The sequence below is a fragment of the Ambystoma mexicanum genome, chromosome 9 (assembly GCF_040938575.1).
Source record: "Ambystoma mexicanum isolate Mex_15411 chromosome 9, UKY_AmexF1_1, whole genome shotgun sequence".
In the NCBI taxonomy this organism is placed as follows: domain Eukaryota; kingdom Metazoa; phylum Chordata; class Amphibia; order Caudata; family Ambystomatidae; genus Ambystoma; species Ambystoma mexicanum.
In genome coordinates, this window is record NC_090931.1 from 80,092,231 (window position 1) to 80,314,287 (window position 222,057).

A 222,057-nucleotide genomic window follows, 5' to 3' on the forward strand; every position below is an offset into this window, starting at 1 on the left:
AACAGCACATATTAAGACAGTGCTAAGAAGCACAAGGAATCTGGAATAAATCACTATATAGAAAAGGTAGGCCTAGTAGAAGCTTGATCAGGTTATTAAGTGCAGTTGTGCGTGGTCAGATTTTAAGCTATCTGCGTGTTTGCCATCAACTCCTATCTAGCCCCAAGGAGTGTGTTATGGTACGCTGTATACATTCTGGAGATTAGTGGATGGCATGGTCTTGTGTAACCTAGTTAATAGTCGACATATTTTCTCCTATTACCCATGCCACTCTGCATGACGAGCAGAGACGTTACTGATAGTGCCAGGACCCACTAATACCTTGCACCCTTCCATCTTCCAAAACACCGGCAATGCTGAAAGCCACAAGTCCTCTACTCTTCCCGCCCCCACCCCTACGCTTCCATTTTGACAAGAAAACTGAAGCATTTCAGATTTTGATTTTTAATAAAATAGTTTTTAAATTCGTTTTGTAAAAGCATAACCAATATGCTCCTTATTCTTGATATAAAAAAATTCATTCAAAAATTACAAATGTAAAAATTAATTATTTTATGTTAAGATATTTCAGAAAAAATAATCCATGCAATCAAACGGATGGTGGCAGAAAGCGGGCCTGCAATAGACTGTTGTTGCCCGGGCGAAAAGAAGCTCTCTATGGCAGTGACGTTTCTAGGCTGCTCTGCCACCTACTAGTCACGAATCCTTTGGAAGCCACTCATTTCAACATTAAGATTTAGTTTGTGAAACTCTACCACAGTTCCCATTTTCAGCAGGCTTGCTTTCCAGGAAAGACATTCTGGACAGTTCAGATTTTGTGGTCTGGGCACAGCTCCTTAAAGCCTGCGCGGTCCATGCTCGCAGTTGACAGGAACAGGAGGACAAGGAATCCAGAACCCATTTTCTAGATCCTAGACTGAAGGGATTTGCAGCAGAAAAAGGGAGGGATGGAGAAGGCTTTTCAACATTTTCAGGCCCACAGTGCACTTGAATGCTACACCACATGCTTGTTGGCTCACACCCACCAAATCAAATAAGGCTCTTTTAGAGGGTGATGAATGACTCCTAGGCCACAGGGAAGGGAGCGGCGTGTAGTTTGACAGATTAGGTATCCTTCATTTGATTGCAGGCGGCGTTATTTTGGCATCAAGGCAAATAAATGGCCCTCATTTGAGAATACACATATCTAGTGGTAAATTATCACTGTGTGGACACCGTTATTGTGAATGTAGGCTGTTTCTGATCAAACTGTACTAACATCTGGAACCATGTCTATCGGAAAACGCATAGCAGGCAAAGCATACCACTGGGGCACATTTCAGGAATAGTGTCCCTGCAGCAGAAATCACTCCCCAAGCCTCCCATGAGGGCATGGTGACCACACACAACCTATTTCTTAAGCGGGCCGTGGCTAGCTCTAGAACTGTTGAAAGCTGCTAGAGATTGGATATGGTCATTACCAGCGTGTAGAGCAGAGGTCTGCAACCTTTGCCGCTCTAAAGGTTTAAGACTAAACTTACCTTCAGCCCTAGGCAGCATAGTTCATGATGAGGGATTGTGGCAGTCGTGGCCCAAAACATCTGGAGTAGCACGTGGTAGACCCTTGTTTTAGAGGTTTATATGCAAGAGGGACTACCAGAACTAATGCAATTAACACCTGCTGTAATTTTACCACTGGTGGAAGAGATTGTAGCACCGGGGGATGTTCGGCTGCCAATAACGAAATGTATGACAGTACAGAGGCCACCCGTTCTGCAACAGGACGAGTGCACGGAGCATGTGACACCTTTGAAACTTTTTGGCGCCAATAGTGGCATTAAATAAAGTGAGGGGGTGGGTGGATAAAAAACCATCTTGCTGAAAATAAACCAATGTCTGCACTTTGAACAATCAGCCTATTGCAGTTCTCTCCGAACAGTTCACACTAGCTTACAAATGTAGCCTGCAACTTAATTAAAAGATTCTGTGTGTATTTCTATTGCATCCAATCATGAAAGAGCAACATTGAGTGTGTGCAATTAGTCCATTCTTTCGTGAGTGGATCACCACGTAGAAGATCAATGCACGATTGGAATCAAGGCTTCTTGTGGGAAGCACCAATGTCGACCGGCACCGCCTTTATACACTGCCACTTTGCAATATCCGTTCTCCATGTTCTTTTTGGTAACCTACCAAGGATTGGAAGCCAGTAGTGTATCCAAAGTCCCAGTAAGATGACTGCAAAGAATCTCTCATACTATGGCATACATGGGATGATGGCTCAAAGCACCAGGATCTCGAAGGCTATAGCCGCTGACTTGGAATTGTCATCTGATCATTTTGTAGTTTTTGCATCAAAGTAAATGCATAAATCCCCCTATTAAGTTTCTTGTTTGGATGTCTTGGTAGTTACTGCCAGGTGCGATTCCTTCTGTATCCATCGGTGTACCATGGAGGGAGAGCAGGCCAGCTGGCACCCACTAGCCATGATACAAAGAAGACGGAGCACCCATGCCTTCTTGGATCCACTGGCAAGCCACCTAAAGAGAAAAAACACACTCAGTCTTATGCTCCATACAGGTTTAGTTCATAAAGTCGGAAAGGTTGGCTATTTAAACATAATTTCGAGAGTAGGTTAACTCATTAAACTGGCACAAAGGTCCCATGAAGAAAGAGATGAGGGTGTAAAGGAGAATTCTTACTACAAAACCAGAGGTTTGGCCAGTGAGGTGCCCTTTATGTAAGCGAAGATATGAACTGGTCATGTGACAGTTTCCCCATGTGCACGCTAGTCTTATGAACAGTGCTTCGGTTTGGCTAAGCTCAGTCTTGTTCGCTGCAATGCAGGTGCCAGTAACCTGTGGCCCTGCAGAGCTTTTGTGCTGTAACTCCAAAGAGCACTCGCCATTGGCAATGTTGCAAAGGGTTAATGCTAATGGGAGTTGGAAAGTCGAAAACCCCTATGTACAGCAATATCTACCGAAAACGTTTCCTTCTCACCAATCCTCTACAAGGATGAAATGGCATTCCTTGGTGTAGCCTAGGTCTGTTTGCCAATGTCTTGTGGAAACCACACAAGCATACAACTGAATTTGGGTCAACTGGCAAAGCAGCTGAACATGAAGGTATTTTTAAACAGGAATAACGTGATGACTCTTGAATTGCCGGATGGTGAAAAGGCTACTTCAGACCCTGCACAAGCCCTGCAATGGTTGGAAAATTGTAAAGGGGACGCTATCACCTCTTCATGAGTTAATCTGATGTTTCCTGTCTGGTACTATTCACTATTTATTTTAGAATTCTTTTTGACTTTTGATTTGGACTAAGATTAATTTCATTGGATAAAATGGCGCCCGTATTACGAAACTGTTAAAAGTTTCATTTATGAACGTAAAGTTAGATTCCTCTTTGTTGCCCTTGCCTAGCATATTGCGAGAAAAGAACCTGGATTCATTAATGTTCCTGCACGTATCAGCTACACGAAGTTCCTGGACATGTGTCGTCGTATTTCTCTTTTGGACAGCGCCCTCATTCAACTAACTCTGGCACGCTCCGCGGTTTCATGCTCCTTCCAATTTGGGTGCTTTAATGTAAAGGCGTGCAGAGAGCCTCTGACAGCAGCCGTACCGTGATACAGTGGTTTTGAGGTGCCGGTGCGCGAGTACAGATAGTCTCACGGCGTGTTCTGCGCACTCCGTCACTTCTGCAAATACGATGTTTTCAAGTTGTCATCTAATTGGGAAGGTAAGCGGTTTTTCAACTACATGCCTGAGAGTTGCGTATAAGGATTTTGGCTTTGACATACTAATTGCATGGCACTCACCGGAATCTGACGGAACCAACTTTTACGCTGAGCTGTTTATGGGAGTGTTTTTTCTCGGATGTTTCTACAGCCGACACCCAGAGGTTCACGTCACTAGTCCATGTGGTCCCTCAATGCATTTGGAGTGATTCGACGGAACGTTTATGCGTGCTTATTGTTGTCCTGCAGTCTATCAAAGTATTTGTCCCGGATTTATGCCTTCTTACAATATTACTCCATCTGACACCATATTATTTTGGTTTTCGGACTTCTATGAAAATGTCCTCATATGTTGCAGTCTAGGGATATTTTTCCTTTCGGGTCTTTCTATGTGAACCTGGTATCTGAAGGATGGGAACTCGGTTATGGGCTCATGCTTTCCTGAATGTTTCATTTTCGCTCTGTTCTTGGATGGGGGTGTCCTTCATTAGTATTGTTTCTTGAATCCTCGAACACTTTTCTTATTCCTTTACTCGCCTTCCTGTTACTCCTCATTTATTCTTTCCTGGACTTTTGGCAATTTATGTTCTATTCATGTTATTTCACATGTCTTGCCTATATTATAGGCAATTTGATTAAACTGTATTAGGATATATGCATGTGGGGGTTGGTGTCATCGTACTAGATCTTCAGTTGTTATAATGGCCCACCACAGACTTTTTTAAGATGGTGTATTTTTAGGTGGTTAGTTTTTTGATCATCTGATCATTAATGATTACTTGCTTGGGCCTTTATATTTGTTGATGATGCCACCTCCTTATGAAGCATGTGTTTTTTTTATTGGGGGATGCCGTCTTCTCACAAATAATTCAAGCGCAACTTGTACATATTTAATACCGGGTTATTTTCTGTTTTATGTTGTGCACACTATTATATGATGTTTCATTGCAATTGAAAAGATGCTGTACCATTTGCCGAAAGGATGGCTCACAAGATATGAACCCTGTCCGGGTGATTGGTCCACGGTGTCAACAACAGTATTTCCCTTTTTATCTACTGCTCAAAGTATTCTTCAAGTATTAAAATTGAGTGGAGGGTGCCGTTTAAGATTTGGGGGACATCTGCATGTCTGCTTATATGCCTTTTCATATTGATGCATCCTCAGAGATACTTTGAGTAAGTTTGGCTATGCAGTGAATGCAAAGTTGATTGGTGCAAGTGAAATATGGTACGTCTTAGTGTTGGGAATTCATGGTGCTTTGAATATGGGGGATGTGTCTTTAACACCTTGGATTGATCCGGGTTCTTTCGTGGGTGCTCCTGGGATATATTACTTCTGGTTTGAGCCGAATATGGGGCTTTGTGTGTGCTAGAATTTAAAAGAATCTAGTGCTTTTCCTTTGTTGAATACTGAGCCGAATTCAATATGGTATTCAATGGAGGTTTATGTGTGTGATGGGATTCTACCCAATCTTGAGAGTGTCAATTATTTAACGCTTTATCCAGGTCTGATACTTAGTTGAGTATTGGCTGGGGGTTGTCAGGAACATTTTAGGTTTGTATTATATGGGGATGAGGATATATACTTGACAAGACTGTTTCTGAGGCAGATCACTTGTGGATGGGAACCGCTCAGATGAGATCAGTTTGCAGAATGTGTGGGAGGCATTTAAATGCACCATGCAGGGGATTTTACTGAGCTTGTCAAGCAGAAAGATGAGAAAGATTGGAATTGGATTTGAGAATAAGGGATCTCTCGATTTTATGCTTGATCAGACGGACATTGTTAAATTAAAAGAACTTCGGAAACTGAAAAGGGAAATGGATGATATTCTGGCAGAGAGAGCATAACATAGCATATATTACTCTTGGTGTACTTATTTTGAAAGGGGTGAGAAATGTGATAAATGATTAGCATATAGATACTTCGATCTTGGATACTGATGGCAAAGTTACATTTGATCCAAAGCGGATTAATAGTATATTTAGGCAATATTATATGGATTTGTATCGTAATGAGTGACATTTCAGGTATAGGGAGTGATTTCTTCTGTAACCTTAAAATCCCAAAGATTTCTGATGCAGATAGCTTACTCCTAGAAGAGAGACTGACTTGAAGAACTGAGAGCGGCGATCTGAAAATTGAATACTGGTAGGTCCCCAGGGCCGGATGGGCTTCCAGTTGAATTTTATAGATTACCAGATTCAGCCCTTGGATTATTGAAGGATATGTTCTTGGCGTCCCACAGGGACGGAATATTGCCGAAAAGTACTAGTCATGCTTCGATTTCGGTATTTCTTAAAAAAAGGGAAAGATGATAACTTGCCATCTAGCTATCGCCCTATTAGTTTTATTAATACTGATAATAAAGTCTTGTCCAAAGTCCTGGCTTTGAGAATTGAAAAGTTTCTTCCATCATTAATTCACGATAATCAATCAATCGGGATTTCTAAAGAATAGGCGTGCCTCGAGCAACATCCGTAGATTGTTACAATGGGTCAGGCCTTGAACTCAGATAAGGAGATTGCTGTTCTTTCTCTCGATGCCGAAAAGGCATTTGATCGATTGAATTGGGAATACCTATTCTCTGTTCTGCGCGAGATGAATGTAAGTAAGGATTACATTTCTTGGATTGAGTTATTATATACTAATCCCACTGCAGATGTGAAAAAAACTGGTTGAGATCAGATTCCTTTCAACTAGAAAGGGGTACCAGGCAAGGCTGTCCCCTTTCGCCACTTTTATTTGGCATTGCGATTGAGCTATTGGCTATTGCGCTCAGGAATGAATAAGAGTTATGTGGGGGGGAATTGTTGGGGGGGTTATGCAGACGGTGTGGTTCTATGCGGATGATATTTTACTTGTTTTGGAGGATTTGAGTAGTTCATTGCCCATTTTAATACGACTTTTAACTAGATTTCATGAGGTCTCGGGTTAAAAAATTAATTGGAAAAAATCTGAGGTCATGCCCCTTACTTATTCGTGTGATAAGTCTTTGGTCACGTCCATGGGCTTCAGGTGGTGTGAAACGAGTATGCTTTACTTAGGTATTTGGTTGACGACATGGTTGATGAGAATTTGAAGGAAATTTGTAAGGATTTCAAGATGGATTTGTAACGGTGGTCATTATTGAATCTATCATTGTGGGGCAAGGTTAACGCACTCAAAATGACTTTGGCACCAAAAGTGAATTAAATTCTTAGCATGTTACCCCTGAAGATACGTCCGCACCATTGTAAGGAATTTGAGCGGATAATACAGGCGTTTATTTGGGATCGCAAACCCCCACGACTCAAAATTTGGACGCTCCAGCTGCCAGTAGATTGTGGTGGGTTGGGAGTGCCACATTTTCGAGCCTATCACTTGGCGTTTTCGGCCCAATTGTTTGTTTTATTTCTGGATGATGTGTCGGATGATTGGTCGGTTGTGGAGGAGAGCGTTTCTGGCCCGTTGAATCTGAGAGCACTCTTGAATACCTGAACGGAATTGGGAGGTGAGAAGATGCATACCACAGAATTCTTACTGGAGACTTAGTGGTCTACTGGAACTGTTGGGGGTTGATGCTCTCAAGTCACCACAAGCTTCTGTTTGGTTAAATCCAATGATTAGAGATAAAGGAAGAATGTTGTTTTGGCCAGAATGGTTCTTGGGCGGAGTGAAATGGATTGGTGATTTTGAGAGAGATGCTAGATGGTTATCTGCTGATGAAGTGAAAGAAAAATGGGACATTGTGGGTTTCTCAGAAGTCGATTATAGACGCCTGAAGAAATCAATTGGTGAAATTGACTGGTCAAATGTAATTGACTTGAATCTTTTTTTGGCTAAACCGAAACAAATGGAAGAGGGTTTGGCTAGTAGATTATACAAGCTGATAGTTGATGACAGGAGTAATGATGACCTCCGAGAGGAATGGCGTAGGAGAATTGATTGCAATGTAACCCCGGAGGTTTGGCATAGAACGTGTGAGAATGTAATGCTTTGTTCACTTAATCTGGGAGAAAGATCTAGGCAAATTAAGATCCTGAATAGAGTTTACTGGTGCCCGGAACGCTTGATGAAACGTGGCCTTTCGGATTCAGATGAATGTTGGGGTTGTGTCCATCAAATCGGTACCCTCAAGCATCTGTTGTGGAACTGTGATTATAAGTCTGCGGATTTTGGACAAATATATATGAGGCATGTAAGATTGTGTTGGGTGAGAATTTTGACATATATTTCAAAACTATGATCTTGGGAGATGAGGAGTTGTTGAGTGAGTTGAATGTTTCTCAGGAAAAATGACTATTCAGAAGTGCTATTGTTGGTAAACGGTTGATCTTATGGGGTGGAAATCCAAGGTTGCCCCGTTGTTTGATGAATGGATTGATGAGATGAATAAACTTGCAAGTGTTGATTGGGTGATTTACAGGAGGAACAATAAAATGGTCACTTATGATATGCGAGAAATGTATTGATTTGTACCAGTCTCATTTTAATTTCTGTCTTCTTCTTGGGTGGGAGGGTTGGGTTTTTTTATGCAAGTGTTTTTAGGTTTCTGGCACTTGTTTTAGCTATGTTAGGTTATAATTACTTATTTGAGGATATTGATTGTTCAATTGTATTATATTTTGTGTGTTTAAAATATAAAGGTTTTTTAAAAAAAAGAATTTGGGTCAACTTCTTTTCACATGTGTCCTTACTTGTGTGGTTATTTTTTGCACAGCACCCACCGACGACACATCCACCTCCAGTTACTTGTGTGAATTTAGTTACCAAGAAAGATGCAGTTTTGCAAAAACTAGATTCTAAGTGTACAAAACTGCTCCCTCAGATGCACCCATTAGGCTAGTGACAAAGATCGCTTGTCCTCTGCTACAGTCCACACAAATCCATTTGTGATGGTGTTATTTTGTTAGAGGTTAACAAGGACTGGATAATACCAACTACTAATTTCAGGAATATCACTGCTGTAGGCTTTGTATAAAATGGGCTTCAACCAAGTGACCAACAATACTCAAGACTCGCCAACCCAGTGCTACTGACTTGGGATGTCCCTCCGGACACATTCCTTCGTAATACACATGACCCAAGAAGAGTATACAAACCTGCAGCTCCTTTAACCAGATCTTCTTTCTGGTTGCCGTCACACAATATTTCTTTCCAAGGCCTTCTCTCCCCTGCAGAACCTCATGAAGGCAAAGGTGCCGAGATTCAGAGTCTGGAAGTTTCCCTTCAGTATGAGCTCAGCTATGGCTCTGCCCACCGCCGGCGACTGTTGAAGGCCATGCCCGCTGAACCCTGTGGCAAGGTACATGTTGTTCACCAATGGATGCACCCCCAGGATGGCATTTTGATCACAGGTGTTGTAGTCATAGTAACCAGCCCAAGCACTCTTCACCTTTGGAGGAAGACAAGACACTAATATGTGCTGACACACATGCACACCGTCCGGTAGGTATTCCCCTCATTGCCCACACTTCACCTGCTCTGCTAGACCCCTCTTGGTGAATAAAATAAGTGCTCATTCCACACCCAGAGCCCCTTTAATATGGATATTCAGCTGTCCCAAATTAAGCAAGACACATGGTGAGCAAGTGCATCTAGCACTAAATACATTAGTGAAGCAGTCATAATGGCTGCTTCCTATCAATATCCCCAAGGACCAGGCTGAAAGCACAGGATATGCCAAGTATCTATGACCAAATTACAGATGTCTACATTAGGAGACCAACCATTCATTTTCTGGGCTCTATGCAATGGTAAAAGATCAACAAATCAGACTCCGGTCTCCACCAAAGCATGAAAGAGGTTGGTTGCTCATGACCATTTGAGGCTGCATCCCACCAATCCGCATTATGGAAAAAAAGGTGAGGCGTATGACTTTAAAATAGGAATTTATCTTCCTCGTTTAAGGCCAGCAAAAGCAGTTTCTCTGGATTTACGTTTTGAATCCCCACTTTAATAAAATGTATGTAAGAAAATTGCAGCAGTACTGCCAACACACAAAGCACAAAAACATGCAACATCTTGAAGGCATGGAGATCACATAGTTATAGGAATATTAAGTGACTGTCGCCCTCAAAAATAGCTACCTTAAGAGACTCAAAAATAGGAACACGATGAGCCAATTTTGGCCACAACCTCTCCTGGAAGAAGCTGTGATCAACTTCCAGGTCGCTGATGTCTGGTTCTTCCTCCTGAGAAGATACAGAGAAGGGCAGTGAGTGACTTTATAACATGCTACAAAAGTGAACACATTGCCATGAATTTCTAACATTGAATGAATCAGTCACTTGTGAAAAATAGCTAGTTGCCTACATTTTGGCAGGAGCAAAGTTTTAATATTAAAACACAAATCTTAATGTGCCAAAACATAGATGCCCCACAACAAATGTAGCCTTTGAAAAAATAATTTTTCAACAAATACTAAACATCCCAACTAATATTTCATGGCAATCTCCAGCAACTGATCCAATGTCTAATTATTGGTAGTCTCATCTCTCCACGTTATCGTTTATTTTTGTTTCTTAATCATAAAAACATGATTTGGATAACAACTGCAATAGTTTGCATACAAATTAAGCATTTAAGCCTTCAAGCAATATCAACATTAACAAAGCAGCTTCTTTCTAAAGCTTGTAACCAGCTGACAAATAAGATGTACACAGTCTACCTGGATTGATTAGTGAGCGTTGCGAGTGGTCTAGGTATTTAATTCACAACAATCTGTCCACCCAGCACTAGTAAGTTAAAAGCCCTTCCTTTGTGAACTATATCTGATATTTGACTAGAGCTGGCAAAGATCTCATTCTCAAAACAAGTTAACTGAAGGCCAATCATCAAACATGCCTAGACTGCTGGATGAGAGTTTGGAGTTGCGTCACATACCCACCTGGTTGTTTTAATGGATGTCAATTTCTTTTAAACCCTTCAAGCTTCCTGCTGTGAGAATGAGGAGCCCCCCCCCCCCTTGAGTAAAAATATTATTTCCAGGCCCCCTACAAGCTAGAACTGTTTATCAAAGATCATTTGTGAAGCCCTCCCACCACCCCCAAGAACATCCTTCAGGGCCACACAGTTGAAAGACCATTGCTCTAGAGAAACTTGCAGACAGCATTTCCCTTGTTCAATGTCAATTCTAATAAAAGGTGTATGCTAGCCAAGGGGCGGGCACTACCCTACTCCCCAAAAACCCAGATTGATAACTCTTTATTCACAGCACTGGCAATGTTGCAGGATGCAACTCTTCTCCCACCGCCCACCACTCCCCCTCCCCACCCCCCCCCCATGCAGCACATTTATCTCTTTTCAATCGGGGATTAATAAAAATGCAACACGCGTCGTGCAGTCGCCACTGCAGGATTTCTCCGCCATTTGTACTGCAACGAAGTAAGGACCCTTCTTCACAATGAAGTTAGTCATTATGGACACGCAAGTTCAGCCGATTGCTGCTTTTCTGAATGCGGACACCCTTGCAGCAGGAAATCTTGTCTGTGCCAGACAGCAATTCTGCCTTTGTTAACTTAAAGCAGATGCATTTCAGAAAGCATTATTTAAGATCAACGTTCTAGGTCGAAATTTGCTCAACTAATGAAACCGGCTCAGGAAGACTCCAAATTAACAGTGCATGCTCAAAACTGGGAAACACACAATCCAGCAACACAGCAACCATTGTTCCAGATAGCAAGAGACAGAATGTGGCCAGGGGGCAGTGGTATCCCGAGCCCAAATAAACTGTAATCCTGACTGACATCCTTCTCTTTGTGGACTGGCACTGCTCCCCAAACTGGGAGGAAGAATGCCTTTCTATATGGTATAAAAGCATCACGGACCAGTAGTTACTGTAAAATGGGGGTTAATGCATAGAGTTCACAGTCCCCAGCCCTCACAAACCTCCTTTCTTTAATAAGGAGGTCTGTTCCAAAGAATGTGGAAAAGGCAGCGGCACAACTACAAGGTATCCATGTTCTACTAAACAAGGGGGTTATTACAAGGATCCTGGCATCGCAAGAAGGAAAATTATATTTTTCTGGTTTATTTCAGAAGCCTTCATGCAATTCTGACCCATCCCGGATCTAATGTGAATGGATACATTTGTCCTACACATATTAAGGAAGCAATCGGTAGTACATCTTCAAAAGGATGTAGTACAGAGTTCATGGCAGCGATCCACCTGCAAGATGCATATTTTCACATCCCAATCAAGCATGTGCACCAACACGATCTGCAATTCTTGGTTCCCAAGTCCAGTTCGAGGTTCTTTCTTTCGGGTTAAAAAGGGTCTTTACGAAGGGCCTGGCTCCTCTAGTCCCTCTTAAACGGAGAAGGGGTAAAAGTACACACATGCATAAGACAACTGGCTGGTCCATTCACACCACTGCACAAGTACAAAAAGAGACGACCCGTCTGCTCCATGCAAAAGGCACATGTGGATCGTGGGGTACCGAATATCACACCTAGATCCCCTCTGGTGCTGGAACGTGTAGGGGGGAATACTTCAACACCCTCCGCCATACTGTATTGCTAGCACCCCAAAGATCAGAGAGAATTAAGTCCAGACGGAAAGCTCTTCCACCTCATGCTTGCCCATCAGCCTCGTCAGTGAGTGCAAGTCCAAAGCGAGATTGCATCCGGAGAGTCAACCTTCCCTTGGCGCATGTACATGTAGCCCCTAGTTTCCCGGCACTGGTCCATGCTAGGGTGTACTCTTCCCTTCCCCGAGCCAGAGACAGGTCCCATGAATAGCAGCCCGCTGGGTAGGGAGGGGAGCTGCACCTGCCAAATAAAATTGCTGTAAACAGGAGATGGGCTACATCCCGAGTTCTTTGAAGATGAACAGACACAGACGCCAGAGTGAACATTTATAAGGATCCCAATGAGGACCCCTCTTACATACCCATTCTTAAAATCTAGACCGTAGGAGTCCCCTGATGTGAGCTCCTGCTACTTCAGCACACCCTTCCTTGAAGGGGTCTCAGGGACCCCAAGGATGAGCTTGCCGCAGCCAATCCCCTTCCTGAACTCAGGTACCACCCACATGGAGAATTAGGCCAGAGGATGGCCTCTGCAGGTGGTCCCATCTTTCAAGGCAGCCTTGAGCAGGCAGCCAACCTAACCGCCTATCTTGCGCCAGGGTAACTCCTCTACCCCAATTAATAACAATGGCCATCTACATAATATTCTATCTATCCCTACTTAACATTCCCCTAATGCCCCAACTGCTTAACTCCCCCTACTTAACATTTAACCTACATAACAGCAATCACATAACTACTCATACACATATACATTGACTCACAACATACATACAACATAAAACACTATATTATAATGGGTGACTGTTGCAGTCAGTCACCTCTTCACAGTACCTTGCAGGTCTGTCCTTGTGCAGGGCTGCTGCTCTTGATAGCCACAGATGATGGGGCTTGACCCCATCTTCCAGGGTGGCCACATCGACCACGTGGGGCCACCGCACAACAAGCGCCCTTTATAATATCCTGGGCAGCCCCCTATGCACCTGGGGACCGCACACACTCGCTGCCGTGACCCACAGTATACATCTTAATTTAGGGTGGACCCCGTTGGCTGGGGGGCCCACACAACATCACCGACGTGACTTTTTTTTAGGGTGGGTCCCGTTGACTGGGGGCCTACCTGAAGTCACAGTGTGGCCCAGGCACCATATTCTATGTCAGAAGCATCCCTGTTGCTACGGGGACGCCACACCGCTCACCCCTCCTCCTGGCCAGACCCGTCAGCAATGCAGGTGGCGGGCCACGTCTTCACCCGGGCCGCTCGGCTGGGCAGCCCGGGGCTTCCTTCTCCCAGACCACTCAACGGAGCGACCCGGTACTTCACCACAGCCTCAATGTTGGGTGTAGCAGGCTTCGGCGTATCGCTGCATTCCCTCCCAGGCTGCTCATGACATACACAACCCTGGAGGATTTCATTGATGACAGGCCTGCTTTGCAGGCCATGAGGCGGGCCAGGCAGGCACCACCACGCTGCCCGGGTCATAAATGTCTCTAGAGCCCGGCTGGGCGGGCCGACAGGCGCCACGTCCCAGGAGAGGCCAAGCTGCCCCTGGCTTAGCAGCTCAGCCTCCCTGCTCATAGTCCATGCGGGAAGCCCCAATACGCCGCCCAGTGCTCATCAGAAGATTAAGGCCCTAGGGGGCCGCTCGAGGCAGCAACCACTCCCAGGTAAGTCTCTCTCTTTCTTCTCCCTTTCTCTTAACTGTCTCTCCAACTGTCTTTCTTTTAATCTCTCTATTATTTTCTCTTCCCTGCCCATTCTTGGGCAGGGGAGTTCTGTTCTATTGTTCTTTATTTCAACATTCCATCCAGCCCCATGGTGGGCTGGATGGATTCTTCCAATACACCTAAACGGATAAACACACACATACTACACATTTAATACAGCCTTTTATTATTACACTGGTGTCTGTGTCTTTTCTGTGTTCCCAGAGGGCCAGCATGTAGCCCAACTAGCCAGGCCACATACACCTGGCACTTGCCATCAGTCTTATCTCGTGGGTTCCAATCCCGGTGTGACAGGACATGGCTGCAAAGCTGCCCTGGTGGTTCAGAAAAGTCATTCTGTCTGGGTCTGAACACCCAACCAATGCCACAGTTAATCCTCACCACTGCTGCCAGCTAAAAGTGCTGGTTTGACAATGGAAAAAAACTCTGCCCAGAGCCTCTCAAAAGTAGCAGAAGCCAACAATTCTTTGAACTGATGACAATCATTTACTTCTCTAATAATTCTCTAACCTAGTGAATAGTCGACCAGTACCTGTCTGCATGGGCAATCAGATGATGAAATGTTTTATGGACTGCAAAGTGGAACACTTTGCAAATCATTGGTGGAAGCCACCCTTATGACCTGCATTCCAGTGAAAGAACGCAGAGGCAGACACCTTAAGCAGGATGCGTAGTCCTCCTACCAGGAACTCTCACTGTCTCCTCGTATTCTTTGAGATCGGAATACGATGGATCTTCCATGGATGAACTAATGGCTTTGTCCTCCAACTCCCAAATGCTGAGATTATGTCCCTCATACAGTAGCCCCTTGTGCGGGGACTGGGACACCCTGTCCCAAGTTGGCCGTTGAAGCTTCTCTCACCCCCCTCTCCCTTACCCTCAATGGCTTGTTTATTTGTGAAATATACTTTTTATTTTGCATTTTTAAAGCGCTCACACAGCCCGCGGGCATAGAGGCGCTGTTACAGGAATTGTTTTTTTTTGTTGTCTTAGTTGCGTATTTATGACGCACTTAAACACCCAGAGGTTTCTAAGCGCGGACCCGGGGATCGAACCTGTGTTGCTTCATGTCGTCTTGCTTCCAAGGCGCACATGTTGCCGTTAAGCTATCCTCCCGGGACGAATTGTGAGAAGGCCTGCATGCTCCCGATTGTTCCCCTATGGAAATGGAGTTGATGGTTGGAGTTAATGCAGCAGGGCCCATCCCCTCAGTGGCAGCGTTTGCCACTACAGTTACCAGCTCTCCATCAGCACTGTTGATGAGCACAAAGACCGGATGGGAAAGGGAATGTCATCTGAGGTGGCTCTGACTGTTCAGGGTTCTAGACGCCCCTCTACATTAAAAGAAGACCCATAACAGGCGTGGTCTGTTTTTTTCAAGGTGGGGCCAATGAAAAGGCTGTGGGGGTGGGCAGGGGGTTTGGGGGGGGGGGCTGCACCACAGTCCTGTGATCCACTCTGGATTTTCGAGTTCCTTAGAGAAGGACTTGAGTAGGGGTTGGCCATCTCCTATTTAATGCACAATGGGCTACAGGGAGAGCTTTCTGTGAGCCATAGGATGACCCTCCCTAAGATTGAACCTTATTCTTGGTGTCTGCTAAAGGGATGTTCAAGTCCTCGCCGCCTGGTTAAGAGCATTCTGCTCCCCTTGGATTTTCCCTCTGTCCTAGCAGCACTACAAATAGCTGGATTCGTTCCCTTATGTTTCAATTAAGCTATTGGCATTTAATATTTACCTTCTCCTGTTGATTACATTTTCATAAGGTGATTGGAAGAAATGGATGCGCATACGTACAAACCTCCATTCTTGGCACATACATAGATTACTTTAAAAAGCAACCAACCGTGGTTTGGGCCTGTACACCACTGAATGCCTGCACACTGCTTACAAGCACACTCTCAGCCTCCCTCCCCCAACATTAGCTGAAGTCCATTCATATGCAACCCTATACAAACCTTTCCAATTCCCATCCAACTCTACAAAGAAGCCACTTAAAATTCACTTTAAAATGTTTTTATTCCAATGGAATTTATTCACATTGAACAACATTCTGCTACAACAACGGAGACCTAATACAGAAAGCTATAGCATAGGCTTCACAAGAATCGACACCAAGAATAATAAGCATCCACTCTTCCACCCTAATTAGAGAAGTTGCTCCAACTCTTTAGGTCACACGATCCCTTTCTTTGGCTGATGCCAAAGTCTTCACTTCGCCTGCATTCACTTTGACACTTGCTTCTCCATACCTTTACTTCCATGGTCTTTCACTTAGTCATTACATGCAAGAGCTACTTACTCCATTATTCTCTACCACAAATTCTTCCTCCCAAACACTCCTTGACCACAATCTTTGGCTAACCTTAACCACATCATGCAACGATGCAGACGAAGTGAAGACATTGCACAGCACCATCTTACCTGCAGCGCTGTGTCTTTCCCTCTGTGGCGAGCCTGCTGGCACTTGAGGAATTGGTTCTATGTGGGTCTGCCATGGCCCACGTTACTTCAGCGAATCTCGTCCACATGGGCTACCATGTCTGACACTCCGTGCAGACGACCTGCGGCACGGTTCGATGCATGCGTGGTGCGCATTACGTGGACTGTTGCTCTGGGCAACCGGGAGAACGCTACAGAGCCTCTTTTGGATACCCAGACTACATAAAAGTTTCAGGCGCCTCACAATTTATCCTGTTTCCGGAGAACACGCTGCCCTGATTGGAAGCTCTGGCGCCTTTCAGCCTGTCTGCCCCTGGCTGCCTTCGACTGCCTGCAACTCTTGCTGCCCCTCTTGGTTCTTGTTCCTGCTCTCCTTTGCCTTGGCCCCTCAGTCAGGTTCATTGCTTCTGCCCCCATTCCTTCCTGCCCATTTAGTCGCTTTTCCTTCATCTTCTGTTTTCCTGCCTTGGTTGCCTTGCTCTCTCATAGCAACCTCGCTCCTAGACTTCCCACATACAGTGTTTACACTGCCTGACACCACGTTAATATGTGGGAAGTTCTTCCTCGTGGTGTTGGGAGATAACCTCCACCATCAATGGGGAGCTAAGTTAACAGACTAGTAGCAGGGGATGGTTTTCCTCACCGCCCTTCCGGGGGCCGGATTAAACACCAGCTTCCTGTGCTACATCGGACTTACGGAGGACCAGAATAACACGTGCATGGGAACAACAGGGGTCGGACCTAGACAGGCACAAAGAAGTATATGCATGATAAAGTAAATGTCTGGCAAAGCGAAAGTACACGAGGTAAGTGCAGACTACGTTTTCTGGGCGAAGTAAAAAGGGGGGGGGGTGGCACAAACTCACCTCTGTGGGGGAAATCCCACCAATGTAATTGCCGGCCAGGCCCTCCCTTCTGAAGTAGGCCCCAGAAGGGTCAATCAACAGGGGGCATTCCATGCCCGGCCCATCAGGGCAGTGGAATACATAGACATACCTGTAGACATAAGGGAAACAAATAGACAGGATAAATAGGAGAATATTGTCACACTGAAGAATCAAAAAGAAGTCACTCAATTAATCCACATAAAGCAGTTTAGTATTTTCTCTCCTTGATAGACTATGTCCCCTTGGAAGAAGAGAAAAATGTCTATAAGGATACGAACTCTTCTATATTTTAATGTCAAATGGGTTAAAATGTGATTTTACCGACAACAATTAGAGTGGTAAATTTCATCGCGGGCAAAACACTGAAAAACACAGAATTTTTTATCTTTATCTAGGGGGGGTCCCCCACACAAACCCCCCATTTTCCTACCCTTATAACACCACCGCAACACCATCCTGACCCATTTTAACTCCTTTCCCCACTACCTTTATATATTTGTTTAATGTTTGCAGTGTTTTTCGGTGTTAGTGTCTGCAGTGAAATGTACCACTCTGTAATGTTTAAGATGAATTGATTGGGTAACTGTCAAATGATGTTAGATGAAAAATACAAGCTAGACACTAGCGAGAATAAATGCATTTCAGGGTGAACCCCTTACATGGCTAGGATGATCTACTTTGCCATGAAATTCTAAGGCTCTGACCCATTCACATCCTCACCCCATTAATTACTTTTCCTCCAGCTTTTTATAAATAAAAAGATTAAATCCATTCATTTTGAACAATTAATACCATCAGAATGGATGCATTTTTCTAGATGCCTTATACAGGAAAACCCCAAATACCAGCCAAGAATTAAGTAGTATTTCACCAAAATCAGTTACTTATTACTCTGATTCTTGTGAAGTGTTCTCTGCCTGCTCTAGTGTATAGCATGCAATTTAGAGTATAGGCAGGGTAGAAAACAAGAATTGGCAAAGCCAACAGTTTTGGCTTTCATACAGCATTGGTAGAGGACATTTTCAGGCACAGCCATAATGGTACAACCTGCTCTTAAAATGGAAACAACTGCCAAATGAGATTAGTACCCAGAGAGATCACGGCAGTACCTGTCAAAGGCGTATCTAAGGCCTATGCAAGGGGAAAAACCATTGGCTTTGCCAATGCTTCTTTTGAGGGGAATTCAGTGCAAGGAATTGAAGAATCCTGCCAAGTCCTCCCAAGGACCCTACCTAAAGTCGCCTGCTAGGTGACCAGGGGAAGACCGCTCCTACTGATGCCAACCTTGGGGGTGGAATTAGCCAGGAGAATCACCTGGGAGTAGAAGGACCCCAAAAGAAAAGAAAGACTCCATGGAGAAACGCATTATTTGTCCTCCTCAGAGGGAGAGATGTCCGTGATACCAGAGTATATTATGGCTTGTTGTCACAGTGAGGTTTCCCTTCCCAAACCTACCCCTTTCGTTGGTTATAAAAAACGGTCATAATCAATACAGGAAACAGAACCTTAATACTCTGGCTTCTGAATCGGATTCTCCCTTGAAGCTGAAGCAATCATTTATCAAGAATAAAACTTACCTTCACAAAGTTGCACATATTTATAGTGGTGAAAACTCTTGTAATCAACAGGAGAACGATCGATGTGGACATTAGAATATTAATATCTTAAATTCTGACGTTAACTTTCCTTTTAATTCAAACCAATCATTGGGTCATTTTAAAACTCTTGTTGGAGGTGTAATTAATGAGAAGAGTGACGTGAGTAAAGTTGAAGACAATGTTCAGAACAAAAGAAATCATTTGAAAATGGGGGACTAGAGTACTGGCACTTCGTGGCACTACACTGCAAGGTACAGTCCAGTGGTTCTAATGACTTGAATATAAAAGACAGCCTCAGGTGCAAGCGATTAGAAGTAGGAGGTGGAGTGGTCGCAGTGGCAGATGAGGAAGAAGGGGCACAGAGACGCTGTAGCCGCCGCCACTTGCGGAGCGGATGACTGTTCCGAGAGGATATCTACCTTAAATGGCCTTGTATGCAGAGGTTGCATGGCAGGAAGCCTTATTGCGAAAAGCTTCCCCCCCCCCTCTGGAGGGACAGGTTCTCCTTATTGTCAATGTGCTCCGGTTGCAAACGAGCACCGAAGTGCTTCAGGTGCGAGCCACGCTCCTTTCCAAACCGGAAGTTAAACGAAACAGTTTGCCGTGCAGGAGCCGGCGGAGGAAGCAGAAGGCACTGTGGTAGTGGAGCAAGCAGACACGTATGCAGCAACCAGCAAGTTTATCACTGTTAGGTAACCCCGGGGCACTCGATAATTGCTCGCTGGCCACTAATGATCATTTTGAATACCGAACTGACAGAAAGAAGTTGAAGTACCATGATAAGAACTTGGTGAACAGACAAGAAATGAAAGGTTATAATTATTATTATAAAGGCCAACTTTATTGCCAAAGCCAAGAGAGGGCAATACTAAAATCAGTTAGCAATAACTACCATTGCCAAAGCCAAGAAGGGGCCATAATAAAGCAAGCTAATTATAACCCTTATTGCCAGAGTGAGGAAGCGGCCATAGTTGGAAAAACCTCCACAAACATTGTGTAAGCCAAAGAAGAGCAAGTGTGATAGAGAGACATTGTCAGTGTTTGGTTGATGTAAACATGGGAAAATGACAGAAAGTATTCCGGAGGAGAGGAGCATTACCTGCATTGCCTGGGGACATCAAAAGAGTGACACAAACAGCACCAATGTGCATCAGTTTTTCCCTGAAGAAATGTTAAAGTTTGATGTTGCTGAAAGTCAAAGACTTCACAAAATGCTTTGAAGTGAACCTCACCACAGAAGTACTTGTAGTAGTTTTAGGAGACCTCTGTCCTGGCAGGCAAGTACACCAGGATAGGCACTTTTTAATGTTAGTCCTGGCAGGTTAGTGGACCAGGAAGAAGTCATTGAAGTACTCTGTTGTGGTTAAAAGTTGAGACGTGGCAAGACCACAAAGGTATTTCGTGAACTGTTGTAGAATCATCCTGACAAAGCATTATTGTTCACACAGATAAACATGGAAGTGTTTTGTTTCCTAAGACTTTTAAAGTTGTTCTGAACTCATTGCTACAAGTGGAGAGATACAGCCCTGTCTAGTTGAACTGTTGGACAAAGTCCAAGAGAAAGAATTTTGAAGCAAGAAGAACTTTATAAATCAGAAGTTGGTTGCAAAACTAAACTTTTCTATTTTGAACTGTTGATTGAAAATCCTGCTTTGAATCTGGGGAAGAGAATCCAACACAGGTTACTGTTATGTTCACCTGGTATCCACGGGGACGCCACTCAGCCCTGGTTGGACGATATGCGCCACAAACCCTTTCCCCGATCCCTGGGTAGTGCCACTGATAGAAGCTGAGCCTGAGAGCTAGATTCAAGAATTAACTGTCTCTGGAAGGGTGTCTTCCCACCTCCCTTGGATTCAAAACCTTCCCTTGGCCCTCTCCTCACCTTAATTCCTTAGAAGGCATGCTCTCCGTCCTGCTCTTCGTGGCAGGGGTGCGTAGTCTCGTGTGCGCGTGAGCAACCAAGTTGCTTCACTGGTGCAAGCCCTTTTGAGTGTCTAAGGTAGGTGTTGCTGCTTTACAGTCTTTGTGTTCTAGTCTGTTCTTTCCTTCCTTCCTCTTATTGTTATTAATGTCTTATTTCCTCTCTTTAGGTATGCAAAGAGATTTTGGCTTTTTTTGTGCGGGTTGAAGCTGAGCACGAGCCGGTAAATGAAGGCACGGTGTGCGCGATGCTGTCCGGTAAGTAATGCGTGATGCACTGCGCTGTTTTGCCTTGTATATGCTAACCTGGGTCTTTCTCCTACCTTTGTAAGCCAAGGTGCTCTTCGCCGGTTGCAATGATGTTCCAGTATGATGCTGAACAAGAGGCGACTGATCCAGTAAGAATCTTGTGATTTTCGTTGTTTGAGTGGAACCGTGAGTATGCGCTCACTAATGCTGTTCTTCTCTGTCCCCTTTTCAGGTTGCTGCGTTACGGGAAGCATGTAGTGCCCAGATGATGGAGTTCGCTGGTCGAATGTCTCCAGGTAAGCAGAATCAGGAGCAGACGATGGGCTGAAGACAGGATGCTGCTCACAGGTAGGATTCCAAACACAATGTTTTTTCTTATTGCAGGCATGCGGTTCCAAGAATAGCTGTCATCAAATAATACTGGAGATCCAACTGGATACGGTGAGCGTTCCGCTGCAAACAGCAGAATAATGCGAAGCGTGTTCTCCTGTTTGGGTGTGGTTTAAGGCCAGCCACACCCTAAACACTATCCTGCATAGCTCAGTTCTTGGCAACTGAGCTATGCGAGTGCCTCCATGTTGACTGAAGCTCCCAAGAAAGTAGTTCCAAGTAAAACAGTCCCAACCTAAAGGTGTTCTCCATAGTGATTATGAGCCTGGTGCCAAAGGCGCCAGGACTGACTCCAAGAGAGTCTCGGGCGAGATTTTAAGGCCTTTAAGGCCATAATGCCACCTCGAAACCTGGCCCTACCTGGCAGGCTGACTTGACAGTGGGGGTCAAGGGTAGGGATCATGACAGTTAGAAGGATACACAGTTATTAGTTTTATGTTAAACATAACTGTTATTTGTTATATTTGAATTGCCATATATTCCCTATGCATTTGATGTACGCATAGGTGTGAGGGACCGATTCCTTTTGTTAGAGTGTTTCCTTGAGTTATTTTGCTAGGCAGGGAAATTCTAGGGATAGTGATGCGTTTATCAAACCCTTTTGAGTTAATAAAATGGCATCTTTTAACAAACCTTTACCAGGTTGTCCGCCTCACATTTCTGACCCCTCCCAGAATGGATGCAAGACCATACATACTGCTTATACATCAAGTAGCTGAAGGCATTTAGTACACCGGAACTTGTTTGCAGCTGCAAATTAAGCCATTACATTTCAGGAGGGCTTTTAGAAATAACTCTTACCTCCCCTTCAAAGCACAGAGCTGGCTAAAGGAGATCCAGAGGTAGGGGTGTTTTGGAGGGGCAGATTGTAGGTGGGATAGCTGTAGGGATTAGCAAGGCTATTTGGCGGTCAATGGGTGGGTAAAAAGGCAAACAACCACATGCCGCTTGTCCCCCTTTGCATCTCTCTCCTATTGTCAATTACCATGACAATTGTTTTGGCTTTTAGGCAGGACCTACAGTGCCACCAAATACCAAAACTAAAAAGATAAGGAGTGGTGTGGATAAAGATGAGGCAGTGACATTGAGATTAGCAGTAAGGTAATTAAGTTCATAATAAAGCTGGTTTAAAGAGGTGAGGAGTCAGTGCTTTGCAGAAGGAGGAACAGATCCAGGCGGTTTAAAAAATCCTTAGGGACAAAGTCATATTTGGAGCAAAGCAGGATGCTTCTTTTGAAGTTTTTGCTTTCCTGGTCAGTGGGAGGCCATGGGTAAGTCCCAAGTTACTCATTGTGCTGCCTCTTTCAATTTGTGGTCAGTCATGGAAGTAGAAAGCCAACGCAGGTGCGAGTAATGCACACCCAGAGAGCCATCATCTAAGAAAACTGTGCTTCCACAAAGTGTGGGCAAAACAAGTAGGCCTTCTTAAGCAGAGGGAAAAACTTCCCTGACAAAGATGCTGTGTAAGAAGTGTACCAACCACTTTCATCTTCGTCCCACAGACCAAGGTCTGGCAACAGACCTCCTTCCCTCCAGACAGGCCTTGGTGCTGGGAGAGCATTGCAGTGGTTAGAGGCACGGTATAAACGCATATTACATTATACAACTTTGACTAGGACGCAGATGTGAAACTGGAGCCACAATGCTCCTGGAGGATGACATCACAGTGCTTTCCCCAGGATTTCCCCGCTACAGCTGGTCCTTTGGCACGTCATGAGAGAAAGGTTTATTGCCTGCAGCTATGGCTAACACAACTATATGATATTCTTTTACAACTAGAGTGACAGTATAAAGCAACACATTGGAACATTTGCAATGCTTCTAGCAGGGAGCATGTTGAAGCACATTTGCAAGGACTCAGAGGAGTAGGTCTGGGTACCAAGCGAGGATGTCTCTGCTGGCTCATATATAGCATATACATGGATGTTATGGTTACAAGTAAAACCGAAAACCCTCAGAAATTCGACAGTTATGGTAAGCCAAGCAACCATAACTCGCACCACCAGCATGCACTGCTAACACCAACACCCAGAACATCAAAAATGGCATCTCAAACGTCATTGATCACATCACTGATATCACATATTTGTATTTGGGCCACTTGTTTTTGTTCACCGACATGTGTAGGCTAGGCAGTTTTGTTTACTGACAGTGAAAATATGAACATTAAAAAGGTGGTACATGTAGACATGAATCTATTTGTATGTTTTTATACACTTTTGTTAGGGTTCAGCTCATGGTTTACATATATTTAACAATAAGCAGGTTTCAAACACAATTCACTTGTATACATAAAGATGAACTTTAATATTATTAACTTTTTATGGTGATGTTTCTTTTTGGTTTACTCTACTTTCCCTGTTTGTGCCTCTCGTTTGATTTGCATATTTATATGTATTGTTTGTACTAACTCAATTATGTCCCAAGTCTTGAATTATTACTTTATATTTCACATTTAACATTACTAAAAACGCTGCTAAAGTACCATTCATTATTTTAGTAGGCAACATTGACTAATTACACATTCTGTACTTCTATGGTGCATGCTGCAGCCATTACTTATGTTTATGTATCATTAGGTTTTAATTAACACTGCAATATAAAATGTTGCTTACAGGAGTACATTATTTAATACATCAACTACTAAATAGGTGTCCTAACCACCCCTCACATTTTGCTACCAACATTGTAAACACAAGCCGTTGTAGAAACTTTGCATTATAAATTACATTTGTGATGTCACCTTTGATGTTCTGAGTGTTAGTGTTAGCAGTGCACGCTGATGGTGCGAGTTATGGTTGCTTAGCTTACCATAACTGGCAAATTTCTGGAGGTTTTCTGTTTTACTTGTAAATATAATGTCCTTTTAACAAGGCTTTTTGATTGAATTTCATAGGTTTTTATTAGTGCAACTTAACCATAACGTCTCTTTAACAAAATGGTTTCACTAAATTTCATGGGTTTTTACTAATGCACCCTAACTTGATACAACTTCCTAATATTATACTTACCCCCAATAGAGCAGCATTTTCGGGTGATGTAGAAAGTTTGAAGTTAAAACTGTGCCATTCGCCACATACTAGCAACATTTTTAAACCGATTCTAAACTTTTTCCACCGTTTGTGTCCGCCAACGATAGCAGATGTCGGATGTCATCGCAGACTTTCGGGACATGACATGTTCGCGAACGGGTCGATGCGTCACGAATATTTAGAAACTGCATTTTTAGCTGGTCTAAAGTTTCAAGCTAAAAATGTACCTTTGCATAGCTCCTATACCTATTATTATCTATTTGAAATCTAGAACTGAGCACATACTTGCAAGAATATTAGCACAACTGCTATTTATCTTCAGAAATGGCATCGATTACCATCTCTCCTCCCCAGGAGCCACCACCACCAGCTGGAGGGCATAGACAACGGAAAAAGCGCAATAATGCAGAAAACAATCAAAAGGAACAAAAAGATGAGGTAGAGGAAATGCCTACTTCCAGTACCCAGAGAGAATCATGGGTGTTGCAGTTCTTTACCACCATTGGGGGTGTATCTAAGGGTACCAAGGTGAAATGCACTGAGTGAGTGCAACGTTGAGCTCAGTTTCAGACAACCTAGGCAACACTCCTACAGAACCACCTCTCTCCGCCACCACGCCAAATCCAACCACCAGAATGCTCTCAGAAAGGCCGTTTCTCAGGTAGTATTAGGTTGTCTTCTGCAACCAATACTGCCACCACACAGGCTACTTCTGTGGGGCACAAAATCCCACCAGCTACCTTGCAAGCCATAAAAGAGGCTGTTGATCCATATCTTTCCACATTTCACAGATGAAAAATAGAAGTAAAAAAAATAAGCTTATAGGCTCCAGGTACTTTAAATTTTACAGTAAGTAGTTCGACTCAATGAGATTCTCCAACATTCCCATTAGGATGTTATACTATGCTAACGGAAATAATGGACAATTATATACTAGAGAAAAAGAAAAAGCACAAACAATGTTCTGCCCTGAACACTTATCTAGCATACAATAAGGACCATAATCTATGGACCTTTATGACTATCCGTGGTCTCCGAACTCCCCTCTACACGCCATGCATTATTAAAAACACGGATTTCATGCTCACACCATCGCAGAAGACAGCCCTTCTTACTGTTATGTTTGTAACACTCCCTCATTGCCTGCTTATAGTCACCATTCCTTTCAGAGGACAGCTGTCTTATTCTAGCTAGAGCCCTCATTTTATCGAAACTAGATTATTGCAACGCCCTCTACATAGGGACTACCAAACAAATCATCCACAGAATCCAAGTGCTCCAAAACAATGCACTTAGAGCGGCCCTAAGTATCCCCAGAAGTGCACACATTTCAGAAATAAGACGAAAACACAAATGGCTTTCCACCCAAGAAAAAATCAACCTTAAATCTGCGTCCCTTATCCACAAATGCCTAAACAACAAAGCTCCCCGATACCTCTCAGAACGCTTCAACAGGAAAAATCCAACGAGACTCACAAGGACAGCCAGCCCCAACTGCCTCCTAGTGCCCAGATTCAAACTAGCCACCATTGGAGGTTCCAGCTTCCCAGTTAAGGCAGCACAGTTATGGAATTCCCTACCCCTTGCACTCAGATCTGACCAAACCTTCAATAACTTTAGAAAGAACACCATAAAATGGCTTATTGAGAATGCGACATAGCGTATGTCACTTTATACGTAACGTCTTCTTATAATGTTTGTACTAACCTGCTTTTACTGTTTGATCGCCATAGATTTGACTGTTTAGCTACGCCTTATCTGCACTTGCACTTGCCCTACCCTGCAGATTCGAAATGTCCACTATGCCTGTAACCTGTAACGTTAACTAATCTGTAACCTGTAAACGTTAACTAAGCTGTAAACCTCCTTTGTTCTCTTGCGCCCTGCTACCCTAGGGTCTGGTGCGCACAATAAATAAATAAATAAACAAACAAACAAACAAATCCACTAGATCAGCTAAAAAAAAAATATCACTCTACATACAACCCTATCAGCATATTAAACTTCCACACACCAACTGCAAATTAAAAAAAGTTTTACAAATCTTTTGTACGCTTTTCCCTTGCTTATCCCCAAAAAAATTGTACACACTGCTACTATAAATAGCCATATGTATTGTGCATGGAAAAGGAGTACGAATTACCAAGTGCTGGTAGCAGGCCAGAAGGAAAATGCCAATACATGCCAAGGCGGGACACCACTGGCTACCTGTTGTGGCAGAGGAGTCCCAACAAAGGTGTGGTACACAGTTGACCTGCAAGAGCAGTGCTGAGGGTGGAATGGTTTGACTGGTGTCAACTAGATATAGCACCTAGCACCTATGAGGTTGATGAGGAACCAGGCCACCAGTATTAGAGGCAGTGGTATAAGTTAGGAGGGAAGGGATTAGGGAAAACAGGAACACAAAAGCAGAGTTTTCAGAAACTTAAGAAAGTCCAGCTGAAGTATAAGAGGAGCAGGAAGGCTCTTCCAAAGAGAGGCACCGGCCGAAGAGAGGAACTTGCCTCCGCTCGGTTTCAAAAAGCATCGGACAAGCAGAGTATTGGAGTTACAGCAGCGCAGGGCAGTATTTAGGGAATCTAAGTTCAACATATTGTAGTCCGAGGCCCCAGAAAGCCTTGTCAATTATACAACTGATTTCAAATTTCATCCTTGCAATTAGCATAAGCCTATGTACACATTTTAGGGCTGCAGCTAAACGATCCCTGGGCTTGACGCCAAGAATAACTACTGCAGCCCTATCCTAGATTAGCCCGAAAGGAGCATAAACAACAAAGGGGAGAGGTTAAGGAAGAGGCTATTGCAGTAGTCCAGCCTACACAGGACCGGGGTTGACAGACCTTAAGCTTCTGAGGGAAGGTGAGAAACAGTACAATGCCTGCAAGGAGGTCAAGCTAAAAGTATGGGCTTTCTTTACAAGCTCGAAAATGCAAGGAGTAAAACAGAGAGAGAACTTAAAAATGACCCCAAGGTCTTTGGCTTCACAGGATGGTGAGACTAGAGGGCCCAAAGACAGCGGGAGAGAGTAAGAGAATAACAAGGCACAGGTGTTACAATAAGAAAGATCTCAGTCTTACTGGCATTGAGACCGATTGTTAGCCACACACAATGCTTCAATGGCGGTCAGACAATCTGGTATAAGGAAAATTAATAAATTCAGGGAAGTTTAAGGACAGCTGCGTCTCATTAACATAACATTAGAAATGAGAAAAGAGGAAGATCATCAAGTCAGCCAAAGGAACAAAATAGATATGGAAAGAGCCACAATCTTAGGATAAAACCATGGGGTAATTTGCAGGTACACAGTGACGTAGTGGAGTACAAACAGCCCCGTTGCAGCTGGTAAGGGTGTTCAGTGAGAAAAATAGATCAGCCAGTCCAGTGCCCGGTCCGTAATACTAAAGGTATCATGTAACGGTTTAATGAGGATACAATGGTTGACCGTGTGAAAGTCGGAGGACACCTCAAGGAGCTCTATCCTCAATTGTACAATCATAAATACCATATACACTTTAATAATATCAGTCCACCATATTACAAATACTGTATACTCCCCCTACAGTACCTATAATTACTATACACATTGCTATACTATTCATTTCTTTGCATTTTTAAAGCGCCCACACAGCCCAGGGGCAGCGAGCGCCGTTACAGAATTGTTTGTTTTGTTGTTGTCTTAGTTGCATATTTATAACACGCTTAAATACCCAGAGGTTTCTAAGCACGGACCTGGGGAATCGAACCTGTGTTGCTTCATGTTGTCTTGCTTTCAAGGCGAGCACGTTGCCACTGAGCTATCCTTCCGGGACTATGTGTTGCCAGTGGCCAGAATCTTAGGCATGGCCAAGCCCCCAAGAATCTGGCCCCTGGATCAACCACCACAATTTAATTAAACCATACAACAAGTACGTACAATACACCTTCAAATAACAGAACTCGCCCTGAACCCCCTGCAATTGAAATGATGGCCACGGACACTAAAATTGACTGCAGACTCGGCAGCATCCGCAAACCCTTTTTTCACCTATCAAAAACAGCTCAAGATCATCTGTATTACACCCCCACCCTTTCCAGCCCCTTTTTTCGACCACCAAATAATCCCAAATGTGTTTTCCAGACTTTTGCCCCACCCCACTATCCACGGACACAGACCACTGTCCGGGAATCCAACACGGCAACCGTTAAAAAATATATGATGCACCTCACATTTTGAGCATCCAAACAGCAGGTGCTTACGATGTCTGTGGACATCAAGCCAGCCCCCAATTGGTTCAGGGGGCATCTGCAGACCCAGATATCACATTTCTCTGTAACTACTTTTTGGCCGTTTAAAAAAAAATATCCCAAAAAAAAAAACATCAAAAAAAATACTACCAAATGGATTTACACCAAGTTTACAAAATCACGCTTTCCGGACCAATCTGCCGCTCCTGGTGCAAATTTGGTGAAAATCCGGCCAGCTGTTTGGGCTGTAGGCATGAGCAAATTTTATTTTCCATTGCATCTGAGGATTCCCACAAATATTTGGACCCCCCTATAACTCTGCCCCTCTCCCCTTGAAGAAACTGCACCAAACTTTGCAGAATCATTCTGAGGGGGGCATATACTTTTTGGTGGAGATTCGTCCAGAGGGAGCGAAGTTATAAACCATCCACAAAGTGCTCTATGAGTTGAGCAACTTAACCATAACTACAGGGCTGCTACTGCAGGCCCTGTAAAATTACATATATATCATACATTACTCACCGTAATCGTATTTCTGATTCTTGTATCTGCTGTAAGGAAGGCATGGTATCAAAGCAAGACAGACAAGTGATCACAGTTCAAGGGTGTTCATCAAACTGTAAACCTGGGTGAGATAAACATTTAATCTAAATCTAAGATGGGAGCAAGCTACGACAATCAAATAATAGTCGCAGTCTAGTAAAAAAAAAAGAAAACAGCCTATACTAAGAAAAACCCATTGTCAATACTTATTGTTATGCTACAAAATAGCACGGGATAATGTTCACAAAGAAAGAAAAGTGTTCTCAAATGATAAGTCAGGATGTTATATTCGGGGTCTCCCTTCCCCACGTTTGAAGCGAGGCACTCTCGAGCACAGCACACTTTTGGGCTTCTCCGGCCCGAGTTTACCATTCCTTTTTCCAATATTAGGGACTTCTGTGCCCAAGTCTCTTTTATGCAAAGTCTCTTGCTTCAGAGGGCCTGATGTATCACACACAAAAGTTCCTTCAATTAATCTTTATGTTGGGCGAGTACTCTTCACCCGAAGATCCCCCTCAGCCGGGCTCCGATCCCCTTTACAACATCAGCGCCCCCTCAATCAGGCTCAGACCAACAACTCACTGTGGACATCCCTCAGTTGGGTTCACGTATGTCACCACAATGCAGCTCACTTAGCTTTTCACTTGGCGTTCCCCTCAGTCACAGCATCATCTTGTAATATTCAGGAATCTTTATGTACTTTTAAACAATCATCCGGGTTACCTTCTCCACTTTACTCAGGTCCCCCTCGTTTCGGCTTAGACCTTCTTTCACCTGCCTCCCAAAGCACTTGCCAATTCACAGAGACTTCCGAAGGAAGGGTGGTTACGTCTCGCTTGGTAACTCTGATTCTTTGGCAAGTGCAGATTTTCATGGCGTTCCCCTCAGTAACACAGTTAATTTCACTGTCACTTGTCAAAGACTTTCGACTCTACAAGGGGTTTGGTTTGACCCTTGTATGACCACTTTGACTTCTCACGCCAGCCTTCCTTAGGGCTGCTTGGTTCTTGTAGTTTTCTCAATTTAGCATATCCTTGTTCAGGTGCAGGGCATTCGCAGCGCCCACGTGGCGTTGGGCCACTCTAACCCGAATACCTCTGTTGTTCACAAAAGACCTTTGTCTTATTATCTTCTTTTACGCAAATGTTGCCACTGCAACTTTTAAGCTTAACACAGTCCGGGGCACTATCAATTTCCAGCAACTCGCCAGCTGCGCTGAACTCGTTGGATTATCTTCCGCTGGAGTCAAGGACTGTACCACAGCAGCAAGCTCTTTTTCCCCCGCTCTGGCTATCGGAGCGGGAGGGCCCCATGGACTGTTGACATCTGCCACACCAATCGCCCGCTGCAATTCCCGGCCTTACTTTTCTATTATCAAAGGCTTTGCGGCTCTGGTTTGAAAAGGGCAATTCCCTCCTTGTCGTCCTTTCGGTTTCCACTGCCTTTCTCCTCTGTTCGAACTGCCGTCCCAGAATAGCTGCTTCCTCGTGCGTTCGGCCTTGCACAAAGTGTGCTCCCGTGCTCTGCCTTTTATCCCTGTGGGGAGGGGAAGAGGCCTTCAGGTGTGTGCAATTATCGGCAATTGCCGGACTCTACCCAACCCTTTTGTTGGGACATGTCAGGTAAACGGCTCTGGTGTTAATTCCGTTGTCTTTCACGGTGTGAGGAAGTGTTAGTGTAGAAAACGGGGGGGGGGGTGGTAAAGTTTCTAAATATCCTACGTGGTAGGATGGGGAAAAGGTATCATAAGGAAGGGGGTACTGCATCTCACCCGTCGGCATCCCACTTCCACTCCTCGAAGATCCCCCATCCAGGTGATCCTCCCACACTTGTCCACCCCCCCCCCCAGGAACTCGATCCAATAGCGATGGCCGTGGCCTGGCCACCTGGATTACAGATTCCCCGGGGACTAGTAAGTGAGACACCTTCAAGTTTCTCACACGGTACACCCTCTTTTGGTGCCGCCGTTTTGCTGCGGGCCAGTTGGCGGGCTTGTACTAAGGTTAGCGAAACAACCACTAGATCGTCCCACTGACTGCTTGCCTGACACCATTGTTTTGCTAACTACTTCTGCATTGGGCGCATGCGCAGCCGCGTGTGTGGCACAAGGTAAATGCATGATGGCATCATTCCCAGCAGGCGCATTGCCTTGCGTACGGCTATTTGCAACAGCGTGTTTTGAACACTTTCGTTTGAGGGGGAAGACTAGCCCCCCTTTCGTTTTTATGATTGCTCCCAGGAATTCATTTGTTTGACGGGGTACAAGACTTGATTTTTTTTCTCATTGATGGAGAATCGAATTGGAACAGAAGGTTGATTGTTCTTTGGGTGTTGTGTTTGAAAATTTGAGGGGACTCACCTTTTATTAGCCAGTCAGCCAAATAAGGGTACACTAGGATTGACAATGCGTAGGTGCACCGCTACCACTGCTAGTACTTTTGTGAATACCCTTGGGGCTGAGGTAATTCTGAAAGAGAGCGCCTTGAGATGGTAGTGTTCTCCTGCTATCTGAAAGCACAGATATTTTCTAGCTGCTGCAAACATTGAAATATGAAAGTATGCATCTTTCATGTCCAATGTTGGCATGTAATCCTCCTGTTTTAAGAGATGAATTACCTCCTGAAGCATTGTCATGTGACATTTTTGAGGCTTGCCATATGTGTTTGCTGGGTGCAGGTCTAGTACCGGGTGCATTGTTAGGTCTTTCTTTGGCACAAGGAAGTTATGTTGACTAAATATCCTTGTTTACGTGGCTTGCTGGGAGGATCTCTACAGTGTCCTTCTCCAGCAGTGCTTTCACTTCATCCAGTAATATGCACCTTTCTCTGTGTTTTGGTGGGTGGTGTAAGGAACTCATGGTGGCAACAGTAAAGACAGACACAAGTGATCACAGTTGAATGGTGTTTATTAAACTGTATAATGGGTGAGAAAAACGCCTAATCTGAACCTAAATCTAAAATCGGAGCAAGCTATGACCATCAAATAATAAGCCGGTCCTAGTGGCGTCTTGTCAAATAAAAAGGGCCTATACTAAAAACTATTGACAATCCTTACAACAAAGTTACAAAATAGTGGAGGATAATGTTCACAAGAAAAGAAAGCAATGCTCACCAAATGGTAAGTCAGGATGATAGGGCTGGGGTCTCCCTTCCCCACGTTTTTAAGGCAGGGCCTTTGAGTAAAGCACACTCCTGGGCCTCGCCAGCACGAGGTTACAGTTCCTTTCAACAATGACCGGACCTTCTGGGGCTAAATCGCTTTCCTGCAAAGTCTCTTGCCTTAGAAGGCCTGCTGAACCATAAACAAACGAAAAGTTCTTTTTGTCATCTTTCTCGTTGGGCGATTGCTCTTCGCCCCTTAGATCCGTCTCAGCCGGACTCTGATCATTCTTGCAAAATTAGCCTCCCTCGGTCGGATTCACGACGGCCTTTCACTCAAAATGCAACATAAAAAAAGCCTCATTTCTTTTCAAACTATTAATTGTGGACATCCTCAGCCAGGTCCACACAATGCTCACGGGGTACATCACTGTTTACCCTCAATTCGCAGGCATCTTCGTGAAAATGCTCCTAAAAAGAAATATTTGTAAACGTGCAGAATTTTCTATTTTTCCATTTCATATCTTGCAGTCCAGGCCTTGTTATTTTTTTTGGGCATTCTGGGACTTGTAGTCAGAGTTGTGTAATGGGAGAAGTGGTATTACAAGTCACAGAATGCAAAGAAAGAAACCAAGACTTGATAAGCAGCGATAGTTTGGAATGGGTCATGTTGGCAAGTATGCATGATGTACTGGCAAATATTAAACTGGCACTCACCAATTGCCACTTAAAAATGGTCGACAAATCTTTTCCATCTGCTTTTCCTTTCTTTTATAAAAAAAGAAACAGTGCGGTTATAAAACCACATAGCCATTTTTAATTTCATGAAAATGCTCCTAAAAAGAAACATTTTTACATGCATAGCATTGTAAGTAACTGCCACTTTATGCGAGCAGGTGGCGATGCTGCAATGCATGGCATTTGCTGGAGTAGTTAAAGAGAATATGCGTATTGAAAAGCTTATTACAGAGTAAGTGGCAGGAACCCTGTATATAAACATTTGTACAAGAGTTAGGGAAAAAAACATTCATAAATATAAGCATGGCTGTACTAGGTCTTGTTAGATGCAGATGTTGAATCTGTTAATAGAAACAGACATTTTTACAGTACTTTTTGATGCAGGTGGTTGTGAGTAACGGGAGACATGTACTCAGAGATAAGTGTTGAACTGAGATAACCGGGTTACATGTAGAGTTTTAGATGCGATTGGTGGATGGATGTGTGACGGTTTGAAAGCAGCCAATGAGAAAGTGTTACAAACATCAAAGTAAAAAGGGTAACATGGCTGCCCTGTGCTACGGTGTCTGCGGTCACTGTGGTGTGGTATTCCGTGGACACCGCACATGCCATCCGGGTCTTTTAAGGATGCATGGAAAGTGGACTACGAAGACCGCAGAGAGACATGGATGGCCGTGGACATCGGAGATCAGCCCATCAGGTTTCCTGTGTGCAGGAAGACTGGGTAGCAAGAGTGATCTTTGATACAATATGGCATTTGTAACACGCCTATAAACAAGTGTTTCTTTGTTGTGTGCAGCGAATATGGCTACGGCTTTGAGGAAGCAGACTGTCTGCATTGTGGAAGACTCGTGGATCCATTGGCTGAAGGTGTATTGTGAGCACTGTGGATTGTCTGACAATCTTGGATTTCAGGAATTTCAAGTTTCATGGTATGGAGTTCGAGGAATTAAGTGGGCCGAATTCCCGCCGTTTTGTGAGAATATGGCTAGCTTGAAGCACCCAGACATCATTGTAGTGCACTGTGGAGACAACAGTTTGGGATATGTTACCAGACTGTCATTACAATTTGCAATGAAGGATACATTTCAAAAGTTGATAGAACTGTTTCCACATTAAAACATTTTTTCACGGATAGCTCAGAGACCAATATGGATGCGTTTAAATTTATTTTGTACACAAATTGAGAAAGCAAGGCGCAATTTGAATAAATCTGTATGTGCTTTTTTGCGGCATGTTGGGATATCTTTCCATAATGAAAATAATACATTTGCTGAACATTTTTCGAAGTGATGTTTCATCTCACTGATGTTTTATTTAAAACTTTCAAAATGCACTGAAGCAGTTTTTGTGAACATGTTGAATATGGATCCCAGTACTCTTTAGTAGTTGAAGTAAACAAAAAGGAAAAACAGGGGGGCGCTGTTGAGCAGCCGACAAAATGGTTGCCTAGCCTAGGAGCTCTGGGACCCACTGACCGTAATCCGTGAGCAACGGCGGAATCCTGCATCAAGGTGCCCTGAAAACCTGCTCCACTGTATCCTGAGACTGTAGGGCACACACAGCCCAAAAACCGAGGAGAAACGCTCAGGCAGTCCCGAGATATGACCGTCTACGCTGTACCCTGCGCGAGGCTGTGCTGGGCCTGCTTCCTGGACTGACAGCGTTCGGAACGCCTGCTGCGTCCCCTGCCTGTGCTGTCCTGCAGTGCAGTGTGGAACGGTGCCTGCGAGCCCTCTGGACCTGCGTGGGGAGCGACTGTGCTGCGGGGGATCCTGGACCCACTTTGTGAGGCCGCGGCCTGCGGGCAAGTCATCCGCCCCCCCTCCAGCTTTGCCGCCGCAGGCCTCGGCCGACTGCAGGTGGGAGCGGTAGGTGCCCCCCCAGGGGGAAGTGAGAGTGGGTGTTCCCGCTGTGGCCTGCCGCCCGGCGGGACCAGCCTCTGCGAGACTTGACAGCCGCGGGGAGTGCCGCGGGATCTCTCGCCCCCCCTTTCTCTGTATATTGTTGACCTGCCGGGGTGCCGGGGTGGTCTCCCTCTCCCGGCCCCTGCATCCCGGACTGAGCCGGCGGGGGAACACACCACCAGCTTGAGGCCTTCACGCACCTCCCCACCACCCCCTGGTGCCCCCTGGAACAGTAGGCCCTGCTCCCGAGTGGCTCTGCTGGAGTGCATTGAACTGCAGAATCCTGATACTTTAGCCTGCCACCCACACCCCAAAGACACGCCACCCTACCCAGGGTGCCCAGTGAGAAGAACCTATGTACATCAGACTGCTGACCTGCCTCTCGCCCGCAATTACAGCGCCCTGGAGCGCTGGTAGCTTCTTTTGAAGCTTTGTCCCTGCAAGGTGGGACTGGGAAAAAGGGTGCATGCTCTACTCAGGCATATATGCTGTAGGTGGTAGGGCATATCCGTTTGCACATTAAGGAGCCCCCCCCCAATCCCACCCCATCAAAAACGCTCGGCTCTACACATCCACAAAGCCATAAAGTGACAAAAAAACACACTGGTCACATTGGAGATCTCCTGGCACCCCTCTGCCCTGCCCTGGCCACTCAGTCCGCTGCCACCACAATCCATCTGGTGGACTCCTTAAAACACGGCCTACTTCGCTGCCCACTGTGACCACAGTGTTTTCATCCCGCCACGCTTGTGCGCACCCCCCCGGCAGAGGCAGTCACCCACATTGCCAGGCCTCGACTACCTCGGCGTCGAAGTTAGCGGCGCACCGCCACATGTACAGGGGGACCTCTTGACCCGTGGTCACCAACCAACCTGCCTAGTGAGACGCCACCTCCCATCACTGCAATGTCTAACAGATCGCGAGGGGCCAACAAGGTTGGAGCAATGGACAAGTTTGCCAAGGCGGCGCCCAGGCCGGAGCAGGGCCCCTCCGTCGCAGGACATGAAGAGGTGAACATGCCGTCGGATCCCCCTCAGCCCGACCTAACAACGATGATGATGGAATCCACGGCAAAAAACTTTGAAGCCTTTCACGAAAAACGCGATGATATCAACGCAAATGTGGCCTCGCTAAAATCCAAATTAGACCAACATGGGGCCAGAATAACGGAGGCAGAAAACAGAATCGGAACCAATGAGGACGGAGTCCACGCTCTACAAAATACAGTCACGGAGCTCGTACGTGACATGAAGCAGGTTAAAGTTAAGTGCGATGACCTAGAATGTAGATGTAACGCTCACCTGGTATCCGCGGGGACGTGACTCAGCCTGTTCTGAACTCTTATGACCGCGAACCTTTCCCTGGAGGCTATTCGACTGGAGACTGGGCCTGAAACAAAGGATTGGTATTGTCTGTGTGCTTGAACCCCTTCTTCCCCGGGGTCCAACCCTTCCCTTTGATCCATAGCTCACCTTGTTTTCTTGGATAGTGTGTTCTCCGTCCTGCTTTCAGCGCAGGGGCACGTTGATCGATGCAGGCTCGTTGCTGCCTAGTTACTTCACTGGCAAGAGTCCAACTGGTAAGTATAATGAGTCTTTTGAACAGTTCTCTAACTTCATTCCTTTTCTTCCTTAGATGATGGCGGCGTGCTCCTGGGATGAGTAGCGCTGAAGGTGAGAGCGCGATGCACCCCTTTCGTATTTGTATTGAACGGAGTTCTTTTCCTGTGTCTTTTAGGTGCCGCGATGTTTTCAGCGTGGATGCCGGTTATGAAGAACAAAAACGGTGAGTAAGCGCGGTATGCGGCGCCTCTAGATGTTTTCACGCTAACCTGGAGTGTCTTTTAACTCTTGCAGATGGATGAGAAGTTCCGGAGACAGAGTTCCCCCAGAGCGGTTGGGATTCAGCTAAGCGTTTGAAGCTCATACAGTATTTAAAAATAAGCGAAGATTTGCAGAATGCTTACTAATGCCTTTTTTCTGTTCTTTTCCCTTAGGAAGCAGCGTGCCGGGATGGGAATGACACCACCGAAGATGCCTGCAGAACAGAAGGAGCGATGAATGATGGGCAGAAGCAAGGTAAGGCTGTCCCTAATGGTGTTCTTGTTCTTGCAGGAGCTGAGCGCAGAAGAAAGATGCAGTCCTACTGGAGACCGATCCGAACATGGTGAGTGTCATGCTGCAGGTGCAGAAAACGCAAAGCATGTTTCTCAGCCTGGGCGTGGCTTAAATAGTCTCTGGGTATCCCAGCTGAACCACACCCAAAAGACTAGACTGCACATGCAGTTCTGGGAACCGAAATATGTGGGGGCATCCATCTTGTCCCCATCAATGCACTACAAGTCCAATCCCCAATGTTATCCTATGGGAGTGAGTCTGGTGCCACAAGCGCCAAGTCTGACTCCAAGTGGGTCTTTGGGGGGACGGAGAGGCCCTTGAGGGCCATGTAGGTGATCGTGGCCTGGCTCCAGCCTGACATCTTGGAGGGCTGGGGACATGAGGGGCAGGAATCATGACAATAGGTCGCAAAGAAACAACATCGGTATAGTGGGTGTTCCCGAATCGGCGCTCAAGGGACGAATGGAACTTGCGGTTGAACAACTACTCAAAGATCTCGTGGACAATCCGGTGCGGTCACCGTTCTTCACTAGCGAGCGAGCACACAGCGCACTAGCACCCCGCCCCAAGCCGGGCGACTTTCCCAGACCGATAATAGCGAAGCTCTTAAGCTACAAAGACAGACCATATACTCCGCTTGGCCAGGGAAAAAGGTGAACTAAGGCTGGACTCACAAATCATTAGGATCTTCCCGGACTTCTCTGTGGGGGTACAGATGGAGCAACGGCAATTTGGGGGGTGTGAAAAAAAATGCTGAGAGATAGAAAAATCGAATATGCAATGCTTTTCCCTGCTCGCTTGAAATTAACTCACCGCAACAAACTCTACTTCTTCACGGTCCCTGGTGAGTGAAGTTCATCAAGGCTCAAATCCCACTAACAGACCCGGTGGACGAACTAATGGACAACGACTAAGGCGAACGCTCCCTCAACTCTCACGATTGTCTGCCTTTGGGGTGCAACCCGCTATCCTCCCCTCCAGTTGATCACCGCGTTCCCTCTGCTCCATGGCACTTGAAGCCGACGGTGCCCCTGCACGACTGTCTTCAGAGCATCACCAACGGAAGGGGATAACATTCTAGATCTGCTTTAATGTAGTGTTACATGCTGGGATAGAACCCCGGCAGACCTGCCTCACCTGTATGCACCACGCTTGGGCTTCATCTGGTCAGATCCCAAATCTCAATGATAAGTTTGTTCTTGTAACCTAATGTGTCATCAGCCGTTCGAAGATAAATTGATGTTTCATTATAATAGTATTAACAAAAGTTAGTCACACGGCAGCGGCGGCCCCCTCTGCAGCTGCAATGCCTCCTAAAACGGAGCTTTTGAGTTTAAGCCCCTGTTGGGCTATTGGTCGAACGCTGCCGAGTTGAGGTTGGCATGCGAGTGTTCGCTCCATGGGTGGGAAATACCACACTACTACTTGGAACTGGGTGGTGATGTTGGGGAATGTTACATAAAAACGTGCAGGATAATCGGCGGCGAGAAGAACTAATGGTGATTTCCCTAGACGCCCACAAAGCGTTCGATCTGGTGGAATGGACATACATCAAGCACACCCTCGAGCACATGGGATTCAGACCCAAATTTACAACCTGGATAATGGCAAATTATCAATCACCAACAACCCAACTGAGAGTAAATGGCCACAGGTCTGGCGACATACACATCACCCGGGGTACCCGTCAAGGATGCCCGCTGTCTCCCATGGTGTTCGCACTAACCATGGAAGCCTTCGCCGGAAGAATCAGACAGAACCCGAACATACATGGCATTACTGTAGGCGATAGTATACAAGGGAATACAAGGCGGCACTATACGCTGATGACGTCCTACTAACAATCACCTGCCCTGCCATCTCGGTCAATCACATACGAGAAGAGATCAAAGCATTTGGCACGGCATCTGGATTTCAGGTGAACTATGATAAATCGGCCGCACTAGGAATCAATATTACAAAGAACCAAAAGAAAGACCTATCTCACGATCTCCCCATCCCATGGGCCAAAGATGCGATCCAGTACTTGGGAGTACGTATCCCTAAACACCACACCCAGATATATTAAACCAACTTTCCACAGTTATTCAAGGAACTGAAAAATGACTTAGCACACTGGACCAAACAGGAAATATCATGGCTGGGGAGAGTAGCGCCACAAAAATGAACCTAGTTCCGCGGCTTCTCTATCACTGTATGGTACTTCCAACCCATATCCCAGGAAAACAACTCAAAGAATTACAACGAGCGATACTGAAATTCATTTGGGGTGGGGGAAAAGAGCCTGGATAGCGAGTCGCATAATGACCAGAGGCCACAGTATAGGAGGACTCGGAGTCCCAGAGGTCACCAGATACAAACAAGCGGCGCAATTGGCTCCAGCATTCTCATGGTCACAAATGGCAGACCTCCCGTACTGGACACAAATAGAAGAAGCATGGTGCAAAGTCTCTCTGTGCGACCTCCCGCATGTCCGGATACCAAGAGGCCAAACAAACCTCCGACCTTTGCACGCAACATCAAACACAATAGCAAATTGGAAAGCTGCCGCACGCAAGTGGGGACACTCAAGCGTCGTAGGCCCATTATCACCAATCTGGGGCAACCCAGACTTTTCTCCGGGCCTGCATTCACAAGCATTTGCCATATGGAAATCCGGGGGCCTTCGGTCAATATCAGACTTCCTGGTAGAGGGCAACCCCCTATCGTTCGAGGAATGTAAATCCAAATTCAAGGTCCCAGAAGTGGAAAGATTTAGATGCACCCAAATAAGACATTGGATATCGCAAAGGACCATTAAGGAGAAAGGCTCCAGAGACCTAACGCCGTTAGAGCTCACAATGACTACAGTTCCACCCAAAGGGAAAGTTGCCATTCCCTATCGGTTGCTGGATAAACATGACTGTTAGGGAGAATTCTCTGTTTAGGCTGAATTTCCCCCAGCAGCTTTGCTGGATTTTTGGGGTTTATTTTTTTCTCCTGCCAAGAGTGAGACTTTTACCCTCACTCTTGGACATGATTTGAGTGTGTTTCTTTGAATCTAGATGTTTTTAATGGGCTCTGGGGTCTTTTATTCCATAGGGTTTCATGTGTTTTTGTGATGTGTGTTACACAGCACCCTCCGTGCAGTAACACAGGGGTGTCATAGTGACCCCCCAGTATAGACTCCATACCCTGGGACTGACTACTGTCTCCCAGGGCATGTAAAGTCACCATTGACTTTACTAGTCTTAAATTCTGAACAGAACCAGTACAAACCATCATATTGTGGACGTACTGGCTGGGGCAATTCGATTGCCCCAGGGTCTGTTAGTCGAGGGGTCACGTCTCCGTCCCCCCTGATAGAGTTTTGGCTGGTGGCAGTGGATACTACTTTTTATATTCAACCGCGAATATTTTCCTATGGGATTTCCCATTGTTTTAGGCTACTATCTTTATTTAATTATTTACGGTAGCCTCGAACATACCGCCGGTTTATTTAATTAATATTAATTCTCTGGTTGGTATTTTTTGCCAAAACTTGATTCTAAAAATGGCGTTTGTGTTCTCTTCTGTGACTCCAACCCAAGTCGAGCCCTTTGTTCCACTTTTTGGCGGGCTTCTCCACAGAAGCCCTCCAAAGTGGTGCCACTATGTCTGGGGTACTTAGGGGGGGTTGAGGGTAAATTTAGGCACCCTGGTCTGAGGTGTCTAGGCAACTCAAGTCGCACTCTGTCCCGATTGGCCCAAGTGGTGAGCCGGCCGGCTCACCACTTAGCATGTTTGAGTGACATCTAGGCTGAGTGAATGGGGGTTTGCTGCATAAAAGCAGGGCTCTGGGGACTGGAACTTCAGAAGTCGCCACAGGACCTAAGAATCCGACGAGGGAGAAGCTTAGCCGACCTGCCACGACACCACGACCGGTGGAGCCCTGCTGGACCGTCTCACCACTTTTCCCAACGACAGAGGAGATCTCCCGCCGGAGAGTCTTCTTCCTTTGACTGGTGGGGATAACCAGTTTCACCGTCTTTTCGCTTTTCCGACGTATCTCGTGGCCGCCTTGCCCGTGCTAAGCACCCCGGCAACCGGGATACCACGTTTTACCACGACCGTGAGATAAAGGTACCACCTTTTACCGGAAAACTCAGCGGCTGGTTTCTGCCCTGGTAGTGCAACGACCTGTCTCTTTCCTCCACGTCGAGATCTTCTCTTCCCCTGGACGACGACGCAACTTGCAACCACTACCAGGAACAAATGCCACCGCTGGAGGATCCTTCCCACTTAAGGTACCGTGTCCCGCCTGGCTTCCCTTGCAACCGACTGTACGGGGTAGATTTAGCCCCCGGCTTTCGAACCTGGGTTAGCCTGGGACACCTTGGCTAAACTTTTCTAAGCCTCTCTAAACTCTTTTCTGAACACTCTGCAAGACTTTCTAAGCCTAGTGTAACTCTGTGATCTTGGGCGCATTTGTGCTCTGCTCTCTCTAAGAGGGGGCCCAGCCTTTGGACTTTGGCTCACCAGTGACTTTTTGCTCTCTGCCTTGCTAATAGTGTTCCTGAATCGTAGAGTGGTGTAACCCTGCATATTCTGTCTTTTTCCCTCCCTTTTTCACAACCTTAGTAGAGTGCAATCTAGTTAAGCGCTCACCTCTGTATGCAAATAAGTGGTGTCTTACTGTGATTTTCTAATATGGGGAAAAAGGGGTGTATATATCATAATAGTAACTGTGTTTAGAATATTTTACAATAAGAGTGCTGGAGTGTTTCAACTGTGTGTTTATAAATGAATAATTATATACTTTGATACCAAAGCTCTGGTCAGTGTTTGCTTGTATTATTGTATCTGAGTGCCTATTGAGTATACTTTGCATACTGCCTAACTCTTCTTGAGGGAAGTCTGCTCAGCCACAGCTACCAGGTAAATCTGGGTGGTACAGACTGCTACCAAGTGGGTTTACTGCTAACACCTGTAGTCTTAATTTTTTTGCAGTGGTCCCTAAGGGAACTGCACAGGTTTCTGCCTAACAATGACGTCGCAACAAAAGAAAAATACATGACCGAATGGGAAAGAGACCTGGGGCGACCCATTGAAGGACACATGGACCAAGATCTGGACCAGGAATCAGAAAAGCTCCCAATGTACCACCAACAAAGAATACAACTACAAGATCAGTTACAGATATATCACACCCGCCCGACTGCACAAAATCGACCCGAACATCCCGCCGGGCTGTTGGAGGGGTTGCAGATCCGAAGGCACCCTGCTCCACATGCTATGGTCATGTCCACAAGCAGAAGCCTACTGGCAAGAAATCCTGAACCACATAAGAGCAATTACAGGCCTCACCGTTCCCTGGGACCCAGGGATAGTACTGCTGGGTAACACGGGCGATGGCGATCTTCCCCTCACCGGACACTTGGCCCGCCAATGTACACATCTCCTAACAGCAGAGGAAATCGCGCTCGCACGCCTTTGGAAAGACCCAAAAGGCCCATCTATCCCGCTGTGGTGGGCCAAGTGTTGGGACACAGTAGTGGCAGAGAAGATCACGGCCCTACGCGCAGGGAACCTGAACAACTTCCAGAACACTTGGGCCCCGTTTATGGACTTTGCGGAACAATTCCCAACTCTATCCCGTCGACCCCCTCTTACCCGTTGGCTAGGCTAAAGAAGGACTAAGAAGTATCACAGCAATCGAACCTCCCCTCATCACCACATATCACCAGAAACTGAACTGAAGCAAAACCCAGCACCCAATTCCCGCCACCCAGGCGGAGGAGTGACTAAACTAAGAACATAACATGCGTTTACAATGCCGAAAACCCTATGAAATGTCTGATGTACCTCTGTAATGTTAGACCTCAAATAAAATGTTATATTGAAAGAAAAAAAAAAAAACGAGCAGGAAAGCGGCGACTGGTTTTGAAAAGAGGTGTGTTCATGCCACAGCAGCACATAGTATGGAAGGCAGAGACAGATCCTTCAACTGGGATGTCCCATAGACTACTCTCATGACTATTAAAATGATGACGTGGAATGTTCGGGGGTTAACCAATGTCTGCAGGATCACTGCTTATGCGCAGAGACATGGAATCAAGATACTCCTGCTGCAGGAGACGCATGCTCCGAGGCACCTTGCATCAAACATAGCACAGTCTTGGGGCCCTAATAGGTTCTACACACAATACTCCACTCAATCCAGGGGAGTGTTGACCCTGAAGCACAAATCAGTAAAATTCACTCTCCACACGTCCCACATAGACACGGTGTCAGGTTCCATAGTAAATAGGTGGTAATTAAAGAATTATTATCCTTATGTTCTTTGTTTATTTCATTGTTAGGTTTAAAAACTAAATATAGTCCTTTCACTGTTAAAATGGTTGGGCCTTAACTTCCATATTCAGAGTACTGCAGATACCCCAAGCCAAGATGGAGGGCAGAGGCAGGAGTTCTGATTGGGTGGCAGGTTGACAATGGTGTGACTCCCAACATTCTAAACTGCCTTTCATTAGTTTAGTTTCCTGAGCTGGTCATGTTTCTGTTTATCTCCTATGTTTTGGGCCTTGGAAAACTCTTAAGAAAATATCTTCAACACTAAAAGAAAAAGAAACAACTCATTCAAGTTACATCTACTCTAAAGAAATTATTTTTTCCCTGTGGAAGAAAATGCTGAGAGGTCTTCTAAAGCAAAAAATAAGCTAAGTACTTTTTATGTAATTAATCTAAATGAACTGCCAAAGTTAGCCTTATCTTCTGTTATTTTCTCCTCTGAAGTGCAAGGATTAAAAGACGTTGTGTTGTGAAGCCAGTGTTTTTACATGGCAAACTCATTCATCAGAGATTAAGTCATGAAAACATGATATTTAAAGGCTATTAAAGTTAATGACTGCACAGGCAACCTTGTTTTTTAAAAGCAGCACCAAGAAGGATATTTATTTTTGAGCCAAGGTATTTTTAACAAAGAGGAAAATATATAAGACTTGTTTACCATATTACATGAGGAATCTTCCAAATGCATCTCATTACATGCAAAGACGTTTTTGAGGAATAACTTTACTTTAAAACTGCACTCAACATTAAATGGTATTTCCTTTGGTTGTTGAACTATTTCCATAAAGAGAGGTAAATGAAATGGAATGAACTGATTAAGGAAATAGTATCATTTTAAGGAAAACAAAAGATTATTTCTGTGTTTTCAACTATTTTTTCAAGTGTGCTTCATTCAAAAGACTCATCTTCTTGAGACATTCTGGAGTTTGTGTTCACAGTTTTATTGACATTGTTTGGAAACACATTTTCTTTTCTTCAAGTTCATTTATTTCCACAAGGAACCTCCATCAGTTTAGTCACTTGTAATGACATTCAGTTCATTGGTTTTCAGCAGCACAGTTATGAAACATGACCACCAAAGTTTGCTTTTAGGGTAAAAGAGTTGGAGTTATTTCAAAACTAAAAAAAATATATAGAAATAATTATCATCCTCTGGGCTTTTTGCAGAGGGTATTCAGGTAGGATTGTTGATATTCATAAAATAATAGTCGTTTAGTTTTGTAATATTATTTAATGCTTAACAATTTTCATTCATGCAGAGACCAGATGAAGATAGAAGATCCAGTGTCTGATTTGTTATTTTATCCACTTTTCCCCCTTCCCCCCAGGGGTGTCTAGTACTCAGCTGTTCAGTTTAGTTGTGAGCTAGACATCTTAGTGGGATCGTGGGACTCAGCAGCTCCTGCGTTGGATGTGGATATTACCAGCCTGACACATGGGGGGCAGATACGTGATCCTTCACTGTCTAATGAGGAATGCTTGCTTGTAAACTTAGATGGTCCGAATACCGACTCTCCTGAATTTATTGATGAGGTGGCCACCCTCATGAGATATGTGGAAGTCCCCATCATATGGGGGGGGGCGGGGAGGGTGGGGCATGAACCTTATACTAGACAATGTCCTTGATAGAACAGGCAATACCCGTAGAGCCATGTCCCGTGCCTCCAAACGGCTCCATACACACATGGTGTCCCTGAATCTACATGATGTTTGGAGAACATTCCATCCCCAACTGAGAGATTATACTTTCTATTCAACAGTACACGACAGTTCAAGAATAGATATGTTCCTGGTGTCAGGCTGTCGGGTGGGTAGGATAGCAGATGTCAAGATACTAGCGCGCACACTTTCAGATCATTCCCCGGTGGTGATGCCGATCCAAGTGGGGTCTGGCCCGCCCGCCCGCCCCACCTGGCATTTCAAATCCGAGCCCCTGCATGATAGTTTTCAAAGCTGAGATCCTATCGGATATAAACACCTTTTTTGATATCAACAAACGACATGACACATCCGAAGGGACCCGCTGGGAGGCGTTTAAAGTATACATTAGGGGGGATGTGCATCTCTAGGGAGGCTGGGGTGCTAAAAGCCATTAGACAAGCCTTACACACTTCCGAAACTAAGCTCAAAGCACTAGAACGAAAACATGCCTCTACACCCACCCCTGCAACCTTGGCGAAGATCAGAGCTGAGCTCAAACTCTTTGAATCTCACGCTCTCAGCGAGGGGCAGTACTATGCCCGGCCCATGGTGGCGCGAAAATATGGCGAGGGAGACAGACCAGGAAGAACCCTAGCCAGGTTGGTACGCGCAGAGGGAGGCAAGACCTGTATAGATAGCATCATGGATGCACAAGGAACACAACACTGGTCCAACCAGGGTATAATTGACACCTTCGCAGACTTTTACGCTAATATGTACAGCCCCCAGCAAGAACACAGCCCACAACATGGATAACCTGCTTGAACGTATCCCAATGACCTTTATCTCCACAAACACCAAAGAACAACTTGATGCCCCATTCACCTTGGAAGAGATAGTCCAGGTTATCTCAGACCTCCCAAAGGGCAAGGCCCCAGTCCCCGACGGGCTTACATCAGAGTTCTACCAAGGACATGTTGCCATCCTGGCACCCATACTACACGAGGTCTGGGCCGAGTCACTCCGCCTAGCCGCCTTCCCTCGATCCTTAAGGGAAGGCCTGATAACTGTCCTTCCCAAGCCGGGGAAACCCCTAGACGAAAGCGGCTCCTACAGGCCCTTATCGCTCATAAATACGGATATGAAAATCTTTGCTAAAGTAATAGCGAACAGGTTCCTCCCAATCATGCCACATCTGGTCCACCCGGACCAAAGCGGATTCGTCCCCAGCCGCTCAACTGCCCTCAATATTCATCGACTTTTCAATGTGATGTCCAGAATTGACTCGATCGCTGACGCAGTAGCAGTCAAACTGGACGCCCAGAAGACATTTGATATAGTTTCTTGGCAATACATGTGGGCAGTGCTGGAGAAAATGGGGGTGGGACCACATATGATGATCTACATAAAACTGCTATATACAGGACCAATGGCCAGGGTCCTGGTAAATTCTCCGACTTCTCCCCCCCTTTGCGTTATATAGGGGCACCAGTCAGGGCTGTCCGGTCTCCCCTATTCTATTCGCACTCGCTATTGAGCCCATGGCGGACAACGTCAGGGATCGGCATTGTCACAAGGGTATACGCCTACAAGACACGCCGGAAATCATTTCACTGTACGCCGATGATGTACTCCTATATGTCAGAAACCCATCCATACATCTAGACCCGATCATGCGCAACATAACCAAAATAGGCACATACTCGGGCTTCACCATTAACTATTCGAAATCAGAAATGTTTCCGCTTACGGCAGCAACCCAGCAGCCGCCATGTGAATTTCCCCTGCACTGGTCCCCGGGTGGCATTTAGTATCTGGGGGTTCAAGTATCACTATCCAAATCCTCCCTGCTGACAGATAACTACGAGACTACGGCGCAACTCATAGAATCAAAAATGCAACGATGGCGCAACCTCCCACTATCTCTCGCGGGCAAACTATCCATAACAAAAATGATAGCGGTCCCCAAACTTCTCTATATTTTTGCCAATGTACCGGTATGGCCGGGGAAGCAATATTTCAAGAAATTCCACTCGGTGTGCGCCCAATTCCTCTGGCACTCCGGTGCAGTCCGCAAGAAGTGGCAACATATGACCCTTCCCTATGAAAAACACCTCCTACGATATTGGGCGGACATGGGCTATCGAGCATTGACAGATTTATACCCAGATGGCAAATTCATCACCCCCCAGACATGGCGGCCCGAGCACTCTCGCTCAGCGTTAGAGCTGCTACAATACTTCAGACTAACAGCGGCAGTCCGAGAAATGTGGCCCATCTACCCAGACGAGCCCCCACACTCACCTGAGATCCAATACATAGCCAACTCGGCGGGCGGCAAGGGCATAACATCCTCTCTGCATAAAATGCTGTAGAGGAAATCAGGAGATGCATCCCTCAAACCACGGGAGGAATGGGTGGGGGAGCTGGGATTGGAAATTACTGAAGGGATGTGGAACAAAATGTGTGCACACACTTGCAAAGTTTTTCTCGATGCTAGATTCAGGTGCATACAATACAAACTCAACAGATTATACTATACACCACATAAAGTAGCAAACTTCACGCGCACCCTGACCCACAACTGCCCGAAATGTAGAGCAGAAGAGGCAGACCATATGCATATGTTCTGGTCCTGCAATGCGCTTAGTGCGTTCTGGACAGCATTGACGAAAGTCTAAATTTTTTAACATTAGTGCCATTGTGGCCAAAAAATGTATATTGCAATGTTGGAAGCGCCGTCCCCCCCCCCCCCCCTACATTCGAAATGTGGTTGAAATCCCTCATCTGGACACAAATGTGCGAAGAGGAATATATTGGCTCCCTCCCCACGACATCTCACCCCAGAAATGTGTGGACTGAGTTTTGCAGTTATTTGAGTAACAGACAGTGTTGAATGGAGATCCACCCCCTCGCCAAGCCTGCTTGGAGCCCCGAGTCCTGAACACTGCACGTTCTATCGTGCCGTCAGCTTACCCCCTCATTGTATACTGCTCGAACAATTGTAAAAGTTTGACATTGTGATATTGTAGTTCCTTTCTGTCTATGAAATGCTTGTTGTACCTTTGCAACTTCCTGCCAATAAATATGTTTTTTTTTTAAAAAACCAGTAGGAAAATTAGATGCACTTTGTGTAAGTTAGAAAAATATTAATTATTAAAGTTCAGTAGAATATTTGTTTGTTTAGTACATAAACCAAAACAATTAAAACAAATATATAAAAGCCAAAAAGAAAAAAAGGCTCTTAAGAGCCACCATTTGTGAACGAAAAACAATGAAAATGATTTTCCTTCTCCCACCCTACACCTGGAATTTTCCAGATGTCTGCGGACTATGGAGACTGCAAAGGGTCCTGCGATTTTCTTTTTCAGTTCCATTGAACTGAAAGAGATGGCTCCTAAAGGAACAGTTTTTATGTTTTGTAATTTTGTATTTTTTTGGCTTTGCTTTTTTTTTTGTTTCTTTCCCCTTAGGAGAGGCAAGGTAAGGTGGGGGAGGGAAGGGCACCAACCATAGAAACGGAGGGGGAGGTGGACAGGGGAAGATGGTAGGCATGCCTTAAATTTAAGGTGGGGGCAGTGTTTCTCATGGTCCTTGACCGCAGCCTCGAAAGCACTATGAAACTACTCCTCCCCGCCCCCCTGCAGATTGGTGCATCGCAGAACAAACATAGTACTGTGACCCTCAAAAGGTAAGGGTCAACGGCATTCTGTATGGCCTGTGAGGCGGCCGCTGGGATCCTCTGCCCCACAGTAGGACTCACTTCTGGCGCTGGGGGTAGGCATTTTCTCTACCTAATCTTCCCATTGATCCCCTTCTGCATCCTCGCGCCTGTACCTCCTCCCTGGGCTTCCAGATGGTGGTGTTGGGGCGGCTGGGGACGAGGAATGGCCATAACAGATGCCATTAGAGAAGACTAGAAGCTCTGCAAAGCAGGTGCTCTCTCCTGGACTGCCAGATTGAGAATGACTAAAAGTAATGGGCGAGTCCCTTCAGTGGAAACGTCCGTGGACCGCATGACTGTGGACTACCAAGTCAAAAATAGGCCTTGGAAAAGTGTAATGAGTTGACCGATCAACTAAGAATGGGTGTAGGAGCTCTGCAAGGCAACACCCTAGATTGGCCGAAAATGCAGTTTTAAATTGTCCATAGTGACTGACACTGTCCACAGACAGGCAGTCACGCTGCATGGGTGCGGTTGCATGGGTGCGGTCACATGACGACGTCCCAGAACTTTATGGTTGCTGAAAACATCAGAAATTCGCCAGTTATGGTAAGCTAAGCAACCATAACTCGCGCCACCACTGTGCACTGCTATGACTAACACCCAGGGTATAAAAGATTACAGCTTTTTTTTAAAAATAGTTTTCTAAGTCAAAATGTTTCATGGTGTTACATCACTGTATATAAATTATTAATAATTCTTCTTTTCATTATATATATATGGGATACATTACTCACCGTAATCGTATTTCTGATGCTTGTATCTGCTTAGATTCACATGCTGTGCATAGGCCGACATCTAGTGGAAGCTGCGGAGTATTACAGTTTGTTTTTCGAAACTCGAAAATGGGCGTCGACACAGGCGTGCCAGTAATACTATCCCTAGTGTGACGTCCACTGTACCCAAGATCCCTCACGCGTCTAGGATCCTCAGATTGTATTTTTTCTGACACGAGGAAGCATGAGGAGTAGCGCGAGTACAGATAATCCAAGCAGATAGACAGAAAGGTAAGACTACAAGCAATCATGCGCCTTCTCTCGGAGGGGAGGAAGGGTGGGTCGCATGTGAATCTAAGCAGATACAAGCATCAGAAATACGATTACGGTGAGTAATGTATCCCTTCTGAGGCTTGTGGAATCTGCTTAGATCACATGCTGTGCATAGATTAGCGAGCAGTACCAGAAGAAGGAGGTGGGATGTGAGAAGGGTCATGAGCAAACAGGTGTCTTAGAACCGCTTGTCCCACTTATCTGTCTTGGAATGAGTGTCAATGCAGTAATGCTGAGTAAAAGTGTGAATAGAGCTCCAAGTAGCTGCTTTGCAAATGGTGTCGAGGGGAACATTTGCAATGAAAGCCAGAGTGGCCCCAATGCCTCTAGTAGAATGGGTCCTTGGCGTAAAAGGCAGAGTTTTTTCAGAAAGAGAGTAACACAGCTGTATACAGTTGATAATCCACTTCGAGATCGCGCCTTTAGAGACGCGATCCCCCTCTCTGCCTGTAGCTACGGAGACAAACAGTTGATCTGTTTTCCTTAGCGGTCTGGTTTTATTTACATAGTAGAGGACCGCCCTACGCACATCAAGGGTGTGTAGTTTCACCTCAGCTGAGCTTTGCGGGTTCTGGAAGAAAGCCGGAAGCTCGATGGACTGGTTTACATGGAACTTAGATATAAATTTAGGTGAGAACCTAGGGTGTGTGCGTAAAACCAGTTTGTCTTTGTGGATAGTAAAGAAAGGATCCTGCACTGACAGAGCCTGAATTTCACTGACCCTTCTTATAGAGGTAATGGCTACTAAGAAGGCCGTTTTATAAGTCAGGTGTTTGAGACTGCTTTTATGCATGGGTTCGAAAGGGGGGCCCATGAGCTTAGCTAGCACCACATTGAGGTCCCATCCTGGCGGTGGGTTCGAGATAGGAGGGTGAAGTCTCTTTACTCCTTCCATGAAGGCTTTAACTACTGGTACTTTCCACCACGATACTTTGTTATGGGATGTGGTGTAAGCCGAGAGGGCTGCCAGGTGTACCTTCAGAGAGTTAAAAACCAAACCTGCGTCCAGCAGGTGGAGCATGTATGTTACAACGTTGGAAGGAGTGCAATCAACTGGGTTGATTTGTTTATTCTGGCACCAAATAACGAATCTCTTCCACTTGTCAAAGTAACAGTACCTTGTGTTTGGTTTCCTGGATTCTTTTAGGATGTCCATACACCTCTGTGGTAAATTGAGATGCCCAAACTCTATGACCTCAGGAGCCATGCTGCCAGGTTCATTGAGTTGGGTTCCTGGTGCACTGTTTGACCTTGTTGCTGGGACAGTAGGTTGTACCAGGCTGGGAGTTTGATGGGCTCGCACACCGCCATCCTGCGTAGGTGTGGAAACCATGGTTGTCTCGCCCACATGGGAGCAACTAGGATGAGCGTCATCGATTCCTTGTTCATCTTGTACACCACCTTCCTGATGAGAGGAGTTGGTGGAAAAGCGTACGCAAACATCCCTGACCAGTTCATCCACAGGGCGTTCCCTTGGGAGTCTGGCTGGGGGAACCTGGATGCAAATCCTGGGCATTGTTTGTTTTCGCTTGTGGCGAATAGGTCTATAGTGGGGAAACCCCACTGAGAGAAGAGATCTTCTACGATATCTCTGTGAAGGACCCATTCGTGTTCTTCTGGGAGGGAGTCTCTGCTTAGGGCATCCGCTAGGGAATTGAGCTCCCCTGGAACATGTTGTGATGACAGGAAGATGTTCCGTCTGAGGGCCCATATCCAGATTTTCTGGGCAAGCTTGGACAGATTTGGCGAACGAGTCCCTCCTTGTTTGTTCAGATAGAACATGGCTGTCGTGCTGTCCGTCCGGATCTGCACCGACAAGTTTAGCAGATGGGGCTCGAACGCCCGAAGCGCTCGGAATACTGCCAGAAGCTCTAGCAGGTTGATGTGGTTCTTGGCTACTGAGTGAGACCAGAGACCCTGAGCTGTGTGGTGGAGATGGTGAGCTCCCCACCCAGTCAGGCATGCATCTGTAGTCACCACTGCCTGTACTTCGGGATCGTAAAAGGGTTTTCCCCTTGCGAGATTTTCTCTTGTCCACCAGTGTAAGCTCTGTACGAGTGTTGGCGAAACGACCACTAGATCGTCCCACTGACCACTTGCCTGAGACCACTGTTTCGCCAACCATTCCTGCATGGGACGCATGCGCAGACGCGCGTGGGGGACCAGGTAAATGCATGACGCCATCATGCCCAGTAACCGCATTGCTTTGCGTACCGTTATTTGTTGACCTGACTGATAATGTGGAATTTGCAGTAGTATATTCCGAATTCTCTCTTCCGAAGGGAAGGTCAACCCTTTCTGAGTATCTAGGATTGCTCCTAGGAACTGTTTTGAGGTGCTTGGCACTAGACTTGACTTCTTTTCGTTGATAGAGAAGCCTAATTCGTGGAGGAGGTCGATAGTCCTCTGAATGTTTGACCTGCAAATTCCTGGGGTTTCCCCCGTTATGAGCCAGTCGTCCAGATAAGGGTACACTGGGATTGCCTCCCTGCGTAGGTGTGCAGCTGCCACCGCCAGTACCTTGGTGAATACCCTTGGTGCTGAAGCTATCCCGAAGGGCAGTACCTTGAATTGGTAGTGGCGACTGTCCACCTTGAAGCGCAAGTATTTTCTGTGCGCTGGGAGCATGGAAATATGAAAATAAGCATCTTTCATATCCAAGGTTGCCATGTAATCCCCCTTTTTTAGGAGGGGGATTACCTCTTGTAGCGTGGTCATACGGAATTTTTGGGGCTTGACATACTTGTTGGCAGGCCATAAGTCCAATACTGGGCGCATTGTCAAATCTTTCTTTGGCACAAGGAAGTAAGTTGAATAGATACCCTTGTTTACCTGGTGTCCTGGGACGAGTTCTATCGCGTCCTTTTCTAGCAGAATGGCGATCTCCTCGAGAAGGATCTTCTGATGTTCTAAGGAGTGTATTCTTTGTCGTGGAGGGTGGTTCCGGGGACGCTGCAGTAATTCTATACAATATCCTGTGGACACTGTTGACAGCACCCATCTATCTGAGGTGATCCCTTCCCAAGCCTGGGTGAAGTTGGAAATGCGTCCCCCTACTGGGGTTGCGTGAGAAGGGACCCTGAACTGAGCGTCACTGCTTTGGTGGAGGCGTGCCACCTCCCTTGTTGGGGCTGCCTCTGCCTCTTCCACGACCTCTCTTGTTACCCCTGCCGTAACTTTGGGTAGACTGCTGGTTGTTGTTCCATTGTGTACCCTGTCCTTGGGCATAGTTGCCTCTTTGTGAATTTTGGCCGCGTGGGCGACGAAAATTACTGTTCCCCCTCTGGTTAGGGGGTTTGTTGGTAAGCTGGCCAAGGGATTTGAGAGTCTCGTATTCGTCCTTGGCATTCTTAAGTGCGTCTTCGACCGCTTTCCCAAACAATAGATCGGGTTCCACCGGCTTGTCTATTAACGAAGCCTGGGTTTCTGTTTTGAACCCCGACTGCCGTAACCACGCATGTCTTTTGATAACAGTACCTTCCGCTATCAATCTTCCTGCGTTGTCCGCGGCGTCGAAAGTTGCTTTTAATATGCAACCAGACACGGCTCTCCCTTCTGCCGAGATCCGAGCCAACTGGCCCTTTAACGGTTCAGGAGCAGAGGCTATGAGCGCCGCGACCTCTTCCCATTGATGGCAGTTGTAACTTGCCAACAGGGTGGTGGAGTTTGCAATCCTTGCTTGGTAGGCGGACGTTGAGGCTACCTTCCTGCCAAACCCATACAGTTTTTTGCTCTCCTTGTCGGGAGGAGCTTCTGACGACGATAAGGGTGTCCCAGCCCTCTTCCGAGTGTTGGTAACCACTAGGGAGTCTGGTTTAAGATGTCCTCTTATATAAAGAGGGTCAGACTGGGCTGCCCGAAAAAGTTTTTCGACTCTGGGGTTGACGGCTCTGATGAGGTTAGGATTCACCAGGGATGGATCTATTCTACGTTGGATGGATTTAAGGATAGGGATGGTTTGAGCGACCGGCCTCCTCTCTCCCACCAACTCTTCTGCGAAGTCCCTTTCCTCCTGTACACCGTGGGTGTCGATGTGAAAATGTTCTGCTGCGCGAGCGAGAACTTCATTAAGGAGGGGCTGGTTATCAACTGGCGAGTCGGTAACTGGGGCTTCGCTCTCTACCGGGGAATCTACTCTGTAAATTTCCTGCTCATCTCCTACCTCCTCCAGGTCCTCGTCATCCGCATAGTATTCAGTCCCGGTTTGTTCCTCCATAAAGTTAAACTCCTGGTCCCCTTCAGGGAAAGGCTGTCCTTGGTATCTGGGGTGTGGAGTAGAGTATGGAGTAGAGTAAGGCTGCACCTCGAAGGGTTCAGGTCTTTCGAACCGGGCCTTTTTACTTAGGGGGATAGGATCAGAGGAGCCTGAGGGTGTGGCCCCTTGAGGGTCATACGAAAGGAAATGTTCTGGGTTTTTGTCATAAAAATCAGCTAAGGAAGACATCCTTGACATGACCCTGTCTATGTCTTCACTGGACCATTCTTTGGAACAGGGTATGACTTTAGTAGGCAATTTAGAGGACTTATCAAGAGTACCCTTGCTGGATGTTGATGTCCCAGTAGATTTGTGTTTGTCTGTCTGCTTAGGGTGGAAGGATGGTCTTACAGGAGTGGAAGGCTGTGCTTTCCGCTGTTTCCCCCCCTCCCCGTGCGTGGAAAAATGTTTTCCCTGCCCCTTGGAGGCCCCAGAGGCTTTAGACGCCTGGCGTCGAGGGTCGGGAGAGGTATCTGTGTGTTTCGAGCGTGGGGACTCGCTGGTGTTAACTGGGGCCTCGGTCTCCTGGAGCGCGGCCTGGGGGTGGAAGTCGTCTTCCGACGATCGAACTTCCGTTAATCTAGGGAGCGAGGCACTCTTGGCAAGAGTGGATGATTGCCTTGCGTCATGAGGCGATCTCGATCGAGAGCGCCCAGAGGACACCGAGTCGGACCGTTCTATCTGTGCCTCTTTCCGAGAAGTCGACGTCGTCGAGGTTCGGTTGGACTTAGTGTGCTTAGTGTGTGTAGGGTGTGTAGCGCTTGCGTCGCCGGGGGTCTTCCCCATAGCCGCCCTGCCGGACAACCTTCCGAGGTCGGGGACCTGCGCTCGGCAGTCTTTCGACGCCGTAATGCCCTCGCCGTCCGAAAGTACGGCGTCGCTGCCATCGCTGAAGGCGCCCTCCGCTGCCATGGCCGCCTGCCTGGCGTGGTGGGCCCAACGCTTTGTCGAACGGTCCTTAAGTGTCTTAGGCTTAAACCTACTACACGCTCTGCAGTTCGCTTCGGGGTGGTCCCTCGGCAAGCAGAGATTGCACGTGGCGTGCCTGTCGACCCAAGGGTATTTGCGGTTGCACTTGGGGCAGAATTGGAAAGGGGTACCCTCCATACGCACCTTGAGGCAGCGGGCTGGTAAGTGTTGGAAATATATAAGGTGTACCTATATACCAAGAGTGAAGAGTATGTACCACCCCCCCACTCTCCCTACTTGCAGGGCCGAGGCCAGCGGCCTACTAGGCCCGGGCCGAGGCCAGCGGCCTTCCGAGGCACGGGCCGAGGCCAGCGGCCTTCCGAGGCCCAGATCCGTCGTGCAGCATCCGACGGTCGATGTCTTCTCCAGCCGTCGTCGAGTGTCGAGGGTCGACGTTGGGGTGGGGAAGGATGTCAATAAATAATTTTAAACTTCAATAATTAGCAAAAGTAAGGCTAAGGCCAGGGGACTCCGCAAGATGCTTCCGACCAGTATGGCGGAAAAAAACAATCTGAGGATCCTAGACGCGTGAGGGATCTTGGGTACAGTGGACGTCACACTAGGGATAGTATTACTGGCACGCCTGTGTCGACGCCCATTTTCGAGTTTCGAAAAACAAACTGTAATACTCCGCAGCTTCCACTAGATGTCGGCCTATGCACAGCATGTGATCTAAGCAGATTCCACAAGCCTCAGAAATATATATGATCCATTACTCACCGTAATCGTATTTCTGATGCTTGTATCTGCTTAGATTCACATGCTGTGCTTAGGCCGACATCTAGTGGAAGCTGCGGGGTATTACAGTTTGTTTTTCGAAACTTGAAAACGGCCGTCTATATAGGGCGTGCCAGTAATACTATCCCTAGTGTGACGTCCACTGTACCCATGATCCCTCACACATGTAGGACCCTCAGATTGCATTTTTTCTGACATGAGGTAGCATGAGGAGTAGGACGAGTACAGATTATCCAAGCAGATAGAAGAAAAGACTACAAGCATCCATGCGCCTTCTCTCAGAGGGGAGGAAGGGCTGGCGCATGTGAATCTAAGCAGATTCAAGCATCAAAAATACGATTACGGTGAGTAATGTACCCCTTCTGAGGCTTGTGGAATCTGCTTAGATCACATGCTGTGCATAGATTAGCGAGCAGTGTTAGAAGATGGAGGTGGGATCGAGTAGGGTCATGAGCAAATATATGTCTTAGAACCGCTTGTCTCACTTGAGTATCTGTCTTGGAATGAGTGTCAATGCAGTAGTGTTGAGTAAAGGTGTGAATAGAGCTCCATGTAGCTGCCTTGCAACTGGTGTCAAGGGTTACATTTGCAATGAAAGCCAGAGTGGCCCCCGTGCCTCTTGTAGAGTGTGCCCTTGGCGTAAAAGGCAGAGTTTTATCTGAAAGGGATTAACACAGCTGGATATATCTGACTATCCATTTGGAGATGGCACCTTTAGAGACGCAATCTCCTTCTCTGCTTGTGGATACCGAGACGAACAGTTGATCTGTCTTTGTTAGCGGTCTGGTCTTGTCTACGTAGTAGAGGACAGCTCTTCACACATCTAGTGTGTGTAGTTTCACCTCAGCAGAGCTCTTGGGTTCTTGGAAGAAGGCCGGAAGCTCAATGGACTGGTTAACATGGAATTTTGAAATGAACTTAAAGTGAAAACCTAGGGTGAGTTCGTAGAACCAGTTTATCCTTATGAACAGTAAAGAAAGGATCCTGCACTGAAGGAGCCTGAATCTCGCCGACCCTTCTTATGGATGTAATGCCTACTAAGAAGGCAGTTTTATAGGTCAGGTGTTTGAGACTAGCTTTATGCATGGGTTCAAAGGGGGGGCCCATGAGTTTAGCAAGCACCACATTAAGGTCCCATCCTGGTGGTGGGTTCGAAATTGGAGGGTGGAGTCTCTTTACCCCTTGCATAAAGGCTTTAACCACTGGAACTTTATACCACAACACTGTTCTGGGAGGTGGTGTAGGCTGACAGCGCCTCCAGGTGTACCTTGAGTGAATTAAATACCAGCCCTGCATCCAGCAGGTGGAGCATGTAGGTGACAATATTGGAAGGCGTGCAATCAACTGGGGTGATTTGTTTATTCTGGCACCAGATAATGAATCTCTTCCATTTATCAAAGTAATGGTGTCTTGTGTTTGGTTTCCTTGATTCTTTTAGGATATCCATGCATCTCTGTGGTAGATTGAGATGGCCAAACTATGACTTCAGGAGCCATGCTGCCAAGTTCATCGAGCTGGGTTGAGGATGCACGGTTTGTCCTTCGTGCTGGGATAGTATGTTGTGCCAGCACGGGAGTCTGTTGGGTTCGCACACTGCCAGTTTGCGCAGGTGTGGGAACCACGGTTGTCTCGCCCCCATGGGAGCAACTAGGAGGAGCGTCATAGATTCCCTGTGCATCGGGTTGACCACATTCCTCATCAGAGGGGTTGGTGGAAAAGCATAGGGAAACATTCCTGACCAGTTCATCCATAGAGTGTTCCCCTTGGACCCTGGCTGGGGGAACCTGGATGCGTATCCTGGGCATTGTCTGTTTTCGCTTGTGGCAAATAGGTCTATAGTGGGGAAACCCCACTGAGAAGAGATCTCCTACGACCTTTGTGTAGACACCATTCATGTTCTTCCGGGAGGGGATCTCTGCTCAAAGCGTCTGCTAGTGAATTTAGATCCCCTGGAACAAGTTGAGATGACAGGTAAATGGTCCGTCCAAGTGCCCATGTCCAAATTCTCTGGGCAAGCCTGGACAGATTTGGCGAACGAGTGCCCCTTGTTTATGTAAAACATTGCCGCCGTGCTGTCTGTTAAGAACTGCACGGACAGGTTCAACAGGTGGTGTTTGAACGCTCAAAGCACTCTGAAGACCGCCAGAAGTTCTAGCAGATTGATGTGATTCTTGGACACTGCGTGAGACCAGAGACCCTGAGCTGTGTGGTGAAGGAGGGGTGTTCCCCACCCCGACAGTGACGCGTCCGTAGTGACTACCGCCTGTATCTCTGGATCGTAAAAGGGTTTCCTTTTTGACAGGTCCTCTCTTGTCCACCAGCAAAGACTTTGTACCAGTGTTGGCAAAACGACCACTAGATCGTCCCACTGACCACTTGCCTGAGACCACTGTTTCGCCAACCATTCCTGCATGGGTCGCAGGTGCCTGGGGAACCAGGTAAATACATGACGCCATCATGCCTAACCACACACATCGCTTTGCGCACCCTTATCTGGTGACCGGACTGATATTTAGGAATTTGCAGTAGTAGATTCTGAATTCTTTCCTCTGATGGAAAGGCCAACCCCTCTCGAGTGTTTAGGACAGCTCCTGTTTGGAGGTGCTTGGCAACAGGCTTGATTTTTTTCCTCGTTCATTGAGAAACCCAGAGGAGAGGAGATCAATCGTTCTTTGGATTGGATCTGCAAATTACTGGGGTCTCCCCCATGATGAGCCAGTCGTCCAGGTAAGGGTACACTGGGATTGCCTCCCTGCGTAGGTGCGCCATCACCACCGCCAGTACCTTGGTGAATACTCTTGGAGCCGAGGCTATACCGAAGGGCAGCACCTTGAACTGGTAGTGCTGACCGTCCACCTTGAAGCGCAAGAATCTTCTGTGCGCTGGGAACATGGAAACATGAAAATAGGCATCTTTCATGTCCAATTTTGGCATGTAATCTCCTCTTTTTAGGAGGGGGATTATCTCTTGGAGTGTAGTCATGCAAAATTTTTGGGGCTTGACATTCTTGACATTCTTGTTTGCAGGGCACAAGTCTAATACTGGGCGCATTGTCAGATTTTTTTTTGGCACAAAGGAAGTAAGTTGAATAAATACCCTTGTTTACCTGGTTGCCCGGGACGAGTTCTATTGCGTCCTTTGCAAGAAGATTGACGATTTCCTCGAGGAGAATCTTTTGGTGGTCCAGGGAGTGTATTTTTTGTCTTGGAGGGTGGTTGCGGGGACGCTCCAACAGTTTGATGCAGTATCCCGCGGACACTGTAGACAGCACCGATCTGTCCGAGGTGATCCCTTCCCATGCCTGAGTGAAGGTAGAAATGCGCCCCCCTACTGGGGATGCATGGGAAGGGACCCTGAGCGGAGCGTCACTGTTTGCTGGGAGGCATACTGCCTCTACCTGGGCTGCCTCTCCCTCTACCACGGCCCCTCTCGTTACCTCTGGCGTAACCTTGGGTAGTCTGTTTGTTGCCACCCCACGATGTACCCTGCCCCTGTGAGTAATTAGTTCCCCTCTGGGAATTTTGGCCGCGTGAGCGACGAAATTTATTATTCCCTCTTTGGTTCCTTAGTTAATTGTCCCAGGGACCTTAGGGTATCGTATTTTTCTTTGGCAGTTTTGAGTGCCTCCTCTACCGCTTTCCCAAACAAGACATTTGGTTCCACCGCCATGTTGGTAAGAGTAACCTGGGTCTCGGCTTTGAACCCCGACTGTCTCAGCCAAGCGTGTCTCTTGATGACATTGCTCTCTGCAATGAGCCGGACTGCATTGTCTGCTGTGTCAAAAGTCGCTTTCAGAATGCACCCGGACACGGATCTACCCTCCGACGCAATCTGGGCTAACTGGCCCTTTAGTGGTTCTGGTGCGGAGGCAATGAGGGTAGCTACTTGCTCCCATTTGTGACAATTATAACTTGCCAGCAGAGTGGTGGTATTCGCAATTCTTGCCTGGTAAGCCGAAGTGGAAGCCACTTTCCTTCCTAGACCATATATTTTCTTGCTCTCCCTGTCTGGGGGAGCTTCAGATGATGCTAGAGGTGTCCCCGCTCTTTTCCTGGTGGTAGTAACTACCAATCAGTCGGGCTTAAGCTGGCCCCTTATGTAAAGTGGGTCGGAAGGGACGGCTCTGAATAATTTTTCAATTCTGGGGTTGACTGCCCAGGTGAGATTAGGGGTGAGGAGGGAGGTGTCAATTCTGCGTTGGATAGACTTCACAACTGGTATGGTTTGTGCAACAGACTTTGTCCCCCATGATCTCTTCTGCGAAGTCCCTTTCTTCTTGATCCCCTTGAGAGTCTATGTGAAAGTGCTCTGCTGCTCTAGCTAAGACCTCATTCAGAAGTGGCTGATTATCCACAGGTGAGTCATTGACAGGTGGATCTTTGGGGATAGTTGAGTGTAGACTATAGGCCTCTGCCTCATCTTCCTCCTCCTTATCATCATCATCATCCAGGTTGTCTCCGTAATAATCTACCCCTGCTTGGTCATCCAGTATCTGTATGTCTGGATCTTCGGCATACTGATGGTAAGGTTGCACAGAAGGTGGGTCTGAAATCAGACCCTGAGCTGGAGTCTCATTCCGAGGTCTCTTACTAGGAGGCTGAGGGTCTTTGGATCCTAAAGCAGTAGAGGTGACAGGGGCATTCTGATAACTCAGAAAATAGTCTGGGTTTTTCTCATAGAAATTAGCCATAAAGGACATTCTTCTCATCATCCTGTCAATGTCCTCAGAACTCCATTCCCTGGAACTGGGAATGACCACCTCTTGCTGATGTTCCTCTTCTATTCCCATATCCTGTGTGGTGGGAGGGACATCCTTGGGCCTAGTGACAGGGTCAGGGGTCTTAGATTTGTCTTTATCTGAGGATTTATGATTGTCCTTCTGGGCCTGGGGTACAGAAGTTTTCTCTGATGACTTCTTCTGCGGTTTTCCCTCTTCAACCTGAGTAGAGGCATGTTTCCCTGATTTTTGGGCCTTCTCTGAGTCTTTCGATGCCTAGCGCCGAGATTCAGGGTGGTCTGGCTACGTTCTGTAGCCTTAGAGTGTGTGCGTCGAGACTCAGAGGCAGGCGTGGAAAGGGCTGCCGGATTCTACTATGCTGCTTGGGGTAGAGGTCAGATTCGTCTTCCGACGACCCTACCTCCGTAACTTTTGGGGGGGTGAGGCACCCTTGGCAATCGTGGACGGTTGCCTTGTGTCGTGCGGCGATCTCGACCTGGAACGCCCAGAGGACACAGATTCTGTGAACTGCTCTCTTTGTGCCTCTTTCTTCCGACGACTCGACACGCGTGTCGAGTCTCGGCTGGGGTTAGTGTGCTTAGGTGCAGTAGTGTGGGTAGCGCTCGTGTCGCCGGGTGTAGTCCCCATAACTGTCCCGCCGGACAATCCTCCGAGGACGGGGGACTTGCGCTTGGGTGTCTTTCGATGCCCCTGTGCCCTCACAGTCCGAAACGTCAGCGTTGCTGCCGTCACTGAAGGAACCCACTGCCTCCATGGCCTCGAGTTGCCTGGCGTAATTGGCCCAACGTTTAGTGGAGCGGTCCTTTAGTGTTTTGGCTTTAAAGAGTTTACACACTCTGCAATTAGCTTCGGGGTGATCCCTAGGCAGGCAGAGATTACAAGTGTAATGCTTATCTACCCAAGGAAACTTACGGTTGCACTTGGGGCAGAATTTAAATGGAGTACTCTCCATATGTTTCTTTATGGCAGCGGGCGAGTATATGTAGGAAATAAACGTGTGCGAGTGTGTGTGTGTGTGTGTGTGTGTGTGTGTGTGTGTGTGTGTGTGTGTGTGTGTCCACCCCTCACTCTCCCTACTTGCAGGGCCAAGGCCAGAGGCCTTCCAAGGCCCAAATCCATCATGCAGTCTCGACGGCTGTTCGTTCTTCGGACCGGCGTAGATCTTCGGAATCTCGACGTGGGACTTAAAGAACGGGGAATTTTTAGATGAATTATGACAAAATGGCTGAAAGACAGGGAACTCCGCAACTATGCTTCCAATCCATGAAGGCAGAAAAAACAATCTGAGGGTCCTACATGCGTGAGGGATCATGGGTACAGTGGACGTCACAACGGATAGTATTACTGGCACGCCCTAAGTCGATGCCCATTTTCGAAAAATAATCTGTAATACTCTGCAGCTTCCACTAGATGTCGGCCTATGCACAGCATGTGATCCAAGCAGATTCCACAAACCTCAGAATATATATATGAACAAACTATAAACCTTCAAGAAACCTGGGGACGGAAATCATTGTTCAATTGCCTACGGCATAAGGCTCCACCATGACCCCAGCCAAACCAAACCACCCCTATTCACTGCACCAACCCTGCATCCTAGCTCAGTGTCCAATATATCCCAATAAGGTAACCAATCGGCAGTGCTCATGGCTTGCAACCATGGGCAGTCTCCAAATCCATGGGGCATAGGCTTCGGCCATGCCGCATTCCCCAATAAGCAAATCAGAGTGCACATTTGTGTTTGCCAAGGGCCAGGCCCACTACCCACACACCAAATGTATATCATTCGTTTTCCTACTTACATTCTTACACTTTTGAAAACTAAAAAACAAGACATTTCCAAAAGCATGCTTTCAGGTCCTTGCTAATGCTTGTCACGCATATTTTATGTAATCTAGTAATCTAGTCCACCACTTCAGGCTGTAACCGCAAGCATAATATTTTATCCCATTCAAACCTACCGCTTCGGCCATGCTGCATGCCCCAATATATATGTAATCATATTTTTTCTGATGTTTGTATTTTCTTAGATTCACATGCTATGCATAGGCCGACATCTATTGGTAGCCGTGGAGTATTACATTTTTTGTTTACTAAATTGGAAAAGGGACGTCAACAGTGCGTTCCAGTAATACCATGCCTAGTGTGATTTCCACTGTACCCATGGTCCTTCACGCGTCGAGGTCCTTCAGATTGTTTTGTTTCGGACGTGAAGTAGCATGAAGTGTAGCGGGAGTACAGATGTAATAAAGCAGATAAGAGACGATGAGCCAGAAAACATCTATGCACCTTCTACTCCACAGGGAAGGAAGGGTGGGCGCATGTGAATCCAAGCAGGTACAAGCATCAGAAATACGATTACGGTGAGTAATGTATCCCTTCTGAGGCTTGTGGATCACATGCTATGCATAGATTAGCGAGCAGTGTCTGGAGAAGGTGGTGGGTTGTGAGAAGGTACGGCGGCAAATAGATGTTTTAGCACTGCTTCTCCCACCTGTGAATCTGCTTTAGAATGTATGGCAATACAGTAGTATTGAGTAAAAGTATGAATAGAGCTCCATGTGGCAGCAGAGATCTATGCATTTCACGATCCATCTAAAGAAAGCATTTTTTGAAACGTGATCCCCTTCCCTGCCAGGTGCTATCGAGACAAACAGTTGGGTCTGTTTTTCGTAGCAGTTTTGTTTTGTTTGCATAGTAAAGAATCACCCTCCTTACATCTAGCCTTACATCTAGTGTATGCAGTTTTTTTTCAGCTGGGCTTGAAGGGTTCTGAAAGAAAGCGGGTAGTTCAATGGACTGGTTGATATGGAACTTGGATATGAACTTAAATGAGAACCTAGGGTGTGTTCTTAGTACCAACTTGTCTTTGTGGATAACAAAGAAGGGGTTTTGCACTGACAAAGCTTGCAGTTCACTGATTTCTTATGGAGGTGATGGCCACCAGAAAAGCCGTTTTACTTTAGGTGTTTAGGGCTGGATTTGTGCATAGGCTCAAATGGGGGGGCCTATGTGCTTTGAGAGTACCACATTTAGATCCCACCCTGAAGGCGGGTTTGAAATACAGGGACCTTCCACCAGGACACCTTGCTTTGAGAAGTGGTGTATGCGGATAGAGCCACTAGGTGAACCTTGATGGAGTTGAATACTAGACCGTAAGTGGAGCATTTAATGAATAATCTGTGATGAGTACATTCGATCGGGTTTACATTTTTTAACTGGCACCATATTAATAACAGTGTCTGGTGTTTGGTTTGCATGCCTCCTTGAGGATTTCCATACACCTGAGGTAGTGTTAAATGGCAAAACTCTGACTTCAGTGCCAAGCTGCCAAGTTCATGGATTGAGGATATGGGTATAACATTGTCCCCCCCATCCCCCCATGCTCAGTCAGCATCTTTTAGGGGCAGAGGAGTTTGATTGGATCACACATCGCCAGTTTGCACAGATGCGGAAACCAAGGTTGTCTCACCCACATAGGAGCAACTAGGATTCGGGTCACCTGTTACTGGTGCATTCTGTTCATTATCCTGCTCAGTAGCGGTGTTGGGGGGGGGGGGAGGAAGCATAGGCAAATTTCCCTGACCAGTTCATCCACAGGGCAATACCCTTGGATCTGGGTTGGGGTGGATGCAAAGTCAGAGCATTGTGACTTCTGGCTTGTGATACAAGTCTGAGGGAGGATAGCCACAGAGGGAAAGAATATCATCTAAGATGTTTCTGCCGAGCTGCCACTCGTGCTCTTCAGGTAGAGGATCTCTGCTTAACGAGTCCGCCAGAGAATTGATTTTCCCTGGAACATGTTGCAACGTTAGGAACATGTTCTGCTTGAGTGCCCACTTCCACATTTTTTGTGCTAGCGTGGATGGGCTTGGAGAGTGTGTGCCTCCACTGCTTGTTTATGTAAAACATGGCAGTGGTGCTGTCCCTGAGGATTTGAACCGTCTGCCCTGACAGATGAACTTAGAAAGCTTGTAGGGCTTTGATCACTGCTAGCAGCGCTAAGAGGTTTATGTGATTTTGGGCTGCGATATTGGTCCACAGGCCATGTGCTGTGTGGTGAAGGTAATGGGCTCCCCACCCGGTGAGTGATGCATCTTCTGACAATCACTTGCACTGTAGAGTTGTGAAAAGGTTCCCCCACAACACCCAATCAACAGATTTTCCTTCGACCACCAGCATAGGGCTTAAACTAGGGTTCGCAAAACGACCACTAGATCGTCCCTCCTACCTCTTGCCCGAGACCACTGTTTGGCTAACCACTCCTGCATTGGGTGCATGCGCATCCAGGTAAATGTATTATGCCATCATCCCGAGCCAAAAAAGGTCCGTACGCATTGCTTTGCGTACGGTTATTTGACGAACAGCTAGATACTGAGGTATTTGCAGCAGTATGTTTTGCACTGTTTCGTTTGACGGAAAGACTAGACCCTCTTCTGCCTTTATGACAGCTCCTAAGAAATGTTTTGTTCTACTTGGAACAAGAAGATTTTTTCTCGTCAATTGCGAATCCTAATTGGAAGAGAAAATTGATTGTTTTGGGTATTTTGCTTGAAAATCTGGGGGGTGGGCGGCCCTCCCCCGTTATCACCCAGTCGTCCAGATAAGGGTGCACTGGGATTGATTCTCTGCGTAGGTGCGCTGCCACTACCACTAGTACCTTGGTGAATACCCTTGGAGCAGAGGCTATGCCGAAGGGTAGCCCCGTGAATTGGTAGTGTTGGGTCGCTATTTTGAACTGCAAGAATCTTCTGTGTGCTGGGAACATTGAAATATGAAGGTATGCATCTTTCATAGCCAAGGTTGCCATGTAGTTCCCCCGTTTCGGCAGTGGGATTACTTCCTGTAGGGTTGTTATGCAGAGGTTTTGCAGCTTGACATAGGTGTTTGCAGGGTGCAGGTCTAAGACAGGGCGCATTGTTAGGTCTTTTTTTGGCATAAGGAAGTACATACACTAGATCCTTGGTTTGCCTGGTTCGCCAGGACGATTTCTATGGCGCCCTTTACTGCAGTGCTTTCACTTCTTCCTTTGTAGTTTGTCTTGGCTGGTGTTTGTATTAGCTCTATGCAATAACCCCCCACCACAGTGGAAAGTACAGACTTGATCCCCTGCCATGCATGGCTAAAGTGAGCAATACGACCTACTGGAGATGCACGAGAGGGAACCTGTAGCGGGTGGTCACTGTTTAGGAGGGGTTGAGCGTCCTCTTGAGGAGAAATCTGCCCCTATTTCTGGACCTTCTTTGGCCCCTTTGAAAGCCCTGTTGTGAGGACTGCTCTTGTGGAGAACCCCAGGACGAACTCTGGCCACCTTGGCTGTAATTGGAGGACCACTGGGAGTTCTGTCCTCTGAACCTGCATGTATTTGAGCTCCCGCTCTGCCCAAAGGGCTTGTTAGTGATTTGACCAAGGAATTTGAGTGTGTCCTACTCCTCCTTCACGCTTTTCAGTGCGTCTGTGACCGCTTTGCCAAATAAAGAATTGGGCTCAATGGGTATGTTGTAAAGGGTAGCCTGGGTCTCCGATTTGAAACCAGATTGACAGAGCCATGCACAGGGTTTGATTAGTGTACCTTCTTCCACGATTCACCCTGCGTTGTCTGCTGGTCAACTGATGATCTTGTCCTCAAAGCCGTTGCGTTATACGGTTGTCGGAAGAACAGAAAGAAAAACTAAGTTTAAATTTTACTAAGTAATTGCGTCAGTCAAGAAGGAACTCTGCGATATGCTTCCGACTACAATGGCGGAAAAAAACAATCTGAGGCACCTCAACGCGTGAACGACCATGGGTACAGTGGACGTCATACTAGGGATAGTATTACTGGCACCCCCTGTCGACGTCCATTTTCGAGTTTCGAAAACAAAAAACTTAATACTCTGTGGCTACCCCTAGATGTCAGCCTATGCATAGCATGTGATCCAAGCAGATCCACAAGCCTCAGAAATATATTTGAACCCAGCAAACCATACACTTCAAACATTTGTTAGTTCACATTATGCCCACTCTGCACATGATTTCCAGTTTTGGTTAAGCCCCACTTCATGACTCGCTTTCAATATACTCACTTAACCCATCATTGCCTTCTACCAATAGTAAAGATTAGACGCCAATGAACCACCAGTGGCCTGCCTCGGCAGGCAGCAACGTACAACGTCGGATGACTCAGTTTATGCTATTGGCCCGCGGCTGAAGAAGCACAGGCACAATAACCACATGCACTTATGTTAACACTAGCTCTCGCAGCCTGACAAATATTCTGAGGGTGTGAAGAAGATGACAGACTAGCAAATTTCACTTCTGCTTTGCCCCGTCCCAGCGAGAGACTTGTCGGTTTGGCTCCTGACGAGAGGAATGGCAGACTCTGGTGATCAATTGGGTGACAGAGTGCTGCACAGAGGTGTGTACTTCTCCAAGAAGGCGCCAGAGGCCACAGGTCCCATCAATCCGACACCGAGGATCCAAGGTGGAGAAGCGAGTCAGGGGAGGTTGCTGTGGTGGAGATGTGCGGCGGGCCCAGTCACCCATGTCCACCATTCATACCCGTGACCAGCAACATTCATGAGACAACCCTGGGCATTGGCATCGATTACATTGAGAGACTGAACACTGGTGGTGTGATACAGGTCTCCAGGGTCTCTAGGGAGTAGGGGTGTTGCTAGGTCGGGAAAAGATCTGGGGCTACGCTAATTCGGGACTCAGGGCTAGCTAGACTTTTGGTTGTAGCCTGAGCTTCTACCTGGAGCTGCAACCAAAAGACCAGGGACTATAGTCCCCCGCTGCCCCAGCCTCACCCCCTAGCAAGCCCCTGCTGGGAGAACAGGGTCTGAGACCAGGGTGGGTGGCCTGCTCGAATAACAAGTGGGCATACCTAGAAGAGGAATTGATGAGAAGGGAGAGAATGGGGGTCACATCTGTAGTAGGAAGCAGGTCCCAACGTTTTACTTTGCCACTTTTCAGCTCGGCGTCACAGCACACAGCGAGACCAAGAGATTTTACAAAAGCAGTCAATGCAGGCACTGTGTCTTAATGATCATCATTACAATCATAGCAGCTGGAAAAGCCTACGGAGGGAAACCGATTGTTAGGCAGAAACCTGTGCAGTTCCCTTAGGGACCACTGCAAAAGATTTAAGACTACAGGTGTTTGGCAGTAAACCCACTTGGTAGCAGTCTGTACCACACAGATTCACTTGGTAGCTGTGGCTGAGCAGTCAGACTTCCCTCAAGAAGAGTTAGGCAGTATACAGAGCATACAAAATAGGTACAGAAATACAGTAGCACAAGCAAACACTGACCAGAGCTTGGGTGTAAAAGTATATAATTATTTATTTAACAGACACTTATAAAACACACTAGCACTAAATTGGTAACATAAGTTCAAAATACAATCACTATTATCATATGTACATCCCTGATTACTTGTTGGACAAGTCTTAGTTAACACCACTTATTTCCAGACAGAGGTGAGCGCTTAACGTTCGATGGCACTCCAACAAGTTAAATAAAAAGGGAGGCAAAAGCAGAATTATGGAAGCATACACACTAAACACTTTTTAAAGAACCACAGCAAGTTAGGAAGGCACAGTCTACTGGTGAGCGAGGAAGTTTAGGTGCCAGGCCCACTTTCAAGGGAGCCAGGCGGAAGGGGCCCAAGATCAGATAGTTACACAGAATCTTCCAATTTTGTAGAGGTAGTTCGAAAAAGGTTTAGTTCAGTTCAGAAAAGTTAGCTAAGGTGTCCCAGGCTAACCCAGGTTCGAGAGAGGATTTAATACACCCCGTTCAATCGGTTGCAAGGGAAGCCAGGCGGAACACGGTATCTTAAATGGAGAGGATCCTCCAGCGGGGGCAGTTGTTCCTGGCAGCGGGTGCAAGTCGCAGCGTCGTCCAGAGGAAGAGAAGATCTTATCGCGGAGGAAAGATGAAGGTCGTTGCACTGCCAGGGAAGAAACCAGCCGCGGAGTTCTCCGGTACAAAGGTACTACCCTTTCGGTTCGCGGTAGTGGTGAAAACGTGGTATCCCGGTTGCCGGGCTGCTTGGCACAGGCAAGGCGGCCACGAGATGCTCCAGGAAGGCGAAAAGAAGGTAGACTGGTTATCCCCACCAGTCAAAGGAAGAAGACTCTCCGGGCTGGAGATCTCCTCGGTCGTTGGGAAAAGTGGTGAGACGGTTCAGCAGGGCTCCACCGGTGGTGTCGTCGTTGCAGGCCGGCTCAGCTTCCCCCTCCTCAGATTCTTAGGTCCTGTGGCGACTTCTGAAGTTCCAGTCCCCAAAGCCCTGCTTTTATGCAGCATACCCCCATTCACTCAGCCTAGCTGTCAAACAAACATGCTAAGTGGTGAGCCGGCCGGCTCACCACTTGGGCCAATCACACAAGAGTGCAACTTGAGTTACCAAGGTAACTCAGTCCAGGGTGCTTAAACCCCCTCCCACACCCCCTGTGGTACCCAGACAGAGTGGCACCATTTTTGGAGGTTTCTGTGGAGAAGCCCGCCAAAAAGTGGAACAAAGGGCTCGACTTGGGTTGGAGTAACAGAAGAGAACACAAACGCCATTTTAGAATCAAGTTCTGGCAAAAAATACCAACCGGCGAATTAATATTAAATAAATAAACCGGCGGTATGTTCGAGGCTATAAGAATTAAATAATTAAAGTTGGTAACCTCGAACAATGGGAAAATCCCATAGAGATATATTTGCGGTCGAATATAAAAAGTAGCATCCACTGCCACCAGCCAAAACTCGATCAGGGGGGACGGAGACGTGCCCCCTCGAACAACAGACCCCGGGGCAATTGAATTGCCCCGACCAGTACGTCCACAATATGATGGTTTGTACTGGTTTCTGTTCATAATTTGGGACTAGCAAAGCCAATGGTGACTTTACATGCCCTGGGAGACAGTAGTCAGTCCCAGGGTATGGAGTCTATGTTGGGGGGGGTCGCTATGACACCCCTGGGTTACGGCACGGAGGGTGCTGTGTAACCCACATAAAAAAAAACACATGAGACCCTATGGAGTAGAAGACCCCATAGCCCATATAACACATGGAAAGTTAAAGGAACACCTCAAATCAAGTCTAAGAGTGGGAGCAAAAAGAATCTCACTCTTAGCAGGAGAGAAAAAAAATAAACCCCAAAAGTCCAGCAAAGTTGCTGGGGGGGACTCGCTAGGTTTGGGAAATTAGCCTTACAGAGGATTCTCCCTAACACGGATATTAGTTTAACTCCACGCACAAGGAAAATATGAGAGAGAGCGAGAGCGCGTGTGCGTGTGTGTGTGCGTGTACAAAACAGCAACATTAGGGTGGAGGGTGCAAGGTCAAGGTGCAGGACCTCTACGCACATTAACAGTTAGAGAAGAAATTAAGCTTTATTATTGCCAGGGATATCTACTCCAGTGTGTCTCTCCTCCCACAACCCCACTTTGCCGTTTCCAACTCTTTCCTGGCCTCCCTTTTCCAGGCCTTCCTAGTTTGAGCATGGACAGTGTCTTTATGGTCATTGGTGGTTCTTGATCTGAAGATCAACATCTGGTTAGATTTGCTGATATTGGTTTGCATAGGTTTTCTTGTAATAAAGTAGTACAACTGGCTTAATAGACATTGGAAGCAACTCAAAAGGTTCATGTTTTTGCCACAGGCTGAGATTTTACAGCCCCTATATGTGCAACACAATGCAATTCAGGATCAAAATGAAGCCTGGATAAGTAGGAGCTAAAAGCAGCTCCCAAATATCATGCATCACACACAGGTGGGGAACAAGGAGCTAACAAACAGTGTGTGCTGAATTAACTTCCACATTAGATGCTATGACTGTGTCCATTGTGTGCGCCCTACTGCCCAGTACATGTATTCTAAATGTGCCCTAATGCTCCTTTAAACAGAGGGAGAGGAGGTAAACACAATCGCTATGACAGATATCGAGTCAGCGGGGCAGGCTGGGCGTGGGGAGGGAGGAGAGGGGAGACCGTAAACATGATGGTTGTGGAATGTGAAGTTAAAGTTGAGCTTGTTGCTCAGTGTGTTGTAATTGTTATTATGCAAAATCTAATAAACAAAAAATAATAATATCACATGGCACCAGTTGGCCTCTGGAGCCAATCATAGCATTTGGTGTCAAGCTAGCAAGGTTCGTTTGGGCTCCATGCATGAGCTACACAGCTCTATTGAACCCTGCCAAGGCTCCATACTTGATCTTGTTACACCATGAACCTGCAGAGGGAGCAGTGCGAGGGTCATCCATGTCCAGAATGAGAAGCCTAAAAAGCAAGCTTGCTAGGGCCACTGGGAGAGACTCTGGATAGAGATGGTTACAGTGGAGCTCCTGCCTGCACTGCACAGGTACCACAGCAGCACACTTCCACTGTGATGGTACCCAGATAGTGGTCTTGCACAGCATTTATCTCATGGGCCGCAGTACAAGGCTCCTGGACCTAGGTTCTCCTGGATGCCAGGCACGTACATGGTCTTGGAGCCTTACACTGGTGTCACCAGTGGCTATGACGAGATGGAAACGATAGGGAAGAAGGCGAAGGAAGACTTTTTGGTCTCACATGCCTAAAGAAAGATTCATCTGAGGAACGGGACTCATCAGAAGGATCTCTGGAGGTTTTTTGAGCCATCAAGTCACCAAAAAACAGTGGACCAAAAATGGAGAACTACCTAACTGATGACATCTAGACTTGAGCCTCGGGAGGGGCATATCATGGGCACAGAGCATGCTGGGTAAGACAACTAGATGCAAAGATGCTGGAGATAAAATGATGCAATCCATATGTACTTTTGAGGCAGCTGAGTATCGAACAGCAGAGTCCTAGGACGGTGGAGGTTTTTACTCTTTGCAAACACATGGAATAATTTCTGGACTAGTGGAGCTTTCCTTGTCAGAAGGCCCATCAATGAGCCTCAGGTCCTGCCTTGAGGAAGTGTAATGCTAGTTGGTGAGATCCTACAGCCAGAAAGGAGCTGCTGAAGGAGGTGGTGATTAATACATTTTGAAAAATTGATGGCAACACTGGTCACTGTGGTTTCCAGTGCTATTCCTATGCCAATGACACCCAGATCTTGGAACATTTAGATCTGGATCAGACTGAGGTGTTGTTGCGCTTCTGCGAGTGCCTGGCCGCTGTGAAGGACAACTGGCTTAAACTTCACAGGGACAAAACAGAGGTTCTGGTGGTGGGCGCTTCTCCCGATTCTATACTTTGGACTCCTTTCTGGGAATTGTCTCTAAGCAATTTTCCCATTCTGGTGACTGTGGTAAAACATCTGGGTTTACGTTTATCCTCTTCACTGTCGATTGCTCCCCAGATTGGTGCAGTTTGTAAGATGGGCTATAACTATGGAGGGCATTGCCCTACCTAAAGAAACTAGGGAATGTCAGCGTCTAAAGGTCCAGAATTAAAAGTGGGTGTGTGTCACAACCTATGCCTGCCCTCAGATTCAACACCTTAATGTAGTGTAGGGATATTCCAACCCAAAATAGTGTTTTAAAGTAAAAGACTGAAGCAATCTCTAGCTTCCTTTTCCAAGTTCAGAACACGGTTTAAAAGGGACAATCAAGAGGCTCTGGCTCCCCCTCACCAAGCTTCACGTTCTGATGCACAATAAACAAAGTTCTGAAGGAGCTCAGGGCTCGTGCCTAAGCTTCAAGTTCAGATGCACAATGAATACAGTTCCAAAAGAACTCTGGGCTCTTCCCCCAAGCTAGGTGCACAATGAACTTCGTTCCAAGGGAGCACATGGCTCTTCCCTAAGCTTCCTGCCTTGGTTCATAACACAAATGTCAAAGGGCTCAGGGGTTCCCCCCTTGCCAAAGCTTTAGCCTCCTTCTGGATGAGCTGGACTGGAACCTCCCTGGTCTAGGCACAGCTTATGAGCCACACGGCCCACCCATTACAGGTCACACAACCAGTAGTCCTTGCCCCAAAAAATTGCCAAATTCTTTTATGCTCAAAAGTTCACAATTACTTGTAAAATATAAGCCTATCTCTCAGTTGCTTTAATGTGGGTTGGCTGGTTTAACATAAATATGCTCATTCAGCATTTTAATTACACTTCTCTGGATCCCCTTAGCTTCACGTTTACACCACTGCCAGTGTCTTAATAGTTTATTTCAACTCCTCCATTCAGGGGAACAAACACTTATTTGGCCATGGAAAAGGGACCACTCAACTGCACAGCTCCCTTCTTGCTCTTGTCCTCCAGCTTCCTGGAGGCAGTGCTCCCTCGCAACGCATCGACACATCACCGCACAGGGTCTTCCTCTAGCGTCTCAGCATCTTGTTCTCTGGTTTTCCACAGGCTGCACTGGCCTTCCTGCTGCTGCACTCACACCTGCTTCACTTCTCTTCTTCAAACCTGGGCCCATCCTTCTATACACCTGTGCCTTTTGAAGTGGTTTCAGGAGTGCACAATTCTGCCAGTTTGCCTAACCACAATCAGACCAATTATTGGGATGTGCCTCACCTTCAGATCTGTAACTCTCAAACTCCCCCTTCTTCGTCCCAGTACTATAATGGCACTCTTCATACCAACCTGCATTACTCTTGGGATGATGATCTTCCCAGTACTGGCCTTCACTTTAGGGGGAGAAGTAGGATAAGAATGACAATATCCTACAAAAGCCGATGAAGGGTACATTATATCAATGTCAGAAAAGGGTGGTGGTGAGGATACCATGTCTTACCTGCTGGCACTCTCTCCCCAATTCCCAAGGACCCACCAGCCAGGTGATCCTCCCTTGCTAGTCCACCCCCAGGGTCAGGATCCACGAGCTAAGGCCCTTCCCATGCCACCTGAGCAGAGGATCCCTGGGGAGTAGATGTGAGAGTACCTTCAGGTTTCTCACAGTGGGTTTGTCTGAGTCCTAGAGCCAAGATGCCCATGGGGGGTAGGGAGGTGTGGGGGAGGCTTGCATGTGTGGTACAAATGGGATAGCATAACAACTGGACCTGAAGCCTCGGTTTGGTTAAATGCAAAATAATCCAGTAGGAATGTTTGTAGAAACAGACACAGCCAAAGCCTTTTCACCAAAGATCGACACAGACCAGATAAGCGGGTAAGACTGGCAACCTTTCCCCTTGATATCACAGTGATTCGGACTCTTCTTTTACTCTTCTCTTTTCTTTCCTGGGTGCTACTTGTTTGTTCCTATGGTGAACTGCTCCAGGTTGCAAAATGTAAATACTAGGGTGGAGGTTGTGGAGTTCAAGGTGCTGGATATGCATGTACATTAAAGGTTACTCAGTGGTAAAGTCACCTGGGAAATGGTCGCCAGGGGGTGACATTTCCCCAAATGTGCACTCCTAAGAAAATCACACACTTTCCACAACTATTCTACGACTGGAGTATATAATAGTAAATTATAGCCTTCCTAGAATATATGAGCGAAGGCTTTTATGGGTGCAGGGAAAAAAGTTGCCTACCTGGCGACATTATCGCATAGACCCATTTAAAGTTAAATCGCAAATAAACCTTTACTGTTGGCAGAAACATCTACGCCAGTGTGCTTCAACTCCTTCAACCCTCTCTCTGCCATTTCCCACCCCTTATCCATTTACCTACCTTGCCAGGCCTTCCCAGAGTGTGAGAGTATAGACAGTGTGTTTTTATGGTCACCAGTGGTTATTGATTTGAACAAACAGCTGGTTGCATTTGCCCAAATTAGTTTATAAAGGTTTTGATGTAAACAGTGGCACAACTACCTCAATTAATGTTAATGAAAAGAAGAAGCAACTCAAAGGTTTGGTTAATTTTTTGCCACAAGCAGAGGTTTTGCAGTAAGGCATATGACGTACTTTGTTCCCCCAGGGCAGCAAAAACTCTAATGCCTCCCCAATTTGTCAAAATGCAGATTGAATAAGGAGGAGCTAAAAACAACTCTGGAGTATCGGGTATCACTCAGAGGTAGGCGCAAGTACATAGTGACACAAATGAACTTCCACATTAGATACAACAACGTTATGTCCACTGCACACAAGCTAGTGCCCATTACATGTAAGCTAATGCTCCTTTAAACAGAGTTAATGTCACGTGGCACCGGTGGACCTGTGGAGCCAAACATAGCAGTTGGTGTCAAGCTAACCAGGCTCTACTAGGCTCCAAGCAGAAGTTACACAGTACCTAGCCCTTGTGGTTTAACAATGCCAATATATTTTGCCAAAAGTGACATTTTCACTACATTCAAAAACAAACCACATCTGTTCACCTTTTCCTAGGTTCCACTGGCAGTTTCACGGCAGCCATGGAGTTTTCTGGCCCAGTCCCAATGTGGGCCATCTCTGCCACCTTCGCAGACCATGCACCTGCAGCGTTGATCACTATGGCACACTCCACAGGCTGGCGCTCCAAACTTTTTGGCATCTGAACCTGTAAAGAATAAAGAAGCGATTCTAAAAAAGGACTTCTCTGGCTTTTTGGATGGAAACGGAAGGTCTACACAAATCGCAAATGTACCAACAGAAGTGGAAATAGCAGCAAGCAAAGTCTTAAGAAGATATATATACGGGGCTGACTGACCAACTAATAGAGCGAATGACCGAGTCTAAACAAACAGCACTGAAAGAGGATAGCATGCAGCAGTGGAAAAAAGGATGACCTGGTGTTGAGAGCAGGAGAAGGACATAATATGCCAAAACTACTCTGAAAAGACTGCCCACGTAATGAACAACTATACTGTGTGCTCAACCGTGGTTGTGTTTAGCAATCCTGACGCATTCTTTAAATCCTATGATGAAACACAGATTTAGGGCTTTCAACTATTCAGGTCATCAAAGCCCCTTTCATGGCATGTTCTGACACTCCAGAACTACACACTTACTCGAAAATAAAAAAAAAACGTCACCATTTGTCATACAGAACCTAAAACTCCAAAACTGAAATTGGACGTTGACCAATACTGCAGTGCCTTTACAGGGAATTACAAGTTAGGGTGGAAAAGTGCTAGATTAACAAACGCCATTAATGAAACAAAAACTCAGTATCAAAATACAAACTGATCAGGAAAACACGGAGTCGACTCACGTAAGCCTCTGTAATCCGCTTTAGTGTTAGCTCCTCCCCATCACTTGTGAACATTTCTCGATTTTCAATTCCAAAACCTAAGTGTGGTGGATAAGCAAAGAATACAACAGGGTCACAGAACAGGAGTACACAAAGCATTTTAACATTGTAGAATACCCCTCCCAAGGCCCTTTAAACAGAAGCCTGCTCTGTTCTAACCCTCTCAAGAAATACTTTGGGATTTATCTATTGTACTTTTCTTGTTACCCATTAAACAGCACCCATCAAAGACTATTTTCCTCACCCACTAGCCTACCCGTTGAGTCCAGTGGCACTACAGAAGGATGAAAGAGGCTAACCACTTTTAGGAATAGGCTGGTGAAGGGACAGGTTCAAGAGAGGCTACAGACTGCTGCACCACATGCAGAAGAGACACCCAATGAAGAGTACTTCGTGAAGCAGAGTGAGTGGTGGGAAGCGCTTGCTCGTGTCCAACACAGAGGAGGTTAGTGTTAAGAAAGAGTCTCACATTCCAAGATGGCCACCGTATAGCAAAGACGTTTAGGTGATCACTGACCATACACAGCAGCCAAGTCGAGATGCAATCGGTTAGGAAGCCCTCCTCGACTTAAAACAATGGAGGAGGGCGATCCAAGATGGCCACCATGGAGACGACTGTGCTACCAGCGCTCCCGGAGTCCCCAGCAAGAAAGGTGGAATAAATACAGCAGATCCCCCCTCCCCGGGTGCTTCTACCTGCTGGGCCTCGGTGCCGCAACGCTAGGTGCCGGTGTGGAGTGGGGATGGCGTTGCCTCTGTCCACGTTGGAGGGTGACGCCGCAGCTGAGAAGGCGGCCACACATCGCAGGGTAACGCGGCCTGTGGTGTGCGTCAGAGGAGCGACGCCCGCACTGCTCCGGGCGGGAAGGCACGGCTGCGGGAGTAAGGTGGAGCTGGAGGAGACTCGGAGCTCCGGGAGGTGATCTGGCTTCCCCCCCCCTGGGATCAGGCCCCGGCTTGAGCGGCGAAGAGCAAAGTCACAGCCGCCGGTGAGAGCTCAGGTGCCCCCTGGGAGAAGAGAGAAGCTGCACTCCGGGTCTTTGCAGCAAGAGGGGGTGGGGGGTGCCTCCCGCGGAGAAAGGTGTAGCGCCGGGTGAAGACCCGGAGCGGCAACGTTGGAGGGGCCCGTCGGAGGGACCGCCTCAAGCCTCATCAGAGGGACCGCCTCAAGCCTTGTTTGGGGAGCTTCAGGGAGAGGGAAGCGGACGGTCCGAAGAGCTGGCCTGTAGCAATCTGCAGCACGGCGAGCCGTGTGGAGGAGACTGCCCACACTGGAAAACAGGGAAGAGGCAATCAAGGTAGCAGGTGAGCGTGAGAGTCTGGGGGGGGTCACGACCGGATTTAAAACAAAAAGAAGAAAAACGCTGCAAGGCAACTGTGGCAAGTGCCTGCCCTTTTGCTCCCCCTCACCTAAAATTGGGACAGTGGTGGGCTCGGGTGGAGAGAGGCAGGAACAGGCCAACCACCCTAAGGGCTGTGTGCAGATCTCTGGCCATTTTGAATATCAGGGGGCCCAAACCCGCTTGGGGGATAACAGGAGGAGCCCTTGGGCCGGCTCCAAGGGGCGCGAGGCCACTACGGGGGTGAACTTGGAAAACAGGAAGACACGGAGCACCCAGACGTGCTGAGCAATACACTACTGGGGGTGCACTCGACCCTGTGGACTGGGGGGGGTGGTCCGGAGTTCCTCGCGGAGCCCAGGGAGGATTAGAGCAAGCCCTGTGTCCGGCACCAGGAGGACTGTGAACGGCGGTGAGGGGGACGACAGGCTACCTAACCCCAGCATCTGGGGCTCTGAGGAAGCAATCAGTCATGGAAGGAGGAGGAGCTGGACCCAGGCGGGGGAGCACAGCGGCGCCAGGAGGGACCAGCAGTGACTAATATGTCCATAAATAGAGGAAAGGCTCCAGGGACCCTGGCAAAAGGGGATACGAAATCCCTGGAGGGGATGCTTCAGAAACTGTGGAGAAAGGAAGAGGGAGCACTGCTTGAAGGAGGGAAAGAGGGAGACAGGATTGAGGACGAGACTGGCCTGGGAGATGACCAAGAGGATAAAAGGGTCACAAAGAAGCTGCTAGAGGAGTGTTTCCAGACCTTTGGCGACAGAATGGCCAATGTAATGCAATCACAACTTGATAAGATGAAGGAGAACCTCACAGGGGCGATCCGGGAGGTTAAGGGTGATCTGACCAGTCTGGGTACAAGAGTGGACACTAACGAAAGGGCCCTCCAAGAGTTAGCGGAGGACGCTCACAAAGTGCAAGAATGGGTGGAGAGCCTTGCCAAAGCCACCCACAACCTGGACCTTCAGACCAAGGATCTTGAGAATAGATTGAGAAGGGCCAACATTAGGGTGAAATCTTTGCCAGAGACAGTCAAGGATGCAGACCTCCAACAGACGGTGAAGTTATTATTTGCCCCCCTGACGGATCTCACAAACCTCGAAGAGGTCTGGGTGGACAGGGCTATAGAGTGGGGCCCAGAAGGGATGAACCCGGTGCTCGGCCACGAAACATGCTTGTGGCGCTACATGAGTATACGCAAAAGAAGAAGATCATAAGGGCCGCGAGGGGGGCAGATGCCCTTAGCTTTAACGGATCCTCCATTCAGCTGTACCAAGACCTTTCGGCAATTACTCTTAACAAGAGGAGGCAGATGCGCCCGATAACGCAGGAGTTACAGAAGGAATATTAGGTACAAATGGACCTTCCGTTTGGTTTGGTGTTTGAGCTGGACAGTAGGCAGAGAAGGGTCACATCAGTGGAGGAGGGTGCCGCCATCCTCGGGATAGAGGTGGATCATTCCTCAAGTGAGTCGCCGGACAGGGGGAAAGCCATTCCCAGAAAAAGGAAGTGGGAGTGGTCGGCGCAGGCACCAAGAAGGAAAGCGAGGAGAAGAAGGGGCCCGGTGGGCGTGTCCCCCAGCCGCTGTGCTCCGGCCCGGGAGGGGGAGATCCGGGGCTTAACACCCAGTTGAAATTTGGGCCAAAGGGATGGTTTTGGGGTACCCAGGGAGGGGTGACTAAAGAGGCAGCAGTGGCTGGGGCGAGGGATGGGGAGGTTCGGTTTGGATCACCAAAGGGTCAGGGTTGACCTGCCAATGGGGTCACTGGGGTAGGGGATTGGTCTGCCCCGAGGAGGAGGTTCGGGAGGGGCTAGAGGCCGGCAGTACATACCTGGTGAGGGGGTTGGAGGGTACAGGTCTGGTGTGAGGGAAGCAGGGTACGGTCATGGTTCTGTCAGGAAGGACACTTCGGCTTCCACCGTAAATGGGTAGAGCGCTGAAATTATTATCACATATTAGGGGATTGAATTCGCCGATAGAGGAAAAAAGTAGAGCTAATGCTGGCAAAAGAATACCCTGACATCATAAACCTTGAAGAAACTCGCATACAAGAGAAAGCTAGGCAGAGGTCGAGCTTGAAAGGGTTTAGCCGCATTCACCAATCAAACGGCCAGGGGGAAAAGGGTGGGGTCCTCATATCCCTGAAAAATGGTCTAGACCCGTCTGTCACGGGTTCTTCCCGGGACACCAGGGGCAGATTCCTAGTTCTGAATCTTCAGAGAGGAAGGGATGTTTTATCAGTGGCAAACCTCTATGCTCCAAACGCAGGACAGCACCACTTCATACAAGCAATGTTGTGTAAATTGGAGAGGGCTGCTAAGGGTAACATAATACTTACGGGGGACATTATTTTAGCTTGGGACCCGGCGAGAGATAGGAGTGCGAGAATTCTTCAAGCCCAGACTAAACCATCTAAAGAGCTGCAGAGCAAAATAGAGAACCTGTCATTGGTAGACGCATGGCGGGAAAAGCGGGGTGAAGACAGCGGGTATACTTTTTATTCCCAAGTGCATAGGTCGGTGTCCAGGATTGATTATGTCTGGTTGTCACGTTCCCTGGTAGGTAGGCTTAGGGAGATTGAAGTAGGCGCGATCACGATTTCAGACCACGCTCCGATTGCGATAGCGCTCTCATCCCCATCGCAGGCGGCGGGGCTGTGAAAATGGAAATATCCGTCCCACATATTTAAAGATTAGGTGTTGCAAAGGGAGCTGTGCGAGGAAATTGGCCAATACTTTCACAGGAATGATACGGAGGGCATGGACCCAGGTATAATTTGGGATGCTTTTAAAGCCACCAGTAGGGGGACGATTATTGGGATCAAGGCTCGGAGGGACAAGGAGGTTAGGAAGCTAGAAGAGGATTTGGATGCTAACTTGAAGGCAGTTCTGCAGGAGCTAGCCATTAGACCCTCCGCAGAGACTAGGAAGAAGTACAGGGTGATCAAGGGCCAATTAGGAATGATAATTTCAGCCAAGGCAGAGAGCGCACTGATGCATCTTAAGCAGAAGTTCTATGTGAAGGCCAACAGGGCAGATAGGCTACTGGCAAGAAAGCAGAGGAGCGAGGAAAAGGATAGAACGATATTGAGAATTAAGACTGTAGCGGGAAGAGAGGTTACAGGGCTCCAAGAGATCAAAAAGGAGTTTGCAAGATATTATGGGGAGGTGTATAAGTCGGATAGTCCAGCGGAAGGGGACCAGGGGAAGTATTTGGAAGGGTGCCACCTGACTGGGATAAAGGAAGCAGACAGGGAGGAGCTTGAGAAAGTGTTAACTATAGAGGAGGTTTACAAGGCCATCGTGGCTCTCCCTCTTAATAAAGCCCCTGGACCTGACTGGTTCACAGCGGACTTCAATAAAACATTTAGGGACATATTGGCCCCGCGTATGGTAGCCCTATATAAATGAATTTTGGGGAGGGAGGGGGATAACCAAATCTATGGAGGAGGCAAAAGTTGTTCTACTCCCCAAGCAGGGGAAGATCCTACAACATGCAGGGCTTACAGACCAATTGCACTGATCAATCTGGATGTGAAGATCTTTACTAAAATTCTGGAGGCCAGGCTAGAAATCCTCCTCCCATCCTTGGTGGAATCTGATCAGTCAGGATTAATGCCCTGAAGATGGTTATCCTTCCAAATTATTTTATCTGTTTATGGCGCTACCAGTCAGGGTTCCGACTCCCTTCTTTAGGAAGTTAAGCAAGCTCACTCACAACTACATCTGGGAGGACAAAAAACCTAGAGTATCCCGGAAGCTGATGCAATTGCCCAGACAGAGGAGCCATGGGGGAACCGGACATGGTAAATTACTACCGGGCAGCTCAGATGCGGGTATTACAAGACTGGGTGAAGGACGACAGGTGGAAGGTGTGGAGGGGAATGTATAGGGCAGTGGTAGTTGCTTGGCTGGAGGGGGTTTTGTGGCTTCCCCGGGAGGACAGGCCCAGGGGGATGTACTGCAGCGCAATAGAGGCGCTGGTGGGTAGGTCATGGGAGGAAGCAGTGTGCAGATCAGGGATAACCACCTTTCCTTCACCTCTCACACCCATCTTTGCTAATCCTCAGTTCACCCCTGGGCTGGGAGTTGACTCCGGTTTCAACGCTTAGCAAGAGGGGGGGGGGGCTGTAGGTACCTAAGGGACCTCTATGATGGGGGGGGCAGATAAGAGATTTCCCCACTTGCAAGAGCCTCTTTGGGGTGGGGTAAGAGAAGCGCTTCCGATTTATGCAACTAAGACATTGGGCCCTACATCCATCTATAAAGGGGGGCGGCCACCAGGGAATTTACCCAGTTCGAGAAATATGTTACGACTAACGCGGGGGACAGACACCTAGTGGGGGTCCTGTATAAACTGCTCAAGGAGGGGGAAGGGGCGGGCGTGTGGAGTTTCATGTCCAACTGAGAAAAAGAAACAGGGTACTCAACTGCGCTAGAGCAATGGTAATCCCTGTGGAGGAACATTCCCAAGTTGACAAACTCCCTACAAATTCAAGAAATTTGGGCGAAGATGATTTACCTCACCCTTTGTAGGATAAATAAAATGTATCGGTCCAAGACCGCCCTGTGTTGGAGGGGATGTGGCGAGGAGGGCTCCTGGGGACATGTCTGGTGGCAATGCCTGAAGGTCGCCCCATTCTGGGACAAGGTTCGTGAAGCGCTTCATGACATGTTGGGCGCAGACATTGCAGGAAGCACTGATACAGGGCTGTTTATTTTGGGGCTGGATGGTACGCTAGATGGGCTGCATACGCGGGCCCAAAAGAAGGTATATCTGACACTGGTGATGGCAGGGGCCCTGGTAGTAGCACTAAGGTGGAAGGCGAAAGAAGCACCTGCAGAGCACGACTGGGTAGGAAAGGTATGGACCCTGGCGGCGCTGGAAAAATTGACGTACTCGCTATGGGGAGAACACCAGAAGTTTCTTTTGAATTGGGACTTGGTACTTCAACTCCTTAGAAGAGATTCCAGGGCGGCCTGGTGCCCGCGTAGCATGAAGCTTCTGGGCTTGGTGTAAAAGGGGCCAGGGACAGGCTCGGGGGGGGGGGGGAACAGGGGATAGATGGAAGGACAGAAAGGGGACCCGGTAGAACCTAATGGCAGAGCTTGCAGAGTGCTCTGCAGCGTGCAGGAAGGAGCTGCGGAGGATGAGCAAGGAAATGGCTCAAAGGACAGAACTTCAGAGGGATGCACCATGACCTCGGGGGGGCAGGGGTTGTTTGGGAGGGAGTGGTGGGGGATAAGGGTTTGCTTTGTCAAGTTGTTTAAAAATGGCAATAAAAATTTACATTAAAAAAAAAACAATGGAGAAGGTCTGAAGAAACCCCTCATTCCATTATTAGCGCCTGATGGCAGTGAATGCAATACACCAGGAGCGCAGAGCACAAGGACCCCGTCCTAACTTACCAGGCATGCAGATGGCCTCCGGAGGAAGACATTAAATACGGTATACCGTCATTTCATCGACAGGCTTTTCATTGCAGGGTTTTTTGCCGCGCCTTTTTTTTTTTTTTTAAACTGATTTTTTAAAAATTAAATACATTTGGTGTGTGTCTAGGGGAATATTACAATAATTAAACGGATGGGGGGTTTGGGGCGATAAAAAAATCTGCAGCAAAAAACCCCACAATGAAAAGTCTGTCGATGAAATCACATAGAACCTTAAATACAACCCGCCCTGCCACCAAACTGTTATCTAGGGCTGTGGCAGGCCTGAGGTATATCACTTTATCTACGGGGTAAGCCACCAAAGCAGGGGCCCAGACAGAATACTGACAGCACGACCGGGAAAGGAGAATACCTGCAACCGCAACTAAGCTATTTGGAACAAGCTATATGGAATTGGGTTCACAAGGTGAACTATATCCTTCCTTGGAACAGGATTCCTATTCTTTGTCATAAATAGCAGAACTGTTAGTGCGCTTCCATTCACCAGCCAGACAAGGGTAAGCAGGGGCACAGTATGCCTCTCCAAGTGGGAAATTAATGGTGTCAGAGAAGCTACCCAAGAGGAAAGCGACATTCAGTGAAATAATGGAGTAAAAGTTATTTTGCAGTACACTTCAGGCTCCAGGAGCATCACAGACAAGTTATTAACATCTGATCATTTGGACCAGTTAAATACAGAGCTAAATAAAAGGTGGCTAGCTTCCAAAGAAAGTAAACGGCATACAGCCAATAATTAGGGACTTATGTCTGGTAGCAGGAAGAAGCCCATTCAACTGGGACATACATACTCTCAGAAGAAAACTCAAATCCTTGGACTCGCTAAGGGCAAAAAGCAAAAGTCTGTTACGTTCCCTGACTAAATCAAAACCGCAAGTTTTTCCAGAAATACAACTCATGGTATCTGACATGGTGACATCCAAGGATGAGTTAATCAAAAGCTTCCAGGAATTTCAAGACAAATTTGCCTCTTCCTTCCAGTTGCAATTTTCTACTTTCACCTCAGAAATCAGAGGGTTGCTTGCAGAAATATTGACTCTGGCAGAAAGGGTTAATGAGCGAGCTATTCAGGAACTGACGGAAAGGAGCAAACAATCAGATAGCGCCCTGGAAGAACTGTCTAAAATGACAACCTGGAATTGCAATACGAAGATCTTCAGAATCGCTCACAGCGTTCTAATATAAGAGTAAAGAATCTTCCAGAATCAGTGACGGACACAGAATTGAAAGAAACAATCACTCGTATATTTGCAGACCTGATAACGGAAAATGACCACACTAACATTCTCCTGGATAGGGTTCATAGAACAGGACCCAGGAGGATGGAACCAGGAACACACCCTAGAGACATGTTGGCAGCTGGTGCACTCTACCCACAAAAAGAACAAATAAGACAGATTGGGAAAATGTGTGGAAGGCAATTCCCATACTCACTCGATCAATCGAGATCAGAGAGTTTTGGTACAAACTAATGCTGCAATGGCATTATACCCAGGCTCGTTTATGGAAGGGTGGAGCATTGGGAACATGTGTGGTGGAGTTGCCCAGTGCTGACAGTACTGGGAAGCAGTAAATATATGAGTGAAATATTTCCTTCTCAAAAGTCAAGATCTCAATGCTCGTGCCTTCTAGTAATGTTAGTGGAGGACTTTAGGCGGCAATCAAAGATAACACAGAAGGCATATGTAATGTTGCAACTGGCCGAACTGCTAGTGAATGCACAGAAATGCAAAGCGAAAGAGCCCCCTCACATCACTGAATGGTTCGCCAAAGTTTGGAACTTTCTAGCAATGGAATTGATGACATTCTCTACAGGGGAACATTCCGCATTCTCTAAAGAATGGATAGAGGTGCTTGCTTTTTTACATAAGGACCATCATGTTATGTATTGCCCTCAGAAACTGCACATATTGGGCATTACTTGAGTTGGTAACAATCACTTGTGTATACCCAGTGGTATATATCTCACATGGGTACTGAAATGTCTGCAAAATGGGTCGGGTCGGGAGGGGAGGGGAGTTGGGTTAAAGGGTGTTCGAAGGTGGGGTTGGTGTAAAGTAGTACATGTGAAATGCACACAAACTTTTTTTTTTTTTTAAAAGGAAAGCGTCACAGCCCCAAACCCGACTGGGAGAATTATGCAGCACCAAGCATAGGGCAGTGGCTTAAGCCAGAGCCCATGAAATATCACCCAGATGTTAACCGCAGGTCAAGATGGGAGAAGCCAGCTCCATAAGAGAAGGGATGAGGTGGAGCCAGCAAGTGTAGGTCCATGGCGGCAGAGAGAAGATGAAGAGCCAGTCTCAAGACAGAAGATCGAGACAAGCATGAGGGAGAGTCCAGACCAAACCCCAGCATCTGTGGAATGGCAGATCTGAAGACTCCAGTCCAGGGGGGATTGAAAGGCCAATCAAGAAAAGACCGAGGAGGGAAGTCTAACTTCCCCATATCTCTGAGGGGGAGGAGAGAGTGAACATCCAGAATTAAGAATAACCCCAAACAGTTACATTGGGAGAGTTAACAATCAAGTAACCCACTCCTCTAAAAGAAGACTTGTGCACAACGAAACAAGGAAAAAGTGAACACCAACACTTTTCAGAATGAACTCCAGTTCAGACTCCCAAAAACCACTGAGGGAGAAGTTACCTAAACATAGTCTGAAGCAGGGCATTCTAAAATACCGTAGGGAGAGAGGCCGTGGACTAGGTCACCTTAGCCCTTCAAGACCACCTCACAAATAATTTAAAATCATCCTTAACCCTATCCTTTGTATGAAATTCTCCTTTCTGCATCGCACCACCACCTATCAGTTTCCGTTGTTCCAATTAATCTACCACCTGAAAGGCAGGCCTGAGCTTCCTGCATCTTTGTGAAAAGGGATGGCACTCCCTTCATCTCACTAGGCTGGTGTTTCTGCATTACCTTGAAAAGGCCTTCATTTTCCTACCTTTTTTTAAAGCACTTCCAGTTCACCCAAACTTTTTCACATGGAGTGCTGCTCCCCCTACCTCATTCACATGCAATGCTTGATCCCCCTACCTCCTTCACATGCAATGCTTGATCCCCCTACCTCCTTCACATGCAATGCCTGCTCCCCCCCAGTCCTTCACTTGCAATGCCTGCCCCACCTACCCCTTCACATGGCGTGCTGCTCCACCTACCTCCTTCACATGGAGTGCTGCCCCACCTACCTCCTTCACATGGAGTGCTGCTCCCCCTACCTCCTTCACATGCAATGCCGGATTCCCCCACCTCCTTCACATGCAATGCCGGATTCCCCTACTTCCTTCACTTGCAATGCCTGCCCCACCTATCTCCTTCACATGCAAGCCTGATCACCCCCCTACCTCCTTCATATGCAATGCCTGCTCCCCCCCCACCCCCCCTCCCACTACCTCCTTCACATGGAGCGCCTGCTCCCACTACCTCCTTCACATGCTGTGCCTGCTCATACTACCTCCACATCTTCTGGTACAGACCAGGGTCATGCTTCTGCATTCCTCTGTCATCAATTGTATTATTTTGCAGGCCTGGCGTTTGCTGTGCCGCCTACCCATCATGCAGTTACCCAAGTGCATCCATCCGTTTCCCTGGAAGGGGCATGGACTCGGGCACAAGATTTTAATTTCCTTGATGCCTTCACAATACCATCATTCTTGGCCTATAACAGGGTAACCCAGTAATTTCCAAGGGGGGCACCTCTGCCCCGTGACCTCAAATGTTCCCCTCCACACCAATTCATGTTTTCTCACTTCCCAATACTTGGAGTGCATCATCTCCCTTCAGACAGCATCCCACCCACAAAATCATTCACCCAAGACAGAAGGTTGTAGAATAAGAATCCACCCCCTCCTGCAGCAAATGCCCCTTTGCACTTACTCTGGTGCAGTTTCAGAAAGGCGGCACATGCTCACCCAACTCTGGTTTTAGCGGGGTCTCCTGGACCAGGGGACCAGGTTAGACTCCTCCAAAAGCCATGTGTGCTCTCCCAGATAACCTAGAAGTTGTTAAACACACCTATCTGCTTCGGTCTTTGTTGTGCTCTCAATGGCCCTTCACTGGCAGCTAAGGTTCTACCTGTAAGCCTATATGCGGGCGCCTCCCTGCCTACTGACCAGGTCGCCTTCCCTAGCTTCCGCTAACACTACATTTATTTTATAATCAGCGCTGGCCCTACCCAGAGGGTAACAGTGTCACGAGATCTTACTCGCCTGCCACCCAGCACCGCTACATGCGCCTCTGCCTTTATTTCCTTGTTTTACCACTGCAGTTTTGGACTAATCTAATTGCATGTTCCATTACGGCTTTTGGGTTAAACCAGCAGATGCATTCTGGGACAAGTATGCTGCCCAAAAGGCAGAGGGCTGGAGGAGGCATACTAAATACATTGCAACAAGTTCCATCTGCAGAGTGCCGATTGCATTCACCTGTTTCAAGCTGCTGCATAGAGCTGAAGAGCACTTGATTAGAAACCACTGTTGCTACTGCTGCAGGCTACTGAAGCGCAGGGCTGGGCTTAATTGAACACAGCTGCCAGCGTCTGCAATCAGCTCCACCCTGCTGGCTGGGAGGGCCTTTATAAGCTCACTTTGAACAGAAGCAGTTGTCCGTCAACTGCTTCCACTGGGAGTTCGTGCTGGTGCTCCCGTTACCAGTTTTTCACCTTTCCTGGAAATCCTCTTTTGGCCTTTTGATTCCCGTTGCTGTTGATGCTTGCAGCTCCCTCTCCGGTCTGCTGCAGCCTTCTGCCCTGCTCCTCTGGGCTCCCACCTGTACCTTCTGCCCTGCTCCTCTGGGCTCTCACCTGACGGCTCTGCCGCACTCTGCTTGCCTTCCGCCCTGTTCCTCTGGGCTCCCGCCTGATGGCTTTGCCGCACTCTGCTGCCTTCTGCCCTGTTCCTCTGAGCTCCTTGCCTTGCAACCTGCCCGTTCTAGCTTCTGATATCCTATCCTGTCCTGTACCTGGTTATTTCTTTCAACACTGCTTTCTACTTATATACGTCTTGGTCCACTGTGGTGTCTCCACTTGAATCAGTTTTACAGTGTGACCCTGGGTTGCTCTCCGTTCAGATCAGATAAGGGAAGACTTCTGTTGCCTTCACCTAGTCCGTTGAAGTCGTACCTGCCTCAGTATATGGTCTTTCAGTTTTACCCTTGCACCGAGTACAACAGTTTCCTCGGCACGCCTAAGTCATGACGTTGCTGTATGACTGTTAAGAGTAATCTGCTGATACCTATCCTAAGGGCTTTCCTTAATCCCTGGAGACCCCTCATCATATTCCAGTGCACCCTTATTTCTGATCAATCCAAGTTGCCCAGTGTACTTGCTTGTCTTTGCCTTTTCTCTGTCGCTTTGTTTACAGCCTGCTCCTGCAGTTCCTGTGAATACCTGTTTCAACTAACAGCTTGGTATGTACCTTTAATATGTTATATGCTAGCATTGTCTCCGGAAATCTCCCTTAATCTACTTGCATACAGTGAGAGATAGCCTCTGCCCTGTGTTCTCCGCCTAGACTTGTGATACAGAGCACCTTATAGGGTTTAAAGGGTGGGAAGTGAAACAGAAGTTGCACAATGTTTTTAGGATAGGCAAGTGGTAGCAGGTCTGATGGAGGAGTAGGGTTATGTGTGGGGAAACATGTTTGTTTTGAGGCGCTTTCTGAAAGTGATTTGTATTTTATATAGCGCCTTAAACCAAAGCTCTTCGCATTGTAACAGGGTACAGAACAAAATAATGATAAGTATCAAAACATCAATTCTTTCTGCTAGCAGGCAATCGGGAGCAATGAAGAAGATGAGTTTTTAAAGAAAGACGAAAGGAAGAGTGATGGAGGGTGTCAGTGCGTATGTGAAGAGGTAGGGTGTTCCTTGCTCTGAATGACCACAGAGTAGATCCTTCCCTGCCCATCCCTTGTTTACAGGGATGTTCCCATGGTTACCTTTTCCAATTTTGCCTTCATCTGTGTATAACAAACACTGAGGTCAACGGTAAAGTGAGTAATCATTAGGGTAAAGCGAGTAATCATTAGAAGGAATGTAAAGAAAAGAAAAAAAGCTAGAATAATTCGATTAATAGTGATCATTCATGAGAGGGGGAAAGGAAGAACTGAGCCATCTGCCGTGAAATAATGCAAGCACCAAAATACGTGCATGGTCTGGCGGGGGTAGGGGCACGAGTGCCAGAAGCCAGTGCTACACTGTACTGCACACATCAGAACCTGGTGTAATATTCCAGGTGGACACAAATACACACCACCAACAGGGGCCCAGCAGCATGAATAATCCGCACTGCACCCAGTCCGAGGCAAACCCAAAGGCTATGGGGTGTGCAAGCAATTACCAGTCACTTCTCCATGGCACTGGAGTGCGCCCATGGACAGGGCTTTTCGTCGAAAGCCGTTGAGCAGGGACCATGGGTCAAACCAACCTTCGTTCTCCAGACCTGTGAAAAAGTACAGTCAAACAAGTCAATGCAATAAAAGAAAAAACACACATCACCCCGAAGGGTGGCTAGAGAACCTTCACAGGTGTTGACTTTTGCCGTTGGGTTGCAGGGTTGGGGCAGAACAGCTGCATTGAACACTGACAGGCCAACCAGGAGGCCAGAACCCTTCTTCACAGTAATGTCAATGTAGGCCAATTACACACTTGTACACAGAGACGAAACTGCAGTACTGACAGTAAACACAGCAGCTTTCATCTCCAACACTGAAAAAGTAATACGTGGGGAGAACCTGTACACTGTGCAATATGGACCAGACCCAGGAATGCAGGCAATCTGGCAAGAGCAGCACGGGACACGTAAACACCAGGGGCCGCACTCACAGGGGCAGACCATGCACCCAGCAACAAATACCATAGGAAGCAACAGCAACGCCGTCTGTGTTGATCCAGGGGAATTTCTTCTTCAGCTGCTCAGGGTGCATCAGGGCCACCTTCGCACCCTCGCTCCTGGGAATGCAAGGCGTAAAGGGGCAAAAAAATCAAGTATTAGTAGATCAGGAAAGCCAGCTCTAATACCTTGTAAACATATGTACAGTGTCCAACCACAATGAAGGCTCACTAAAGTTGTCTTTTAATGTTCGAGAAAACTCCATCTCCAACACTGACAAGGTAATACGTGGAGAGAACCAGTACACAGTGCAATATGAACCAGAACCAGGAATGAACTGTGTCCAACCAGTCAAGGCTCAGTAAAATTATCTTAAGGGTCTTAAAAAGGATTTTCCAAGTCCTTTTCTGGAGACAAGAAGAACTATAGTTTTTGCAGAGTAACACTAAACCGCCTTAAACTCATGAAGTGGCCCAAAGTCTATATACACAGGAGTCGGCTTCAACGTCACTATCGAATTCTGGCGAGCGGACAGGATCACAGTGCCTTTGAGGGCATACCTAGGAGAGGTGCGCTGGAGTCGGGGCATTCTCCACAGCGTTTGCCTGGCAGACGGGTGCAGAAAGCTGGCACAAGGAAGGCCTGCTCTGCGGGGTCTGCCAAGAAGTCTGCAAAGCCCTACACAAGTTGAAGCATCTTAGACAAATGTAGTTTCACAACCAGTCAGTCAGCACCAGTCTACATAGCCTACAGCCTAAAGAAGTTCTGAATTTTGAACCAATTCATTTTAAAGCTTTATTCAGAATAGACCTTCAGCACAATTCATCAGAATAAACAATTGAAAATTGAAATTGAAATATACACAATAAAAACTACATTCAAATCTTAAAAGTGGATCTACGTATGATTAATATCATTCTAACATTCTAATGGCATTACCCCCTATTTGTATTTATTTGTAACGCGCCGAAGCCCACAGGCATCAGGGCACGAACATAAAGACAGTGGACAAACAAGGAGAACGGGACATTAGATTCATCATAACAGTGGACGGATCATTTATTTGCTCTATAAGGATAGCAATCTTGCAGCCTAATAAACTCTTCCTAATATATAATTTAAGAAGTATCCTCCTCCCTCTTAATAACCAGGTTCGATGCACGTGCCTAGCTGATGCAAACACAACTTTCTACTCCAGTGTGCACGTTAAAAACTGCATAGCTTCTCGTGTGCCATTTAACCTTGACTCAATCAATAGAGCTTTCAAATACCAGCATCTTGGCTCTAGCGTAATGTGACAAATTAACAAAAAATTGATTCGTTTCGTTTGCTGATCAGCAGAGGGGACATTTTTGTCGGATCTCGGCGATGACCATGTCAGAGTGTACCAAGCTATAAGCGGAATTCCTAGCCTAAAGCGAACCTACGATGAAGGTTCGTGGGGGTAGATTCTATCGAGTGTATCTTTACATTTCCCCATCATATGACAAGGTAAACATTTGGGACAGTTCTTCAATGTAGACCTCGATACCTCTAGATTTTCAAAGGTTTGCTCTTTGAAGTCACTTTGAGCTCGATTTTTCCATTTTGTTTGGTACTCAAAGGGGTAGTCCCACAACGCTTTAGCGTTCAACCTACATAGCAAGTCATTCACATTAAGTATCCCACCACACCTCTTAGCGCCTTCCAGTTCAAAAACGTTCCGGATTTTTAACTCCATTAACACCCAGAAAGGTTAAAAAAAAATTAAAAAGAGGGGGAGGACAGTGAAAGGGGGTGCAAGGAAGGTAAAACAGGAGGATGGGGTGAGAAATCGAGGGGGGGGGCTAAATGATGGTTGTGGCCTGAAGTGTGCCTAACACAGGACAGTAAAATAAAAAAAGTCTTTCCTCAAAGGCATTTTTATTGATTTTTTTTTTTATGTTGTCCATTGCTGGGAATTCAAACCCAAGCCCTATTTCATTCAATAGCCTGCTTGGCACAGGCTGTATATGTCAAACTGTATTGAATAAAAAAAAAAAAAAGTAATCCAGCATCACCCAAATAGCACAGTGCAATGTCACACTGGCTTGTCATCGGCAGGGCTTGGGTTCGATTCACCAGCATGTGAAAATACATTTTTTTTTTATTTAGAATTTCATCTTTTTTGTTTTTTTTATTTATTTATTTTTTTTTTTTTAATTGTCCCATGCTGGGCATTCACACCCGGGCCGTACTGCTACCAAGCCAGGATCGCATTGCACTGTGCTATTTCACAGGTACTTAACTTCTTTCATTTCATTCAATAGACTCTTTGGCGGCACATTTTACATTTTCTTTTTTTAAAGTGTCTTTTTTGCTGGTGGGGAGGGAGCCCCGGCTCAACCAGAGCTTTGGGGGACTGTTTGGGCTCGGCCCCGGCCCACTTAAGCAGGAGAGTAGAGGAAAAGGGTGAGAGGGGCAAAGAGAGGAAGGAGGAACACCAAGATCCAGGGAAAGGAGGAGAGTTAGGAGAAGTATAAGAAGAAAGGAGGTGGGGACCAGCCCAAGAAAATTTGGAAGAGAGCATGAGAGGGCAGAGAGGCAGTTTAAGCCCCAACCTTGTAGGAGGGAGAAGTGAACCCAGAGTCTCTAGAGAGGGAGCATGGTGTGGTTGGAGGAACACACGGAGTGATACAGGGGTCGTGAAGACGGTGGATAGAAAAGAGTAGGGCGAGGTGACAGAAGGTAGTCCCTTAGTACAAGCATATTGCGGGGTGTCAAAGAGGAGAGCGAGAGATTGGGTTGATGGGCCAGGGAACCAAGAACCTGCAGAGAGATATTGAAGGAGAGACCACATAATTTTGCTTGCAACTCTGGGCATTTGAGAGATCTGCTCTGACCAAGCATTTTCTCCCAATATCCAGCAAGCGAACCCCACTTTGTACCCAAGGGACTGGGAGAGGCTCTTCCCAAACTACTCAAGCCATCTACAACCACTGCCAAGAAAGCAGGAAGATCAAGAAAGACAGATGTCGACCAAACACTAAGTGAAAGGACGAGGCCATGAGAAACCCCCTAAATGATGAAAATACGCGAGACATTCCGTTTCAAGTTTCTTTTTCTGTTTTCCCCTCTTTGGACCAAGCCCATCAATTCCTCAAATAAATCTTGATGAACTATATTTCTTGTGTTGTGATTTTTATTGTAACCAACAGCTTTGTGACACATGGTGTTAGAAATGGCTTCCACGATTCCAAGATGGCCGCCGGCACGGATTAGCTGTGCCGACGGCGCTCCCTGGACCCGTCCGTTTGTAAGGTGCCCACCACCCACTTCACAGACTTCGTTTAAGCATCAAATGGACCCCCGTGGATTTTAAGGGGAGGGGGGGGAGAGTGCTGGCGGCGAGTGGTGCCCCGGAGTAGCTGAGGTGAGAAAGTAGCGCCAGGACCTGCGAGGCGAGGATGAGCTGCGGAGCTTGTGGCAGCGGGCCCGCCCAGGAGCGACGGGCTGTGTGCAGAGAGGCATGAGTCTGGGAGGTGCCTCGCCACTCCGGAGGGAGTAGCCGCTGTCCCGACCTGTGGTGAGCAGCTCCGCGGAGAGCAAGAAGAAGAGGAGAACCCCTGGAGCTCAGCAGCGTGGGACGCCGCGGCCGGGGACACCCTCCTCTACTGGCGGATCCCCGGGCTGCGGGACCCAGCACCCCCTTGAGGGAGCGGCCCGTGAGTGGAGGCGGTCTGGGAGGACGGAGTCTGCGGCGGGCCCGGCGGCCGGGACTCTGGGGCTGGGAGCCGCGGAGCGGAGGGGGATAGCCTGGAGGTGGGTGCCCGGGCGCGGCGAGGAGCAGAGCCTCATCTTCGGGGTTCTCCCGCCCCTGCTGGCCACGGCTTGGGAGGCGGCCGGCAGCGGAGGACTGGTCCTCGCCAACCCGGGAGGAGCAGTCGGACATCAGCCCGCCCGGTCTGCTCCGCATTGTGGGAGAGTTGGAGACTTGCTTCCCCCTGCCCCTCGGAGGTGGGGAAGAGAGGCCTGGGGGGATTCGGCCTTCCCGGGGGACGGGCGAGACAACAGAAGGACCACGTACGTTCACTGGAGGCGCGTTCAGCGCGTAGTGGACTCCATCCCTCCATCAAGCGACGCTGCGTCAGGCCTGGGCGGTGCGTGAGGAGGCAAGCGGGCAAAGCCCCCGAGATAGCTTTGCAGGTCCCCCAGGAATTAGGGGGCAGACTCAACCTGCGCAGACGGCCGTAAAAGCCTGCTCCTTGGTCGCGGATCCTGCTTCAGCAAGAGGTCAGTGAAGCGCAGCTGGGCTGGTGCCAGCCAGCAGGGGGGTGAAGTGGCCGGCATGACCACAAAATCTAAGGGAAGAGGGGGTGAAGCACCTGCAGGCCTCTGGGGACAACACGGGTACCCTCCAAGCCATGTAGTCGGCGCAGAACTCGAACGAATGAGGGGTCTGAGGCCCTAGGGGGCACGACAAGGGAGGAACCCCCGTAAGGCAAGCAGAGGATTTGGCAAATATGCCCAGACACAAGTTCATTGGAGAGCTACACACCTTGCAAGCCAATCTAACTAAGACTTTCCAAAAAACAGTTTCAGTTAATGCGCACAGACCTGAATGAAGCTGTGGGGGAGTTGAAGCAAGAGATGCGACAACTGGGGGTAGAGGACCGATATCCTGGAGAAAGGTCTCCAAGAAGTGGATAAAGACAACACAGCAAATAGTGAAGCTATAGAGAGGCTGGATGTTGCCACCAGGAATCTCGAACTCCAAGTGGAAGATCTGGAAAACAGGTCCTGTAGGGTCAACAAACTGGTTAAAATGTTGCCTGAATCCGTGCCTGATAAGACTCTGAAAGCGACACTCCAGGGTATCTTTGCGGACATCTTGGTTGGGGGCAGCCCAGAGGTGGTGGAGTTGGATCGTGTGCATAGAACTGGACTGTTGGCCAAGGGCCAGACGGCGAGGCCAAGGGATGTACTGGCTGCATTTACCCAGTATGCCCAGAAGGAGGCAGTGCTCAGAGCAGCGAGATTACGAGAACCAATTATGTTCAAGGGCCAGCAGATCGCTCTCTTCCAGGACCTGGCAAGCAGTACACTCCTAAAGAGGCGACAAATGGGCCCAGTGGTGAAGGTCCTTAATGAGAAAGCGATTTGATACAGATAGACCTTTCCTTTTGGCTTGCTCTTCGAATGGGAGGGATCCCAGAGACGAATCACATCCCTCCAAAAAGGGGCTGCTCTTCTACACGTTGAGCTGGAGGATTCCCCCTGGTGCAGGCCTTCCGAGCCCGAGTAGTCGCTCGGGATCCAAGCCCTGGGATTGGACAATGGTCCGAGAGAAGAGGAAAAGGGGACCCAGAGGAAACGGTCGACGGAGTGATGGAACATTGGGGGGGGGGGGGCGGCGACAAGCAAAAGTTGGAAGGGCGATGTGGGGAGACACTCCCACTCAACGGCGATTCTACTCTACTGGGGGTTCCCTTAAAGGAGAGTTCCGGGACTTTTTTTTTTATTGTCCCTACGGTTCGGCCATGTGTTTTTAAGCATAACTCGGTAGATCGTAGAAAACTTTCCTATGGACCTTACCCGACTTTTCGTCCATTAACGCACTCGAAATCAGCCGCCATTTTCTGATAATCCTATCATTTCCCCCCATCGCCCTGGCTCACCTGCTTTTGCGGCACTAAATCAAATCCCCCGCCCCTGAGCCTGACATCAGCAGACGCGTACCGCCCATTTCCCAACGCCAAAGCACGTTTCGTGACAACAATCGCTGCGCCTCAGCTAATGAACTGTCGCCATGGAAATGGCAGGACGCCTCTTTCCTCAATAAGTATAAACACACCGTTTCACAACACACAGCAGCAGATTTTCGATTCCATTACTCTCTGTGTGTTACTTTGAGTATTCTGTGACTCGTTTCTGTGCTCTGGTCAGCTACCTTCGTTGATTGTAGCCCGTGTGAACAGATACCAGTACCACCGCTATAAATTATTTTACTTTCTTTACCACACAATGGCTACAATAATGCCGTATATGTACGAGCCCGAGTACACCGAGGAAGAACTACTGGAAAGGCAAGCACGCGAAAACGATGGGGATTCGGACGGCAGTTGGGAGGACCAGTCAACGGATGAAGAGCCTGGACCATGTCGCATGGACGGCGTCTCCACCTGGTGCACGTGCAATCGGTGCGAGCTAATGCCAACTGAGGAGGAGAACTGCTGCTGCCGTGAAAATTCCGGGTGCTTGGCCTACATTTCGGAAGGCGAGCCAAGTCCGCAATGCATCACCGAGCTGCCAGAGTTCAGGGAAGCCTGCCTCTCACGGACCGTGTTGAGGATGATGATGGTGCTTATGCACGAACTTTGCGGCACTGTTCGTCCGCGTAATCCGAGTAACGAGTAAGTATACTCTGGTTGTGATGTCAGTGATGCCACTACTATTTCATGGTCGTCTCATCATTCGAATGCATGTAAATTGGTTCCATGTTGTGCATTTTCTAGATAGAATTTTTTTCAAAGCAGAATGACATTTTTTACCTGAATCGACAGTGATAATAAAGTTGTCATTTTAATACAGTTTGCATCTTTAATTTTCACAGGTGGTACAGGCTGGTGGCCTATCGTTGCTTCACTTGGTGGCTTCACGGGAGGCTCGGACACCGCGTTCGGAGAGTAATACCTGCCTGTGCGGTACTTGCCATTAGACAACATTTCCCCAGCGACAGTGGACAATACCGCGGATTTTCCCTGGATGTGCTGCAACCGCAACTTTACAATGTGTAATGTTTATTATTTATGTTCAATTGAAATTAAGATCTAAAATAAAACCCAACATATATTTTAACAATGGTTGTTTTGATTTTTTAAATGAATCTAGTGTGTCTCCATTGAATAGTCTTCCTGCGCCTTGTCTTGTCACACCACATGTCTCCGGCCAGCATCCTCCCTCACGCTGGCCGCCCACCTTCAATCCACATAACCGTTGAACCCATATGCAGCAGACATACATATGTTATTTTGCGGGTTGGCATCAAGCCTCCCGGCCTTGCCTCCTCCCCCAAAAATACTTACCACACCACTTTGTTCAAGCGTTGGCAATAAAAGGAAGGCCGTTGGATTTTATTGATACAAAACATGGTTATAGGTAAATAATCAATATGGTTGATCATAATAAATCATCCTTTTGGGCACCGGGTACAGAGATGACCCCCTCTGGCCCGTGCCGCCTTGCCACCACAGGCCAGCCTGCTGCTGACTAACTGCCTAGGCATCCAGGGTCTCCAGGGTGAACTGCACCCATATATTCTCCTGGGAGGCTGAGGTATTTATAAACTCACCCCCCTGCCTTCCATGTACTAGATCCTTCAGCCTGCCTCTTACATGTAGTTAGATGGCCTCTCCTTGGTGAGGCCCTGCGGCAAACGAGTCTTGTCTGCACGACCAACGCCCCAATCCATCCCCCGCCCTATCAAAGGCAGTTCGCACCGGGGTACTTGTGCTGCCAAGTGGAGCTGTCAGGGAGCGATAAAGGCCAAGAGGTGCCAAAGACCATGTACACTTCAAAGTGGTCTATAGAGCATGGGTTGTTGTTCCCATGTCTACCGCCAGACCCCGTGTCTCCTGCCAAGCATCCCCCCTCACGCTGGACGGCCCCCTGCAAACCGCATAATGCCACGACATATACACGTCATTCATTCACAAACACACCCCTGTTTCGAATTCTTTATAACCCACTTCATATTTCTAATGAGAACTTCTTTGCACTTTGCTAGTCAACCCGTGAAGGTGCTGGTTATCTGCTCTTCGTCTCTGTGAACTTCCGTGACCACTTCGAGGAAACTCGTCAGTTTGCAACCTGTGAACGACAAGAAACTACTCTGATCCCTGCATCTAACTGTTTGCTCGTCAAGGTAAGGCCATGTACCATACTCATTTTGCGTCCAATTTCTTTTCGTTCAAGACAGTACATGCAAGGAACTAGTCACATGTTCTGAGTTTAGTCAAATTATTTTTCTATTTTTTTAAAGTTATTCAAATACTTATCCGCATGTGAATAACGTGTATAGTTCCAAGAACCAAAACATACCTTGCATTGAACCTTTTATGTGTCATTTAATTTTTTAACACATTGGTATTCATAGAGAATTATTGATCTTTACTTTTCAGAACTTTCCACAATGCCTGCCTGTTCCATTGGCGGTTGCCCTTCGAAGACCCATAATAAATCTGAAGGTACTATAATGCATGTTTTCCCTAAGACAATAGATCAGATAAGAGAATGGGTCCGATATTGCGGATATCCACCCTCTGAGCTTGAAAGTAGAGTCCTAGAAGTCTTTGCGGACAAGAGGGGTGATCGATACCGCATCTGCAGCAGGCACTTTACCTCTGACATGTACTTCACATCATTGCTAATAAAGAAGAACACACCGCGAGCGAGGCGAAAATTGCTCTCAACCGCTATTCCCACTCTATTCATCCACATCCCTCCACTGGTGAGTCAAGTTTACGTATTTATCTCTCGGCCTTGCGGTAGTGTGTAGCATTAGCTAACAATAATTTCCCCATTTATGTATCCACTCAATATGAAGGCGGAAGATTCTCCATCCGTGTCGTTATTGCAGTCATCAGCCACTTCAAGCGCCTATCGGGTAATCTTACTTGGCTATTCTGCCACTGACTTGTTTTAGGCATGTAATTATCGTGTAATTATTTTACCTAATGGTACACCCTTGTACTCATCCTCTAGTCTTTGTTTTCAGTTATAATTATTGTTATCCAAAATAATTCAAGTACTGTCTTTCAGGGAGATGCTGAGGAGTCCAACGTATTGACGACTACCGTTGATGTCACTCAGATGCTCGAGGTACGTTTCAGGACAGTTCCATCGATGGAGACCATCAGATCTTGCATTCTTGTAGCGTGATTGTTACACACAATGTTGCTTTCGTTTTTAGCCATTGATATGTCCTTCTGTCGTCGCCCTCCTATGTGTCTTCTTTTTTCAATATTGTGTTCATTACTAATGAAAGTCCTATGTTTCAGGGAGTCGATGGAGCATTAGTCCAAGAAGAAGGGGGAGCGTGCAGTTACGGGTCGGCGCAACAGCTTGCAGAAGTGTGCACCGCAGTTACATCGTCCCTTGATGTTCTTATGCATTTCGAGGTATGGATACTGACAGTTCGATGAAGCGAAATCATATGACGTGATTACATCCGCTATACTTCCTTCTTTATTAACGCAAGTACTATGTTTCAGGGAGATGACGGAGCTTCTTCTACAAGAACATCACCCCTAGTAGTTGATGCAGATTTCTGGGTGGTGACACTTCCAACGATCGAGCAAATCGAATCATATTTAGATATCCATTATTTATTTAAACACAAACTTTCTGTTCTTTTTATCAAAATAGAAAACCATACTAATGCAATTACTGTGTTTCAGGGAGTCACTGAAGCATCATCTTCAATAATATCATCAATGGAAGTCTATGAGGAGCACGAGGTATGGATCTTGACAGTTCCATCTAACTAGATGAACAATGCGTGAATAATTGTCGTTTGAATGTTCTACACAAAGCGTTCATTCGTGTTTTGCTATTGAGATGTACGTGGGTATTGGTCCCCAAGTACATTTTGTGTTTTCGATATTATTATACATACTAATGAAAGTTCTATGTTTCAGGGAGTCCATGGAGCGTCAGTGCGTGATGGATGTGCTTATCAGGAAAACATAGTCGTTGCAGCGCAAGAGGAAGTGGAGACATGCACACACGAGTCGGAGCAACAGCGTCCTGATGTTGAAGTTCGAGGCAAGAAAGTTTCAAAGAAAAGAAAGCAAAAGAAGGTTAGTGTCCTGGTCACTATATTATGTTGTTTTTCACTGTTAATAGTTCAATACTGTAAGTTGTGTTTAAACTGAACACCCCTTTTCCAATCTGTCCTCTAGTTGCGAGTGGGTGTACGAACTAGATCTACACAGACAGTGAAGCTAACGAGAGATGTTGCTTGTCAAACCTTTTGGCAGGGACTTGAGACTGGAGAAGCATCGTGCCAATGGGAAGAATATGAAGTGATTGACAACGGAGCTATACCACCACCAGCCATTGATAGTGAATGTCCTCCTGGTAGTTCGGATGCAGTCGGAGATCAATTCACAGAATCCACACCCGCAAAAACTAAGACCGCGAGAAAGTTGAAGAAATTGTTTTATTCACCCATCGCCGGAGAAGGAACAGATGTTGCAATGGAAGAGAATGAAGTAGACGACAATGAAACACCATCAATATCACTGAACATAGCGGAAGACGATATCAGAGATTCTACCTTTCATGTGAGTGACATGTCCTCAACGTTACAGGCCGAACCAGCTGGGATGCAGAGTGACAGTATAAGGAAAGAGGCCAAATTCATTGTATTCGATAGTTGTTTGATTGATATTATTATTCGGATTAAATGTGGGCATTTGGTAGGTGGGGAAGTATGTGGGGAGCCATTGATTAATGTGACTCGTGCAATTCGAGGCACTAACCTTAAAATACATGCCACCTGTACAAAATATCATCCTTTCACATGGTCTGCACAACCTATGCTGGGACAACTGCCAGCAGGCAATCTACTTTGTGCAGCGGCTGCACTTTTTAGTGGTTCAAGTTTTAAAAAATTAGAGTCTTTCTTTCAGTTTGTGGGAATCCATTTCATTGCGAAAACTCAGTTCTACAAATACCAAACCGATTATCTATTTCCAGCCATTAGCGAAGCTTGGAGAATGGAAAAAATGTCTATTGATAGTACATTCGCGGGCAAACGGTTCAGGCTAGCCGGTGATGGACAGTGCGACAGCCCAGGATTTTCAGCCAAGTACTGCACCTACCACTTTCAGGACATGGAAAGTAAGAAAATTGTGAGTTCGGTGGTCGTGCAGGTGTCACAAAGTACATCCTCAGTGGCCATGGAGAAAGTTGGCTTTGTAGCATCATTGCAAGAACTACAATCGCGGGGAATGGTGATCGACCTGATAGCCACGGACAGACACGTTTCAATTGCCAAGACAATGAGAGAACAGTACAAAAATATAAATCACCAATTTGACGTTTGGCATCTTGCAAAATCAATCAATAAAAAATTGTCGGCTGCAGGTAAAAAAAAAGAATTGCAAGGTATTTCACAGTGGTCCAAGTCAATCAGCAACCATCTTTGGTGGAGCTCAAAAACATGTGGAGGGTCGTTGGAAATTCTACTGGAAAAATGGCGGTCAGTAATGCCACACTGTACAAACTTTCACCGATGGAACACGAACCAACATTTCCACAATTGTGAACATGGCCATTTGTCCACAGAGGAGGCACGGAAGAAGAAGTGGTTGATTCCTTCATCACCCACTCACAAAGCCATTGAAAAGATTGTATTTGATAAAACTATAACAAAAGCTTTGAGGGGACTCACGGAATTCTGCCACACAGGAGATTTGGAGGTGTTCCACAATATGTGCCTCAAGTACAGGCCAAAACGATTGCATTTTGGCATGGAGGGCATGATAAATCGGACTCTTTTAGCGGTCTTGGCACATAACCATAATGTTGGCCGTCAACAAAGTAGGACGACCGGAACTTTAGGGACGCTTAGCTACAATAAGGCCTTCACTAAAAGAAGTAAACAATGGGTGATCAAACCAGTGTTTGAGGATATGCAATATGAGTTTATTGAGAAACTTATTGTTGACGTCCTAGATAGGCACATAAATGGAGTTGTGAACGAACCTGTGCAGGGGACAACTGCATTGCCACCCAACATTGCCTCTGTTCCATGTCCACCTAAAGAAGAACTCATTGAGAAATACACATCACGGTTTAAATGATTGTAATTTGATTGTCTGTTCTCTCGAGTCTCCTCATGTCGCAGGCCCATTGAATATGTGTATCTATCCAACCTTGTTCATTTGCGCATTAAATTAAACCAAACAGTAATATAAATCATTTTTCAAAAAATATAGAATGTCTCCGTATTTATGGTTCTGTGGGGCTGCAAAGCACGCAGACAAAATGCAAAGATGGAGTGTAAATTTCAAGTCCTGTGAGAATGCCTTACACTGAATGTAGCTAACTAGGAATGTGTGCTCGTTCAAAGTGAAGGTCAGCTGCTTTGATTTTTTCTCGGGTGCCAGAATGGCCCACGACTCAGTATAAGGTTCTATTGTATTTTGACCTTGACAGGCCGGGACCACGTAAGAAACGATAATGAATATAATTTCAGAAACGAAAGCCATTTCATGTTCGTTCATTAGAAGAAATAACGCCGGCATAGAAGGAGTGGTATTTCGGGGCTGCCCTACGCACAGACACAATGGAAAATGCAAATATAATGTAAGTAACTCTTTAGATGAGTTTATACCGCAATTTAATTACTATACAGTAGCTTTAAAGACGGGTTAAGTTGTACTTGTTCGTTCTATGTGGCATATTGTTTTGTACCGCGAACTATCTTGGGGAGAACCGTCTACTTTTACGGAAGCACCTCAAAACCTTTGCTTCTGCTTTATCTCTCCCTCTCCCCTGCTACAACTGGTCCACTGTCTGCGATCTCGGTCCTGGGCCCTTCCACTCCCCACCTGCACTCCCTGTCAACCCCTGCACTGAGGGACTGTCTCAGTATCCTACAGCCCCCCCTTGACGTATAAAACCCAGTTGCACTGTCCTAGCTATGAAATAATTTCCCGACCGAATATATAAAATGAATAATTTTAATAAAGATCTGATGGTGAGACTAATTTCATTGTTTATGTTTTTCAAACAGGTACATCATGCATTACTGCATGTGTCACGAGTACCAGACACCGGCGGACGGCTTTTTTAACCGCCAGTTGCTTCTCCGCGTGAACAACGTTACCACCCTGACCATTTTATGGGACGATCGCCAAGTACAAGTATGCCCTTACGCGGTACTAACGGCTAGATGCAACATACAGACCGTTGTGGTGGCCTAGTGCCTCGTTGTTGGAACAGCCATGCGATTATCAGTGCGGCCGAAGAGCTTATTTTATCGTAAACCAACACCCTGTTTACTGCACACGAACATCGCTTGCCTCAAGACGAACAATTTTGGATCGAGAGCAAATAAAAATGAAAATCGCTGAATATTCTCTAAACATTTGATGTCCAATAAATGAACTTTGCCAAATGTACAATCTTGCAGTTTGCTTTTAAACCACAGTTTCATATTCCGAATTGTGGCGCTGTATTGTGAGATGATCTAAGACCCTGTGTACAGCAAAGGAACATCGCGTGCCTCAAAACGAACTTTTTGGATCGAGAGCAAATAAAAATGAAAATCGCTGAATATTCTCTAAACATTTGATGTCAAATAAATGTACTTTACCAAATTTACAATCTTGCGGTTTGATTTAAAAGTACAGTTTCATATTGCGAATTGTGGCGCGCTGTGTTGTGTGAGCTGATCTGTGTTGATTTCCGGGTTCTGTGTGGAGTCGCGTAGAAGACGCCTGGGCGCGTTTGCCTACGCAGCACAGTCACGTCACGGATAGAGGCGGGGAATATGAATGTTTTGATAAATCTGTTTCAGGGGCGGGGGATTTGATTTAGTGCCGCAAAAGCAGGTGAGCCAGGGCGATGCGGCAAGTGATAGGATTATCAGAAAATGGCGGCTGATTTCGAGTGCGTTAATGGACGAAAAGTCGGGTAAGGTCCATAGGAAAGTTTTCTACAATCTACCGAGTTATGCTTAAAAACACATGGCCGAACCGTAGGGACAATAAAAAAAAAGTCCCGGAACTCTCCTTTAAGGGGCTAACACATAATGTGAGGGGATTGAATACCCCCTCAAAAAGAAAAAGCTGGAGCACTTCACACAAAAGGAGAAGCCAGATATTATGGGTCTTCAGGAGACACACTTGCTCCATAAGGACCAGAGCAGGTTGAAATTGCGAGGTTTTGATCAGATCTTGCACGTCTAGGCCCCCTGTAAGGCAAGGGGGGTAGCCCTGGCAATTAGGAACACGGTAGACTTCAAGTCCTGCGAGGTGCTTAGGGATAAGGAAGGGAGGTATATTGTGGTAAAGGGGACGTGTCAGGGGGTCCCTTTGACGATAGCGGTAGTGTATGCTCCCAATACGCGCCAGGAACCCTTTCTACAACGGGTTTTGAATTTGTTGGAAGAGCACTCGTGGGGTCAAATTGTCCTTCTGGGGGATCTTAACTCTGCTTGGGATAAGAGAAAGGATAGGACAGGAGGCAGGGGGAAGGGGGAGGAGCTGCAATGTCAGCCGACTTGAAGGAAAGAGTCAGCAGGTTGGGGCTAAGGGATGCCTGAGGGAGCTAAGGGGGGACAAGGAGGGGCACACTTTCTTGTCAGGCGTTCATGGTTCCCAATCAAGAAAAGATTACATATGGGTCTCGGTTGCTTTAGTTGGAGCCATTCGGGAGGTATGCACGGGGCCGATAGGGATTGAAGATCACAAAATAGTCTCTCTGGAGTTAGATGTGGGTCGGAGGAGAAGGGGGATATGGGGCTGGAAACTCCCAGGGGCCATCTTGAGGGATCCAGTAATCAGAAAAGGCGTTGAAGAGAAGATCAAGTTCTTTTTTGACACCAACAAGAAGGGGGCTACTGGGGAGGACACAAGGTGGGATGCCTTTAAAGCCACCCTTAGGGGGGAATTGATAGTGATATCCGCCCACCGAGAGAAGCAACTGCAAGCCTTGGAATCGCAATTAGAAGTGGAGGTGGCTAGACAGGCGGCGGGGGGCACCCCCTCGAGGAGGGCAATGCAAGCCTATAGGAAAGCGATTGGACAGTTGGAACTCCTACGTACTAAGAGGGCGGAGGGGGCCTTATTATCTGTGCGACAGCAATATTATGCAAAGGCCAATAGAACTGGCTCCCTGCTAGCGCGATTGCTCAGAAGTAAAAGGACGAGGAATGACATAACAGCCTTGAGGTCGGCCACGGGGGGGGGGGGGGACGGGTCACGGACCATGAGGGGGTTCAGGAGGCCTTTGCTGAGTACTACGAGTCGCTCTACACCTTCCAACATCCTCCAGGCGACAGGCAGGAGGACTTCCTCCAAAAAATCCAGTTGGGGTAAATTAGCAGGGAGATGAGTGAAGTCCTAAATCGAGAAATCATTGAGGAGGTGGTGCGGGGGTGATAAGAGCTCTCCCACCAGGCAAAGCTCCAGGCCCAGACGGCTATATAGCTGCCTTTTACAAGCTGTTCAGTGTGCAGTTGATCCTGCATCTCACCTCGTTGTTTAACTCATTTCGTCTCACGAGCAGAATTACGCCTTCCATGGAAGAGGCTAAGGTCACCCTAATACTGAAACCAAATAAAAATCCAGAAGAGAGCCTCTTACCGCCCTATACCGTTGATTAACCTTGATGCTAAGATTTACACCAAGATATTGACCAACAGGCTTGACTCCATCCTCCCGGATCTAATACATCCCCATCAGGCCAGGTTTATTAGGGGCCGACAAACCGCAGACAACATCCGTCGAGTGGCCCACATAATTGAAAAAGTGCAGAAAACACACACTCCCGCGGTCCTGGTGGCCTTGGATGCGCCTTGGATGCGGAAAAGGCTTTTGACCGCGTGGAGTGGTCCTTCCTTTTCAGGGTAATGGAGAAGATGGGCTTTGGGGGTGGCTTTCTGTCGATGGTCAAGTCCAATTATCAGGCGCCCTCTATTAGAGTGATGGTAAACGGGGTCGCCTCCAGAAAGATACCCTTGCAGAGAGGGACAAAGCAGGGCTACCCACTTTCCCCAATATTGTATGCGATCTATTTGGAGCTGCTGCTTCAGGCTTTCCGGGAGACGGGGGAGATTCGGTGTGTCCCATTCGGAGGAGAGCAACATAAGGTAGCAGCTTTTGCTGATGATATGCTGCTCATGCTCACGGCCCCACGGGAATCATTACAGGCGAGTGTGGCCCTCTTAGAGACCTTTGGGGTGGCTTCAGGGATAAAAATTAACACCAATAAATCGGAGGTTTTGAACTTAACACTTGGAGTAGCAGAGAGGGAGAGCCTGAGAGCGAATACTAGCTTCATGTGGATCTCGAGTGGGATTCGGTACCTGTGAGTGAGAATTACGGCGACATTGGCGGGTTGGTTCTCGGCAAATTTTCCCCCGCTCCTTAAAGCAATCAAGAGGGATTTTTAAAGGTGGAGAGATCTAAGGGTGTCCTGGATAGGGCGGATAGCCGCGGTTAAAATGGTCACAATCCCGCGGCTTTTGCATCTTTTTCAGGCAGTCCCGCAGCCAGTCCCGGCGAGCTACTTCAGGGAGTTGGGAACACTGACTAAGGGATTCATTTGGGAGGGGAAAAGGCCTACGGTGGGTATCAGACTTTTGATGGCTCCAAAGGGCGAGGGACGTCTTGCATTGCCGAATTTCCAGCGGTATTACGAGGCAACACAGCTTCGAATTATCAGGGAATGGCTGAAGGGGGGAGGAAGGGACGCAGGACAAATGGGTGCGGATGGACAGGGCCGTAGCGCATCGCAACCTAGCAGATGTGCTGTGGCTCCCGAAACCGCATAGGCCTCGGCACCTGTACGAGAGTTCCATAACTTAACTAATGGCTGATGTCATCTCATCTCCAACATCTATAAGATTCTGGATGGCTCTAGGGCGGGGGTCCAATGGGCCTACATGCGGGAATGGGAGCGGATCCTGGAATGTGAGGTCAGTAGGATGGACTGGGAAAAGCTGTGGAGGAGGATTCCTAAACTGGTCAAGGCTCCCCACCTGCAAGAGGCATGGTATAAGATTATGTTTGGGTGGCATTATACCCCTGCCCGGCTTCATAGGATTTACCATAGTGTCGGGGGGGGGGGGTCTGCTGGAGGGGCTGTGTGATGGCGGGCTCTGCGGAGCAGATCTTTTGGAAATGCCCAAAAATTGCATTGTTTTGGGAGGGGGGGTGAGGGGGGGGGGGGGGGGGGGGGGGGAGTACGGGAGGCTCAGGGGCAGGCCTTCGGGCTGGAATACAAAAGGACTCTAGTGCACATCCTCCTGGGTGTCCAGGAGGGATTGGAGGCAGGAGAACCTAGAGGAAGGGAAAAAGCTAAAGTTATGACTCTTGCCGCAATGCTGTTAATAGCCCAGAGATGGAAGGGCCCAGAGGTCCCTATGATTCAAGACTGGTTCCGAAAGATGTGAGAGATAGTGGCCTTGGAATGGGCGACTTACGCCATGGACGATAAGATCCAGCGCTTTGCGGCAGATTGGGGGGGAATTATTGAACGTTCTCAAAGACGATTTTAAGGTGATGTGGTGCCCACAGCGATTGAGACTGTTGGATTTGCACTGACTGTAGAATTTTATCCCGTATGGACGGTGGTTGAAGGGGTCAAGCTCGTTGCCGGTGGGGAAGGGGCGGGGGTGGGGAGGGGGAGGGGAATGTTTACTTGTTATCCTGTGAAAATCAATAAAAAGAGTTTTAAAAAAAGGAATGGCTTCCACAAAGGCCAGTTAGAAGCCTACCCAAGAATTCCAATGATCACTGTACCAGGTCGGCGAGTCTGCCTTCTAAAGATATGCCAAATTCCATGGAACTTGTTCTAGATAGTGATGAGGATGTGGCTATCCCATAAAGAGGCCACCACCCAGTTTCCATGGACTTGAGAATTCAACTTCCTGCAGGCTCTTAGTAGCTTTCTGGTAGTGTAGCAAAGGGGGGACAGTAAAGGTTGGAATTGATGTAGGAGACAGATCAGGTCTACAAGAGCATGGTCAAAGTCCTATTATTCAACTCTGGGGCAGAACATGTATACAATGGGACCCCTTTCCTGTATATCTGCGAGAAAAGAACATTGCAGAGTTAGTTCAGGTTATCAAGAATAGGCTTCGGTTGATGTGAGATTATGCACCAACACCTAATAAACCAAGCGGGAGAACAGAAAGAAAAAGAAAAAAAACACACGACTATATGATCTGTGACAAATCAAGAGTATTCGTCCCTTCTCCCCAGGTGGGAGCCACCCTGTTTGAGGCTAGGGAGTTGAGCCCGCTACGCAAGATCTTCCGTAGGGGTCTGGGCCAGTGGACCCCCAATGGGAGTGACTCCGCCCTTAGGAGACACGGACTCCCATTCCGAGGAGGAATGCCCTACACCAAATACCCCATCTACATTTATGGCACTGCTTGCTATGAAGACTGATCTATCATCCTTAGGTTTGCCTTCAGGCAATGTGGGAACACCACAACCATACCAAGGAAAAGGAGACGTCTCTTTAAAATAAAAGAGGCGTGCATATAACTGGGATGAGTAGCTCTTGTGAGAAGAGAGTAGGGTACGCAGGGGAAACCCCCTTACGTCATTACGCCTTGGAGAGGCGGAGCAGAACAAAGTTGCAGATCCTGGACATTTGGAAAGGTGAGGAACACCAGAGAGACGCCAGAGAGTCGACGAGTCCTGCAACGGGAGATCCGTTGCTGGGACGGGAAGCTAAGACGCTGTGCAAGGTGGTGGGCAAGGAGCCCAGGCAACGGCCCAGAGACCGCCTGAGAAGGAAGTACTGCAAGCTCCCTGCTACCTGCGTCCGTAGACAGCCTCCCACTGCAAAGGAGCCAAGAACGCAACGCCAGCAAAGTGAGACACAGAAGCACAAATGAGAAGGCGAAAAACTGAATGCGCGCCAAGCCTGTGAGGTTCCCCTGCATCGAAAAGGGTACCAGGGGGAAAAGGAGAGGTAGGAAAAACGCCTGGGCAATATATTGAAAGGAGAGAAAACTCTCAAAGTCACAAGTATGAAAGTTGAACATTCAATGAGCCCGATTGGAAATTTCTGAAATCAATACAGAAAGTCACAAACAATGCTGGTTGGGAAATAGATACAAAGTGGAAGTGAATAGGCTGGGAGGAAGGTAAATGCCCCCAGGCACGGAGGCTTGAAGGGAGGAGCGAACCCACTGCAAATAAATTTAACAAGTATGGTGAAGTCAGACTGTCAAGGAAACAATCATAAAAGATAATCAAATACCAAAAACCCAGGAGGGGGAGGGGGGACTCAATTTGGATAAGGTCATACAATGCTATTTAAAGGAAAATTATCCTAACGCTGCCATTAAAGAGAAGGCAAGGCCCACAAGCATATGGGAAGAGCTACATGAGCTCATGAAGGAAACGTCAAGAGACTATCAGTGAAGATAACAAAGAATCCTATATTCTAAAGAGTGACATTTGTGCATCAATAAACCACAGGAGCCTTAAAGAGAAAGCTGCTCGGAAGAACTCAAGAAGAGACGACCAGGGGAAGGGAGACATTCCCTTTGCCTATTTAAAGTTATTTGTATTAGTGGTTGGGTCAGGAAGAGTTAGGTTTGGAACTGAGGACCAATTATACTTTTTGACATCCTGGTGACAGACACAGACAAGCACCTTTAGTTAATTTAGATAGGTGGGGCGATCCCTTTAGTAATGGGAAAGATGGGCCTTTTAATTATATTTTCATTAAAGAAAGGTAACATGTCCACAGTGTGTCCTACGACTCCTTCCAACCCGCCACAGAGAACAAAGGTCACTAGAGGAGGTTCCCGGTGGGTGACCAGGACCTAGATATCCTGCTGGTCAAGTAGCATTGACCCTTCAAATTCACTGGAGGTCCTCAGCAATCGCAATCATTGTGTAAATCGGAACCTGTCCCTCTGAACTCCCACCGGGGCCTCGTGGGGGAGGAAGGAAGCAGACCCCCCCGCCGCCACTCTAACCTCAGGCAGTGCGCACCGGCAGACACTCGGGGCCTCCAGAGGGAACGCCGTCAATTCCCAGGTGAGCCCTCCAGCGCCATCAGCTCATGCAAAGCTCTGGGGAGGAGGGTTGTAGGAGGGGAGGACACCGATACCTCGTGTAGCCCAGCTGGAGGAGGCCCACAGTGGAGGCACACAGTCACCAACAACTGAGGGATCAGAGGTCCCACACTGCAAGCGCATCACAAGAGGCAGTGAAGAATACAGGCCCCAGGGGGACCCAGACAAAGGAGGCTACTGCATAAAGTTTCTAAATTAAAATAAATTTTAAAAAAAATGCTGCCATTCACTCAGTCATCCGGGAGGGTCCTGAAAGCCCCACAGCAACATTCCATCCTAGGCACAGATACAATAGGGAGGAAAGACCCACCAGGACAAGAAGACCTAAAGGCAACCGACCACAGGGGCTCCCACCATACGCTACAGTAAGAGTTTGCTGGCCCCCTACACAAACAAACTCCCAACAGACAAAGAATCCCCCAGTGGGGGAGACAGCCAATGCCAGGCCCAAAAAGATAAAATAAAATAATTTGTTTTTGTTTTAAAATCAGAAGCTCACGCAACTCAAGACCTTAGCTGCCATCCCAATCCAAAGCTGCTGGCTGCTGGCTGCTAGCTGCGCTCCAGAGGGGCACAACAGTCGCTAGAAAGAGCGCACCATTCCCAGGAGACTACGTCCAAGTCATTATACCCCAGCATGGCAGCATCAAAAGAGGTCATGGGACAATGTTTTCTGGATTTCCTGGAGAAACTAGCCGCCCCTTTCCAATCCCAGTTCAATGAGTTTACAAAAGAATTCAGGTCAGCGCTATCCGGACTAAGACGGGATGTTTCTTCACTGGAAGAACGGTCAGACCTGAATGAGAACGGTCTTCAAAACCTATCCTAAGAAAACCCAAGCAGATTACTACTGGAACACCTGGCAGGGGCTACAAACTACATAGAACAGTGTTAGGACCTTGAAAACCGATCCCAGAGATCAAACATCCAGATCAGAAACCTCCCGGAAACAGTTGAAGACACGGACCAAAAAGCGGTAGTCACAAACATCTTTAAGGATCTCCTAGATGTGGAGGGTGAGCTTGATATCCCAATTGACAGAGTCCATACAGTGGGCTCCAAACGCCCAGATCCGGACTCACGTCCCAGAGAAACATTACCAGCACTGGCAAACTATCCACAAAAAGAGGATTTTATAGAAGGCCAGAAGGGCGGCACCCATCACCTGCAATGGCAAAGAAATCCAGCTCTTCCAGGACCCGTCGCAAACAACACTCCAAAAAATAAGAGATCTGTGTGAATTACTGGACCATCTAAAATCCAAGAAAATATCCCATCGGTGGACTTTTCCTTTTCGGTCTTCTATTCACCTGGGAGGGGAAACCGCATTGGATAACATCAGAAGAAGAGGCCCGGTTAATGCGAATAGTCTCAGACCCACAACCGGGGCCGACCTCCACATGATTCCCTCGCCTCACAGGGATCCCAGATCTTGGAATGGTCCCTACTGGAACGAAACCACAAGAAAACCCCTTCCAGTCAACCCATTCCAGACAAAGGGAAAGCAACAGACTCCTCAGTAAAGAAACAATGTGGTCGAAATAGGTAACATATGGTAACACAAGCAAAAAACAGACGGATCTCGCATTGGATTCCTTACAGCGACAAGATAACCAGGGTTTTAGGATATCCTGCACATATCCCGGGTTTCATTAATTAGTGGTCCACCTCTGAGGACCGAGTCCTTGGGTGAAATAGCAAGGGTGGCCCACACTTTGGGGGGGAAGGGGATTGGGGGGAGACGAGACTTGTTAAGTTTGTTATAGGGGCGAGTGGGGATGGGGGCAAGGGAAGGGAGAGGCTCAAAACAGACCGGAAACATAAGCTAAAAACACACCTAGATACACAAGGGAAAACGCAAAGCACCAAAAAGGGCGACCGAACACACGCTAATGGATAAGCGGGACTCCCGAACAACAGGGATACATTCAGATGCCTAACACTTAATATTAGGAGTTTAAACACCCCAGTGAGGAGGAGGAAGATAGAAAGCCTCCTCAAGACACACCAACCGGACATAATTGCCCTACAAGAAACACATTCAGCAGCAAGACCGCTTCAAACTGAAATTCAGAAAATACCCCAACATAACCCAGGCAAACGCAGAAGGGAATAGAGCCAGAGTCCTCCTAGCGATAAAAAGGCAGCACATAAGTAGAGAGATCCTACACAAAAATGCAGACAAGGAGGGCCGCTACATTTTTGTAACCATCCGTTTGGCATACCCTAAAAGGGGCGGAAATTGCCTACACACATTACTCCCATGTCCACAAGTCATTCTCTAGAATCAACTACATCTGGAGCTCAGCAACGCTAAAAGGCACCATTTTGCAGATAGAAACCCACTCTATTACGATATTCGATCACGCGCCGACCCTCCCCAAGCAAACTCCCAAATTGTGGTCTTGGAGATTACCCAGTGCGCTCCCATCAGATCCGGTGGTCAGCAATAATATAGAACACAAAAATGAAAGACTTCTTTACTCTAAATGCTTGGGGGGCGGGGGTGGGACAAGGGGAGACGTGACCTGGGACGCATTTAAAGCAACACTGCGCAGAGAATTTATCGCGCTCAAAGCAAGCCGACTCCTAGCCAGACAGCTGCGTCAACCTAAGGCAAACCATACTGGGGTGGAGGATCACAAGGGGATTAGGGCAACGACGACTGAAGACATAACAGCACAATTTCATTCCTACTACACTGCTCTCTATGCAACAGATCATGTGGAAGCACCACTCTGGTATCTACAAACAACCCAACTGACAAAAATCCCCACCCCAGACCGCGACCAGCTAGAACAATATATCACACAAGAAGAGGTGCTCCAAGTAATTGCAAACCTCCCACTCAACAAATCGCAGGTTCCAGATGGGTATCCTGCCGCCCTTTACAAGAAATTGCAAGCAATTTTAGCCCAAACACTCACAGACCTTTTCAACACATCTCTGCCTTAACGTAGGAAGTGAAGATCATCCTTTTCCTCAAACCGGGGAAAGACCCCTCAAAATGCAGCTCCTACCGTCCGATAGCACTGATAAACACTGACGCGAAGATCTATGCAAAAATACCTGCGAACGGACTTGAGCTCCAAATGCCCAAATTAATACACTCAACCAATCGGGCTTCATTAATAAAAAAAATAAAAAAAGACAAAACCATGACAACATAAGGAGAGCCTGCCACAGACTAGAGAAAGTAGCCAAAAAGGGACCTTTGCGGCCTTGGTCTCACTAGATGCAAAAAAGCTTTCGACCACTTTGAATGGTCCTTTCTGTTTAAGACCCTGACGGCCTTGGGGTTTGGTCCCAAATTTATTAACATGATCCAAGCCAACTACAATAACCCCATGGCCAGATTTCTAATAAAGAGACACCTCTCCAACCCAGTTTTCTGCAAAGGGGTACAAAAGAAGGATGCCCTCTTTTCCCCACTGCTCTACACCTGGAACCACTGCTTTCACAGATTCGACAAGCAGATTCAATAAAAGGGATCACATTTGGGGACGACATTGAGAAAATCATGGCATATGCTGATGACATGTGGGTACAGTGAGCAAAAAGCATGTGATGCAAACTCATCTCAGAACAGGTTATCATGCCATGTTCTTTCTGTAGAGGAGTGCCTGCTACCTTTTTAAACAAAAAAATAAATGCTCACTACTACCAGCCCGCAACCTCCCACCCGGCGGCAACATTGGCACTCCAGAACATCAGCAAAGTAGCCGGCCTGAAAATCAACATAACCAAATCCGAAATACTAAACTTATCTCTCAAGAACGACAATTTGGTAAGGGCCAACGAATCCTCACAATTCCAATGGGTAACTAAGGGAATTAAGGTCCTGGGAGTGACCATAACACAAACTTAACGGCCTCTACAGCGCATATTACAAACCATTTCTAGCAGACACCCGAGCCAAACTCCTCAATTGGAGACAGCCGACAGCCTCATGGCTAGAGCGGATCAACTCAATGAAAATGGTCATCCTCCCCCGAGCTCTCTACCTGTTTCAGGCCTTACTGATTCCAATCCCCTTTGCCTTTTTCTGAGACCTCCACAAGCCTGTCTCAAATTTCATATAGAAGAACAAAACCCAGAGAGTAGCACTAAAAACTCTGATGCTCCCCTCCCCCCCCCCAAACAAAGGAGGGGAGGACTGCCCAACTTCCGAGCATGCTACCAAGCAGACCAGCTGCGAGTAATCAAAACTTGGTTTGCGGAAGACAGACAAAAAGGTGGTGTCAAATGGAGAGAGCACTCATCGGCTCAAGAATGGAGGAGAAACTATGGTTACAGAGATCAGACCGGCCAATCAATATGCACCTGAGCCAAATCACAAACCTAGTCTAAAACTTGTGGGACCAGACGGCACGCACGCATCGGATCACGACCTTTCCATCCCACTTCATACCTATATTTGCCAACCCACAAATTACACCAGGTCTAGACACCCTCGCCTTTCATCATTGGAAAAAGGCAGGGTGTACCAAGCTCAGGGACATGTTCCAGGGGAACAAGATCAAACCGTGTAACACATGTAAAACAGAACTAAGCCTATGGAGACACAGATTTCAGTACTTTCAAATACGTCACTGGCTGATGGCCCCCACAATTAGAGCGGCGGCATTGAGGTCTCTCACACCTTTCGAGAAATTCCTGACCCCTAACCCAGGGGACAAACACACAATCTCAAACATATACAAACTCTTGACGGATATTCCCCCCCCCCCCCCCCCCCCACCAACCAAAACCTTCATTCCAAATCAGGTGGGAGAAAACTTTGGGAATTACACATCCAGGCACAGCCAGGTCAAAACTCTGAACCTATATCCCCTGTATGACCAGATCCATACAAGTAAGAGTTCTGGCTCAAACATATGTACCAATGGCACTATATCCCAGACAGACTACATAGAATAACCCCAAAACATAGTGAACATCTGCTGGAGGGAATGTGGGGGGGGAAGGTAACTGGCTACACATCTGGGGAGCGTGCGCAAAACTGCAACCTTTCTGGGATGAGGTGAAAGCTGATACTCTCCAACTGTTTGGGCTACAAGGTAAGGGACAGCTGGGGGAACACCTTCTGGGCTTGGCTGATCCAGACATCGACCTATGGCCAAAGTATAAAATGAAGGCATTCTGATTCAATTAGCGGTCTCTGCTAGTGGTAGCGCAAAACTGGAAATCCAAAGTCTCACCTCACATAAGAGAGTGGTACAATAAACTTTGGAACTTTGTCTCCTTAGAATGGGTAACCTATGCAATTCAAGGGGACAGCCCCAAATACTCTACGGAATAGGCAACAATTTTGGACTTCCTCCATGGAGACTACACTGAGCAATATGGCCCTCCAATATGGCCCTCAACATCTCAGAATACTTGACATTTTAAAAGATCCACTGTGTTCTTTAGCTTATCCGGGTACCAGGGAAGGGGTACTTGGGAGCTAACCAGGAAAAGTAGTTAAACCTGCCGATTGCTCCACTGTTCAGTGTTCTCTTTTTTGTTACGTGTTATGACTCAAAACCCCAACAAAAAATATTAAAAAAGAAAAAACCAGTAGGGTTTGTACATTTTGGCAAGCCGAGCAAGAACTGAGATGCACTGGTGGTTTTCACACCCCAAAGTGTCATTATTTACCTAACCTTTCTAGGTAGAGGGTGGGTTAAAAGCCTACAGTTTCTATGGGAAAGATTTACAACAATTAAACAGCATGCTGGATGGGTCAACATAAAGCGGGTTCCTATGCAGGAGTCTGAAAGCAGTAGTGGTGCAAGTGTCCAATGTGAATGGTTCTCTATTCTTATAGAAGTCTGTCTTCTCTCCTCGAGACATCGCATTCTATCCAACAAATGTCTCTCAAAAGGATAGCAAATTAAAGTTCAAAGCACATAAGCTTAACGAGTCATTAGCCTCTCTCCTACCCAATTCTAATACCATCAATTATCTAGTATTCACCTGAGCTGGCTCTTACATCAGTTACTAAATGTGTGTGTGTTCTCTTGGGCTCTTTGTTTTCACTTCGATCCATCAAGGCCTTGCCCAATATAGTGTTGTTCATGCCGTCTCTTCAGTGTTTGAACACTTAGTCCCAGGATTCACAGCAGGTCTTTGCTATACCTTGTACCTTTCAGGATTCTCCACTTGCTCCTTCTGGAGCTGGGTTCAATTTCAGACGATCTAATAGGTTCCAGCTGGGCCTGCACCTCGGGTTGCATTGATTCCCAAGTAGTCGATCCTTCCTGGATCTCAGGTTGCATGGATTCCCAAGCCATTGGTCCCTCCTGGATCACAGGTTACATGCATTCCCAAGCAGTCATCCAGGTCTCAGATTGTATGGATTCCCCAAGCAGTCCATCTCTCCTAGATCTCAGGTTGCATGGATTCCCCAAACAGTCATTCCCTCCTGGACCTCGGGTTGCATGCATTTCCAAGTAGTCAGTCCCTTTTGATGGACCTCCAAGTGCAGGATGCACATCTCCTTACACTGGGTATTTCTCTCCCTCCATTCATTATCCTTTCCATACATATGCAGTAGGTCTTGTTTGTGCCCTCCTGCCATTGGCCCAGCCATTGTCCATTACCTCAGGGTTGCTGGTGGATGGTCTTCTGATCTGAACATTCCTGTTCTCTCAAGGAGCAGGAGTGCTGTACCAAAAACCCTGATCAACCTTTACCTATAAAGTCTCTGGACAGAGACTATGGGTAAGGTTCTTTCCCAAAGGGTTGTAGCCTTGTTTCAGGTGCCCCTTTCTCAGGAGATCCTTCTCCTAGGATTATTCCCGATCCACAATAAGCACAAGCTGATCTGCCTGCTTCCTCCTGGATTCTCTCCCCCTCGAGGTTGCTCTGTTCCCTTTTTTTAACCCATCAAGTTGGGGCTTGGCTTCTGGCCTCAAACCTGATATGTTAGGCATTGGTTCAGTTTGAATTCTCACTGTGGACCAGTTAGTCCGCATCTGGTTCTTAATAGTTCTCATTGAATGTTATTAGCCTATTCCCAGTATTGGTTAAATTTCAGATATCTTGAAATGGCCATAATGCAGTCACGCAAGAGGTTAAGGTGAGCATTGTGCTTAGTTACACCTTGGAATCTATTCCTCTGTGTTGTGATGTGCCACGCGGTTTGCTTGCTCCACCAAGGTAAGCATCAAACTGGGACCACAAAAGTGCAGTATGCATAAACCTCTTCTCTTTGATTCCCCGCAGGTATAATGTCTTTAGTTTCTGAACTCCGCAACCACTGTGGGTTTGCAGATGATGTCCTCTGCCCAAGATTTTGAATGCTTGTTTGGTCCCTGCGATGCAGGTGCCTCATGCAAGATATCCTAGGCTATATGTAGTTCCAAGGGGCATCCCTCCACGAGGAGACCTCATAAAAGGCGATACTGCATCGCTTGGGCATTAGCGGACCAACAAGATCCACAAAGTCTGCCCTCAGGAAGGCCCATCGGGCAGCAACCAGACCAACCTGTCCCTACCAGCCCACTAACCCCACATTTTAACGTGGGTAGGTATAGGAATTTGCCTCACTGCCAAATAAAGACCCCAATCAGCAATCAGTATAAGGACCCATTATTTAGAAAATACCGGAATTGGGTGCCATCCAAATGTCCCAGAGCTACTGGTCTTTGTCCAGTGACCTTGTGGGAAAGCCGGATGGCTCCTGGAGATTTGGCATAGACTTTAGGAAGATAAACAAGGATTAAGATTTGATGGCTATCCAATAATCTATGAAATGACTGAGAAAGATCAGCCCATCCAAGTGCATCTCTACCCTCAATTTAAAAAAGGTGCTGGAAGGTACCAGTAGCTCTTGAGACAGCATTTGTGGCACTGATGAGGCAATGTTTTCAGTTCAATGTATTAGCCTTTGGCCTTCACAGGGTCCCTCTCCGAGCCCAAGATCAAGCATGCAAGTACTGCTTCGAAACCAGAGGGGCTGGATCAAACATCAAGATACAAGTACACTCTTTCGTTTTCACCTTTTCTGCCTAAGCCTATAAACCTTGCCAAATAAAATAATTATTGAACTACACTTCTCGTGTTTTGCTCCTTTGTGGGAACCAATCTGTTCTGCGACACTACCTATTTGTGGAGCCTCTAGCTTCTGCCACCCATTTCCCTCCATCACTTTGACTGGAGGGTATAAAAGGTGAACTGCAGCATCAAGCCTGGGTTACCCTAAAAGGAGGAGTTGGATCTGAACATGCCAAGTCAACCAATCAAAGCAATTAAAACAAAGCACTGATACCTCTGAATCCGGACATTGTCCTCCAGAGTAGGGGCACCTTCCTCGCTCGCCAAGAAGAGGTAGCCTGATGGATTAAATTGGATGTCAATGGGATCTTCATTCAATATGCCCAGATACTCCTATGAATACAAACAGTCATCAATCCAAAGAAGACCATCAGTCTCCCTTACATCTTAGCACATGTGCAGACCACAGCATGCTACCGGGCAGTCATGTAAGCATAGACTTGTTGCAAGGGCATGTCAAAACAGCATGTGCACACAGGCAAAGGTCATGACGATTACACAGGTTTGCTCATAGGCTAGTTAGGATGCGTGTACCACCTACCCAAGTCCACCATCTGAACAGGCTACAATAATACAGTGCACTGCATCGCTTCAGAGGCAAAACACAGACTTGCCAACGTCTGTCTGTAAAAACAAGCTCCTAAATTACCACAGCAATGTGACCTGGCTTTGACTAGATAGTCATCTAGACTAGCAGGTGACAATACGTCTCTGGCTATGGCAATAATGTAGCCCATGCAAACTTGCTTTTGGTCCAGATGGCAATCACAACCCATGCTTGGAAGAGCTAAGCGCATGATGAGGATTAAGGCTGTGTGCATCTGACTCGTAGGATTGCATACACATGAAATAGCTACAACAAAGATTTTAGGATGGGTTAGCCAATAAGACATTGTAAGCATACCCAAGATTCAATAGAACACACATGAGTTTTCCATAACAAGGGGCACCTGAACTATAAATACTGTGTGCAAATGGGAAGATTGTGTCAAAGATGCATGCTTGAGTTAGTTTTGATGAAGTCACATATTGTCGAAAATGAACTGCCTCAAACGGCAATGACTTCGGCGGCACCGGTCCAACTACAACCACCAAATTTATTTTTATTAAGGACGGTACCACACAAATCGGGAACGTCTGCAGCGTTGGAAGCTGGTGCCGGTTAGCAGGTCAGGCCAAGCAACCACTGCAATAGCAAGTGGAACTGCGTATGTTTGGATTGGCTGAGACGGTGAGCAATTCTTGGATCAAGACAGGCTTGTCTTTGTGACAGCCAGCTACTGGAATAGCGTCAATGACAGAAGTTGTGTGCATGCCCTGTCCTTTGGCTAGCACGCCTCCAAGGTGAAGAACGGAGCGGTCTATAATATTATTCCAATAAGATGTAACCCTGCTAGGCAGCACACATTAAGGAATAGACAATGTAACGGAGCACCCACTTGTTCGACAATCAAATCTCCAATTACAAATATCCCCCAAAAGCCAAACTCATTCCTCAGACTTCTTTTGTGCCAATGCCTAAACAAACGCATATATGTGGTGCGACGAATCCTTGAACATTGTCCCTTCTCCCATAGGGGAGGAACCTTCCCATGGGGTCATGGCGGAGCGTCTACAGTCCAATAGTCCCCCTGAGGGTGGTACACTGTGAGGGGGATCAAATGTGGAGGAGAAACTCCCGTGGACCAGGAATGACCATCCAGGAAAAACACGGTATTCCACAGAATCCCTTTTCTGAACTCCCTCGCCCTGGGATAACATCGTTCCCTAAAGCTCTATGTATGTCTGTAAGGTAGCATTTTACAACTCACTACCTAGTAGCAAGACGAATAAGAGTAGGGACTGCCTATGGGAGCCACATTATCAATCTGTGACGAAGAAGACTACGAACAACCAAGAAGGAAGTAATATCAGTTGTACTGGAACGAAGAAGAATAGGAATTACCCATGTGGGGAACCCCTTCCCAGTACTGTGAAGAAGAAGAACGCCATAGCAAGATCAGTACCGGGAAAGGGAGGAAGTGCGGAAACATGAAGATCATCTCTAGGAACCACATTGAACAGTCTAGTGGTTTTCGGCTTCCTATTGGTCCAAGCTTAGTTGAAATAGAATAGGGAATTCAGGGAGTGTTGTCAAAGCCTCCCTCGAGGAGCCAGGAACAGGGAAGCTGTGCTGCAAGAAAAGGGGCTGTGGAGCGGTTTGTTACCAGGGAGATGGGGAACCTTTGAGAGCTGACTAGGTGCCCAGTCCTCCCTGGAAGAACCTTGAGAGAAGCCCTCCCAGGAGGAATCTGGTGATTTGAATCCTGGCAGCAGTAGAGGAGACGGGACTCAGACGGTACCAGAAACGGGATGCTTACCCACTGGTGGAGGCGTTCGAGGCACTGGTCACAGATTAACACCCGAGAAGAGCAGAAGCATGAGCCCCCAGCTAGACGGGAAGCCTGGAGAAACCGAAACGCACATGTCAGACTGGGAGTCAGTGCGGAGCTACTGCAGTATCTGGAAGCAAAAAAAGCCAGAAACACCTGCAAACAACAAAAATTTGGCATGACGGCTAAGAGAAGGGAGAATTGCATCCACAAACCTAATCAAGGCCTCCAAAAGCAATCTTCGTAGTCACAGTACCTGGCAGGATAGTGTACCAGGCTGGCTGTGACCAACGAAGTAGGAGTATGTACTAAAGAGAGAAGAACAGTTAAAAATACAGAAAAGGAGAGGCTGGGATTTGCACCCATATGAAGAGCGAGCCAAAGTAATGTTCATAGTCACAGTACCTGACAAGACAGTAAACCACGTTAGCTGTGACCGAAAAATTAGTAGTAAAGCGAGAAAAGCACAATTAAAAGCACAGAGAAGGCCAAAGCATTGTACTCACTCACATATGAAGAGAGACAAAACAATCTCCATAGTCACAGTACCTGCCAGGACCGAAACAGGTTGGCTGTGAAACCAAGGAGACAAGAAGAATCTTCATAGTCACAGTATCCGGGAGAAAGAAGAGCCAGGTCGACTGTGAAATGTATTGGGAAGAAACTAGGGGAAGGGAAGCCTCATCGCTAATAATGTGTACACACAAGGTAAAGCCAAGAAAAGGGAGATATTCCCTCAACATTTGGACGAGGCAGAAGAGGAAACCAAGAGGAAGGGAATCAAAGCCCCCCTGTTTGTGGACACTTCTGGAACACTGAAAAGGAAGACTCTCATTGGACATTTGAAGGGCGAGACCACCCGGGGAGTAAGGTTGTGCTTCCTTTGGAAGTTTATTTGTTGTACCATTTTGGACCTTTGTTTTGTAAGATGGCAAAGAGCCTAAAGAAGATCCCCTTTTCGCATTAGTTTTTGTTCTTAGTGAGAGGGCTGGAAATAGGATTTTTGACACAACAGTGGACTTACCTCTTTGGACTATCCTGACTGACTCCTTAGAATATTCTTTCGAGGCAGGGGAAAACCCTCTTAGTATTAGGGACAGGAAGGTATTTCCCCAACCCTCATTTATTTAATAAAGGTCTTTGATAACAATCATGTCACCTGTGTGTCAGTCTCATCCTTCCATACTCTTTTAGCAAATATGCCACTGATATGACACCCTCTTGAGAACAAAATAAAACTCCAACCATGACACACTGCTTCCCAAAGCTCACATACCCACAAACTCAAAACGCATGAGCAGGTGTTCATACATTGATATTGCGCAGGAAGTGGGCGGAGAAATGGGACATATGTATGTTTTCAGGCATCGAGAACTGCTGCCGAATCCCTCCCACTGACAGGACCGTGGAGGCTCTGGAGTACTAAAAGGAAAACAAAATCAGAACAGAAATTAAGTAATATGCAAGAAGGTCAAAGGCCACTGCTTGTGTATTCAATCGATTTTTTTTACAAGGAGAAAGACAATACAGTTCAATTTCTGTTCGATTGAAGTGTACTTTAGGTATGTGCATTAATAATTTAGCATTTTCCATACTACACGTAATAGTATTGCCCTTAAATGACTGCTGCCATAGTTCTTTACATCTATAGCACTTGTAGAAAAGATCCATTGATGTCCCTGGAGACCTGCACTTGCTCCCCTCCAGTAGCACTGGCCAGTGCCCTGAAATCACTCACCCCAAACATTGGGAAGCAGGAGGATGGGACCCCAGCACCATGCTAAGAATACGGATCAGCTGGAGAGAACACAATTCAACTCTAAGGGTATGAAGGAAAACAAATACTAGTAAACAAAAAGAAACCAGTCTATGTGCTCGCATTCAACGTTGGGGTATGCCTTGCAAAAGAACACAGCTAGCAGCATCAGTAAAATAAATAATTTCAATATACATTGAGCATCAACAGATGTCCAAACTGATGTCCAAGAGTGACGCTTAAATTGCTTTATTGAGCCAAAAGGTGTGACTGCCAACAGTGCAAGGATTGAGATTGCAAACAAAATTGCTGTATCAGTCTTAGAAGTCAAGAATGAGGGTAAAATCACTCGCTTAGACTGTACTGTGCCACGAGGCAGAAATGCCCACCGAGTCCCGCTCTCGTAGCCTTACATGTGGAACCTCTTGATGGTAACTTAACATTTAGGGTTGCTGAATTTTACAAATCCAAGCAGTTGGGTTCCAAAGATTGCCCTCCACACAGATGGCCTTTCAAACAAGGACACGAGAGATGGACTATAAAAAATATTTGACAGAGGAATGTAGCTTTTTTCTCTAGGAAGAGGGTGAATAATAAATCCAAATCCCAAATATTACAAGGTGAAATTGTGTATGCTTGGAAGGGCGGTGACAGTGAGCAATTATTGGATCAAGACAGGCTTGCCTTTTTGACAGCCAGCTACTGGAATAGCGTCAATGACAGGTGTTATGTGCATGCTGTGTCCTTTGGCTTGCACTCCTCCAAGATGAAGACCGGAGTGGACTAGAAAATTATTCCAATAAGATTCAACACTGCTAGGCAGCACACATTAAGTGAAGAACACAAAATGGAAAAGACCCTGTAATGAAGCACCCACTCGTTTGACAATCAGATCTCCAATTACAAGTAACACCAGTCGGAATTAGATGGGGGCCATTACAAAACTCAGTGTTTTTAATTTTTTAATTGATGCCCTAGGTTTAAATTCACTATTTAAAACAAAGGGATGGGGAGGGAGGGGCTCACCTAACAGTTGCGGGAGTGATGGGGAAAGTGGAAGGGGCATCCCTGGAGGGGAGAGCACATCATTAACAGCGGCAACGTGTAATTTAAGAGCTGTGTGCACAGGTGCAGCTAAAGAAGTCTGTGGGGAAGAGCGGGGTTGGGGACACCCATGGGCGATAGGGATCCAAGGCAGAGGCAAAAGGTAGAAGGGGTTGTAGAGTATAACATAAAACAAAGAACAGCCATTTTTGGAACATAAGCCGCAGGCAAGTAAACCACTTGCCTTTTTGCACTCACAGGCCTTGTGTTTGGGGAAGACTAATTTCTCGAGCGCTTTGCCACAGAATTGTGCTGGAGACATGTTGTAAGCTGGCAGTTCCCAGGACACTGTGGGTCATGCAGATACTTTCGAGGTCAACGAGCCAGGCACCTGGGCACTCACTGGGAAATGAAGGGATTCAACTACTAAATCCAGGCAAATTTGAGTAAAATCAGGTTGGGGTAAGCACTTTCAAATCACCCCTTGACAGATGGGCCTTGGAAGAGGGCTCTGAGGCAAGGGAGCCGGGAGGGGACAAATCAGGGATAGAGTTTCGGTGTCCCTAGGGTGCAACAATTTTGTGTCCTTGCCGATGTCAACAGGGCACCTCATTGGATGGATGCCGTGTGAATGTCTCCTCATTGCCAAACTCAGGGTGCCCTGTGCGTCTCATGAGAACTGGCCACTGGAAGATTAATAAAGTTCCAGTGGTCAGCACAATCACGTAACGTTAATAACCTCATTTTGTGGCAGTGTGGGAAGGTTTGTAACATCACAAAGGATGGTGTTGGACAGATGGGGTTCAAGATGGCCTTCTGAAATCTGGAGTTGGTAATGTAAAGGTACCCATAGGGGACTGACGTAGTCCCACCAATAAGCTTTGTGGTATGGTTTTACTCACTACTACAATTTCTGTTATGCTAATTACGTGAGAAATTGATGGTTTGTCTGCAGTAGGCGGCGCCGACAGCACCCTTCATTTAGTTCTCTTCCACTGTGCTGTTTGAATTGTGTTCTCCCAGCTGCGTCTGTTACTTCCTGCTTGGTGTACGCTCCTTTTGGGATACTTTGGTGTTCCAGTAGTTACTTGCATTTGGAGGACCCCTGATACACGGTTAAAACAATCCCTTCATGATTTCTTAAGGAAGGCATGTATCAAACAGTAAGACATACACAAGTGATCACAGTTCAAGGGTGTTTATTAAACTTCAATTGGGTTTGAAAAACGCCTATCAAACTCTAAATCTAGAGATGGGAGCAAGCTACAACCATCAAATAATAACGCAGTCCTAGTCGAGTCTGTCAAAATAAAAAGGACCTATACTAATAAACCTATTGCCAATCCTTACATATAAATACAATAGTATGGGAAACAATGTTACGCAAAAGAAAACATTTCAAGAAATTATATGTTTATTGTGTTTATATAGCGCTTTACACCAAAGCGCTGTACATTATAACAACAAGAATACAATAACAGTAGAAGCAATTACACAATATGAGTCAAACCAGTAATACAGCAACTAGAACAATTTGGCAGTGGAGATAAATAAGGGAAGAAGGGGTGGAGAGGGGAAGGGGGTGGGGAACAGGAAGTGAGATAAGCTGGAGGAGAGGGATCATAAGAGGAGACAAGGCAGGGGGAGAGAGGTAAGATGAGGAGGATAAAGGAGGGGGGGAGACGGGACAGCGGAGGATCAGAGTATCAGGGAGGGGAGAAGAGATTTTAAGGAGATACGAAAGGAGGAATAAGCGGGGATGGGAAGTATAGAGAGGGGAAGGGAGTTCCAGTGGAGGGCGGCAAGGAGCTGAAAGGAGTGAAAACAAGGAGGCACATGGGAACGGAGGAACAAGGAGAAGGAAGTGATCTGCAGATCTGAGGGAACGGGAGGGGGTGAAGAATGAGATGAGAGAGGAGACACATGGGGGAGCAAGATCATGAAGAGATTTAAAGACAAGACAGAGGAAGTGGAATTTGAGTTGGCAATGAAAGGAAAGCCAGCCAAGCTATGAGAGCGAGGAGGAGATGGAGCCATGAGGAGAGAGAAGACAGAGGGTGCGAATGGCAGAGTTGTAGAAGGATTTGGAGGGGGCAAGATGAGAAGCAGGGAGTCTGACGAGGAGAGAAGAACAGTAGAAAAGACGAGAGAAGAGAAGGGAGGAGATTAAAAGTTTAGTGGCGTGGAAGGTTAGAGAGGAGCGTACTTTGCGAATATTGAAAAGGTAGTAGCGACATGCGCGGGAAGTGAGAGAAATATGGTGGGTGAAGGAGAGGGAGGAGTCAAAGTAAATGCCTAGATTACGAGCATGGGCAGAGAGGGAAATTAGCGGGAGGAAAGTGAATGGAAGGAGGGGGAGAATGTCATGATGCCTACCTCCAAGGAGCCAGGCCCAGCCCAGCAACCCCAGAGGCAGACATCATTTTCCCCAAGGATGTCTCAGCGGGCCCAAGTTGGGGCCTTTTGGACGCAGTCCTGGCGCCTTTGGCGCCAGGCTCATTCTGGACCCCAGTCCTGGCGCCTTAGGTGCCAGGCTCATAAAGCAAGACATGTGTGTAAGTGTTTTAATGTGCACTTACCTGAAGCAGACCGTGCTGCTACATCCAGGCCCTCTTGAGGACTGAATGGGACTACTTTATCTTTTGGACTACTTTATCACTCGGGTGTGGCCTGAGGAAGAATACATACCTGAGTGGAAGGATACATACCTGGAACTACTTTACGGGCTATTTAAACCACACCCGAAGAGCAGCACATGCTTCGCGTTGTTCTGCATCTAGCAGCTGGACGCTCACCGTGTTTGCTCCTGCATTTGGACTTCTGCCACGCCTGCCAGCATCCTGATCACCTACAAAGGAAGAGAAAGAGAGAATAGGAGAAGGAAAAGACTTTACCTGCAAGATCTGCATTCCGGAGTCAGCTCGCCGACGATCCTGCAAAGGAAGACACTTAATTTAAAAGCACATCGCATCGACTGCCGCAGCGCCGCATTCCACTCACCTTCACAGGGCGCCTCCATGTTCAGCAGCGATCACCCGGATTCGCAGCCACGCTTCCACGCCTAGGGAGAAAAAGACAAGAGCAAAGGTGAGAGAGAGAAGGGAATGAGGAAACCAAAACCTCCATGTTAAGACTTACCTGTTGGGTCATTCCCTCTTCATTTCGGGTCCGCGCCGCATCCAGGTGTTTCCGGACCCCGGCCCCTATGGGGAAAAAGACATTAGCGTCAATGAGCGAATGAAAAGACATCACCCAAAAACGCTCATCAAGACTTACCTGATTTCTACAGGGATTGCATCTCGGGTCGGTGCCTTTTCCCCGGCATTCCGTACCCCGGCCCCTATGGGGAAAAAGACATTGACATTAGCATATTGATGCAAGGACAAAAGGGGAACCTTTCAAGGAACTTACCTGGAAGCCAAGCAAGTTTGGTTCTCATAAAACCAAGAATCCAGTGAAGTAACTGGATACCAACGCGGCCCTGCATCAGAAGCAGGAAGGAGAGCTCGCCCTTCAAGACCCTAAGGTGAGACGCCACGGGAAGCACTGAAGGGTTTCGAGGAGGGTGAAAGGGGGAGGCTGGTAGCATTCCCCGCAGACAGTTAATCCCTTATTCTCGCCTACAGAAGGATACTTTTGCAAGCCGGACAAGCAGGAGTTGGGAGTCCGGTCCAGTCCATCTTCTGAGCCCCGCGCAACACCTTAGAAGAGGTCACAGCAGCACGATCCTGGCCAGCGCCTCCGTGGGAGCCAGGTGATCGTAACAGAGAAGGAGGAGGAGGAATAGTGTTGGAGTGAAAGAATAAGACTTCAGTCTTGTCTGTATTGAGAAAGAGAGAAAGTGGGACGACATCCAGTTTTTAATGGCAGTAAGACAAGAAGAGAGCTTAAGATGCAGGTCAGGAGTGAAGGAAGAGAATGAGAGGAAAAGCTGGGTGTCATCAGCGTAGAAGTGGTGAGAAATACCGAAGGAATAGATGATAGGGGGCGAGAAGGGAGGTGTAAAGAGAGAAAAGAAAAGGGCCAAGGACAGAGCCTTGGGGTACACCATAGTCAAGATATTCAAGCCGCTGACTTCCCTTCCCCATGTTTTCAGCACGGGGGAAAACAGTCCACTCTCTGGCTTCTCTAGCACGAGGATGCAGTTCAAATATCAGTATAAAGGGCCTTCTTTGTCAAAGTCGCTTTGCCATTCAAAGTCTCTTACTCAGAGGATCTGATGCAACACAACAAAACTTTAAAGTTCCTTTCTTCTCAGGATTTTCACTTATACAACTTCTGAGGTGTTCTGCTGATCACCCCGGGTGCCCCTCCACTGGGCTCAGACCCACTTCCACACACAACCTTCAATTGATCTCCGTCTGCCAGGCTAAAACCAAGTTTATCTACTTTTGTCACTTCTCACTGGATACCTTACAGAGACTTTCTATTGAGCACCCACGCAGTGCCGGACCACTCAGTCAAAGGTATTGTAGCTTGCTTTAAAGTTCAATCACTCAGCAGTTCAACTTCACGTGCACCTCTTATCAGACGCGTTAACAATGTTCATTCCAGCGCTCGCCATACAATGTTGCCGTTTGCAACCTTGGCTTCAACAAAGACCGGCCTTGTATCGGTCTCCCCAACTCACCGGCTGTGTTGATTTCACTGCTGCTCCTTTCTTGGAGACAAGGACGGTACCACAGAGGCTGGCGATTCTCTCCGCCTTCACTATTGACGCGGGAGGGCCCCAGGTATCTATGACACAATGCAGGATTCTTCAGCCTAGTTTCCTAGTCTTACCCTTTTTGTTCTCGCGGTCTCTGGAAAGTAGCAGTTCCTTGACAAAAAGGTCAAGGGAATTTCCCTACTTGCGATCCCCTTCGGTTTTGCAGTCTTTCCTCTCTTGCTCAGCTGCCGTCTCGAAACTCTTGTTTCCTCATGTGCTTTGCCTCGCTCAGAGTGTGTGCTCGTGCTCCGACTTTTATCCGTTTGGGGAAGTGGAAGGGAAATCAGGTGTCTGCGATGGTCAGTAATTGCCTGACCTCACCAGACCATTGTATTGGGACACGTCAGGTACACTGCTCGGGTGTTAGCCTGCTATGAGAGAAAACAGACTGTGAGAAAGTGTTTGTGTTGTAAAAAGGGTGGAGTGAGGGTTAAAGTTCCTAAATATATAGGGTAAAGGTGTTGCAAGGAAGGGGATACCACGTCTCACCATCCGGTGTCCACCCAGGTGATCCTCCTGCACTGGTCCACACCGCCCCTCTAAGAACTGGATCCATAATAGATGGCCGTGTCCTGGCCACCTGGATGACAGCTCCCCGGGGACCAGTGGGTGAGACACCTTCTGGTTCTCAAACTCCAATATTTGGATGCCATGACTAGGTTTCCTGGCTGACACCAAGGTGGATGGTAGGATTTCCAAAGAGGCTTGGTGCCACCAAAAGTCATGCAAGGTGGTGCCCGGGAAGGCATGCAGAGTGTTCCCTGGCTACCCCAACCATATCACCAAAAGGTGGGCAGAAGCTCATCACATGGTGCCAACAAATACTGAAGTGGGGGCGGAAGGGGTGAGCTGCGAGAAATGCAAGCGAATAACGAAAACCCAACACCATCATGGGATAACCCTGAATGACAACCAACCACTTGAATACGGGCTACCGTTAGTCACTCAACCAAATTTTGAGCACAGCATTGCCACACACATACAAGCTAGAAGGTGTGTGTTTCAGCCCACAGGGAATTGCTAACTCGCCGGGAGACCACTCCACCATATTTAAGCAAACTATAGACTGCTGAAAAAGCAGGAAGATGCACCTCCCACAGACTCTGTGATATCCCAGGGGAGGGGGAGGAGGGTCTAGTTGGATTTTCCCTTCTTTTGATTTCTCTACTTTTCACCTCTGCCTCCAACAAAGCCTAAGTAAACTTTGCGGATATGGACTTTTGGGATTGTGCATTTTTGTCGGAGACGCAAGTCTTTGTGAGTGACAAGTAGTTTTGTATTAAGACTCATACATTGTATCTCCATTACCCCTTGTCACAAAGAGAACCCATAATGGAGATAGAAATGTGAGTATTCATAGAACAATGCAATGATACCAAGTTTTCCAATGAAGACAATTGGTTATATTCTATATTAAAGTTTAAAGTAATCGTCAGCCAATGAAAAATTACAAAACAGGGTCAATGTTGATAGAATCCGGGGCTGCACGAGAAAGTACAGCTCGGTGTGTAAAAACTTAAAAAGGCAATTCATAAAGTGGATGACATTAATAAAAGACAGCGGTTGGTTGAACTAATTTCATGTAACTGCGGAAAAGGTGCAAATTAAGCGCTGCCAAGAGTGCTTTTATGGGAGGCATGGTATCACAAGTATGACACCGACACAAAAAGGTACAATTTGTAAAACCTTTAAGTTTCTGGGTTTGGAGAAACTCCTACTCTGCACTATAACTAGGATGGGAGTAGTCTCGAGCATCAAATAATAAATAAAGCAGTCCTAGTGAAGTCCGCCAAATCAAAATGGTCTATGATAACAAAACCTAATACCTGCCCTATCTCTTGTACAAAAAGTGTATAAAGGAGGTATGTATGTAAAGGAAAATCAGTGTTCGAATATAAAGAATGAAATGTGGCCGAATCAGCTCTCCTCCCCACGTTAGACAGCACAGAGTAAGGCGGTCCCCATAGACAGGATGACACACTCTGGCTCAGGTTTTCTTTTCTTCGGGATGATAGCTGAGAGTTCACTTCTGGTTGATTTGAAATGAAATGTTCTTCTTAAGGAATACAAATCAAAAGTCCCAAGAAAGGTTCCTTGGATTGAGGTTCCAATAATGCACATAGAACAAAGAGGCTTGCGTCTTCACAATGTCAAGAGAAGGACTCACCTCCCCCCCATCCTCCGATTCCTTTTGCAATGTCCACAAACACCAGGGGATGTGTTCCTGAAAAGGTGACCAAGCCGAAAACTGTGTCTGAGAATGAGGATTCCACATCGGAAGTCCCGAGATTGACACCAGAAGACCTTAATGCTGCCAAGTCAGCCCATGTTGGTGACCTCATAAAATATCTGAATGCAAATCCTGTCAGCGGACTTCTAGAGTACTCGCGTGCCAATGGTTTTGCTGCTCAATTCAAGCTTGTGGATCAGTCCGGACCACTCCATGACCCAAAGTAAGTATTGCACCTGTTCAAGTTTTCCTCAAGTTGAGAACCTAAATTATCAGCTTATTTCAAATGTTTAATGGTCTCATAAACCATGCTGCAAAAGTAAATTAACCACCTCTTTTCTTGACAAAGGAGAACTCTCCAAAACTGTTCTTGCACTCATTAGTGTCTGACTTATTGGCATTATGATCACTCTAACAATAGATACTGAAAAAGGCAGCCCAACCAACCTTATGCAGTGTAGATGAGGGTTATGCTACTCTAGCTTGGCATACCTGCCTCAATGTTTGTGTTTTAATGCACTGTTATGCTGTTGCTTTGGTCTTGTTCTGTTTTGACCATACAATGCACTGCCCTCCCTGCATTGCTGCCAAAGTAAAGCCTTCGTGCTTATGGGCTGTTGTGTTTCCAAGCATCCAATTCCTGTGCTTGATTGTGTGCACACTGCATCCTTGCAGTTATGGGCCTATTCTGACTTCTTTGTCTGGACTACTGTTGCGCTGGTATACTTGTGTATGTGCAGTCTCTTGATCGCCTGTACTCTATTTTGAGTCCGTCCGAGCTTGCGATCTGTGGAGTCCTTTCCTAGTGGCATCTCCTCATGGGTCTGTCTTGACGCTGGCGTCGGGTGCCTTGGCTCGATTTCCTGCAATGGAGCACTGGCCTCGTCTTGTACCGAATCAGCCTTGTATATGCTGCGCAGTGCTTTTGGTGGTGCTACCAAGTATTTTGGGTTTATTTTTAGGCACACCTGGCAGCGTTCTACAGTGTGATCCGGGGGTTAAAAAAAAAAAAACCAAAAAAAAAAAAAAAGGTATTTCCACCGGAATTTGTAATAGTACTCAGGGCCGAATTTAGATGGTGTTCTCTGATTTGACCCCCTACTTTTGCATAGGGTGGGAAAGAAAACAATGCATTGACCAATGTTAAAAGTATAACCTCCACATCAATCTCCCTAATGTATACCTGTAGTTGTGGTTGAATTGCTACATGGCTTTGTTCCTTTTTTGTTGATTTGGAAGTACTCTGCACTGACCAAGCGATCACCTGCTGAGCGGTGTGGATCACTTGATTAGGTTTCATCATGGGCATTGTACACATTGTTGTTTTAACTGTGTAGTTTGCACTGTTTTTTCACGTAGGATGGGGATGGTGCAATAGGAGTGCCCCTGTTGATGCCCAGTTTCCGAAGTCGAACAAATGGGTAATACTCCAAGCCAACTGCTAGATGGCAGCCTTTTACAAACCATGTGATTCCAAGCAAATAAAAGCCAGACTATTACCACTCCCATGCCTCTTAGTGTCTCACTTAATGCTCTGTCCACGTCTACATTGATGGTAGGCAAAGCTGAAGTGTCTATTACCCTATTCGTCAACAAGGGTGGGCTCCTAACAAACTGCCCCACTGGTTACACATGTTGTACATGGATGGATCTTGCGTTGTGAAACATTGCACTTAAATGGTTTTTGGGGTTTTGGGGAATGACACTGCACTAAGACTGCATATGTAGGCGAACACATGTTGCACCTGGAGAAAACTGTTCAAAGTTACATCATGCACTGTATGCATATCTTAGACTAACACATGCTTGGCACTTGTACATCAGCATGTAATGTTAGCCCACCTTTACGCTCATGATCTACGCTGGTAACTCATACACCTATAGATCCTAAATCAGCATTGCTATCTTGATCCCGCAGTTAGTAGATGACGGCAAGTAGCTCTTATAAGAACTGGTAGCTGGTCTGCTTTCAGAATCCTGTATCCGTTATTGCATGGTAGCCTGCTTGCGCTTGGAAGTCTTAAGGGCAGCCTACCAATAGTGCAGTACAAAGCAGTGCTAGGGAGAATGTTCATTTCTATACTAATTTCCTCCTATCTTAGAGACCCCCAGCTCTTTTGCTGGATTTGGGAGTATTTTAATTTGTGAGTGGGACCTTTTTCCTCACTCCCTGTGGTTTTCCCTGACTGTTTTCACTGTTTTTGGAGTCTAAACGCCATAGGCATCTGCATTTTGTATAGTGACACACATCACCCCCAGTGCAATATAACTGAGGTCCCTTTTCTCTTACAGTTTAAATACCTTTTTCTTGGGTGAACTATTGTTCCCAAGAATAGTACAGGGACATTGATCTTACTTTTTTACTAGGTCCAGCACATGATTTTTGTTTTTTTTATTTCATTTAGTTTTTACAAACTTTTTGAAAACTTTTACTTTTACCATTCTTAATTCCTAATTTCCGCAATGACAGAAAAAGAACAAAGAAAAACACTCAAATAACTAAAAAGCGGCTGATTGGTAGTGAACTTGCACTTGACTCATCTCATTTAGTTCCTATCTTATGGCCATGGAGAAAGTTCATTTGCACACTTTCCTTAATTGCAGTCTTAGTTGTTTGCTGAGTGTGTCTTCTCTGGCTTACTGGATGTGGCATCTATTGGGGTCACTCATTCTCCCCATATGGTGTTTTCGCCTCTAGTCGTGTTTGCATTTGGTCAAGGAATCTCATCATTGCAATCAACAGTGATCGGCTCTCACCAATGTGAAGGTGCTTCCACCATTCCTCTAGATCATATGTTTGAACTCTGCATCTCTCCTTTCCGAGGCATTTTTCGCGTTGGACTTTAAATTCGGTGCACCGCAAGACCAGATGTTTTAGATCTTCTGTTTCAATTGCACAAAACCTGCATTTCGAATTGTCCATAGGAATCTTCCTGCGATGAATTAAGATTTCCTTGGTTTCGTAGATGTACAAACGAAATTTCAGGTATAGCCTTCTTAGGCGTTTACAGGGTGACAATGTTAAATAGGACGGAAGCGTATTGCGTCTTTTCGCTTCTGGAGGAGTATTCTTCATAGCTTTTTGTGATGACCTTTTGTCATTGATTTCAATCCAGTCCCAGTCGAGCAGTTTCCTCTTAACGAGGTCTGGATTCCACCACAAAGTTTTTTCGTCTGTGCCCAATTGTGCTAGTATTTCTCTGCACTGATGTTTCCAAATACGCAAAGCCGATTTTTCATGTCCTTTTTCCTCCGACAAGAATTTTACAGATGGGAGGTTTGCCTCCACGTGTAACTTCCTGAATAACGCCAGCTTATTCCAGGTGATTCTTGAATTAAGGGTAGAAACTCCAACTTCATACAATACACAGGCTGTAGGTGTACTTAAGGGGATCTGGAGAATCTTTTTCCAAAAGAGACTTTCACATCGGGCCCATACTTTATAATCACACCCGAACATGTTCTCGGCGCTGTAGACGAGAATTGGAATCACTTTACCTTGATAAAATCTCCTTATCTGCTCATAGGAAAATTTGCTGTATCTTTGTTGTAAACTGGTACCTTGAGCTATCAGTAATTTACAGCTGTTCAGGAGTTTTTTTTACCATTGGGGTGTCGTTAATACTAGAGTTGATCGTGATCCCTAGCTATCTTGTATGGGGTACCTGGTTTAATTTATTTGCACCTATGGACCACGTTTTTTTTTTTTACTTGCAGATCTACCTCTTTGGTTTCCTAGTATTAGGATCTCCGATTTGGCCACATTGATGTCAAGGCCTAAGTCCTCTGTGAAGATTTTGAGAGCTGAAAGTTTTCTTTGGAGGCCAATAGGAGTCTGATCTAGGATCACCATATCGTCTGCATATAAAATATGGTTTATTGGCACTCCATTTATCTGTGGTGGAAATGACAACATCTGCCAGAGCTATTCCTACTTCGGATATATAGAAGTTGAACAAGGTGGCCCCTAACGGGCATCCTTGTTTCACACCTCTCTCCGTTGGTATGGGGTTGGTTAGGTTTCCCTCACGATCTAGTCTCACCTGAATATAGGTGTCGGAATACAGCTCACGGATAGCGTGGATGAGACTCTCATTGCACCCCCTTTCTTTAAGTTTTTTTCTACAGGGTTTCTCTATCCACGCCATCAAAGGCGTTTGCCATGTCAATAAACGCCAGATATATTTTACGTCCCGTTCTAATGACGTCGATTTTTAGTAGGTTCAGAATGAGTAGGTTTACACCACAACCTACACCTTTAACAAAGCCAGACTGGCGTTCGTCGTATGTTTTCTCTTCCTGGATCCACGTGGTCAATTGGGCTAGTAGCATCGAGGCTAACACTTTCCCCACTACATCCAATAAGGCAATTGGACGATAGTTTGCCGGGTCTGAGCAAATACCTTTCTTGTAGATCGGGACAATTATCCCAGATTTCCAAGTCTCAGGTATTTTCCCTTCCTTTTTTATGGCGGTGAAGAGTGTATGACAAAAGTCTGACCATTCTTCGCTGTTTGCCTTAAGGTCTGCGTTTGACAAACCGTCTGGACCCGCAGCGCGAGAGGTGTTACATTTCCTGATGGTAGTTCATATATCGTCTATCTCCATTTTGATTTCCCACTGCTGGCTTGTCTCCACTTTTGTCGGGCTCAAGGTTTTTCTTTTTAAATAGTGCTATGAAGTGGTTTTCCCAGTCCGTTTCCATAACTGTACTTGATAGTAGTGCTTTATCAGAGTTCTTTTTATCATTAATAATGTCCCAAAAGCCTCTTGTGTTCTTTCGATTTAGAGCCTTCAGCATTGCTTCCGCATCCCGTTGTTCCATGGTTGCCTTGCGATTTTTGCACCAGTTGTTATACTTGTTTTTTTCCTTTTTTATCTGCACCATTAGGTCCTCTGGGTTAGCGGCGCATATTTTCCTTATAATTTTTCTTACCTCTCTTTCTGGCAGCTACCTCAGGGTCGTATTTGTGTTTTTTGTATCACAGGTCTCGTCTGGGACGTTTTTTTCTTGACTTTATAGATCTCAAAGAACTGTTGATATTCCGTTGACCTTGAGGGCGTCTGGTCTTGCGCTTCCAGTAGCAGTTCGATAATTGTCACAATGTCGCACTGATTTATATGCAGTCTGTTGCGACCTGGGACCAAGGATAGATCTTGTCTCCATTGTTTAAACTCTATTTTGTTGATGTTATTCCATTCCGCTACCACCATGTTGTGGTCACTGTATTTAGTATTGATCACTTTGAATGAATCAATTTCCTGGAATATGTTGCCTGAGACAAACATATAATCCAGTATTGAATTTTGTGTTCCTCGTGTCCAGGTCGGTCTAGCTGGAGTATCACCCTTTGTTCCTCCATTTAGCATTACTAGATTTCTAAACGACATCTCATCAAGCCATTGCTCATAGTTTATTTTTTCTCTACTATTCACTTGTTGCTTTGATTGTGGGTTCTCGATCAATTTCATATTAAAATCTCCACATATAATTATTAAAGCTTGTGGTCCTCTCACTAGTATGCTGTCAATTGCATCTAAGATGTCATCTTCAAATTTTAAGTGCAATTCATGGTTGTGTTCCAGTAGACATTTAGGATGTAAATGGTCTGATTATCTGATGTTACCATGTTCACTGGATCAATACAAGTCATTTGGAGATGGGTGAAATGTTCCAAGCATTCTTAATTCTCAGACCGCTTTTTCTGTTTATCAGGGTTAACTGACCCGACATTGGGCGGCCTTTCTCTTTGCAGATTGCAGGATTGAAAGCTACATCGAAGCCTTCTATACTTGTTGTATACAAGTGTTGGTGTACTTGTTAACCATGTTTCTTGTGTGCATATAATGTCGGCATTCCTCAGGTATACGGGTGCAGAGCTCAGCAGATGGATGAACCCTCTCGTGTTCCAAGAGGTTATCACCAACTTTTCCTTTAGGCATTTACTCATCAATGTTCCATTTATGGATTTTGCTATCCATCCCAATGCATGTGACGACGACTCCTCTGTAGACGAGTTGTCCTTACACATCACTCTCTTTGTGTTCTCGCTGTTCTCCACTGTTATTTTAAATTTCTTCAGTTTTATCTCTTCCAGTGAGAGCTGTTCAACATCCTCGTCCACCGATTTTCTTTTGGCTATGTCGTGAACTTCCATTTTTGCACCGTTGTCCAGTCGAGTGGACAGCTGTGAATTTTTTTGTTTCTCTGTGGGCCATTGTCAGCCGAAATACCACCGTCTTCTCCTCCCAATGCACTATCAACCTCGTATACTTGATAGCCTGCGTTCAACAGTTGTCTCTCGTTTGTCATAATCTGTTCCACAACCTTTTTTCCCCACAATGTGTAGCAAGACCAATTTTTGATTCGAGTCTGCTATTATTTCGACTCTTTACAGATCTCAGTGGCGGGATCTTTTAAAATATCTGTAGTACTGTGTATCTGTTTAGCGACAGATCACTTTTGTTACAGTTGATTTTTTCCACCAAAATTCTATATCCAGTCGCTTTATCGTCGTTGGTAGATTTGCTTGTATGATCAATAGGATTAGAGGTTTCCCTCCCACTTTCTGGAAATGAGGTTGCTGCCGCTTGGGCCTCCTCTATCGGTTTGCCTGTCGAACCTTTCTTAATTGACTTGGTTGCTGGTCCCGGTGTGTTACACACCATTGATTTTTGTTGACATTGCATGCTTCTTATACGTCTCTCTTCTAACGTAAAGAAGTGTTTAACAGGTCCCTCATTAGGACACTTATTCTTTAGAAGAGAATCTTCTTCTTTTGGAGTTTGAGGCCATGAGAAGGCTCTCTTGCCTGGTTGCCCCATTTCTCTCTCTGGTTCAGTTTCCGACGGGATCTTGCCTGTCACGATCGGTTCTCCCTTCTTTTTATCGGGTTGGTTTTTTACATTGCCTTCCACGTCAATCTCACTGACGCCTTCAGCGCCCACATCATCGGCCACCGAAAAACTATAAGTTGACATATTCAATAGTTCTTCGTCCTCCTCATCATCATCATCATCATTTTCCATCTCCACTGGGGCTTTTTGTTTAACTTCTTTTTCCGTTGTCTCTAAGGGCTGAATCTTCCTCGTTGAAGGCAATTCAGCGACCGTTGTTCCATCAGCCTTACGGGACTCTCTAGTGCATTTTTTGCTGTTTGGGCCCGTAGGTTCAGTATTTACTGTGATGATTAGCGCTTTTATGTTCCGAAAGAAGTTCGCCGAGCTTCGAGGATTTTTGTTCTTCTGTATTTGCTGGTTTTTGGATTTCTTTTTACATTTACTCTGTTTTGGGGCAGTGACTCGGCCTTGCGTGTTTAGGCCGGTGCTCCCTTTTAATTTTTTGGAATCAAAGATGTCAAACCACTCAGTTTCATTCTTTTTTTCGGTCGTGTCGTCAGCTTTGGAGTTTACTGGCGTAGTCCTCACCTCATTGTCGTTACCACCTACTCTCGGCTCCTCCACAGCTTCATTCTCACTTCCTTTCCCTTTTGTATTGTCTCCGTAAGGTCAATTTCTTCCACCCTCCCTTCTTTTGATGATAAATCATAGGATGTGGTCATCAAGACTATCACTCTCTTTGATCTCTTTCGTGGTGGCTTTGTTGTTCTTTCTTTTTACCTCATTGATTTTCACTGTCTTCTGCACTAGGAACCTTTTTTTTTATTTGTGTCTTTTGGACAGTCACTCAACACAATGGTTATCTCAGAGTCTATTTCAGAACAACAGTTCTGAATACTTTTTGGTTTTGACGTTCTGTCCTCTGGTACATGTTCATTTTTGTTGCCTATTGAGTTCACCATGCATCCTGTTTCTGCATTCGGCTGGGTTTTTTGGGGGACACGTCCCTACTTCATCTGTTCTGTGTTCTTGATCTTTTTGGAAGAGCATTAAAGCTTGTTTCGTCAATTCTGCAAAGAGTCTTTTGTCTTCCGTTGTCGTTTTTAAAGATTCTCTTAGTGCCGTTAATGAAATGTCATTGCCTCTTCTGGTTGTCACAACCTGAGCCGTCATGTCTCTCAGATCTAACTCGAGTTTTACGATTTTTGAGTTTAACAGGGCGACCAAGGTTGTTTGGTCCCGGAGGCTTTTATTTAGATTTTCGTAAAGTTTCAGCAATGGTGCTACTGCTATTGTTGTAGCCGACATCAGTGTCGGGCTCAACTTTCCGACTATGGTCTCCACTAACTTCTTTTCGTCCATTGCTGTTTCAAGAGTCACCAAATCCGAAAGTTGACCTGGCTGCGAACTTCTCTTTTTAGGAGACGGCATATTTTCTACGTCATCCAACACAGCTGAACCTGGTTTTGTCACATGCTTGCTCCGGGACCCCGGTTTAGGCGTCAAACTCTGTCTTGAGTTTCTTTTAAATCTTTTGTTTGCACCTTCGTGGTCTGAATTCGAGCTTAACTTTCTCCGGCTCCTTTTTTGTGAGACCATGATCTCGTCATTTCTGGCCTCAAAGGATGGTGTATTTTCTTCTAGAGTCATGTCAAGTAGACTCTTTTCCTTGGTCATTTGGCCTTCAATTTGTGGGGATGACTTTCCACAGCAAGTTGTTGGAGCTTTTTCGTTGTTTTGACAAGTTGGAATTCAATTCCACTAGGTCTCTCAGGAGTTGATCTGCGAGTCCTACTGAGTCTCTTCTACGAGGCGGCTCGGCCGTTCCGACTTTAGGTGTTCCTTCCTTCCATCGCGCAGCGCACACCCACTCCTCGGTGGGGGCCTCTTCAGTCACCACGATGTTCACTTTTCCGTTTGACTCTACATCAGGGGGTTTTATAACTGAAGATCTTGTTTTGTTTGCCACCAAGTCATCTTTTTTCGTCTTTTGGGCCTGCTACTTTAAGTTTTTTCTGTTCCCCTTATGCATTGAGGTCACTCTTGTCCATGCTAGGATCTTTAACGATGAACCCTTGTGGGGTGGTTTAGGCGACTCATCTACGTGATCTACTGAGAGCCTACTTAAACGTCTCTCATGGCTAGGAGATGTCTCAACTGGGGTGACTGGCGTTGTTAAGGCGGTCTCCTCATTTGGCACACCGCATTTATTATTCAGTTGTTTCCTTGATTTTTTTGTCGTTCCTTTCAACATTGGGTGTGGCCTCCTCCTCTCGTGTGACATCAGAATGATTTCTGGGCTTCCCCAGGACTTCTAGATGGTCACAGTTTGAATTCCCACTTGCCGACCTCCTCCTACCAGAGACATGGCTGCACTCTTTTCTCCCAGCATGCAGTTGTGGGTAGTTGCCATTTGTTGTTGACTCGGCATGGGCACAATGTAACATGACGGTGCATACTTCCAGCCTCGACTCACAACCCACTTCGCCCCCCCCTTATTGCGTGCGGGTCATCTTTTTCTGCCCTTACCAAGTCTGTAGTTTCCATGATTCTTGCCGGGGTGGGCGAGGGACTGTTATTTCGTTTTGATCCACTCTCACTTCTCACTCTCTGCGACACCCACTCCGCTGACTTTTCAGTGTCCCTTACAGGCAATTCATCTTAATCTTCCTCAAGCTCTGAATCGCTTGACCTCACATATTCACCATCTGTGTCCAGCTCATCGCTGGCTGCATTAGTGTTGTCTGTGCCTTGGTTTGGCGCCACACGGTCATTCCACGCTTGTTTCGGGTTGTTATGGGTCCCACATTGGGGCAGCGTGGCTGCGGTCTTCCCACATTGGGGCACAGTTCTCCCATCATTTTCCCCGCCCACCCCCACCAATGGCATTCCTCCTCGTACTGGGGGGGGGGGGTGTTTGAATTAAATGTTCGGGTGTTTGGAGCTGCTAGCCCCCGCTTGGCGTACGCTCGCGTATTAGGCGGAGTGCTGGACCTCATCTTTGTGGCTTTCTAAGGGGCCTCGAGTCCTCCACAGTTCAATAGAACATAAGCCGCGTTTTTTCCCCACAATGTCTATCGCACAACTCACGGCGGCTGGCTAGGTGGAACTGACAACTGATAAAGGGAGGGGGGAGATGGAAGCGTACACGGCAGCTCTTACCGGGACCTCTTGTGCTTTACTTCGTCTTGCCAGCTTCAGTCAGCGTCCGTCGGACAGCACTCCGGCCCTCACAGGCCCCCCACGGACCACCAGGGAACACAGGAAACACTTGCCACGCTCCGCTTCGCGTAGGTGGCGGTTTTAAAGGCTCCTCCTCAACACGGCAAAAAAAAAAAAATAAGGCAAAAAGTGAAATGCCAAGACTCTCCACACAGGAAACACTCGCCACACTCCGCTACATGATTTTATTTATATTGCGCTCTTACACAAGTGTTTCAGAGAGCGACCAGACTAAGGGAGGGGAACAGGGAGAAACAAAAACCATGATCTCACTAGGCCCAGTGACATTGAGAACACGCAAGTGCATGGGGAAGGGAAAGGGAAAGTGCATGGAAGGGGGAGAAAATGCAAAGTGCGGAGCATAAGGGAGAACGAAAAATAAGTCAAAGGTGATAAACGGTGGTAGTGCAGCCGGTAAGTGGCAAAGTGCTAGGTTAGTCAGATAGGGTGTATCTGAGTGCAGAAGACTAGTGGGAGGGGGACTGTATGGGTACAGATACAGGCCCCAATGCAGGGGGTGGCCCAGAGGCAGTGCAGGAGGGTGGCAGGGTGAGCAGGTACCTGGGCCCAGAGGACAAAGGGTGACCAGGTGCACAGTGCCTAGAGAGCAAGCAGATCAGCAGGAAAGAAGAGGGGCAAGGGCAGAAGCGAAGAGAAAGGTCTTGAGGAGCTTCCGGAACTGTAGATGGTTCTCCTCCAGTTCCAAGGTGGCAGGGAGGCAGTTCCAAAGGGAGGCCCCAGCCGAAGACAGAGATATACCCCCAGCTTGTTTCTTTGAAAAACGACTGACCCTAAGGGAGAGGAGCAAAGGGCTCGAGGGGAGGTATTTACGGAGAGATAGTTGAAGGTATTTTGGGCACAGACCCCCGAAAGCCTTTTGCACAATGCAGAGGGTTTTAAATGTAATCCTTGCATCCACTGGGAGCCAATGAAGGGATTTCGGAGCTGGAGAGATACAATCCCAGGGCTTGAGGCCAAGGACAAGTCTTGCAGTCCTGTTCTGGATTAGTTGTACAGGGCGGAGAGTGGATCCAGGTAGATTTAGAAAGACTGTTACAGCAGTCCAACCTAGAGAGAATCGGAGCTTGTGAGACACCGAGCTTCGGAGGGAAGGCGAAGAAACAGTACCCCTAAGGAGGTGCAGTAAGAAGTTAGACTTTTTAGTGATGTCCAGGATGTGTGCGGAGAAGGAAAGTGTGGATTCAAAGATGACCCTGAGGTTCTTAGCCTTGCAGGTAGGGGCAGGAGGAGGGCCAAGGGAGGCTGGCCAGAGTGAGGGGAAAGGATGGAGAAGGTGTACCAATAAGGAGGATCTAGTCTTGCTGGCATTTAAACAAAGATCTTTGACGGCACACCAATTTTGATTGGCGATTAGGCAGTTTGAGATGAGGGAAGGAAAGGAGGTGGCTGAAGGAAGCCTGAAAAGGAGTTGGGTGTCATACGTTTTCTGCTCAAATTTCCAGTGCTATGCGGAAGTGCAGTAGGCGAGAGTTGCCAGGTATTGGTTGAAAAGCCAGGACGAGAGTCTAGACTCCTTGGGAACACCACAGGTAGAGAGGGAGATGGAAGATAGGAAGGACCCAAGTTCAGCCTGGGAGGGTTGATCAGACTAAAGAGGTCAGCCAGGCCAGAGCCTGATCGGTGATACCCATTTTATCACGGAGACTATTGAGCAGGGTGGTATGGTTGACTGTGCCGAAAGAGGAGAGAAAGTAGGATCAGGACAGAGGGAATGTTAGTCAAGGTTGGAGAGCAGAGGCCATTTTAAGTGGAGTGCTGAAGGGTGTGGGGGTTACCTAGTAGCTCCTTATCCATATTCTCATGTAACATATTGTTACCCATACTACTTTAAATGGCTTAGGGCAGTGGTTTACATTTTACTACCAATGTGTATTTTTACCGCATGCTGAACACTCTGCTGCGGTTCAGCACCCATGGGGACCATTTTGTCAAATTGGCCCCTGTCTATCTTTTTTTTGTGCTATTTTCTAGTTGAGGTCTTTCTTGGCTTTTGCTCTGCAAGTTGAGCCAGGTTTGGGCCCTTTGTGTTTGTCTTTGGCCCCTGGCTCTAGTGTGTCTGGAAGGACAGGAAGTGAGGGGAGTGTCCAGAAACTCCCTTGTCCTTTGTCTCTAGGTGTGCCTGAACAAAACCAGTCCTGATTGGCCGGCTGGCTGTCCAGGAAAGACGGCCACCCTGCTGGGCGTTTGTCAGCCTAGCGCTGTGAACGAGAACAAGCTTAAGAGGCGAGGTTCTTGGGACTACAGGAAGTCGACCACTGGAAGAAATATACAAAGAAGAAATCGTGAAGAGAAGCCCACTCCAACCGCCTGGACCTCAAACTGCCCGGTGAAGCTCTGCTGAGCTCTTTTTCACATTGATAAGAATCTCCAGACTGGACGCCATCTCCCCTTGGGCTGGTGAGACCACCTAGCCCCAAGACGAACTCCACTTTGGCACAATCCCAGGCTTGCTGTGACTCTCGTGCTGCAGAAGCCCATGCCAGAGGTAGAGTGTCCATTAGAGAGTGCAAAGTCTTCTGAACGAATCGTTCCAAGAGCCTCCTAAGGACACTCCAGAAGCAGGGAATCCTGATCCAAATCCCCTCACCAGAGTCCAGGAAGGAAGGAGCAAGGGAAGTCCAACCAGGGATATTCATTCTGCATAGGAAAAGAAGATCGACCACTTTGAAAGAGCGAAGAGCTTGGAAGAAATTCCCCTTATCACCAAAGCATATGGAGAGCAGAGAATCAGCGACATGGATCTATGGGAACAACAGGAAGAGGAAAGGGTAGAGTAGTCTATTAAAACAATGTCCTCTATTTATCCCCAGCCATAGTGGTACTTCGGAAGCCTAGGCACCTTGCAGAGTTCTGTGATCAGAGTGCAGAGACCCACTTAACGGTGTGCTGTTAGGCAAAAGGAGGTTGAAAATGTATCTAATGATGGGAAGTACACAGTTCTCAAACCTATCATAGTTAAGTATTACACTTACTAAATGTTATGTTCAGCTGCTTGAGCTACACACAAGCCTCTGTGTTCCAAAGTAGTGTACAGGCTGGTAGGAACGTCTCATATGTAGCGCTGCAGACCTGGCAATAACAATCCTAACCTCGGCACTTCCTTTACTTACTATTAGCTTCCTCAGCTAATTCCACTCATAGTGTTATGACAGTTTTTCTGAAGTCCAACTAAGGGCCTAGAAAACCCATACCACTGAGAATGTGCAAAACTCCACTCTCAGCATAAGGCTGTACCACCTGAGTATATGCTAGTGTAGACAGAGCAGCCAGGCGTAAGGAGGGAGCTAGGGCTGTAGGGAAGGTACAAAGAACTTGTAGTATACCAAGGGTTAAATAGAAACACAACTAGAAGTATTATACAAAATAAAGGTGTATTACGAATACAATTGGGGCAAGTTAAGTCTTGGGGGTAAGTATTTGTCATAGTCATGGCGCTATACAAATGCCAAGTAACATAACATAACTAATAGCGTCACTGTATTAAAGCTAACTTAGAAAGCTTGCCCTAATAGCATCACTGTGCTAATGTTGAATCTAGGCGGTATTCCCCATCATCATTGCGTGTGCCCTAATAGCGTCATTGTGTTAAAAGTTGAATTTAGAAGGTATTCTCAACATAATTGAGTGTGCCTGGTCGCATACACTTTACTGATTATCACAATATCACACTACTACGCTTACTCTCTCCTATACACCACCATTCAACTAGAACACAGCAGTACTATGACACATTCGGTAAAGATGTTCTCATACTAACATGACTCATCAAACTACCCATCATCCTAATAAAACACAGCTAGCAAGCACACACCGGCTATCTTAGGCGTCTCCTCAGGCCCAACGCAGCCAAAACTCAGTCTGGATGTCCACCCTCCAGACTGAACACATTCAACTGATCTCAGCACCACACCTACCGCTAAGAAGCAGCTATCATGCAACAACCCCACCAGCTGCACACATACCCGGTGCGCCCACGCACTTTACGACTCTCTCTCAACTGACTTGAACTGCGGTTCCCGAGGGCGTTCAACCTACCAGCGCCTTGCGATCATACCAATGATACATAAGGTGCTATACAAATGTAAAATAACATAACAATGCTCACTGTCTTCACAGTCTACCTGGTTCACTGTCCTACCAGGCACCGTGATTAGAACAAAGGTTGTATATGTAGTTAGTTCTTGGATGTGGATCCCAATTCCTCCTTGGCTTTTCCCCGATTCTTAACAGTACATACCCAGTTCACTAGCCTGCCAGGTATTCTGGTTGTCAGGTTCCAGACCCCTGGCTTCCTTCTCTTTTGGGTCCCAGACCCCCTGTTGCTTTTTTGCTCTTGGGTCCCAAACCCGTTTGGCTTCTTTCTCTCAGGTCTGTAAGGAAGGCATGGTATCAAGAATAGACAGACGCAAGTGATCACGGTTCAAGGGTGTTTATTAAACTGTATAGGTAGGGTGGAAAAACTCCCAATCTAAACCTAAATCTAAGATGGGTGCTAACTACGACTATCAAATCAAAATAAGGCAGTCCTAGTGGCGTCTTGTCAAAATAAAAGGGCTTATGCTAAAAAAAAAATTTAAAAAAATAATAATCTATTGCCAATCCTTACAACTAAATACCACACAAAAAAAAAAAAAAAAATAAATAAAAAGAGTGTGGGATAGGATTCCCAAGAAATAAAGAGGTGTTCACAAACAATAAGTCAGGATGTGTTAGGCTAGGTGTCTTGCCTTACCGACGTTTGAGCACGGGACAATGTGGGACTTCTGAGCACAGCACATGCTGGAGCTTCCCCAGCACAAGATGACAGTTCCACTTCAGGCATCAGGGCCGCCGGTGGTTAAGTCTCTTTTTTACAAAAAGTCTCTGGCCTCCGAGGACCTGGTAGGCTCCAAAATAAACAAAAAGTTCCTTTCAAATGTCCGGAGGGTGATGCCTTCACGCCTGGGTAACCCTCTTCCGGGCGCAGTCCCTTCTCGACTGTTTGCCTCCCTTCATCGGGTTCACTCTGACTTTTGCAAAGGTATTTTTCTACTCGGCATTCAAAAATGTTAATGGGCCGCCTCATTAAGAGATTTGCAGTAATGGAAAAACGATGCCGGTAAGGGAATACCGGCACCGCATACCGCTCCAGCCTATTACGAGTCGACAACCCGGCATCAGCGCCACCGCAGAGACCGTGCTCCCCCGTACCGGCATGCACGCAGGTACGCAGCCCTTCGGGCCGGCAATACCGGGATGGCGCTAACCGGAGGACATCACAAGTCATGCGGACATGCAACTACCGGCATCACAAAGGCGGTAATAAGGGATACCGTGATGGCGGCATAACTGGCATTGCGAATCACCCGTTAACGGCAATGTGCAGTGTTTCCAACTGCCACAGGTGCACACAATCAGCACAGGTGGAGGCAATGGAGTCTGGCCCAGCACAAAAGGAGCACACCCACACACCACACCCCTTTCCACAACAAAAGGATCCCACTTTCAGCTGCGATATTGGGGCTGGAGGACATGCTTGCATTGCTACACCAACAACAACAGGCACCATAGAGGAGACGCAGGAGGAGAATGAGGGCGAGACAGGCCCAGCAAGTCCCACCATTGCAGCCAGTGGTACCACACAGGCAGCCTCTAATCCCTCGCATCAGAGCCAGTCCATTCAACCTAACCCCTGAGCAGATCCACACCCTGTACCGCCTGGACCGGGACACCATCACCACCATTGTGGACATGATGCACAACGACATTGTCAGCCTGAATGAAATACGCACCACCATCCCCCCCTCTACTGAAGGTAGCGTCTGTGCTCCACTTCCTGGCCACAGGCACCTACCAGCACACAGTGAGGCAGATGCATGGCATATCACAACCTTTTCTTCCACTTATGCTGAACCAAGTGCTGGATGCCCTCCTGAAGCACTCAAGCGACTACATATCCCTACCACGGACTGGCCAGGAGATCTTTGACACGAAAGTTGGCTTCCATGCACTGGCAGGCATGCCAAACTGTATCGCTGCTCTTGACTGCACCCATGTGGAATTGGTGGTCCCGCATGCCATGGAGGTGGTGTACCGCAATCATAAGCTATACCACTCCATCAATGTACAGATGGTATGTGGCGCCAGCAAGATCACACGTTGTGCACGATATCCCGCATTAACTCATGACTCAATGGTCCTGCGGAACTCCACGCTACATGGAGCGATATGCAGGACGACGTGCCTGGCTGCTTGGCAAGTTGCACGACAGGCACATGGCAGTGTAATGGGGGGAGAGATGCACACACCACCCTGGTGTTATTGGGGTGGTGACTGCACAATTTCCATACTGCAAAACACTGTGCGCCAAAGCATCCCAAACTGAACATGACACACAAACCCCATAGTAATGATGGAAGCTGCACACCGATGACAATATGCCTGACTTGCAACCAGCCCACATCCCACAACACGTCCACTGCACTTCATCAGACCTCACCCTCTGTAACACAATCCAGCAACATGCTGTGAGTATGCACAAAGTAAATGACCGCGGCAAAACACAACACAGGACATGCATCCATGAGTGCGCACAAATCAATCCCACCAAGGGAATACACTGCTTGTCACTGGGCCACCACCACAGTAGCTGCATGTCACCATGGGACTTATAAGCGCTGAATGAGAAATCATGATGAGAATTGTGCCAATGCTGCTAGAAAACAATAATAATAATCATACTAATCACTAAACATCATGTTAATGATACCAAACACAGTGGTATGCATCCACAGTGCATGAACGCCAGCAAGGGAGTGGACACCCTGCATCATCTGGACGACGCAACCCACACCTGTAGACCATGGGACAGCACACATTGTGGCAAGTCAAAATGCGTTCATACATCCAGGGACATGTGCATGTGAACTACAAATTTCTGCAGGCATGTGTGATAAGTACAGGTGCCACTTTAGGAATTTACTTATATACCTCATTTTGCACCTATGCAGGTGATGGTGGCTATCCCTTGATGCTGTGGCTCCTCACCCCTGTCCGGAAACAGCAGAACAGGCACGAAGAGGACTACAATCGTGCCCATTCCCGTACACGTGTGGTGATCGAGCAGCCCTTTGGCCTGTTGAAGGCATGTTTTCGCTGCCTCAGCAGGTCGGGTGGGGCACTCCTGTACAGACATGAGAAGGTGGCCAAGATCATCATGGCATGTGTCATGCTGCACAACATGTGCATCCGACGGAACGTGGCTCTGCCCCCTGACATTTAACAGCAACCACCAGGTGAGGATGAAGATGATGAAGATGGGGTTGCACATCATGTAGGTGGCGATGCAGAGGGACGTGCTGTGCGCCAGTCTGTGATAGACCAATATTTCTAAGACACATGGATGCAGAGGGTGCCATGAATGTGGGACTCAGGGCACTGGGTGTGGGGGTACATGGACACTATGCAATGTTAACCAATAAAGCACACATCCACAATAAGGAATATCCAGTCATGTGATTTTTTTGGTACACAACATGTGTATTAAACAGGAAATCAGTAAAAAAAAGACCCTCCACCTCACATACTCCCCCTCCCACTCCCTCCACAACTCCCCCACACACCCCTTTCCCCTTCCCTCCCCCCACAATTCCCCCACACACCAAACCCGCCCTTCTACCTCCCCCCCACAAATGGTGTGCAATGGTATGCTACTCAAGTCTGCATAAGTCTGCACATGCAGGCTGACCCTGCTACTTCCGTCCTCTGTCGGACTCTGGGGGCAGCATGTCGGGCGCTGCATGGTGCGCAAAGACCTACGCAGGGGGCTCTTCTGTGTGGAGCTGGACGATGACCCTGTGGCCGCATGCTCCACTGTCAGGGCAGGACGCTGAGCCTCGAAGGCATCCGCAATCCTGGCAAGGACCTGTCTCACTGCCGACAGCTCCTCACAGATGCTTAAGGTGCTAGACTCAATGGCCCCTTTCATGGCCGCAGTGTTCTCTCTGGCCTCCTTCCTCGACAGGTCACGGTCTGAGGCATATTGTTTTACAAGCCCGGTCAGCTCCTGCTGCCGCCCCTCCATTTGTGCCATTCTCAACTCCCCGTCCCAGACCCCTGTGGAGGTGGATGGTACATCTGGCAAGGGGCCCCAAGTCAGGTGGGTCCTCTGTGGGGCTCCAGGCCTCTGGATCTGCCTCTCCTCCAGACTGGACATGCGTGGTGCCATTGGGTGTGCTTATTGGGGTGTACTGGGATGTTTGGGCGGAGCTGGGTGGTGTCACCAACGTCCATTGAGCGGTTGTCCTCAGGGACACATACCTCGCCTTGGGATTGTTCTTCATCGCCACTCTGGGGCGCTGTGGCAGCTGCCTCCCCTACCAAGCTGTTAGCAGCAGACAAGGTCCCATCTGCCACTGGCTCACCTGCAGTGGATTCCATGGGTGTTGGCACTGTTGGTATAGCGGCTGTCCTTGGACGCCCCTGTTCCTTGCCATCCTGGGTTGCCTTTGCCCTCGGTGGCTGATGTGGCTTGACTGTGCCCTTGGACGTGGAAGGCCTGTTTGTCTACCCTGGCCCTGGCGGTGGCCTGTGCAGCAGAGTCCTGTGCATCACTGTCGGTATCAGGGCTTGTGGGGACCGAAGGAGGACGGCATCAGTGATGGTTGTACATGCATCATGCATACAAATGGTATTAGTGCAGTTGTAGACATTTGATGGCTTGCTGTCTTACAGTTGTGGCATACAGGTTTCTTGCCATATGGTGGGGTTATTCAGGCATATGTCTGGTTCACACATGTGTGATGTGGTGTATGCTGTGTGACATGCCTTTGTGTTGTGGACTGCGTGCAGTGTGACATGCCGTTTCCCTGTTTGTGGGATGTGTCTCAGGTATGGCATTGGCATGCTGCATGCATGTGAATGAGACAGTGCTGGGGACAGCATCTAGGCAGGGATGTGTCCATGCGCGTGTGATGTCCCATGCATTGCCTCATGTCACAGTCACATTGGTGGACCATCATCATACGTTACATTACAGTGTTTTGTTTGGACACTCACCTTCATCTGCCGATGACGATACTCCAAGTTGCCTATCTCCCACTCCCTCTATGGACTCCATTCCAATGGTGCTGGCACAGGTTTCTTCCCATCGGATGAGTTTAATGGGCGAGTTGGACCCGCCGCCAGTAGCCAGACCCTGGCTCCGGTTCACTGATAAGACATTACGCACACAGAGGCGCAGCTCATCCCAGCTTTTTTTACGTCCTTTACGGTGCAGGGGGTAGTGCCAACTGCACTGACCTTCTGGGCCACCAGCTCCCATACCTCCTTTTTCAGCTGTGCAGCTCTCTTGAGGTCTGAGGCAAAGACCATGTCTGCATTCTCTGCCAGTGTGTCGGCCAGCATGTTTAGTTCATCCTCTGAGACTCTCCTTTCTCTGGCAGGATGCACCTTTTTTTATGGCCTTTGGCATTGTGCCAAGGTGTGGGTGCAGATGTGGCTGGTGGTGTGAGGCTCCAGGTCCTGTATCTCTAGAATTGCAATGGATTGCGTTTAAGATGGCTGCCGTGTCATTTCCCGTTCCGGTGCAATGAAGTTACTTCCGGAATTGCCAGGCCTGTTATTGCCGGGCCCGTTATTGCTGGTGCCCAAAGGCGGAGGAGGTGTCAGCGCTTTCCATGAGGCCGCTAACGGGGGTTTTGGGGTCATTTACGGCATGCCGGTACAGACAATAACGGCATGCCGCAAAGCGCGTGCACGCATTCTTGTAATCGGCCACTGTTAGCAGCGTCATTGCTACCCGGATGTGGTATTATCTCCAGGCTGGTAAAGTTTGGTTTTTACCGCAAATCTCATAAAGAGGCCCACAGTCTTTTTAAACAGTTTCCTGCGGACCTCCCTCTGCCGGGTTCACTTTTGTCGATACGCTGTTTCTTGGGACTTTAGACTTTGCCCCTCTTTATTGGCATCCTCCTTCGGGTTCACTCTTGCCACTTCATATTTGCTTTCTCTCGATGCGGGACTCACTTCCCTTACTTTCTCAACAGTTCATCGGTCAAAGACTTTCGACTGTACACGGATTTTGCTAGACCCCTGTATGATCACTTTGACCTTCCTTGGCGGTTCTCCTACGGCCTTCTGGTATCAGTAGTTCACTCAACATGGGATTAACCAGAGTCTCAAGTGAGCACCCACATGGTGCTAATTCCCTCTGCAGTTGGTCTTCCTTTTTTTAATGTGCCACTCCACGACTTTCATTCAACACAGTTCGGTTTCTTATCAGTTCTACCCTCGACTCACCGGCTGTGATGAACCGCTTGGCTTTCCTTGGATCTGGAGTCACGGCGGCACCACGGTAGCAGGCATCTCAGACACGCTCCGTGTACCGTTGACATCTGCTGCAACACACTTGCAGTATTGTCCGTCGTCTTAAGATTCCTTCTGCGGCGGTCTCGCAGGTCTGGGTCAGGAAGGGCAAGGTTGTTTCTCTCCTCGTCCGCCTTTCGATATTTGCTGCCTTTCTCCTCCTCTTGAACTGCTGTGCCTGGCTAGCTGTCTTGTGGTCTGCCTTACTCGTCTTGTGCTTTTCTGCTCCACCCTTTATCCCTGTGGGAAGGGAAAGGGCCATACGATGTGTGAGATCCTGGTCAATTGCCTAACTTTGCCAGGCCCTGGTGTGGGACAGGTAAATGGCTTTGGTGTTTGTCCTTCATCTTTCGTGATGTACGAAAGTGTTTGTATTGGGTAGGGAGGTGGGGGGTAGGAGTGCGGGGGGGGGGGGGGGGGGGAGGGTCAGAGTTTCCGAGCTTCTTGTATAGCAGGATGGGGAAAAGGTATTAGAAAGGTGGATACCGTGTCCCACCTACCCGTGTCCCACTTCCACTCCCGAGGACCCCCATTCAGGTGATCCTCCCTCACTAGTCCACCGGCAGGAACTAGATCCAATAGCCGATGGCCGTGTCCTGGCCACCTGGATGACAGATCCCCGGATGGCTCTGGAGGACACTCCTTTTTGGATGCGGGTCCCCAACCCGTGTGCCAGTGCAATATAGTCTCTCGGGGTTCCCAGCAAGCCTCCCGGTTTCCGAACCCTCCTCTGGTTGCTCAACGGCTGCTTCTGGGTCTCTCGTCCCCACTCCTCCTGTTCTGCGGCAGCTCTACAGCAGTTTCTTGCTTTCGGGCATCGTGTCCCAAGTGGACCATGCTCTCCAGCTCTCAATCAGCTAGCGCATGGTCTTCCTACTTCCAAACATGGCCCAACCACAGCAGAGCTCTCCAGAGCGTGTCTGCTAACAGGAAATCATCCCGTCCTTGGGTGCTTCACTCAGGTCCTGACCACTGGTTCCACAGGTCCCGGTTCCTCCAAGGAGGATCTCTTCTCCGAGTTTGATTTTCCTTCTTCCATTTAACTCATGTATTGCCCAATAGGAAGCCCACAAAGACTAGACTATTAAGTATGAGTCACAAGAGGTGCTCTCTATGCTTCTGCACCTCCTCCAAGTCTCAGTACTGATCTCGAGGACTCATAGTGAGTCGGTTGTATTCTTCCTCGTCCCAATACTCCCAACCTTACTGATTTTAAGGAAACAGATAGGAATATTAGGGATGGTGCCGTAGAGGGTTAGAGAGGCAGGCTGGTTAGGGTTTGGTGGTCCACACAATATTAATTTGTCTACAATCCATAGTGTGTTGTGTGATTTATATAAACGCATTTACCCACTATATAGTTCTGAATATATTACAGCTTTTGCAAGGAGTTGGACTACAAAATCTAAACTATGTTTTGCATCAAATCCACTCTGAAGGCGTCTTGTGGCTTTTTGTTAAGAAATGGAACAGTTAAATATCACATTTGCAATGACATACATTTATTGTTTTGCTGTAGGACTGTAAAACCAGGCCTCAAAACATGCATTAGAAACAAACAAATGGCGATTGATAATGGACTCTTGGCGAGTCAGGTACAGTTGGCTGTTTGGATTTGGAAAACAGTGGGCTTTTTATGACTTGCTAGTACCTTGAAATTAGACCTTTTTACCAATCATTCTTACAGTTTATGGATTCATTGATGTCACACTAGAGAGTAAACAGATGGAAGCAGTCTGTAAAGGCTCCGATCTGTCTGGACCTTGCTTTCGTCTGTGTTGCCCATCTGCCTAGGAATACCCTTACAAGCTACATGGAAATGCGAGGGAGCTGCAGGGGCAGAACCGTGGGGGAAGTTAGCACTGCCATTGTCCATGCAGTATCCAACTTGTTGATGCTTCAAAGCTTAGTACACTGTGAAGGACCTTTTGCAAGTACCAAGATTGCACACTTCGAAAACGTATACCCTCCTGACGCTGGCTAAGCATCAGCCAGGAATACACTACAAGTACTAGACCAAATAAGAAAAACTGATCTTTTATGCGAGTCTGGCCGATGCAATTGAGCACATGCAAACAAGGTAGAATTTTATTTTAAAACAAGTCTACCGTGGGGTCTTTCTCCACCACCAGCACGCTCACACCATCGCGGATCATCTCAGTCTTCTTCAGCCAGTAGGCAATGGACCAGCCGATCACCCCACCACCAACGATCACAATGTCCATTCGCTCTGGGGGCAAATTCCCAGTTTTCGAAAAGGGCGTCCAGTCACTTCCCGGAAGTGCGTCTTTCAATTTCTTGTGGATCTGAACAAATCCTTTATCCAGGTCTGTAAGGAGACAGAGAAAGGAAGAGTCAAATAATGTTATTGTATGGGGGGGTGACAAGAGAGAGGGGCTATCATACACAGTCACAAGTATGCCATATTACTCTTTGGCGTCCAAAGCTAACAAACAAAAAAAGTATTTTCAATTCAGACGTAATACGAAACACAGCGACGTCAAAGCTGCAGGAACAGCCTACAAGTGTCACTATGTGATTAGAGCTCCCAATTGTGCATTGTATTCAATTGGAGATTCTTCCAATTGCATGTAACTAGCAGCCGGCTAGTTACAGCGTACATGTGGAGTGATCAGAAAGGGGGCCGGGGGTGTACCGACTTTTTATGCTCCCAACGTTTACTATTTCATTCTTCTTTTATAGGTTTGTAACAGATTATGGTATACACCGATTGAATGGCATCTTTAGGTTTGTGCAAAACATGCTGCAAGACTCCACGCTAGAAATTCAACCTCATTTCTCCCATCATAAGGCAAATGCTGTGAGAATGGATTCAGTGTCTCTTTCATGACTAGAACATGGCAAGGAATGTCCTCACCATCCTGTGGCACAATCCTTTTTGAGCCAATGGGGATCTTTGCCAGCCAACACCGGGTATCACTTTGTATGAAAGGCAATATGAGAGGGTAGCTAGCAGGGTCAAGGAGAAGAGGACTGTTTGATTCCAGGCTTAATAATCATACAGAGCTCAATACTGCCCATTTGAAAAACAACTCTCCTCTGTGGACTGATGAGAGCCACACAAGAAACCAATTATCCAGGAAGCATTTAAGACAAGTCCAGGATCTGAGTCTGTACCTATGTATCAAACATCAATGTCTGCATTCCTTTTCACAGTAGATTATTTAATGCAATTCAGAATACAGGTTTGCTGGCTTCAGGCTCTTATCATTCCAATCTTCAAGAAAAACGAGAGTGCGGTCTACCAACTTTAGTTTACATTCTTGGATGTCCCCATAAAAGCCAAGGCAAACCGGTTCACAAAAGACCGGCTTCTTAGGAGGCAATAACATACTGGTAGAAATGAAGGGTGCAGAAAAGTATGGATCAGTCATTCAACCTGTATTTACTAATGGAGGTTATAGATCAAAGTTCCGACTCAAAAGGGTCGAATGACAAAAAGGTCGAGTCAACCCCCCAAACCCCTGTTTTTGGTGTAAAAACACGTTTTTACTGTTAGGGAGAATTCTCTGTTTAGGCTGAATTTCCTAACCTAGTGAGTCCCCCAGCAGCTTTGCTGGATTTTTGGGGTTTATTTTTTTATCCTGCCAAGAGTGAGACTCTTTTACCCTCACTCTTGGACATGATATGAGTGCGTTTCTTTGACTCTAGATGCGTTTAATGGGCTATGGGGTCTTTTACTCCATAGGGCTTCATGTGTTTTTGTGATGTGTGTTACACAGCACCCTCCGTTCAGTAACACAGGGGTGTCATAGTGACCCCCCAGTAGAGACTCCATACCCTGGGACTGACTACTGTCTCCCAGGGCATGTAAAGTCACCATTGACTTTACTAGTCTTAAATTCTGAACAGAACCAGTACAAACCATCATATTGTGGACGTACTGGCTGGGGGCAATTCGATTGCCCCGGGGTCTGGTAGTCGAGGGGACACGTCTCCGTCCCCCCTGATCGAGTTTTGGCTGGTGGCAGTGGATACTACTTTTTATATTCAACCGCAAATATTTCTCTATGGGATTTTCCCATTGTTCGAGGCTACTATCTTTATTTATTTAATTACGATAGCCTTCGAACATACCGCCGGTTTATTTATTTATTATTAATTCTCCGGTTGGTATTTTTTGCCAAAACTCGGTTCTAAAATGGCGTTTGTGTTCTCTTCTGCGACTCCAACCCAAGCCGAGCCCTTTGTTCCACTATTTTGGCGGGCTTCTCCACAGAAGCCCTCCAGAGTGGTGCCACTCTGTCTGGGGTACTTAGGAGGGGTGTAGGGGGATTTAGGCACCCTGGACTGAGTTGCCTAGGCAACTCAAGTCACACTCCGTCCTGACTGGTCCAAGTGGTGAGCCGCTAGGCTGAGTGAATGGGGGTTTTCTGCATAAAAGCAGGGCTTTGGGGACTGGAACTTCAGAAGTCGCCACAGGACCTAAGAATCCGAAGAGGGAGAAGCTGAGCCGACCTGCCACGACGACACCACCGGTGGAGCCCTGCTGGACGGTCTCACCACTTTTCCCAACGACAGTGGAGATCTCCCGCCAGAGAGTCTTCTTCCTTTGACTGGTGGGGATAACCAGTTTCGCCGTCTTTTCGCCTTCCCGACGCATCTCGTGGCCGCCTTGCCTGTGCCAAGCACCCGGCAACCGGAATACCACGTTTTATCACGACCGCGAAATAAAGGGAAATACCTTTAACTGGAAAGCTCTGCAGCTGGTTTCTTCCCAGGCAGTGCAACAACCTTCATCTTTCCTCCAAGTCGAGATCTTCTCTTCCCCTGGACGACGAGACTTGCACCCGCTGCCAGGAACAACTGCCACCGCTGGAGGATCCTTCCCACTTAAGGTACAGTGTCTCGCCTGGCTTCCCTTGCCACCGACTGTACGGGGTAGATTTAGCCCCCGGCTTTCGAACCTGGGTTAGCCTGGGACACCCTGGCTACATTTTTCTGAGCCTCTCTAAACTCTTTTCGAACTCTCTGCAAGACTTTCTAAGCCTATTGTAACTGTATGATCTTGGGCGCATTTGTGCTCTGCTCTCTCTAAGAGTGGGCCCAGCCTATGGACTTTGGCTCACAAGTGACTTTTGCTCTTCTGCCTTGCTAATAGTATTCCTTAATCTAAGAGTGGTGTATCTTTCCATATTCCGTCTTTTTCCCTCCCTTCTTCATGAACTTATTGGAGTGCCATCTATAGTTAAGCGCTCACCTCTGTATGGAAATAAGTGGTGTTAACTAAGACTTATCTGATAAGGAATAAGGGTTGTATATATTATAATAGTAACTGTCTTTAGAGTGTTTTACAATAAGAGTGCTGGAGTGTTTCAAACAGTGTTTTTAAATAAATAATTATATACTTTGATACCAAAGCTCTGGTCAGTGTTTGCTTGTGTTATTGTATCCGAGTGCCTATTGTGTATAATTTGCATACTGCCTAACTCTTCTTGAGGGAAGTCTGAATGCTCAGCCACAGCTACCAGGTAAATCTGGGTGGTACAGACTGCTACCAAGTGGGTTTACTGCTAACACCTGTAGTCCTAAATCTTTTGCAGTGTTCCCAAAGGGAACTGCACAGGTTTCTGCCTAACATTTACCTATACTAAAGCAAAAAAAAATATTATATATATATATATATATATATATATATATATATATATATATATATATATATATATATATATATATATATATATATACACACACACACACACACACACACAAACACACACACACTTTAAAACAAAATTCGATCCTTTGGTTTTCGGTCGAATTGACTCGACCCTTTTGTCATTTGGCCCTTTCGAGTCGAAACTTTGACCGGACACCACTAATGGACAATTACTATAATCAGGGGTAAACATTTTCAAGATATAGGCTGCTAGCCAGGCATATAAAAAAGAAATAAAAACCCACTCACTTGCACTCCCATTAGCTACACACATCGCAGCATGTAATTCTAACCAGGAGTCAATTATTACTAGCCAACGGAAGTACAAATTGAGGCTTGCTATAACTCTGAAAAAGAAAACATTTGGCACCCATGGACCACAGTGCAGCCTCCGATATGGTTATTTGGTCAAAACCTAGAAGAATTTTAAAGGTACCGTGGTTCAAACATATAAAGAGTCTTTTCCCTACTCAGTTGTTTGCATTGGTTTACTTGTCCCAATTTGAAACAGAGAAAATATGGGTCTATTTATCACAGGTTTATTTATGCCAAGGATGAGTTCAGAAAAAACACAGAATACGCACATTGCAATAGAATACGCTCAGTAATATATTTTTGCAGTATTCAACACGGACTTGCGTGCCCAAACCGATAAAGAAACGTCTCACTCTGCACTTGGTTTGGTTTGAATGTACCTAGAAGTATGTCAAACAGTACATAACGCCTGTAATTCAAAGAAGCGCTCACACAACTTGTGCTAGATTATACAAACAAGCAAAATATTTTTTGCCACACTATCTTTTTTTTCCTTTACTTTTCTTTATTGGTTTTACAACATGTTAAACTTTCCCCCCACGTTACCCCCTAAGCCTTCTTCCCCCTCTCCCCACAGGGGGACAGCAGCCCCTTCCTCTTGCATGGTTTCCTCGTCAGTGTTCACTTATTGCAAGTCCAGGATTTGGAGCCATCATTGGGTGTTGAGTTCAAGGTTTGGCCACAAATGACTGACACTCCAGTGAACTGTTAACTTATTTACTTAGGTTTAGGTACACCAAATACAGTTCTTAGGGTCAGGTAAGTAAAAGGGGACATAGGACACCCACCGGCATCCTCTCTCAGGGCTTACATCCTTGCAACTAACAAACCTGGAACTCACTCATAGATAAACATTCTAAGCCCTGCATTCCATCTCAAGATTCTAGTCACTTGCACCAGATGAATGCAAAGTTAATCACAACACATCTTTCCCCTATAGAGACAACAACAAGAACAGTAAAGTATCGGTGGCAAGATCAATATTTCATCAAAAGATTTGTCCAGTAAAGTCCCACCTGAAAAACAAAAGATTATTCAAAGCATTTCATATATAACCACAACCAACTCCAAAAGGTTTAGACCCTGTCACCACTTCAAAATCTATTAACATTAACATCAATGTCCATGTGTGGATTAAAATTAAAAGTCCACCTGTGGAGAGAACATATTAATATGCCTACATAGAACAGCTAATGATGAACACTGTTATCAACTTAATAACTCTAATGAAGATTCATTAAACACTCAAAACCTTAATATCTTATTTCACTCACACATCACCGCATACATGTCTACCAACATATGCCAAAACAATGGCACCAAAGTCTAGGAACAACATTTCCCTTTTTATACAGACAGTGTAATGGACAGTAGTCCGCTCAATGGTTCACCACAACCATTGCACCTTTTCATACATGCAACACATGTAATGGACAGTAGTCCGCTCAACGGTTCACCTCAACCATTGCACCTTTTTACACATGCAACACATGTAATGGACAGTAGTCCGCTCAACGGTTCACCTCAACCATTGCACTTTTTTACACATGCAACACATGTAATGGACAGTAGTCCGCTCAATGGTTCACCACAACCATTGCACCTTTTCACACATGCAACACATGTAATGGACAGTAGTCCGCTCAACGGTTCACCTCAACCATTGCACTTTTTTACACATGCAACACATGTAATGGACAGTAGTCCGCTCAATGGTTCACCACAACCATTGCACCTTTTCACACATGCAACACATGTAATGGACAGTAGTCCGCCTGTGGAGAGAAATATGTTAAACTACATAACTCAATTAAAGAGAGAGACATGTACCTACAACATCACTCTAATAAACTAATATATATCAGCTCTAGTATCTCAACTCTAATCGCCAGCACCTCTGCATTCTCTCCTACTTCACCATTGCATAGAGAGTAACGGAGGAACACAGAGCTCCCATCCCCATCAAACTTCATAACTGAGTCAGGCCTCCCGCTGCAGCACTCATGCCGAACTCATGCCGAACTCCAGGACTCCACTCAAGCCAACCGCAGCAACCTTCGGTTCCAGTCAAAGGTAAGCGCTGACATCGGATAACTTTGTCAGTGATCTCAGCTGCCTTCACTATGACCAATAGCTTGTAGCCTTGGCGCAACAGATGTTTGCACAGTCCATGGGCCCCAGGCCCCTCCCAGATCCATTAACAACTTCCAACTCTTCTGAATGTTTGTACAGTCTCAATTCTCTTAAATGCTTTATGAGAGACTGCCACCTTGAACTTCACCATGCCAATGAATGAACCTTGCTGCTCCAATGAACTTCACAGCTCCTTCTAATAACCATAAGTTTCACAGAGCCCACTGCACTTTACAGCAGACCGTTGTACCTTTCAACACTAGAACTTCTTGTCCCCACTGCCCTTTGCAGCACACCCTTGTCACTGAAGTGCCTCTTCACTCCCTATGCCGTGCCTCTTCACTGCCCCGTGCAGCACTTCACTGCCCTCGCAGCGCCTCATCTCTTCACTGCACCATGCAGCACTTCACAGCCTCTGCAGCGACCACTCACTGCCTCTTGCAGCGCCTCTTGACTGCCTCTTGCAGCACCTCTTAACTGCATCTTGTAGTGCCTCACTGCCCTTGCAGAATCTCTTCACTGCCTGTTGCAGCACCTCACTGCCTTTGCAGCACTTCTTCATGCAGCCCCTCACTGCCTCTGTAGCATCTCACTGCCCCTAGCAGCGCTTCACTGTCTCTGCAGTGCCTCTTCACTGTCTGTTGCAGCGCCTAACTGCCCTCGCAGCACCTCTTCATGCAGCGCCTCACTGCCTCTGCAACATCTCATTGCCCATTGTAGCGCCTCACTGCCCTGGCAGAACCTCTCCACTGTCTCATGCAGCACCTTTACATCCATAGCTGCTCTGTTATTCCAGTGCCTTCGTAGCGCCTCTGTCTGGGCCTTTCTTGCCCCCTCTGCCTCTGTAGCACCTCTGTCTGGACCTCAATTGCCCTCACTGCACTTGCAGTGCCTCACAGCCATCCAGCGCTCTTACCTGAGAGAGGATCACTTCTCAGAGGGGGGAGGGGGGGGCGGTGGGTGTCTCCCTTTGGTGCTGTCCCCCCAGCACAGCCAGATCCCATCCTCGTCGCCAGTGTTGAGTTAAAGGTTTGGCCACAAATGACTGACACTCCAGTGAACTGTTAACTTATTTACTTAAGTTTAGGTACACCAAATACAGTTCTTAGGGTCAGGTAAGTAAAAGGGACATAGGACACCCACCGGCATCCTCTCTCAGGGCTTACATCCTTGCAACTAACAAACCTGGAACTCACTCATAGATAAACATTCTAAGCCCTGCATTCCATCTCAAGATTCTAGTCACTTGCACCAGATGAATGCAAAGTTAATCACAACATTGGGCCCTGAAGTCGTCTTTCAGAAATGCCCCCAAGTCTTGGGGCGTGGCCGGGAGCTGACTGAATGGCATGGCTCCATGAATGCTCCTGGTCAGCCCCATCGTCAGAGAGAATCTTTGAAGCCTGGAGAATCACTGAGCCGTACAAACATTACAGCTGAGGCATAAACACCCGCTGCCTCTGGCGTGCCGAGTTGGGAGCCGAATAGACCGACCCCTGCGGCCTGGCGGGCCCCTGAACTCCACCACCAGCCGGCAGGAAGAAAGCCAGGATGGCGAGCGGGCGCCTGGAACAGTCGTGGCCGCAGAGGGGGGAGGGGCTGCGACGTACTATGCGGCTCGAGCCCACATTGAGCAGCTGACAGCAGCAACTGCCCGCGGGTTGCGTGGGAGCCTCGGACCCGCCACCGTCGGGAGGTGTTGCCACTGGAGCCCTGGGTGCAGTACTGGCAGTGTCTGCGGCGGACCCCTGTAGCCTGGAGCCCCCCGCGGCCACGCACCCGAGCAACTGGCAGGTTTGAACCCTCAGGCGCTGCCTTGGGGGACCTTGTGAGGCGGCGTCCTCCCCGTCCGCTCCCCTCCATCACCAGTCGGGCAGGCCGCGGAGGTCCCTGTGCGCACCACACTGGGACGACGACTCCGGGTTCTGACCTGAGCCCCACTCCTTAAGCGGGCACTTCCTCACACCTGGAGGGGCCGCGGCCGGGCACTGCTCAGCGCTCAACATCTGCTCCCTCACGCCGGATCCGAGTGCCCCCTCATTGGATCCCCCGGCGACTTCACTGCAGCACCAGCCTGTAGACAAGCGGCGGCCAGGTCAGCACCCTCAGCACTACTCCAGCCACCACTGAGTCCACACCCGGATTTACCCAGCCATCCTTGGGGCAGACTCCCTTGGGCAACCAGCTAGCAGCCCAGCGAACAGCCTTTCCTCTAGATAGTCCACATTTGGGGGGGGGGGGGGGGGGGGGGAGTACCAGCGTTGGGAAAGCCAGTATTCACAGCAGCGCCGGGCAGCATCTTCCTTCTTTGGGCCTTCCCCCAACACAAACTGGGAAATCTATCTTCCTTTGGACAGCCCCCCACGGGCACCAGCGCAGGCTTGATCCATTTTTGGGCAGCCCAGCATTTCAGCCTTTAGGCAGGACGCTACCCAAGGTGGTTCCAGGTTTTGAACTCTCTCCAGCGCCACCACCACCTCCACATCAACCCGTGGACTAAACACAGCACCGGCAGGGAGGGGATCGGGGAACCCCCCCACCCCCCGCGCCCGCGATCGAGGCGTCAGGCGTCATGCTTCTATGGTGTGCCGGGGGGGGGGGGGGGAGGGGCTGGCTGGCGGCGCCTCCCGGCTCAGACGCAAGGGACTGCAACATTACTCTATATCTCAACCACACCCGAGGCACAAGGCCCTGCACGGCCTACCCGCAGCTGGGTCAGAGGAATAGAAGTCCACACCTGGCGGAACCTTCAGGAAAGTGGGGTACCAGAGTCTGGTGCGCTGTGAAGCCATACGGGCATCGCCGCAAATGAAGACCTTACCGAGAGCACCCTACCAACGCAGCTGAGCTTGGCCAGGAATCGCAGGAACCAATCAGCGCGCACAGGGAACAGCGCCCACACCTGGCAAGAGCCGAACGGATCCAACGGACATAACAGAACCCACTCCTCACATCGGACCAGCCAGAGCAGGACCAAAGGGGCGTGAGCGAGTGACCCTCCGAGTGGGGTGCACCCAGCAGCGCCCAGGCATACTCCTCGCTGGGGCGTCTCAGAGCTGTGAGCCCACGGGGGAAGCCGTATCACGGCCATCTGCACCCCCAACCGGCGGCACCATGGCGAAAAGCAGCAAAGCGGAAAAGCAAGCGGACATTGCGGCAATGATGAACAACTCCAGCCAGAATAAACCAGGAAAGCCTGACCATGCAGCGGGTGTAACCCCTGGGGGCACCCACACAACGGAGCAATCGCAGGCTCACCAATTTGCTACCAAACCAGATCTTCTACTGGCGCTTACCAAGGAGATCCAGAAGGGCACAGACGAGGTCACCAAGAAGATCGCCTCGCTGGACAGAAGAGTAGAGGAAGTGGAAAAACGTACCGAGGAAGTTGAGAACAGCCTATATGACAACACATTTGAACTGGAGTGCGGTTTAAACAGAATAGCGGTCTTGGAGGCTAGATGCGAGGCACTCGAAACCAAGCAGGAGGACGCAGAGAACATATCCCGCCGCAACATCTGCATTCGCGGGATCCCCACCACAATAACTAACGCTGAGCTCGAGGGCTTCACCAAGGACCTGTTCAGGTTTATAACAACACTACCGGACAGTGCCCAGAGTCCACCGCACTGCACCAAAACAAGCATCAACGTCCCCATCGGACGTCCTCGCCCGAATCCACTTCTTTAGCATTAAGGAGGAGATAATGAGAGAGGCTAGCTCCTCGAAGCAAATTACCTTCAGAGGAGCTAACATCGCGCTATACCAGGACCTAGCGAGTATAACTCTACAGAAATGCAAGGCCCTCCGTATCCTAACAGAATCGCTGCAAGAACGGAAAATACAATATCGCTGGAGCCACCCAGCAGCCCTAAACTTCGCATGGGAAGGAACCTGCAGGCAGATCCGCAACCCACATTGCGGCACATTAACACACACGCACGGGAACCCTCTCGAGGTCCCCCTTCTACCGCACAGCATTATCTGCACAGAACCAGGCGATCGCACATAACCAATAGGCCCAGACAACGTTTAAGATGACCGCATCTTGACCTGGAACGTCCAAGGTCTTAATTCTCCTAGGAAGCGCAAATCAGTGGAAAATAGACTAGCGGCACTAAACAGGGACATAGTAATTCTCCAGGAAACCCACCTCTTGCCAGTCGATGAGCACCAAATTAAATTGAAGCGCCTCAAACAAAGTTTTTTCACCTCCAGTGGTGAGAAAAAACAGGGTCTGGCGATCCCTAGCGATAAATTCCCTCTGACCAACCCCTCAGTCAAAAAGGACCCAACAGGTAGATATCTCCTCCTACGGGGACATATCGCCGAACAGCCAATCACAATCGTGGGGATCTATGCCCCCAATACAAATCAGGACAAGTTTATCTTAGAACTACTACCAACGCTGTTAATCATTACCTCTGTCCAACTTAGACGTCGTCCGTGGGCTGGCCCTAGGTAGGCTGTTGAGAGTCAGGCACAGTGGACATATGGAGAGTAGCTAACCCAGAGACTCGCAACTACACATACTATTAAAACGCGCATGGGGGCACTCCCGAATAGACTTCTTATTAGCCACTAGTACATTATTCCTCTGCTTCAGCAAGATCGAAATCCACACACGCATGGTATCTGATCACACACCAGTCTTGGTGGACCTCTCGGTCCAGGGGGGTCCCAATCCACCTCCCAGATACTGGAAGCTCAATGATACCCTTCTGCTGGACCAGGTGATCAGGGGAGAGGCGGAAGACGCCTTGGTTAATTACTTCAAGGAAAATAAGAACCCCAAAGTCACAATAGGGCTACTGTGGGAGGCTATGAAACCCGTAATAAGGGGGGGTGTTAATTAGCGCAGCCGCTGAGAAATTCAGAATCTCCAAGCTCCACACGTTAGCTCTGGAATCCAAAGTCTCCACACTAGAAAAGGAATTAAAGGCCCAATACTCCAGAAAGGCAGACAGGGAATTAAAAAAGGCTGGAAGGGCTCTAGAGATGCACTGGGCCGACCGCACCGCAAAGGCTTTGGGGTATACAAAGCAATTTTACTATCATAAAAGTAATGAGGCAAACCGGATACTAGCATATATACTACAGAAGACACACAGTAGGAATAACATCACAAGCCTTAAAGGGCCGGATGGGAAAAACAAATACACCACTCCAGACATAATAGAAATTTTAGTGAGTCATCACAGGTCGATTATGCAAGGGCCGCCTTCCTCTCTGGAAGAAATGGCTCAGCAGAAACACTACCGACCACCATTCCGCGCCCCAGCTGTCACTGCCCCCCTCAACTCCTTAGAAGCCCCGATTTCCACAGAGGAAATCCTAGATGCCATAAAATCAATAAAGAACACTGCCCCAGTCCCGGATGGGCTGACAACCAAGTTTTATAAAACATTTGCACGCGTCCCAACTACCCAACTAACACTGCTGTTCAACTCCTTTCTGACCACCGAGAAAGTAACAAACTCTATGGCCGAATCAACCACTATCCTACTCCAGAAACCAGGGGAGGACCCCGAATAGGAGGCCTCATATAGGCCAATAACACTAATGAACACTGAGGGGAACATCTATTCCAAGGTACTAGCAGCTAGACTGGGTAGGATCCTCCCTGAGTTAATACATAAAGATCAAACTGGTTTTATCCCGGGTAGAGGGACACATGATAATATCAGACGAACATTAGACATTATCGAATCTGCGACTAGAATGGGGGACTGCTCTTCTGATCATCTCCCTCGACGCACATAAAGCGTTTGATCTAATAAATTGGGATTACATCCGAAGCACCCTAACTAGCATGGGACTGGGTCAGAACTTAATAACCTGGACTATGGCAAACTACGCGACCCCATCCACACAACTTCGAATCAATGGTAGAAAAGCGGAGTCCATCCCTATATCCAGAGGCACCCGCCAGGGCTGCCCACTGTCCCACCTGGTGTTCGCCCTATCCATGGAGCCATTCGCCGAGAGGATTTGACAAAACCCGGGCATCGGGGGGCGGGGGGGGGGGTCACCATAGGTGGGGTAGAGCACAAAGTGGCACTCCATGCGGACAATGTCCTCTTAACCATCACTGACCCGGACACATCGCTGCAGCCCCTGCTAGAAGAACTCGAGGCATTTAGGGCAGTCTCCGGGTTCAGAGTGAACTATGATAAGTCCTCACCCTTACCGATCAACTTATCAAAGCGACAGAGAGACATCCTTAGCCTCGAACTCCCCATCTCATGGGCCAACGCCACACTGGAATACCTGGGGGCCCAAATTCCTAAAGCCCGCACCCGGATCTATAAACGCAACTTCCCACAATTATTTAAAGAGCTCCGAACTGACCTAAAACAGTGGAATAAGCAGGAGATCTCCTGACTGGGCCGAGTAGCGGCAGTAAAACATGAACTTGCTTCCCAGAGTGCTATATCACTGCCTCGCACTCCCAACCTATATCCCAGAGGAGGACCTCACCTCCTTGCAGCGAGAAATTACGAAGTTTATCTAGGGGGAGGGGGGGGAAGAGACCTCGCATTGCAAAGAAAATAATGACCCGGAGTCGCCAGCTGGGCGGACTGGACATCCCGGATATCTCCAGATACAAACGAGCGGCCCAACTCTCACACGCATTTGCCTGGACTCGCACCGGTGACCGCCCACACTGGCTACAACTGGAGGAAGTATGGTGCAAGCCACCCCTGTCTGACTTGCCACATATCCAGTCCTGGAAGGCTCCCCCCACCCTGAACCCGCTACCAGCAACGCGCAACACGGTGGACAGTTGTAGAGCCGCGGCCAGGAAATGGGGAACTAAGAGTTCATTGGGCCCACTGACCCCAATCCGGGATAACCCGGTATTCTCCCCAGGCCGCTGCAACCGCAGCTTCGCCAAGTGGAAGGTGGGCGGTCTCCATAGGATCTCGGACTTTCTGGAGGGGGGCCGGCCCCTCTCGTTCGAGGACTGCAAGGCGAGGTTCAACATCCCTGAGGAGGAAAGATTCCGCTACTCGCAGATCCGCCACTGGATCTCTCAGTGCATTGTCCAAGAGCGTGGCTCTAGAGACTTGAACGCCCCTAGAACTTAAATTGACATCCTCCCCTTCAAGGGGTAAAATATCCGCTCTCTACAAACTCCTGGAAAAGACAAACCCAGAAACGAAGGAAAGATATATGGTGAATTGGGAGAGGGACCTGGGGCACCCCCTGGAGCCAGAGGCATAGAGCAGAATATGGCCAAGGCTTCACAAAAGCACCCAGTGTGTTACCAATAGGGAAGGAGGATACAAGGTATGCTACAGGTATTACATCACGCCAACCCAACTGTTTATATCTGGCGCCAGCGCCTCACCGAACTGCTGGAGAGGCTGCCCTCAAGAGGGATCGCTATTCCATCATCTATGGGATTGCCCTAAAGCAGCTGACTATTGGAAAGGAGTGCTGAATCACATCCAGACAATCACGGGCCTCTCCATCCTGTGGGACCCCGGAATCATCCTGCTAGGGGACAGGGACATGCCACTATCGGGGAACATGGCCCGCTTGTGCACACAATTGTTAACAGCAGCCAAGATTGCCCTCGCCCAACTTTGGAAGCACCCCGAAGGCCCCTCTACGGTGGGCTAAGTGCTGGGACATTGTCACAGTGGAAAAGATTACAGCACTTTGCATGGGCAATCTAAACCCCTTCCAAAGCACATGGGCTCCATTCATGGCCTACGCAGAACGCTTTCCAGCTCTCACGCAAAAGCCCCCAACCACCTGTTGGCTGGATTGAACCACAAGCTGAAGCACTATCTCCAGGCAGAGTTCTCCACCGCTGGTCCCCCGGTTTCACTGCCAGACGGCGCAAATAATGAACTATGCGATAACTTATGCTTTTGCCAATACAGTTATGAACTGTGCTATAATTTACGCTTGTGCCAATACTGGTGTCAATCGTCTAATTGTTGTTTCTTTCTATGATAATAAATAAAATATCCATGTTGAAAAAAATAAAAGAAATGCCCAAGTCTCACCCCAGTCTCTTGCAAAATTCTCCAGAATATATGTGGCCCATTCCAGCGCCACCACACGTTACAAAGCCACTCTTAAACTGTGCGCGTGACTGCTCCCTTCCACCTTTGGGCTATTAGGGTAATTGCTGCCAGTGTCAATACCACCCTGCCTTCTCTCGACGCCTACTTTCCCCTTCCTGCCCAGCCTCTCTTAATCCCAGCAAGACTCGCTCCGGGGAAATCTTCTGGCCCCTCCTCCAAAAGCTTGTGTTTGTGCCTGTAACACCTCCCTCCAGAATGGCTCAATTTTGGGGCTTTTCCACCATATGTGGGAAGCCGTGCCCTCTTCCCCGCACCCCTTCAGCAGTCCTTGGATGAGTCAGGGTATACACTATGTAGGCTGATGGGAGTAAAGTGCCACCCGTACAAGATGTTTCTTGGCGTTGTGTCGTCCTCGCCACTTTGGGAATTCTTCTCCAGAGTCGGTCCCACTCCTCTCTGCTAATTCCCTACCCAGTCATCTGCTCCTAACCATGTACGGCCAATTGACCCGGGGGAAGCGTCATCCAATATTCTATGTAGGTTTGATATGAGGCCATTTGATCCATCATGTGTTAACAAACTTCTTGAAAGGGGTAACCTGTCGAGTAGCATCCGCCCTAACCTCTCTGTTCATCAGCGAATGCCTGATTTGGAAATACCGTTGTCTCTCCCCCTCCTCCACCCCAAACTCCTGTTTGCATTTTGTGAAGGAACGAACTTTGCGGTCCTGAAACATATCCTGGATCGACCTACATCCCTCACGCCACTTCCCAAAGGCCCCCTGTGCCAATCCAGGGGTAAAGTCACCATTGCTAAAGATGGGTGTAAATGGAGACGGGAAAGTCGTAATTCCCTGTTTCTTCACCAGTTTGTCTGCCAGCAATTTGGTTATGACGCTCATATACAGGTGTTTCGGCCCAAGATGTCTCAGCAAACATATATGATATTTTATTTGTATTGCGCTCATACACAAGTGTTTCAGAGCCCGACAAGGCAAGGGAGGAGAACAAGGGAGGACAAAACAACTATCTTTCTAGGCCCACAGACATTGAGAACGTGCAAGTGCAGGGGAGAGGAAAGAGGGAAAGTGCGAAGGGAGAAGAGGAAAGTGCTGAACATGGGATTAAAGCAACCACAGGTAGTCCAGCCAGCAGGTGGCAAGTGCAAGGTTAAGGCGCAGAAAAGGGGTGTCTAATAAGTGCAGGTAGGGGGACTGTAGGGTTGCAGATACAGACCCAAGTGCAAGGGTTGCCAGGAGGCAGTGCAGGTGTGTGGCTGGGTGGGCAGGAACCTGGGCATGAAAATCAGAAGGTAACCAGGTACCAGGTGCCGAAGCAGACAGATCAGCAGGGGAGAGGAAGAGCGAAGGCAGAAGCAAAGAGGAAGGTCTTGAGGTGCTTCCAGAACCGAAGATGGTTCTCTTCAGGTTTCACAGAGGCAGGGAGCCAGAGGGAGGCCCCAACCGAGGAAAAAGATCTACCCAAACTCGTTGCTTGGAGAAGCGACTGGCCCTGAGGGAGCTGGAGGTGGAGCGAAGTGCTCGAGTAGGAAGGTATTTAAGGAGGGCGACTTGAAGATATTGTGGTCCAGGCCCTAGAAGGCCTTGTGGACAATGCAAAAGGTCTTGAATTTAATCCTTGCAGCCACTGGGAGCCAGTGAAGAGATTTTAGGGCTGGAAAGATACGATCCCTGGGCTTGTGGCCAAGGACAAGTCTTGCAGTCCTGTTCTGGATAAGTTGAGGAGGACGGAGAGTAGAAGCAGGCAGATTTAGAAAGAGGCTGTTGCAATTGTCCAGCCTAGAGAGAACCAGAGCTCTGGAAACCGTGAGCTTCTGGGGGAAGGAGAGGAAAGGTAGAATACCTCTAAGGAGGTGCAGCTGGTAGTGTGACTTCTTAGAGACGTTAGCTGTGAGGAGAGAAGAAGAGTGTGGAGTCGAAGATGACCCAAGGTTCTTAGCCTTGCAGGAGGAGATATATGATCCGTCACTTTCTCTTAAACATTAAATGTGATACTCCATAATTCTAAAATGCTCAACATCAGTATGTGCTGTTGAAAAAAACATTTGAAACAAGCTCTATAAAAATATATATATTACAGAGAAGACAGATTTAATCTGTTATAGCTAAGTAAAAAGACAAACAAATACATCTTTTACCAAGTATCAGGGCCAATGTAGGTCAAAGAGAGTCAGGAAATGTTTCCGTCTTCACACCTTAAATGTGTCGACAAATTGAATTTCTATGAAAAAACATACAAATTGTCTCACACCTACTGTTTAGTACCTTAAAAACCCAACTGTCAATATGGAGTGTGCATTCTTTCAGCATTTAGTATGTGACAAGTCTCAATTCAGACTTAATAGTGACCAACGAGCCAAGATTACCACAAAGGTATTTTTAAGAAAATTCTAGATTGCAAAATTTCATTGCGACTAGCGTGGCACAATTTTTGGCTGGATATAAGCAAAAATATTGCAGAAGCGATGATCCAGACTATTTCTCACCTGCAGATCGTGTCTTGACAACCCGCATTCGATTCGTGAAGTCTCTAAAGGACATCTTAATTGGAACGTCCGTTAAATTCAAGGGGAACCACGCCGTCTTGGGATCAACTGGTATCCACTAGAACCGATAATACAGGCGGATGTTTATTTAAAGAAGCCAGTTTTGTCACAACAGTAACAAAACTATCTATTTATTATCTACGTATGGGTTACCCCACTACCATTCGGGACAACCAAACAAGTGTTTCTACGAAGCCTTACACATTCAACAACTCGAAGCACTCACCTGAATGGATATTAGATGGCTTTCGCATCGCGTGTGTATCGCAAACTGCGAGACGCTACTGTAGTGAGACAACCCTTTGGTGCTATACTGGGAGAACGTATCTAAATTGCATCCAAACTCCCGACAGCCCGCGGGAGTAATCGTTGCAGCATCAGCCATGTTGGGATGGTCGAACTACTGGGAAAAAGAGTCCCTTGTGTCTTGTCCACATTCAGGTGCATCCGTGGGGCAACGACGCCCCGAAAATGGACCCAAGTGCTGCACAATGAAAAATAAAAAAGGGTGTACAAAAACAACCCGCATAACATGAAAATCACAAACTGCAAAACTCTGCTCTAATGGGACAGCCCTGAGGTGAACACATCTAAATTAAATACAAACTCCCGACAACCCGCAAGGATAATCGTCGCGGCAACGGCCATATTGGAATAGTCACACTAATGGGACCTAAGTCCTTTGTGTCTAATCCACATTTGGATGTATTTATGCAGCAACGGGGTCCTCACATTGGAACCAAGTGCTGTACATTGAAAAAATTGACACAAATTTGCAAAATCTGCCCACAGTGCTATATATGTAAGAATAAGTATAACAGGTAGACAGGCATCAATTTACTCTCTTCGTTAGTAGCTATTAAATAATCTTGAAGGATATTATAGCTGAGCGACATCCAAATAAACTCAAGTACAACAACTACTCACAGATAGTTCAAACAGAATCTCGATTTATTGTACTTTATGCCATTCAATGGAATCATTTAACCCATAGAGATCACTCTGTGTTCGAAAAATTAGCTGTTCCTTCTGTAAAAAAGTTTTTGATTTTGAGTTGCTAGGGTGTCTGCTTTCCCCACCAACAGCACTGTCCAAGTAAAGCTTTTGAAATAGTGTTCTTTGTCAACAAAATGCTTAACCATTGGTGCTTGAAGGGTTTTGTTCTTAAGACAACTTTTGTGTTCATTAATCTGGATTTTGATTTTACGATTGGTCTTGCCGATGTAGTGGAGACCACACGGGCAAGTGACCATGTATACTACATGGTCCGAGTTGCAGTTGGAAAAGGATTTTTGGGTCCAGACAATATTGCGGCCTATATTAACTTCCTTAGATTTGGATGTCATCTTACAGACCACACAATGCCCACATGGATAATGGCCAGTGACAGGTGGAAGACCCCATTGATTGGTAATACTGGCCTTAGGCACTGCAATATTACGAAATCTACTTTGGCTCACTTTGCTTCCTATAGAGGCTGTTTTAGTGTAGGCAAAAGAGGTATTACTGGATTAGATTTAGTTGTTTTCAACACTCTCCATTGTTTAGAAATAATCTTCTGTATGGCCAAACTATAATTAGTGATTGTATTAACACACACTATTCTGTCTGCCAAACTCTTTTTTGGCTTATCTTCTAAAAGGGCTTGTCTGTTGTTATAGGCACGCTTCGCAGCTTTTTTTAATAGTTCTCTTGGGATAACCTCTATTCAGCAATTTCGCCTTTAGATGGTGTGCTTCTTTCTCATAAGACTCTCTGGTGGAACTATTGCGGTTTAGTCTTAAAAACTGCCCAAATGGCAAATTATCTCTCAGGTGTTTAATATGATGGGATTGATAGTGCAAGAGAGAATTCTTCTCTGTATCTTTATGGTATGGTCTCACTTGAATTTTACCACCTTCGTGGTATAATGTCAGATCAAGAAAGTTAATTGCCTCTTGTTCTATGGGTAGAGTAAATTGAAGGTGTCTATTCAGGCTATTAAGCCAGGTGAGAAAGGAAAATGCTCACGTGTACCATCCCATATCACAAGCACATCGTCAATATATCGTGACCAGGCTTTGATGTTGTCACTATAAGCATTTAGTTAAAAAATGAATTGTTTTTTCAAATAATTCAACATAGAGGTTTGCCAAACTGGGGGCCATAGTGGCCCCCATGGCAGTACCCTCTATTTGTTGATAAAAAGTGCCTGCAAATTCAAAAACGTTCTTGGTCAAAGCTACGGAGATGCACAACAATATGAAAGAGGTAGGAACCGGGTCGGAGTCCATTCGATTAAGGAGAACTTCTTCTACTTTCTCCAAAGTGTCCTGTTGCGGTATAATAGTGTACAAGGACACTATATCAAGAGTTAGGTACTAAACAGTAGGTCTGAGACAATTTGTATTTTTTTTCATAGAAATTCAATTTGTCGAAGACACATTTAAGGTGTGAAGACGGAAACATTTCCTGACTCTCTTTGACCTACATTGGCCCTGATGCTTGGTAAAAGATGTATTTGTTTGTCTTTTTACTTAGCTATAACAGATTAAATCTGTCTTCTCTGCAATATATATATTTTTATAGAGCTTGTTTCAAATGTTTTTTTTCAACAGCACCTTCTGATGTTGAGCATTTTAGAATTATGGAGTATCACATTGAATGTTTAATAGAAAGTGACGGATCATATATCTCCTCCTGAAGAAAGTTCTAAAAGAAATTAAAGGAACTGAAACATGTCGCGGCATAACACCATTGATTAGATCTATTGGTCTGTGTATCTGGGTCTTTATTGACCACGAATGTTCCTTTCTTGTATTGGGCACACCAAGATGTTAACAAGATGTGTGTTCTAGTCTAGGGAAAGACTAGTTATGAACTGTTACAATTCAATTGTGAGCACTTTGCTTTGCATCACTTGCACTCTATTTCCTATAAGGTCTTAGAATGTTTTTAATGCGTTTTAACGACCATCAATAAAAATTACATTTTGTGATAATAAATTGGTGCGGTTGATTATATTCGCTCTACTTTAACTTGTATATTTTGCCTTGATGAGGAAACCATGACCTGGGCCGCCCCCACTCCCCGCGAGCAATAATAGCAAAGATTTTGAATTACAAAGACTGAGAGAAGATCCTGGAGTACTTTCGTAAAGGTGGAACGATAAAAAGAGCAACTGCTAGTACAAAGACAGCGTTACAACTATGTGGCTGTCAAGAGGAGACTACGCACAGCTGGGATCAAGTATATGCTATTGTATCCTAGGAAGCTGAAAGTCCTGCATAAAAGTAGGGTGTTTTCTTTTTAACACCCCAGAGGATGCGATGGCGTGGTTGGACATGCAGGGCTGCCCGGAACAAGAAGAGCAAGACCGCGAGAAGCACGATAAGTGATGGTGATACAGCATGCACAATGGAAAGGAGGGGGAGCTCTGGAGTAGTCTGTGACGTGGAAGGCAGGTGAGGAATACAGATAGATAAAGTTGAACTTATAACATGGGACGCTTGGACTTGTTGAATTTGTTGGACTGGAAATAGTATATATAATGTATAAGTAACTAGGTAACACTGAGCGCGGCGAATCTGAAGTGAATAGGAGCAGCAGGATGTAGACAACCTATCCCCCGGAAGTAGTAGTAGGACAGCCGTTAGGGCGGTTCACCCTGCAGAGCCGCGACTACAGGCTATTGCCAGAAAGGGCTAGATGCAGGGGTGCCTGAGATCCAGGGATGGAGCTGGGCAACAGTTGGGGAGGGTATTGTTGGGGCAGGGCAGGGAGGGGGGGAGAATTGGGTGTTTGTAGTTTGGGGAGGTTTGGGGCTGGGAAGGGAGGAGGGTGGGAGAGGGTGGAGAGTTGGGGTAGAGTTAGCAGTTGGGGCTGTTTGCATTGGGGAACAAGCCTACAAAAAAAGAAAGGGAAGATCTGAGACCTGATGGAACTGGTGGGTACTTGGGGAGGAAGGGGAGAGACCCGGATATGCTATGGGAGACCTTAAAGTAGTCACCTAAAATGTGAGAGGGCTCAATAGTTATTTAAAAAGAAATAAGGTTATGATGTATTTGAGACGGCAGAAAATAGACATAGCCTTGTTGCAAGAGACTCACCTGGCGCAAGAAAAACTGGAGGTGGTAGGGAAGAAATGGAGAGGGACTGTAGTGGGGGCAACATATTCGGCGTATGCTAGAGGGGTAATCACCTGGGTGGTGTTAAGACGGATTTCTGAACTCTGTCCTGGTGGCGCAGAAGTTCAGAAGGCCAACCCAATTACTTGGAACAGGGTAACCTCTGGACGAGCCAGACCAATCAAGGTAGCGATCGCGGCGGTCAAGACTAGGTCTCAAGAGGGGTGAGGGTGACTGAAAGCCCGCAATGAGCACACAAAGCAAGATCACTTACAAACTACTCCAAACAGTTGTTATATAAAAATATATACACATTTATTTTAAGGCCTTTAAAGCATTGACCGTAGCGAGAAAATCACAATATCACAATATTAAACCAACACATACCGTATCAACACAATATATATACAAATACGACAGTCGCAAGCGTTATATGCACGAAATGTGTAGTCCACCTGAAAGGGAAGGAAAACAGGCAGTGCGATACAATGCTTTAGACTCAGTTCGCCTTCAGAGGCACCTAACTTAGATGGAAGTCCGAGCCCTGCGAAGAGTGGAGCCTTGTGCTCAAAGTACCTGCACTCGCTGGTGCCAACGGGCAAAAGGAGAAGCTCTTCGAAGGAAGTCAGGCAGTTCAGTTTAGTGCATACAGAAGAACAAGTTCCGCGACTCAAGCGCAGCCTCCACAGTGGGCAGAAGCAGAGCACGAGTACGGACAAAAGGGTGCTGTTTTACACAGCGGGGAAAAGCAATGGGCTCCTGCAGGAGGGCGACCAGATCCTAGCTATACTACTCACCGGTCCCCGATGCAAGCAGACCCAGGCTTCTCCGCGTCAGTTTCAGCAGCTGGCAGGTTCAGAAGAGCAGGGAACGCCTCGTCGTCGTGTTGAGTAAAAAGACGTCCCAATCGAAGAAACCTGCACAGTTTGTCACCACAGCAGGGCAACGGAGCGGCCGTGTGTATCTGAGCCAAATGTACACTACTCACTTCCGACCTGGGAACGCCAAGTGTACGAAGCGTGTGAGAGTGACAAGGACTCGAAATACTACACAACCTGGCGGCGGTTACAGAGCAAGACTCCCGTGTAAGCTGGTCAGTCAACTGGATGGCCCAGAGACGCTTCCGAAGGCTTACGGGCAGGAGATGGTGAAGATGCCGAGAATAGCTGTTCCCGCTATTCCAAGGGACGAAGTACCAGTACAGGCCTTCTGGTTCGATCAAAGGTGAAAAGGGTTTCACAAGGCGACAGCAGTGCAGAGGAGAAGTCCTTCAGCGGGTCACCAGCGATTCCTCGGTCCAGCCTCGTGGTTGCAGGATACTTGGCTCCTGTATTCCTTTGTTCGTGAGAACTCAGGAGATCGACATGGTAGTGGTGTTTCCAGCCCCCTCTTATCCACGGTTCCCTTCGCGCCAAAACGGAGGGGACCCAATGGGAGATCCGCTCATCAACACTCACACCATTCGTGGACCAATCACGGACCACGGTGGTCCCAGGCATTCACACCACCCTAGACTCTCTGGCACCCAGGATGTGTATTGGGACCAGACATCCCAGCCCACACCCTGGAGGCACACACACGACATGTAGAAGCCCGCGAAAGCATCCGTGTTTTGCGGGAAATTACATGCCCAAATAAGGAAGGCCCCGGGTCGGCTCGACCTGGGGAAGGTGAAGGGAGCAAGACGGTCAGCGGACAGGACAAAGGAGCCTCGTGGTCTGGCCATTTTGGGAGCCAGGCCACCATTTTGGGTTAAGCGCAGAAAACGCGCTTAGAACGCCAAAAGGAGCTCAAAATACAATGAAACGATCGCTGCCACCATTCCCGTCCCTGAATTACTTGCACCGATCAGATACAATCCTAAACGAGTATCTAGGGCCTGTAGAAGGCTAGAGACCCAAGAGAGCTGTAACTTAGCTTACAGTGCCCTCTTGTGTCATGTTGCACGAAAGCCGCAACATGATAAAAGAAACTACAGGAAACAGCGTTCCCTGGTACTGACTGTTTTAAGGGCATGTCAGTTTCCCCGTAAGAAAGGAGCGAAAGCCCAGAGGAGTGCGGCAGAAAGCTGCACTTCTCTGGCAAAGTCAAGAACAAGGTGAAAAACAACAGCAAAAAGTTTAGGGGTTGCCCCATGGAAGGAAAATTACCTACAATTACGAAATCTTTCCTAACAGGTGGCACCACATGTACCGTTTCAGCTATTGCAATCTACAGTGGAGGCAGATGGGAGGATGGTAATGTTAAAGGGATTGGTGGAAAACAAGGAGATGTGTGATAAATACCTATGCCCCGAATCAGGATACAGCGGCATACTTCAGAACCCTATGTCGTAAACTCAGTGCAGGCCTGGGAGAGGCAGTGATTTGGGGGGGAGGGGGGGAGATTTTAATTATGTAATAGACCCGAAGATGTATAGATCAGACTCCAAAATAGATAGACCGATCCCAGCAGCCAGGGTACTGCAGTCCTCGATAACAGACTTCAGGTTGGAGGACAAATGGAGATTACACTATCCGCAAGATCGACAATATTCCCATTATTCAGCCCCCCAGAATCTACACACTAGATTAGACTATGCTTGTCACGCATGCGCTAACGACAGAAATAGCACAGATAGAATACAAGGCGAGGATCTTATCGGACCATTCACCGCTTGTATTGATGTGGCAGTATTGACCTCCGAGAGCGAAAAATACCGACATGGCATCTCAGAGCAGAAGCGCTAAAGGACAATGGGCCTCATTCCGAGTTGGGTGGTAAGGGAAAAATGATGCCGGTAAAGGAATACCGGCATCGTTTCCCTTTACGGCCCATTCTGACCCACCACACCGTTATTTACGGCGTCGTAAAGTACGATGCAGTAAATAGCGGTTTAGTGGCACGCGCACGACACACCATGCCGGAATTAGCGGCATGGCGTAAACCGGAGCTGATCCCAAGTAAAGCGGACATGGAAAAAACGGCCTCCACAAGACCGCAAAGTACCTTACCGCCATGGAGTAAATACCGGCATCGCTGAGAAGGTGTAAAGGACCCTGAGCAGTGTTTCCAAGAGGAACAGGTGCACTCAATCAGCACAGGTGGAGGCAATGGAGTCTGGCACAGCACAAAAGGAGCACACCCACACACCACACCCCCTCCCACACCAAAATGATACCGATTGTAGCAGCATTCCTGGAGCTGGCGGCCCTGCTTGCAAGGCAAGAACAACTACAACAGCAACAACAACAACCACAGCCACCACCACAGAGGATACACAGGAGGACAAGGAGGGTGAGACAGGGCCAGCATGCCCTACCGGTGCAGCCACCATTACCACGCCGGCAGCCCCCAATCCCCCGCATCAGAGCCACCCCCTTCAACCTCACACCAGAGCAGATCCACACCCTGTACCGGCTTGACTGGGACACCATTACCAGCATAGTGGACATGATACATGATGATATCGTGAGCCGCATAGAAATACGCACTGCCATCCCCCCTCTACTGAAGGTAGTGTCTGTTCTCCACTTCCTTGCCACAGGCACCTACCAGCATACAGTGGGGCAAATGCATGGCATTTCTCAGCCCATATTTTCCCGGATACTCAAAGAAGTGTTGGATGCCCTTCTCACCCACACAAGGGAATACATATCCCTACCCCAGACTCCCCAGGAGATCTACGACACCAAAGCTGCCTTCCATGCACTGGCAGGCATGCCAAATTGCATAGGTGCCCTCGACTGCACCCACGTTGAATTGGTGGTCCCGCATGCCATGGAGGTGCCGTATCGCAACCGCAAGCAATACCACTCCATCAATGTCCAGATGGTGTGTAATGCCAGTAAATCCATCACACATTGCAATGCCCGATACCCCGGATCAACTCATGACTCCTTGGTTCTGCGGAACTCAACACTACCACGCTACATGGAGCGACATGCCGGACGTCGTGCCTGGCTGCTTGGTGAGTCATCTGAATGGGCCATGGAGTTGCTTTGGGGCTGTGAGTAGTTCTGGGAAGGGGGGGGGTTCATACTCCACCTGCCTGGGAAGGGGGGGGGGGGGGGTTCATACTCTACCTGGCCGGGAAGGGGGGGATGCATGCTCATCCCAGTAATCATCTGTGGCCATGCATGACCAGTACAATTTTCCACCATGAGGGCACACACGATTACCTCATTTCCACTTCCATGCAGGTGATGCTGGCTACCCTCTGAAGCCGTGGCTCATGACCCCCGTCCGCAACCCACAGAACAGGCACGAGGAGGACTACAACAGATCCCATACCGGTACACGCGTGGTGATAGAGCAGACCTTCGGGCTCTTGAAGGCACGATTTCTTAGCCTCAGCCGTTCAGGTGGGGCACTCATCTACAGCCACGAGAAGGTGTCCAAGATCACCATGGCATGTTTAATGCTACACAACATGTGCATCCGTCGGAACGTGCCACTGCCCCCTGACGTGGAAATGCCACCACCAGATGACGATGAGGGGGAGGAGGTAGGAATGGCAGGACAGCAGCCGGGTCCCGATGCACAGGAGGGACGTTCTGTGCGTCAAGCATTGATTGGACAATATTTCTGACTCACAAGTCAGCTGAGGGTTTCAGGATGAGAGGACATTGGGCACGGGGTGTGGGGATACATGTACACCATGTACTGTGCGACATTAAAATACACAAGCAAAATGATCAATGTCCACTCTGTTTTAGTGAATGAACAACCAGTGTATTAAAAAGTTTAAGTTTGAACGTGTACAACAAAACCACCACCCTCACCCCCCTCCCCCTCCCCCCAACTCCCAATGACACACCCTCACCCCCCTCCCCCTCCCAAATGTGTGTGCCAGGATGTTCATTGGCCACTTCCGGAGCCAGGGGGATTCATGTTCTGGCGGCGGAGTGTCCGCATTGACCGGCGGACAGGGCTGTGTGGATGAACTTTGTGATGGTGGGTACTCCCACTGGGGCTGTGGTCTTGGGTGTGCTGCCTCCAGGGCATCAGCAATCCGGCCCAGCACCTCAGAGAGGCGGTTGGTGTTTGAAGTGATTACCTCACCCAGGGCCTGCAGGTCATTGTGGCATTGTGAATGTGATTGACGGTTGTCCCGTAGGAAGTCCTCCAGCAGGGCTGTGATGCGCTGCCCGTGCACTCCATCCGTGGATGGTGTGGCAGATGTGGTAGCCAGCCGTGGTGTTGACCGTGCAGGGCTCTGTGGGCTTTCGGCAGGGGAGGAGGATACAGGACAGGCAGGTGGTGCTCCTTGGCCTGTAAGGATTGGGGTGTCACTCTCCCCAGAGTCGCTGAGTGCGACTTGTGTGTGAGATGGTGTTTCCGGCCTGTACGCTGTGTCACATGTCTCCCCCATGTCAGATAGGTGAACCGATGTAGGGCTCTCCGGCTCGTCGATGAGGCACATGGCAGCGTGCTCCCCTGCCACACTGGATTCCTCCGAGTGGACTGTGGGGTATGTGTCCGTTCCCAGTGCAGGCATGGGTAGGGGTGTGGGTGGTGGTTGTGCAGCCTCCATGGGGGTTGCTGGTGCAGATGGTGTTGCCTGTGGCCTCCTCCTTCCTACAGGCTTCCGCTGTCCCCTGCCTGTGCCCCTGGAGGTGGAGGGCTGGGTGGTTTCATGGCCCTCAGTTTCATGTCCGCTGCCTGTGGGGTGGAAGAGAGAGATGGCATTAGCTATGATTTGGGGGTCAGCATCGCTTCAAGGCTATGGTATGAGAATGGTGTTGCAGCGTTTGGGTGACATTTGGGTGGTGAGTGGGACATTGATCTGGGCTAGGATGGTAAATGCATGCAGGTGTCTGGGTCAATCAAGCTGGCAGAGTACTGTGCTGACTCACAGTGACTGCCTCTTTGTGTGCTATGGGCAGTATGGGTTGTAGCCTTGCAAGTGGCATCAGCCTGGGTCTCACTTGTTACGGCATGATTGGGGGGGGGGGCCATATGTGACATGACTGCTTGCCCATCCCTTGGCGGTGGCTTGAATTGGGAATGCATTTACTGTCTTCACTCATGACACTCACCTCCATCTGCGGATGACGGGGCACCGCACTCCATCTCGCCGACCCCCTCGATGGATTCAGGGCCCATCATGTCGGCACAAGTCTGCTCCCAGGGCATCATCTTGATTGGAGATGCTGGGCCTCCTCCTGTCTCCAGGGCCTGGGTCCTGTTGGCCGATAGGATGGCCCGCACCCTGAGACGGAGGTCGTCCCACCTTTTGCGGCAGTCCCTTGTTGTGCGGGGGGTGTTGCCGACAGCGCTCACCCTCTGGGCAACCAGGTCCCATATTTGTTTTTTTCTTGCTATGGTGGCCTTGCGCATATCAGTGCTGAACACCACTTCTGCATTGGCATGCAGGGTGTCTACCAGGACCTGTAGCTCATCCTGTGTAAAGCGCTCCTTGCGGAGGCGTGCAGCTCCTTTTTTGAGTGCTTTCGGCATGATATAGGTGAATGCTGGGAAGTCTCAGGTTCAGAATCTTCCTCCGGGTTCTGTATCAAGGGGATGGCAATGGATTGTGTTTTTAAAGATGGCCGCCGCGCTCCTTCCCGTTCCTGTGCGATGATGTAATTTCCGTATCCGTTAATTAGCGGTGACCGTAATGTACGGTGTCCGTAAATTACGGTCACCGCTAATAACGGATAGCAGAGCTTCGGTGGCGGTGTTGTAACGACCGTCTCGCTTCATGCCGCTAAGGGGTTTTACGGGCCCTTTAGCGGTATGCCGCTAGGGGATTTACCGGCATGGCGGAAAGCTCGTGCCCGCGAAGTCGGAATGGCCTGCAAATTGCGGCGTTGTACCAGACCGGACTCGGTCTTTCCGCCATGCCGGTAAAAACCCATACTTACCGCAAACCTCGGAATGAGGCCCAATATCTTCAAAGACGACATGAGAGAGGAAATAATAAGCTACTTCGAGACCAATACAGGTAGTGTGGAGTCGGCGGGTGTTCTTTGGGAGGCCTTTAAAGTAGTGGTGGGGATAGCAATAGCCAAGTCCAAGGGGCTACAAGGAGGGATCGTAGCGGACCTACAAGAAGTGGAAAGGGAGCTGTAAATGGCATTGAAAGGGAGAAGCAGCACCAAAGATGATAATGAAGCAATACTTAGGTTACAACAGAAATGCACTGGATATTGGGAAAAAAAAAATACATAGAGAGACAGCATGCGGGGGGAGATGAACCAGGGAGAGTTCTGGCATGGTTATACAAAAGTGAAACTCCCAGACCAGTAATCAGGACGATAGTGAAAGAAAAATGGAAGTATAGCTGATACCCAGGAGGAAGTGAATCAAGAATTTGCTAACTATTACCATGTCCTGTATGGGGACGTGGAGGAAAGTGATAATGCAATAAGCGACATTTTCGAGGATATAGGATTGCCACAGATTAGTGCTGAAGAACGGGGGGAGCTAGACGCACCAATCACTCTAGATGAATTAGAAGTGGTGAGGCAGCTACCCACTTGTAAAACCCCTGGGGCTGACGGACTCCCCAGTGAATTCTACAAGATGTATAAAAATGAGGTACTCCCACCACTCTTTGAAATGTTCAACGAATCGTATGAAGTCGAAAAGCTACCAGAATCCTTGAGAGAAGTGAAAATCATACCGCTCCCCAAACCCAATAAGCCTGGCGGGGAGTGTGGATCCTACAGACCCCTGTCGATGCTAAACCAGGACAGCAAAATACTGACGGCGGTCCTGGCAAATAGAATGAACATAGTCATTACTAAATTAATACATCCCGATCAAACTGGTTACGTCCCGGATAGGAACATATCCAACAATCTTCGGCGACTCCACCGAGTCATTGAATATGCTAATGAAGGGACAAATGAAATGGCAATTGTGTCGCTGGATGCTATTAAGGCCTTTGACTCGGTCAAATGGCCATGGTTGATTGCTACCTTGACAAACTATGGAATGGGGCCGGGGTATCGAAGATGGGCCAAAATGCTATATAGCGAACCGCTGGCCAGAGTGAAGACATGGTCAGTTATATCAGAGAGGTGGCAGCTTGGTAGAGGCACCAGACAGGGATGCCCGTGGTCCCCCATGTTGTATATCCTGGCCTTAGAGCCTTTGGCGATATATTTCAGGCAGCAATATGACACAATAGGCATTGTCATTAAAGGGGAAACTATATATGCTGATGACATGTTGTATCTGCGCTACCCGGAAGAAAACCTACAGTATGTCCTGGAAGTGCTGGACTGATTTGCAGGGCTCTCAGGCATAGCAGTGAACCCCAAAAAGTCCTGTGCGTTTCCATTGGGGAGGTATAGGGGGATCCCACTAGAGCAATTACCGATCCTCCAAATACCATGGGAGGTCAATACGCTTCGATATCTGGGAATAGACATACCATACGATAGAAGCAGAGCATCAGCACAATACTTAGAAGGCCGTACAGAACATAGAAAATAGTATGAGATTCTGGGTGAAACTTCCCTTGGCGATGATGGGCAGAGTGGCAATGCTTAAATTGGTGGTCCTGCCAAGACAGTTACATTACTTTGGGAATATCCCATACTTTATATCCAAGCGATTCTTTGCTAAATTGAGCAGTATATGCAGGGAATTCCTTTGGCAAGGGACAAGGAATAGGATGGCCCTTTGGAAACTGCAAAATTCACACGAGAAGGGAGGCATAAAGCTACGAAATTATGAGATCTATTATATAGCAAGCCAACTCCAGTACGTAGTTAAATGGCTTTCTGAGGAACAGACCTCGGAAACCAGGTTGTTCCAACAGGATTGTGTCCCATTCTTCCTTAGAGAGATGCTGTGGTTGCCCAAAGCAGACATGGAGGGGCGCCCGAGAATGATGGTACTTGGGTGGAAGATATGGCGAAGGGCTTGTAAGATGATGGAGGACCCTTATCCATGCTCCCTGCAGGTGCCATTGGTAGCTCTGGCGGGAAAAGAAAAACAGCTAAGATTAATGATTAGGAGACATTGGGAGCCTGTGGGGATAGCGACCTTGGGAGATATATGGCAAAAAGGGAATATAAGGGATTTTGAGGGGCTGGTGGAAGAGAAAGGGGTACATGTAGGCCAGTATAATATCATCGGGTGGTGCAGCGGATCAAAGAGACGTGGTCTGAAGAAAAACTATCGACCGAACCTGATACCGCCATAGACAGTATACGACATAGCAGAGGGAGGCTACGAAATATTAAGAATATATGAGCTAGTGATGACCAAGGTGGGAAGGGAAGTGGTACAACTTAGACAAGACTGGCGTATATGACACCACAGAGGATAGCTAAATTTAAAAATGCAGGGCGACAAGCATGCCCCAAATGTAATGAAGAAAATGCTGGAATGGTACACAAGTTTTGGACATGCCCAGAAATAGAATGCTTTTGGGGTGAAGTAGCACACAGTATGGAAGATAAAGGGATCAAAGTAGAGATAGATACGGCATGGGCTTGCCTGCCGTGAGGGTTCCGTAGACCACACAAGCTAAAGCACGTGAGCAAATTGAAAGACCTGGTGTATGTACTAGCAAAGAGGAAAATTGCAATGAGATGAAAAGCATGTCATAGACCAAGAATAGAAACGTGGTGGAAGGATCTACAAAAATGGACAGAGGCGGAAACAGCAGTATGGCAAGAAATGTTGGGGGTCGGGGGGGGGGGGTGGTCGAGGTGGAAGCAGGAACCTTTACGCCTGGAAACAACTAATTGCAGAATTATTTGGGCCCACAAGTGACAGGGCTAGTGACCAGGACCCACCGGGAGTAATCGATGCAGAAACCCCATCACATGGTGAAGAAACGGAACAGGAAGGAAAGTAGGCTTGAGGAGAGGGTGGGAAGGGGTGGAACACAGCGGACAAGATAAAATGATGTGTATTAATATTGTCATGAACACTGCAACTTTGGTTTGTGTTGGTGGTTTATAAAATCAATAAAAATTGCATTAAAAAAAAATGTAAACTTTTTTTTTTTTTAAAAAGGATTTGAAGGTAGGAGACTGAAACAGGAAGAGATATAGGGCCCCATCAGGAGTTGGGAGGTAGCCCTTAAATCCGGCAGTAATGGAATTCCTGTCACCAATACCGCTCCGCCGGATTAGGAGTCAGCGCAAATACCACTGGTCACAAAATGAAACAGTGCCATTACAGCCATCACCGTTATTAGCACCGACAACACAAAGCGCAATTACAGCCGAACCCCAGGTCCATGTACGGCGGTATTCGCGAAGAAAACTGGTGCTAATCCAGCAGAGAATTACCTCCAGCTGAAGGTAAATGAACACAGGTGCCAGAAATGAACCCACAGGTGCCCACCAGAGGGCTACATAAGGCACCCCTACCCCAAACACTGTTTCCAACACCATACTGCCATTATTCTCTGCAGACTGGGACAAGCAGCTGCTCATGCTGGGCCTGGATCTTGAGATACATGACAATGTGGGGGCAGGGGGTAGGGGGTACAGGAGGTGGAACTGCCCAAGCAAGGCGAGCACCCATCCCCAGGGTCAGGCCATCACCCTGGCCCTCAGCGACACCCAGTTTGTCGCCCTGTACATCCGCAACAGGGAGACCATCACCGAGCAGCTGGCCACAATCGAGGAAGACATTGGGAGCAGGATAAACATCCAGACAGGTGAAGCTGGTGGCAGTCCTGCAGTTCCTGGGGACAGTCACCTTCCAGCGCTCTGTGGCCATGATGCATGGCATGGCACAGCCCACATTCTGTGCAATCCTGGCCCAGGTGCTGGATGCCCTCCTGTGGCATTTGAACCTCCATATTACTCTGCCCACCACCCCAGCCCAGGTCAACGACATGAAGGCAAAGTTCTATGCTACTGCCCAATTGCTGAATGTCATTGCAGCCATTTACTGCACCTATGTGGCGTTGGTTGCACCCCAGGCCCATGAGGCTGTACACAGGAACTGGAAGCACTACCACTCCCTCAACGTGCAGGTGACTTGCAACGTTTGCCTCACCACCCACTGCTGAGCCTGCTACCCAGGTTGCACCCACGACTCCATGGTCCTACGGAAAAGAAAACTGCCAGGATACATGGAGAGGCACAGAAGACAACAGACGTGGCTAGTGGGAGAGTACAGTTCCTGCCACATATGCACAGTGAATCAGCAGAGCAAATTGGGGGGTGGAGGGTGTTAACACGGACAAGAAGCATGGCATGACAAGTGGATGCACTAGCAGCACACAACCACAAGACAGTCACCTGGGACACACCACTAACAACTGGCACAATGCCACAGGGTGCATGTGCAGGCAAAGGAATGCATGTCACCATTGACATAGGCCGCACAGACATCACACATACACATAGCATGGGTGGGATGTACACATGAATACACGCCGTGACCAATGCCCCGATACTGTACGAGACCCCCCCCCCCCATGTATGAGACACGTGACTAATGTCTGTGCGTCACCCCATGCAGGCGACTCCGGATATCCGCAGCTGGCCTGGCTGATGACCCCGCTGCATGACCCACATACATTGCACGAGAACACCAACAACCATGCCCACAGCCGGACTCGTGTGTGCATTGAACCACCTTTGGACTCCTCAAGGCACGGTTCCGGTGCCTAGATCGCTCTGGCGGTGCCCTAATGTACGCCGCTGACAAAGATGGCACAATTGTGCTAGTGTGTGCAATGCTACATAACATCTGCCTGAAGAGGAATGTGCCACTACCCCAGACCAAACATGCCACACCCAGAGGAAGATGCAGATGAGCAGCATGAGGCAGGAGCCAGAGCAGCCATTCCCAGGGATGATGTAGGGGATGGGAGACTGGCCTGGCAGGCACCAATAGACAATTTCTTCTAATACAGTACACTGGCTCAAGCCCACTTCCAGGACTGTGAATAAACTGCACATCAGCACTATCAGGATTGTCCTTGCATGAATGATTTTCAACAATTTCTCACTTTCTGCACTAACTATCCCCCGGCCCACCACCAACTCCCCAGCACACTATCCCCCGCCCCGCCCCCATTCACCCACCACCACCTCCCCAGCATACTATCCCGCTGCCCCTGACCACCACCAACTCCACAGCATGGCCACTCGGGGCAAATGTGGGCATGTCATTGTCTATGTGCATGGCCTCTCCCCGCCCACTCCCAGAAGCCAGTGATCTGGAACGCAGCTGGTGCAGGGACTGGCACCTAGGTGTGCTCTCCTAGGAGTCCCCTGTTGGTGGTGTTGACCTAGAAGTGATGGTGCTGGCCCACAAGAGCTGTTGACGTACCAGCTCATTGCTTTGGTGGATGGCCTCTGCAACAGCAGAGACGCCTTCTGTCATCTCTCTAACTCTTTGGCCAAATGCCGTCTGTGCGACTGTACTGGCAGTTGCCACCTTCCGGGTCCTTGCATTTTCCCGTGCAATCCTGCATGTGGTCCCCTGCATACTGTCACATATTGCCTGCAAGTGTCCGGAGTGGGTGTGCCCGATGGTCTCCATCTCATCTCTTTGCTCCATGCCCCACAGCCTCTGCATCAGCATTCAGAGTGTTGCCATAGGCTGCGGTGGTGAGGTGGTGCGCTGTCGGTGTGGTCTGTCAACAGGGGAGCGACCTTATGGTGTGTGTGTGTCCGGCTCCGGTGTATGCATGCGCCGGCAGCGTGGTGGGCTTTCTGGGGTCTGTCCATGCCTTTGCCAACTGGGTGGGCTCTCCGGTGTGGTTGACGGCTGCTGGTCGGAGACTGCGCCCAGAGGTTGGTGGCACCAACGCCTGAGCTGTGTCAGGCCTGCTGTCTCCCTGTTCTTCCAAGGGCACTGGACTAGGTGTTGTGCCCTCCATGGTGGTGTCCACAGCTGCAGGTGCGGCTGGCATTGGCTTGCGCCTGGTGGGCTGTGTGGGGGGGGGGCTGGTCCTGCTGTGATGCACTGTGTCATGACGGGTCATTCGCCTTTGTGTGGCCCGTCTGCCCCTTTTTTTGGGGTGGTGGTGGTACTGGCGGTGTCTGAGTGCCGGGACGTCACACTCGCAGATGGTCCTGCCGCCTCTTCAGCCTCAAGATGCCCCTGGCTCATTGTTTGTGTGTCTGTAGGGGACATACGAGATGTGCTCAAGTTTCATTCCCCTGCATGATTTGGCATGCAAGACATTTATTACATGGTGCCGAGTAGGACCCTGGGCAATGAGGCTGATGGGCATGGTTGGTCAGGGGTGTTTGCAAGTGGGGTCACAATGATGGGGGACAGAAGTGGGTATGGGGTTGTCACATGGGCAGTTTGTATTTGGCCTGTGTGTGGGGATGGCAAAAGATCTGTACTGGGGCAGCTGTTGTCTGGCATGCATGCTTTGAATATGACACACAGGTCCCTATGGGGCACTGATGTAGTCCTGCCATGGGTGTGTGGTGCATGGCACTTGTATGGGTCCCTTGGCTGCCCTCCCCACTGCTCGGACTCACAGGGAAGCCTTGGTGCAGTGGAACATGGCTGCTGCGGTAGGTGTCTGCTGTGGCACCCACTCACTGCACCCTGTTGCAATGCCCGGCTCATGGGTCTGTCCACTGGGGCATCTTGAGCTAAGCTGTCAATGATGCATGCACATGTGCTCGGAGGGGGAGGGGGTTGACTCCCCTTCCTCATTCTGGCTGATGGCACCCACCTCTGCACCTCCACATCCCTTGATGCCCTCCATTTCCAGCTCCGAGCTGCACTTCTCCTCCCATGCGGTAACAGTGTGTCCTGCGCTGGGCAGATGTTTTTCATTGCCTAGGCCCATTGAGTTCATCATGGTGTGCAACCACCTCGTCAGCAAGCACCAGCAGCTCCACCTTTCTGAATTCTGGTTTGCAGATACGATCTTGGGCAGCCTGACCCTCTCCTGGGACATTCTGTCTTGTTTGCAGGTCTGGATGGCTACAGGTAGCGGTGATATTTAAAATTTAATGGACTGTGATTTTCAAAATGGCCACGGCAGTGCTTCCCGTTCCGGCGGTGACACGATCCCCGGCAATAGGTGATATCGCTATTTACACTGGGTTTTTCGGAGGTAGCCCTTGTTTCAGCATCAATTCCGCCAGGCGCAAATAGCGTTACCGCCAGAGACCGATGCACGTGCTCACAATGTTGTGATGCGGCGCTATTTGCGCCACATCAGTAACGATATTTCCGCTCAGCAGAAATAGCGCTGTTTACCGGCCAATTCCTGATTAGGCCCATAGTCTTGGCTATAGGCTTATTTTCAACGAAAACAAAGAACACTCCTATCTTGCTGTATTACTAAGAGGGGGTTTGCCCTACCTCAACTTAAACTAAACATGTGTGAGGAAGTCTAAAATCAAAATTCCACCATCCTGTGTCAAACCCATTTCCATCCCTTACACTTATAACTAAATAACAAAAGGGCTGCTAAGTCTTCTTAACGCAGAAGATGGGTCCTCGTCTTCTCAGCGGCGGAATATGCCATTAGTCGCTCAGGACCATTTCTTGAGGGAGAGACTCCTTTCCCCAGTTCATAGTTCTTTTTAAGTGTAGCAAAATTCCAGATTAGCAAATAAAAAAGTATATATTCCCAAATAAAGCAACGGTTCCAACTGGAATTCTGATCACCAAGAATGCCTTCCTTCTCTTGGTTTTCCATCACACAGTGTTCACAAACACTATTGCAGGGGAGGAGCAGTCCTTTGTGCGCTTCCCAAGCCTCTCCAGGTTTCATACGGGTCCCCAACCCAGTTTCTTTCACTTCCCGGACCTCCCCAGTTCTCATATGGGTCCCAGACCCTATTGCCCTGGCTTCCCAGGTCTACCGGTTTTCACACAGATCCCAGACCCGGTTTCTCTCGCTTCCCAAACGTCCTTCTCACCTTGCGACTTATCTTTGGGTCTCAGGTATGAGCATGGGGCGCCTCTGCTGTTTTGTTTGCTCCCCTATGGTCACCTTTCCTCGCAGGATCTGCACACACACACTGCAGCGGCTCTGCAGCCAAGGAGGTTGAAAGTCTGGAGACCATCCCCCACGTGGACAGTCAGGTTCTCTGGTTGGTCTGCAGATCTTATAGGGACTTCGATAGAAACGCTTGCGTCCCGGCCAGTGTTCTTTAACCTACTCAAAGCCGAACGTCCTAAGTTGGGGTTTATCTGTGGAGGAACTGACGAATCCCTTTTCCCTTTTTGTTCTCTGTATTTGTTAGCTGGTCTCCCATTGTCTGGACTGCTGAAGTTGGTTCTGCGGTGTACTCTGCATTGTTCGGTGCCACCGCCTCATCTCGGTATTAAAAAGGTTTTACTTCCAAGTGGGTTTCTTTTGATCTTCTTCATCCCAGTTTTTATACCTGCCTCACATAAGTAGTCTCTACTCTCCATCATCCAAGTATGGTCTGTGGTGGCCAAGTCTTCTACCCTACAGGGGTATATGGAGATATGGGGGACTATAGGGTTTGGTGTAGAGTGTGAGAGTGAGGGAGGAATTGATGTATTGGTTGTACTGCGTTCTCCCAGAATAGTCGTCTCCAGTCCCACAAGAGGTGTCCCTTCCCATGAGATCCACCCACTGAGTAGCGACATCCCTGGCCTCATAGAAAGGGCCTCCCCTAGGGAACTGTCAAGGGGTAGCCAGCTAATAAACAAAGGAACAGATCTTCAAGGCCACCATCGGTGGGCAACAAAGTTTAGCCAGCCTCTCTTTATACCGGTTATTAACATCTCGGGAGATGCAGGAATGTGCTGCTGCCAGTGTGTTCACCTCCATGGACCGAACCTTAAGTTTGGCCTTCAAAACGTATAGTCAACTATTTCAGGGTGCACTCACCTGCAGGATCCGTCTAAACAGGATTCTGGTCCCAACACTCCACTGAAGCTTCTCCAACTACATCACCAATTGCCTTACCACTGAAAGTCACTCAAATCTCTCCTCCACTACCTGATCCTCCTCCACCAGTTTCTACCATCACCATGTGGGGCCGTTCTCCATGCAAAATCACTCTTAGAATTCTGCTACCCATCTATAAAACCATCCACAGTCTTGCCTACTACCTCATACTGGGACAAATATCAAAAGAAACCCACTTGGAAGTAAAACCTTTATACGCAGCAACCACAGAAGCCCACATGGAGTTCAGACAAAGTAGGATTGAAAGTATGAGTGAGGCAGCAGCTGCCGCATGTTGGAAAGCAGAGAGTGGATGAACCGTTGTTAATGGCAACCGTATGCCAGGAGGGGCCACCTGCAAAGGAAGGCAAGAGGAGATGGCTGCTGTGTGTGCCAGGTGAAGTGGCAATGGCAGGGCCCACGAGTAACACTAGCTGCAGGGAATGTACATGTGTGTGTGTGTATGTGTATGTGTACACACACACACACACACACACACACACACACACACTCCCCACCCCACCCCCCAGAATAAGAAGCTTACATTAAAAACAAAATAGAGGTCTTCAAACGAAACAATTTTTTTTAAATATATTTTTTTTATTGAAATGGGGGAAACAGGCAGGGGCACCTCACAGGGTGTGACTGGGGCATAAAACTGCCTCCGGCACTAATGAAAAAGTGGCCCACAATTGCAAATGGCAATTCATTCCTTTAGTGACAGACCGTTTGAATTGTACCCAAGGGGGTGTTTTTGGGTGACATTTAAAGAATATTTATTCAGCAACAATGGTCAAAACTACTACATGCATAGTGAAGTAACTTAAACTGGCCCACTTTGGCCAAAAAGTGGCCCATTTTGACCACACAAAAAACTGGCCCACACTAGCATTTAGCATTTTTGGTTCGGCCAATGCCCTATAGGCTAGTCCTAGCCTGGCGGCTCATCCAGAATGGGTGAGGGGGCATCGACTCAGTGGCCCCCCCCTCACCCATTATGGAGGAACCGAGGAGCCAGCCCACAGACACCGAGCACGCCCTCAGCTGTTTTTTCCAGCTGAGGGAATGCTCCTGGGCTGGCCGAACTGTCAAAGGGAAACACCGTTTCCTTTTGGCAGTTCAGTTCCCCAGCCGCACATGCTAACTGAGCCAGGCAAGCCTGGGGGCGTTTTGCTTCGTCAGCCTTGCATATCTCATTGGAGATGCTGGCTGGGCAACTGCATGTCTGTATGTGCGAGGGGGGTGCTCCTGCGCCTCTTCACACATACGGACAGAGCAGCCTGGAGCGGGGCGTTTCAGCACCCAAGGGCAGCAACTAGGAAACTCTTGCTTCCCGATTCCTGTTCATGATCAAGACCGGGGCAGAAGGTAAGTTTATGTTCATTTATTTTTTACTTAAATAGGTGTATGGATGAGCGTACGCTTATAGGTGTATGGATGCGTGTACGTTTGTGTCATGAGCGAGTGTATGGTGATAGTTGCTCGTGTGAATGATTGAGGCCCACCTGCCAAAATCAGCTCTCCTTCTGAGGTGCTGTGGAGCCCAGGGGATAGGGATGGTATTTTTTTTCTGGCTATCTATCATAGATGTCCAGTCAAAAATACCATGCCTGGGCCCCCCAGCCCCAATTGCAAACTGGCTTTTTATCCAATTTATATGCTCTAAAATGCAACATTTTAACCCATTATTTTTAAAAAATTCCCAGGGGAAAACACCCGAACCCTCTAAATTGGTTTGGGCACCCTTGCTACACCAAGTTGCTATGGCATATCTGGGCACATATTTATGCCCCTTCACTTAAAAAATTCACAAGCCCAGGGACTATGCTGTGAGCAGGGTGGCCGGAAGCCATGGCATAGAGATAGGTGCCCAGGAACTATACTGGGAGTAGGGTGTGATGACAGCAACCACTGGTCATTCTTAAAGCTTCACGTTAGCATCAAACTGGTAGACCAGGAACTCTCACCCCTTCGCTTCACAGGGTTCCATGGCGCATTCCATCATCACGTGCACAGGCTCCTTCTGTACAGTCAAAACACAATAGACCGCTTCCAAAAACAAGTACAGACGGGCAAAGTGACAAAGCATTTTTGCAGGCGCTCAAAAGACTTCAGAAATGTTGCACTGTAATTTGCAGAGAAAAATGGATTTATGAAAAAACGATATCCCTAACTCTACGGTTCTCTCCCAATCCTGGTGGCAGCAGCGGCTCCACTTCTGGCCGTGCTCGCAGGAGGTTGGAGTTGTATTTCTGAGCGGCCTCCTTCCATAAATAAATGATCTGGACGCTGTGGCAACTTCGATGTCTCCGGTTGGGCTATCTGCCGAGAGGGAGCGTGCTCAGAACCAGGCAAACATTCTAAAGTTCAGCACCGTTAAAAAAAAAGACAAAACGGGATTTACGTTTGGTCGATCCCCAATGAATGTCTTTTAAAAGTAAAGCGGGAGCAGGGAATGTCGATTGTCATTCACTGGCATAGAACCAAATGAAGACGATAAAAGAAATTGGGGGGGCTATGGGAGTGAGCAGCTTGTTCACCAACGGCAAGTTAGTTTCATTAATCAGTGAGTGCAAAATCCAGTGAGGTCGAAGGTCGTCAAAAGTGGAGGCAGAAGCAGATCAGCTTGCACATTTTTTTTTTTTAAAACTCCACGGAAAATGTACTTCAACTACCACCTCCTCCAACTTTCTGCCCAGTCCACAAGGCATAGTTCATTATAACACGCCAGAGGTGTCTATCTTTAGCAGTGTCAGCAGAAGCCAGGAAACCCCACGAGACGGGAGAAAAGTCATGAAATAGATCAGAGTTTAGAGATCAAATTATATATCCTCATTCAAAGTCACGAGCTCTGAAACAGGCACAGCCTGAACGATTCTTTAAACCAAGCAGCCGGTTCATTCTTTAATCAAACCATGAGTTTCACCATTGAACACCTGCCTGATCCAGTCTCAATCCCCTCCTCGTACCACAGGCATCATCGGGGTGGTGCAGGTGGTCTCCATCATCCTTCTTGAATTCATATCCGAAATTCCCTTTAGGTCATGCCGTTTCCGCCTTGGACTTCCATGTCATTCTTTCCCAATCATACTGCGTAGCATTCCTAATTGTTCCCCTACCTTACATACTGAACGCTTGTTTGCGCTCTTCCTTCCCCTCCACTGAACCATTATTCTTGGTAATGAATAGAACCTACAACTCCTTGAAAGCTGAACGCCGTCAACTTTACAATACATTATACACAAATCGTCTAAAATAACCACTAAATTATATTAAAAAAAGAGCTTGAAGCTTATTATAAGTTAAAACACAACACAACAGAAAACATACAATACCACATTTAAAATGAATGGGTTTTTTCTTTCAACTTAGGACTTGGCATTTACCAACACACACCCTGTTCCAACGCAACCCCTTCGACTAACCTACCAATATGCACCTCCGCTCTGTCCCACCCAGCTCCTTTCACCCCTCCCTCCTGTGACTAATTAACATCAATACTTCTGCTCAAGGCCCCCCCAATCGCCCCGCGCCCCCACCTTCTACGGCACTCAACGTCCCCACAACTTCTCATTTCACTTGTTCCTCATTTTCTAGGATGGATTGCCACCTAATGCATCCTTCTAAAATTCACCACAATAACCTACCTCTTGCCCTGACAAAATCAGTCCCACATCCATGTGCTCCCAGACCTCACCACCTATCATACTACGAACCCACTCGAATCACACCACTTAACGCACCCATTCATTGTCTTATGCTGTGTTCTTGGCAAACACTTGGGGCATCAAATTGTCTTGGGCACCAATGAAAAAGTGGTTCAGTTGCAAATGACAATTAATTCCTTTTTTGACAGACTGTTTGAATAGCACCCGGGAGGGAATGATAAAATGAGATGCAAATTGTGCATTTTAAGGATGGGGGGGGCCTTTGACCAAAAAAAAAAAATAGAAAAAAAAAGCAGCATTTATCGTCGTTTTGTTTGGGCATTGCCCTGTTGCCCTATACACCAATCTGAGTCTGCCCAGGACTCTTTTGGCTGACATTATTCAGGCAGGTACAGTGCTTTTCGTTCTAACATAAAGCTCCCCTTTTACCTTTGCTGAAGTTCCCCGGCATGATTGCGTTTTCCCACAGTTGCCTTCCCCCTTAGCAGCCTAGGAGAAATCATAGCTTGCACTGAGGGTCTCATCTCAAAAGGCGAAACCGTGTATTTGCTTATTTGAGTGGGTTACTAACCACATGACTAAAAGCTGTAAGGCCAGCAGAACCAGAGCCTCAGCAGAGTCCAAGAAGTCATCACTCCCCACTAAGGACCGCAGTCGTTGTACGAGGTGCTGACTGACCAATCTACAAGCAATACCAGGTCTAGTAGCCATGACGAGCCGCCAGGTCCACCCAGCTGGCAAGATACCAGCAGCAATCAAGACACAGTTGCACACCCCGTACAATGAAGAATTGGGGGAACGAGAGAAAGCATTCCTAGCAGCAATGCTTGTTGTGTCCAGGCCCTCAGCTCAGACCAAGAACATTTCAACCAAACCCCAGCATACCAGCACTGTTTGGCCAAAAATACACTAACATACACAGCTAAAGCTTTACTTCAAACTACATCAGCGATCACCAAATACTACCTTCGTATCAACCTAAACTAGACCCAGGAAGACAATCACATTCTTTTTTTTTTTTTAATGTGTTTATTTTTGAAAAAGGCAGGGTAATAACAGTACCGACAATTATCAATAATTAAAATGCATTACTGTAAAAGCTCATCTTTTCACTTTTCCCACCCTCCTCAAGATTATCAAGCCTTTCAGGGGTCTCCTCCTTTATTCCTGCTCCTGTGGGGCATCTCCGGTGTCCAGGACTCTCCTGGCCAGTTGGGGTTTGTAAGTCAGGGCTGGAAAGTCTCTATCAAAGTCAAGAACAGAGTTCCAAATGTTCCGGAAGCGGTGGAGGAGGCCTGCTCTAGCTGCCGTCACTTTTTCTGCTATTAGCACATCCCATAACTTCAACCACCAGAGGGGTAGGAGGGGGCCCTCTGCGGACTTCCATGTGCGGACCACCACGATACTACCCGCCAGCAAGCATTGGGACAGGAGCTTGGCCTTGGGGCCTGTTCTTGGGTAGGTCCCGGGGATCGGGAGGCCCAGGACGACAGGTTTGGGGTCTAAGGGGAGTATTGTTTGTGTGATGTCAGCGATGGTCCCAAAGCATGGTCTCCAGAAGATTTGGACTTTTGGGCAGGTCCACCACATGTGAAAGAAGGTTCCTATTTGGCCGCATCATCTCCAGCAGGCCGGGTCCAGTGTATGGTTCATGTGGTGGAATGTTAGAGGAGGATAGTACCATCGCAGTAAGATCTTGTAGGCGCATTCTCTGTTTGTAACGCATGCAGACGACGAATGAGCGCGGGTCCAGTTGTCCACCCAATCCTGGTCCTCTATGGGGTGGCCCAGGTCTGCTTCCCATTGTTCTGTCACTGAAAGGCACAGGAGACCCCACTCTCTAGATTGGGGTATTACCGTAATAATTAATCTCAGAAAGAAAATCCAGAGGAAAGAATTTGCAAAAAAAGCGTATTAAGGATTTTATTTTACCGAATACATTTTTCTCTGTGAATTTAATCACGAATTAATCTGCACTCTAGCGATTTTTTATTTTACATAGCAGGAATATTTTAATAAAACATCAAAATTTGATAAAAATTATCCTATTAAATCATTCATACATTTATCCGCATCCATACAACATCCATCAAATTACTCATACAACTCATCAATAAGTACAAGATAAAAACATAACAAATATAACAATTCATCCACAATTTCATAGTTATACAAAAGGTTTTGTGCAAAACAACACAGTGCAGGGCCACAATAGATTTTTTAAGTGGTCAGCAACAACAACACAATGCATGGCCACAGTAGATTTTAGAAGAGGTGGTCAGCCATCGGGATAGGCCAAAAAGAGACTTCACAAGTGGCCTTGTCCTAAATTTCTCTCTACCGGTTTCGACATGTAAACGATGGTTTGGTACGTCTTCATCAGGAGATTAAGGGTAGTTGTCTACAAGCAAAACAAATATATGGGCCCATCAGTTCCCTATCCAAAACTAAGATCAAGTGAAGAAGAGAGGCCAAGTGAAGGGAAGCAGAAAAGAAAGTGCAAGTACATGACTTCACAAAGCTAAATTGCAGGCATAAAATGTTCTGCTGTTATCCTGCTAAAAGTCCCCCAATATCTACATATATTGGGGTTAAACTCAGGGCGTCATGCATGGAGTGCTAGCATAAGGTATCAGTGTTCCTAGACCAGGCTGGTGCAGATCATAAATGTGGCAAAGAGTGATGGAAAAATTAGATACACACCAAATAGAAAGAAATCAGGGCCCACATGCAATTGTTTAGAAAAAACTTTTTGAAGGGACAACTTGCGAACCAACCTTGGCGAACTGCAACAGGAATCAATCCGTTGTATAAATTTTGTATGAAACAGAAAACACTGTCATGCAAATTGGCAATGTTCTGGTTAACAATCCTGCATGGCAGATGTTTGAATTTTAGACTCCAATCTGCGAGGGTTTCAAAAGAAATTATATCAGAAACCCTAACCAGAAATACGTCAAGGTGACTCGTACCGTATTGGTACATAGATGTCTTTTACAATGTCCATATGACAAAATAGGTCTGAGCCTCTACACAATATCCAGAAGTAAAAATCGAAAGTAGATTTCCATGGGAGACTAAAACCTAAATGGCATGGCTAAAGGTCATTATGTGCAAGGGTTTTCTAATTATGTGACAATTAGAGAAATCTCATTTAAATTAATATTGGTCATTATCCGAGGTGGTTAGTCTTAAATGAAAAAATAGAGAGAATCTCGTTATAAAGACCCAAACGCTTCATTTGACAAGGACGGGCAAAATGCCTTATAAATTATTCTGTAGCTGGCTCCAAAGAGCTACTTGCCTGCGGATAGCATCCCACGAAAATCGTAGCCGCTGCTAGAACGGGAACTAAAGTTCACGGGATCAGCTGCTTGCTCCCGTCATCTACGACTCGTTCAAACGGGTGGGAGATGCGCATCTAAACTACGTCTACTTACCCACGCGTTAAGAGCAACTGGCTACCTATCACGTGATTCCACTATGCCGCGTTGATAGGATAATACACGACCTGAAGGGACACGTGATTGTTGGTCCACATAGCGCGTGCATCCGTCAATCGTAAATACTGAATGACGTATTCACATTGAGCCACGTAAATGGAAAAAATAATAATCAGCTGGAAATGACACGTGATCGTTGGACCACGTTGCGCGTGCAACAGTCACCAGTAACTACTAGGTGACGTAACTTACTCGCAAATACCAAACGTTACCACGGCTTCCCATTGTGCCATAGATCGAGTCCTGAAGATAAGAAAGTCTTTCTGGAGGCGTTTGTATAGCACGGAAATCCTGCCCAGAGTTGGTAGGTCCTTGAGGGTTAATTCTATAGCTGTGGGAGGGCGAGTTACTGCCTGGTGTGTCTGCGGGTGGGAGCACCAGTGGCGCAACTGGAGGTATGTGGCAATCACATTCTTAAGAGACATTTTATCAACCAAGAGACACCAGGTGGCATCCTCCCAGCTACTACACAACCTGGTTGAACTCTCCAGTTGCCAACCAATTGAACACAGAGCAATCAAAGAACTAAGCGCCCCCTCATCAAGGCGTAATCCACATCCAAATGCAGCACAGATATTGCAGGCGGTGCAGTGTTCCTGTTCATCCCCAAAGACTGGCTAATGGACAATCACACTGCAGTCTTACACAAGGCAATGCAACCAGAATTCAAGATTACATTCCTCAACCGCACTGGCAAGAATGGAAAAGAAATCGCACTCAACAAGGCAATATTGCCACCCTTCTAAACCATCCTGGACTGCGAATCACTCCTTTGATATCATTGCGTCCATGCAAACGTTTCTCATTATCAACCAACCACCCTGAAATAACCTTTAGTTTGCTGACAACTACTAGGATGTGGCAGTTATCCCGAACGGTACCCTGCCAACACTTCATCACCCTACATGGTTTCATCCACTGGTGGCAGGAAAGAAAAAATGGTTGCCATAACCCAAACAAACAACATACCTGGATGCTCTCCACCTCAAGAAATTAGTGGGGGGCTCAGGCAGGCTGACACATTTCCTATGCTGGCACCAAACAATTCCTTCAAATACTTGCAAAACAGCCAGCGACTAAATCGCATACCTCCAACATCAAGATGAGCAGAAGGATGGAGCAAATCTGGGGAAAACAAAAAACACATGATTGACAAAGTGGATCCACAGCGCAGGGACCATAGAGGTAAAAAAAAAAAAAAAGTTTACTAAACACATTCACATGAAATCCACACAATAACCCAAGAAAGACATGTTCAGAATCATCTAAGAATTCAAAAGCCTGTAACACCACACTAGCCCCATACCATCAACCCTAAGACTCCATCTCTGCCCATTTCAGCAAAAATTGTACAGATTCAAAATCAACAGGACAACAAAATAAAGACACTACAGCGACACCCTTCTACATACTGGAACCAGCAGCACCTAACAAAGTAACCACCCAGATTCAGAAAACCTTACGCACATACTCCTTAGGAATTTGCAGACACAGTCAATGCTAACCAATAACCCAAAGATAAACAAATACATAACATCCTGGTCCGCCCTCTCTGCCAATCACTCTTCAACAGAAGGTATTGTTAGACTGGATTTCTAAACTCTAGCCTGGTGGTCAGATGTTTAGGAGGCCTCCCTTGTTATAGTGAACAGGAAGCAACTTCTGGGAGTTCGCCAAACCAATCAAGGTAGGGGGGGCACTAGCAAGCCCAGCCAAGATGGCTGTGAGCTCCTAAACCCCTTGAAAGATCTGGCAAATATCCAGAGGTTTACCGACTGAGCTGACACTTCAGACGTGGTGCCGTGCAGCAAACACCCGCACCCTCCTCGGGGCGAAGTTTAGAGTCCGATGGTGCCTGGAGAGCAGAGATAGAGATTGATCGTTGGAGCCCTAGATTGCTGTGGCTCGGAGGTAAGGGAGGAGTCATCGTCCCTGGCCGTGAAATACTGGGGATCACCAGGCCTGGAAAAACAGAACATTGCTGCGGCGGGCTGTAAATCTAAACGCAGCTCAACTGAATAAGGGCACCCACAAGAAAGGCACCAACACCTATCCTTCGTCGAATCCATCCGGGATGGGTGATCTGAGGGGCCCCTGGCACCTACACACAGTGGGTCTAGAGGAGTCTCACCTGCAGGTGCGAGGTACACGCTGGACTGAGCGGACCTACGAACAGCCGCCCCCAGCAGGTGGGAGGCCAGAGCTGGTGGCACCCACGCAAAATCGGAGCTAGCACGGAAGGAAGCGGTACCCCGCTACACAAGGAGGCAGCGGCCCCCACCTTTCCGACATTCGGTGGTACATGCATCCAGAAGGGGGAGCACCCCAAAGAACCCATCTGGGACCCCACCCGGGGTGAACAACCCAAACGGTCCCTGGCGCCCAGCATGCAGTATCCAGTGGGACACGAAAGCTCCTCAACACCATGCGCATGGTGCGCTGTGGGTCCCATAGCTCTGCAGACAACAGTGCCTGTCGGCTGGGTAGCCCACGGGAAGTCAGGGCTGACGTGGAGGCAGCAGCGCCCTGCTGCAAAAATGGGCTGCAACTCCCACTATCAAACAGAGTCGGAACTGCAAGCAAACGGAGGCAGGTAGTAATGATCCGTGGCGCCACTGTTGGGAGAGAGAAATGTACTCCAGTGGTTGCACACGCCCAATACAGACCACGGCTCTTGACCCCAAGAGATTAGACAGCCAAAAACAGGACAAACGCAGAAGAAGGGGGTGCTCCTGGGTCTGACCTGCTCGGGGGGGGGTGAATAGAGAATGCTGGAGTGAAACGCGCTGCCAAACATGAGAGGGCAATAATGGAGCATCACACAATCCCTCTGGAACCCTATTGCTCACATGAAGCCCTTGCTCACCTTACATAAACAGCCGGAGCAATAGGCCCCGCCCCGGGACAGATTCGGGTGGCACCATTGGTGAGGGAAACGGGAGAGCAATCAACAGAAAAAAAGGGTGCGTACCACACAACGGAGATCTGCGAGTGGCCATCACCAACATTGGGAGAAGGGCGGGCCATAAGGCGAATCTCACAGTAGCAGACAGGTTTGCGGCCGAGGCCCTAGGACACATCCGCTTGTTGAGGTCGGGGGTCTTCCTCCTCTCTCCCTGATCAGCAAGGATAGTCTGGGAATTTCAGAACGGGACGTGATGACTGAGAAGACAGGATCAGGTGGACAGTTACCCTCTCAAGAAGCTGGCCCAAATCACCCAGCTACTGCGGACAACTGGGGTGGGGGTAAGCGGGCAACAAATACCGGACAAAGCATATAGCACCCATATCACACAGGTCTCAGGAGCTGCTGAGGGGTCAAAGTCCGGTAAAGGAGGCAAACAGCAGTCCAATGTTTGATAAACTGCAAACCAGCATACAGTCTCCAGATGGGAAAATGGATACCCTCACCTGTAAGGTCGACCATATGCAGGTCCGTCTTGACAAACATGGGAGAGGTTGGATCAAGTAGCGGGGGGAGTGTCCAGCATAGAGGACGAATCTGCGTCAGTAGCCAGAGACATGACACTTGTGAAACGGACACTGAAGGAGCTCACCGACAAACAGGACGACTTGGAGTCCAGGTCTAGAAGGAACAACCCAAGAATAATCGGGTTTCTCCCCCCCCCCTGCCCGAGTCAGTGGAGCACAGGAACATGGAGCCCCTGGTGGGAGAAATACGGCGGGAGGCGCTAGGAGCAGAAGAGTTCTCGGCGGTATTCATAGTGAAAGTGTGCACCGAGTGGAAAGAAGCCAATTCCCGGGGCACCACCACACCCGATCATAGCCCGCATGTTAAATTATCGGGACAGAGACACTGCTCTTCGCAAAGCCAGAGAAAAAGGAACAGTAACTTACAAAGGGGACACGATCAGACTTTTCCCGGACTTTTCAGACAACGTACTACCCCCCAGGAGGACGTACACAGAAGTCAAGAAAAGTCTAAGAGAAAGGGGCATCAGTTATGCCATGCTGTTCCCTGCCAAGCTGCGGATAGAACACAGAGGGGCGAGCAATCTTTTTTTTACACCCCGGAAGAAGCCAATGCGCCTTTCTGGAACTACAGCGGAGGAATCCCCGGCAACGAGGGAACAATGGGTGAAAACATGCCTGGAGATGCATATCCTTTAGTAATGCATGATGCTTGAGACAAGTGGGGATCTGATCCGAAGCAGTCGGTTCGTAACCGCAAGATAACGGAAGTGTGGTGGATGCTTGAATCCAAGCTATCCCTCATGCGAAAGCTCAAGTTTTGTGCACGGGTAGGGGGAAGGGATAGCGCTGATGAGTTGGGGTGATCAGCAGGGGATAGGGGGGGGAAGAGGCCAGAGTACTGACGAATTGGGGTGGTCGGTGGGGGAGGAGGGCAATGAGGAAAGGGCCGTTACAAATCCCGAGGTGAAGTGGAATCTGGGAGGCAAGTATGACAAAAATGCAGGACGTATCAGAAAGGACCACATGAGATTTAAGAAATATGGTATGGATCTGCTTCCCATAGAACCCAATGCCTGCAACACTTAACTATATCACCTGGAATGTGCGGGGGTTGAACTGCCCGTCTAAATGCTGTGAAGTCCTGTTATATATGCAGCACCATCGGGCGGGAATAGCATTCTAGCAAGAGACCCATTCGACACCAGGGGAGGAATCCAAATTTGGGAAAAGCTGGGGGTGCCATAGGTACTTCTCGTCCTACTCCTTGTATGCGGGACGCGTGCGTGTGTGTGTGTGTGTGTGTGTATTGATCCATAGCTCTGTGGGGTTTCATCAGACGAACGTGGTTAGAGATGAGGAAGGGAGAGGTCTGGTGGTACAGGGAACCATATAGGGCAAGCTATATACCCTAGGCAATTATTATGGCCCGAATTACGACAAAGTAGAAATATTGGACTAGATTGAATAGCAGCTGGGGAAGTTCCCGCTTTGGGAGGTTATCTGGGCTGGGGGCTTGAATGTGGGCATGGACCGGCCAGGGACCCGGCCAGGGACAGTATGGGGAGCAGCTAGCTCTCAGTTCTCAAAGGAACAAGCAAATTGCAGGGGATGTGCCTAACATGGGACATTGGGGATGTAGGGAGGGTTAGGAACCGTGATGCACAGCAGTAAACACACCAATCCTCGAGCCACAATTTAGCTTCATGGTTTTGCACACATTGATGGAAAGAATTACGGGAACAACGATCCTCACACACAAATTGTCAGATCATGCTCCGATCCTGTTGATGGACGAAATTACAGGTTGAGACAGGGGGTAGCCCCCCTGACGATTTAAGAGCGACAGCCTCACGGATGCGCTGTTCCGGGATGGCCTAGCCAAGGCGATAAACCTGTTTCTCGAGACTAATGTCGGCTCTGAACTCAGCCGGGACTTTATGGGAGACTTTCAAGTGTGTGATAAAGGGAGAGCGTATATCAAGAGAATCCGATGTTCTGCAGCAAATTAGAAGGAGCTTGCTCTGAAACAGCACTATACACAGTCATTACAATCTGCATCACACACACCATCGCACCCCGAACAAGTGGAAATCTTAGCATGCCTGCGGGAATTTGAGGAATCAGCACAGAGAGGCCAAATTCATAGAGGGGTGAGGGGGGACAGCGGCGCAACATTATCAGTTTCTCCTGAGACTCAACAGGTCGTCGGAGGTAAATTATCCTGCCTGTGGTTCGGGTCACTGGTGCCCAGCGGCTGCGTTTGCAAGAGTTCTGCTCGGGTATATGAGCGTGGTGAAACCTCTCCTCAACGAACAATGCAAAAGACACCAGTGCAGACCTCTTCTGGGTACCCGACCAGATGCGGGAAAGCTGGTTACAGGGAAGGTCACCAATGCATGGAGACAGGCGTCACAGTTGTTGCGGTCGAAAAAAGCCCTCCATCTAAGGACCCTTCGATGGCAAGAAGCTGAAATTTCACAGAAGGGCTTCTTGTCGGACAAGCTGAAGACCCCTGGGGTTCCTTGACGAAACAACAGTGTGTCTATCGCGATGCTGGAGCCGATCCGTCCACCGGGTGATCCAGAGACACTTCCAAGGGCTCCAAAATGCTTGGGTACCAGACAATGCTGGGACCAGTTGTACCTACTTGTCCAGAAGGTTGAAGCACCAAGGAGGGTCTTCCAAGATCAGTAGCGAGACAGGGCTCCAACAAAGGTTGGTCGCTGGGCCTTCTAAAGGATCGTCCATAGGTCTTCAACAGTCTTCACAGCTACAACAGGATACATGGGGTCCTCTTCAGATCTGCTGGAATGGCTGCAGGGCTCCTCTTCTTATCCCAAAGTCAGTTGAGTGATCACCCTGCAATGGCAAGATCTGCCCCACACATGCACACCAGCAGTGGTCCAATCAGTGACCGCTGTTGGTCCGACTCATGCATGTACAAAAGACACTCTGGAAAAAGGCTGTGAATTGGTCCAGTTTCAACTCTCTGGTTTTCCCAGACAAGTGCATGACCATAAAACGATTTTCCTGACCTGGTAGGGCTGGTAAAAGGCCAAGAGGCAAGATGGCCAAGGAATAAACAACATCCCTCATGGCACAGCCATGTTGAAACACTAGCCACTGTTCGTAGGAGAAAATCCCTACGAGTGTAACTCAACAAATCTAGCAACATCATCACTGATTCTCTGAAGGGAAGTTTAAACTTGCATGGCACGGGAAAGGCAGAAGCTACCAGACTCTGACCCTGGGGTACCTATCTGCCAGAGGACCATGTAGGGGAGAACAAACTCCAGAGAGGCAGGAAAACACTTAAATCAAAAATGACATGGTGAAGTGTGCCACCCATTCACAGCGCCAGACCTCTAAAGGCTTCTAGTTAATAAATCTTTTCCAGTGAAATATAATTCTGGAACACAAATTCATTTTCAATGATCAGTATTATCAACAGGTGAAAGGAGAAGCCATGGGCGCAAAATATCCTTTTATGGGACACTACGAGGATGACATGTATATGTTGATTTATGCTTCAAGAAACAGGTCATGTTATGGCAGAGGTACGTAGCTGTTTTGCTTGTATGGACAGGAAGACGGGAGGAACTGGACACATTTGTGAAGAGACTGAAATCCAACGACTTTGGGATCAATGTAACATATTATAGCAACGAAAAGAGCATTGGTTTTTGGGATTTGACCATCTATGTAGACGGTGGGAGTCTGAAAACCTGTATGTACAGAAAGGAAACGGAGGTTGCATGCAACAAGTTGTCACAGTAAAGCAGTGATCGATAATATTTGAATGCGGAGTACACAAGAGCAAGGCGCAACTGTGAAGACACATGTTTGTTAATCTTGAATGCAACCTGGTCAAGATGAGACTCAGCAAGAGGCTATTCAGCGAGTAATATTGAGAAAGCACACGAGAAAGCTTGGTTGATTAAAAGGGAAATGACTTTGAAACCTAAGGAACTAAACAGGAATGATGAAGGGGCCATTACATTCATTAGCAAATACTGCAAGGATAATCATCGTATTAATCAAGTTCTGGGTAAGCACTTGCATCTCTTAGAATTGGATTCTGACATTTGTAAATATCTGGACGATAGACCCAAGGTCATTTTTACCAGAGCGCAAACTCTTAAAAACAAACTGAGTCCCTCATTTCTATCCAGCATGGAGCCTGTACAAGTGGGGAGTTAGCTTCTTCCTAGGACAAATGTTTCTCAAAGTGCCAGACATGCACAATGTGCCGCTATGCACACAGAACGACTCAGGAATGTATGGTCATACAAGGAGTAAGACTAAGAATAGAAGGCCGGATTAATTGTAGATCTAAATGTGTAGTATATGTGATCATGTGCAAATGTTAGAAACTATATATAGGCAGTACGATCAGGGAACTAATAATCTGCATTTGAGACCATCTGTCAACTATTGGACATCAAGAACAAAAGCACCCTTTAGCTTCACACTGGCAAGCGGAACACCAAATGGAGGAAAAGAAGGATCTGACTTTTATTGGATTAAGTAGGATTAACCTTGGCCACAGAGGGGGAGATCAGGAAATGAAACAGACAGAAAGAGGCAAGACTCATATGTAGAATGCATACTACTGAGATTGGATTAAAACAGGGAACAAGAAACTAGCATTGTCTTGTGATGGAATGTCTTACTGTACTGGGAGAATTTAAGATGTTCATTAACTAAATGTTTGTACTAGGTCCATAGGAATATGATATAGATGTTGTTGCTTGATAACATTGATGTAAGTACTAACTAACATTTCTTTCTATAGAAATATTATTTCTTAGCATATTGATTTGTGGTCCACCCAGTGCTCCAGATAAGATTTTGAGGTGGGAGTATTTTACTCTCCATTTTTAAACTTTGAGCGTAAATGTGATTTTAAGAGAGTAAAAATGACTTTTCTCCTTTGCAAGAGAGTAAAAAGTATGCAACATCCAGCCAACGTGTGAAAAAAACTGTATGGAAATCATTACTATGCGGCAGCTTTCTGCATTGTGACAGAATACACCTTTCATTGTTTCAGGCCATTTGAGCTCTCCTGTATATATTTAAATGTTGAAATCACTAAAACCTAGCCAATTACATAGTAAAGCATACATGAATATGTATTGTGCGTTTTGAGATTCGATAGAATTCTCTTTTGATGTTTAATGAAAGTCCTAATTTCCTGGAGCTATTACTATCTAATGGTATGCCAATGTTATGATACAACAGTGCAAAGAGGCAAGGACTCCATGCTAAATTCTATATCTAATCTAGTGGTCAAATGGTTATTTGTATAGCTCTTTTGGCAAAGCGCTGTACATAGAAAATATTTATCACAATTACCACCAAACCAAAGTCGGTACAACTTTATCGACCTCAAAAGGATGAAAGACGGAGTTAGACTTGCCAAGATTCAAACCTGCAACCCACAGATCACGCAGAGATTGCAGCAACGAGTACTCAACCGGTTTAGCTATCTTATTGGCTAACATCCTTCAGAGGTTGGTTAACTGAGTATCGACTGAGGTATAATGATCACAGTACCTAGATGTATGACAAACCATTCATGAAGCGCTGCATAGAAGTTAAATACCTATCTGGATTATCACAGGGACAGGTTTTACTGAGTTTCTATTTCAGTTACCAATGTAACTTTAATTTGTTTTTGAACAGTGCTTGCACTTTGAGAGTCAGGTTTTGGATGTTTTATTTGTAATCTTGAAGATTTGAGAGGCTAGAACACCTGTGATCAGTGTAATGACAATTACTCGCCCTTGAGCAAAGACTCTGCTGCAACTGACCATTTATACTAATGTACCCTATTGACTGCAAGGTTGAATGGATGTAAACTAGATACACACCGTTTTTATAATTAAGACTGTAAATTAAATAAGAAGTGTAAAAATGATCTGCCGCTGCATGATTATGCACACAGCACCGAACTCTGAAAAATACAATTGTGCAATGTTAGTTTGCTTTCTCTGGAAAAAAAAACAACTTGTTTTAAAAAAAAAAAAATTAAAAAAAATAATCAATTCTCAACTGCAACTTAGTTTTCCATCTTATTAATTATACAATCCTAAAATTCTAGGAAAACATGTACAGTGCTTCTGAAGTTGAATGGAAAGAAACCATTCCTTTTATCAGTGTGCAGTTTATTTTTTTGAAAGGCTTCAGAGAAATGCATTCCGTTTCAGAGGTGGCTTGCAATTACATCCATGTAGATAAAAATCACAAGAAGCCTTCTGGTTTCTGTCAAGTAACCTGACCTTTGCACTGCCCTCTGCTCTAAACCTGTGTGTTAATGTACCCAGGAAGATAATAAAGCTTGTGTATTTACAAGATTTTCATGCGTAAAAAGGCCTAGTACTCGCCTTATCTGGAGACCTGGGTCCACCTATATATATTTTGAGCACAAGCCTTTTTTGGGGAGCAGAATTTTGAATATTAGAAGGGATCCATCTTGGAAAAGGTGTTGACTCATGATGAATGGTATATGTTAACTGGGTTGCGTACATTCGAATATAATCTGACCCATAGTAAAGGGCATGGAGTAACATTAGAACGTGTCAGTCCTGTTCGGAAACGAATGACGCTGCACGTAGCAGGAGGGATAGCATCGTACATAGCAGCCATAAAAAATGATGTAAATAAAGAGAGATGGTCTAAATAGTTCAAAGGGAACAGTGGATTGCACATCACTTTTAAGGCACTCTTCATGTGCCTTTACTATCTAAATATATTAAAGATTTCCGTCTTACAGGGACACAATGTGATAAACATTCTGTCAGCACAACTGAGAATGGAGGACGTTGCACGCTCCGTGCGTGAAGACACTAAACAAACGCAGAAAGGAATAAAGGGTTTCAACATGGTGCTGGCATTGTAGACCACCCACGGAACGCCGCCAAGGTGATGCCTTCTAACACTGGTGCGAACATAGGTAAGGAATGGGGAATGTTGCCTGTGAACAGTGCAGAAATTTGTTAAACTGGGAGGGCCCGTGAAACTGCTAGCTTGGGTTGATTTGGATGATTTGCAATGTTTGGGATTTACAGGAGGACATATTTAAAACCGGAAAATGAAATGTAAAAGGCAATAAATCTGGATAGTGTCAAGAATTGGAAATAAGAAGCTGAATATAATGGCAGGTGAGAATCTGGTTTAAAATGCATTGTGTGGCATCACTTTATCTTGTGAGCTTTTAGACAATAGGGGCAGTAATACGCATATGGATATGCATGTATAACCATCTATACACAGGGAAGGACACCAAGGGTGTAGATGACTTGTTGGATGATATGCACAAGTGTTAAGTGGATCGGAGACTTAGGCATATGGAGCCCAATAGAATGAAAATGGGGTCTCTCACAGGAGGTGGCATAGAAATGCACAAGGTGTAGGGAGAACTGGCACACGCATAATAGATCATCAGAGACATGATGAAACAAATCAACAGTGAATGTTATAACATTGACGGTAATATGTGTGTCCATCGTTTCTCTCTGCCCCACAACTCCTTCCTTTCTCCAACCCTCCAATTTCTGTCACAAATGGGAAATGGGAACATTGTTTCGGATGTATGTGCTACCCGGATATTTAATTATGGTATATGTATTTTTTATTTATTTGGATTTATAAAGCCCCCGGGGCCATCATGGCACTGTTACAGTATATTCACCTAGATACAATATAAGACAAATCCATAGAGGCAGAAATGCAGGTTGTAGAGGCGTTCCTTGGTTACAGGGGAAAACAACCTTAGACATCAAACGTGAGCAATATTAGTTGAATAGCTTTGTTTTTAATGCCTTTCTGAACGATATGAGAGAGTCTTTGCTTCTTAAGCTGAGCGAGGCTGGCGTTCCAGGTTTTTGGGGCTAGCACTTCGAAGCTGGTGCCGCTGGCTTTGGCTCCATTGAATGCCGGGACTGAGAGTAGGTGAGAGTATTGGTCTTTTTTTGGTCTGTGGATGGGCACTTTATGCATTCTTTCGGCTAGGTAGGATGGGGCAGTATGGGAGAGGCATCTGTGTGTAATCGTGAGGGCTTTGAATACTATGCACTCTTTAGCCGGGAGCCAATTGGCGTCTTTTCTCACCTGAGAGGTGTGCTCCTTCCTAGGGATTCTCGGGGCCGTTCTGGGGGCATGGTTTTGCGTAGTTTGCCATTTATGTTATTGGCGATTGTGCCCAGGAGTAGGATGTTGCAGTAGTCCAACTTTGCGGCAACTGTGGCTCTAGCAATGTTGAGACGGTTTTTTGGGGTTTCACTGCATTTATGATTTTTGTCATGAGCAGCCGATTATGAAATGGCACCGATTTGTCTTTCCATTGATAAGGTGGAGTCCACATATACTCCAAGGGTTTTTACTGCCACAGAGACTAATCACAGTGTTCTCAATACTGAATGAACTATATTGGTCTTTTTTTTGGGACTCTTTGGGGGCTACCAGTAGGATTTCTGTTTTCTCCCCGTTTAGACATAAGCTGTTGGTTGCCATCCAGGCCTGGATGCGGACATATGTCTTCTAGAGTGTGTAGAGGTCTTGCTCATAGTCACCTGTTAGCATGAGAAGAATGTGTGCGTCGTCGGCATAGTTGGTAAAGGCTATGCCAAACTCTTCTAGGTCACTGAGCAGGGGAAGAGTGAAGAGATTATAGAGTGTGGGGGAAGGTGCAAGATCCTTGTAGGATTCCACACCCTATGGGGGATGGAGCGTCTGATGCTTGTTCAGAGAAAACCCTCATGGCTGTTGAATTGTGATCTGTACATAATGAAAATGTGGCCATGTGATGGTGGTAATGGACTATGTAAATGTATGTTTATGGGTTGATTGATGTAAACCATATAGCCCTGTTTTGAAGAGGACCAGAAGGTCAAAACATGTGTCACAAAGGGCAAACTACATATAAAAAGTGCAACTCAAAGAAAGAATGTGAAAATATTTCACTGGAAAAGATGTATTAACTAGAAGCCTTTGGAGGTCTGGCGTTGTGAAGGGGTGTCACACGTGACCATGTTATAGTCCAATTAAGGCATGGCGGTACCTTAGATCACCCCCGTTCTTCCTTCAGCAAGCTGCCCAAGAGCAGGAGCTCCTCCGACGGGATCCGCCACTGCAGGAGCAGCTGGCACGAAGCAGAGCTGATCCCTGCGGAAATACTATGAAATGCGGTAAGCGCTGCGCCCCGCCCCCGAATCGGCGCCCAAAGCCACACGCAGCATTTATATTTTATACCAGATGCGGCTGAATGAATATCCCATGCGGATGCCCATCATAGCAGATTTGATGCCCTGGATCGTTCTGCCCGCCATTAAGGTACATGAGGTACCTAGTTACATAAAGATGGCCGCCCGATGAATCTGGAGGCCTCCCCAGCCTAGCCAAGCCCACAATTGCACCTACCCACTCCTCATTGGCCGCCTTGCCCTTCTTCTGCCGGATTGGCTGCCGGCAGGCACAGCCGGCCCACCTACAACAAGGCCCACAGAGAATAAGGCCGTCGACTGTTCTCAGCCTGTTCTTGCCGCTTCTGCCATCCGCCAGACCCCCTGGCCTTTTGCATACCCACCAAGGCAAATGTAATGCCCCTTGGGTCTACCCAGCACCACTGAGCCCTTATCTGCTGCCACACCCACAAGCTCACTCGAACTCCTGACCACCATTGACTACGAGTATCTACACCTCGCACTTTATGGTCTTGAATACAACTTTATGTCTGGTATGTGTACTATGCCTCTTCCAAACTATAAATGCTTCTACTGTCCCATTTGCTGCCCCATTGCACTCCAGCCCAATGCATTACTATGATCCCAGTTCAATGACAATTTCATTCAACTACGCTACTCAACTCAAGGTATTGCATAATCATAACCTAAGGTACTCCAGGAAAATTCAGGGTCTGTCCTTTGCATTCCAGCCTGCTCCCACCTTGATTCTGCCACTGCCCTCAGCACTGCAGCCTAACTGCGACACCTGAACCCTGGCACAGCGTTACCACAACATAGCCAAACTATGTTAGCACCTGATCTTATCGGCATATTGTGCCCAGCTAGTGCCCACTGCGCGTCAGCACTATTATACTTCACATATTACCTAATGTGTCCCACTACATCCAGTTACTGCACCAATACACTTCACCACAATCTGTAATTCTGATTCTAGACGCTACCTACTGTTATTTAGACTCAGGGGCTACGCTACTGTATTTGAGCTAACTGTGCAACATCGTATCTAGATGCTACCTACTGTTATCTTAACTCAGGGGTTACGCCATTGCATTTTAGACAAACTGTGCAAATTCGAACTTAGATGCTACCCGTTACACCTCAGCTTAAGTGTGCAAATTAGAGACTTTAATGCTGCTACTTTGTCTGCCATACTAATACTGAGACTGAACCTGCCCTGTTACTTGCTTGACCGTGGCTAGTACCTCCTTGCCTATAGTCTCACCTTTAATCAGTATATACTCAGCATGTGTCCCTTGGTCACCTGCCTGCTTGCCTGTGTACTACTCTGCCTAAATACTGCAGTGCAGTCCAGAATGGCTCCATACCTATCTGCCATGACATACTCGACCACGTTCAACACCAAATCATCCAGCAACTCACCCCAAGACATTAATGCCTTACAGCCACTGCTACCTAATAGCCTCCCTCACTCCACCACTGATAGGAACTCAGGACTCAGAGCCAGATTAGCTAGAATTTATGAGCCCCTTGCCCGATCACTACCCACCACACAGAAACCCTGCCAGTCCAACCTAGTTTATCTACTAGGAAACCCAACTCACCTCAGAATTCCAACTCCACCCCTAAACCTAGTGCCACTAATCAGGGCACTCATGAACCAACACAGCACCACTGCCAGACTACCACTACTAAAACTACAACCAGCACCCAAATCAAGGGAGCCCTAATCAATGCCAGATCACTGGTAGCTCATGCAATAGAAATCGCCGATTTGATTCTTAATGAAGACCTTGACTTCCTTGCTATTACCGAGCCTTGGCTACACCCAGAAGCAGGTCCTATGCTAATGCTTGCAGTCCGAGATAACTATTCTATCCAGAGACAAGATTGACCCAACTCCAGAGGAGGGGGTGTCGCTATTATCCACAAATGTAGTCTCACCATGAGACCTGCAACAACCATCAACGTCCCCTCTTGTGAAATACTCTCAGTTAAAGTCCCTCTCACTCATACCCAAACTCAACATCCACTTGATCTACCGCCCTCCAGGCCCAATAGGCACCTTTGACGAAGACATTAACATACTATCCAGCAACCTTAAAAGCTCAACCCAAGTACTCACCTTGGGGGACTTCAACATGGGCTTTAACGACCCAGATGACCAACTCGCTAGCTCTACAGCCAAAACCCTCTCCGAACTAGGCTTTGTACAAAGAAGCTTGGCACCCACACATGCTAAAAGCTGAACACTAGATTGGGTGGCCGACTATAACTGCCTAGCGAATATCACCAACACTTCAACTTTAGCCTGGACTGACCAACACCTGGTATCGTTCATGCTCTCCACCATCCGACCATCACCCCCACCGTTCTCAGGGTCCCCCCTACACTCACGAGAAACAAGAAGAGCATCACAGTTGACTCATCCCGAACCTTCTCCCCACACTCAACACTCCCTGAAAATTTGGATCCAGAGATCCTGATCGAAGAATATAACAAAATCATGGCCACCTCACTGGATCCAATTGCCCCCCTCAAACTCAGACCAAGCAAACCAAAAACACATCTAAATAAATGGTACACACCATTCCTCAAATACCTAAGGCAGCAAAAAAGAAACTGAAGCTATTTGGAAAAAACTTCCCTCAGCAGCTAAACTAAAACTCTCTAAACTAGCAGCCCTTTACAAAAAAGAAATATACCTGGCTAAACGAACCTCCTTTGACTCCTGTATATCCCAAGCAAAGTCAAGGAACTATTCTCTATCCTTAAAGAAGTAGAAACCCCAATAGCACCCCCAAATACTTGCAACAAAAACAAGAATTGGTGTTCAGAAATCCAGAATGCCCTAGCCAACAAGATTGCTACCTTACAGAATAAGATCTCCCATAAAAAAAGCCTCCTTAAATGATCCCCCCCTTTCTAAAACACCAGAGACGTCTACCATAAGAGAAATTACCCGCTTCAATTCCTCCAAAGTCACTACACTTGAAGTGGAAAAACTTATCCTTGCTCTGAAACCTTCTAATTTTCAAGGAGATTTGTGCCCGACACAACTCATCAAAGGTGCCGCACGTGACCTCTCCCCTTTCATTATGAAACTAATGAATGCATCCTTCTCCACTGGCTCTATCCCTACTCATCTAAAACAATCCTGGGCACTCCCACTACTAAACAAACGTACACTTGACCCAGCCACACCCACCAACTACAGACCCATAACGACCGTACCATTCCTTCTACAAATCTTGGATATGGTCGCCTATGTACAAATACAGAGGTACCTGGTAGAACATCAGCTTTTAGGAGCCAGGCAATAAGGGTTCCGTGCTCAACACGGTACAGAAACTGCCCTAATCGACTTGAAAGCCCAGATCGATGAGCTCAGAGATAATGGCCAAGCCGCCCTACTCCTCCTCCTTGACCTATCTGCTGCGTTCGACTTGGTCGACCACTCTGTCCTGTGCACACACCTTCACACATCAGCCCACTTTTCTGCTGAGGCCATCACTTGGATCAGTTCATTCCCTAACGGTAGAACCATGAGGGTCTTTTCACCCACAGCTGCAGCAGACTCTATACCTATCACCTGTGGGGTTCCACAGGGTTCCTGGGTCTCCCCTACTTTGTACAATATATTTACTAAGCCCCTTTTCAATGATTTGGATCATCTCGGTATCACCTACACCATGGATGCACATCATACGGCCCGCGGGCCAGTTGCGGCCCGCCATGGCGTTTTGTCCGGCCCGCGAGGCACAAACACTTTCCTAATGGAGGGCGGCCCGCAAGCAGCATCGGCCGCCCTACATTAGGAAAGTCTTTGTTGTCTTCCGGGCCGGACAAAACACTGGCCGTCATTGGCTCAGCACACACGCACCACGTCGTTCCTACGAGCCACACAAGGCGTGTGTGCTGCACCAATGGAGGGCCAGCACTACGGCTGGCGTGGTCCATAAGGCTTTATGCTGGAAGGCATTTCAGCCTTGGACCACGGCAGCTATAGTACGATTTCAGCGACTTCCAGCTTACCTGGCTTCCAGCACATCTCCGGTAAGTGGTCTGTTTGTGGGTCGTTTCTGTTTTGCTGTATGTTTGTGTATGTTGAGATGTGGGGGTGGGGGGTGTCGGATGTGTATGAATGTTTGGATTTGAATGTTTTTTATGTGTATGTTGAGATGCGGGGGTACGGGGTGTCGGATGTATATGAATGTTTGGATTTGAATGTTTTTTGTGTGTATGTTGAGATGCGGGGGTGGGGGGTGTCGGATGTGCATGAATGTTTGTTTTGGAGTGTAAGTGCGGTGTATGTTGAGATGCAGGGTCTGTATGTGTGCATGCTTGCTAGTTTGTATGCTGAGTTGGGGGGTGCTGGTCTGTAGGAGTGCTTGTGAGAGTGTGCTGATTTGGGGGTGGGGGGGGTTCAGGTCTGTATGGGTGCTTGTTTGAGAGTGTGCTGAGTTGCAGGGGTGGGGGGGTTCGGGTCTGTATGGGTGCTTGTTTGTGTGTGTGCGCCGAGTTGGGGGGGTTGGGGTCTGTATCGGTGCATGCTTGTGTGTGTGCCGAGTTGGGGGAAGGGGGCCATAGGGCATAGTGTTTGGTTGAGGGGTGGGGGCCATGGGGCATAGTGTTTGGTTGGGGGTTGAGGGAGCCATGGGGCATAGTGTTTGGTTGGGGGTGAGGGTGCCATGGGGCACAGTGTTTGGTTGAGGGGTGGGGCCATGGGGCATAGTGTTTGGTTGGCTGTTGAGGGGGCCATGGGGCATAGTGTTTGGTTGGGGTTGAGGGTGTCATGGCGCATAGTGTTTGGTTGAGGGGTGGGGGTGGTATGGCGCATAGTGTTTGGTTGGGGGTTGAGGGAGCCATGGGGCATAGTGTTTGGTTGAAGGGTGGGGGCCATGGGGCATAGTGTTGCACTCCAAGAGTGAACCCAATATTAAAGCTAAAACAGGCACAGTTAGGAGATGTACATCCTTTGCTTTTTGAGGAAACCTGACTCAACGAAGGCCATACTCCTCTTGGGCAACCCAAACAGCAAACTATAGCAGTCCAAAATAACGGAATGTCCAATCTAGGGTCAATAAAATATATATAAGTTAATTACAGGCGAGATACAATAACTAAATAGAAATAAATTGTAACAATGGAAAATGTGTAGTACAAAATGTAAGTTTGAAATGAAAATAGAAATCGTTACCCCTCAAAAACATATTCTTTTTCCATGCATTTAATACAAATTGGGGGTTTAAAAAGCCTCCTGCCACGCCACGCCTACCGGCCCGCCCACATTTACTTTTCGGCCCACTATAGTCCTCATGTAAGGTACTTTCGGCCCTCTGTCAAAATCAGTTGTGCACCCCTGACCTACATCAACTATGCAGATGATACCCAGATCCTCCTCCCGCTTTCTAGATATTATGGGAAGGATTTGGCCTTGGTAAATAGAGTGTACATCATCCAGGCATGGATGGCCAAACATGGACTATGCCTGAATGATGATAAAACTGAATTTATCATCCTAGGCACCACTACTAGCCTAAAGAAACTAGGACCGGCCTACGGCTCCTTCGTGATTGATGGCAACAACATCAAAGTGGGACAAGAGGTCAAAACATTAGGCTTCTACCTGGCCTGGATTCCAATTTCTCCTTCAATAAGACAGGTGAGCTCCCTAGCATCCTCCACAGCATAAACATGCAAATTGATCAGCGCAGCCAAACCATTCATGTCCGACACCAGCTGCCTCCCCATCGCTAGAGCCCTCATACTGTCCTGCCTTGACTATTGCAACGCCCTATATGTAGGATCTTCTAAAGCCATCACCAGCAAACTACAATCTCTTCAGAATAATGCTCTCCGAGCAGCTCTGTGCATCTCCAGAAGAGAGCATATCACATATCATAGCCAACAGCACAACTGACTATCCATCAAAAACAAAATTCTTTTGAAAACTGCGTCACTCACTTATAAATCCCTCTACAACGCAGCCCCGATCTATCTGATTGACAGATTTCACAGACAGTCCTCCTCTAGACCTACAAGAACAGCCTACAAAGATTGCCTCTCTGTCCCCAATTTCGAACTCTACTATTGGTGGCAACAGCTTCCCTGTAAAAGCAGCCAAATTGTGGAACCCCTTGCCGCCAATTCTCAGAAAGGATTTGCCCTATCAAAATTTCCACTCCAAGGTAGTTCTATGGCTGGAAAACTCAGGCCCATAAACTCATTTAGGTGCCAAGTCTTTCCCACGCGTGCCACTTGCACAAACTGTAACCACGTGTGCCCATATATATATATATATATATATTATCCTGTGTATACTCTTATGTACATATTATGACTGTTGTAATATATTTGAATGATGTAACTAAGCTTCGCAATTTCATGTAAAGGCTGCACCGTGATACCCAAGGGTATGCTGTGCGCATTACAAATAATAAACAAACCCCATGTATGGACGGCCTACTCGCTCATATTTAATTGAGCAACTAGCGCAGAGGGACGTTAACAAATTTACATCTGAATCAAAATAAACCTTCAAATGTAATTCTTAATGACACCCTATGCAACATGGCGTGTATGGCTTATTCTGACGCATATAAAGAATTCACACATTTTCTTCACCAACAATTTCATTTACTGTGTGTCCCGCCTTTTTTTTTTTAAATACTGGGATGAGGAAGAGGGAAGGAATAATAAGGATGACCAGAAGCGGTAAGCAAACACGTGTTCAGGTCTTTGGAAAGTGTTAAATAATGCTGGGAAGCTTAAAAACACACACAGATAAACAGAATACAAGTGAGAGGCAGAGACTGCAGCTTGTGCTGATGCTGATTCGAACGTGCAAGGCGAGCACACTGTGGTAAGCAGCACTGAGGCTGACCAGTACAGTGTGCAGAGAGACTGGGCCAAGAGAAGCTCACCACTTTATTGCTATAGGCAGCTGGAGCCACCAGAATCAAAGGAAGATGAAACGGGAGCCAAGCAGTAAACGGGATACACCCCCAGTCAGCGAACTGAATGAGAAGATGGAAGGAGGCGACAGAATGCCAGAGCTGCCCGGTAAGCCCTGAGAGAGCGAGTGGGTTACCGGAGAGCTTGATAGCAAATGTCGCACATCAACACCTGCGCAAGAAAGCCCAATTAAAACTAATTGGAGGAACCGATACATATATACGAACAGTGTTTAGAAAGCGTCGGTGACCCAATCCCTGAAGAGAGAGGTTGACACAAATACGACCAGTGTTAAGAAAGGTTTGGTGACCCAATATTTGAAAAAGGAGTTGATATTGATAAGAACTTTGCTGAGAAAGGGTCAGTGACCCAATACTGTAAAAGCATTATTTCTTGGATGAGAGAAAGTGAGTGGAAACGGAAAACCCCTGGCGGGATAGTGAACCATGCAAACAGTGAGTCTGAGACTCACACTCATGAAAGGATCTAAAGCACTGGCAGGAGAGTAAACCAGGCACTGTGCAAGTCTGGGACCCACACCCAAGAAACATGACTGCGATATCCTGGCTGGAGAGTTAACAGTGAGAACGAATACAAAAGGGAAGACCCATATCCCTTTTAAGGATAAAGTCAGAATACCACAAGAAATATAGGGGAAGGGAAGAACCCTTCCCTGGTGGAACTTTATTCCTTTGTTTTTGACACCTTGGAACTTAACATTTTGAACTCTGAAAGAAAGTTCCAAGTACTAGCTTTCAGACAACTGTATTTTTTATTTTTATTTTTTACACCTTATATTGAGTTCAGTGTGCAAGGCTCGGTTTAGGGTTTGGGACACAGGATGGAAGGCGCGCTTTTGTTTAACATCCTGACACAGACATTCTTAGTTTTGTTGAGGCAGGGAAACCTCTCTAAGGATTAGAGATGGGCAGGATTTCTCCCAAACCCCTTATTATTTTGTGACAAATAAAAGTTTATAAATCAACACTTAAGATGCCACTGTGTCTGAGTCTTACTCTTGAGCCCTTACAGTAGCATAGGGTCACTCCAAGAGTGAACCCCACTGGGCGGCATTGGATGATGCATTGTGCAATGATAAAAGGTTACCAAAACTAGTCAAAGGACTAAGGGACACAGTTTCCCCCAGTACTGACAGTCTGAAGGACTAGTCAGTTTCCCCATGAAGCTGAAGGCTTCCCTTCACTGTAAAAAGTCTGGGCATGGTGAAAAACAAAGCACACCGTTTGGGGGTTGGGGGCATAGAATATGGAGGGAAAATTGCTAAAAGAGGAAAACTTTCCTAACATGTAGCATTCCACAAGCCTTCAAAACCACAAATGAACATAGCTAATCCAGATGAGCCCAAAAGATCTCACTCTTTTCAACTCTCTTCACAAAAAACCATTCCTGAATTGTTTATAGGTGAACTTTTCTGGATCACATGAAGACAAATAACAAGAGAGCAAGATACTCAATATGGATCCAGTGAAAAATCTGATGGTGTCCTCACATCTACTCCCCTTGAGTTCTCTTGTCAGGTGGCCTGGGAAAGGCCATTGCTTTTGGATCCCGACCATGGGGGTGGAGGGTTTCCTTAGGGATTGGTAAGAGGGTACCCATGGCCAAGACATGGTATCCCCTTTTCCCTTACGAGAACCAACCTAACCCTCCCCCAGCCGCTATGGGCTACTGTAAAACAGCTCCCCTCGTTTTTCTTCATTCAACCTACAATAGTGCTGGGACGAGGAAGAAGGGATTAGGAGTAGTGAACACCAGTAATTCATTTCACTACTCTAGTACTGAGACGAGGAGGATGTCTGCAAAGCACTGTAAAGGTCATGCAATACCAATTGGAAACTCACACCTGCAATCTGTCAAGTGGTTGCAGGTGTATAAGAAGGGAGTAAAGCACCAATACTCAGACCAGCAGGGAGTGCTGTTTGTGAGGAGGCAGCCGTGGTGGGACCGGCAGCTAAGCCAGGATGCAGTTAGACGATCCCAAGGAACTGTGGAGCCCAGGAGGAGGCGGGCCATAAGGAAAGCACAGGTGCGACAGCAAGGCGAATGCCGAACAAAAAAAAAAAAAAAAGACCATGTGAATAACAAAATGAACCCAAAGCAGCGAGGTGGGTGAAAATTAAGCGTCAAAGCAAATAATTACAAATATTGAATACCAAACTGAATGAAACCTTTAAGGGCAAAGTTACAGACAGATGACAAATTTAATGTAAAGTGCAAGTATTACCTGTTTAAAAGCAAACGTAAGAGGCAAGAGAGCAAGAGTGAAAGGTTGCGAGAAAGCATGGCCGCAAGGTGGCAAAGGAGTAAAATCACCACAAAGTGAACTTTGTGCGTGAATATAGTGTGACAAGGCCAGGGACTTGCCAAGGATATGTGACACAGGGTGGCAAAGTCAAGTGGCTGACAAGGAGAAGCCAAGTTAGAGTGAGACCTCAATGTAAAGCCAAGAAGCCGACATGGAGAAGGCAAGTGAATGTGAACATTCATTCAGGGGAAGAAGTACATATCTGGGCCAAAGAGCCACAGGTTCCTGGTTGCACGACCTGTGTTGGATGGACCGTGTGGTCTGACAACTGCGCCTAGATCAGGGAACTTTTAATTGTGAAAGAATAAAGACCTTGTTTAAGCAAACCAAGAAGATGTAAGCTGATTGAATCATTAAGCTTATACAGAAGGAGTGTTAAGTTGATTTAGAGTTGCTTTGAACATTGAAAGACTGAGAGCAAGTAGAAGTTGGCAAGTGAAGTCTTGGGGAAGTGATCCCTGAGACTTTATGAACTTTAATGCTGTCTTGAGGGCAGATCCCTCAAGGCCCTTTTTTTTAACCAATTTACCTTGAACTTGGGTGAAGTGAACCCCAGGGATTTGCGGACCTCTTTTGAACTTGATAACAGTAATCCCGAAACTTGTGTTGAACTTTCTTGAACTTGGGGAAGGGAAGCTGAAAAGGAAGTTAGGAGCTGGAAGAAGCTCAAAACTTTGTTTTGATCACCATTTCTTTTATTGCCGATATCCCTGCACATTGTTTAGCTTTAGTTGTGAGGGCAAAGATAGGTTTTGGACACAGACTTAAGTTGAACTTTCTGACTTAGACTTTACTTAGTTTTGTTTAGTTAGTGACATCCCACCTTAGCATAGGCTAAGTTAGGGCTTCAACCATCCTGTCATTTGAGTTATTAAACCATTGTATTTTGAACGTTGTATCTGTTGACTGTCTGACTTCATGATGCCTTCACAATCCACGCAAGGCAAATCAAGTTTCTCATCCATCTGGGACACTACAAACTCATCAAAAGCCCTTCTCTTTCGGGATAGCTCAGAGGCCTTCGACAGCATTCACCACAAAATGATAATTCACTCATTAGTTAGTCTTGATCATATGGCCTCCATAAAGAACATGAGACAAACACCCGGGGTGGGGGCAGGGCCAAACCGAGCCTAAGCGAGCCATAACATTAAGATTGTCGCAATCCACTCAGTGTCAGTCAAGTGGATTCCACATAAGACATGATTGGAAGGCCTTAATCATATTGCAACATCACTGTTACGCCAGCCGTGTTGATCTCATCTGTCAGCCATGGACATAGAACTTTCAATACCTCCCTACAAGCACTCACCAGGTGGTGTCAAGGAAACTCAGGGGTCAAAACTGGAATTAATAGAGCAGGAGCTGGACCCAGCCCCTGGATAGCAGGTGTTTTCTATGAAAAGAAGCTGCTTATGACTCAAGAGTTATTGAATTTTCATGAGGCATTTGTCAAGATGGTGCAAATGTAATGCTTTAAAAGAAACAAGAGCACAAGATTACATAAAATGTACAGACTGAAAAAAATGCTACTATTGTACAGCGCTTTAACATTGAGAGATGCACACAACAGCAATGGGCTCTCCAAGCTGCTTGAAAATGATCGAACTTAACTGTGGAATGCACCCAAAATTGCATCTGCCATAAACCTCTTTTTATTTTGCCATTGGGTTCGTCTTTTGTTCTATTGCAGACTGCTTTTAAATTCCCCTGTGCCTCTAGCCATGTTGCTTAACATTTCTTTCATGTCAGTTCTTTAGTCTTTGCCACTGCATCTATGCTACTAGATCAGTTTCAGTTACTTCGAAGATCTCTATTGCGGTCATTCAAGCTGACGCAACATGTTTATCTTTTCTACCGTCTTTTTTTCCTTCTATGCCACCTCATTAGTTTTAGCTAAAGTGCTACCTATAAGCCAAAACTATTGCATTAGAGTACAGCTAGGAGCAAATAGCACATGAGGAGCGAGAAATAGCATACCAGGAGGGATAAAAAGGCTGTAGGTGTTTGGTTATTCCGACCCACTTCCTGCCCACCCAAAACACATCCTCCTATAATCTGTTTGAGCTCGCTTTATTCAAGTCTTACCATCAAACTTTGCACTTGAAGTGCCTGACAGTGTTTTTTAAAGCAGTCCAATTAGATGTAATGGCTTGATTGGTTCACTAAAGGATATAATGGTGTAATAAAAATGGCTTAACCAGGTCTGCCTTCATCCACTCGATTTATAAGCCCCATCAGTATCCTTCAATGACATACTTGCCAGCCCTACTGATTTAGGCAGTAGGCTACTGCTTTTAAGCAGTCCTTCTGCCTACAGATTTGGGTGACAGATCCTACTGCTTTTTACAGGGGCTGGTAATTTATGTGACTATAAGGCAGGCTGCTTGAGACTGGCCCAGGACAAAGCATGCAACACATTAGTTATTCTGTCTGTGCATTGGGCTGTAAGTGATTACTCGGAGTGATGGGCTCAGGCCAATCCAGTGACCTGACAGCTGCATGACTGCCGTCCTGCATTCTGGCCGGGAGACAGACCTTGGGGGAAGCACCATTGAAGGCAAGTGGCAGAGCGTAGCACCATCATACAGCATCTGCATATCAGATTGAGGAAGGAATTAGATCCATGTTGTTCAGTTATTTATCTTGCTTCACAGGAATAAATATCTATTGCCCATGCTGGTGCTACAGAGCTGTGGCAAACGTTGCCTGCCAGCTCTGTGTGATTACCTTTTGTGAAGTTAGATAATTGAATTCAGATTTAATTTACTATTCAGAGTTACATTTGAACATCGCTACATGTTGTGCGTTTGATGGGTTGTATAATTTATAATGTTCCACTGGTGCCAACAATGTATGTTTTGTATTTTCCTGTGATGTAATTGTTATGCGAAATATTATTTTTGAAACTTGAAAAATCCTACATGTTTTTGGCCACAGAATGTTGGCAAGTATGCAATGAAGTCCTGTTAAAGCAGTGGCAAAGCCAACCGTTTTGGCTCGTGTATAACTATTAGCAATTTTCAAGGCACTGCTATCAAATGCCCAGGTACTGGCGACATGTTACAGCTACCATCAACGGTCCGTTAATTATCACTACGACAGTGCCTTGCCCATGACTACACAAAAAACAAAACTGTTTGTATTGCCAATGCCTGTTTTGAATAGGGCGCTAATACACAGCATGCCACACTTCCACATGAGATGCAAACTACCCCTCAAGGCACCTCTCAGGAGCATGCCGATGCCCTTGGACGTCTCCTATCCACAAGCGGCAGAATTAGAAGCCAACCGAAATCAAATCGTCTGAAGCGCAGATCATTTCGACTCAAACTTTGAAGACAGAATCAAGGTGGGGGATTTCACCTGGATCCGTATACAAATAATAACGGCATTGCCTTCCTCTTGGAATTAATGTACAGTCAAAATCAGAAGCATCTAAGTGCTTTGACTCCCAACCAAAAGGGAACTACTTACAGTTTTTCAGAAATGAATTTGTGGAAATGTCCCTCAAGGTGTTCAGGTTTGTCAGGAGAGCCCTGCCCCCCACAGCGTAATGCCCTTGGCACACAGTTTGCCATCTCTCTACCACTTGGCACCATGCCTCTCTGTGTTCCTGCCTCAGCCTCCCCCCTCCCCGTGCCCTAGCCTTCTTCTGGCACATGCCCCCTGAGCCCTCCATGACTCCCCTATCACTCGGAGCCCCTTCTTCCCTCACCCTTGAAGAAGTCTTCCTGCTTCCGGACCCGTGCGCTGCAGCGAAGGCTGCTGCAGCAGGAAAGCCAGTGCCCGGTTCTGGGCAGCAGGAGAGCCTGGGTGCAGCGCCCCAAAGAGCAGCGCAGAGCCCGCAGCGGAACCATGCTGCCTCTCCTCGTGCCCGTGCGGCGCCGTCTCACCACCGCTGCACCGCCCCGAGGTGGGCATAGAGCTAGCACCCAAGGGACGTTATCCCTGCGGACCAATGAGAGCACCAGTCAGACACAGAAAAGGGACCAACGGCGAACGCTTACAAATGAAACGCCCATCTTGGAGTGGACATTTCCCACCGTCATTCCAGCACTGTAGTTGTACTTCCTTCGTGGTTTTTCCTAAAAATCTAACAAACAATATAGGAAATTATATATTCATCACACATTCTTATTTTTTTTAAAACACGACTAGAAACATATTTAGTGGAGCCTTTGTAAAATGAATTCATTTTACATTTACAAAGACCTTTATAATAACACAATCTTGTACTGTTCAAGTCAATTCAAAAATAACGTGCATTTCTTTTTTTATTTCGAGTTGCTCACCTGAAAGGGCTAGTGGGCGTTACTCGACAAGGGTGGCTGTTCTTACTGATTGGATGCTACGGCAGGGCCCTTCTGCACAGTTCCTCTTATTGGATTATAGTATTAAGAGAAATCTAAACGCTTGGAATGCTTTGACAACTGAGAACTGGACATCAGGGTGGTCTAACATCTAGAAGCTGAGCAAGAACATTTGCCAAGGACTGGGTCAGAACCCAAACCCTCTGATCAGAAGACTCACTGCCACCACTGCAAACCCTTTTGAGCACTACCCCCAGTCTATCACAGTGAAGACCCTTTAAAACCAGCCCTACTGTGACAAGTCCACACAGACCATGAAAACCCCAGCCCACGCCCCAGAAGATGTATCCAAAAATCACAGTTGATGGATAAAATCTGTCAGCAAGAAGAAGAAAGAGA

The 222,057-nt window shown here is 47.2% G+C and overlaps 1 protein-coding gene across 2 annotated transcripts; it reads right to left on the reverse strand.

Annotated features, from left to right (window-relative positions):
- Positions 1-428: 428 nt before the first annotated feature.
- On the reverse strand, positions 429-221,278 carry FOXRED1 (FAD dependent oxidoreductase domain containing 1). Of its 2 annotated transcripts, XM_069614202.1 has the most exons (13): positions 221,064-221,278; positions 196,514-196,549; positions 151,704-151,924; positions 120,742-120,852; positions 117,273-117,391; positions 89,242-89,336; positions 88,726-88,827; positions 75,556-75,632; positions 74,741-74,901; positions 17,270-17,399; positions 9,794-9,898; positions 8,807-9,099; positions 2,383-2,519 (listed from the first exon to the last, which is right to left on the reverse strand). In XM_069614202.1, the coding sequence occupies exons 1-12, from the start codon at positions 221,203-221,205 to the stop codon at positions 8,845-8,847; spliced, it is 1,554 nt and encodes a 517-aa protein (XP_069470303.1). In that variant the 5' UTR covers positions 221,206-221,278; the 3' UTR covers positions 2,383-2,519; positions 8,807-8,844. The 2 variants fall into 2 exon arrangements, with proteins under 2 accessions (XP_069470304.1, XP_069470303.1); XM_069614203.1 differs by lacking the exon at positions 196,514-196,549 and having other exon boundaries at positions 429-2,519; positions 221,064-221,277.
- Between the last annotated feature and the right edge of the window lie 779 nt (positions 221,279-222,057).

Coding starts and splice junctions, on each gene's coding strand:
- FOXRED1 (XM_069614202.1), bottom strand. CDS start 221,205: ATGGTTCCGCTGCGGGCTCTGCGCTGCTCTTTGGGGCGCTGCACCCAG. Junction 120,853..151,703: donor TGGTGGAGAAAGACCCCACG/GTAGACTTGTTT, acceptor TTTTCCTTTTAG/TACTCCAGAGCCTCCACGGT. Junction 74,902..75,555: donor AGCGGATTACAGAGGCTTAC/GTGAGTCGACTC, acceptor TATTCTTTACAG/GTTCAGATGCCAAAAAGTTT.